The sequence below is a fragment of the Lagopus muta genome, chromosome 28, assembly GCF_023343835.1.
Source record: "Lagopus muta isolate bLagMut1 chromosome 28, bLagMut1 primary, whole genome shotgun sequence".
In the NCBI taxonomy this organism is placed as follows: Eukaryota; Metazoa; Chordata; class Aves; order Galliformes; family Phasianidae; genus Lagopus; species Lagopus muta.
Genome location: NC_064460.1, coordinates 1816805 through 2082795, shown reverse-complemented (window position 1 = coordinate 2082795; position 265991 = coordinate 1816805). Strand labels below are relative to the sequence as shown.

Genomic DNA, 265991 nt, shown 5'->3' with positions numbered 1-265991 from the left:
TTCCACCCCTGAGCTGCTGTGGCACCGTGCCCCGCTTGCAGCCCAGGGAGGAAGAACCTTCCTCATCACACTGCCAAGCAACCTTGGCATCACGGGGGCAAACAGCACCGCTTCTCCTCCCCACGGCCGAGAGCCCAGCGCCGCTCAGCAGCCATTTGTGCGCTGCTCCTCCCGCTGCACTTCCTGCCCCCGGCCGCAGCCGTTTCCTCGCATGCAAAGCTCCAAAGAGAGCTGCCGCGCACTGCCAGCGCGGAGCTTTCCCTTCCGTATGAATGAATCAGCGCCGCTCCCTCAGGACAGGCGTAGGTCGCACGAGGGGGTGGCAGCCGGGAGCCGCAGCGACAGACAGCAGCTTGTGGAGAGGGGAAGTTCAGAGGACTCGGGGTGGGCGGCGCTGAGCCGCGCTGCCAGGGAGGAGACGGGAGATGACGTAGATGCAGCACCGGGGAAGCAAGCGAATCTGGGGCAGAGCAATCGCCCAGCAGAGCTGCTGGAGGTGGGAGAGCTGAGCTGAGCGATCGGGGGCGGAGGGGGGCAGCGAGCACCGAGTGCTGCTGAGGGCTGGGCGAAGGGCAACTCCGTCCTCAGCTTCCTCCAAAAAGGGCACAGACCAACCCGCAGCCCGCGCGTTCGCACTTCAGTCTGCTTCAGAGACATCTCTTGACTCACGTCCCCCTCAGCCTCTTCCATAGGTTATTCTTTTTTCTGCTTCCTGAGCTCTCCATGAAGCATTCAATAGGGCAGAGCAGACAGACTTGCCCGAGTCACAGCGCTGTGCTGCCTTCACGGAACACTGAGTCCCACGCTGCAGAAGGCAGCAGCACCCCACTGACAAGGAGGAACCCAACAAAGCCTCAGGCCTCTTTCCAGCCTCAGTCTGGTTCGAAAACACAAAGTAGGCTTGCTTAAAGCCAGACTGGGTCCGATCTCTTGCTAAACAGAGTTACAGTGCTTGGAAGACTCAGAAATAAACATCCCAAGGCAGTGAATCACTTGTGGGCAGGACAGTCCCACCACACCACGTTGGTGACGGGCAGCCAGAGCCGAGTGCCAGCACTGGGAGCTGGGCAAGGAAAGCCGGCGGGCCCGAGGGAGGACGGGAGCCAACAACCCAGCCTGGGAGAGGGAAGCGGGAAAACCGCGGCCCCCTTCTGGAGCACAACGATTTCGCCTCGCCCCCCGTGCGCGGCCCTGCGGTCGGCAGCAGCGAGCAGGAACCTCCCGCACGAGGAGCGATGCTCTCCCAGCTGCGCGCTGATTGGCTCGCGGCTCAGCCAATCGGAGCCAGAGCTCCATGGCAACCGGCTCTGTCGCCAGGAGCAACCGGGAGAGCCGGGTACCGGCGGCGCCGCGGAGGGACGGGGAGGTGAGAAGCGGCGGGTGCCCAAGGTCCCGGCCCCAGAGCTCCTGTCATCCCGAGGGGCTGCAGGGAGCCCTCTGCCCTCTGCCCTCTGCTTTCCCCACGGCACGGCCGCCGGTGCAGTTTCGAGGTGCTGCAGTACGTTTCCCAGGTACACAAGGGGCTGCAAAAAGGAGGTTTGGTTGTAGGACAAACAGCAGCCGTGCAGCTCCTGAGGTAAATCCTGAGAGATGTTCGGAGGGAACTGCTGAGAGAGGCCCCGCACAGGCTCCACAAGCCGCTCCCCATCTGTTCTGGGCAGCACAAAGCTCAATTCAGGGTCCCCAGCACCAGTGCTGCCCCTGAGGCCTCAGCCTGAAGGCGAGCACAGAGCCCTGCACACACAGAGCCCTGCACACACAGAGCCCTGCACACACACACACACACAGCCCTGCATACACACGCACAGCCCTGCACACACAGAGCCCTGCACACACACACAGAGCCCTGCACACACACACAGAGCCCTGCACACACACAGAGCCCTGCACACACACACAGAGCCCTGCACACACACACAGCCCTGCACACACACACAGCCCTGCACACACACAGCCCTGCACACACACAGCCCTGCACACACACAGCCCTGCACACACACAGAGCCCTGCACACACACAGCCCTGCACACACACACACACAGCCCTGCACACACACAGCCCTGCACACACAGAGCCCTGCACACACACAGAGCCCTGCACACACACACACAGAGCCCTGCACAAACACACACACACACTCACACTCACACAGCCCCACACACCAACACCTCCCCTGGTCTCCAGCTGGAGGAATCCACTCCCTGCCCGGAGCTGGCAGAGCACACGCGCTGTGCAAAGCCCCGCAGCTCCATGAGGGATGCTCGCACAGTGGCCTCAGCCCATGCAGGAGCTGCTCCACAACGTTCTGCTCCCCTCTGCTTTTTCCCATCGGCTGCAGGAAGGATTCGCTCCTCGCTCCCTGGCAGTTCCTATAAAGCAAACGAAGCCCAAAGCACGGAGGCTACGGGTGCGCAAACCCAGCACTGAGTCACTGCTTCCAACCTTAATCCCCACCCCCACGTTACACTGAAGAGGTGAAGGTATGATGCAAAGTTTTGACTTTAGGTGGAAAGAGGGCATAAAACACCTGACACGAGCTGGGATGCAGGGCGTGCAGCAACGGCAGCCACTGGTGTGAGAAAGGAGAGCCGGGGCCTCCTGCACTGCGAGGCGCCCTGCAGACCTCCCAAAATTCGGATGGAAGAAAGGAACCGGCTGCACCAACACCTCGACGGGGGGCGGGGGCTGCAAAGAGGGAATTTTGGATCTCGCTGCAGGAAGTGGCTTTAGGCGCTGCGAGGCGCACAGCAGCTGCCACCTGCAGCCCTGCTGCTCTCACTTTATTTCGGGAGCTGCAGTGAATCACAGAATCACAGAATCACAGAATCACAGAATCACCCGGGTTGGAAGGGACCCCAAGGATCATGGAGTTCCAACCCCCCAGCCTGGCAGGGCCACCAAACATCCACATTCAGATCAGGTTGCCCAGGACCCCGTCCAACCTGGCCTTGAACACGTCCAAGGACGGGGCATCCACAACCTCCCTGGGCAGCCCGTTCCAGGGCCCAACCACTCTCCTAGTAAAGAACTTCCCCCTAACATCCAACCTCAATCTTCCCTCCTTCAACTTGGATCCATTTCCCCTCGTCCTGCTGTTGTCAGCCCTTTGGAAGAGTTTACTCCCCTCCTGGCTGTAGGTTCCCTTCAGGTATTGATAGGCTGCCATGAGGTCACCCCGCAGCCTTCTCTTCTCCAGGCTGAACAAGCCCAACTCCCTCAGCCTGTCCTCATAGGGGAGCTGCTCCAGCCCCCTCATCATCTTAGTCGCCCTCCTCTGGACCCTCTCCAAAATCTCTCTGTCTTTCTTGTACTGAGGGCTCCACACCTGGACACAGGACTCCAGATGGGGCCTCACAAGAGCCGAGTAGAGAGGGACGATCACCTCCCTGTCCCTGCTGGCCACCCCTCTCCTGATGGAGCCCAGGATCCCATTTGCCTTTCGAGCTGTGCACTGCTGCCTCATGTTCAGTCTCTCGTCCATCAGGACCCCCAGGTCCTTCTCTGCCGAGCTGCTCTCCAGGCCCACTCCTCCCAGCCTCTACAGGTGCCTGGGGTTCTTCCGGCCCAAATGCAAAACCCTGCACACAAAGGTTCTTGTGAAGCCACACAAGAACCTCTCAGCCCTCGGCGATAAAATCAGGGGAGACAAAACCAGGCGGCAGCTCAAGTGAGAGGAGCACAGAAGGCAGCGCTGTGAATTTTTACAGTGCAAACCCTCTGAGGTGAGAAAGAGAAATGTGGGACAGCCGGAGCTCCCCTCTCCTGTCAGAGCCGTTCCTGCACTCGCCCAGGAGCAGGGCAGCGCTCCGTGACGTCAGAGCAGTTTCCCAGCAACAGGGAAGGAGGGCCGTCCACCACGGGGGTTTCCTGAAAAGCCAGCACGGAATCCTCCACCTCCTTCCTGCAGTGTCAGATGCGACAGGACAGCACGGAATGGGACTCGTGTCAACTTCCCTCGTGCTGCACGCTCCTCCAGCGCTGTGCCAAGAAGCAGCAGCACTGAAAGTTGGCTGGGAGCATGGATTCCCCGGCCCAGCTCACCACCAAACCAGCTGCAAACACGGGGTGGCACAGCACGGTGGCACAGCATGGCGGCACTGCACGGTGGCACTGCACGGTGGCACTGCACGGTGGCACTGCATGGTGGCACAGCACGGTGGCTCTGCACGGTGGCTCTGCACGGTGGCACTGCACGGTGAGAGTGTGATGGGCAGTGAGCCGTTCCTGCTTACCTGCAGCAGGAGGACCTCGAGGGCTGCTGCCCACACGGGTGCTGGTTTCTGTTCTAAGAGAACTGTGAGGAGGTGAGGGGAAGGGCAGCAGGTCTGATGCTCCCACATAAACACCCTGCAGTGCTGCAGGTGGCTGAGACACCGGCCCTAGGAGCAGCTCCTGGCACTGACAGTCAGATGGAGGAATGCTCCTTCAGCACCGGTGTGAGGAGGAGGCAGAGGGAATCCAAACTCCCCGTTCTGCTGAAAGCAAACCCAGTTTGCAGCGAGCTTTTAAACACAGGACGGGGGCATTATGAACACAGGGGGACGAATACAGCACAAGCAGCCCTGCAGAACATCAAACCCAGTAAAGCAAACTCGCTATTTCCTACGGCCAGCCAACAAGCAGCCGCGTTCTTTGACCAACTACCCGGCTTCCAAGCAGCACAGCGCTGAAAGCGCAGCAGCACGGAGCGCTTTGCCTCTGCCAAAGGAAAAGGAAGAGCCCAGAACGAGCCGCACAAAGCCCAGCTCAGGCTGGGAGAGCCGCGAGGGGATCTCCTCGCTACTCAGCACAGCGGCACTCAGGGATTCCCCCGCTCCTGCCGCTGCATCTCAGCCCCGCCAAAAGAAAGCTGAGTTCCGGCACCGCGTCCCGAACGGCATCAGAGCTGCGGAGCATCGCGGCGCCGCGCGACGAGGCGGCAGGGCAGCACTTACCGACGTGAGCGACGTCAGCTCCCCATCCCTGCGCCGCCCGCCGTGCCGCGCTGGGTTTTGCACGGCGGCGGTGAGAAGAGAAGCAAAGAGAAGCCTCGGGTCACCGCTGCTCGAGCCCCAGGCATCGGCCGGCTCAGCTCTATCACGGAGCTCACCCTGCGGCGCCGCGCTCCCCCCCGTCACCTGTCCTCCAATCCCCACGCAGCCTCCATTGCCTCAGCTGGCTCGGTAGGAACCCGCCAGGATCGCTCTGCTCCCCGCAAGCCCCCAACCTGCTTCCCCCCCAACGATCGCAGCGCTGCGCCGTGCGGCTCCGAGGCAGAGCGGAGCCCAACCGTGGGGAGGGATGCACAGAGCTCTGCCAATGGCCACATGCACACCCCCTCCTGCTCTCATTCAAACACTTCGGAGGAACCGCCTCCGCAGAGCCCCGAGAAGGCTTAAAGACACAGCACCTTCCTGAGCACTGGGAAGGCTTAAAGACACAGCATCTTCCTGAGCACTGGGAAGGCTTAAAGACACAGCACCTTCCTGAGCACTGGGAAGGCTTAAAGACACAGCATCTTCCTGAGCACTGGGAAGGCTTAAAGACACAGCATCTTCCTGAGCACTGGGAAGGCTTAAAGACACAGCACCTTCCTGAGCACTGGGAAGGCTCTAAAGACACAGCACCTTCCTGAGCACTGGGAAGGCTCAAAGACACAGCACCTTCCTGAGCAGCACCAGGCAGGCAGGACGCAATGGCAGGCAGCAGGCTTTGGAGGTGGGTTATGGGCTGCCTTCCTCACTGCTCATGAGGAGCCATCGATGCTCCCAAGGGCTCACGTTCTTTAATGGTTTCTCTGCCAGGCAATGCGGACAGGAAGCAAGAAATGCAGATGAGCCTGGAGAAGTTCTGAACCGCGTTGCAGCTTCGCCCTGCGGAGCCGACCTCCGGCAGGAAGACTCCAGGCTGAGGGCTGAGCAGGACGGAGCTCAGAGCACGGAGCCCCGCGAGCCCACGCAGCACAGCTGCTCCTCGTGGGCTTCCTGCAGCAGCCACAGAGCCGCTCACCGCCAGGCAGCAGCGCTCTGCCCCCGGGAAACAGAGCGGGAGAAGATTTCCTAAGCTGCACCTTTGTCCTCGGATGCATCTTTCTCTTTAGGCAGGGAGGCAGCAGACCCGGCTGGGAGGAGCAGGGCGTCAGCCCCACCGAAGCCCAAGTGGCCGCAGCTGGGTGAGAGCCGCAGCTCACTGCCTCGCACACCTGGGCCTCCCCTGCTCAGGGAATGCGTGTGGTTACGCAGCCACGCGTTCAGACCGCGCTGCGCTTCACCCTGACGGGTTTCTGTGGCAAGAAATCTGTGGGCACGTTCCAGCAGAAGGGAAAAGCCTCAGCCTGGTGGCGCTGACCCGGCACAGACTGCAGCACCGACGTCTGCGTCAGCCCAGCACAGGGATTCCCCGTGCGCCAGATGCCCAGCAGGAGCAGCACTGCGCCCTGTGCTGAGAGCAGTGAACAGAGCAGGAAGGCGCCCCTGCCCTTAAAAAAGGGAAGAGAAAAGTCACGCAGGAGAGCCTGGACCAGAGTCCTCATTGCACATCAGCTCACGGCGCTCTTCTGCCCCTGTGCAGGGGTGAAGGAAAGCTGTGCGCATGGCAGGACAACAGCTCTGAGGACAGCAGCAGAGCAGCTCCTGGGGAGGCAGCAGGATGGACCCAAGCTCCGGTCCTTCCAACAGGAGCTCATAGGAAAAGGAGATTCCTCAGCAGGGCTGGGAGAGACATGGAAGTCCTGCAGCCAGCACAGCTCTGTTAGCAGGTCTGAGGAGGCCACGATAAGGGAGCAAGAGGCAGAGGAGAGGAGAAGTGACTGCGGAGCAGCCCAGCATCAGGAGTCACCTCAGCCCCGCACTGATGGGGACGGCAGCCGAGAGCAGGGATTCTGAGTGGGCTCTGCTACCAGACAGGAATGATGAGCCCCCAAGAAACGGGATCTGAGATCCAGGAGCCGCTGCCCACAGGAAGAATACAAGAGAGCACCATCAGATTTAATTGCCAGGGATTTTCCGTTCAGATCTGGCTCGGCTGAGGACGCACAGCCCTGGCAACAGGCCCTGCCCTGTCCCCCAGCTCCCAACTCACTGATGTGCGCTGCCTGCAGCCGTGCCCCCGTGGCCCCTCCACGGCTGACATGCAGCAGATCTGCCAGCGGCTCAGGACAGACACGTGGGCAGCGATGAGGAACGGAACGAGCTCCCATTCAGCTCCAAACACTGATAAATAATTCAGGAAGAGAAAAATGCCGCAATACAGAGCGCAGCACTGCTTAAAAATAGAATACGTGCCGCTGCTGCCAGAGGAGCAGAGGGAGGGAAGCAGAGAGGTGGCAGCAAGGCGTCGGGTCGCCGGCCTTTCCAATTAGGGATCCCCCACGCCGGGCGTTACGGCAGCAGCCAGGGCTGCCCCTGCTGGAGGAGAGCCCTGCAAGAAAGGGGAAATCCTCCAGGCTGCACAGCCTGCAGCAGGGCAGGGCGGGAGCGCGGCCAGGGCGCTGGGTGGCATCCAGCTCCGCTCGGCTGCGAGGCTCGGCTTCACTGCTGGGCAGGGCAGGGCTGCACGGCGCTGCTCTCCCCGAGTTGTGCTGCCTCGTGTGCAGAAACTTCTGCTCTGCCATCAGTGCCACCTCCAGCCGTGCCGTGCGCTGCAAACAGCGACCTGCCACCTGCAGGCCGACAGCGCAAAGCCCAAAGCGCCCCTCGTCTCCAGACCCCGCTGCTCCGCGCCGATAAACGCGCACTGCAAACCTGTGTGCCGACACGAAACCTCCCCCAGCCCCAGCGCGATGCTCGGCTCTGCGTGGTGACCACGAAGAGACTGAGAGCGACTGAGAAACGTCGCCGAGGCCTCGATGGCGGCCAGGTTTTCCCCCTGCGGACCCCGCCGCCATTTCCCACCAGGAGCAAAGCGGCCCCGCATCGCTTGGTGCAGCAGAACCCACTTGGACAGATGGCTGCTCCCCTCCTCGCTTCAAAAATAACACCCAAACGACACCCATCTCTCCCTGCCTCCCCGTGACATTGGCTTCCCAAGCGTTTCTGAAGCAGGAAGCTGCCGGGCAGAGAGCAGCAGGCTTCCATAAGGAAAGGCAGCGCACACACAGCTCGCTTGGAACCTATTGAGCCCGCAGGCAGAGCAGCTTTCTGAGAGCGCTTTGGCTCCAAAATACCCCAAAATAAATTGAAAGCAAAGGGGAAAGAAAGGTGCAAAGGAAGAAAATGGAAAGGCGCTGAGGTCCCTGCGTGAGCAAGGCCAAAATCCCACCAAAATCCCAGCGCTGGGTTGAACCTGATGGGGGAGGAGGAGGAGGGCAGAGCCTCAGCTTTGGGGCAGGTGGGAGTTCAGCAGCTCTGAGGGCTGAGCAAATGCAGCCCCTGCACCCTTCCCACCCTCACCCCTCTCCCCTTCCTCTCCTGATGGGAAACCACGACAGCAGGAGCAGCTCTGAAGCGGCCCCTCGTTTCGGTTTGGCCACGGGGGAGCAGACAGGGCAGGAGCTCAGTTCCTAAGCAGGAGCCCAGAGCTCCACACAGGGGTCACCCAGATGCACCAATGTCTCCCAGTGGCTCTGTGTCTCAACTCGGCTGCCAAGCCATTTCTTTCTTAAAGAACAGGATGTCAAAGCAGTGCGAGGATTTTGTAACTTCATTAAAAAATACGTATATATATATATATATATGAGAGCTGGCAGAGGAGTAGGCTGCATCTGCCCACACTCAATGATCATCACCGAAATTTACTGGGAGGCAGCCGTGACTCAGTCTGCAGTACACAAAGACAGCTTGTGCTCCCAATGCATAATGAGAGCGGGCTCTATAGAAAGCCATAAATCCGTTTGAGCCCCATTGACAGCAGCGTGCGAGGGAATCCCAGCGCTGACATCAGCGCAGCCCTTCCTCCTCCTCCTGCTGCTGGCAGCCAGGCTGGGCTCCCACCGCTGAGCCCCACCAAGGGGCCGCGCCGCCCTCCAGGGCTCAGCAGGGATCAGAGGCAGCACGAGAAAAGATGGAGGATGGAGGGCGATGCATTCGCATTCCATCGCCAGGAGGAAGAAGCCCCACAAACCCTGAGCTCTCAAGCTGCCACGACAGCTGGGCCACGAGCAACCGCTCCTCCCAGCCCGGAACGGCGGCGAACAGCGAGGTGCCACGAGGAACCCGAGGGAAATGGTTTCTCTGGTCCCCCTCTGCTGAGTGCCGGCGCTCAGAGCTCCGCTGCCCGCAGCTCAGCACTGCAGGGTGGGAGCAGATCCTGGTGCAGCCACAGCACACAGCTGCCCAGCCTCGGCCTGAGCAAACGAGGCCACGGAGGCTCGCCAAAGAGGACGACGGTGCTGCAAACCACAGCGTGATGTTGTCAAACCACCCCGGATTTTGGCTCGTGCTGCGCAGGCAGCTCCAGCTGAGCCTCAGGAACCACTGAGCAGCACCTGGTCACTGAGGGCCAACAGCTTCCACGTCCCATTCCTGGGGAAGGGAGAGGGGCAGTGTGAAGAAAAAACAAGTCAGCAAGCCACCTGCGAGCTACGGGATCCCGTCAGGAAAAAGTATGAACTGCAGGCGTCCTTGGGATGATCTGATGGGGAATTTCCAGCACGAACCCAAGGAGGACGCAGAACTGACGCCTGTCAGCCTCAGGGAGCCACAACAGTAAACAGCATGGAAATAAAGAAGGGAGAGTAAGGAATCAGAACTGCATGAAGCAGCCATGGGGAAGCCGGCCTGGATCTGGGAGAGATGGAGAGCAGGGTGAGGCAGGAGGCAGGTGAGACCCCCAGCAACACCTGGGATGGAAACCAAACGGAGCAGCCGTGCTCTGAGAAGAGGGGTGTTGTTGGGCTGCCTGCTGACAGGCAGCTGAGACCCTGTGAGCTCCCTGCTCTCCTCTGCAGCGCGTCCTTGGGAAGAGCAGCCAGTCTTCAGAGTCACAGCACAGCTGGGTTGGAAGGGAGCTCCAGGATCACGGAGCTCCAACCCCCCTGTGCCATGCAGGGCCACCAACCTCCACGTTTCACAGCAGCCCAGGCTGCCCAGGGCCCCATCCAGCCTCCAACACCTCCAGGGATGGACGGGGCATCGCAGCCTCTCTGGGCAGCTGTTCAGCCCCTCACCGCTCTCACAGCACACAACTTCCCTGACATCCAACCTCCATCTGCCCTCCCTCAACTTCCAACCATTTCCCCTCATCCTGCTGCCATCTCCCCTTGCACAGAGCTGCCTCCCCTCCTGGCTGCAGGCTCCCTTCAGGCACTGCAGGCTGCACTCAGCTCACTCCCAGCTTCTCTTCTCCATGCTGAATGAGCCCAGCTCCCTCAGCCTGGCTTTGCAGGGAGGTGCTGCAGCCCCTGCTCATCTCCAGCTCCTCTGGACCCTCTCCAACAGCTCCCTGCCTTTCCTGTCCTGGGGGCTCCAGCCCTGGACGCAGTGCTGCAGATGGGGCCTCACAAGAGCAGAGCAGAGGGGGACGATCGCCTCCCTGTCCCTGCTGCCACCCCTGTGCTGATGGAGCCCAGGATCCCATTTGCTTTCCGAGCTGCAGTCACACACTGCTGGCTCACGTTCAGCTTCTCATCCCTCGGGACCCCCAGGTCCTTCTGTGCAGGGCTGCTCTCAAGGATCTCCTTCCATCTCTATGGATGCCTGCCATTCCTCCGGCCCAAGTGCCAAACTCTGCCCTTGGCCGTGCTGAACCTCATCAGCTTCACCCTGCCCACCTTCCCAGCCCCTCGAGGTCCCTCTGAACGCCATCCCTTCCTTCCAGCTGTTCAGCTGGGTGTCATCAGCAAGTTGCTGAGGCTGCACTCGATTCCGCCATCGATGCCACTGATGAAGATGTTACAGAGCACCAGTCCCAAGCACAGCTGGCAGCCACGGCACTGCAGAGCTGCCCCTGGGTCTTCAAGCAGCAGTTAATGCTTTGCTAAAGGGCTTCCCCCCTTTTCCTACCATCAGGAGGACACAACTCCTCAGCCTGCCCTTCATTGGGACAGGCAGACACCACGCTTGGCCACGCAGCTCCCCAGGCAGCTCAGCCCCCTTTACCAGCACCTTTCTTTCCCGATCCTTTGGGTTTCTTCCACCTTTTTGCACTGTGACTTTGCTCCATACAGGCAGCAAACTGCGCCCACCCAGCAACACGTGCAGGATTAACGCCTGCATTACATTTCCAGCTCACCGCTGCATCTGAATCCTCTTCAGCTGTGGATCGCTTTACACGGCTGTAAGAGCAGCACAAGCTGTAATAAACTCAGGGTTCCCTTCTGCTACAGCGAGCTCTAAGGAAAACAAAGCCTGACCTACAGAGCTGGAAGCCCTGCAGCCCAGCAGCCCGTTCAATATCTGTGACCATGCAGCTCATTCCCTTACCATCCCCACTACTAAAACACACCTCACCACCAGAAATGCATCTTGTTTTTCCAGACATCTTTTTCCAACGCTTGAAGCCCCCCAAAACACCAAGAAGCACTCAAAGAACAGGCGGGGCAGAAGCAGCTGAGCTTATTTTCCAGCACTCAGGAGAAAAGCTGGTGGATGTGAGGTGATCTGTGTTCAGTCACCCACAAGCAACAGGTCACACAGACCATGCAGGCGCAATGAACTGGGTGCTTCGCCGCTGCACGTCAGCTTCCAGGACCAGGAATCACTTTGTTGCCCTGAAATAAAATCTGGTTCGGGGCACGGCGATGCTGCGTGGAAGCACAGCAGGCAGATCTCACATAGCACAGGGCAGCAGGGCTCACCCACAGGCTGCAAACACAGCCCGAGTCGGGGCAGAACGAAGCAGGCGGATCTCACAGCAACCCCTGAGCAGCACCGATAAACTGGAGTCAGCCAAAAGGAGACGGCAGGAATACAGACCATAGGGAGGAAAGGCAAGGAAAGGTTTTATCAAGGAGTTCGTGTTCCCTGTGGTCTGACTGAGAACATCCGCTCACTCAGGGACCGAATGATGGAAAGCTGATAATAAAAGTCACAGCGAGGCCCCTCTGCAAGGCAGACACGGGAGGCGCACAGCAGCTCCACGTTACTGCGGCCCTGTAAAACCACAGAGCAGCTTCCGAACAAAAAGCAAGAAAAGAACGGGGATGGGAACCAGAAAAGGCTGCCGCCACCACGGAACGGAACGACATCGATCTGATTGCAAAGGAAATAAGGAGAACGACGGGAAGGCAGCCCCCAAAACACAGAACGGGAGAGGCGCCGTCCCGCACACAGCACCAAGGCTACAAAACCAAGCACGCAGCCCCCCCCCAGCCCCCAGCGCTGCGCCCCAAGGCAAAGCTCCGCCTGCACCGCCCCCACGGCGCCCTCGGGGCCTCCCCCACCCCCCTCCTGTTGCTCCACGGAGCCCAAGGCCTTGGGGTCGGGTTTTTTTTGGGGGGGGCTCACAGCGTTCACAACGAGACCCCCCACCCCCCCCATTTCCCCTCCCTCCCACTGGGCCCCGCCGCCCCCCGTGCGGCCGAGAGCCTCGAGGACAGCGCTGGGAGCGGAGGGTGAAGCCTCCAAACCCCCCCCGAACCCAGAGCCCCTACCGGATCCCCTGCACTCACCGGGCCGGGCCCCACGCCGCTGGGCCGCGGCCGCCGCCGCCGCCACCACCTCTATGGGCCGGGCCTGGGCCAGCGCGGAAAGTAGAGGAGGAGGGGGGGGGGGGGAAGAAGGGGGGGAAGGGGAGGAAACGGAGCGTGGAGAAAAAGGGGAAAAGAACGGGAGGGGGAGGGAAAAAAAAAAAAAAGGGGGGGGGGAGGAAAAAAAAAAAAAAAAAAGGAAAGAAGCGTGGGCCCCTCCCACGGCGGAGCTGCGCGGCGTCAGCGCTCTGCGTGTTACGTCATCACGGCGCGCCGCCGTGCGCCGTTGGCATGGCAACCGCGGGAAGGTGGGCTGTAGCGCCCCCCTGCGGGGTGGAGGACGCGAGAGGAGAGGGAACGCACAGAGGGCGGAGCCAATCACAGGGTCCGCCTTAAAGGGGAGGGGCGGGTGGCTCCGCCCACACGCGCCACGCCCAGAGGGGGCGGGGCTACCGCTGCTGGGGTCACGTGGTGTGAGAGGGAGTGTGTAGCGTGGGGACATCGTGGGGACACTATGGGGACACTATGGGGACACTATGGGGACACTATGGGGATATCGTGGGGACATCATGGGGACATCATGGGGATATCATGGGGACATCGTGGGGACACTATGGGGACATCGTGGGGACATCGTGGGGACACTATGGGGACACTATGGGGACTTCGTGGGGACACTATGGGGACTCTATGGGGACACTATGGGGACATCATGGGGATGTCATGGGGATGTCATGGGGACATTGTGGAGACATCGTGGGGACATCGTGGGGTCATTATGGGGTCATCACAGGGGCACCATGGGGAAACCATGGGGGCACTGTGGGGGTACTATGGGGGACACTATGGGGACATCGTGGGGACATCGTGGGGACATCGTGGGGACATCATAGGGTTGTCATGGGGACTCTATAGGGACATCATGGGGACATTGCAGGGACACCATGTGGAGACCACGGGGTCACCATGGGGGACCTCATAGGGACATTGTAGGAACGCTGCGGGGACATTTTAGGGACACCATGGGGACACGGCAGGGACACCATGGAGGCGCCGCAGGGACATCGAGGGCCCCCATCTCCTCGGGTCTCCTCTGTGACCCAGGATCTCCCCCCCAACGGTTCCCTCCCCACGGTTCCCCCCCAAAGGTTCCCCCCCCCCCTCCCCATGGTTTCCCCCCTCACGGTCCCCCCGCCCCCACGGTCCCCCCTCCCCCACGGTTCCCCCTCCCATGGTTCCCCCCCCCCCATGGTTTCCCTTCCCCACGGTGTCCCCCCCCCCCAACGGTTCCCCCTCTCCATGGCTCCCCCCCCCATGGTTCCCCCTCCCCATGGTTCCCCCCCCATGGTTCCCCCTCCCCACGGTGTCCCCCCCCCCCAACGGTTCCCCCTCCCCATGGTTCCCCCCCTCCCCACGGTTCCCCCCCCATGGTTTCCCCCCAGCCCTCCCACGCTTCCCCCCCCCCCCGTTCCCCCCTATCGCTCAGGGCCGCCGCTCCACCTTAACCCCCAGCCCGGCCGTGCGGTGCCACCTCCGTTATCAGGCCGGGATCAGCCAATATTTGTGGTCAGGACAGCTCTACCGCCCCACGGCAGCCTCACTTCATCCGGCTCTCATAGCGGCGATGGCAGCGCTTCTGCCCTTCCTCCTCCTCATCCTCCTACGGGTGGCATCACCGCACGGAGCCCCGCGGTGCCCCGGGGCGCTGACCCCCCCAGCACAGCGCAGGCTGCTCCTGGCCGCGGCCCAGCACGGCATCCTGTCCAGGCTGCATTTACCCGAGCGGCCCCGCGCCCCCCGCCCCCCAGCCAGGGCGGCGCTGCTCGGTGCTTTGCGCCGGGTGCAACCGCGGCTCAACCGCGGCGCTGCCCCCCCCCGGCCCCCCAACGCCGCAGAGCAGAACTACGAGGTGCTGAGCTTCGCCGAGGCGGGTGGGTGACGGACGGGGGGGGAGGGGGGGGGTGGGTGGGGGTCCCTGTATGGGGAGATCCCCGCGGTTGGGGGGAGGAGGTCGGCGTGGTTGCGGGTGTGCAGCCGGGGGTCCCTGCGGCGGACGGATCCCTGCGGGAGGGGGGTGGGTCGCACCGCATGGACGTGGCCCATTTGTGGCCCCCCGCGCCCCATCCCGGCTGGGGTCCGTGGCGTCCGAGCCCCCCGTTTCCCCGGGGGGTGGCACAGCGCCCCGGAGCGGCGCCCTCGTTCCTCCCCCAAAGTGCTGCGCTTCCAGGAGCAGAGAAACCCCGCGTGGCGTTCGGCGTCCTTACGGCTGTGCCCCGAGCTCCCCGCATCCCCCAGGGCCGAGGCAGGGGAGCAGAAGAGCCGCCGCCCCCCTCGCTCGGTGACCCCCCCCGCGCTGCCCTGTGCCGGCCGAGCTGTGGGGCAGCTCTCCCCATTCAGCCCCGCGCGTTTCGCGCGGCTCGGTGCGTCCTCCGAGGTCTCTGGAAGCGACGCATCGCCACGCACTGCGCTCCTGGAGGTGGGGATGGGGCGGAGCGGGGGGGCGCATCTGCTGGGAGCGGTGCTGCACGGGGGGGCCCAGGGGCGATTCACGACCTCCCCCAAACCCTCTGCGGCTCTGTAACGGGGGGACAGCGGGGCTGCAGAGACGGAGCGTCCATCCCTCACCGCCCTGCGTGCCAGCCCACGTCCCAGCGGCGCCGCCCTGGGGCTCCCCCCCCGCACCCCCTCCCCCCAATATCCCCACGGTTCCTTTGCAGGTCCTTCCACGCCGCGCAGCTCCCGCCTGCTCTTCCGTTTCTCTCAGGAGCTCCGCGGAAACTCGGAGGTCCTACAGGCACGACTTCACCTCTTCTGGGCCTCCCCGGGTCCCGGCGGCTCGCAGCCCGTATCCGTAAGGCTGCTGCACGGGGACGCGGCGCGGAACGGCACGGCGCTGAGCGAGGCGGTGCTGGAGGTGCGCGGCGAGGGTTGGAAAGCGCTGGATGTGAGCGACGCGCTGCGGAGCGCCCTGAGCCGCGGCACGGAGCGGCTGACGGTGGAGCTGAACGCTTCGCGACCCCCCCTGCCCGCCTATGCGGACAACCATCGGCCCTTCGTGGCCGTCCGCGCCCGGATCGGGACCCCCAACAGCCGCCGTCGCCGCGGCATCGATTGCAGCGGGAGCACGCGGACGTGTTGCCGCAAGGAGTTCTTCGTGGACTTCAAGGAGATCGGCTGGGAGGATTGGATCATCCAGCCCGAGGGCTACCACATGAATTACTGCGCCGGGCTCTGCCCCCCGCACGTGGCCGCCGTCCCCGGGGTGGCCGCGTCCTTCCACACCGCCGTCCTCAACCTCATCAAAGCCAACAACGCCGACGCCGCCGCGGATTCTTGCTGCGTCCCGACGCAGCGCCGTCCGCTCTCGCTGCTTTACTACGACCGCGACAGCAATATCGTCAAAACCGACATCCCCGATATGATCGTGGATGCGTGCGGGTGCACTTAACGCGCTGCTGGAGCCCCTGCTGCAGAGCCCCGGGGGTGGAGCTGGGCGTCCCGGCGTGCGCCCCTTCCCCGCCGCGCCTGGGCTCCTCTCCGCCCCTCGTGCCGGAGATCAGAAATCCACCCCTGTGCCCCCTCGAATGGAGGGCGGTGGGGGGGTCTGAGCTGGGGGTTGGGTGGGGGGGAGCAGAGCCTTTGTGGGGGGGGGGGTTGGAGGTGGGAACGGTGCTGGCGGGGGGGAAGCAGCAATAAAGTGGTGAAGCGCAGAGCTGTGGGCGCATCTGTGGGTCGTGCCGCGCCGTTCCCCTGGGCTGCGCGAACCCCCCGAGCGGCGCAGTGCTGCCCACCGCGGGGCCGGGCGGACGCTGTGCCGGGGCTGCGGGACCCCAACCGGGCTGGGAAGAGGGAGGGGGGCGGTGAGGGCACGGGGATGCCGAACTGGGGGACGTGGGACCCCAAACAGCCCGAGGTGGGAGTGGAATTTGCGACGCCCCGTCTGCGTTTGGCCGCTACCGGCCCCATTTAGGATGAAGCAGCAGCTCTTTCACCGCCGGCTGTCGCTGCCCCTCAGCCACAGCCCCACACCGTCCCCATCTCGGTGAGCTCCCGCCCCACATCGCGTTGCAGCAGCTCCCCCTGCTCCAGGACACAGCGCAGCCGTGAGAGCGGGGAGCAAAGGGCAGCTCCGGCCCTACGGCACCTCTGCTCCCACCTCGGGTTCCTGCCCCGCTCTGCCGGGGAACCACCGCTGCCCCACAGCCGTGGGGCTGGTGGGGAGGGGGTGGTGGGGGCAGCAGGGTGCGTTGCTCCTTCCTGTATGCGTGGGCAGAGCCGCGAGCTGCCCCGGAGCGGGGTGCGTGCTGCAGTGGTGGCACAGCCGTGGGGCAGCTGTGGGGCAGCAGTGGGGCATCTATGGAGCAGCCATAGGGCAGATATGGGACAGCAGTGGGCATCTATGGGGCATCTGTGGGGCAGCTATGGGGCAGCTGTGGGGCAGTTATGGGGCAGCTATGGAGCAGTCCTGGAGCAGGGTGTGTGTTGCAGCGGTGGAACAGCCACGTGGCATCTGTGGGGCAGCTATGGGGCATCCTTGGGACAGCTATGGGACATCTATGGGGCACCTGTGGGGCAGCTATGGGACAGTAGTGGGGTATATATAGGACAGCAGTGGGGCATCTATGGGGCATCTGTGGGGCAGCTATGGAGCAGTCCTGGAGCAGGGTGTGTGCTGCAGTGGTGTCACAGCCATGGGGCAGCAGTGGGGCAGCCGTGAGGCAGCTATGGGACAGCAGTGGGGCATCTATGGCGCATCTGTGGGGCAGCTGTGGGGCAGTTATGGGGCAGTCCTGGAGCAGGGTGTGTGCTGCAGTGGTGTCACAGCCATGGGGCAGCTGTGGGGTAGTTGTGGAGCAGCTATGGGACAGCAGTGGGGCATCTATGGGGCATCTGTGGGGTAGTTATGGGGCATCTGTGGGGCAGTTATGGGGCAGCTATGGAGCAGTCCTGGAGCGGAGTGTGTGCTGCAGTGGTGGCACAGCCACGGGGCATCTGTGGGGCAGTTATGGAGCAGCCATGGGGCAGTTACGGAGCAGTCCTGGAGCGGGGCGCACGCTGCAGTGGTGGCACAGCCGTGGGGCAGCTGTGGGGCATCTGTGGGGCAGCAGTGGGGCAGCCGTGGGGCAGCAGTGGGGCAGCCGTGGGGCAGCCCCCACCCGCGCTGCCCACCGTGAGGCTCCCACGCATCTCCACGCCGCAGCCCCGCGGGTTCCAGCAGCCCGGGTGGGGCGGGAGGCGGCCATCGATCCCGTCTGGCTCCCAAGGCCGATTTGCGCAAAGCCTGGAAGGCATCGGGCTCTTTTTTTATTTTTTTTCCTGCTTTTTTGGTCTTCTTCTTCCCCCCCCCCCCCCCCCACTGCCCCCCTTTCACCCTCCGTATTCATTCAAAGCCCCACGTCGTCCTCACTGCGGGCCGTCGGGGGGTCCTGAAGGCGTCCATAGGGGCCCATTGCAAACTGCCGTTGTCCCGGAGGGGCTGCAGCCCCGAGGTGCCCCTCGCTCCTCATTCCGGGGTCGGGATGCGCTGCCGTCCCCCCCCCCGCCCCCCCCCGTCCTTCTCGAAGGAGGCTTTGCCAAAATCAACAGCGGCGGCGGCGCCCCTTGGCAGCCCCGAAGGGAGGGGTGGGAATTCCTGAAAGCCGCTTCGTTCACCTTTCGTTGGCGGCCTCAAAGCGCAGCGCCCGGTTCGCTGTGATGGAGGTGGGGGGGGGGGGTCGTGGGGGGCACGAAGCTCTCCTGGACCCGCGGAGCTCCGTCCCGACACTCCGGTACCGCCTGGAGGCGCCCGAGGACTGCGGAGAGCGGCCGGGGTCTGGAGGAGGAGGGGGGGGGGGGGGGATTCGGTTCCATCCCACCGCCCCGCTGCGCATCGCAGCCCCCGCTGCGCCTTTGCGCTTTGCATCGATATTTACCGCAATGCCCAAATTGGGGCTGCAGGGAGACCCCCCCCAAACCTCCCCCCCTCAGCCCCCCCTCTACCCGATCCGGGCTGCTCAGCGCTCCCTCGGCCGTGGGGTCGTTGGGGGCAGAGTTGAGGTGACCCTACGGCAAAGCTGCGGGTGCGCATCTCCGAGCCGCGCTGTCAGGTGCCCCCCCCCCCCCCCCCAACCCCCCCACAGCCACGAGGTCGGAGGTCCCGCAGCCATGTGTGCAGCGAGTGCCGGGGGGGGGGGGGAACAAAGCGGAGGGGGGGTATTTTGGTCAGGTCGGACCCGGGCTTTGCTTTCTGGGAACCGTTTAATCAACAACGCCGTTACGCAACGGGTGCACGAAGCGCCCGCAGCGCCGCGCTGACCCCTGGCCCACATCCGTGGGGTGCGGTGCTGCGGGGGGGGTGGATAAATGTATGGGGGGGGGCAGGATGGATGCTGAGCCCTCTGGGGACCCCCCCCCGTCCTGTCCCTGCATGGGAACGGGGTCAGAAAGCAATCCGTCCCCTTCGCCCGATGGATTCGTCGCTCTGAATCCCTCACCTCCGGATCCATCAGGGGAGGGGAATGGAGGAGGACCTCGTGCCTCGGTTTCCCTTTTCCTTTTGCCGTGGGGACGCAGCGCCTCCCATCCCCACCTGCCCCCAAAGTGCTGCATGGTGAAGGGGGAGCAATGGGAGCCCAACAGCCAGGAACACGCCGGGCCTTCGGGGGGGGAGGGAAAGGGCGCGAGCCCGAGGGGCTGCCCCCAAACCGGGCACACGGTGCGTGCGGGGGGTGCAGCCGGGAGCCGCCAGCTGGGAATCGTGGGGCCGGGCGACGGCAGCAGAGCGCCGGGATCAGCGAGCGCAGCCCTGCGGCAACGGCTGTGCGCACACGTGTGTGTGTGTGATGTGTGTGTGTGTCATGTGTGTGTGTGATGTGTGTGTCATATGTGTGTGTGTGTGTGTGTGTGTCATGTGTGTGTGTGATGTGTGTGTCATATGTGTGTGTGTGTGTGTGTGATGTGTGTGTGTGATGTGTGTGTGTGTGTGTGTCATGTGTGTGTGTGATGTGTGTGTCATATGTGTGTGTGTGTGTGTGTGATGTGTGTGTGTGATGTGTGTGTGTGTGTGTGCATGTGTGTGCATGTGTGTGTGTGTGTGCATGTGTGTGTGTGTCATATGTGTGCGTGTGTGTGTGTGATGTGTGTGTGTGTCATATGTGTGCGTGTGTGTGTGTGTGTGTCATATGTGTGTGTGTGTGTGTGTGTGATGTGTGTGTGTGATGTGTGTGTGTGTGTGTGTGTGTGTGTGGTGTGTGTGTGTGATGTGTGTGTGTGATGTGTGTGTGTGTGTGTGTGTGTGTGATGTGTGTGTGTGTGTGTGTGATGTGTGTGTGTGTGTGTGATGTGTGTGTGTGATGTGTGTGTGTGTGATGTGTGCGTGTGTGTGCATGTATGTGTGCATGTGTGTGTGTATGTGTGCATGTGTGTGTGCATGTGTGTGCATGTTTGTGTGTGTGTGCATGTGTGTGTGCACGTGCATGTGTGTGCATGTGTGTGCATGTTTGTGTGCATGTGTGTGTGCATGTGTGCATGTGTATGTATGTATGTATGTATGTATGTGTGTGTGCGTGCACCGCTGACAGCAGCGCAGCAGTGACAGCCCGGCACCGCAGCCCCCGTGTCGCTGGGACCTTTGCTCCGCGCTCGCTACTTTCCCTATTGACACTCGGCGCTATTCTGGGCTCTGCCAGCAGCCCGGGCGCCGCGGGACTTCGCCCCCTTACACGGCGGTTGCATCACCTGCCGCGGGGCTTTTTCCCAGACTCTGTTTACACGTCACCTCCACGCTTGGCTCCGCTCGGTGCCGGAGACCCGGGGTCAGAGCCGCGCGGAACGGCGCTGCGCTTCCCTCCGTGCTCCGTGGGTCCCCTGCCGCGGCATCGCAGCCGCTCACCTCGCCCCTTCCTCCTCACCCCCTCCGTCTCACCCCCCTCCACCTCACCCCTCTCATCCCCTCCCTCTCATCCCCTCCATCTCACCCCCTTCCATCTCACCCCGTTCCCTCTCACTCCGCTCCGTCTCACCCCCTCCACCTCGTCCCTCTCCTTCTCACCCCGCTCCGTCTCTCAGCCCGCTCCATCTCACCCTCATCCATCTCACCCCGTTCCACCTCATCCTCCCCCATCTCACCTCACTCCCTCTCACACCCCTCCACCCCACTCCATCTCACTCCATTCCATCTCACCCCCATCCATCTCTCACCCCACTTCCTCTCACCCCACTGCACCCCACTCACTCTGACTGACCCCCTCCATTTCACCCCCCTCCACCTCCTCCCCCTCCATCTCACCCCATTCCATCCCACCCCCCTCCATCTCATTCTCCTCCATCTCCCCCCATTCCCTCTCACACCACGGCATCCCACTCCGCTCCATCTCCCCCCATTCCATCTCACCCCCCTCCAACTCACCCCTCCATCTCATCCCACTCCATCTCCCTCCATTCCATCCCACCCCCCCCACCTCCTCCCTCCCACCTCATTCCATCCCACCCCCCTCCATCTCACCCCTCTCCCTCCCACCCCATTCCATCCTACCCCCTCCATCTCCCTCCATTCCATCTCCCTCCATTCCATCTCCCCCCACTCCATCTTCCCCCATTCCATCCCACCCCCCTCCATCTCCCCCCACTCCACACCATCTCACCCTTCTCAATCTCTCATCCCTCCATCTCCCCCCACCCCCCTCCATCTCCCCCACCCCATCTCGCCCTCCCTGCCCCCCATGCAGTGCACACACCTGTGCCCCACTCGGGGCCGTTCCCACTCAGTCTGAGAGCTCAGCAGCGCTCTGCGTTGTGCTGCGACTCCGGATGAGCCCTCGGTGCAGAGGATTTATCAGCACATCTAATCCCATAAATGAGCGCCTCATCAACTTGGGGGAAGGGGAAAAGTGTGGGGAGGGCAACTTCCCTGCCTGCTGCGCCCAGCTGGGCCGGGGTGATGCCAGACCTAAATTGCATCTCATGGAGTGAGAGAAGTTTGGGGATGAGAGCAGGGTGAGGGATGGGGATGGGGATGGGGATAGGGATAGGGATAGGAATAGGGATAGGGGTAGGGATAGGGGTAGGAATAGGGATAGGGATAGGGATAGGGGTAGGGATAGGGGTAGGGATAGGGGTAGGGGTAGGGATAGGGATAGGGATAGGGATAGGGGTAGGGATAGGGATAGGGATAGGGATAGGGATAGGGGTAGGGATAGGGGTAGGGATAGGGGTAGGGATAGGGATAGGGGTAGGGATAGGGATAGGGATAGGGATAGGGGTAGGGATAGGGGTAGGGATAGGGATAGGGATAGGGGTAGGGGTAGGGATAGGGATAGGGGTAGGGATAGGGATAGGGATAGGGATAGGGATAGGGATAGGGGTAGGGGTAGGGATAGGGGTAGGGATAGGGATAGGGGTAGGGGTAGGGATAGGGATAGGGGTAGGGATAGGGATAGGGGTAGGGATAGGGGTAGGGATAGGGATAGGGGTAGGGATAGGGATAGGGGTAGGGATAGGGATAGGGATAGGGATAGGGGTAGGGATAGGGATAGGGATAGGGATAGGGATAGGGATAGGGATAGGGATAGGGGTAGGGGTAGGGGTAGGGATAGGGATAGGGATAGAGATAGGGATAGGGATAGGGATAGGGATAGGGATAGGGATAGGGATAGGGATAGGGATAGGGATAGGGGTAGGGGTAGGGATAGGGATAGGGGTAGGGATAGGGATAGGGATAGGGATAGGGATAGGGATAGGGATAGGGATAGGGGTAGGGGTAGGGGTAGGGATAGGGATAGGGATAGAGATAGGGATAGGGATAGGGATAGGGATAGGGATAGGGATAGGGATAGGGATAGGGATAGGGGTAGGGGTAGGGATAGGGATAGGGGTAGGGATAGGGATAGGGATAGGGATAGGGATAGGGATAGGGATAGGGATAGGGGTAGGGGTAGGGGTAGGGATAGGGATAGGGATAGAGATAGGGATAGGGATAGGGATAGGGATAGGGATAGGGATAGGGATAGGGATAGGGATAGGGATAGGGGTAGGGATAGGGGTAGGGATAGGGATAGGGGTAGGGATAGGGATAGGGATAGGGATAGGGATAGGGATAGGGGTAGGGGTAGGGATAGGGGTAGGGATAGGGATAGGGGTAGGGGTAGGGATAGGGATAGGGGTAGGGATAGGGATAGGGGTAGGGATAGGGGTAGGGATAGGGATAGGGGTAGGGATAGGGATAGGGATAGGGATAGGGATAGGGGTAGGGGTAGGGGTAGGGATAGGGATAGGGATAGGGATAGGGATAGGGGTAGGGGTAGGGGTAGGGATAGGGATAGGGATAGAGATAGGGATAGGGATAGGGATAGGGATAGGGATAGGGATAGGGATAGGGATAGGGATAGGGGTAGGGGTAGGGGTAGGGATAGGGATAGGGATAGAGATAGGGATAGGGATAGGGATAGGGGTAGGGGTAGGGATAGGGATAGGGATAGGGATAGGGATAGGGATAGGGGTAGGGATAGGGATAGGGATAGGGGTAGGGGTAGGGATAGGGGTAGGGGTAGGGATAGGGATAGGGGTAGGGATAGGGATAGGGGTAGGGGTAGGGATAGGGATAGGGATAGGGGTAGGGGTAGGGATAGGGATAGGGATAGGGATAGGGGTAGGGATAGGGATAGGGATAGGGGTAGGGATAGGGGTAGGGATAGGGGTAGGGATAGGGGTAGGGATAGGGATAGGGATAGGGATAGGGGTAGGGATAGGGATAGGGATAGGGGTAGGGGTAGGGATAGGGGTAGGGGTAGGGATAGGGATAGGGGTAGGGATAGGGATAGGGGTAGGGGTAGGGATAGGGATAGGGATAGGGGTAGGGGTAGGGATAGGGATAGGGATAGGGATAGGGGTAGGGATAGGGATAGGGATAGGGGTAGGGATAGGGGTAGGGATAGGGGTAGGGATAGGGGTAGGGATAGGGGTAGGGATAGGGGTAGGGGTAGGGATAGGGATAGGGATAGGGATAGGGATAGGGATAGAGATAGGGATAGGGGTAGGGATAGGGGGCTGTTTGTGTCCTGGGCACGACAGCCCTGCGCTGTGCATGGGGGCAATGCCTGTGCTGGCGGCAGTCCCATAAGCTCTACACTGCCCCACTGGGGGCTGCGCGGACCCCCTCCTCCCCCATCTCCATCCCCAGGCAGATGCTGAGCTGGGAGCGCGCAGCGCGTGCGCGTGCATGCAAACCTCACGTGCGCAGCGCTCCACGGACACCCCATGTGCGCGCACACGTGTGCACCCCCGTGCGCGCCGTTGCCCCCCCTCGGCAGGAACACAGCAGAGGAGCCCGGGATGGGGGCGGCGGGGGGGGGGGTTGGGGGCCGTGTGACCCCTCCCGGAGCCCCTTCCCCGGAGCCTCCTCCCAACCTCACCGCGGGGGGGGGGCGTTTAATCCCGGTAATCCCCCGCCCCGGCCGTGCCCGACGGGACGGGCGGTGCTCCGTCCAATGGCGGGGGGGCTGCGGGTCCGCCCCCGTTCGCAGGTGCCCAAAGCGGGTGGCGGCGGCGCGGCGATCCCGTTCCGTTCCGGTCCGTGCCGTCGGTTCGATGGCGACGCGCTGCGCGCTCCCGTGGCTGCTCGCCGCTGCGGTGCTGTGCGGGGCGACAGAACGGTGCCCGTCGTGCGGGGCCGAAACGGAACGGCGGCTGTTGGAAGAGGCGGCCAAACGGCAGCTGCTGGACGGGCTGAGGCTCCGCGAAAGGCCGCGGATCGCCCACGCGGTGCCGCGCGTTGCCGTGGCTCGGGCGCTGCGGAGGCTGCAGGCGGAAGGGCCCCGACGTGGTGACCCCCCCGAGGATGAGAGGCGCTTTGAGATCATCAGCTTCGCGGAGGAAGGTGGGTGCGGGACCCCATTGTGGGTGCGGGACCCCACTGTGGGTGCGGGACCCCATTACTGGCCCGGGAGGCGCAGCCCCGAGCACCGCAGCGCTGCTCCCTCCCTCCTCTCCCCCCGGGATCCTCGCGGTGGGGTGGGGGTGTCCAGGAGGGCTCAGCCCGGACTGGAATGGAACCGTCGGTCCGTGACCCATGGCGCTGCTGGGAGGGTCTCAGTGATACAGACGGACCCCGTCTCCCCCCTCTCCCCCCCTCGGGGGTCCCTGTGCTGTGGCACAGTGATGTCTGTCTGTCTGTGTCTTCCCCCCCCCCCGCGATGGATGAGGACAGAGCAGCAGTGGGGAGGGGACTGAAGGAACTCTCGTGTGCACAAAATCCTCGGCTTGGATTTATGGTGGCCGGGGGGAGTGGGGGGGACAGAGATGGTTGAGGGCCAGAGGGATTGGAACTGAAGGGATGTGGGGGGCTGTAAGGGGATGGGGGCTGTAAGGGGATGAAGGGCTGCAGGGAAGGGAACCGTGCCCCAAAGCAGGGCTGCAGGGCTGGCCGGGGGCAAGGACAGCGTTAAGATCAGGGTCAGGGCGCCCCCGGTCCCCGCTGTCCCCCTGTGTGCCCGTTCCATTGGGCAGAGCGGGACGGGTCCCTTCTAAAGCAACACGTGGACACGCGCGCAAAGTGCAGCATCCTCGGGGAGGGGCGGGACGGACCGAAGGACGGGGGGGGGGGGGAGGTTGCAGGTGGGATCTCAGCCCTAAGGGCGCTGCGGGTGCACCGCTCACCCCCTCCCCTCTCTCCCCGCAGAGCCCACGTCCTCCCCCGGCACGGTGCTGCGCTTCCACCTCTCCCCCCCTCCGGATCAGGACGTGCGCGTTGTTCAGGTCCAGCTGTGGCTTTACGTGCGCGTTCCTCGCGGCGCGGTGACCAACGTCACCCTCAGCATCTCCCTGCTGGAGGGGCGCGGTGACACCGGGGGGGAACGCCGCGTATTGCTGAGCGCACGGCGGCTGAGCGCTCGGGGCAGCGGCTGGAGGACCTTCTCCATCCTCCCCGCCTTGCGCGGCTCCTTCGGGGCGGAGCGCGGAACCCTCCGGCTGTACCTGCAGAGCTCCGGGGACGGCGGAGGTTTCGTCACCGCCTCCAACGCCACTCGGCCCCGTCGGCCCTTCTTGGTGGCCTCGGCTTCGTTGAGGGACCCGGAGCACCGCGTGGTCAAACGCAGCCTGAGGTGCAGCCGCGACTCCTCTCTGTGCTGCCGCCGGGATCACTACGTGGACTTCAGATCCATCGGTTGGAACGACTGGATCATCAGCCCCGAGGGTTACCAGCTCAATTACTGCGTGGGGCAGTGCCCGCTGCACGTTGCGGGCAGCCCCGGTATGGCTTCGTCCTTCCACAGCGCCGTGCTCAGCCTGGTGAAGGCCAACAACGTGCGCACGGCCGCCCATTCGTGCTGCGTCCCCACGCGTCGCCGCCCGCTGTCGCTCCTCTACTTCGATCGCAACAGCAACATCGTCAAAACCGACATCCCCGATATGATCGTGGACGCGTGCGGGTGCAGCTGATGGAGGCAGCTCTGGGGCCCCCCCACATCCAGGACTGCCACGGGGAGACCCCCAACCTCCCCCCCCCCCGGACTGCGGTGCGATGGAGGGAGCGGGGAGGGAGCGGCTCCGTTCCGCCGGAGTGGGGCTGAAAGGCTTTTGTTGCGCCTCTGCCCCACTGCTGCAAATGCGGGCTGGGGTTGGGGTCAGGGAGCGATGCACTCACGGCCCTAAAAGCTGAGGGTGAAGGGGGAGATGCTGCCAGGAGCCCCAGGAGGATGCAGAGCTGCGTGTGGGGTTTCTGTCCCCTCCCAGCCCCATTCCCCACGTGTGCAAACCCCACGTGTGTGTCTGTGTGTCTGTGTGTCTGTGTGTCTGTGTGTCTGTGTGTCTGTGTGTGAACCCCCCCATCTCAGCTCCCTCCCAGCCCAGCTCCTCCCAGCGGAGCTCCTGCTCACACTTTGCCTTTGAGGCCGCACTAAAGATGGAGATAAAAGACACAAAGCTTTGCACCTCCGGTTTTGCAGCCATCCCCACTTCCCCACAGAGGTTTCTGCAGCCATAGGGACCCCCCCGGGGCTCTGTTCTCCCCCCTGCCCCCCACATCTCCACCACAGAACCCACACTCTGCCTTCGCTTTTTGGTGCTCATGTGTGCAATGCATCCACGTGCTCCATGCTTTTAATTTATTTTCCCACTTTGGTGCAGCTTTCCCCAATAAACGGGTGGAGATGTGACGCCTGGGCTCTGTCTCTCTGCTTTCTCCTGACACCACCCGCACGAGGAGGGGACGACGACCCCAAATCCACCCCCCAAACCTCGGGACTCCACCACAAATAGCAGAGCCTCCCTCCACACCACCCCTCATTGATACCCCAGTCCCGCAGCTCCCCATTCATCACTCCGGGACCCCCCTCCTCCCCACAGCCCCCCCACCGCGGTCCAGTGACGCCCAAAGGGGTGGGGAGCATCGCAGGCAGCGTGAGGCTGGGGAGATCCTGGGGTGGGAGGCGATGCCCTTCTCTCATCCCTGCACGATGCCACCGGGCCACCCTGGGTCCTCGTTGTGCAAGCGCCGCTCAAAGCTCACCGTGGGGCCGTTTTATCTGGGAACAAACCCACTTGGCCCCGCGCTGGGGCGGACAAAGGGCAGCTTTCATCAGCCACGCGTTGCGGGCAGCCCCCCAAGGGCTGTGGGGCAGCACGGCCACGGCGCACGCTCCCCAAAATGACCCTATAAGGGGCAGAGCTGACCCCCTCCCTCCCCCCTTCTCCGATGCTTCGGCCTTTGGGGCACACGTGCACGCTGCCGATGAAGCAACGCCACGCAGGTGCTGAGATGCAGGTGCGGGGTTGGGGCCGGAAGGCAGAGATCCGCGCGCTCCCTGCTCCCACCCCGCACTGCAGACCGGGGCGGCGCCCCGCGCAGCTGCTGACAGGGATGCAGACGCTCTGGGCTTCGGGCTTTGGGCCGGGCACGCGTGGATCCGCAGCCTCCTCGCTCCCACCCTGCAGCATCCCAGCATCCGCCCGGCTCTGCTTTTCCTTGCCCTGCGGCGCGGATGCTGCACAGCCGGTGCTGACTCACTGACACACTGACATGCTGACCCACAGTGAGCGCGGGGCTGGGGGTACCTCTCAGCCCCTAATCCTCGTGGATCATCCCACCCCGCTCTGAGCCGCTTTGACTTTCCTAAACGGGAGGGCGAGATTATCTGGGGCCGGGGGGCGGGGAGGGGTCTGTGCGCGCATCCCTGAGTACGGGCTGCCCCGGCTCTGGTGGGCGCGCGTCACCCCACGGGAAGGGGCGACGGGGGGGTTTGGGGTGGGGAGGGGGTGCGCAGCGCAGCCCCAGGCCGTGCGCGGGGCTGGGGGGGTTTTCCTGCTGGCTTGACCGGGGTCACTCAGCTCAGGAGCAGAGCTGCTCAGCCCCTGAAGCGCATTACGAAACGGCACGGGGGGGCCACTCTCACTGCACCCAGCACCTTGGCGCTGCGTTGGGGCTGATCTGAGGGCGGCAATCGGCCGCAGCCCGCAGGGACCCTCTGGCGGCCCCCCCTTGGTGCAGGAGGGATCTCCACCCCCCGCACCCAGCGGGCACCGTCGGTGTGGTTGTTGGGGGGCAGCTCTGGGACCCCCCCCCACATCCAGGCGGGTCCCGGGTGATGGCAGTGGAGAGGGAAACCGAGGCGCGCAGCTCCCTGTTATGGCCAGCGCGTCCTGCAGGGGTGCCATACGGCGCGGGGAGAGCGGTGCGTGCCGACACACGGGGACACGGGGAGGACAAGGATCCCTAATGCGGAGGGTAATCCCGCTCAGCGGCCGCGGGGTCAGCAGCAGCGCGGAGCTCCGGCACCTTCGAGAGCGCAGTGGGGACGGGGAGCCACGGGGTGCGAGTGGGCATCGCCGCGGCGCTGTGCTGGGCGCCACCGGGGGGGCCGTGAGAGGCTTTGGATTCTGCCAACCCCCCCCAAAAGGGCGCGTGGGGCTCAGGGTGGGCTGTGGGGAAGAGGAATGGGGCTGGGGGGAGTCGTGCTGTCTGTCCCCCCCCCCCCCCCGGTTGTGCCCTGCTGGCACTGCCACGCGCTGTCACGTTCTGCCTGGGAGCGGGGGGCAAAGGGCGCCTTCCCCGAAATAGCTGCGCATCGGGACGGCGTTGTGACACCGCCGTGACAGCGCGGGGACCAACCTGCAGTGCAAACAAACAGCCAAGGGATGCGGCCCCAAAGGGAAAGCGCCCCCCCAGGTGGGGAAATCACCTCCCCAACCCGGCGACCCCCACCTCTGCTCCCCCCCCGAGCCCCCATCGCTGCGCTGCCGCCGCTGCAGCCACCCCCTCCATCATGTGCGCGGTGACACGGGGGGGTGCGGGGCACACGGGGCCATCGCAGCCCCCACCGGGGGGGGGCACGGGGGCTGCGGGACCTCCGTGCTCCGTGTAGAGGGAGGGGGCTGCAGGCCCGGAGCCCCAGCCGCAGCCTGACAGTGTGGGCAAAGCGGGGGGGGGGGGGGGGGGGGCGTCTCATCCCTTCCAGGGTTTGGGGTCAGGGCCGGCACCCGGCGCGCTGTGCACGCGTGTGCGTGTGCGTGCATGTGTGCAAAGCCGCGCGTGTGCACGTGTGCGGGGGTCCCGGGCACACGGTGCTTTGTGCGCCCCGCGTGCACCTTTGCACAGATGCGATCGCTGTGAGCGTGCCCGGATCCTTTGCACACCTGGAACGGTGCACGGCTGCACGGACCCGCTGCACACACTCACGCTCACACTCACACTCACACGCTCACGCTCACGCTCACACACGTGGGATGGCCCCGCGCGTGTGCAGGGCCGCGCGTGCCGGATCCACCCCGGGTTTTCGGAGTGACCGCGGCGCTCCCGGTTGGGGTCCCGAACGCCGCTCCGCTCCGCCGCCGCCGCCCGAAGTTGAATCCCGCAGCTCCGCCGCTTTTCTGCCCCGGGACGCGCCGCCCCCGCGGGGTCCCGCAGCGTTCGGTGTGGGCGGACCGCGATTCCGGGCCCGGTGGGGTTCGGGGGGAGAGGGGCCGCCCGTCCCGTCTAACCCTGAGCTCCGGGATCCGCCCCGCCGGGGGCCGAACCGCACCGGGACCGAACCGAACCGCACAGCGACGCACCGGGACCGAACCGCCGCCGCCGGGAGGAGCGGAGCGCGGAGCACCGGCCGGAGGTGGGGATGCGGGCGCTGCGAGCGGGGCTCGGGCCGTACGGGGCTCCCACGCCCTCGCGGTTTCGGGGGGGTGGGCAGCGCCGTGCCCCCCCACGGGGCTGGGGCAGGGATGGGGCGGTCGGGGCGGTCCGGCTCCGGGCCGTTTCTCATCCCCGGTACCGGAGAGGGGCAGGCGCTGCCTCGGCCCCCCGGTGACGCAGCGCCCAGTCCTGGGGCTCCTCGGGCTGTACGCGGGGCTGCTGCGGGGTCCCGACCCCCCCCCTCCCCACCCTTCACTCTTTTGGACTCCTTTGGGTCACTTTGGGTCACTTTGGGCCACCTCAGCAGCGCCCGGTACCGCGCCTCGAGCTGCACAGCCCTGAGCATCGCCGGGCCGGGGGGTCGGCGATGGCACAGAGGGGTTCCCCGGGGGGCTGCGCTGCTCCCCCCTCCAATGCAGAACACAGCAGGGCCATAGAAACCTCCGTGCCGGGACCCCCCCCCCCCTCCCCAGTCTGCGGGAAGGCAGAGCTGCTTCCCCACCCACATCAGGGAGCTGGGGGTCGACCCGCCCTTCTGGGGGCTCATTGAATGGGGGCACCCCCGAGCCCCCCATCACTCCGAGCGGCCGCTGGCAAAGGCCCCGACGCCTGCTGGGCCCCCACTGCTGCCTCCCTTTTGCCCCCCCACCCCCAAGGAGTTCCGGGTTGGGGTTGTGGCTCCCACCAGCCCCAATTGGGGGTCAGGGCTTAAGGACGCTGCTACCCCCCATGCTCAGGGATGCTCAGGAAATGTTTTTCCATGGAATTGTGCCCCCTGTGCTGAAGCGCCCAACGTTGGGCCCTGCATGAACTGCGGGGGGGAAGGGAAGCAGGAGGTCCTGAGCTGGGATGTGGGGCAGCAGCAGGCGTGGGGCAATGGCACACATGTGGAGCAAGGAGAGGTGGAAGTGGCCGCATTGTGGGTTCGGTGTGGGGCAGCAGGGGGAAGGGAGGAGGAAGTGGATGGATGGAGCTGCTCCTCCAGAAACACAGATCCAGGAGCAGCTCTGCCTGCAGTCTGTGGGGCGGGGGGTGGCAGAGCACTGCTGTGTCCCCCCACCCCCCGTGCTGCTGTGGGACGTTATGGGGTCTCTGCAGCGCTCCAGCTGTGTCGCTCCATGCCTTTCCCTGGGCATTCCCAGAGCACTGAGGGTCTGTGGGGCAGAATCAGCCCATTCCTGACCGTCACCAAAGGATGCTGAGGCTGCTTTTTGCCTTCCTCCGTGCCCCCCGTCCTGCCCTCCATCGGTGCTGATGTGGGGGGGCGGTGGTTGGTCTGAGCAGCAGCAATCTGCACCCAAAGCACCCCTGGGTGCACGTGTGAAGCCACGTGTGTGCGCTCGTACCTGCGTGCATTGCACAGCCGTCCACCCTTGTGTTCCTGGGCCCACGTGCCTCAGTTTCCCCTGCTATCTCCTCCAGCTGTGCAGAGGGGATGTGACACATAGCAAAGGTTGCAGGGGTCCTCGGTGAGCACCGTGGGTCCTCGTGCTGCACCACGGCCCTGCAGAAGCTGCAGAACAGCAGCGGGAACAGCTGATAAAATAGCTGCCATGGAGTGGGAACCAGCAGCAAAAACAGCTTCAGGTTTCAGCTTCCGGGGCTGAGGATGGGACAGGGCTGCGTGAGCGCCCCAGATGTGGGGTGCAGACCCTCATCCCCCCCCCCAGACCTCCACTCCTGGTGCAGGGAAGCGGCTGATGGGGTGGACGACAGGGTGGCTCTACGCATTGCAGGGCAGCACCTTTAATGCTTTAACGACCCCCCCTCCGCTCCTGGGTGCTGAGCATCCTCGCACCCCAACCCCAAGGAGTCCTTTAGGATGGAGCCGTGTGGTGCCGACGGCTCAGGGTGACCCGAGGACACACGTCACCCGCCGCCCCACCTCCTGCTCCGGGGGTGTCCGGGTGGGGGGCGACGCCGTGGGGAGGGGCTGCCCCACAACTCAGGGCTGGACGTTTATGGCTCCCACATGTTCCATTGCGCCGTTTCCCTCCAGCGCCGTGAAGGGGGAAATATAAAAATTCCTCCAACAGCCGCCGCTGTGTCTGTGCTCTCCTCACCCCAAAACCTCCCCAGCCCCCCCTGCCCCCTTCCCCAAACCCTCCTGTGGACCCCATCCCGGGGCAGGGATGCGGCTCTACGGGAGCAGCGTGCAGGGCTGGGATGTGTGGGGCCAAAGCAAACAGGGACCACCTATTGAGCATCGCTGCTCGGGCTGCCCCACAGGGGGCACAGAGCTGTGAGCCCCCCCCCCCGCAGCCCCCCTGCCCTCGGGTCACCTGCTGTGTGCACACGCGTGTGAGCTGGTGTGAGCGTGTCGCTGCACGGCCCCCCGTGGGTGTGGATGCACGTGGGAGTGAGGGGCTGGGATGGGGTAGATGGGGACGTGGTGTTGGGGTGGGGGGTCCCGTGGGTTGCTCGGGGATGAGGGGGGGGGGACGCCTCAGAGCCCTCGTGGTAAAGCGATGCATGCGGCAGAGGAGGATTTTGGTGTGGGATCGGCGCGCCAAAGGCTGGAGGAGGAGAAAGGAGTGGGGATGTGCGTCCTGCTGGGAACTTCTGCCACTGGCTCCAGGCCGGGGACCACCGTGGGATGAGCTCTGCATCGCACACCCACCCGCCCGGGATCGTGACCCCCCGCCGTCCCCTTTCAGAGCCCCTGAACCCGAAGCGATGAGCTTTGAGGGCGCAGCAGCGGGGTCGGTGTGGGGCTGTGAGCGGTGCCTTTGCCGGGGATGGAGGAGGAATCGATGCAGGAGGAGCCGCTTCCAGGGGGGATGGGCGGCGGGGGGGGGGGGGGTGGAGGCTCTGCGGGGACTTGGACACAGCCCCTGGTGCTGGGATCCCACCGGCACAGTGGAGCGTCGCCCCCACGGCCGCCCCCCCGGCCCCGCAGCTCTGTGTCCGCAGAGCCGCTCTGTGTGTGTGTGGGGGGGGGCAGATGGCCGCGTTCGGCCGCGCAGGGTGAAACCAATCGGGCGCACAGCTGACCCCGGGTCGCAGCACCAGGGCTGCGGGATCCGCGCTGTGCCGAGTGCGGGGCTCTGCCTGTCCAGGGCTGGGGGTGGCCTTGGGCGGGGGGGGGGAGGTGTCCCAGCCTCTGCAATGGGGCGGGAGGGGGGGGAAACGACAACATGCGGCGGGGGTCCCCGGCTCTGAGCCCCACCTCGTTCCTTCACCCCGCGGCAGTTTGGGGTGGGTGGCGCAGCATCACCCCTTCAGCGCACACACTCGTGGATGTGCACGAGCACTCGTGCAAACGCAGACACGTGCGGGTGTTTGCACGCCAACCGCCCTCCCTCCCCCCCCCCCCCCAAAAAAAAAGTCCCCCGGCACACACGTGCACACGCACCACACACACACACGGCCGAGGGTGGGCTCACACACGCAGGCAGCAGCGCACGCAGGGTCCCTCCCCCGGACCCCCCACGCCGGGCGCTGTGATGGATTGTGCCACACACAGCTCCGCCGGGATGGGAGCGCTGCGCTAATCCAGCCCTGACATCGCATTCCTCCGCCGTGGGGCTCCGGGGTTGTTAACCCTGCCAGGGCTGCGCCGGGGCTGGGGGTGCTGGGGATGCTGCCGAACCCCCGCCCCAAATCGTCCCTCCTGCAGGTTCGGCTGCGGTGGGTGCAGCTCTGCCCTTCTCCTACGGGCCTCTGCGCCCGTTCCTCTGCCTCCCATCCCTTTCCCATCCCTCAGCGCTGTGGGCCGCGGTGCCCCTTTGCCCCCTTTTTCTCTCCCCCCCCGTTTCTCCTGTCCTCCACAAACTGGAGCCAGATGACGGCGATCAGAGGCGTTTGCAGGAAAAAAAAAAGGGAAAAAGCAGAAGGGGGAAGGGGGCGGGGGGGGACACCGGTCCCAATCCCCTTCTGCGCGGCGCTGCTGCGCCCGGAGCCAGCCCTGCTCCGGCTGCTGGCTGCGATCCGTGTTTTCTTGGCAGAGAGGAGGAGGAATGTGTTTCAGTTTGAGTTTCTTGGCAAGAGGCGGCCGGGGAAGATTCCCTCCATCCCGCCTGCGCCCTGCTCTCAGATTTATGCCCATGGGCTGCGACTTGGGTGGGCCGCGGCGGCGGCGGCGGCGGCGCTGGGGAGGGGAGCGCGATGGTGGGGGGGGGAGGGAGGGAATGACGGCATGGATCCCATCGGCTCCCCGCGCCCCCCGGCCCCGCTCCGGATTCCTCAGTCTGGAGGCTGCTGGGGTGCGGGACGCCCCCCCAAACCCCACGGGGAGCATCGCGCAGCCGGGGCCCCCATCGCCCCCCGTTGGTTGGTGCACCAAAGCCTTCATCGCCGGCGGCGTTCTGTGACCCCCTGCTGTACCCATGGGGTGGGGGGAGCAGTGGGGACCCACTGTGCTGCTCCGGCCCTCCATGCGGCGCGTGGCAGACGATGCTGGCACTTATGGGGCAGCACTTATGGGGCGGCAGGGATGTGATTTGCCGCGTGCCCCCCGTGTGCCCTTGTGCTCGTGCAAAGCGTGCGCACGCGTGCGGATCCCGTGTGCTGTGTGCTGTTGCACGCGTGCTCTGCAGGTCAGGGGGTGCTGGGGGCCGCACACGTGTCGCACATGATGTGACACACACACACGTGTCACACTCGGTGTGAACACCACATCCCCCCGGTTCCCCTTGGGGGGTGGCCTGAGGGGGTCTCATGAGCCCCCTGAGCTGCAGCAGGGGAAGCAAAGCACGCCGGGCGCCTCACCCTGTGTCCCCCCACCCCAGGTGCACGGATCCAGTGCTGCTGCACGCTGACGAGACCCGAGTGCTCTGCATGCAGACAGAAGCCCAGCAACCACGGTGACACACGTGTGAACATGTATGTATGTGTGCCAATGTGTTTGCGCTCATGTGTGAGCGTGCTGGTGTGCACGCAGAGATCTGTGCACCCATGTGAGCACGCAGTTTGTGTCTGCACACAGGTGTGCGCATGCTCACGCGTGCAGGCGACTACACGCATGTGTGTGTATGTGCAAGCGTGTTCATGCTCCTGCACATGTCTGCACAGCCGTGTACTGCAGGAAGCTGTGCCTGACTCCACAGAACAACGTTTTTTTGAGGAACTCCCACCCTCTCTTTGCCAGATGCTGCACCTGGGGTAGGGGCAACATGAGGGGCGTCCCTTGGAGCTGCTCCCCCCATCCGTGCTGCACGGCGCGGGCGCAGCACACAGGTAAGAGCCCCCCGTCCTCCCCTCCATCCCCTCCATTTCCTCCTCCTGTCTTTCCCTTTGCTGCCCCCAGCCCCACCACCGTGCTGCCCTGCTGGCCCCCCCTCCATTCTTCCTGCCTGACACTCTCACAAAGCCCCTAGACAAGCTTTCAAAGGGGCAACTCATGCGGAAGAATCGCTGCCCCCCCTCACCCCTGTGCTCCCAACTCAACCCAGCTCTTTCCCAGCAGGGTGAGGGGCTCCCACTCCCCCAGCCCCCTTCTTTGGGGCAATTCCTCCACGGGGGAGGCGGAGGGGGCCTTGGAAGCAGTGCCACCCACGTGCGCCCGTTCTCCTGCTCCTTGGTTCTCTCACAAACCCATGGGGGTCCTGGGGCAGGACGGTGGGGGCAGAGCCGTGGGCTGGGAGCTGGTGCCGAGGCCGTGGGTGGAAACGGGGCCCGGGCTCCAGGCAGGGCTGAGCCCCGTGGGCTGCGTAGGTGGGACGGGGCAGGGTTTGGCCCGCAGGCAGGGCGGGGAGCCGTGGGCAGGGCAGGGCTGGGAGTGATCTGCAACCGTGATGCCAGCCTGGGTCCATCGGCCAAGAGCGGCTCCATCCGTCTGTGCCTTCCATTCTTGTTGCGGCAGTCAGGGCTTGCAGTTTTTACAGGCTGGAAACTGGATCGTTTTTAAGGCCATTTTTCATCTAAATCTGTACCAGAAACGGAGGGATGCGGGCTCTGCGTGCTGCCCTCCCCTGGCAGCAGCCCCTGCTCCCCTCCAGGCGCACACCATGAGCCCCAGCAGTGCTTCACATCTGTGCCCCGTGCAGAAAGCTGCCCTGGTCCTGGGGAGGAGGGGAGTCCTTAGGGTGAGGGGCTCACAGAACCACAGCATGGCTGGGTTGGAAGGGAGCTCCAGGATCACGGAGCTCCAACCCCCCTGTGCCATGCAGGGCCACCAACCTCCACATTTCACAGCAGCCCAGGCTGCCCAGGGCCCCATCCAGCCTGGCCTCCAACACCTCCAGGGATGGACGGGGCATCGCAGCCTCTCTGGCAGCTGTTCAGCCCCTCACCGCTCTCATAGTGCAGAGCTGATGTCTGCTCGCAGATGGGCAGCAGCAGGATGCCCTATGAGGGGCAGCTGGGCGGGCAGACAGGAGTCCCACGTCTGATGGGTCTGTGGCGAGGTTCCATTGAGTGCACTTTTCTGCCCGGGATCCCGTGTGCGCCAAGCTGTGGGACGCAGGGTTAGGGTTAGGTTGGCTGCTCCCCAACCCCGGGGCTGCTCCCCCAAGCTCCGGGCCTTTTGGCCGGGCACGCAGGGCTGTGTGTGGGCAGAGTGGAAGGCCTCGGCCTGCGGGGCGCTGCGGCCTGCTCGGGATGCGGCCCGTGCGGCCCCGAGGCCCGGGCGTTGCCTGCGCGGCACCGCGGCGCCCCCTGCGGGCACCGAGCCTACGCGAGGCCGGGGCTTTGCTCTCCGCAGGCCTCGACCGGCGCCGGCCCCTCGGCGAGGAGCAGACGCGGCCCTGAAGGCCGGGCAGGCCCCGCTGTGCCATGTTCAACCCCGTTACGCCTCAGGGCCCCGGCTACGCTGAGCACTGCTGCCCGCGGCCGCTGCACGGAGCCTCTGCGGGCACAGCGGCGCTGCAAGGTCGGTCACAGCTCCCCCAGCACGCGCGGTGCCGGGGATGGACGCGTGCCTTCAGCGGGAGGCTCGGCATCTCCCTCTCACACCCTTCACCCTTCCTTTCCCTCCCTGCCCCCCAGGACTCGATTTCTCGGTGTGCCATCCGCCCAGCCTCGCCAGCAGTCACCATGGCTATGGGCTGGTGCCCGGCACCGAGCATCCGGGTGGTGCTGATGGTGAGTCCGTGCTCCAAGTGAGGGGTTGATGAGGGGTTTGGGGCCTCTGGCAGTGCTGAGAGGGCTGAAGCTGCTGGGGCTTCAGGGATCCCTCCTGCGACAGAGTTGTTGCTATCAATAGGGAAATCTGTGTCGGCTCACGCAGGGGCTGCTGTTGGCCAAAAGGACCGGGCACTTATTTTGGGCTGGTCTAGGTTGTAGAAAGGAGTCGGTGCGTGTCAAGGGCTTCAGATCTTCAGACACCTCTTAGGGTTTGTGACTGGGAGGAGGGATGCTTCTGAGCTTTGCCACAGTCTGGACCCAGCACCCAGCAAGCTCCGGGTGCTCCTGCAGGCTCCAAAGCACAAGGCTTGTGTCCTTGGGGGTCGCTTCAGTTGCTTCAGCCTTCCAGGACCAATCCTAAGAGCGGTGCCCTCCACTCTCTGCCTCTGTCCCAGGCTCGCGGTTCTCAACGCCCCGTGGTGCCGGCAAGCTGGGCAAGAAGCGGGCACTGTCCATCTCACCCCTGTCAGACTCCAGCGTTGACCTGCAGACGGTGATCCGCACCTCGCCCAACTCCCTCGTTGCCTTCATCAACTCCCGTTGCGCCTCCGCCAGTGGCTCCTATGGTCACCTCTCCATCAGCAGCATCAGGTGGGTGCTGGACATTGACTCACGGCCATGCAGACAGCCTCTGAGTGCAGGAACCTGAGTGCTGTTGCCCAGCTTGGGGAATGCCAGGGGCCAAACTGGGAGCAGTTATCCCAGAGCGGGAGGGCAATGAGGCTGGTGTGCTAGGGCAGGAGCTGCTGGGAGCTCAGATCCCTGCCCAAACTCCTGTCCTGTGCTGGTGTCGCCTGCATATCCCTTTTGGTCTTTGCAGTCCATCATTGGGGTACCAGAACCCTCCGGGGCAGCAGAAGGGCCAAGGGCAACTGTTCAGCCACACTCCACCCCTGCCACCGTGCAGCTCCCACGAAACCCTGTCGTCCCGCCCGGGGCTCCTCCATCACACCCCGGCTCGTGGGCCCCTCAAACACTGCCAGGTATGGGGCCGCAGGGATGCTGTGCGTCCCACGTAACGGGTGGGCGTCCTGCTGCTGACTGCTTTGCAATTTCCCCCTGCCACTGCAGCAGCTGAAGTTGGAGAGGAGCCTGAGTAGCCCTCTGACAGCCAAATACGCAGAGGAGAAATCTGAGGGTGACATCTCCAGTCCAGCCTCCGCAGGCACACAGGTACTCCCCAGGCCTTTGGACTGCCCTGCTCCCAACAGCTCCACGCTCTCCCCTGTGCTGCTCCCAGGAGCAGGGAGGACGCAGAATCCCACCTTGGAGTTCTCACCCGGCCGCGCTCCTCCAGGACCCCTTGCTGGGGATGCTCAGCGTTCGGGAAGATCTGGAGAAGGAGGATGGGAAACCCGAATTTGAGACCATCTATGAAACGAACTGCTACTGGGATGGCTGTGCCAAGGAGTTTGACACGCAGGAGCAGCTGGTGCATGTGAGTTAGGTCCTACCTGGGCGCCCCACGTCCCCGACCCTGTGCTCGGGCCACTGGCTGACGTGCCGCTGTGTCAACCCCTCGCTCCTGCTCAGACTGCCCTGTCTTGGGCTGAACCTGCGGCTCTCCCCACCACTTCTAGAACTCACCACACGGGTGAGCGGTGTTGGAAGGGAGGGAGATGCATCCTCCTCTTCACCTGGGCAAGTTCTTTGTGATCTTCCCATACCGTGTGCCAAGGGACGCCACCCAGCCTGCCCTTCCTCACCCCCGAGCCAGCTCTCCCGAAGCTCTGGTGCATCCAAACTCCCTGCTTTCTTCTCCGTGCCTCCCTTCAGACCCTCCATGACCCCCATATCTTCTCTTGGCCACCCCCAGTTAGCCCCCAGCCACTTCCAGTGCCCCCCGCTTCCTCCACACGCCATCTGACCTCTCTCTATTCCCCCAGCGTCTCCCCCACCCGTCCCTCTCCCTCCATATCCGCGTTTTCCCACGTCTCGTCTTAATTTGCCCCTGACACTCGGTGCCCTCCGCCGTGCCCCTTGTGATTCCCTCTTCTCCCCAGCACATCAACAACGAGCACATCCACGGGGAGAAGAAGGAGTTCGTGTGCCACTGGGCCGCGTGCTCGCGGGAGCAGCGGCCCTTCAAGGCGCAGTACATGCTGGTGGTGCACATGAGGCGTCACACGGGCGAGAAGCCTCACAAGTGCACGGTGAGATGGGACGGGGTTTTTCGCAGAGCTGAGGGCGGCGTGTGGCGCTGCGGGGGACTCGGGGCTGGAGAATGAGGCGGGTTGGTCGGCAGCCTGGTGGCACACGGAGCAATTTGGTCCGAAGCCCAGAGCCCTGTGCTCAGTGGTGGCACAGCTGTGCCTGGAGCCAAGGCGTGCGTGGCGGGTGGGGGTGCAGCATGGCATGGGTCAGGAAGGTAAAGGGGCTGCAGGCAGTGCGCTGTGGTCATGCAGGGTCTGTTTAAGGTTGAGCCGTGTTTTGCTCCGCTCTCCCCTGCAGTTTGAGGGCTGTAACAAAGCGTACTCCCGTCTGGAGAACCTCAAGACACATCTGCGCTCCCACACGGGTGAGAAACCCTACGTGTGCGAACACGAGGGTTGTAACAAAGCCTTCTCCAACGCTTCCGACCGGGCCAAGCACCAAAACCGCACCCACTCCAATGAGGTACATCTGGGGCTGCCGCCCTCTGGGTTCCCCTTGGGCTGCTGTTGGTCCCTGGGACTTTTTCTCATGAGATGTGGAGGTTGGTGGCCCTGCATGTGGCAGAGGATTGGGGCTTGATCATCCTTGGGGTCTCTTGAAACCCAAGACATTCTATGATTCTTTGATTCCCTTCTTGCCCACTGCAATAGATCCCCAGGTTCCTTTCTTCTGAGGTTACCCACCAGGATCCCTTTCTCCCCGCGCCATGCAGGGACACTCTGTCCTTACATTCTTCCTCTTTATGACCTCTAACACCCCACAAAATGATCCAGTCTCTGTCCTTCCCACCCTGTGTTTCCTCAGCTCCCAGATCTACTGGAGAGGATGAGGAGGGGATTCTGGTCCTTCGTTGGAAGGAGTTTGGAATGGAATGAAACGCAGCGGTTCCACCGGAAGGGACCTTCAAGGATCACATCCAACCACTCCTAACCCCTCCTTGCACCTTTTTCCCCCCACAGAAGCCGTACATCTGCAAGATCCCGGGCTGCACCAAGCGCTACACGGATCCCAGCTCCCTGCGCAAACACGTCAAGACGGTGCACGGCCCCGATGCCCACGTCACCAAGAAGCACCGGGGCAGTGCGGTGCCTGGCCACACGCTGCCTGCCTCCGGGGCACCGCAGGACATGAAGCAGGAGAAAAACACCAACGGCCCTGCTGAGATCCGGAAGGATGACAGCAAGCTGCTGGTGCCTGACTTCGCCTCGGTGAGGAGCCAGGGGCTGCTGGCAGCGGTGAAGTCGTTTTGCATCCCGGTTTGCATTAATGGGTGTCTGACCCTTCTTTTTCCTTTGGTCCGCCCCCAGAAGCCACAGCCCAGCCCTGGTGGGCAGTCATCGTGCAGCAGTGACCGCTCGCCCCTCGGCAGCACCACCAACAACGACAGTGGTGTGGAGATGACGGGCAACACGGGGGGCAGCTACGAGGACCTGTCCACGTTGGAGGAGGTGGTGCCTGGGGAGCCCATGGGCACCTCGGGGCTGATGGCCCTCCAGAAGCTCGAGAACCTTCGCATTGACAAGCTGAAGCAGATGAGGAAGCCGTCGGCTACCAAGGGCCTGAATCTGCCGGCCATCCCCGGAGCCGGTGAGACCTCCTGGATGCGGTGTGCAGCAGGGAGCTGTTGGCGCACACACTGGGAGCTGTGCCCCGTTTTTTACTGCAATCCTATAGGATCATTTCATAGAATCATAGAATGGCCTGGGTTGAAAAGGACCGAGGTCCAACCCCCTGCTGTGTGCAGGTCGCCAGCCACCAGCCCAGGCTGCCCAGAGCCACATCCAGCCTGGCCTTGAATGCCTGCAGGCATGGGGCATCCACAGCCTCCTTGGGCAGCCTGTTCCAGTGCCTCACCACCCTGTGTGAAAAACTTCCTCCTCATATCCCACCTGAACTTCCCCTGGCTCACTTTAAAACCATTCCCCTTGTCCCATCACCACCCACCCTCACAAACAGCCGTTCCCCCTCCTGTTTATCTGCTCCCCCCAAGCACTGGAAGGCCACCATGAGGTCTCCCCACAGCCTTATCTTCTCCAATCCCAGTTCCCTCAACCTTTCCTCACAGCAGCGCTGCTCCAGCCCTCTGCTCATCTCAGTGCCTCCTCTGGACCCGCTCCCAGAGCTCCACGTCCTTCCTGTGCTGGGGGCCCCAGGCCTGGACGCAGCGCTGCCGATGGGGCTTCACAAGAGCCGAGCAGAGGGGGACGATCACCTCCCTGTCCCTGCTGGCCGCCCCTCTTTTAAAGCAGCCTGGAACACGGCTGCCCTTCCGGGCTGCTCTCGAGCTCTTCCCCCAGTCTGCAGCAACACCTGGCTTTGCCCCGACCCAAACGCAGCACCCGCTCTTGGCCCTACTGAACCCCATCAGCTCTTCGTGGCCCCACTTCTCCAGCCCGTCCGGCTCCCTCTGGACGGCTTCCCTTCCTCCCAGTGCGTCGGGCTCGCCGCTCAGCTCGGCGTCACGCAGGCACCGGCCGTGCGGTGGCCCTGGAGGCGTAACTAACTGCCCTTCTCTTCCAGGTCCGCCCGGAGACGGGCCCGGGCTCTGCGTGCCGCCGGCCGCATCGCAGCGCCGCATCGCGGATCTGTCGGCGGCAGAGCTGGCCGTTCCACCGAGCGAGCGCCGCAGCAGCGCCACCAGCACCGTCAGCTCAGCCTACACCGTCAGCCGCCGCTCCTCCGCCGCGTCCCCGTACCTGATGGGGCCAAACCCGGCCGGCGAGGCGGGGACGATGCCGGGATGCTCGGATGGCTACGAGCGGGTCTCTCCGGATGAGCCGCGGCGCTCCGGCAGCGCCAACCCCTGCGGAGCGCTGCCCGGTGTGGGCGGCCTCAGCCCGGCCCAGCGCTACCGCCTCAGAGCCAAATACGCCGCGGCTACGGGCGGGCCGCCCCCGACCCCGCTGCCCAGCGTGGAGCCGCTGCCCACGGGCGGCCACGGCGGCTTGCCCGGGGACTGCCTCGAGCCGGCCGTGCCCCCCTTCTTTACGAACGGTTTGCTGCGGAGGCACAGCTCCAACGAGCGCTACGTGAGCAGCCTTCACCCTCATCTGGTGCCTGGGAACGGGGCGAGGAGGGCCAGCGACCCGGCCCGGACCGCCGCCGACCCTCAGTGCCACGCTGTGCCCAAAGTGCAGCGTTTTAAAAGCGCGGGGAACGTGAGCGCGCCGGGAGGGAGCAGAGCTGCCCTGCAGCCCCTGCCTGCTTCCGACGCCGCTCTCCAGCTCCGAGGCTTCTCCCCGCGCCCCCCCAGCATCAGTGAGAATGTTTACCTGGAGAGCGTGAACGCCGAGGGCCCCGCACCCGGCGCGGAGTCCGGCTTGCTGGAAATGGACCCGTTCTTGAACTACCCTGAGGAAAGCTTCCCGTGCCAGGGGGCCAACGTGCAGCTGCAGTGTGGGGGTCTGTACGGCAGCGCTCCGCGGACCCCGGGTGGGGGAATGCAGCTGAACCCGGGTGGGCACGGAGAGATGGAGGAGGCGCTGCTGCAGCCCGAGTTCTCCCTGCCGCAGTGCCAGATGAACCAGCACTTCCCCGGCCTGCGAGCTGGCAGCGGGGCCGTGCTGCCCCAGTGGGAGGAACCCCAACCAAGCGGTCATCTGGAGCTGAGCTCTGGGCAGCCGGGAGTCGGTGCCATGGCTGAGACGCACTGCCACCGTCACACCGCTCCGTACCCACCGCCCAGCCACTGCGTGCAGCACCCAAGGCTGATGAGCGCGTGCCAGGATGGCGGCTTTTCTGATGGGCACCGCTTGAACTGCCTGCAGATCAAATCTGAGCAGCGGTACTCGGCGCCGGCCCCGGCCCTCAATCCGTGCCAGAATGCCAAAGCCGCACAACAGCCCACGTTCGGCCAAACCGTGAGCGGGTACCGGGCCGAGGAGCAGACAGCCAGCAGCTACGTGGCTGTGCTGAGCTCGCGGGGGAGGAGAGCCCACACCCCCACTTTGCAGGCCAAAGAGGTGATGGTCCGCAGCTACGTGCAGGCGCAGCAGGCTCTGATGTGGGGGGAGCCCCCCGGGGCTGGCGAGGCCGGCATGGGGCTGGGCGGTGAGTCTGGGCAGTACCAGGGCACACGCGCACCGCCCTACCTGGGCCCCAAATACTCCGGTTACCAGCCCAAAACGAATCACCTGCAGGGGCTGCTGGAGAACCCCCACCTCCTGAGCCCCCCGTGCTTTAACCCTGAAATGGTGCCGCATCCCCCCAGCGGTGCCAAGCCACCGGGACACCAGAACAGCGTGGGCTATGGGGGCAACCTGGCAGAGCCCAACCCCTCCTATGAGGCAGCAGGTGCCAACCCCCAGCGCGGGCTGCGTCTGCCCCCCGTCCACCCTGCCCCCGAGGTGCCCGGTGACACGCTGCTCTGCTACCCGGGCCAGGTGGGCAAAGGCAGCCACAAGCTTCAGGGTCCGCCCGCTGCAAGCTGTGGGGGTCCTGGGCACTGCACTGGGAGCCTGGGGGGCAACAAAGGCAGCTCTTGCTTCTACCCAGACTCGGGGCAGCAGGCGTTCAACAGCCTGGACTCGCTGGACCTGGAGAACACTCACCTGGACTTCGCTGCCATCGTGGAGGATGCAGAGAGCTCCACGCTCCTGCCCGGCCCCCCCAGCCCCACTGGGGGTCTCCTGTTGCCGGCACCCGGCGGTGCCAACATGGCTGTGGGTGACATGAGCTCCATGCTGAGCACCTTGGCTGGGGAGAGCCACTTCCTCAACTCCCTCTCTTGAGTTTGGAGGGGGGGGGAAGGGGGAGGAGCACCCGGCGTGCAGGCGGGATGCATGGGGCCAAAGTGCCTTTGGGGAGAGGTGTGGGGGTCCCCCACCTAACGCAGGTGTGTGGCCTGGGGGGGGAGGGGGGACGCACCACACAGCCCTCCTTGGTCTGGGGGTGCCGTGCTCCTCCGGAGGGGTAGAAGGGTATTGCTGGGTGTGACACAGCAGACCTGTGCAGCCACAGTGTCGAAACCAAAGAGTTCCACCCCCCCATCTCTGCAGGCAACCCCCCCTCCCCCCCCCCCCCCCCGCCCCCCACGTTTTTGTTGTCCCCCTCGATGCCTTTGCCCTCACCCCCACCCTACTTGGTGACACATCCCCACCTGCCATCATTTCCAATGGATGGGAGAAGAGGAGGGATGGCGGGCAGGGGGGTCTCCATGCCACCTGTGCCTCTGTATATAGTGTACATACATCTGCCTCCCTGTGCTCTATGGATCTTACCCTAAAGTCTTTCTTTTGTTTGAAAACAGTGCCCCCTGACCACCCCCCCCCCTTTAAACCCTCTCTCAAGGGAACCGCTCTCCAGTGCCCCACATCCCTCCATCCCTCCATTCCTCTATATCCTTCCATTCCTCCATCTCTTCATCTCTCCATCCTTCCATCCCTCCATCCTTCCATCCTCCCATCCCTGCATCCCTCCATCCTTCCATCCATCCATCCCTCCATCCTTCGATCCATCCATCTGTCCATCCCTCTATCTGTCCATCCCTCCATCCCTCCACCCCTCCATCTCTCCATCCCTCCATTTCTCCATCTCTCCCTCCATCCCTCCATCCCTCCATCCCTCCATCCCCGTGCCCCGACACTCGGAGACCGACCTCAGGACGGGTCTCCGCTCGGCTCACGGCCGCCGCCCGGTGCCCGAATGCCGCATCGCAGCCACGTCGCAGGGGGGCCGGCGGAGGACCCCACCGGGGGGGGCTGTGTGGGGCCATAGGGCGTAAGTGGGAGCTTTGGGGGAGCCCTGCAGTAAATCCGGAGGGTGCTCAGAGTCGCGCAGCGCGCAGTGCGGAGCCTTTGGGTGCCCTTTAGAGCACACCGAGGAGCTCTGGGAATATTATGGGATGCGTGGGTGCGCACGGGGGGATGTTGGGGACCTCTAGGGTGTCCTACGGAGCACTGAGGGGCTCGGGGAGTATTCTGGGATGCCCTAGGGTGCACGGGGGGGGTGCATGGAGTCCTCTAGGGCACCCCGCAGAGCACGCTGAGGAACTCGAGGAGCACCCCGAGGTGCTCTAGGGCTCGGTTTGGGTTCCGCGGAGTCCTCCGAGGCGCCGCACGGAGCGCTGCGGGTCTCCCAGGGCGCCTCGGTGCGTCCCGAGATGCACGGGGGGCACCGGGCGGGCTCCGAGACCGGCAACGAAGGGGTTAAGGGGGCGGGGCCGTTAGCAGGCGTGGCGAGGGAGGTGACGCACGACGTCGGGCCACGCCCCCGGAAGTGAGCTCGGCGGCTGCGGCGGGCGGGCGGAAGGCGGAAGTGAGGAGCGTGAGAGACCCGGGGGGGGGCGGGAGGCGGTGGCGGACCCCCCCCCGCGCCGGCACCGGTGAGAGCGGCCCCGGCGGGCGGCGGCACCGCGGAGCCTCCGCTTCGTCCCCCGACCGCCGTAGGCGGCCGCCGTTCCGCTCCCCCGTGCCCGCGGGCCTCCCCGGCTCGGATCCCAACCCTGGCGGCGATCCCGCGGCGCTGAGCCCGCTCCCGGTTGCAGGCACGGGGACGATGGCGGTGACGTAGGGCCCGGGCCGCCGCCATGGCTCAGCCCCCACCGGAGGCCGCGGGGGGCGGCGGCGGCGGCCGGGAGCGTTCAGCCCGGAGCCCCCCGCGCAGCGCCTCCTGGAACGGGGACTGCGGGCCGGAACCGCCCGAAGACGACGGCAACGAGGAAGGAGACGGGGACGGCGCTTCGGCCCCCGACGGGCCCGGTCCTTGCGGCTGCCGGGGGGAGCGAGCCGCGCCCCGGGCCCCCCCCGCCCCGGGACGGATCCTGCGCTCTGGGCTGCCGCCGGCGTACCGAGCCCGGCCCCGAGGAGGGCGACGAGGACCCGGGGAGGGCGACCCGGAGGCTGCGGAGGAGACAGCGGCCGCGTTCCGCCCCGAAGGAGAAGGAGGAGAGCGGCCGGGGGCGGCGGGGCGGCGGGGCCCGGTTGAAGGCGTTGCTGGAAGCGGCGCTGAGCCCGCTGTGCTCCTGCCTGAGCGCCGGGATAGGAGGGACGGCACCGGGCGGCGTGCGCGGATGGACGCGGCGAGTCGGCCTGAGGGCGGCCCGGGGGCTGCGGGCGGGCGGCGAGCTGGCGCTGCGGCTGCTGTGGATGCTGTGCGCGCTGCTGCTGCTGCTCCTCGTGCTGCTGCTGGGCGCGCTGCGGCTCTGCTGGCGTCTGTTGGCCGCCGGCGTGAGCGCGCTGGGCAGGACCCGGCTGGCGGAGCTGCTCGATTCCGCCGTCCTCCGCCGGACGCGCGGGTTCCTCGGGGTGAATGGGACTTGGTGGCGCCTCTGGGCCCGGTGGCGGCGAAGCGCACCCGAGGAGCTGCGGGCGGGCTGCGGGACGGGGGATGCCGTGCCCGGCTGTGACGTGGGAGCTCCCGGCAGCTCTGCGGAGGAGGTGTCCCGGCTGCTGGCCATGGCCGAGGTGCCCGAGGAGGAGCTGAACCCCTTCCAGGCGCTGGGAGTGGAAATGACGGCGTCGGATGCGGAGCTGAGGAAGGCGTATCGCCGGCTGGCCGTGCTGGTGCGTGGCAGCTGTGCGTTGCTTGCGGCCTCGCCGGGATGCAGCGCTGAGTCCTCTGTGCTTTCCAGGTTCATCCGGATAAAAGTGAGCACCCGCGAGCTGAGGAGGCCTTCAAGGTGCTGCGAGCGGCGTGGGACATCGTCAGCAGCCCCGAGAAGAGGAAGGAGTACGAGATGTGAGTGCGCTGCTGTGGGGGTGGGTTGCTGGGACAAGGGGGGCTGCCCGCTCCAGTTCCTGCCCCAAAGCTCGCGTCTCGGAGGTGCTTTGGCTGCTGGCCCCACGCAGGGCTCTGACCGCGGCTCTGTCCTTGCGGCGGCCGCAGCAAGAGGATGGCAGAGAGCGAGCTGAGCAGATCGGTGAGCGAGTTCCTGAGCCGGCTGCAGGATGACCTGAAGGAGGCCATGAACACCATGATGTGCAGCAAGTGCCAGGGCAAGCACAGGTAGGGCCCGGGGCTCCAGCTGCAGGCACAGCGCTCCAGGCCGTCCCTGAAGAGCCGCGCTGGGGGCTGAGATGGCGCTGCTGTTGCAGGAGGTTTGAGATGGACCGTGACCCGCTCAGCGCCCGCTACTGCGCCGAGTGCAGCCAGCTGCACCCTGCCGAGGAGGGCGACCTGTGGGCTGAGTCCAGCCTGCTGGGGCTGAAGATCACCTACTTTGCCGTGATGGACGGCAAGGTCTACGACATCACAGGTGGGCGCATCGCGTCCCTGGGCGTCAGCAGGGTGAGCGCGAGCCCCCCGTGACGCCGCATGTCTCCCCACAGAGTGGGCTGGCTGTCAGCGCGTGGGGATCTGCCCGGACACCCACCGTGTCCCCTACCACATCTCCTTCGGGGTGCGGAGTTCTGGCGCGGGCGGGCGGCAGAGGTGAGAGCTGGCAGTGGGACGGGGAACCCCGGGGGCTGGGCAAAGCAGGGGGCTCTGTGCGCGGGCACCGGGGCTGCGTTGGGCCCCCCGGATTCCCACCCGGCTCTGCTTCCCACCAGCAGGAGCACTTCCAAGGGCAGCCCCAGCTCTGCCGCCGACCTGCAGGACTTCTTCACCCGCGTGTTCCAAGGGACCTCAGGACAGGTGCCTGGGGGCTTCCCGCCTCCCCCTGCCCCCACAGCTCCCCAGGGGGCCACAGCTGGGACCACAAGGACCGAGGGGGCCGCCCCCAAGAGTGACACCAAGCACAAGAGGAGGAAGAAGGTGCGCCGGCCCTTCCAGCGCTGAGCTGCGCAGGGCTGCGCGTGGAGGCCCGGCTCGGCGCTCACAGAATCTCCCTGGCCAGGGACGATGGTGCTCTGTTGGGCACTACAAGGGCTCTTCTTTCAAATAAAATCTATTTTTTGTTGTTTTTTCTTTTGTTGTTGTTGTTTCTTAAACGGCTGTATATATTGAAAAGTAATCAGGGAGCTTCTAAGCTGATGTGCCACAGGCAGTGGCACTGCTGGAACCAGCTGAACTGTGGGACTCCGGAACGGCAACGGGGGCCATGCAGGATGTGCTGCAAGCACTGGGCTGCTGCTTTCCCTTCATGTGAGGACGCTGCTCTGCTCTGTGAGTTCTTTATTACGGACACGTATGAAACATGAAGACAAAGGAGGCGTGGGCTGGTTACTCTTCCCACCAGTCAACAGTTCTCCCCTTCTGAGTGCTTCCCCACTGCCACGCAGGGCTTTACCTTAAGGGAAGCACGCATGCAACACGCCTCACTCGCTCCATGCAGCCCCACCGCTCACCTCTTCACCAAAGCACCAAGAGAGGAAGCCTCAGTGAGGCACTCCTAAGAGACGCAGGACTTTGCCAAAAAAGCCCTTGCAAAAAGACCTGCATGCAAACTGCACGGCAGCCCCGCGCCCAGCCCTGCTCCTGCATCCTCCCCGCAGCCCACAGCTCTGCCCAGCCGCCCACCTCCAGCTCTGCCATCCCATGGGAAGCTCTGCGCGGCACGGTGGGAGCGTGGGCTCAGTATTTGTTGATGCCAAAGACCCTCACGCCGTGGAACTGGGGCAGCTTGGGCAGGAGGACGCTGAGCAGGGAGGTGGTGTTGATCATGAAGTGCGCGGGGTCATACTTGGTGTAGAAGCTGGTGAGGAGGTAACTGGGGAGGGAGCGAGGTGCAGGTTAGTTCTGCGCCACCCTGCGCTTCCCCAAACCAGCCGTTCTGGCTGAATCGCTGCTGTTTGCTGTATAAAACCCAGCACCTCTCAGCTGAGAGAACTTCCCAAACTCCGGGACCTGTCTAGGCCAAGGCTGAGTGCGCTGAGTGCACTGAATGCACTGAATGCACTGAATGCACTGAATGCACTGAATGCACCAGCAGCAGCCCTCCTAGGGCACCGCCTTGCTCCCCTACGCCTCGTTCAGCACAAAAAGGCACTCACAGCACTACGGGGGAGATGCTGAGGAACTTGCGTGAGGAGGTGCACTGCAGCCCGTAGTCAATCTGCTCCCAGTGCGTCAGCAGGCGATCCTTGCCTTGGTCCGGGGTTTCAAACGGCGTTCCCTTCACTGTGTGCAACAGCAAATACATGACCTGTGGGTTTCAAGTGAAAGGAGGCAGCAGGTGAACGCAGGATGGGGACACAGGCAGAGGGAACGCTGGGACGGAGCCAAGGAGATGGAGCTGAGCAGCTCCGGGATGCACAGAGCTTCAGATGGGGCTGCACTCAGTTTTTGCTCCAGGAGAGCAAGGTGGAGGCAAAGCAGCCTGGCCTGTGCCTCAGCAAGAGGTGAGAAGGCAACAGCAGCACATGGGACTGGAGGAAAGGCAGAGAGAGCTGAGAGCTCCGTGCAGAGCCAAGCCACGGGACAGAAATGTGCTGTGTGCTCTCACAGCTGTTTCCCAGGCCAAGGAACCTCTGTCAGCAATGGTTCTCCACAGAACTGGGTCTGGAAGCATTCGTTGAGCCCCAGCATTTCCAATACCTGGGGACAAGGCGCAGCGCCCAGCACAGCAGTGCTGAAAGGGGAGATGAGAGCAGGACGAGGGGAAATGAAGCTGAGGGAGGGCAGATGGAGGTTGGATGTCAGGGAAGTTCTGTGCTGTGAGAGCGGTGAGGGGCTGAACAGCTGCCCAGAGAGGCTGCGATGCCCCGTCCATCCCTGGAGGTGTTGGAGGCCAGGCTGGATGGGGCCCTGGGCAGCCTGGGCTGCTGTGAAATGTGGAGGTTGATGGCCCTGCATTGGTGGGGATTGGAGCTCCGTGATCCTTGGGTCCCTTCCAACCCAACTGTTCTGTGACTCTGTGACACAGCTGACAAACATCAGCTGCACTGTGGCCCTGTGAGGGAGCAGCTGAGCCGTGACTCACCAGGTTGTGGATGACGTTGGTGAGCGTCCACACCACAGGGATGCTGAAGAAGGGGATGCTGAGGAGGATGATGTGAAGCACTGCCACCGAGATGACGTAGGCCAGCCAGATCCCACGGCTGCTCATCACCCGCGTGTTGGGGTTCACCTCGCTGTGTGCCACGCCGACGTTCATCCTACAAGGAACCAAAGGCTTCTGGGCCTCAGCGGTCGCCCCACGCAGAATCATAGAGAATTCATAGAATCATAGAATCACAAGGGTGGAAAGGGCCTCCAAGATCATCCAGGCCAACCATTCTCCCATCACCACCGCTGCCACAAGCACTAAGCCGTGTCTCGCAGCTCCTGATCCCCTTGAGCGCTGCCAGGGACGGCGACTCCACCACCTCCCTGAGCAGCCATTGCAGTGCCTGACCACTGAGAGAAAAAGTTCTTCCTCATGTCCAACCCAAACCTCCTCCAGTACAACCTGCGGCCATTTCCTTGGGTCCTGTTTGTTGCCTGGGAGAAGAGGCCAAACCCCTCCTCACCACGGCCTCCCTTCAGGAAGCTGCAGAGCGCAGGGAGGTCTCCCCTGAGCTCCTCCACACTGAACAACCCCAGCTCCCTCAGCCACTCCTCATCAGCCTTGTGCTCCAGACCCCTCACCAGTTTCATTGCCCTTCTCTGGGCATGCTCCTCAGTGTCTTTCTTGCAGTGAGGGGCCCAAAACTGGGCACAGCACTCGAGGTGCGGCCTCACCAGAGTTGAGTACAGGGGATGATTCCCTTCTCATCAGAGCTGAGTACAGGGGACGATTCCCTCCCTGCTCCTGCTGCCCAACTGTTTCTAACGCAGGCCAGGATGCCGTTGGCCCTCTTGGCCCCCTGCTCACTGCTGGCTCCTGTTCAGCCGAGCACCAACCAGCACCCCAGGTCCATTTCCTCTTCACACTCTGACCGCTCAGCCCCGAGCCTGCAGCGCTGCGTGGAATTCCGAGTTGGGAAGGAGACCCCCGCGCTTCTCAGCACAGCCCAGCCCCGCTCCACGGCCCCGATCCCGGCACAACCCACGGAGCGGCACCGCCAGACGTTGGGCCCGGCCTCCCACTTCCCTCCATCAGGGAGGCCGTAGGGTCGGAAAGCAGCCCTAAATTCCGCTGGCTCTCGGCCCTGGCCGCGTCCCTCCGGTCCCTCAGTCCCGCTCCTTTCGATCCCGGTCCCCCAACTCAGACCGGTTCCCGGCCGTTTACCTCCGGCTCTGCAGACACCGTTGCCAGGACCCTGCCCGCCCCAGGCCCGTCTCCAGGAAGTCACCTTACTCCCGACCCGCTGCCACCATTGGCTGCTCAGTGACTTTTCTCCGCTTCCATTGGTTACTATGCCTGTCCTTCAGTACCTCCCCGCCCCGCGCCCACCGGCGGACCAATAGCGAGCTCGAGGAGCCAGCGAGATCCGACCAATCGCAAGGAGCGATGTTGAACCGCGGTTTGAAATCACCCGTTCAGAAAGCGCAGCTGTGATTGGGCTGTGAGCTGCCGGCGGGGGCGGAGCCGGCAGCGGGCTGTGGGGGCGACAAGATGGCGGCGGAGACCGTGGAGCTCCACAAGTTGAAGGTAGCGGCGGCTGCTCCGCTCCTAACGGCAGCCCTGCGGCTCGGGCATCGCTTCCCACGCCCAGAGGTCTTTGCTGTATCTGGGCCTTGGCTCCCAACGCGCTCAGGTCCCGGGGCTGCCGCCGGTAACGGGGCTGTGGGGGAGGTCGGGCCTTGGAGGCGCTCCGGTTCCGCCCTGTGGCCGCGGGGCCGCGCTCTGCTCGGCCTCGGTTCGACCCGGTGCCCTTCGCGAGGCTTCGGTCCCCGTCTGCGGGCGCCGGTGGGTGAGCCTGGGCCTGGCCCCGTGAGTGGGGAAGGAGGAGGAAGGAGCCAGAAGAGCTCCTTACAAAGGGGGTGAACAAGCGGTGGCTTTGCGGTGTGTTATCGCACCTCGTGTTCCTCGCGGTGTTTGTGCCTGGGAGCGAATCACGCGTGCTGACGGGCTGCTCTCCTTCCCTGCAGTTGGCCGAGCTGAAGCAGGAGTGCCTCGCCCGCGGGCTGGAGGCGAAGGGCAACAAGCAGGATCTGATCAACAGGCTGCAGGCCTACCTGGAGGAGCACGGTGGGTACCCAGAGCGCTGGGATTTCCATCCCCCCACCCCCCGTGGGCAGTTTGCGTGCTGAAAGAGCCCCCAGGCTTCAGCTGTTGTGTGGGAGTGCTGGTGGGAGTGCTTTGCTGCGGTGTGGCTTCTCAGCTCCCCGTTTTATCAGCAAGGCTTGATCCGAGAAGCCGAAAGTATCGCTGAGTGATTTGTGTCGGCGGTTGATGCATTGTTTTCTTCTTTAGCTGAAGAAGAAGCAAACGAAGAGGATGTTCTGGGAGAAGAAATAGAGGTAAAGCTGCGGGACGGGCTGTTGCGTTGGCGGCGTTTGGCCTCTGGGTGGCTGTGTTGGGCATGGAGAGAGCGGTGCAGCGAGCCGCGGCAGCGCAGGAGCTCCGCTGTGTTCGAAGCACTGCTGAGCTTCGCTGTTGGATCTGAACCGGCTGGTTTCGGTGCTGGAGGATCCGTGCTGCCCTGTTTGCATGGAGTGTGTGGTGGTGTGGGGGTTTCATAGAATCATCATAGAATGGCCTGGGTTGAAAAGGACCACAATGATCATCAGTTCCAACCCCTGCTGTGTGCAGGTCGCCAACCAGCAGCCCAGGCTGCCCGGAGCCACATCCAGCCTGGCCTTGAATGCCTGCAGGGATGGGGCATCCACAGCCTCCTTGGGCAGCCTGTTCCAGTGCATCACCACCCTGTGTGAAAAACTTCCTCCTCATATCCAACCCAAACCTCCCTGGCTCACTTTAAAACCATTCCCCTTGTCCCATCACCACCCACGCTCACAAACAGCCGTTCCCCCTCCTGTTTATCCGCTCCCTTCACGTGCTGGAAGGCCACCATGAGGTCTCCCCACAGCCTTCTCTTCTCCAAGCTAAACAAACCCAGTTCCCTGTTTCTTCATAGGAGAGCTGCTCCAAAGTTTCTGGAAGAGTCTGTGGTCGTGGTGTGTGGCTGCTGTTTCAGGAGGGGGAATTCTGCCTCTTTTCAGGAGTTGTGCTGTTGTTCTGTGTTTGCTGTTAACAGCAAATGTCAGTTGGGGCGTGCTGTGCTCTTAGCAAGGAGGCCCTGACACCAAATTGGTGCCCTGCATGTTGGCTGAGCTGGTCTGCAGGAGGGAGTGAGCCTCAAAACTGAAGCTTTATGTTCTGGGCGGTGCAGAGATCCTGGCTGGAAGAGTTGTCTGTGCTGAAAGCACCAGCAGAAAGCAGCTCTGCTGCTCAGCACACAGCTCTGCAGGGATGTGTGCAGCTTATGGGAGCTTTGTCCTGTTGTGTGTGAAGTTGTTGGTGGGAGAAGTGAAAGGGCCTTACCAGAGGAGCAGCAGACACAGAGCGTGAGCACTGTCGGGTTCTGATGCTCTTTGCTGGTTCTGCTTGCGGGCTTGAGAATGTCTCAATTGGGATAATTTCCTAAGCCTGTCAGTGCCAAGCTTTTTGGTGAGTCTTTGGGGGCTAAAAAGAGAAGAAAAAGAAGAGAACAAGCAATTAATGTCCATAGGATTGCTCATATGCTGGTAGATGAAGGCTGTCAGCACCTAATGTTGCTTCTCACTGCACGCTTTGCCTTGTTGGGCAGTCAGAGCCCACTGGGGGGGAGGAGAGGAGATTTCAAGCACAGGAGCCCTTCAAGTGGGAGACAGCAGCATGGGGAGGCACAGCTGCTCGGGTTCCTTGGTGACGTGTGGTCTTAGCAGCTGCAGTAGCATGAAATTCAGAAACCTAAGGGTATGGTCAGGCTGAACTGCAGCACATTGCCTCCGAGAACCCAGAAGACCTGGTGCTGCCCTTGCTGTGACGCTTTGCTGCTGCTCAGCTGGCTGGGAAGCTCTCTGACCTCCTCCCAACTCGTTGCTTTGCAGGAAGAAGAGCAGAAACCGGCGGAGCCACCCACCAAAGTGGAGGAGCCTCCTGTAAAATCACCTGATGTGTAACTATCCTTTCTGCTCAATCCAAAACCCGTGGGGAGCGCTGTCACACGAGAGGTGCATGGCAGGGCAGAGCTCTGCCTGCCCCAAACGCTTGCAGGCTCTTTTCAGGGCTCGGTGAGACCGTCCTGTGGCTGGAGGGGCTGCAGCAAGGGGAGCTGGAGTTCTGTGGCCTGATGGCTTTGCTGGGGGAGCTGTGTGAGAGCCCTGAGCGCGGGGAGCGTGCCTGGCCCCAGCCAAATTGCTTCCTGTGAAAGTGTCATTAAACCATTACTACCTTTCAGGGCATAAAATGAGAAACCTGTCCAGGAATCTGGAACAAAAGCAGCGCGTTTTTCTAAATGGGAGACCTTAATGAGGCTGGCTGTGACCTACTGTTTTATGGGAGTTTTTTAGAGGAGGATGATGCTATTTCGTTTAGCCTGGGAACTTCCGAACTTTGTCTCTTCCTCCTTTGTTTTCCCCCCCTCGAGCCTGAGCTCTGTTTTCTGAGCATAAACTTTAGAGCACGCCCACTCCATTATATTTTTGTTCGGTCTTTTTACTGGTCCTGCTGTTGTCAGCTGCACATTGTTCAGGAAGTGTGTGTTTGAAATGGAGCCTGAGCCCAGGACGCTGCTGCTGACCTGGGGAGAGCTGCCTGGGGCTGTCCCATGAACTAGAACAGAATGATCCTTTGTATTTCAGGGCCATAAAGGAATAAAGCTTCTCAGGGCATGCAGTTGAGACTTTGGGCTGCTAGCAGGAGCTGAATGTTGCCCTTAAGAGCTTTAAGATGTGCAGGAGATTGTTCCTGGGTTGCGGATCCACGGCCTCTCGCTGTATTAAACCCACCCCGTGTGCTCCTGCAGCACCCCACTGAAATTGCAGGCTGTTCCTCGTGCCTTAAACTGGGTTCATTTCTCTCTCCAAGCCTTTGTGGAGAGCAGATGTGAGTGCTGAGGGTGGATCTTGTGGTTTGTGGTCTTCTGGGGCCTCCAGCTTGTCTCCCATCTTCACTAAAGGAGCTCAGGGGTGCTGAAGGCAGTTGCTGAGCTAGGAGGAGAACTGGTGGCTGCATCTTCACCAGCTCCTTTGTTTCCCTGCACACCTCAGACTTGACTTGCGAGCTTCACAGGCTTCAGACTCCAGCATCGCTATCAGGGCTCTCAGCCTGCTGCTTTAACAGGGATGCTGGCTTGGGGCTGCTGTCCTCTTGAGAGCAGAGCCTCACTTGAGGCTGGGGTTCCCCAGAGGTGGGGTTGAGGAGGGGAGCCCCGGTCTGCCTCCCGCTCAGGTGTGATGTGAAGCTGTTGGGAATTCTGACTGATGTTTCTCTTTTCCAACACCTGTAGGAGCACGGAAAAGAAAGTAGTGAAAATAACATCAGAAATCTCACAGATGGAGGTAAGCTTCCTTCTGCTACTTCACCCTCATTCCCCAGCTATCGCTTGGCTTGTTGCTTCATTCAGAATCTCTTTTGTACGTTGCTGAGGCTGTGTTTCCGTTGCAAACCATTATTTTGGCTTGGTTAATTAGTTGGTTATTAATGACCAGGCTGAGCTAGCAGCCTGCTGACCCCCAGCACGTTCTGTTTTGTGGTCTGACGGAGTGCTTCTCTCAGCTGTCTGGAGCTGCATTCCTCCTCGCTGCCATTTCTATCTGCCCCCAGCCAGCTGACCCTACAGCAATCTTTCCAGCTTAGAGATGAGCTGAGCTGCTCCTGGTGCATCCTTCCATTGCAGACGTGACTTAGCCTGATGGATTTGCACTGTCCTGTTGTAACTTCACTGTCTAAATTGTGCTTCCCTTCCTGCTGCTGGGAGCACGCAGCGTTCCATGCAGAGATGCCCATCTCTGTCCCTTGGGGCTTGCTGCAAGCCTGCTTGCTTCAAACACAAAACTACAAAGCTTTGCTGAGGTTATCCTTCATCCTTCAGGGAGTAATGGGTTTGGGAAGCACTAGCAGATCATCTCATCTTTATCTTCTGTAGCTTTGCCACTTGTATTTGCTGGGTTTACTTCAAACAAACACTCTTAGAAGCCACTGATTCCTATGGGAAAGCTTTGTGGAGCTTGGAGTTTCAGGAATCTCGCTCTGGTTCTCTAATCACCCCCCCCCCCATTTTAGTTTCCCACTCATGCTCCGTAAGAAAGCAGTCAGTATGAAAACATGATTCTTGTCTTCCTGCTGTTCGCTGCTGCTTTGGAGCTCTAATCTCCTGTTTGGGACAGGATCATTTCCACAGCAACCAGGGCCGTGTCGCAAGCAGAGGATTATGACCTCAGCTGAAGGAGTAATGAAGAGAAATGTGGTACCTGATGGAGGATCGATGCTCCCCTGCGATTTGGGGCTGCCCTTGGCCATAGCTGCTTAAAGAGCTCATTAACAGATCTGCTGACGTTACACTCTCATCCTTTGGGGTTTTTTCCCCTCGAATTCCATAGAGCCAATTCACAGGAAGGCCACTTCTTGTGAGGCTGTGTGGATTGGGTGCCTTTCAGCATCACTGACATCTTTTAGAAGAGGACAGAGCTGTTTCTCCCTATGGCGCACTGTGGATTATCGGAGGTCGGCTGCTCCAGGAAACAGTGCAGGAAATAGTGCAGGAAATATGGACCATTTCATCCATCACTGGCAGGGAAGCCCAACCAATCTCTGCCAATCCCCAAGCCTGCTCTTGTTGAGGCTGTTGCTGTGCCACACACATTTAATGCTTCTAAACATCAGAACCCCTGGGATTGCCAGGAGAAGGTCTGCATTTAGGCATTGTACGATTAACTGAACGTTAACTGGGTTTGGTTTACCTGTTCTCAGCAATAAGCTGAATATTGAAAGACTTCATTCGTTGGTGGAAGGTCAGGGGGGTTCTTTCTTGGTGGGGTGACCTGAGCTGTGCTGCCACCGCCTGCTTTTGGGCTGTTGATCCAACAGGGCCTTTGTGTGGCCGCCCACTATCATGTATTTCTTTTGGATATCCATCAAAGAGCATGGATAAGGAAGTGTGCTTTGAGCTGTCTTTCAAGTGACTTCTCAGCTTCGGTGCCGACACCGTTAGGGGAGCCGTTCCTACTCCATCTGTTCCAAACGTTTATGTTTTGATGCAGATGTTTATTGCGCTCCTCGCTGAGCTTTTGGCCAAAGGAAATGTTTCCCTGAAAATCCTATCTGTTTCTCTAACCTCTAAAACACCAAACGCATTTCTGGGCCCTTGTGTAACAAGAAAATGTGAGATATTTCCTTTCGGCCTTTGAGGGCATTTGGATGTTTTTTGGTGCTTCTGCCATTCCCAAGCCTCTCCGTGTCTCAGGCACGTGCGCATGGAGGCGTTCGCCCATCCTGCATTCAGTCTGTGCCTCTTCCCGTTTCCTTTCCATAGGCTTTGAGTCCTCACTCTCCTTCTCTGGATTCTTTCTCTCCCACCTGCAGAGAATGCAGAAGAGGGCCGAGCGCTTCAACGTCCCCGTGAGCCTGGAGAGCAAGAAGGCAGCGCGCGCGGCTCGGTGAGTGCCCCGTTCCCACCTGGCGCAGGCAGCAGTTGTGTTGCTGCCACGTGGCTCTTTCTCCTTGCAAATAAGTGAGGAATTGCTGTTGGCACACAGGAGTTTCTGTGGTGGTTCCGTTAGCCAGTAATTCCCAGCTCCTCTCAATGGGTTTCACTGAGGTACGCTTAAGAAAAGCCTTTGGAGGAAGAATTCGTGTTGTGCTTGCTGAAGCCTTGATGTGTCAGATACCCACCTCGTGTTTGCTTGGGTCTCACTGAGCTCTATTTACTTTCTGCAGGTTTGGTTTGGCCACAGTTTCGACAAAAGGTGAGAAGGTGAAGCAGAACCAATTAATGGAGTGACCTTACTGCAAATATTTATTTATTCCTGGGAAAGAAAAAGTCGCTGGTGAGGCTGTCTTTGTTTTAGCGTCTGTCCACAGCCAGGGTTTCTGAGCAGAAAGTGTAGAGTTGGGATGAGAAGCGTGGGTAAAAGGGTGGGAAAAGCTGACCTGGGGATGAAATTTGGTGACTCGCCCTTGAGTGAATGATAAACTGGGAGAAATGGGGCAGCAGTTCTTCACCAGCTGCTGGTCAGACTGGCGCGTGCTTCCAGCGGTGCTGTGACTTCACTGCTCCTCTTTTCAGATAATTTACTGTTCCAGGTGTTTGTTCTCTAACGGAGTTTTCTGTTTTCTTCTCATCTCAGGCCTCTCTGCAGACAGCAAACCTACGGTAAGAGATGCTTCTTGTTCCTAAATTTCCTCTGCTCAGGCTCTTAATGCGGCTTGTCGTTTGTGCAAAGAAGTTCCTGCCTGTGGGAGTAAACCGGGCCATCAAAATGGTCCAAGAACAACATCTGTAGAGTGGCAGCTGATGAAGTTGCCTACCTGGATGTTGTGCTTGCATCGACTTCATAGGTTCCCGTCCCTCTACAGTGTTTGGCAGGAAAATCCCAGGCAGGCTGGGTGCTGTGCTTGGTCATGGCAGCGGATGTGATGAGTTTTGGAAGAGAGAGGGTGCAGCAGCAGCTCCTTAACCTGCAGCAGGCAGAGAGCAGTGACGAGTGCAGGAGCACTGGCAGGATTGCCCGAGGAGCTTTGTTTGCTGGTGGTGGAGGCCGTGCTGCTTCAGGGCCGCTGTCGGGTCCGGCAGGGAGCTGCCAGGTGCAGCAGGCTCACAGGAGCAGCCTGAATCTGCCGGCCCTTCAGGAGAGGACAGGCAGCACGGCGTTTGCCCTTTGGTTGTTGTGAGCAGTGTGGGGCTGCTCCGTCTGGGTTCTGCCTTCAGGCCCAGCTTCCCAACAGCACCGGCTGAGTTTTGGGGGAGCGCAGCACCGGGGTTTTATTCTGGGGGCTGCAGCGCACGGTTTCTCCTGGCAGAGCCTTTTCCCTGCGGCGCGAGCGACAGCGATTTAAAAATCAGTTTCCTGTGTCTTTGTAGGTAAACATGGATAAATTAAAGGAAAGGGCTCAGAGGTTTGGTTTGAATGTCTCCTCGCTCTCCAAGAAGGTAAGGTGCATTGGCCTCCAGGACACACTTTGCACCTCCGGAGGAGCCCAGGGCTCATAGCACACAGTTCAAAGCCTCCTCGCTGCTGGAGCTTTTACGTCGTGTTATTAATGCAGCAGTGTGGGCTCCGGGCCCCGGGAGACTCATGTCAACATCGTTTCCTTCATCTTTCCCTCTGTTTGTTTTGCGTGAGGCTTAATACGGTGCGGAGAAAGTTGTGACGGGTGAACAGAGGTGTTGAATTCTAAGGTGATTGGTCTGGTTTGGACGTGGGAAGGGAGGCCGTGTAGCAGGCTGCGTAATTTGGTTTGTTTTCGGGTGTTTCTGTGTAAGTGCACATTTCTGACTGGGGGTAGAAGCCAGGTCTGTAAAGAGCAAGGTAATGAGCTCTCTGAAGAGCTCCCTGGTACCTCTTTGAAGTACAAATGAGGTGAATTTTGGAGGGGGATGAATTCGGTCTGGAAGCTTTGGGGAAATACCACCAAGCTTCTGAGCGTGGTCTCCCTCCAGTCCTTGTGTGTAGCAGCTGGTTTCATTGATAGCTTTGTGTGTTGGGAAGGGGGCTGAGGGGCAGGGGGCTGAGGGGCAGGGGGCTGAGGGGCAGGCAGCAGGGCGTGCTGGGGACACACGTGGCTGTGATCATTCCCTGATGAGCCAGGATGAGGTGAGTGCAGCCCGTTTGGGTAAAACGGGAGGAAGGATCAAACATGCAGTGAGATGAGAGTGGCGTCCTGCGTGCCTCCTGAATGGAAGCAGCCCCGTTCCTCTGCTGGCTTTTAGCAGCCCTGGTGCTGCAGCACTGCTCGGAAATAGTGGGGAATGAAAGCAAATTGTCCAGTGATAACAGCTGGGTGATGTTGGCATGGAGACTTGTCCTCTCGATCTGGAAAGGGTAAGAGCTTGGGGAGGTTGATCTTCCTTCATCCCTGCGAAATGAGCCCCTCTCCTCCTCGGGGGGATGGAGTTGACCTTTTTTGCTGCCTGTTTCTCTATGTATGAGCGTTCCGCTTTATTCCACCGGCCCTGAGAATTCACTGATGTAGAAAATATCTGGCATTGGAGGTCGCTGTTTCCCAGCACCCCCCCACCCGCCCCCCTCCCTCCTTCCCTCCCCTGTCCTCCCTTTGGGGGTGGGGGAAGGAGGGCAGTGCATTAAAGCCGGGATACATGGAGCTCAGGGTGAGAGGCTGCTCAAACATCATTAACCCTGTCACCAGGAGCTCCCATTTTTCAGGAGGAATATATGCCTTGTCAATGTTTTACGGCCGTGGCCTTCTATGGGCAGGCCTGCGTGTCCACAGCTCAACAGCGGGGCAGCAGGGAGCGAAAACCCCAAACCCCAGGGCACAAAGCGGGGGCTCCCTGAGCTCTGCGTGCTGCTGAGCTGCTGCTGCATGGATGGAGGCTCAGCAGCAGGGCAGTGCCGTGCCCAGGGCCGCAGCAGCTCACCCTGCAGCTTCCCCACTCGGCCTTTGTGCCCACCTCACTGCTCTGTGTCCTTTTATTCCTATTTATTTTTTGGGGGGGGGGCTTTGCTCCACCAGGAAGTCGAGTTCACGGGCTTAGAAGCGGCTTCTCCCACTGAGCGGAACACACTCGCATTCCTGGGAGGAAGATTATTGGTTACTTTAATTAGCTGGTAGCATTGTGCTTCCCACCTGGGTGTTCTTTATAGCTTTTCATTACGGGGGAGCCTGGTGGTGGCGAATGTTTACATGGGGTCTTGGCAGGTTTTTATACCCTGCGTTGCAGCACAAAAAAAAAAGAAAAAAAGCCAACAAAAGAAAAACAACAACAAAAAACCCCCCCAACTTTACAATAAACCATTGTCTCTGCGGAGCCACACTTCATTTCCCATTCAAATTGGTTTGGGGAGGGGTAGGGATGCGAGGGGGAGAATCGTAACTAAGGGGGGATTTCAGCCCCGCTGTGAGCAGGGAGCAAATGCAGCGCTGCGTTAGTGGCTGTGAACTCATCTGTAGCTTTGAACCCCCCCCTTCCCCCTCTGTTAGCCCTCTGGGGTAGAAATCTTTCAAGTTGAAAATCCTCTTCCTCTCTGCCCAAAGGGGGAAGCGAGAGCGCGGCGCTGGAGCAGGGCAGGGAGCTGGGCTGCATGGGAGCAAGAGAGGCAGGTGCTCATTTGTCTCAAGGCAGCGCAGGGCCATCAAATTAATTTCTAAAATAAATCAAGCAAGCGTTTATCTCCCCGTAGCACCGACTCTCCCCTCCGAGGCCTCCTGTTAAAGCGCACGCTCTTCTGACCCACGGCTCCCATCCCTTGACTCCTGTTAGCTGTACTTAACCCCCCACACTTGTAAATGTTCCCTCTCTGCGGCAGCTGCTCCCTGTGCCGCTCGGCTCCGCTCCCCAGGGGAGGGATGTGGAGCTCCGTGTTTTATATGCAGGGTTGGATGCTGCAGAGGGGGTTGCCCACGCTGCGGCCGTGGTTCAGAAGCATCTCTCCGAGGGGATGCTTTGCTCTTTATGTATAAAATAGTCTCATAAGTCTCCCGCTGAGGAAGCGCTGGCACCAAATGGATCGCGAGAGCCCCCGGGAGAGCATAAAAGCTCTGTTTGCCACCTTTGTGTGACATTATCAAATACCTTCCTGGATCCGAACAGATGACCAAAATAATTGGCTTTTCTATCTCCTCCTTGACGCCGAGGTCTCAAACTGCCTCGCGAAGCAATTAGCTGATTAACCCTCCTCTGTTCGAGGCCGGGCGCGGGGAGGTGAGGCTGGGGGGGTCGTTGGGAGTCCGGAGGGCATCCCTGGGCTGCAGGGAACAAAGGATCCCGGGGGGATGTGCGCTGCCAGCCCCGTTCTCACCATCCCTGGGTGACTTTTTGGGTAGGACGGGGGGTTCTGTGCTGAGGGCTGCCCTCAGCGGCGCCCTTATTGGCCACGGACCCCCTTGGGGAACTTCACTTGCGTTGGCAGAGCTGTTAGCCTTCCATTTTGCTGCTGGAGTGCAGCAACACCGGGCTGTGAGCAGCAGCGAGAGGATGGCTGGGAAGAGTTAACGTTTTAATGCGTCCATCAGTCACGGCTGTAGGTTAACACTGCTTTAATTCTCGTTAATGAGAGCTTATTTCTCATGCGGCAGCTGAGAACCGCTGTGCGCGCTGCCTGCTATTAGCCGAGGAGAGCTGGCCTGCTGCTGCCTGACGTCGGCGTGGGGATGGGGGAGAGCAGGGGGCAGGAGAGCAGGGAAAGTTGTGTGTATACAAAATACTGGAATGAGAGAGGGAGAGAAAACAGTTGGCTGAATTGTTTGGCTTCCAGCGAGCTTTGCGGCAACGTGCTGAGGAGAGGAATCCTTTTCCTGGAGAGTTTTTTCTGCCTGCCATCTTTCCAAACAACCCCTGCCAACCTCTGGAGGGGAAACAACCGCCGGGGAAGCAGGGAGGAGGCGGTGGGGAGAAGTGCTGATGTTGGCAGAGAGGAAAGGGATCGGTGGGAGAGGAGGGTTGCTTCTGGTTGACACCAGGGCCAGCGCAGTCCGTGGTGCCGTGCGCCGGCAGCTCTGAGCAGCGCGACTGATTCCTGCGGTCGGTTTGTCCTCAAGAAATGAGTCTTGCTGTCTCTCCCGCTCGGCCTGAGGGGGCACATCCACCCCTCTGTAATTTCCTCTCCCCACACTTCTCTATTTCTGGCTGCTGCGGGCTTTGTGTTGCTCTGCTCTGCGTCTTCTGCGCTGGGATGCAGAGCCTGCTTCCCTGGGTTGGAACCCAGGCACTTCTCTTCCACTTCTGAATGCATCTGGGGCATCTTAAGAGCTACTTTAGGTAATTTTCAGAGGGTTTTCTCTCTCCCTCTGAGCTGGACCAGTCGTAACTAAGGCAGCTGCATTTAGAGGGGGGGGGAGGGGAGGGTTGAAAATTGCCTTCGTTTCACTTTTTAAAGAACTAAAACACATTGCATGCATTTGCACGTTAGAAAAACTTTTCAGCAGGAAGCAGAAACTAGGTCAGAATAAAAGAATGCAGCCAGAACGTGTGCGAGCAAAGTCAGAACTGTCCCAGTGCAACGCAACGGCCCTCGCAAGGAGCGTGCTGCAGGCTGACAGCAGCCCCTGCAAACTGCAGGAATGCTTCTGGAGCAGATGGCTCCGAGGTGCTCAGTGCCTTTTGGCATCACTTGTGCTGAACAAGTGGCTGGGAAGGGTGTAGATAGGAAGGGAAGCTTCGGTCTTCGAGGGATGCTCCATCCCAGCTGCCGTGCTTCTGCAGGTAAACGCTGGCAACTTCCATGTGAGGATTGATGGGGAGCCTTGGAAGGCTCCCAGGCTGCTGGGGGGCTTTGGCTGCGTGCAGCACCGTGCTGATCTCACTGCCTCTGCTTCCCCCCCGGCCCTGCACAGCGATGTCACCCCGAGCAGAGCAGCTGAATGCGGCCTGCCGGGCTAAGATAATGGGAAGTGACAAGGTGAAGAATAGTGCTGGCGGCCGGGGGCGTCGTGGTGCGAGGGTGCTGCGCGGCCCCTGCCCCCTCCTGGGGTGCCCTGGGGGGAGGCTGTGCGTCCTGGCTTGGGCTGCGCGCTCCTGGTGCCGCCGGTGGGTGTGCAGCCCCTTCCTGCCTCCAAGTCCCGCAGCTGAGCCGCGCTGAGGATGTGGCTGCGGGACGGGGGGCTGAGCAGAGCCTGCAGTGCAGACCCAAAGGACGCTTCCCCTAGGCTGTGATCCGGGGGGAAGTAAGATCTGAGATGGAGAGGCGAACGCAGAGATGGGGCAGACTTTATTTTTGGTCCTTCTGTGGGTTTTTATTTTAAAGACGAAGCAACCGTTTCCCCAGGAGAGGCTGTGGCGCCTTCTCTGCTGGCACAGTGACCTCTGGCCAAGGCAGTGCAATAACCCCCCCCGGGAGCAGGGGTGCATTGTGGCTTCCAGCCCCTGGGCCCTGTGGTCCAGCCTGTGGCATTGTGCAAGAGAAGGAAGCTCTCTTCTTTCCTAGAAGGCGTATTCCCCTGTGGATTTCCAATAACACCAAGCTGGTACGCAGGGGAGAAAATAATAACACAGTGGGCTTGTTGCTAGAAGGAAGAAGCACGGTGCAGTGCTATTGAGCTGGAGGTCACAGAACCATGGGATGGTTTGGGAGGAGCCTCACGGATCATCGTGCGTTGCTCCTGTTTTGGTGAATGGCTCGGGCTAATAGGAAGTAGTGAGATGAAGGTGTGACACTCAGGTGTGTGGTGGGAAGCTACCAGCAATGCTTTCCAGGTGGGAGAAATAGAGGGGCAGTTCCAGGTTGGCTGTGCCTGTGGGGCTGTGCTGAGCTGCCCCGTGCCTCCCCACAGCTCCCAGTGTTCTGCTGCCTCTATGCACTGTTCTGTTGCACTCTGTGTCCTGTTCTGCTCTTGGTTTTGTTCCTTATCTGTCAGACATCTGAATCCTGGAGCTCCTGGCTCTGCAGAGCAGCGTTGTGCAGTGTTCTTGCTGGCTTCCCCATGCATCAGACAGAGGTGGTGCTGCCCTTGTGTTGGACGGTGCTCAATTCCTGGTGCCACAGGAGCACGCGTGGCCGAGCCATAGAATCATAGAATGGCCTGTGTTGAAAAGGACCCCGAAGATCATTGAGTTCCAACCCCTGCCATGCGCAGGGTCAGCAACCAGGCTTCCCAGAGCCACGTCCAGCCTGGCCTTGAATGCCTCCAGGTCTGGGGCATCCGCAGCCTCCTTGTGCAACCTGTTCCAGAGCTTCACCATCTCTGAGTGAAGTCCTGAAGGCGCAGTGCTGTGGGAAGGGGCAGAGCTGGGTGCTGAGTGGGGCTGTGTGGCTCCTCGGAGCCTTTGCACGCCCAGCATTTCCCCAGCCTGTTGCAGGGCCTGTGTGCTCTCCTGTTGCCTTTTAGTGGAGATTTGGGTTGCTTGCTCCCGGCAGAACATCTCGTGCCCTTGCACAGCTGATAGCTCTGTGGTTTCTGTTATCTCCTCAGTGCTCACACAGCACCACGTGCTGTTTTCTCTGCCCTTGCCCCAAGCAGGACGATAACGCAGCCCTCAGAGACGCCCTTTGCTCGACTCCCCATAGGAGCGTGGTTTTGGCAGCGGTGCCCCCCCAGCTCCCCATGGCCCTGCAGGACCATTCCCCAACCCCTGCTCTGGGGGAAGAGCTGTTGTGAAAGCCCAAACCCACCAAGCACAGCACCCAGCTGCCCTCACCTCCGTCTTCTGCCGACTCGGCAGTAATTTGGTGTTTGCAATGACCCCTTTCTCAGCTCCCCCCCAGCCCTTTGCTCGCACTGACACACAGCCACGATGTCATTTTTAAAAACAAATGACGAGAGAGCTGCGAGGGGTCAGCAGGACTCCTGATCCTGTATTTATCCCCGGTGCTGTCTGAAAAGGATTTGCGTCCCTAACAAACCTTTAGGGAGTGGCGAAGGGCTCGCTCCAAGGGAAGACAATGCTGGGGGGGACTCTCTGACCTCACTCTGTCCAGTCATCTGGTTCTTCATTGGTCCCTGCTGTGAAACAGAACTTAGCTTTTGTCTGTAACACAAATACATCTTTTCCCCACCCCCCCTTTCCCCTTCTATTATGGTTCAATCAATGATGTCATTATGTGTGCCATTCAGTGGCTCTTGAACCATTTGGCTGCAGGAATTTGGAGGAGCAGCCCGGGAAGAATGGCAGCACCGCTCCGCTCCCGGCCCTCCGAATGCACTGGGAGCTCAGCAAGAGGAGCAAAGTCACATTGCCCTGAACCCCTCTGGGCTGCAGAGGACAAAAGTAAAAGCAACCCCAGCGCCCCGTGCTGCGCGCAGAGGGGGAGAAGGAGGGCCCTGAGGAATGTTTGTACTGAATTCAACTCGGGGAGGTTTTGCTGAGGATCCCCTCCTTCGCGTTTAATCCATTTAATTAGGATCACTTGGGCAGCTCCTTCTGCTGTTGGGCGCTCAGTGGAGCTGCAGCGCTGACCCTCGGTGGCTTTCGGTGGGGATGTGACACTTGTAGGAGCAGCAGAGAAATGTGGGTGTATGCAAGCAGTCGGTGCACTAAAAGGCATCCCTGGTCTCACTGATTGAGCTGACTTGTTTGCAGACCCTCTCTGGTCACAGCAGAGCTGATGGTTCCCTGCTTTGCAGCATGGGTGCAGGCACTGAGCAGGCTGGGTGCTTCTGAGCAGTGCTTGGAGCTGAGCTGCAGGTTGCTTAGGGGCTGGTGCACCTCGTCCTGAGCTGCTGTTGTTTCAGGGCATAAAAGCGTTGGGGTGTTTCTATGGAGTTGTGGAGGTGTGAGTGGAGCTTCTGGGCCGCTGCTGTGTTTTGGGGCACAGCTGGAGCGGATTTTGGGGATCTGCTGGAGCCAAATCTTTGCAGAGCAGCTGCTCTTTCTCTGGATTCCCCCTGGACTCTCTGAGCACCTCCAGCTTTTAGCAGCAACGGAGAAACCAAATTAAGTGACCATAAAAGATCAAACATGAGGTACTTCTGGAGGGCCTTCAGCCCCTGCCTTTTATCTCTTCTGCTTGAAAGAGGTCCGGAGACTTTGTAGCGTGTGGAGGTGCTGAGCATCCTGCGGGTTCCTCTGGGTGAAGGCTGTGTGTTCCCACTGCTCAGCTGTGCTCAAACCTCTGCAGTTTGTTTTCCTGGCACTTTGCAGAGGGAGATGACCCTGCTGTAGGCTTGGGGTGCTCTGGGTGCTCAGTGCCATTCCTGTAGGGTGGCTGAGCGCCCCAAATCCAACCCTGGGACACCGAACGTCTCTGCAGTGCTCCATCCTCACCTCTCCATGCAGCACAGCTTCAGCTGTGTGCTCTGCTCCTGGAGCCAGCAGTGGGCTCAGGGCAAAGAGGGGCTCAGGGTAAAGTGGGGCTCAGGGCAAAGTGGGGCTCAGGGTAAAGATGGGCTCAGGGTAAAGTGGGGCTCAGGGTAAAGAGGGGCTCAGGTAAAATGGGGCTCAGGGCAAAGTGGGGCTCAGGGCAAAGAGGGGCTCAGGGTAAAATGGGGCTCGGGGTAAAGTGGGGCTCAGGGTAAAGTGGGGCTCGGGTAAAATGGGGCTCAGGGTAAAATGGGGCTCAGGGTAAAGAGGGGCTCAGGTAAAATGGAGCTCAGGGTAAAATGGGGCTCAGGGCAAAGAGGGGCTCAGGTAAAATGGGGCTCAGGGTAAAGTGGGGCTTGGGGCAAAGAGGGGCTCAGGGCAAAGTGGGGCTCAGGGCAAAGTGGGGCTCAGGGTAAAGAGGGGCTCAGGGTAAAGTGGGGCTCAGGTAAAATGGGGCTCAGGGTAAAGTGGCCTCAGGGTAAAGTGGGGCTCAGGGTAAAATGGGGCTCAGGTAAAGTGGGGCTCAGGGCAAAGAGGGGCTCAGGGTAAAGAGGGGCTCAGGGTAAAGTGGGGTTCAGGGTAAAGAGAGGCTCAGGGTAAAGTGGGGCTCAGGGTAAAGTGGGGCTCAGGGTAAAATGGGGCTCAGGGCAAAGAGGGGCTCAGGGCAAAGAGGGGCTCAGGGTAAAGAGAGGCTCAGGGTAAAGAGGGGCTCAGGGTAAAGTGGGGCTCAGGGTAAAGAGGGGCTCAGGTAAAATGGGGCTCAGGGCAAAGAGGGGCTCGGGGTAAAGTGGGGCTCAGGGCAAAGTGGGGCTCAGGGTAAAGTGGGGCTCAGGTAAAATGGGGCTCAGGGCAAAGAGGGGCTCAGGGCAAAGAGGGGCTCAGGTAAAATGGGGCTCAGGGTAAAGAGAGGCTCAGGTAAAATGGGGCTCAGGGTAAAATGGGGCTCAGGGCAAAGAGGGGCTCAGGTAAAATGGGGCTCAGGGTAAAGTGGGGCTTGGGGCAAAGAGGGGCTCAGGGTAAAGTGGGGCTCAGGGTAAAGTGGGGCTGCTCTGCGTCCCCACCGTGATGCCCTTGGTCTCTCTGCAAACCCGTATTTCACTTATTCCTATAGAACCTTTCATCCCTGGGGTTGGTGAGCATGCACCTGGCTGCCCAGGCCTGTAAAGCCTGCAAACGGACCAGAATCAGCTCCCTGAGGGCCAGCAGTGCCACTCTCTGGTTACCATCCCTCTGCCCACCCTTGGGCACACGTGTAGCCGACTGCATAACCTTTCTGTGGGAGCATTCCTCTCCTTTTGGAGAGGCTCCCCACAGCTGTGAGGCACTGACATGGATCCAGGAGCATCCCTTGGGCTGGGGATGTGGCTGTCAGCATCCTGCTGCCCCGTGGTGTGCAGGGAAGGGTTAACACAGCAGCGGTGCGTTGCCGTTTTTGTGCCTGTTGCCTTTGAATAGAAGAGATTTTCTTTTTCTTCTTCTTCTTCTTTTTTTTTTTTTAATCTGGGGCTAATGTGCAATTCAAATGGTGCTCAGGCATCGCCCGATTGCTCCTTTTTAATAACAGCTGGACTCTTTGGGGGGGGGGTTGAAACCTGGACGGTGCCAGGCGATGTCAGCACTGCCTCTGCTCCCACTGTCAGCCCCAGTGTCAAAGCCTCCCTGCCCCAAGCAAGGCAGCTTCGTAACGGGAGAGCATCTGCAAGCAGCTGGAGATGCCATGGAGTGAGAGCCAAGAGATGGGGCAGCGCTCCCAGGGCCTTCTGCCTCCTGCTGCACCTGAGCCGCATTCCTGCCACGTCAGCCCACCTCTGACGTCCAAAGAATGCTTTTCAACTCAACTGCAGGTGCTCTCTTAGCACTTGCCTGCGACTTTTTGGCCCTCCTCCCCCGCTGCTCCCGTTTGGGGCTGAGCATAAAGCTGTGGCTGTGAGACCGCGGCGTTCTGACGTGGGAGAATCTCTGTTCTGCCCTCCCCACCCGTGCTGGGGTCACAGCACGGCGCTGCGGTTGCATCTTTCCCTGTGTGAAGCTGGAAGAGACGAAGGCGCTGAGCGTCGGTCCATCAGAACAGCAGGCGTTGATCCGTGCCGCTCTCTTTCATTGATACGTTGTGTGCCTCTCTGGTGGGGAACCGCTTTGGGCACAACGTCTGCAACAGCTGAAGCTCTTTAATTCTTCCACCTCCTATTAACAGAGCTCTTTCAGCCCTAAATCTGTCCCGGGAAGCAGGACTGTTTGCAGGTGGAGTGAGGGCGGCAGGCAAAGCTTTCCCTCCACTTCAAGTGCCTGTGTGGATCAGTTCCTTCCAGGGAAGGCAGTGGAGGGCGTGCAGAGCATCCCTGTGATCGGCCAGGTGTGGCTGTGGGATGCATGGAGGTCAGGTGTAGAGGGGGGGGGACGCTTTGGAGCCGTGCTGGATCTGCTTTCTGTGGGGCAGAGCTGTGTTTAACGCTGCTGATGTGCACTGAGGTGCTTCAGTCTGTGTCATTGGAGTGGCTGTGTCCGAGCTGTGCTTTTTAGGAGCCATCCCTGTGTACCAGTGACATCAGGGCTCCTCTTGTTGGGGTGTAAGGACATCGATAAGGGCTTTTGCTGTGTGTTCCTGATCCAAGTGGACTCTTTGGAGAGGGGAAGGCTCTGCCCAGCCAACTGAGCTGCACCGTGTGGAGCTGGAGGTGGATGCTGCACTGAGCCCGGATGGTGCTTAGGACCCCGGGTTGTCCTGTGGGCTGCAGTGGGGGTCCCACACCTTCCTGCCCCACGTGGCTCCTGCAGGATGGAGCCTGCGCAGAGAAACAAGCAGGAGAAACGCATACATAGAAACAGATCTCAAAAAGGTGCCGGGCGACAGCTGCACATCCCCGGGTTGGAGTGTTGCTGGGAATAAAACCATCGGTTGCTGTCATTCACCCTCTGGGTATGAAATTGGAAGCCCAGTTACCCTTGAGTGTTTCATAACCTTTACCTTTTGGAGGTCAAGGCCGTGTCATCATTAATCTACCGTCGCCTGAATGCCCCGGGGCTCTGCTTTTCATCCCCCCCATCCGTCATGCTGCTGTGGGATGCAGGAGGGTGAGCAGAAGGGCCCGCGCTGTCCTCATGGAGCCTCGCAGCTCCCCTTCCCCATTTATGGTGAGGATTCTCTGGGCTTCACCTGAAGGTTCAGAACCGTTTCCTCCCCGGGATGCTTTTAATCTGTTGAGGAAGAGGTGCTGTGGCCTCGAGGAGAGGAAGTCGGACACGTGGAGCACCTCCTGCGTGTTGTCCCCAGAGCCAGGCTTCGTTGCTCCTCACCCTCAATGAGCTTCATCTCAAAGCACACACGTGGAGCTGCTGCTGCTCATCCACGTGCCTGCAGCCTGGGTGCTGAGCTGTGGCCGTGGGCAGCGGGGACCCAGGGAGGGTTTCCCCTCTGCTGAGATTCGGGTGTTGGAGAAGATTGGAGCTGAGCATCCCCACGAATCCCATTGCACCTCTGCTGGGCCGCTGCTGGCAGCTCCAGCTCCCATTGCAGGTATCCAGCTGTGCTCCCTGCCCGGCGATCTGCTCCATCCACAGGGCAGCAGCGAGTGCCAGAGCTGCTCCCTGTGCCATGGTAACCATTAATTAATGCCTTTTGGCTTTAAGTCTTCCAGCAGCAGGGGCTGCGATTCTCCCAGGAGAGAAGCGAGCCCGTTTTCAAGCATTTCCTTCCAGCTTTTTGGGAACAAGGAGCGTAAGGACGAGCACCGAGCCTGGGCTTAGCAGTGCTAAGGTCCATCCTGGAGCTCTGCAGCCCCCATCTCTGTGCTCACCACTTCCAGCCTGGGGGTCTGCAATGAGACCCAGGGCTCAGGATGGACACAGCACTGAGCACAGCGCAGATATTTGGGTTCTCCCTTCCTTCCTCTTCACCAGGGCTCAGCAGAGCCGTTCGCTTTGTCCTTGGCTCAAGCTCTCCTCCTCTTCCTCCCCCCCCCCCCCCCGCCTCTTATTGTAGACAAACTACAAAATAACTGAGTGCAGAGGGACGGAGCCGAGGAATAGAGAGGTTAGAAAATAAATCTGACACCCTGCCAGAAAGGTCAGCTTTCCCCACAGATGCTGGTGCACCCATTTGCACGCCGGAGCACGGCCTGGGGGCACTGCCAGGGGTTGATAGATACGGAGATAGCAGCGTTTTGATAGAGGTAATTTTCCTCGGCTGGGTTTCAGCACCCCATGAATCAAAACCTGTCAGCGAGAAGCCAGAGATGGAGTGAAGTTTATTGTACGTGTGTTTGCATCTGACACTGTTGTGCTACGGGGTCAAGTGAGCCGGATCATTAGGGCCGTGTTGATTTAGGACGATGGTTGCACACTGCTTTCCCTGCGGGGCAGTGCTGGAAGCAGGGGGGGTTGTGGTGGGCTTCCCAAAAACAGAAAGAAACCCCACGCAGTCCGGCAGCCCCGTTAAAGCTGCGGCCCTTGGCTCTGTGGTGGGAATGGCTTTGGGGAGCTGGTTTTGACCCTGTGGATGAATGGGGGGGGAGCTGGGATTGGGAGCGGGCTCTTCTTTGTGAAGATGCTGTTTAGAAACGGTGCCCTTGTGGGTTTCGTTCTGCCACGGCGTCACCTGCAGCAGTGGGATGCAGCCGGGGGGGGGCTGAGAGCTGCGAAGTGCCCTTAATGATAGGGGAAATTGTAGCAGCGCTGCAAAGCAATTAGGCAGCCTGGAGAAATGGGCTGAAAGAGGCACGAAAACAGCCGGAGCCAGGAATAAATCCACAGAAAATGGATGCTCTGAGGCTTTTACGGGCAATGATGGCTTTGGCTATTAGCTGTGATCAGGACATCAGCGTGGATGATGGCAGCAGAGGTAAAAAAGCCTCCGGTTTTTGCTGGAGAATGCTGAGAAACGGAGAGCTGAGGGCTCTGGGAAATGTCTGCAGGGGTTTGCTGGAAATTCAGCGTGTCGCAGGGGGTGGCCTCGCCTGCTGCAGCTCCTGGTGATGGGTGAGGGGAGGGGGGATGTGCTTTGCCACCAAACGAACCCCCAGGGCTTTGTCCCCGGGATTAAATCTGCTCCATTCTCTGTGCCAGAGCGAAGAAGACGAGAAACTGAAGAAGAGGAAGGAGCGGTTTGGCATCGTGACGAGTTCAGCCGGGGCTGGAGCCACAGAGGACACAGAGGTAAAGGCCCAAGAGGCGGACGGCAGCCGTGGGGACCCCTCTGCTGCCATTGGGCCCCCACTGAACCGCTGCCCTGTCAGCCCCACGGCCGTCAGCACTGCAGCCTCGTTCCGTGCCTGCATGGACCAGATCTGTGCTCTCCCCTTCCTCGTGCTCCGCAGTTCCTTGTCCTGGCTGCCCCTGAACCTTCTGCTTCCCTTTGGGCGCTGTGGGGGGAGCAAATCCCCGCAGACCCCGTCACGTCATGAAGGTTGCGGTGCTGACCCTGTTTCCAGCTTTCCTCCCTCTCCGCCCCTCGACGCTTCGGTCCTCTGTGTATCCGACCCATCTTTTAAATCCGTCACCTCCTCGGGGCACTCCTGTCCTTTTTCCTCTGTTTTTGTGCCCTGGATTCGTCCCACTCTTGGTGCACATTGTGCAGCTCCTGGCTCGATGTGGGGTCGGTGCAGCTGCGGGGCCCCAAACTGCATCCATGGCACCCACCTACGGACAAAGGGACCCTTTGGGCTGGGGAGAGCCGCTCGTTAACTAACGAGCAAAGCAACGCAGGGTGAGCTGCTGCAACCAGATGGGTCCCCACACAGGGACTGGAGCTGCCCAGAAGGGGACTGCAGCGTTCAGGTGGAGCACGGGGGGCAGGGGGGGGGATTTATTTGCAACCCCAAGCATGGGAGAGCGAGGCCCACGGCGAGGGCCAAGGGAGTCCCTGCTTTTCCGTTAGGTCACTCTGAGATTGTGCCTGGAACAAAAAGGGCTTTTGAGCCGTATTGTGTGCACTCAAATGCACCTTTCCCCTGGAGATTCTTGATTAGGGCTTCTGTTGCCCCGGGGCTATTTATCCTGCTAAAAATTAAGATTTATACGCCTCTCGTGGAGCAGCTTAAAGGCAGATCCGAGAGACGCAATAGTATATTTAATGCATTTTAGTGTGTCCCTCTCACCTTTTCCATGAATAGCAGAGTGTTAACCCTTTGCCCTTTTACATTTCCCACCTCCCCACTGCCTGGAAGGGTTTCGAGGCCTCTGAAGTACTCATTGTTCCCGGCTCAGCTCCTTTGTAGCGCCTTGCCAGCACAATGCGGTGACTCCAGCAGCACTGTATGTCAGGCACTGTATATTTCTGCTCCTGGATTTGGGGCTCTTTGTGCCGGGGGGGGGCAGAAGAAAACCTTCAGGGCCTTTTCCTTCAGGCTGGCTCTGCGTCGCTGCGCTCTGGAAGGAGCTGGAGCCGCCGTGCTGGAGATTGGATGGCAAACCCTCAGCAAATTCTCCATTGGATTACATGAGGTTTGCTCCTCTCGGCCCCGAATTCTCTCACGTCTGCTTCATTTCTTGCAGGCAAAGAAGAGGAAAAGAGCAGAGCGCTTCGGGATCGTCTGATGCCGGCCCCTTCCAGCTGCTCCCTTGGCAGCGTGCATCCGGAGTGCGTGAATCCTTCCCTCTTCCCCACTTCCTCTCACCTCTGTTCCTCGGGTTTTAGCGTTGCGTAGGTAGGGAACCCCCCCTAGTTGTACGATTGCGTTACTTAACTCTTTCGACTCACTAAGTTTTAAGACAAAAAGAACAAGTAGGGCAAAAAGAAGGAGCTGTTGTCACTGCGTTTTGTCAGCCCGGAGCCCTGAGCTGGGAGCTGCTGCCCTCCCTGTGCGCTGCTGAGCTCATGGAGCCCTCGCTGGTTGCCCTTCTGGAGTGGAAGTTCACATTTGCTGCTCGGCAAGGAGCTGCTGCAGCCGTGGCTGCCGTCCCACCCCTGGGTCCTCTCTCCTCCTTGTTTTTAAGGATGGGAGAATGCAGCAGGCAGAGCAGCTCTCGCTGCCTGCCTCGGCGGGGTGAAGCTAATGGGAACTGTCACAGCCAGAATTGCCAATTAACCTTAAATCAAGATCGGTGTCCTAAAACGAGGAGCAAAAAGTAGCCGTGCGTTTGCAAACGGAGCCCATTGCCGTGGCTCCTTTAGGTCCTGCACAGCCCTTCCTTCAGGTCGGCAGCGCGTTTCTCTCCTGAAACACAGCTGCTCCTCCCAGCCGTGGGCTCTGGGCTTCATGTTGCCCCATCTGTGCTTCGGAACCGGCTGCTGCCCAGCTGGGCGCTGCAGAGGCGCCTCTGCTCCAAAGGGAGCCGGGCCAACCGTGCACTCTGCCTGCCGCCCTGCTCCCCATAGCAATCCGCTCCTGCTGCACTCAGCGCAGCTCCGTCCCATGCCTGAAGTCCTCGTGCTGCCTGGCGGCCCGCTGAAGGTGCAGGGTTTGTATTTCTTTCATCACAACGCTGGTGACGCCACCCTCGCTCGGTTCCTTCGGGTCCCGCGCACACGCGGAGCTTTCCAGAGGCCGCGCTCGGTGCTCAGTAAGCAATACGTGTCTGCAGTTTCATACCAGACTCCTCAAACTGCTCCCATTCCACAGCTCTGAGCAATACCTGTGACGTCCATCCCCACCCCGCAGGGCGGCTGTGACCCACAGCTTCGGCCTCCGTGGGGCGAGCGATGTCCAAATGAACCGACGCTGCCCCACGCTTTCCTGGTTTCGTGTAATAACCGTACTCGGATTATTGTTATCAATGGTTGGTTTTTTTTGTATGTGGGATTTTGTAAGACGTATTTTCTATTCGCCTCGTGCTCCTTCTTGCCGGTTCTTCGCTTGGAACGTTTTGTAGTGCGCCAGGGCGAACGCTGCATTTCATTCTCGGTTTCATAATAAAAAGTGCTCCTCCAAGGCAAAAACCCAGGCTCTGTCACTTTGATGTATGGAGCAGCTCAGGGCCAGGGCCGCAGCAGATGGAGCCCTGGCACGGCGCAGGGCCGACGGCCTCGGGGACGACTGCACGCCCTGCAGCTTTGGCCCCGCTGTCGCCCGTCCCTCCGTGGCCCCGCAGCTCCTGGGGTGGCTGGTGGCTCCTCGTGGGCCCCAGGGGAGCCGATGGGGAAGGACGGATGCTTTCGGTACCTGAAGCTTCGTGGCTGTTTTTGCTGCCTTTCAGCTGCTGCTGGGATGGGTTGAACGTCGCAGCGCTGCTGCTGCTCCGGGAGCCGCGGGCTGGAGGTGGTCGGATCCTGAGCCCTCGGGATGGGGAGGAAGGTCGGGCTGCTCCGTGCCGCACATCTCCAGTGGTGCTCAGGGAAAGCTGAGCCTCAGCACCTGCGGTCTCATCTCCTGTCCCTTCTCCAGCTGAGGACCGAGCCCGGGGCTCCCGCTGCCTCCCCTTCCAGAGGCAGAGTGGGATGTGGGGCAGCCCCCAGCCCTGCGCCCTGCTCCTTCCCACACCCTGGGGCTGCGTCCCCCTCCTCCCATTGCCTCCTCCCTGTTGCCTTCTCCCCGTCACCCTCTCCCCGTCACCCCCTCCCCTTTGGGGCTGCGCTCCCCTCGTGGCCCCAGCCCACGGACCCACCCGCAGAGCGGCTCCTCATCCTCCACCCTGCGGCCTTCCCCTCCTGGGCGCAGGGGAGAACCGTTCCGATGGCTCTGCGTTTCAAACACCACCTAATTTATTTTTCCTCTCCGAGCCGGGGGCTGCTCGTGACTAATTTGGGTTGAATAGGAGAAGAAAAAAAGCAGCGGGAGCACAATGAGCGGGGGAAAGTGTGGGAAAGAGAGCGAAAGAAAAGGAGGGCCGGGGAGTGCGGCGTGAGAGCTGCTAACGCTGCGCAGCGCCCAAATTCAGCATGAAGGCACCTTTCACAGCCAACGCTTGGGCTGCGAATGTGAGCAGGATGAGGTCAAGATGAGGGGGTGGGGAGGAGACGGGGGGGTAGAAGGGGTGATGGGGGGCACAGCGGGTTTGGGGGGAGCGGTGCCGGCCCCCCACGGTCGCCCCTGGGTGGGATGGGAAGGACGTCGGTTTGAAGGGGGGGAAAGGAGACAGGAGAGCAGAGCCTGGGTGTGCGTGAGGCCGAGCGCCGGGACCATCGCCACCCATGGGTGCTGTTGGATGTGGCACCGAGTGAAGGGAGATCCGGATCCCATCCCGTGCAAAGCCCTCTCCAAACTCACCGTGTCCAAGGAACCCCAGCGCTGCCCTTCCCTGAAGGTTCCTCCATCCTTTGGCCAGAGGTGGGCTGGCTGTTGCCCTCGAGGTTCTCCCTGCAGCCGAGCAGCTCCAGAGGTGCATCAGCTCCCTGCACACGGAGGTGCTGCAGTCCCATCCCCAAACACCATGGGGCCGACGATTCTGTGGCACCCAGGCAGCAACGGGACGTGGCGAGGCTGTGGGTCCCAGCCGAGCTCCCGTTGGTGCTTTAATTACCACCGGGGCACTCGTTAGGCAGCGGAGGGGAAGGACGGAGCCATATTATGTCATGGTGCGACCGTGGGTGGTCGATCCCTGTCCTAATTTGTCCCCCTCCCGCTTGTCCTGCCCTGGGTTTCAGAATTAGGTCAATGGGGGACTGGGACGTCGTGGGGTGCAGCCGGGAGATGTGAGCAGGACAATGTCTGCTCTCATGGAACTGATATCAGCCCTGCAGTGAGGGGACGGAGCGTGCCGGGCCGTGCTGTGCCGCATCACACCCTGCTGTGCTACACCATAGCAGGTCCAGCAGCATCACACCGTGCTGTGCTACACCATAGCAGGTCCAGCAGTGCCGGGCCGTGCTGTGCTGTGCCACCAAAACCTGTGCTGTGCCACCAAAACCTGTGCTGTGCCACCCCAAATCTGTGCTGTGCCATCAGAATCTGTGCTGTGCCACCCAAATCTGTGCTGTGCCATCAGAATCTGTGCTGTGCCACCCAAATCTGTGCTGTGCCATCGGAATCTGTGCTGTGCCACCAAAACCTGTGCTGTGCCATCAGAATCTGTGCTGTGCCACCCAAATCTGTGCTGTGCCATCAGAATCTGTGCTGTGCCACCCAAATCTGTGCTGTGCCTTCGGAATCCATACTGTGCCGTATCAGAGCATGCCTTGTCACGTCAGGATTTGCCATATTGTGCCGTGCCACACTGTGCTGTGCCTTTAAAATCTGTGCTGTGCCGTATCAGACCTTGCCATGCTATGTCACGCTGTGCCATGCCGTGCCATGCAGTGCCATTGAAATCTGTGCTGTGCCACATCAGGCCATGCCATGTTGTGTTGAGCTGTGCCATGCTGTGTGATGCCATGCTGTGCCATGCAGTGTGATGCCATGCAGTACCATGCTGTGCCATGCTGTGTGATGCCATGCTGTGCCATGTTGTGCCATGCTGTGCCATGCTGTGTGATGCCATGCTGTGCCATGCTGTGCCATGCTGTGCCATGCTGTGTGGTGCCATGCTGTGCCATGTAGTGTGATGCCATGCAGTGTGATGCCATGCAGTGTGATGCCATTGTGTGCCATGCTGTGCCATGCAGTGCCATGCTGTGTGGTGCCATGCTGTGTTATGCTGTGTGATGCCATTTTGTGCCATGCAGTGCCATGCCGCAGGTTCTGCTTTGGTACAGCTGCCATCATGCAGACACTGGAGCCCTATGGGAGCTTCACTGAGGGAAAGCCGCATGCAGAGCAGCCACAGCCTCAGAGCTGCTGCTCCAAAGCCGAGTTCAGGAGTTGCTGAGCAGAGCCAAAACGCAGCAGCATGGAGGTCGGGGCGCACAGTGGGGCTCTGGGGATGGGACCTCAGCTCCGGGACGCAGCACAGGAGGGCCGGGAACCGTATGACCCCACTGCTGTGCTGGATCCGATCCCTCGCGCCCTGCTCCGCTCGTGCCAAAAATCCCACAGCTCCAATCCAACCCTGCGGGCAGCGACCCCTGAGCTCCCCGTCCGCGTGGCCCCGTCCCCTGAGCCCCGCTGTAATTAGCTACGGCATTCCCGGCATTCTGCAGCCCCTAATGAGGCTCCATAAAGGCTGCCCCGCTTGGCTCCTCCAGCCGCATGTAAATCCCAGTGTTGCGGTGCGGGGTGAGGGTTGGGGTCCCTCAACATCGGCTGTTCCCCTCCGTGGGGCAGAGCCACTGAGGAGCGGGGAGGCGATGGCGGTGGCCTGGGCCGGTCCTGTTGGTTCCGGGCATCTTTTTGGGTGGTTTTGCCCCATTGCGTCGGGTTTCCCATCCCTGCGCCCATGCTCTCTGCATCCCCTTGGGGTTGCATCCCACCATGGGGTGAAGGCACTGAGGGGTGGGGATGGGGATGGTCACGGGGAGGTCCCACAACGTTTGGGGTGACGTTGCCCTGCTCTGCTTCTTGGCACATCTTTGGGTACCGGATCCTAAGATCCAAAGCAGAGATTCGGGGCGGCCCAAGGAGAGCGGTGCAGGCAGCAGGGGGGGGATTTGGTCCCCAGCAGAGGGAAGGGAGCGTGGGAAAAATGAGAGGATGAGAGGAAGTGTTTCCAAGAGCTGCAGCCCTTTGGGATGGCCTTGGGGCCGCGGTGACGCAGGGACACAGCATGGGAGCTGGCAGGACGGCAGCTCGAAGCAAAAGTCCATCAGTGCTTTTTTTTTTTCTCCCCTTTTTCCCCCTTTCCCCCCCCCCCCTTTTTTTTTTTTTCTTTCTTTGGTGATGGAGTTCATTGTACCCTACAAAAAGTGCAAAAGGAAAAAAAGAGAAAAGAAGGATGGAAGAGGGGCAGAAGGGGCTGCAAAGGATGTGGCAGGGATGCAGGCAGGGGGTGGATGCGGTACAGAGGCAGCGTGGTTTGTGCAGCACAGAAGGGAGGCCGTCTCTGAGCTCCTTTTCCCATCCCAAAGAGCTCCTGTGCTCTGTTCTGCTGCGCTTCTCCCAGAGCAGGGATGGAGCAGCGCCCCATCAGGAGCCCCCGAATGAGGCTGTGAGCAATGAGCCACACGGCAAAGGGGGTGCCGTGCCCCAAATCCCTGTGGTGCCACTGGGGGGGGGTCCATGCTGTCCCCATTCCTGGGCATTTGGTGACATGGGGACATGCAGGAGCACAGCCATGGGATGAATCCCTTTGGAGACCTGAGCTCTGTGGCACAGGGGGTCCCGCTCTGATATTTCTTCACCCTTCCATAGTGCAAATGGGGCTGTGGCTGTGGGGAGCCCATGGGGTGGGTGCTGGGGACACAGCGGTGACCCCCAAGTGTGGGATTGGGACCCTCAGCACAGGATGGGATGGGAGGGGATGGGAATGGGGATGGGATGGGATGGGATGGGATGGGATGGGATGGGATGGGATGGGATGGGATGAGATGAGATGGGATGGGATGGGATGGGATGGGATGGGATGGGATGGGATGGGATGGGAGGGGATGGGATGGGATGGGATGGGATGGGATGGGATGGGATGGGATGGGATGGGATGGGATGGGATGGGATGGAGATGGGATGGGATGGGATGGGATGGGATGGGATGGGGATGGGATGGGATGGGATGGGATGGGATGGGATGGGGATGGGATGGGATGGGATGGGATGGGATGGGATGGGATGGGATGGAGATGGGATGGATGGAGATGGATGGGATGGGGATGGGATGGGGATGGGGATGAGGATGAGGATGAGGATGAGATGAGGATGAGGATGAGGATGAGGATGAGGATGAGGATGAGGATGGGGGTGGGATGGCAGCAGAAAGCACGGAGCACTCAGATATCGCTTTCCTCTTTTAAATATTTTAAAATTTATTTTTAATTTATTTTTCTTTTTTTTTCCTTTTTTTTTTTTTTAACCTTTTTTTTTTTTCTTTTTCTCCGATGTTCAAGTGCTGTGTTTGGTCCATTGGATTCAAACAAACAAACAAACAAACAACAACAACAACAACAAAAAAAAAACACAAACCCCCCTCCCCAACCAACCCCCTCATCCCAAAACCAACCACAAACCGATGGCCTTCGGGTGACGCGATGCTGAACCCCCCCCCCCCCAAACTCCCTCCCTCCATTCCCCCCAATCCCTCCCCGTGGTCCTGAGCCACCGTCCCCCCCCCCGTCCCCAATTAAAAACAGAATGAAAACGACGAACAAACAGACATAGCCTCGGACGGAAACACGGGGACGTGCACAGTGTCAGTCACAGCTCTCCGCTCCCGGCGCCCACCGCTGTCCCCATCCCTTCTTCTTGGGATCGGGGTGGGTTTTGGGTCCTGGCCCCCACCCATGGCACAGGGTTTGGTCACCGGTGGCGATGGGGCCACGTGGCCGTGCAGAGCCACACGGAGCCCATCCCAATGCGCTCCCCGTTTTCGGGTGCCTTTGTGTTTCTACTGGGTGCCGCTGGTCTCTGCCCCAATGCATCCCCAGGGTGGGTGAGGGGGTGGACAAAGGGATGGATGGGTGGGGGATGGATGGAGGGATGGAAGGATGGACAAAAGCACGGGTGGGTGGACAAACGGATGGATGGATGGAGGGAGGGATGGAAGAAGGGGTGGAGGGAAGGAGGGAGGGATGGACAGAAGGATGGTTGGATGGATGGAGGGATGGATGGATGGAGGGATGGAGGGATGGATGGATGGATGGATGGATGGATGGATGGATGGATGGATGGATGGATGGATGGATGGATGGATGGATGGATGGATGGATGGATGGAGGGATGGATGGAAGAAGGGGTGGAGGGAGGGAGGGAGGGATGGACAAAAGGATGGTTGGATGGATGGACGGACGGATGGACACATGGGTGGATGGATGGCAGCATCCAGAGGTGTTCTGCACGGATGGCCACTGCGATGGGGAGCGACACAATGGGCACCACCGCGACAGGGACATCACAACGCTCCTGAGAGGGGCACCTCCGGGATGAGCCCCACGCAGTCCCCCCCCCATACACACACACCAAGCAGGACACTGCCCTCCCCACCGGCTCCAGAGGCGGCAGCAGCCCCCAAAAGGCACTGAAGAGCAGGAGAAGGGCTGCGGGGCCGCGTCCCCCCCTCGTGCTGCTGGGCCCTAAGTGCTGGGGGGGGAGGCTCCGGGGTTGGGAGGGATCTTGTCCTGGTGAGCGCTTGGGGAGGGGGGGACAAGTGCTACGTATCCCATGCATCCCCCCCCTCCGTCCTCGCTGTCCCTAAGTGCTGCGGATAAGTGCTAGGGACTGGGGACGGGGTCTTCTGTGTGCACCCCCCCAAATCTGGGGGATGTGGGGGTCCAGGGACATGGGTTGTCCGGAGGTTTTGAGGGTCTGGGGAGCGCATGGAGCACATTGGGGTTGGGGTTGGGGGGGGGGGGGGGGGAGCTGTGTGGGGCCGGCGACCGCCTGGCGCCGGGGTTGGTTGCATCACGGCGGAGCAGATGAACTCTGGAGAATGCCGGATCCCGTTCTCATGCAAAAAAATAATCCAAACATTGGGATGGGGGGGGTGGGGAAAAGGGGGGGGGGGGGGGGGGAGGCAGATGTTGCCACATAAGCAGAATTTCTCCCCTGCCGGAGCCTCCGTCCGTCCCACTCTGACCGCCACCGCCTCCGGATAACCCCGGGCTGGGGCTGACCCACAGGGGACAGATCTGCTCTGGGGGTGGGGGGGGACACGGAGCCGAGCGGGGGGGGGGGGGGGGGGGGGGGACCGCCAGGGCTGCGGTGGAGGCACGCGCCAGCCGGGAGGGTCCGTAATAAATAAATAAATTAAAGGAGGGAGCCGGGTTCCTCCAGGCCGGACCTGCTCCCACCTGCGCCCATGGGGTCCTCGGGGTGGGGGGGGGGGGGGGAGGGGTGGGGGGTCCAGGGTGGGTCCCGGGGATGAGATCCTGCAGTCTTTGCTCCGGGATGGGCACCGTTGGCATCGAGCATCACCGTCCCGATCACTACTGCCTTCCCCAGGGTTGGAGGGGGGTTCGGTGCTGGGGGGGGGGGGGGGGGGCGCTGCGTGGCGTCGCTTGGGGGCCGCTTCGGTGCCGACGCGGTGCCGGTTCGGTGCCGGTGGCCGCCGCTCCCTCCTCCGTCCGTCCGCTTATTGCACAATGCGTGTCGAAGCGCGGGGTTTCGGTGCAGGATTTTTCCTTTTTTTGTGGGGTTTTTATTTTTGTGTGTGTGGTTTTTTGTTTGTTTTTTTTTTTTTTTTGCGGGTTTTTTTTTTTGCCATTCTCTCCTTCCCCAACATTCATCGGCATTTCGACGCTCGTTCTCGGTAATCTTTTTTGCTTCCCTTCCCCACCCCAACCTCCCCCCCCACCCCCCCCAACCCCCCCAAAAAAAAATCGAAAAAAAATCAGGAAAAAAAAAAACAAAAAACGACAACCAAAAAAAAAAAAGAAAAAAAAATAGCAGAGGAGGAATCCGTCCTTCAGGCGGAGGCGCAGCCCTACGAGCAGCCGCAGCGATCCACCACCATGCCCGGGATCTTGCCGTAGATGATCTGCTGCTTGTCGTTGAAGTAGAGCATATTGATGGGGGACATCTTGGTGGGCGTGCAGCACGGCCCGGCCGAGCCGCGTGGGTTTGCTTGCTGCACCAGATGGGTGTGCGGGTATTTCTGCATGAACATATACTCGCATTGCCCCGAGCAGTAGTTGGCTTTGTACCTCTTGGGGGCGATGATCCAGTCCCACCCGAACGCCTCGAAGTCGACGGTCAGCGGGTAGCGGCAGCAGCGCGATTCGGTGGAATGTCGTCGCAGTCCAAGCCCAGGTTCCTCCGCGAGCGTTTGTTGTTCTCCAGCACCCGCAGCTCCATGAAGGGGTGCTGGAGGGGGGGGAGAGCAGCGTCAGCAATGCACCCGTGGACCCACCGCCCCCCATAGCCTTCCGTGGACCTCCATGGCCCTCAATGGCCCCCCCCACAGCCCCCCAATGGCTTTCCATGGCCCCCCATGACCCTTCATGGCCGCCCACAGCCCCCATGGCCCTCCCTGGACCTCCATGGCTCCCTATGGCTTCCAATAGCCTTCCATGACGTTCCATGGCCCCCTATGATCCCTCATGGCCCCCCACAGCCCCCCAATGGCCTTCTGTGGATCTCCATGGCCCCCGATGGCCCCCCACAGCCCTCCATGGCCTTCCATGGACCTCCATGGCCCCCGATGGCCCCCCACAGCCCCCATGGCTCTCCCTGGACCTCCATGGCTCCCTATGGCTTCCAATAGCCTTCCATGATGTTCCATGGCCCCCCATGATCCCTCGATGGCCCCCCACAGCCCCCCAATGGCCTTCCATGGACCTCCATGGCCCCCGATGGCCCCCCACAGCCCCATGTCTCTCCCTGGACCTCCATGGCTCCCTATGGCTTCCAATAGCCTTCCATGACGTTCCATGGCCCCCTATGATCCCTCATGGCCCCCCACAGCCCCCCAATGGCCTTCCGTGGATCTCCATGGCCCCCAATGTCCCCCACAACCCCCATGGCTCTCCCTGGACCTCCATGGCTCCCTATGGCTTCCAATAGCCTTCCATGATGTTCCATGGCCCCCCATGATCCCTCATGGCCCCCCACAGCCCCCCAATGGCCTTCCGTAGATCTCCATGGCCCTCGATGGCCCCCCACAGCCCCCATGGACCTCCAGGGCCCTCGATGGCCCCCCACAGCCCCCCATGTCTCTCCCTGGACCTCCATGGTTCCCTATGGCTTCCAATAGCCTTCCATGGCCTTCCATGCCCCCCTGTGATCCCTCATGGCCCCCACAGCCCCCAGGGACCTCCATGGCCCTCGATGGCCCCCCACAACCCCCATGGCTCTCCCTGGATCTCCATGGCCCTCGATGGTCCCCCACAGCCCCCATGTCTCTCCCTGGACCTCCATGGCTCCCTATGGCTTCCAATAGCCTTCCATGGCCTTCCATGGCCCCCTATGATCCCTCATGGCCCCCCACAGCCCCCATGGACCTCCATGGCCCTCAATGGCCCCCCACAGCCCCCCATGGCCTTCCGTAGATCTCCATGGCCCTCGATGGCCCCCCACAGTCCCCCATGGCTCTCCTTGAACCTCCATGGCTCCCTATGGCTTCCAATAGCCTTCCATGGCCTTCCATGGCCCCCCATGACCCCTCATGGCCCCCCACAGCCCCCCATGACCTTCCATGGATCTTCATGGCCCTCAATGGCCCCCCACAGCTCCCCATGGCTCTCCATGGGCATCCATGGCTCCCTATGGCTTCCAATAGCTTTCCATGGCCTTACACGGCCCCCCATGACCCCTCATGGCCCCCCCATAGCCCCCCATGGCCCTGCACGGACCTCCATGGACCTCAATGACCCCCCCCCATGGCTCTCCATGCACCTCCATGGCTCCCTATGGCTTCCCATGGCCTTCTATGGCCCCCCATGACACCTCATGGCCCCCCACAGCCCCCATGGCTCTCCATGCACCTCCATGGCTCCCTATGGCTTCCCATGGCCTTCCATGCCCCCCACAGCCCCCTATGGCCCTCCATGGACCTCCATGGCTCGCCATGACTTTCCATGGCCTTCCATTATGCTCCATGGCCCTCCATCCATGGCCCTCCATGGACCCCCACGGACCTCCATGATCCTCATCGGCCCCCATGGCCACTCATGTTCCCCCATAGCTTTCCATGGCCTCTCATGGCCCCCCATAGGCCCTCATGGCCCACCATGGCTCCCCATGGCCTTCCATGGCCTTCCATGGCACTCCATGCCCCTCCATGGCCTCTCATGGCCCTCCATGGCCCCCCACAGCCCCCTATGGCTCTGGACCTCACTGCTCCTATTGCCTGGATCCCACTGAACCCCACGGTGCTGTATTTGTCCCTGTGCTACTGTTGCTGTCCCCATGAACCAGGACCAACCCCATGAGATCATCACTGGTCCCATAGAGACCGCTCACATAGCTGCAGTAATGGGCTAAGCTCTTCCAAGGAGCTGTCATCCATGGATTCAGAACCATCCCCATGGATCTAGAATCATCCCCATGGAGCCAGAACCATTTCTCTATGGGTCCAGAACCATTCCCATGGATCCAGGACCTATCCTATGGATCCAGAGCCATCCCCATGAAGCCAGAATCATCTCCCTACGGATCCAGGGCAATCCCCTGGATCCAGAACCATCCCCATGGATCCGGGACCAATCCTCTGGATTCAGAACCAGCACTACGGAGCTCCCATCACCTCCATCACTCTATCACCAGTCCCACAGAACTATCCTCATCCCCACCCCCATCCCATAGAGCTGCCCTTCCCACCTACACTCCCCTTCCCTACCCCCCCTGGGCACCCACCAGCCCTTCAGCTCCGGGTCCCAACGAAGTGACCGCCAGGTCGTTGCCGTTTGGGTCGAAGGCGTTGATCTCGATGCCCCAGTTGTTCTGAGGTTGCTTGAACCAGTTCTGCAACACGTGCTTGAAGTCGATGCTCTGCCAGTGCCCGATGCGGGAGTTGAGGTCGATCTTGAGCGAGCGGATGCGGATGTGACGGCTGCCTTCCTCCGTCACCGGCTTGAGGCGGAGGATTTGCAGGTAGACGGTGGAGGTGTGCTGCACCGGGCGCAGGTACACCCACAGCTGAGCCTTCACCACTTTGGTGAACATGATCTTGGGGCTGAAGTTGAAGAAGCAGCAGTGGGGGTTGCCCTCGATCTGCACCACGGGATCGGCTGCGGGAAGGAAGGATGAGTTAGAGGCTGCACCCCACCAGGAATCCCCGCGCCCCCCATCTCTTGCACAACGCTCCTCCTCGATCGTTAGGAGGTGAAGGTCGGGGCAGAGGCCGCCCCAGGGGTCATCGCCCCTCCGTCCACAATAAGGTCCGGGTGCTGCCCCTGACCCCGTGTCACCGCGGATTCATGATCCCCTGCAGGGCTGCAGGGATGGGGGAGCGGGGCCAGAGCACCTGCAGAGCGCGTGGTTGGGATGGGGCAGCCCTCACCCTCCCCGCTGCCTGCAGCCGGGGACCCACAGCATCTCTTGGGTGGAGACCCACAGCGTTCCCCAGCCAGAGGCCCGGTGTATTTCCCAGACAGAGACCCACAGCATCCTCAACTGGAGACCCACAGCAACCCCTGCATGGAGACCTTCAGCATCTTCAACCAGATACAGGGAGCGACCCCAGGGGTGGAGACCAGCATCGTCCCTGGCCAAACGCATCCCCTGCACGGAGACCCCCAGCAGCCCCCCCGCCCCACCGCGTGCCCCCTCCCACAGGCAGCACACAGCAGAGCACTGGGAAGGGTGCACAGCGCTGAGCTCCCCCCTGAATGTAGTGCTGGCACACTGGAGCTGTGGGTGAGGCCGCTTCACCCTGGGGTGATGCAGTGGGGAGGCCGCCCTGGGGACCCCCACCCATGAGTACTCCCATCCAAGGGTACCCCCCGATCCTCTACACCCCAAAGATGCACCCGCCCTCCCCCAGCCCTATGGCAGCACCTGGCCCTGTGCAGCCCTCCCTGCTCTCACACACATCTGTGTCAAATTGAGCTGGGAATGTCCCCCCCCCCCACCCTCCACAACCCCCCCCTCATCCCCGCGAGCCCCCCTCCTCCTGCCACGCACCGGTCAGGTTTAATAGCACCCAGCTGCAGCACGGGGCCATTTGCTGCACACGGGGCCCTCCCCGAACACATCGGGGTCACGACACCGGCCGCAGCCCCGGGAATGCCATCCATCCATCCATCCATCCATCCATCCATCCATCCATCCATCCATCCATCCATCCACCATGTGGTCTGCGGGCTCCCCCCCCCCCCCCCCCCTCCGCCGAGCCACACATAAACCAAAGTGACAGCGGCTGGAGGGGGCCGCCCAGACCCCTCCCAGCAATTTGCTGTGCACAAGCCCCCTATTAAACCCACGCTCCGCTGGGACCGACCCCGAGCTCTTTCCCTCCCTCCCCCCCCCCCCATCAACCCCATGCCCTTCCTTTGCCACGCCGTCCCCACGCTGTGCCACGTCGTCCCCCCCCAACGCACCGCCCCGAGGGGCTCAGTGTCCCCTCGCTGACGCCCCGATGGATTTACGGGGTCGGATGGAGTTATTTGTGTGGGGTTTCCAGGTGAGGAGCACCGCCGGAACCCACGGAGCCCAAAGGGGGCGCGGTGCCGGCTCTGCCACGCGGCGCTGCTCCTGGCACGGGGCTCGGCGGTGCCAGGATGCTCGGCCCGTCGCTGTGGCAACGGGGGATAAAGGTTACCGGGACATCGGTCACAGCTGAGTATGTGCCAGGAGGGGGGCGGCTCCGACCCCCCCCCCTCACCCCCCCCATCCCCAACCCCTCCGATCTCTGCTTTGTTCCCATAGTGGAGGAACCCGGTTGAATTCGGGGCTCCCCGGTTTGTCCCATTAACCCTTTGCCTGCTGCAGGGCACCCCGTGGCCTCCGTGTCCCCATCCCACATCCCACGCTCCCCACTGACCTTGAGCGCAGCAGAGGTGCCGCGGACCCCCCTCCTCCCCCCCCCCCCCGTGTCCTCCACCCTCTACCAATCCACCCCTGTGCTCCCCCCCTGCCCCCCCCCCCCCCCCGCCCCCCCACCCCTCATTAAACCACCCTCCACCCCCAAAGGTCGCGGGGGTCAGGGGTAGCCCATAAATGGTTTTAGGACCCAATAACCTTCCCGGGTTAAAAAAAAAAAAAAAAAAAAAATGGGGGTGTGTGTGAGGGGTGTGGAGGCTTTGGATTAAACACGGAGGGGGGGGGCAGTGAGAGGAACCCGAGAGCTTTATGGCTCTGCCGCCTATAAAGCCCTTTTCCCTCCTTCTGTTCAGGAACCATAAAAACCCACACAATTGCCATGGGGAGGGAAAAAAAAAATCATAATAATAACAGAGCAGCACTGAGGGCCTGGGGGGCGGGGGGGGTGGGGGGGGGCAGCAGGCAGAGCAGGGCAGCCCCTGCGGCGCATTCCGGCTGTGGGATGGGACCCCCTCTGCACGGCACGACGAGGGGGGCTCGGGGCTCCAGCACTTATTTTGGGGGCCCCCGAGGTGGGAATGGGGAGGAAGGGAGGGGGGGGGTTGCTGGGGGGGGGGGGGGGGGGGGGGAAGCAATGAGCGTGAAGGCAGCCGCAGGGAGGAAAACCTCAGCGTGTCGTCAATTTTATGGGTAATAAAATTTCAAAGCCGCCCGAAGTCTATTAATGCCCGGGAAGGAAATTCGTCAGGGAGGGGGAGGGAAGGAGGGGGAGCGCCTCACACTTCCAGCCCTTCCGCTCGGCCCCCAACCCAGGGATGGGGAGGGGGGGGCCTGGGGGTCCCAGGTGGTATCAGCAGGTGGAGAGAGGACGAGAGCCCCTCTCAACGCGTCCCATTCAACCCACAGCCCTGTGGGTGGACGCACGGACACGGGGACATACGGACGGATGGAGCAATGTCATGGCGAAGCAGAGCCCCCCCCCGCACCCCGTCCTGTCCCCAGGGCACCTTGGGACCCCTCAGTGCCATCAGCACGCCCTGCCGTCACCCTGCTGTCACATACTGAGGCAAGAAGGATGCTGCTGGCACCCAGAGCCCTGCAGGACCTGCGGGGTGGGGATGTCACCGTGTCACTGCTGGCAATGGGGACAGCAGGCACTGGGGGTGTCCCCGGGGAGGGACCACATCATCCTGTCCTCAACGCCCTGAGGACAGTCCCTGCACCAGCACTGGTCTCAGCACTATGCACTGGTGCCCGGCGCCACGGCCCAGTACCAAGTATTGGGTCCCAGTGCCACATCCCATGTCCCATTATTGTCCCAGTACCCAGTGCTGATGCCACTGCTGGGTCCTAGGACGTGCTGCCAGCACTCAGTGCCCAGTCCCACAACACAGCCAGGTCCCAGAACCCAGTGCCCCTTCCCAGAGCCCTGTGACAGCTCCCAGTAGCCGCTGCTGGGTCCCAGTTCTGGCTCCCAGTACCAAGTGCTGGTCTCAGCGTTGGCTCCTGGGACCTGCTGCCGGCACCCGGTGCCCAATCTCACGACACACTGGTGTCACTGCTGGATCCCAGCACACAGCGCCCGCTCCCAGCGCCCTGCAGCCGTTCCCTGTGCCCAGTTCAGAACAGCTCACAGAATCCAGCGTCTGTTCCCAGCACCCAGAACTCACTCTCAGCACCAGCGCTCAGTGCAGAGTCCCAGTGCTCTACGGCTGTTCCCAACCCCTGATCCCGGTGCTGGTGCCTTGAACCAGCCGCAGGCTGCACCGTCCCGTCCCCATATACCTGTATCCCCGTGTCCCCGTGTCCCTGGATCACAATGTTTCCGGGTCCCCACGTCCCTATGATGTCTCCAAGTCCCCACATCCCCCGTCCCCAGATCTCCCCACGGTGCAGAGCACCGCGTCCCCTCCGGGCTTAGCGCAAAGCTGCCCCGGTCCCAGTCCCAGTCCCGGTGCCGGTCCCGGTGGGCCGGGGGCCGTGGGTCGATACCCGAAGCTCCGTTTAGAGCTGCCCCGCGAGGCACCGTGCGCGACCGCGGGGGACCGGGAGTGCGGGGACCGAAGGGAAACGCGGAGGAACGGGAGGTCGAGGGCGGGGGGGAAAGAGGGGGGAGCACCGGGAGGAACCGAGGGAAGGCGAGGAGCCCGGGGGAGCCCCGAGAAGGGAAAGTTGCGACCGCAGCCACCGGACCCGGGGACCGGGAAGGGCTCGGGGGAGGGAGAGGGCGAACTTTGCGTCCGGAACAAAGGCGGCACTGACTTTCCTGGGCCATGCTGATGACGGTCTCGGTGGTGGCGTGGTACTCGTCCTCCTCCAGGTACTCGTCGTGCTGCAGCGAGTCCCCCTGGAAGTCGTGCAGGTCGAGGATCTGCTGCAGCGGCGGCGCTTTGGGCAGCAGCTGCTTCACCACCTCGCGGGTGATGTTGGGCGCTTCCTTCAGCCGCAGCTTGCTGAGGATCTGCGACTTGATGCTCTCCAGCCGCAGCTCTTTGCTGTGCCTCCGCCACACGCACACGGGGCACGCGGGCTCCGAAGCGGCGGGGAGGGGGGGTTGAGCTCCCGCCGGGCCCCCCGCCACCAAAGCCAACAGCCACAGCAGCACCGGGGCCATCCCGGGGGCCTTCCCCCGCCGGCCCCCACCCCGGCGACGCGCGGGGAACGGAGCGGGGAGCGGCGGTGGAGGCTGCGGGGCGCGGAGCGGGGCGGGCGGAGAGGGGCCGGGGATGGGGGGGGGGGGGGAAAAAGCGTCGGCGGCGGCCCCGGGGTTTTATATCCCAAGTGAAGTGTGTCGTCAGCGGCCTTGATTGGCTGCGGGCGCACAAAAGAGGTTCTGGCAGGGGCTTGGCACCAGCGAGCCGCCGCCGCCGGCCCCTCCGCGCACCGGGCACGGCCCCGCACACCGCCCGCACCGCTCACGGTGCCGCCCCGCCCGGCCCCGCCGTACCCACGTGCGGGAGTTGGGAGCACCCCCGGGGCAGCCCCGCCCGCTCTGTGTCCTCAGCCGCCCCCCCGGGGTCCCACTCCCGGTGCCGCGTCCTACCTCGAGAGGGCACCGACGGTGCGGGGCGGCCGTTCCCGGTCGGTTTCTCCCCACCCGGTGGCAGCGGGACCCCTCGGACGGGGGGGGAGCGGGGGGGGGTCCGGCGCCGCTGCCGCCCCCATCAGAACCATGGAGAGGGAACGGGGCGGCAGATCCGTTCCCCCCCCGCGCTGCCCCCCGCGCTGCGCCGCACCGGGGTTCGGTCCCGGCCCCGGGAGAGATCCCAGAACGGTGCGGGCGGACCCCAGCAGAGGGCGCGGCGGAGTCGCTCCGAAGCGACCGCGTTTACATCGGCGCCGGTAATACCGGAGCGAATCTCAGATCTGAGCGCAGAGTGCCACCGCGCGGCTCCGGGGGGAAACCGCGGCTTTCCGGGGGGCGTCCCGGGGAATTCCGTTATTACCGAACCGGGAGACGAACCCGGGGTTTTCCCCGAGGTGGTGACGTCACGCGTGACGCCATCGTCCGGTAGGAGCGGAAGAGCAGCGGGAGGTGAAGCACCGCGGGGGGGGGGGGGCGGGGGGCGGACAGGGGGGGGGTGGGAGGCAGCGGACCCCTCCGGCTCCGGGGAGCGGCGCGGGGAGGCGGGGGTTAAAGCTCCGCCGTGACGTATCCCGGTGGCTCCGCCCCGCCCCGCGGCGCCGCCGAGCGGAGCCCCCCCCTCCCGCGAAGGTGCGAGCGGCCCCGAGCCCGGTAACGGCGGTGGGACGGCGCCCGTGGGGCCTGGGTTGGGGGGGGTGGTGGTGACCCCCCCAAGGGAGACTCCGGGGTTGGTTGTGGGGGGGGAGGGGTGGAGGAGGAGGCGGCTGAGGGGTCTGAGGGGGTCGGGGGGTGTCCCGGTGCCCCCCCAGCGGGGATCCCGGGGTTCGCTGTGCGGGATGAGGGGGGGCTGAGCTCAGCCCGCGGCCGTGGGGCAGCGTGGATGTGGTGGGAGGAGAAAAGCCCCCGGCCACGTCCCCAGCCACGTCCACGGCCACGTCCCCATTCCTGTCCCTGCTCGCGTTCCTGTCCACGTCCCCCAGCACTGTCCTCATCCATCACCGCGGCCCCATTTGTGTCCCCATCCCCAGCACTGTCCCCACGCGTGTCCTCATCCCCGTCCGTGGCCACGGCCTCGTTCACATCCTTGTCTGCCTCCCTGTTATCTAAAGCTACACCCCCTCGTGTCCCTCCCCATATCCACATCCCTGTCCCTACCTACATTCTTGCCCCCGTCTGTGGCCACGTCCCCATCCATGTCCCTTTCCTTGTCCCCAGCCCCATCCCTCTTCCCATTCATGGCCATGTTTTCATTCACATCCATTTGCATCTCCAGCCCCATCCCTGACCCCATCTCTGTCCCCACATCTGGGCCATCCCTCTACTCACATTTTGGCCATCCCTGTCCCCACATCTGAACAGACCCCATCCCCATACCTAGGCCATCCCTGTCCCGATGTCTGTGCTGTCTCTGTTCCCACACCTGGAGCATCCCCATCTCCATACCTGTGCCATTCCTGTCCCCACATCTGGACCATCCCCATCCCCACATCTGGACCATCCCCATCCCCACATCTGGACCATCCCCATCCCCACATCTGGGCAATCTCTGTCCCCAAATCTGTGCTGTCTCTGTACCCACACTAGACCATTCCTGTCCCCACATCTGAGTCCCCACATCCCCACACCTGGACCATTCCTATCCCTATACCTGTGCCTCCCCATCCCCACATCTGGACCATCTCTGTCCTCACATCTGTACCTTTCCTATCCCCACATCTGGGCTGCTCCTGTCCTCACATCCTGACCATCCCTATCCCCATATCTGTGCCTCCCCATCCCCACATCTGGGCCATATTTGTTCCCACATCTAGACCATTCCTATCCCCACATCTGGGCTGTTCCTAGTCCCATTCCTATGCCATCCCCCTCCCACGTCTGGGCCATCTCTGTTCCCACATCTGGGCAATCGCTGTCCCAACATCTGGGCCGTCCCTGCTGCTTGCAGCCCTGTCCCACCCCCCACCCCAGGGTCGCACCGTGGGGCCAGGCTGCTCTCATCCCCACACACCCTGCAGTGAGGGGCCGGGGTCTCCGGGGCGATACTGAGCAGTGTCTCCAGCCATGGCCGCGCTGCTGAAGGCCGTTCTGGGTGCCTCGGAGAAGGCAGCTGAGATCGCACGGCTGTGCCGGGACGCCGAGCCGCTCTTCCGACTGCTGGTGGCCGAGAAAACCGGAGCGGATCGGAACCAGCGCTTCTCCACGACTTCAAGACTCTGGCAGATGTCCTCATCCAGGAGGTCATCCGGCACGACCTGGGCGCCAAGGTGAGGGTTGGCTGGGGGTAAGAGAGCCCAAATTTGGGGGTCTCTGCTCTAAGAGCTGTCCCCAAATTTGGGGAGCGCTGCCCCTGCAGTTCCCTGAGCTGCGTGGCCACATCGGCGGCGAAGAGTCCAACGAGTTCACCAACGCCAATGGTGAGTGAGGCTGGGGGGCGTGGGGAGGGGGGGGACACGGAGCCCTTCGCCCCCCCCCGGCCTCGGGGATGGCGCTGACAGCACGGTGCCGTTCAGGGGACACGGTGGCGGTGCGGGTGTGCGGCACGGTGAGTGAAACGGCAGCGCTGCTGGGCTCCGTGCTGCACCCCGAACGGGAGGCGGCGGAGCTGCTGGCGGCCGCGGCGCACCGGGAGGTGGCAGTCGGGGACGCGGCGCTGGATGGCGTCACCGTCAGCATCGACCCCGGGGATGTGGCCGTCTGGATCGATCCCATCGGTGAGGGGGCACCGAGTCGGGCTGCGATCCCCCTGCACGCCGCGGCTGTGCGGTGATGGTGACGGCGCTGTGTGTGCAGATTCCACCAACGAGTACATCGTGGGGCGGGAGGATGTTGTCCCCCAGGATGGCATCGCGCCGTCGGGGCTCTGCTCGGCGCTGGTGCTCATCGGTGCCTATGAACGCAGCAGCGGTCGCCCCGTGCTGGGTGTCATCAACGAGCCTTTCCACCGCCGCCACCCCCAGACACGTGGGTACGTGGGGGGGACTCTCACACCTCGCCGTGGCCGCGGTGGGGACATCGTGAGGGGTCTCTCCTCGGTGTCCCCATCCTGGCAGAGCGATGGCCATCGGTGTATCCTCACCCCGCAGGTGGCAGGGCCGCTACCATTGGGGAATCGCCTACCGGGGCACCCACCTCTCCTCTCTGAGCCGCCCCCCACCACCGCAACCCCCTCCCCGTGTGGTGCTGAGCCGGGCAGAGGCGCAGGGCGTGCGGGATGCCCTGGCCTCACTCAGTGGGGGTCACCTCCATTTCGCTGCCGGTGCCGGTTACAAGATGCTGTGTGTCATCCTGGGACGCGCGGATGCCTACGTCCTCTCGGGGGGGAGCACCTTTGCATGGGACGCCTGTGCCCCCCATGCCATCCTGTGTGCTCTAGGGGGCGGTGTGGTGGCCCTGCGGGATGCCCTGAGGGCACGGAGGGAGGGGGACACGAGGACGCCCCCCCAACTGACCTACAACCGCCCGGCTGAGGGGGCAGTGGGGGCTGAGCGTTGGGCTAACCTAGGGGGGCTGGTGGCCTATGTGCACCCCCAGCACTTGGAGGCGGTGCTGGAGGTGCTGGCCGCTGTGCCGGGCCTTTGAGTGGGGAGGGGTTGGGGTTGGGGGCAGGGTGTGGGGCAGGGATGTGGGTGATGAGACAGCGGATGTGGGGTAGCAGGGACAAAGGGGCACAGAGAGGTGACGCCTGAATGGCAGGACCCCAGGATGTGGGACATGGGGTGGTGGGGACCCTTAAAGTGGGGCAGAGGGGTGTGGGGCAGCTGGGACCTCCTGGCAAGGGACCCAAGGGGCATGGAGCAGTGACAGCTAGTGACCAGAGTGCCAGGGTATGGGGCATGGGGTGTTTGGAGACACTGGGGTGCTCAGCAAGGGATGGGGGGGACACAAAGGTGCCACACAGGGTGGTGACACGTGGGTGGCAGGACCCCAGGGTGCGGGACATGGGGTGGAGGGGATCCTTAAAGTGGGGCAGCGGGATAAGGGGTGGCTGGGACCCCATGGAAGAGGACTGAGGGACATGGGACAGTGACATTATGGTGCCCAGGGTGCGGGATATGGGGTGTTTGGAGCACGGGATGGGGGGGACACAAAGGTGCCACATGGGGGGGTGACGTGTGGGTGGCAGGACCTCGGGGTGTGGGACATGGGGTGTGGTGGGGACCCTTAAAGTGGGGCAGTGGGGTGTGGGGCAGCTGGGACCCCATGGCAGGGGACTGAGGGGCATGGCACAATGACATATGGGTGGCAGGACCCCAGGCTGTGGGATGTAGGGTGTTTGGAGACCCTGGGGTGCCCAGCATGGGATGGGGGGGGGACACAAAGGTGACACATGGGGAGGTGACATGTGGGTGGCAGGACCTCGGGGTGTGGGACATGGGGTGGTGGGGACCCTTAAAGTGGGGCAGGTGGGGTGTGGGGTGGCTGGGACCCCATGAGGGGACAGAAGGGCGCGGAGTGGTGCCACCACGGTGCCGGTGGGGCAGAGGGGACGTGGGGACCTCGGGGCTGAGTGCCGCTCCGCATCATTAAAGGCTCCGCGTCGCCTCCGTCTCTGTCCATCCCGCGGAGCGCCGATGGGGCGAAAGGGGGGGTGAAGGGGGGGTGGGTGGGACCGGGGCGGGGCGGGGCGGGACCGGGGTTTCCTGTTGACTGCCGCTGGGGCTCCGTCACATGACCGGAGAGCACAAGGAGGAACGGCGGCGCCGGTGAGTGCCTGGGGCGGGGGAGCGGCACCGGGAGAGGGATCGGAACCGGAGCGCCGGGCTGCGGTACCGGGAGGGGTCCTGGGAACGGGGGAGGGAAGCGGTACCGGTCCTGGTAGCGGAGCGGCGGCGGTGGGACTGGGAGAACGGGAGCGGAGCGCGGTGGGTGGGGGGGGTTGGGGGGGGGGTTCCATGCTGGGGGGAGGGGGGGGGGTCGCGGTACCGGGGCTGCGGTCTGCACGGGACGGCCCGGTTCAGTGCCGTAAAAGGGATCGGCGCTTCCCGCAGGATTCGCCATGGCGGTGGAGGGCGGAATGAAGTGCGTGAAGTTTTTGGTGTTCATCTTTAACTTTATCTTCTGGGTGAGTGCGGGGCCGGGGGGTTGGGGGGGGCACTGCGCTCTTACCCGACGGGACCCCCCCTCCCTCCTCACCCCTTCCTTTTCTCGGGACCCCTCCCGTTCCTTAACGCCCCCAACGGAGATCCCGGGTTTTGGGGGGGGGTAAGCAGGGCGGGGCCGTCCGTCGGTTCCGGGGTTAATAGGGCCGAGTTTTGGGGCGGGGGGGGGGGAGACCACGCGTGGGGTTCGGGGGGGCAGAGCGCTGTTATAGGGAAGTCGAGGTGAGGAAAGAGGCAACGGCTGTGTGAGGACGGGGTGGGGGGGGGGGGGGGGCACTTTCTCGTTGTGTCGTCGTGTCCGTCTGTCTGTCCGTCCTTCCCCAGCACGGGGGTGGATGGGGGGGGGGGGGGGGGCGGCCGGGCTGAGCTGCCCCGTCCCGGTCCCACCCGAGCTGAGTCACTTTTGGGATGGGGGCGGAGGAATGGGGGGAAGTTGTTGGGTGAGTGAGGTGGTCCGGCACCGTTTCCTTCCCCCCCCTCTCCCCCCCCCCAATGCCACTCGTGCTGTTTGTGCTGCGGGCGCTGTGCCACGCTGTTTGCCCACACCCAGCGAGCAAACACAAAGGGGGGGGGGGGGGCTCGCCACCACCCCCCCTCCACATACACGCATACGCACTGAGACCTCTGCTGTGCCTGCAGATGGGGATCCCGTGCCTCCAGACCCCCCCTTGCCACCCTTATGCCTTGTGTCCCTCCCCCCCCCCCCCCAAACGCAGACAGACCCCCCTCCTCCCCCCTTTTGGATAGGATTCTGCTTTGAGGCCAATTCAATCACCAGCAAAGTGATAACCCTCAGTGGCACTGGACCCCCATCAGTGACTTGGGGGGGGTCCTGAGTTGTGTGACCCCCCCCCCCACTCCAGCTGTAGGGCAGAACTGAGATCTCCCACCACTGAACCAACCCCTCAGGATGGGAGTTTCACTTTGGGGCACCATCCTCTGCAAAGGGATGATCCTGTGTCACAATGTACCCCATCAATGGCTCTATATGGCCCCCCCACAAAGATGTGAACCCCTCCCATCCCTCTGTGCTCTTTCCCCCCCCCCACCCCAACCACATAACTACCCCCATAGGATGCTGTTGGATGACCTTGGTGCACAGTTCACCCCAGAATGACCCTGGGTGGTACGGGACCCTATCAGTGGCTCTGGGGGACCCCCAGGATGTGTGCCCACTCTCCAGCTCTGGGGCAGTGCTGGAAAATTCCCCCCCCCCTCCACCATGGATCCACCGTTCCCAGTTTAGAGCTCCCAGCTTTGGGCACATGCAGTGGTGCTGGATTTCATCTGAGGGCCCTGTGCCCCCCACCCCGAGGTGTGTGCCCCCCTCTCCAGCTGTGTTCTGTCCCCAGGTGTGTGGCGTGGCCCTGGTGGCCATCGGCATCTATGCTCACCTGGCCCTCAACCAGGCTGTGGTGGCAGGCAGCAGCTCAGCAGCCAGCAGCCCCGTAGCCATCATGGTGGTGGGCATCATCATCTTCTTCGTTTCCTTCTTCGGCTGCTGCGGGGCCTGGAAGGAGAGCTACTGCATGGTCACCACGGTGAGTGGGGTGGGAGTTGGGGATGGGAGGGGTTTGGGGGTGCTGGGAGGTGGCTCTGACCCCCCTCCCCCCCCCTCCTTCACCATGCATTCGTCTCTGCAGTTCGCCGTTCTGCTCAGCATCATCTTCCTGGTGGAGATCGCCGCTGCCATCGCCGGTTATGTCTTCAAGGATAAGGTGGGAGGATGCACGTGCTGTGTGGGTGCTGTGCCCTCCCCATGGCAGCGTTCTGACCCCTGTCTTCGGTGTGTGTGACCCCCCCCTCCCCCCCCCAGGTCCGTTCAATGCTGGAGGAGGGGCTGTGGGACACCATGAGTAAATATGGCGAGGATGTGCCACTGACAGAGGCAGTGGACAGACTGCAGGAGGATGTAAGCAACGCTGGGCTGGGGCCTGAAGATTCCTCCCCCCCCTCTTCTATCTCTCTCCCCCTCCCCATGGCTTAATTAACACTTTCTCATCACAGTTCCACTGCTGTGGTTCCAACAACTACACGGACTGGGCCACCCTTGAGAGGTTCCGTGCTAATAACACTGTGCCACACTCCTGCTGCCGTGTCAACACCACCAACTGCAATGTGAACCCCACTGCCAGCACCATCTATGTAGAGGTGAGACCCCCAACCCCACCCTGAGGACCCCCATGCTCAGCCCCCAGCGCTGCGTGGTGCTGAGCACCCCCCCCCCTTCCTCCTTTTCCCCTCCATCCAGGGCTGCCAGAAGGGCATTGAAGTGTGGATGAAGAAGAACATCCTCATCGTGGCCGCTGTTGCGTTGGGTATCGCCTTCTTTGAGGTATGGAGCAGAGCTGAACCCCTCCATGTGCACGAAGGGGGACTGGGGAGGGCAGGAGTGATTCCCACACGCTCTTCTTCCTCAGATCCTGGGCATCATCTTCACTTGCTGCCTGATGAAGGGCATCCGCAGTGGCTACGAGGTCATGTAGCCCCCTCCCCCAGGGGCGCTGTGCCAAGCCCACCCACACCCTGCCCTCGCTGCTCCCACCCAGGGGGCTCCAGGTGGGAAGGGGAGGCGGGGGGGCTGCTCGTCCTGGAGCAGAGCCCCCAGTGTGTCGATTGTCACTGCCGCTGGAGCCCCCCCTCTGAGTGCCAAAAGGGGCTGGGGGACTGGGAAATAAAACAAAAAGCTTCCTTAGAGCTTGTGTGCATTGGGAGGGGGGGGCTGGATAGGAGTTTGGGGGGGGTCTTGAGTGAGCCCTTGGGTGCTGCCCTCCCCCAGCAGAACAGTGGGAGCTCCCTGCTGGTGGGGGGGCACTGGTGACACTGGGATCACTGGGAATGGGAATGGGCTGCTCCATGGCTCACTGGAGAGCAGGGATGGTGACAATGTCCCCGTGGGTCTGGGGGGAATCCCACAGCTTTAGGATTTCTTCCTTCCCCACCCCTATCCCAGCACAGCACAACAGTGCCGACGTCTCTGCCCCACGGCCTGCACATCACAATGCCACCAAGTGTCCCCAAGCCACACATTCACTGATGCATATCCTAGCACAAGGATGAGTGCTTTATTTGCAGCACTGGGGGACCCCAAGCACGTGCTGGGGTGCTGACAGCCGCTTTAGGGGAGCAGCTAGCGGACACGGTGGGCTGGCTTGGGCAGGATGGTGGCCAGCACAAAGTCAACGATGCAGGCGGGCAGGTAGGAGGCAGGCAGCCACAGCAGCTTGGCATCCCAGCCCGCGCTGTAGCGGGTGCGCGGGTGGCAGGCGCCCAGGGCGTGCTCCATGCAGCGTGTCACCTTGCCCAGGTCAGCGTCACAGATGATGTTCATGATGAGCCTCTGTACCTTCAGGTCTGGTTGGAGTTGTGGGAGTCAGAGCTTGGAGGGGGGAGGGATCAAGAAGAAGAGGGGTGGCAAACCCGAAGGGGGTCCCAGAGGAAGGGTGGCAAACCGAAAGGGGTCCCAGAGGAGGGGTGGCAAACTGAATGGGGTCCCAGAGGAGGGGTGGCAAACTGAATGGGGTCCCAGAGGAGGGGTGGCCAACCCAACGGGGGCCCCAGAAGAAGGGGCTGGCCCCACTGTCCCCTCCCACCACTCACACTTGTGGAAGAACTCCTCGCCGTAGCTGAGCCGTGTCTCGGGTGCCAGGCGCTCCCAGAGCTGCCGCAGCGACGCTTCGATGCTCTCCAGGTTGGTCACGGCTGTCTTGAAGAAGCCGGGCTCCACGATGCTCACCTTCACCCCGAAGTGGTACATGTCGCGCCTGCGGGCGCGCGGCCGTCGGGATGGGGCTGGGGGGATGCGGGGCTGGGGGTTGGGGACACTGGGACCCACCTGAGGCTGTCGGAGAACGCCTCGATGCAATACTTGGAGACGCAGTATCCGCCACCGTTGGCTGAGAGGCGGCCGAGCACGCTGGAGGTGTTGACCACGCGGCCCCGTGCCCTCTTGAGGAGGGGCAGCAGCTGTAGGGTCACCTCAATGGCCCCAAAAGTGTTGACAGCCATCACCTGCTGGTAGTCCTCGATCCGCATCCACTCCGTGGGGCCGATGGGGTTGGCCACCCCTGCGTTGTTCACCAGCCCAAAGAGCCCTGGGATGGGAGTCCCCTCTTAATTCCTGCCCCATAGAACACCCCGATGGGACCCCCAGGCTTCATCCTGCAGCTTTGCAGGGTGCTTCTCCCCTCGCCCTGCAGCAGCTCTCTGGGTTCTCCCACCTTCTGCCCTACAGCAGTCTTGCAGGGGCTCCCTCCTGCCTTGCCCTGTGGCAGCCTGGCGGTGACCCTCCCACCCTACAGCACCTCTCCAGGAATCCCAAAGCGCTTCACAGCATCCCCAGCCCCTCTCTGCTGACCCTTCATCGTCCTCTGTTAAGAAGTCTCTGCTGACCCTGCCTCCATCTCACACCACAGATGGTGCAATCCCTTCCTGCCCCATCCGAGCTCTCCAAAAACCCCCTTTCCTGCCCCACACCCCCTCAGTACATCTCCCCCCCTTGCCCCACAGCCCTTTCACCCTGCAGCATCCCTCCCAAGACCTTCACCCTCTGCCATCCCCACATCCCTCTCACCTTTCTCGCCCACCTCCTCCCGCACCCACTCTGCAGCACGCCGGATGCTATCAGAGCGGGTCACATCCAGCAGCGTGGTTCGGAGGTGCCCAGGGCAGCCCCGCTGCAGCCCATCGGCCCCTTGTGGGGTCAGGCAAGCAGCCAGCACACGGAAGCCACGTTGGGCCAGCCGCCGTGCCAGCAGGTTGCCGAAACCGCTGTCGCAGCCGGTGATGAAGACGTGTTTGTCTTTGACTGAGGGCAGGGTTCGGCGATCCCTCACCAGCCAGCCCAGGGCCCAGGCCAGCACCGCCAGCAATAGATACAACCACATGGCAAGGGCCTGGAAAGGATGGGGTTTGGTTTTTTTTTGGGGGGGGGGAAGTTGGGCTGTGCCACCCCCCTGCACGCATCAAGCCCTGTGTTTGGTCCCAGGCTCCTGGAGCACTGCTGTGCTGAGCACCCTGCCCTATGCCATGGGGTCAGACCCCCACTATTAGTTTTTTTGGGGGGAGGTGTGACCCTGTCCCACATCTCAGTCCTGTGGCTGCCCTGCTGGAGTGGGGGAACGCTCTGCTGCCCCCCGCCCCCAGGCTGTGATCTGTGTCCCCTCCTTCCCCTACCCCCCCAGTGGGAGTGGTGTGCAGGGGATTACCGGAGTGCAGGACCTCAGCATCGGGCTCTGCTGCTGCTGTGGGGGGGTTTCAGCTGCTCCCCCCCAGCTGCTCCCCCCCCCCCCAGCTCAGTCCCATCCGGCAGCCAGGATGATCCCACGTGCCCCCTACTTCCCAACCTGCACAGGGAGGGGACTGTCATTGCTCTGTCCATGTCCCCAGCTAACCTGTCCCCATGTTCCCCCCCCCCCCCCCCCATACAGAAGCCCTGTGGAATAATGCCCCCCTACCCTCTGCAGCCCTGTAAGTGGGCTCTGAATACCTGCTACACCCCCTCCACAAGGCTGGGGTGTTAGGTGCAGGTTGAGCAAGGGGCAGCGGCTCCCCCCAAGCCTCCCCAAGCCCCACGGGGTCACACAGTGCCCATCTCAGTGCGGGGACACAGAGGATGAGCTGCCCCATAGGTGTGGGGTGGGACTGACCCCATGCCTCCCACCTACCTTCAGGGCCAGCAGGCTCCAGGCACAGCGTTAGCAGAAGCAGCAGAATGAGTCTGAGCCCAGGGGGGGCCTACAGCTGCTCCTCCCTCTGTGCTTGGGGCCTATAGGCGGGAGACTTCTGGAGGGTGGGGGGGGCCAGGGCACGAGGCCACCCCCTGTCCCTGGGGATTAGCACCGGCCCCGAAGGAGCCTTTGTCCAGAGAAAAAGGGGCCTCAGAGCTGGGTTTAGCGTTAAAGAGGATGAGGGGGCTTAGGGGGGGCAGCTGGGGCCACGCCACTCCTCACTGCGGTTTTATTCTGCTCGAGTGGGTCCCCATGCTCCAGACTGGGGGGGATGGGGGGGGGTCCCGTGGTGAGGGGGGGGGCTCAGGAGCAGGCAGGCTGCAGCTGCCCCTTGTAGATGTACTCCAGGGCTGTGGCAATGGTCCTCATGTCCAGCTCGATGCTGCGTGCCCAGTTCTCCACGTCGCCAATCTCCTGCAAGAAGGGGAGGGGGGGGAAGAGGGCATGGGGGGGGGAGGTATCAGCACACTGCTGACACCCTGGGATTGGGGGAGGGGGTTTCTGGGGGGGGGAGTCGTGGGGGTGCCCACCTTGAGGGCCTGGTTGAAGTTCTCCACCATGGTGATCCACTGCCCCGTCTGCTTGGCAAACTGCGCTGCCTGCGCCTGCAGTGTCTTCACCTCCTGGTCCAGCTTGCGTTGGTTGACATAGGCCTGAGCCACACTGCGGGGGGGGCAGGGGGGTCCCTAAGGAAGGACCCCCTTGGGGTGGGGGAGAGGAGGGGGTCTCTCCCAGGCTTGGTGATGTGGGAGGAGAAGGGGGGGAGTGGGGTCCCTAAGAAAGGGCCGCTGGGGTGGAGGGATGTTGCCAGGTTTGGGTGGGGGTCACAAAACTGGGAGAGGTTGAGGGTGTGTGAAGAAGAGGGAAGGGGGAGGAAGGGGTGGGGGGGGCACTGTTGGAGAGGGGGGTTGGAATTGGGGGGGGGCAACCAGAGGGTCAAGGATGGGGGAGGGGGGGGGGGTGTCCCCCAGGGGTCTGAATGGAGGAGGGGCAATGGGAGTGTGGGGGGGGGTCCTTATCAATGGATTTGGGGAGGGGGCAAAAGGGGATGGAAACCCCCCCCCCCTCAGATTCCCCCCACTACGGGAGTCCCATACTGGTTTGGGGGAGGGGGCCCAACCAGGGGGTGCGGGGGGTCCCGTATGGGGCGGCCCCGCCTCACCCCACGTTCAGATGATCCACCAGCGCTTCCGTCAGCCGCGTGGCGGCGGCGATCGCTTCCCGACGGCGCCGCTCTGCGGAGCGTGACGTCAGCACCGCGTCATCGCGCCTCCCGTGACGTCACGCACAGCGCCCTTAACCACCTCACCACCATCACCACCACCCCCCTCCCACCCCGTCCACTCCGATTGGCGGCTCCGCGGACCAATGAGGGAAGGAGCCGCGGCGCCCCCCTCCCCACGCCCAGCCAATGAGCCCGCGGGAAAGGCGGGGCGGGGCGGGCTCACCCTGCAGCTCGCGCCGCTCGCTCTGCCGGGCCTGGTGCTCCCGCAGCAGCCGGGACAGCATGGCGGCTCTCCCGCGTGACGTCACCGTGCGTCACTGTGCGTCACCGCTCCGCTCCGCCTCGCCGCGGGGCATTGTGGGTGCGGGGAGGCGCCATGGGGGTGGTTGTAGGGCTTAGAGGATGGCTGCAGGGGGAGCTGTGAGAAACTATGAAGGGGTTTTGGGGTGGCTGTAGGGGTGGGGGGGAGCTATAGGATGAGTGTGGGGGGGTATAGGGAGAGATGGATGCGTTTGGGGGGACCTATAGGGCTTCAGGGAGCCTGGAGGGAAACGTATAGGGGAGATATGGTGGTCTAAAGGAAGGCTATGGGGGACCTGGGGGAGTTATGGAGATCCAGAGAGCCTATATAGGAACTATAGGGGTACGAGAAAACTATAGGCTGCATGGGATGGGTATGGGGTGGGCTATAGGGGGAGATAGAGGGTTTCTGGGGGACCTGTGGGTCTTCAGGGAGCTTATAGGGGAAGGTATAGGGGAAATAGGGGAGATGTAGTGGTCTGAGCGAAGCTATAGGATGGCTATGGGGGTCTTGGGATAGTTATGGGGATCTAGGGAGTCTATATGGGAGCTAGGGGGGTGCTGAGGGAAGCTATAGGGTCCATAGAATGGGTATGGGGGGGGCTATAGGGAGAGATAGAGGGTTTAAGGGGGACCTATAGGGCTTCAGGGAGCTTTTAGGGGAGAGTATAGGGGCACTAGAGCAGATGCAGTGGTCTGAGGGAAGCTATAGGGGCTGTAGGATGGCTATAGGAGTCTGAGAGCACCGTGTGGGCACAAGGAGCCTATAGGAGTCTGGAGGAGCAATAGGGATTTAATAGGATGGCTATGGGAGTCTGGGGGAGCGATGGGGGCCCAAAGAGCCTATAGGGGTCTGGGTTGGGGTACGAGAGAGATGTAGAGGTGAAGGGGATGCAGGAGCCATAGGGCTTGTTGGCGGGGGGGGGGGGAGGGGGGCAGGCGCTTATAGGGCTCCACTGATGTGTGGGTGGGACTACAGGGAACCATTGGGGCCGTGCTGGGGCCGTTATGGGTTGGGCTTGGCTGTGAGGGACAGGCTTGGCTATAATGGGATACGCTTGGCCGTTGAGCACCAGGTTAATGAGGGCTCAGCCCAGCCCTGCCCGTCCTTCCCCAGGAATGAGCCGGGGGATGCGGGGGGGTGCAGCTGCCGCTCCACCCTGGCTCTGGATGTGGGCTGCGTCTCAGCTCCGTCCTCACAGTGGAAATAAAATTGATAAAATCGATGCTGGGAGCTGAGCCCTTTCCCTTCCCATCCTCATCTCTGTTCCCATCTGTATTTGCATTTCCCTTCCTACTCTTGTTCCCATCCCCGTCCCCATTCTTGTTCCTACCCCTGTTCTCCTTCCGTTCTACATCTTTATCCCCATCCCCGTTCCCTTTCCCATCCCCGTTCCCTTTCCCATCCCTGTTCCCATTAGTGTCTCCATTTCCACTCCCCTCCCTTTTACTATTCATGTCCCCATTCCCCCTTCCCATTCCCACCCTTGTTCCCACAGATGTCCCCATTCTCCTCTCCTCCAGGACACCGTGGCTGTTTCCCACGGTGGCCATGCTGTCACAGTGGGATTTGGAGGGGCCAGGAAGTGGAGGCTGAGCTGGGGGCCTGGAGCCTGCTTCTCCCACCCTCCTCCCCAATGCTGTAGCAAGGAGGAGGAGGAGGTCAGGCACATTCACACGGCCGGAGCACCCTGCCAGCTCCCAAATAGCTCCACGGGCCTTTGGAGAGCAGTTAAAAATAGCAGAGAGCTGGAAAACATGAGTGTATGTGTGTCCCCCCCACCCCCCCCACTCTTTCTGGTTGAGGCAGGGGGCTGCTCAGCCCTGGGACCCCAGAGTGGGTGGCATAACTGCACATCTCAGGATGGGGGGGCGTCCCAGGGTGTCACTGTGGGTGTAGGGGTGCCACTCTTGGGTGACGTTGGAGCGTTGTTTTGGGGGTGCTGGAGGTCACCTCGTGTCTGTGGCCGTGCAGTTTGTCACGGGGGTGTGTAGGGAGGGAGGGTGGGGGGCTCAGTGCCGTGTGGGATGCAATGCCCAGCAGCGCAGCGCCCTGGCACAAAGCGCAATCACTGCAGCGGCTGAGGAGCGCCGGGCGCGGTCAGAGCGCAGCGCGGTGTCCCCGTGCGATGTCACAGCTCTGTGTCACTGTCACCGATGTGTGTTCCCTTCCACCCCCACCCCCCGTGCTGTGTCACCGCCCCGTGTCCCCGGGGGAGGGATGGGGGGGGGGGGCTGTGCTTAGCCGGGACCGCGAGGGCGGTGGGCGGACCGCAGCGGAGCGGTGCGGTGCGGTGCGGTGCGGGCATGGCGGGGCTGTCCCTCCCGGGGCTGTTCGTGCCGTGGCTCTGCCTGCAGCTGATGGGCACCGCAGCTTTCAACTTGGACGCTGCCAACACTCTGCTGAAGGACGGAACCCGGGGCAGCCTCTTCGGTTTCTCGGTGGCTTTACACCGGCAGCTCAGCCCCGAGCCGGCCAGCTGGTGAGCGGGACCCCCTTCCCCCCCTCCCCGGCTTATTAACGGGGAGCGCTGTACGGAGATGGGGTGGGATTTGGGGCTTTGTGGGGAACTGAAGGTGATCTCAGCAGTTTGCCTCCCCGCCCCATCGCCTGCGCGCAGTGCCCGGCGCGGAGATGCCCAACGCCCACCCGCGTGCCACGGGAGCCGCCGGCACCGGGGGTGGGGGGGCGGGGGGGGGGGGGGGCCCGCAGCTGCAGCCGTGGGGTCCCACACCATGGCGTCCCTCAGCCGTGGGGTCCCGCACCTCGGGGTCCCGCACGCTGGCCGAACCCGGAGCGCCCCGGCTGTGGCTCCGGCGCGGTGTCATCGCCGCCCCAATCCGCCCGGCTCCGCTGCCGCCTCTCCGCATTCCTGGCGCCCGCCCCGGGGTTATTTTCGCTCCCGGTAGCGGAGTTCTTGGGCAGGTGCTTGGAGAGCTGCTGGCATCGAGTTGTGTGCCGGGAACTGAGCACGGCACCGGGAACTGAGCACGGCACCGGGCACAGCACCGGCACCAGGAACCGGGCACTGAGCGTGGCACAGGGCTCGGCACCAAACATGGCACCGTGTGCAGCATGGGCATGGCAGGGGCAGCGGGCACAGCACCAGCACCAAGAACGGGGCATGGCATCGACCCCTGAGCGCGGCAGTGGGATGGGAAGCAGGCATGGAAGCAGGCATAGCACCAGGCGTGGCAGCAGCATCAGGAACAGCATCGGACACAGCACCAACAGGGAGACTGCAGCACGGCACCGAGCACTGAGCGTGGCACTGAGCACAGCACTGGGCATGGTGCCTGCACTGAGCATGGCACAGGGCACTGAGCGTGGCACTGGGCTTGGTGCTGAGCACTGGATATGGCACCAGCACCAAGAATGGGGCGCAGCACCGGGCACTGCGTGCCAGCACCGTCGTCCACCCCCATGGCAACCCCCCTTGGGGCTGTGCTCAGCCTCCTTAGTTGGTTCCTTGGCCTGGGCACCCTGGGCACTGCCCGGTGCTGGGGGCCGCTCCCATGTCTCTTTTTGCCTCCCTCCTTTTTTGGACATGTTGCTGCTGAGTTATTTTGAGTGAATTCCAGTTTATTTTTACCAGCTCAGCTCTCCTGGGGCTCCCTTTTGTCTCGAGGCCACCGGTCTCCAGGGAGAGGCATGGGGGTGCCTGGGTGCCCCATGGCCACGGGGTTCTGCCACTGCTGTGCTCCTGCGGGTACAGTGAGGCACGTCCCAGCATTGTCCTCACGGGACCTGGGGGGGCTGCAGGGGGGTCAGGTTGGGGGATGGGATGTGCTGAGATCTGGGCTCTGCCATGCTGTGATCACAGCAGTTCTGCTGGGCTGGCACCAAGCTGGGCATGCATGCATGGTGCAGCCTGGCCAGCATGTCCCTCCCTCCACCTTCAGATCAGTGTGGGGGCCCAGGGACAGCTGTGAGGGGGTGGCAGGTCAATGGGGAGGATGCAAAGAGGAGGTCTGAGCGTGCAACGCCGGCAGTGTGCGTGCAATTCACACGCTTGTGCATGGCAGCGATCCTGGAGGGGGGTTCCCTTGCCCTGAAATGGGGTTTCCCATCCCTGCAGGCTGCTGGTGGGAGCCCCCCAGGCGCCGGCGCTGCCCAGCCAAGCGGCCAACAGGACGGGGGGGCTCTTTGCTTGCCCGCTGACCCCCGAGCCCTCCGACTGCTGGCGGGTGCCCATTGATGAGGGAGGTGAGGGGGATATACAAGTGGGGGCTCGCAGCCCTATTGCGTGGGGCAGTGGGGCTGAAGAGGGGGTGGTGAGTGGGGGGAGGCACAGGAGTGATGCTGCCTATGTGTCCCCTTCAAAAAGTGGATCTGCAAAGAGAGAGCAAAGAGAACCAGTGGCTGGGGGTGAGCGTGAAGAGCCAGGGCGCTGGTGGCAAGATCGTGGTGAGCATGAGGGGGAGCGCTGCGGGGAGAGAAGGGGAAAGGGGGGTCCTGGAGCTGCACAATGCTGACCCCCCAGTGCTCAAACCCAGACCTGTGCCCACCGGTACGAAGCTCGGAACCGCGTGCAGCAGCCGCTGGAGACGAGGGATGTGATCGGGCGCTGCTTCGTGCTGAGCCAGGACCTCAGGGTGCACGACGAGCTGGATGGTGGAGAGTGGAAGTTCTGTGAGGGGCGGCCGCAGGGCCACGACCGCTTCGGGTTCTGCCAGCAGGGCTTGGCTGCAGCATTCAGCCCCGATCAGCACTACGTCCTCTTTGGGGCGCCCGGCACCTATAATTGGAAAGGTGGGTGTGGGGAGGCATGGGGTGGATGAGGGTGTGTGTGGGGTGCAAGAGGGTGGGTGTGCACAAGCATGGGTAGTGGGTGCGAGCATGTGAGTGCGTGGAAGTGCCCCGTGTGCTCTGAGTGTGTGTGAGCTGCCTGCTGCATGCACGTGGCTGCATTCATGCTGTGCGTGCGAGGTAAGGAGCTGTGTGCAGTGCAGGCATGGCTGTGTGCATGTGGGTGTGTGCGTGCAGGCAGAGATGCACACATCCGTGCTGCGTGTGAGCACAGAGGTGTGAGCAGGCTTTGCGAGCGCGGGTGTGTGCATGCATGTGAAGGCACACAAGCATTCACGCTGTGTGTGTGAGCAAAGGTGTGTGTGTGTGTGAGCACGGCTGTGTGCACATGGGTAAGTGCATGCACACAGAGATGCACGCTCGTGCTGTGTGTGAGCACAGAGGTGTGTGCATGCTGTGTGAGCTCACGGGGCTGTGTCTATGTGTCTGTGTGTCTGTGCATGGCTGTGTCCGTGTATCTGTGCATCGGGGTGCCCACACAGGGGCATCTCCCGCACCCCACCTGCACCTCTCCGTGCACCCTTAGCCCATGTGCTCCCCAGGAGGGTCCCCCCAGACCCCTCTGACCCCTCCTCGGCTCCGCAGGGAACATGCGTGTGGAGCTGCTAAACCAGAGCTCCCTCGATCTCCTGCGCTACGACGACGGCCCCTATGAAGCTGGGGGCGAGAAGGACCAGGACCCCTCGCTCATCCCTGTGCCCGCCAACAGCTACTTCGGTACGGGCATGGCGGAGCCCGGCGCGGCGTGGGGACCCCCAAGTCCCCCCTGCCCGGCTCCAGCCTGCCCCGTCTCATGCCCCAACTGACGCCCTCTCTCTTTCTCTCTCGGCCCCGACGTGGGTGCAGGTTTGTTGTTTGTGACAAACATTGATAGCTCAGATCCCGACCAGCTGGTGTACAAAAGCCCAGACCCCAACGAGAAGGTGCCCGGCGCAGCGGGCGATGTGCCCCAGAATAGCTACCTGGGTTCGTACGCGTGGCAGTGCCAAGCACGCCGCGTCCCCGTGTGCCACCCCACAGCTCTGTGTGTGTGTGTGTCCCCGTCTCCTCCCTCCCCCCTGTCTGTGCAGAGCAGAGTGGAGCAGGGCTGCAGCCCCAAGCGTGCGTGCAGATCTGTGCACGGTCGGGTACACACACACTTCTCTTTGCACGCTTCTTGCTCTGCATGCACCTCATCCACATGCATGCACAGAGCACATCTCGTGCACACCCAGCCCCTTGCACACCCCGCCACGCACACGCACTGCTGTGTACCACCCCACGCCACACTTCATGCTTGGAAACATTTAGGTCCATTTTGTGCCTGTGCCCCATCCGCACCCTTCACCTCCACCCTCCGTGTTGGTTCCCCTTGTCCCCATCTCTGTCCCTGTGGCTGTTCATGACCTTTCCATGTCCCACTGCTGTGCTGGGGGCATGGCCAGGCTCGGGGTTGACATTGCCCTGGGGAGGGGGGGAGTCCCTGGGGTCCCACCTGTGCACTAAGCCTGGCCTGCCCCCCCCCCACAGCCCAGGTCTCTGTGCTTTCCCCCCCTGTGATGTTTCTGCATGTGGGGTGCATCCTGCTGGGAGGCTTAGGGGGCTGGGGAGGGGTCTGGGCAAGGCTGTGCTGTGCTGCTGGGGGGATCAGGCACTGCTGCTGATGATGGGGAATGCGGGGATTCTGCTGGGGGCTCTGCATCTGCAGCTGGGGAGGGTGAGACGGGCGCTCTGGGTCAAGCAGCTCTGTCCCCAAAATCTTCCCTTCCGGCCATGTGGAGAGGGGGCCATTCCTCGCTCACCCCTGCTTTCCCCTGCGCCAGAACTGGAGGTGAACCCCCACCCCCTAAAATGCAAGGAGCACAGAGCAGGGACACTGAGGCACAAGTGAGGCCCCCATCCCCATTTTCACCCATCCAAACACCAGGGCAGACCCCACCTCGGGCAGACCTCACACCCGGCAGGCTGAGCAGAGAGAGAGAGACGGACAGATGGACGGATGGGAGGCACGGGGTGGGGGGGCTGCGGGGGTGGGGTGGGCACCGACCTCTCTCCCACCCCATTTACCCACAGGATTCTCAGTGGATTCGGGAGCGGGGCTGACGCGGCGCCGGGAGCTGAGCTTTGTCAGTGGGGCACCACGTGCCAACCACACGGGTGCTGTGGTCATCCTGCGCCGTGACAGCGCACACCGCCTGGTGCCCGAGGCTGTGCTGACCGGAGAGCAGCTCACATCTGCCTTTGGCTACGCACTGGCAGTGCTGGACCTCAACAGTGATGGGTGAGTGCAGTGCCGTGGTGCCGTGGTGCTGTGGGGTCTTGATGCCACAGTGCCTTGGTGCCGTGGAGCTTTGGTGCTGTGTTGTCTTGGTGCCATAGCACTGTGGTGCCACACTGCTTTGGTACCAGGGTACCTCAGTGCCAAAGTGTGTTGGTTCCATGGTGTCTTGGTGCCTTGACACCCTGGTACAATGGTGCCATGGTGTGTCAGAGCCCTGGTGCCATGGTGTGTTGGTGTCATGGCATGTTGGTGCCATGGTGTGTTGGTGCCATGGTGTGTCGGTGCCATGGTGTGTCAGAGCCGTGGTGTCTTGGTAACACAATGCCTTGCTGCCTTGATGCTGCTGTGATTCGGTGCTGCTGTGCCATGCTGCTTTGATGCCGTGGTGCCACAGTGTTTTGGTGCCGCGGTGCTACGGTACACTGGTGCCACCCAAGGGTGGTCCCAGAGGGTGATGCACCCACCGTGCCCACAGCTGGATGGACTTGGTGGTGGGGGCTCCCCATTTCTTCGAGCGCAAGGCTGAGATCGGGGGGGCTGCCTATGTCTACATCAACCCAGCGGGGCACTGGGATGCTGCCACCCCCCTGCGCCTCACCGGCACCCACGGCTCCATGTTTGGCATCGCCCTGGGCACCGCTGGTGACCTCAACCTGGATGGCTTTGAGGGTGAGGAGATGAGGGGGGGGAGAGAGGGAGGGCTCTGGTGTCCCACTTTGTGCTGCTGTGCCCTCCCTTCACTGCTCCTGCCCTCCCAGACCTGGCTGTGGGAGCCCCGTTTGATGGTGCTGGCAAGGTGTACATCTACCATGGCAGCAAGTTGGGCATCGTGGTGAAACCGGCTCAGGTGGGTGGTATGAGGCAGGAGGGGGGGGGATTGGGGTGTCACCCATTGCTCCCCACTGTTCCCAGTGTCACAGCTGTCCTCATCCCCAGGTGCTGGATGGGGAAGGCGTGGGGGTGACAACTTTTGGGTACGCGCTCTCCGGGGGGGTTGATGTGGATGGGAACCTCTACCCCGACCTGCTTGTTGGCTCCCTGTCTGACACTGTGGTGCTGTACAGGTGAGTGCCCACTGTGGGCACCTGGCCCCAAACTGGTCACCCCCATCCCTGAGCATCCCCTCACTCTGAGTATCCCCCATTCCTGAGCATCCCCTCACTCTAACTCTAACCCACCCCTTGCCCCCAAGTATCCTCACCCCAAGGTCCCATCATCCCCTCTCCCCTGGTGCAATCCCTGACCCAGAGGTCCCCAGTTGCAGCCGGGGGTCCCCAGTTGCAGAGCGCAGGTGCTGAGGCTGTGACTGGGGGTCTGCCTCCCACCCAGCACCCCTATGCTCCCCCCGCAGAGCCCGTCCAGTGGTCTACATCTCCCGGAACGTCTCCCTGCTCCCCGCCAACATCGACCTGGAGCAGAGCAACTGCCAGCACCAGGAGGGCATCTGGTGGGTGCCACCCATCCCTCAGCCCCACACTGCAGCTGGAGGAGTCAGCGCTCCCTTAGCTCACCCCCCTACCTTCTCCCCATCCCACATCTCCACAGCGTGGATGTCCAAGCATGCTTCAGCTACACAGCCACCCCCGCCAGCTACAGCCCCCCCCTGGGTAAGCGCACACAGGGATAGGGGATGGGGGTCCCTGGGTTGGTGGGGGGGACCCCAACACGGCCCCTTCCCTCTCCCACCAGTGCTGGAATACGTGTTTGATGCCGACACGGAGCGCCGACGGTTGGGTCACCCCCCCCGTGTCACCTTCCTGGGCCGTCGGCCCTCGGATCCTGAGCACCAGTTCTCCCAAACTGTGGAGCTGCCCCGGCAGCACGCACGCACCTGCACCACTGCCACCTTCCAGCTCCAGGTGAGTGCCTGTTATCCCCGTTCCCACCTTGTCCCACTCATCCTTGCCGTTATCCCCATCCTATCCGCATCCCCATTGTCCCATCCCTATCCCTGTTCCCATTCTTATCCCGTTCCCATCCTGTCTCCATCCCCATCCTGCATCCCTCCTCACCTTTGCAGGACAGCATCCGTGACAAACTGCGCCCCATCGCCGTCACCCTTGCCTATGGCATCCAGGGGGCTGGGACACCACGGCGCAGTCGGAGTGCCACCCTGCCTCCCGTGCCCCCTGTGCTCAGCCCACAGCAACCCAGCAGCCACCGCACCGAGGTGAGGGGCCGGCTATAGGGCCGGCTATGGGGCCAGCTCCAGGCGTTCCATCCAACGCTTTTCCCTTTGCAGGTGCACTTTCTGAAGCAGGGCTGCGGGGACGACAAGATCTGCCAGAGCAACCTGCAGCTGCGCTTCCAGTTCTGCACCCGCCTGGGAGATGCTGATTTCCTGCCCCTACCCAAGTGAGCGTTGTCCCCACACTGTCCCCATCCCACAAGGCACGGGGAGCTCACAGGGGCTGTCACAGGGGTGAGGATGGCACCGCTATCTTCGCCATGAGCGACCAGAAGGACGTGGCCCTGGAGATCCATGTCACCAACATGCCCTCGGACCCCACGGAGCCGCAGCGGGATGGGGATGATGCCCACGAGGCTGTGCTCACTGCCCGCTTCCCCCAGGAGCTGCCCTACTCCGCCGTGCGACCCTACGATGGCCGCACAGCACCGGTGTGGGATGGGGAGAGGAGTGGGGTCTGGGGGTGTGGAGGGGTGGGGGTGATCCTGGGGTGTGAGGGGTTGGGATGGATGCAGGACTACAGATGGCTGGGAGGGTCAGGGGTACGGGGATGGGGCTGGTTCTGGGGGTGCTGGGTTCAGGGATGGGGCTGGTTCTGGAGGGCCTGGGCTTGGGGATGGGGTGATGAGGCTGGATCTGGGGGAACTGGGTTTTGGGATGGGGCTGGTTCTGGGGGTGCTGTATTTGGGGATGGGGCTGGTTCGGGAGGTCTGGGTTTTGAGGTAGGGCTGGTTCTGGGGATGCTGGGTTTTAGGATGGGGCCGGTTTTGGGGGTACTGGGAATGGGCTGGTTCTGGGGGTCCCAGAGATGCTGGGGTTTGGACAGAGGGGGTTGCAGGAATTCTGGGAGATCTGCTAGGATTTGGGATGGGGTTGATCCTGGGGATCTCAGGCAAGCTGGGTTTTGTGATGGGGCCGGGTCTTGGGGTGCCAGTGTTTGGAATGGGGCTGGACCAAGGGGTCCCAGGGATGCTGTTTTTTTCCTGAGGGTTCCAGGGTGCTGGGGTTTGTGGTGGAGCTGATTCTGGAGGGCTGGTGTTCGGGGGAGGGGAGGTCCTGGGGTTCTTGGGTTTCTGAGGTGTCTGGGTTTGGTATGAAGTTGGTACAGCACGGAGATGCTGGGATTTGGGACAGCGCTGGTCTCTGGGATTCTGTGGTTCTGGTTTTGGGATAGGGTTGGTCCTGGCAGCCTCAGGGATGCCGTATTTTGGGACAAGGCTGGTTCTGGGGCGCAGAAGTTTGGGGTGGGGATGGGGCTGGTTCTGGGTATCCCAGGGATGCTGGGGTTTGGGATGAGGTTGGTCCTTGAGGGCTCAGGGTTGGCTGGGCTTCAGGACAGAGCAGGTTTCAGGGATTCTGGGGCCGCTTAGGCTCTGGGATGGGGCTGGTTCCAGGGGTCTCTGGGGTACTGGAGTTTGAGATGGCTCTCTGCCCCCAGGACAAGCCAGTGGTGTGCCTTGCCAACCAGAACGGCTCACAGGTGGAGTGTGAGCTGGGGAACCCCATGAAACGTGGAGCCCAGGTGAGTGCGCCCCCCAAAAACCTCTGTCCAACCCCCCCAGCTTTGATCCCAACCTTCACCCTGCGTCCTCCAGGTGCGCTTCTACCTTATCCTCAGCACTCTGGGCATCACCCTGCAGACCACCGACCTGGCAGTGGAGCTGGCCCTGTCCACGTGAGCCACACTGGAGGGGGGGGGAAAGAGGGGGTTGAGAGGCTCTGCGATGCCCCCCACCCCAACTCCTTTGTTGTCCCCAGGATCAGCGAGCAGCCAACCCTGGAGCCGGTGGTGGCCCGGGCGCGTGTGGTCATCGAGCTGCCCCTCTCGGTGACGGGGTGAGTGGAAATGGGGTGGGGGGCTGCAATCCCCCCCCTCCCAGGGCTGCACTGACCCTGCTGTCCCCGCAGCGTGGCGGTGCCTCCCCGGCTCTTCTTTGGGGGGACAGTGCGGGGTGAGAGCGCGGTGCGGCGCGAGAGCCAGGTGGGCAGCGCTGTGCTCTTCGAGGTGACGGTGAGTGGGGAGCGCCAGGGGGGCTCAGCCCCATATGAGCATCCTGTGGGGCTGGGGGATCGCAACCCCATGGATCCCCTGGTAATGCATCACCCTACAGGTGTCCAACCGGGGCCCGTCGCTGAAGACGTTAGGCTCAGCCTTCCTCAACCTGCTGTGGCCACACGAGCTCAGCAATGGGAAGTGGCTGCTTTACCCGCTGCAGCTGGAGCTGCTGGCTGCACCGGGACTGCAGACAGTGTGCAGCCCTGCTGCCAATCCCCTGCGCCTGGCGTTGGTACATGGGGGAGCTGAGGGTGGTGGGGATGGGGCTGGCAGGCAGCCCAACCCACGCGTGTCTTTATCATCCAGGAGCCACCGGGAGAGGCTGAGGTCACCGAGGAGCCTGCTGTGGAGTCCTGGTGGGTGCCAGCGCCCGCTGAAAGGAGGAGGAACGTCACGCTGGTGAGTGGGGCTGCGGTGCTGCCATCCCCAGGGTGCTCCCTTCCTAAGGTGCTCCCATCTCTGGGAGCACTGCTGGGATTCTCCCACTCTTAGGGTGTTCCCATCCCTGAGGCTTTCCCATCCCCGGGATGCTCCTGTCCCTGGGGTGCTCCTACTGCTGTGGGATCTCCATTCCTAGGATTGGGTTCCTAGCAATCCCAGAGCTGGGATTTTCCCACTCTTGGGATATTTCTATCCCTGGTACACTCTCACTCTTGGATTTTTTCCATCCCTGGGGTGCTGTCATTCCTAAGCTGCTCCCATTGCTGGGATTCTCCCACTCTCGGGTATTTCCATCCTTGGCTTACTCTCACTTTCGGGATTTTCTCATTCCTGGGTCGTTCGCTTTCCTGGGCTGCTCCCATTGCTGGGATTCGCCCATCTCTGGGCTTTTTCCCATCCCTGGGGTGCTCCAACTCCTGCGGTGTGCAGCCATGCTGTGACCCCCCCCCACCCCTCCATCCCACAGGACTGTGCCCAGGGCACTGCGCGCTGCATGGCGTTCCGCTGCCCCCTCTACAGCTTCGAGCGCGCTGCTGTGCTGACTGCACGCGGGCGGCTCTGGAACAGCACCTTCCTGGAGGTAGGACAGAGACAGGGATGAATCTTTGGGGCCATGCAGGGCTTCACCCCATCCCACGCCCCATCCCACTCCCCACTGCCGCAGGAATACCTGGCCGTCACTTCGGTGGAGCTGATTGTGCGCGCCAGCGTCTCGGTGACCTCTTCCATCAAGAACCTGGTGCTGAAGGATGCTTCCACGCAGGTCTGGCCCTGTGCCCCCATTCCTGTCCCCTACCCCCTCCCTGCAGCCCTCTGACCGGTGCTGCCGTCACCAGATCCCTGTCACCATTTACCTGGACCCCGGTGTGGCGGTGGCTGGCGGTGTGCCCTGGTGGGTCATCCTGCTGGCTGTGCTGGCTGGCATCCTGGTTCTGGCACTGCTGATCTTCATCCTCTGGAAGGTGAGTGATGGGGTGAGGTCAGGATATGTCCCCTCCCTGGCTGTCCTGTGCCATGCTGTGCCACCTGACCTGAGCTGTGCTCTGCTATTTTGACCACGCTGTGCCATGCAGTGCCGTGCTGTGCCATCTCCGTTTTGCCATGCCATGTCATGCCACGCTTTTGGCCCACTACAGTGCCACGTTGTGCCACGCAGCGCTGTGCCACGCTGTAGGATCACTGCGGTGCCAAGCCCCATGGTGCCATGCCGTGCTGCCCCCCCCCAGCTGGCCATGCCCTTCCTCACCTTCTCACTTCCCTCCTCAGTGCGGCTTCTTCAAGCGGAGCAGCCCAACCTCCCGCTACACTGCTAATTATTACCGGGCACGTCGGGGGCTGCAGCCCTCAGAGGTGGACAAACAGGCGCTGCAGGGCCAGCGGTAACACGGGGCTGCTCCCACCCCGGGCCGCCAGCAACCAGCACGGGTGTGCACGGGTGTGCTGCCTCCTGCACGCGTGTGTGAGGGCATGCAGTGTGCCCAGGCGGAGTGACAAGGGCTTGCAGGCCCTGCTTGCAGTTGTGCAAGGGTTTGCAGCAGTAGGGTGGGAAGAGGAGGGGTTTCAGCGTTGGGGATAGTGGGTTTGCGTTGCTGCTGTGTTGTTGTGCAAGGGTTTGCTGTGTGGTTGTGCAGGGGTTTGCAGTGCTGGTGCATGGGTGGGTGAAGGTTTGCAGTGCCAGTGTGTGGTTGTGCCAGGGTTTGCAGCATCAGGGTGGATGGAGGGGGGTCTGCAGACACAGGGCAGCAGGACGGGTGAGGGTTTGCAGTGCTGGTGCATGGCTGTGCTGAAGTTTGCAGCGTCAGGGCGGATGGAGGAGGGTCTGCAGACTCAGGGCAGCAGGACGTGTGAGGGTTTGCAGTGTGTGGTGCACGGTTGCACCAGGGCTTGCAATGCCAAGCCAGGACGTGCAAGGATTTGCAGCACCAGCACTTGGACGTGCAAGGGCTGGTGCAGCACCAGTGTAAAGCGCTGCCCTGTGCCACAGAGGGACTGGTGGGCACAAAGCTGTGGGCAGATGGAGCCCATACCCAAACCCAGCTGGCCATGTGCTGCCTTATGGCCAAGCTGTGGCCCTGATGCCGTCGCTGTGGTGCTGACCCGCTGCTCCCCGCAGTTGGGCTTCTTCCGCCGGGCACGCTACGTGCCGCCGGCCGTGCCACAGTACCACGCTGTGAAGATCCCACGGGAGGAGAGGCAGCAGTTCCGCGAGGAGAAGATGGGCACCATCCAGAGGAAGGAGTGGGCTGTGAACTGGAGCGAGTCCAGCGATGGGCACGTCACCCCCAGCTCAGCATAACCCCAGGGACACTGATCATGCTGCTGGACCGCAGGGGGCTGCTGCATGCGGGACCCCCCCTCTGCTGCTGGCCATGCCCTGAGGAAGGACCCTCTGGTGACATTTGGGGATGCACACATACGTGTTGCTGTGCACGCCCGCCCTGACCGGGCACACTCAGAATTGCTTGCAGTGGGACAGGACCGCAGGGACAGCTCGGCTCCAGGGCATGGCTCGTTCCCAAAGGGATGGCACAGCCCCACAGCTCAGCCCTACAGAGTCAACCCCATTGCACGGGGATGGCTCTGCCCCAAGAGGCTGGCTTGTCCCCAAAGGGCACAAGGACAACTCAGCCCTAAGGGATGGCTCTGCCCTATAAGCATGGCTCTGCACCAAAGTGGTGGCTTGTCCCAGAGGGTCAGCTCAGCTCCATTGAACAGGGCATGTCCCCTAGGGGATGGCACTTCTCCAAAGTGATGGCTTTTCCTCAAAGGGTACAGAGACTCAGCCCTATAGGTACGGCCCCATCCTATGAGCACAGCTTTAACCCTAAGTCATGGCTCCTAAAGGGTCAGCTCAGCTCCACAGTACAGGGCTTGTCTCCAAGCTGCTGGCACGGCCACACAGGGCTGGCTTGCCCCTAAAGGGACAGATTGCCCCCACAAAGGACAGCTGTGCCCTACTGGGACAGCTCAACCCCCCAGGACCCTATGGGCCTGGCTCTGCCCTATTGGGCTGGCACATCCCTATGGTGCTGCCGTATCCCCCAGGGGCTCCTCAGCCCTAAACTGCTGCCTGTGCCCCCCTAGGAACAGCCCAGCCCCACGGCAGTGGCTCAGCCCCACAGGGACACCTCACCCCCCACGCAAGTGCCGCTCTTCCCAATAAAAGGAGAAGCCCCCACGGTGCCAGCCTCGTTTCTTGCAGCTCGGACACGATGGGCGCGGCCCTGCGGCCATTTCCGTGCGCGGGCGGGAGCGTGGGTGCGGGGTCAACGGTGGCACTCCCTGCCCCGCCCCCTTCCTTGTCCTCATCCCCATCTCTGCCCTCCGGTGAGCTCCGGTCGCCCCCATACCCGCAATGACTCGGGCACACTTCCGCCCTCAACCAAGATGGCGCCGCAAGATGTCGCAGAGTCAGTGACGTCAGATGAGCTTCCGGGGGCGCCCGGAAGTAGTTATCCATGGCGGCTTCCCGGCGGACGCCGTCGAGGGGATGGTGAGGCCGCGGTGGGGCTCGGGGAAGCTGAGGTCCCCAACGGGGGCCCCGTAACGGGCGCAGGACCCCTCCGGAGCGCTCCTCTGATGGCGTCGGGTGCGGCGAGTCGCTCCGAGGACGAGGAGCCGCTGGCGGGGCCGAAACGGGGCTCGGCCCAGGCTTCTGGAGCCGTCCCGAAGCGCCGCAGCTCTTCACGGTACGGGGGATGGGGGTGAGGGTGTGTGGGGGGGGGAGAGTTAGGGGCACGGGGCCCATCGCTGCTTCCTTCGGCCCAGGTTCATCAAGCGGAAGAAGTTCGATGATGAGTTGGTAGAGAGCAGCTTGGCCAAGTCCTCCAGCCGGGCCAAGGGGGGCGTGGAGCCGGGGCGCTGCTCGGGCAGTGAGCCGTCCTCCAGCGAGAAGAAGAAGGTGAGGGGTGGGAAGGCTGAGGGGGGAGGGCAAGAGGGGGTGGTAGGGGGCTCTGACGGACCCCACTGTCCCTTTGGGGTGACCCCCCACCACCTTTCAGAGTGGAGACCCCCAGTGCTCCCCAGGGAGACTCGCTGTCCCTTGAGGAGGAGGCGCTGTCAGGGGGACCCCACAGTTCCTCAGGGAGGGGACCCCCTCCGTTCCTCAGGAGGACCCCCAGTGCTTTTGGGGAGACCCCTCCCCACCCTCTCCCTTGATGTCACTCCGTTTCCCCTTGGGGTGACCCTTCCACCCCACACTGTCTCCCCAGGTCTCAAAGTCTGTGTCCACTCCTGTGGCGCCCAGCCCCGTCCCGGCCCCCAGCCTTGCCAAGCGGATGAAGAAGAGCAAACAGCCCCTGCAGGTGACCAAAGACCTGGGCCGCTGGAAGCCTGCTGATGACCTCCTGCTTATCAATGCTGTGCTGCAGGTCTGACCCTTCCCCTCCCAAAGCCCTAGATCCAACCCCCATGGCCCCAGGGCTCACTGTGCTCTGGGGGCTCTTGCTGTGGTGGTATTTGTAGCTTTTCTTTCATCTGAGGGCTTTTCCAGACCAACGACCTCACGTCTGTGCACCTGGGTGTGAAGTTCAGCTGCCGTTTCAACCTGCGGGAGATCCAGGAGCGCTGGTACGCGCTGCTCTATGACCCCATCATCTCCAAGTGAGTGTGGGACTGGTGCTGGAGGGCAGAGCTGCCCTCAGAGGGGGTTCTCATGCTGCATTCCCCTCAGGTTGGCCTGCCAGGCCATGCGCCAGCTGCACCCTGAGGCCATCGCTGCCATCCAGAGCAAGGTGCTGTTCAGCAAAGCTGAGGAGCAGCTGCTGAACAAAGTGGGATCGGTAAGAGCCTGTGGGGCCAGGGCTTGTTGTAGGTAGGGCTTCATGCTGGCATCTGCTTTTCCGTGGGCATCCTCTGTGCCACGTGTCCTTTGTCCTCTCTGCAGATGAGCCAGCCCACACTCAACACCTTCCAGGAGCTTCTCCACAAGCACCCCGATGTCTTCTACCCCTCCAGGACAGCCAAGGCCCTGCAGCTGCACTGGCAGCTCATGAAGCAGTACTACCTTCTGGATGACCAAACCGGTGAGCCCAGCTCCCCTCCCCGTGCCTCCTGTGTCTCCCTCTCTGTGTGTCCCCACCTGTGCACTCCCTTCCCTCCTGCTCTTTCCAGTGCAGCCGCTCCCCAAGGGGGACCAAGTGCTCAATTTCTCGGATGCTGAGGACATGCTGGATGACAGCAAGCTGAAGTGAGGTTTGGGGGGAGCCCTGAGGGGGGGAGGCAGGGGGTGCTCAGACGGTATTCTCTGATCCTCCTCCTCCTCCTCCGCAGGGATGTGCGGGATGATGTGCTGGAGCATGGTGAGTTCAGCCTGCACCCCACTGCACAGTGGAATCCGAGCAGTCTGACTTGGCAGGGGGTGGGGGTGTGTTCCCCTCTCATTCTTTTCTTTCCCCTTTTTCCAGAGCTGACTGTGGCCGACCGCCGCCAGAAACGGGAGATCCGGCAGCTGGAGCAGGAGCTGCACAAGTGGCAGGTGTTAGTTGACAGCATCACAGGTGAGAGTTGAGTGCGGGAGGCTGTCTGACTGTCCGTCTGTCCTTCCTTTCATCAGCCCTCCTCTCTGCTTCTCCCTTCAGGCATGAACTCTCCAGACTTTGACAGCCAGACACTGGCCGTGCTGCGGGGCCGCATGGTGCGGTATCTCATGCGCTCTCGAGAGGTGAGGGGGGGGCTGAGGCCCCCAGCAGAGCTCTGCTCATCCCAGTGAGCTCCTCCAGCCTTCTTATGCTCCCCTTTCTTCAGATCACACTGGGCAGAGCTACGAAGGACAACCAGATTGATGTGGACCTGGCGTTGGAGGGACCGGCCTGGAAGATCTCTCGCAAGCAGGGTAGGGAGCAGGGCTGGGCGGGTTTGGGGGAACTCAAGGGCGCAGCAGCTGTGCTCCCCTCCCCCCTGCATTGCCCCCCTAAGGCGTCATCAAGCTGAAGAACAATGGGGACTTCTTCATTGCTAACGAGGGCCGGCGCCCCATTTACATCGATGGCCGTCCTGTGCTTGGTGGCAACAAGTGGAAGCTCAACAACAATTCTGTGGTGGAGGTGAGCGTGGGGGGTGGTGAGGGGTCTCAGGGCCAGAGGAGGGGTCCAGTCCTGCTCACCTCCCCCCTTTACCTGCAGATTGCCAGCCTCCGCTTCGTCTTCCTCATCAACCAGGACCTGATCACGCTCATCAAGACGGAGGCGGCCAAGATGGCCCAGCAGTGAGGAGAGGGGGCTGCTCTGCTACATCCCCCCCCAGCCTTACAAGGAGAGAGGTGGGAGGTGTTCCTGGCTCCCCTCAGCTGGAGAGGGGTGGGCCTCTCCCTCCCCTGGCCCCAAGCTTGTGGGCCTGCAAATAAAAGTGTTTTACCCTCTCACACCTGTGGCTCGTTGGGAAGGGAGGGGAGGTAAATGGACACACAAGACCCTGAGCTGTGGGGGCAATATTTTGAAAGTCCTTTATTGATAAAGGCAGAGTTGCTGTACTCACATGTCCCATTGAAGCAGCAGCTGATGGTATCCAGGAATGTGTTTTGCAGAGCCAAAAGAACCTCATTTGCTGCATCCCCCCAACCCTCCTCCTGCCACCCCCAAGGATTGACCCTGCCCTCCTGCTGCCTTCCTGGGAGGGCCTGATCCTTTCCCCCACTGCACCCTAAACTGCTGGCTGGTGGAGGCAGCAAGGAACAGAGAGCATTAATTAATGGACAGTACTAACGAACACGAACATCGCCTTTTATTCGGACAATGCTAAGTAGCGGCCATCACCGCTTGGTAGCAGCTAGGATTAGCTCTGCTAATTGATATTGCTCTTTAATTTAGGGTGGGTCTGGACAGAGAGGGAGGTGAACTGAACAAAGAGTTTTCCCCTCTACATAAACCAGAGAAGAACACGCTGTGCAGTGTGCACAGGGTCCTGCTGGCACAACGCTGGGGGCTTAGCCCTCACAAACCCCTCCTGGCTCCTTCAAATTGCCCCCTGCTCCCATTTTGCAGCACTTGTCCTCGTTGCCAGCACGAGGGCTGGGCTGTCCTGGGGTCGTTCCTTCAATGTGAGACCCCAGGGTCAGGGCAGAGTGGGGACAAAGAGGCTGGGGGCTGCGTTTGGGCCCCTTGTGCCTACAGTGACATCAGAGCCATGGAGATTTTCTAGAGGGGAAAGAAAAAGGCAACAGTGACAGCAGCAAAGGGGCCCCGAGCCCAGGTGGAGGTGCAGTAGGTGAGAGAAGAACACAAAGCAGACGTCAGAGAAAGAGAAGGAAAGAGAAAAAAAATAATAATAATGGCACAAGAACTGAGAAGTGTAAACTTTCCTTTGTTAATATCTCTAGCTAGGAGCTTCCTACAGTCTCGTCCCCTTAGGGCAGAAGTGGGGAAACCTCAGGAGCTGGCTCCCTCCTGGCGGCTGGCGCGGGGTTTGCGCTGCGGGAGCCCTTTGCTGTGCGTGGCAGCAGCTCCGGCCGCAGCTCCGGGCTCCGGGGGTTGCACTTGGTGGGGGCTGCCCGGGCTGCTCTGGTGCCGGCCAAGTGCCGGAGCTGCTCCGCCGCGGTGCCGGGGGCCGCCGGACCGCCTGGCCGGGGGAGGAGCGGCGTGGGACTGCGGCCGGGAGCCCGGTGGTGCCGGTGGTCCCGATCGCCTGTTCCCTGGGGCAGCCTGGAAGAGAAAGAGAGGGGAGAGGGACAGATCCCACGCTGAGGGCTGCGGCCGCCCGCTGACGCAGCGCCGAGGCGACGCGTTTCGTGCAACGCTCCTCCTCCGAGTCGGGGAAGAGAAAAAGCCCAAACGCGGTGCGAATCAGAACCCAGAACCTCTCCTGCTCCTCGGGGAACTCGGAAACCCAAAAGCTCACGGGAAACAGATGGCAGAGGCACCTCACTGCTCCCCAGGGAGGTGGGAAAACAAAACCACCCAAAGCCGATGTGAAGCGGAGCTTGGGAAGCGTGTGCCCTCCTGCCACTCCCCAGGGTTTGGAAATCACAAATGCCAGCATGAGGTGAAGCAGAACCTGCAGACTACGAACCCCGTGCCTCTCACTACCCAGAGTTTGGAATACAGAAACCCCAACAGAAAAGTGAGGCAGAGCCTGGAGATGGAGCGCTCTCACACTCACCCCATCCTCAGAGAAAGCAAAACCTCTGAGGTCTCACATGATGTGGAGCCCAGAGTTTACACCAGACCCCGTGCCCCTCCTGCTCGTCAGACAGCTGGGAAAACAACAACCCCGCGCTGCCAGGTGATACAGAGCTCACAGCCCATCACACCTCCCTGAAAGGCTGGAAAACAAAACCCCTCCAAAATCACCCAAGAAGCAAAGGCAGAGAAGCAGGGCTGCGGCAGCCCTCCCAGCCCCAGGGCACACGTACCTCTCGGTGGGGCTGGGGGGGGTGGCTGCCTGCACCCTCCACGGCCGCCTCCATGGAGGACGGGGGCTTCTTGCTCGCTGTGGTAAGGCTGATGGCAGAGGCACAGGCGGGGCTGGAGGGAGCAGAGATGTTGCTGGGACTGCTTGGGGACACGGCTGTGACGGAGCTGCAGCGGGAGCGAGTGGAGTAGCTGTTCTTCGGGTGAGAAACTGGAAAAGAAAGACCCCAAAATGTGTGCTGTGTGTGTGGGGGGGTCCTGACTGCTCACCCTTCAACCTCTGTTGGGATCCTGGGACAGAACTGTTGGAGCAGCTCAGGGCTGAAGGCGTGAAGGGACAGCAGAGCTTTTCCTAGTGAGATTTGGGTTTGGTTTTGTGGACTGTGCGAAAGCTTGGGACCAGAGAAGGAAGGAGAACGGCCCCCATGGCCAAAGAACGGGGAACCCCAAAGACCTCCCCCACTGCTCGGGAGGAACAGAGCACCCAGCACAGCCCCCTCCCAGGCTGCTGCTCTCCCATCTGGGGAGAACACAGGGAGTTTTCGTGATGGCAAGGCCTCGGCTGCCCGGCCCTCCCTGCTCACCTTGCCCAAAGGCAGCAATGCTCTTCTTCAACGCGTCGATGTCACACGTAAACCGTGCCACTCTGCCCAGCTCCTCATCATACTTGCGCTCGCTTACAAAGTGCTGCGAGGAAAAGAGAACACAATGTTAATTCCAATCCCTGCACCCAACCAGAGCACAGGAATGGAGACAGAAGTCTCCAGTTTGGGGCTAGTAACAGATATCTGAGGCGGGTGCTGCTGGAAAAAAAGCCTTGGCTGAAAAGGCAGACGGCTGCAAGGACTTGAGAAATGAGGAAAAGGTTTCTGCATGACTTCCACCAGCTTCACTCGGGTTGTTTCAGTCCCACGGTGGCTCCAGCACTGCTCAGGATGTAGACAGAAGCAGAATTCCTCAGCAGCACCAATCCTGCTCAGGGCTGGGAACTGCCCTGAACTGCAGCACCAGCAGCTGGATTCTCAAGCTGGAGCTTAATTGATCCTTCACACAACTTTGTGCTGACCTCTTGCAGGCAGGAGCCGGCGTGCCAGAGAGCAGAGGTGGTTTCTGGCATATAAAAGTGTTTTATGGAATATAAAAGCAGCTTCTGCGCAGCGGGCAGGCTCTGTGAGCTGGGTGGAAAGGCAGAGGTCAGCCTGCACCATGGGAGGCTCTCAGCACTCTGCTGACGACAAAGCTGTGGCGTTGCCACATTCCCAGCTCAGTGCCAACACACAGCGGTCAAAGGTTGAAGTGCAGGCACCAAGGGGTTAACGTTTGGATGATCGTTTGTTGGTATTTTGCAAACCACGTATCCCAAGTTAAGATTCAGGATGAATTTGTGCCCTTCTGCACGGCTGCAGAGAGCAGCAGCAGCGAATTTGGAAAAGACGCCGCACCAAAACTTGCTCTTCTGAAACCTGGGTGGTTACAAAAACGTGCAGAGGGTTTGGGTGAGAAGAAGCAGGAGCGAAAAGCTCACCTTGATATCAGCTCGGAGCTCGACCAGCTGCTCCTCTGACATCCGCACTGCCACGTCGGTCAACTTCTTCAGGGCCTCTGCCTTCTTCTGCCGGCTCATCAGGATCTCCACTGCAGAACAAAGCACAGCTCTGAGGCTGGAGCAGCCCCAGCCTGGCCCCTCATTGGTAAGCAGCAGGTTCCCCTTGTTAGTGCTGTGCCAGCTGCACAGCAGCCCCAGCATCACCCTCCTGCAGCTGTGTATGTCTCCAGACTGAACCTGAGCTTGAAGCGGGCACCACGTGCTGTTTTAGCTGCTGAGTGCCTTCTCACGTCCCCTGGGCTGCAGGGTGCAGTGCTGTTGGTGCTGTAGGGTGCAGTGCTGTTGGTGCTGTGAGCACCCTTGCCAGCTCCCCAGGAACCAAAATGTTCAGCAGTGCCTTTAGGAGAGCACAGCTCTGACAGCTCATCCCACCCTCTCATGCAGGCACAGAACAAAGGCCTCAAACTGCAAAACCCAGTCCCAGCATGCATGGTGTACTGTTTTGTCTGTTCCCAAATACACAGTGCTCTACACAGAGTGAAAAGGAAACAAGGGAGAAAAATCTGCTTCCAATGGGGCTGTCTCTAGAGCACAGCACCACCTGCAGATCTACAGGCTGGGTGCTCAGTGGGAGGAGGGAGCCTTACTTGCTTCTGCCTTCACTTTGTCCATCTCAGCCAGCAACGCCACCTCGCGATCCATGAGGCTGGGGAAGAACACAGAGAAAGGATTTAACACCAAAGGGGACCACAGAATCCCACAGCAGAAGCACGGCGGGTTTCTGGGTAGGCCAGCCATGAGCAGGGACCAACAGAGGGCAGCAGGAGCCTTGGTTCTGAGCTCTGCTGGCACCACAGCTTCAGTCAGCACCTGGCTGCATTTCTAAAAACCTGCTGGGTGTGTGGTCACCGTGCTCTGATAAAGTCAGAGGTGAGGGGAGAGAAGCAGCAGCTGCACAGCTCTGGGCTTTATTGCAGAGGAAAGCCATGGTGCAATGCTTGCAGAGTTGCTCAGAATGCTCAAGCCACAAGCAGGACCCACAGCACTTGGGGTGGGCAGCAGCCTCTCAGGAGCAACACGGTGAAGGCACCTGATTGCAGTGCTTCACTCTTAGCTTATTCCAATGCACCAAACTGTCTGCCAGCCCTGGAACCCAAATTCTAGCGTTCTGCAGCACTTCAGGGCAGGGCACATCCAAAAGGGCTGAGGGAACACGCAGTGGGCACAGCCCCCACCATGCACCCATCTCTTGAAGCCTGAGGATTTTTCAGCCACCTGAGAGCACCCAAGGTGCACCACAGGAAACTCAGCAGGCTCTGAACGTGGCTGTTGCCATGGGACCACAATTCCCCCAGGCATTGTGGCTGCAGCCTCTGTGCAAGCAGAGTTGTACCGCTACCCACCGAGACTCAGGTTGCAACGGCAGGAGAGAAAACACTCACAGCACAGAGGCAGGTGCTGGCTTCAGCTTTGTTCCTTGCAGAAACAAACCCAGACCCTCATATTCACCCTTCCTGCAGATGCTTTTGTGCTTCCACGCTGCTCCTGCAACGTTCTCGGCCCTGAGTCTGTGCTTCCCCCAGCAGCTCAAGTGCATTCAGCATCCTGCCTATCAACGAGCTTCCTTTCTGTTTTCCTAATACAAAAGCCCAGTCTTCCTTTTGCCTGTTAGCTTTACAAGGCTTTCCATGCAGACACAGCGTAACACCAGCCCTCCAACTCAGGCCACAGGCTTTTCAGTGAGAACAATCTGCTTGAAAACAGGGAGGAATATTTCTCCTCGTAAACCATAGGGCATCTGAAAGGCAAACTCCAACCACCGCTCCCACTCCTCTGCGTGTCAGAGAGGACTGAAGCAGGATCAATTTGAACAACTCCCTCTGAACAGCAGCTTTGACATTTGGCAGCTTCTGTTGATTTACGGCTCTCTGTCCATCTGCCTTTTCAGGGCAGGGATTGTTTCTGCTCGTAGCACAGCGGGGGCCTGAGCCAGGTCAGGCAGTCGCGGCCCAACTGCACAAATACAAGGGCGTGTGTCAGAAGCGACACTAATAAGGCTTCACCTTCCTTCCAGCTGTCTCCCGTGTGGCTCAGCGGCGTGGAGCAAGGGGCAGGGGGTGGGGAGATGCCCATCCCACAGAGAGATGCCCATATATTCTGTGAGGAGCTAAGCAGGCAGGATCCCAATGCGGATACAGCACTGCCTTGATGAACTTGAGCCAGCTGTGCTGCACCTACCCCTATCACCTCCTCCCTGAATGCACACACACACACACACACACACACATCCCTGGCTCTGACAGGAGCAACGCCTGCTTTATATGAGCTTTATGTGGGCTGTTTGGGGCTTTCTCCTGCAAGCAAACCAGCAGGAACCTTGACAAAAGATTACAGCCCGCGTCCCTTTGTCATTTAATTTACTCAGCGGAGCTCAGCTGGAGTCCTTTACCCAATTTTACAGTTGGGCTGGCTGAGGAACAGAGGTCATGTTGCTGTGCCTGATGTTGGCGTGAGGAGCAGCTCGATCAGACCCCGGCAGCCTCCCATAGCTGAGCACACCGCCCTCCAGCTGCCAGATCCGTTCAGGAATGCGCTCAGTCCTGGGCTGCTGTGTGCTGGGACAAGACCACATAAATCTGAGAGACTGAGCTTGGACAAAGCACGCTTTTAGAGGAAGAAAAAGGGGAAGGAGGTGAACTGAGACCTGCTGAAGGACCGAAGCAGCACTGAGCGCTTGGTTGTGAGCTGCTGTCAGGAGAGATACCTGCAGCCCAGCGGCCCCTGCAAGATGCTGTACGCATGAGCACGATGCCAGCTTTGAGGTCAGGCTCTGCGCAGCAGTCCCGAGGGCTGCCTGCAGGGCAGCTGCCACCTTTAAGCCCCACACTGCAGCAGTGACAAACCTCAATACAGCCCCGTGCCCATGGAAGCACTGAAGCTGAACGTCCCCTCTGCACCCACGAAGGCTCAGGGTGCTTTCTGCAGCACAGGCAGAAAAACATGCTGGGAATTCAGGGCTGTTGGGACTCCCTCATTCAAGTAACCCGACCACCTCCAAATCCTACAGAGCAGGAATCGACACCTCTGCTCAGGATGGATTTTGGAGATCATGGTGCAGCATTAGAGCCCCCTCACCCTCACTTCTGCCTGCACCAGCACGCTGCCAGGAGAGAGAAGATGAAGGTCCAAACCTGCGGAAGCCTTGCTGGTTCAAAGGACACCTGAAGCACGTTTGTGACACACAAGCGAAAACAGTCTGCACTTTGCTACTAATGCCCTGTCTCAGATGAACAAACCTGCCTTTAAATCAGGTTTTCCTTTGGTAGAAAGCCAGTTGGAGCTATGATTCAGCAAGAGGATTTAGCTATTGGGTCCTGACTTGTGTCATAGGCTTTAAAAATACACTAATTATTCGCCGGGTCGCAAAGGGAGCTGGGGGAAGAAAAGAAAACGTGACTGTACAATTTCTGTTTCAGCTCAACTGCGTCATTTTTGGGATAAGGAAAGCAGGCTGCACTCTGCAGAGCCGTGGCCGACGGAGCGTGGCATTTGCCAAGGGAGGCTCTGGTGGCCCCACGCCAGGCGGATCCACACATCCTCCTGTGCCCAGGGCCACATGAGGCTCTTTCACCTTCGGGAACGTGACGTGAGAGGTGCGGAGCCGATAGTGGCGAGGCAAAGGGCAAAGCAGCGCTCACACGGACCCAAAGCAGTGACATTTTCCATCCTGAGGACGGGATTTCACAGATTTTACTGTAAATGCACTGAGAGGTCGACAAAAAACAATCAGCCCTACTTTATGTGGAGATGATACTGAAGCAGCACCAGTTGCCATTCAGTAGGACAAAACCACTAACAAAGTACGGTGTAATGCTCTAATTAAGTTAGGACTACAGGTGTCTCAGCTCCTGAGGGGTAAATCCCCTCCAGAACCCTCAGCTATTGGCGGGGTAAATTCCCACCACTGCAACAACACAAGAGAGGGAAGCTGGGAGCTCTGCGCCGTGGAGGTCATGAGCATAAAAAAGAATAAGAATGCAGCTGAGGGCAAACAGACCCCCCCAACCATGGGGGTCCGCTCTTCTTTAAGGTCAAAAGTCAGCCAGAAACACCTCCTGTCACTACTTTCAGCACTCTGAACTTAAATGAAGGGCAGCATTCCACTTCAGGAGAGCACTTCCTGGTGGCAAAGTTCAACCCCAGCAGGCACACAAAGAGAAAGCGTCACATGGATCAACAAGGTTTGCTAAAAGGCTTCGGAGCACAGCCAGCTCCGTATCACTGCCACTATGCTCTCCTGCCTTGGAGGCCACGCAGTTTGCAGATGCAGATCACTTGTGACACGGATCTGCAAGACTGCCAAATATCTGCTTTAATCCTGCGGTGCGATATCAGCGTTTTAGTTACCTGTCAAATATTACTCACTTCTGGCAAAAGGAACTGAGGGAGGTGGCTGACGCAGCCACCAAGGCACCCTTGGTAAGGTGAAGTCCCTGGTGACTGGAAGAAAAGCAATGTCAGACCCATTGCTAGGAAGGGTGGAAAGGATGAGGCAGGGAACCACTGAATTGTCAGCCTCACCTCTGAGCTGGGGGAGATCATGGGGCAGATGCTCCTGGCAGCGATGCTAAGGCACGTGGAAGAGAGGGAGGTGATAGGGGATGAGCAGCATAGCTTTACCAAGGGCAGGTCCTGCCTGATCGTAAAAACGACAGCGCAACTGAGTCAGCAGACAAGGGAAGAGCCACTGATGTCATCTATCTGGACTTTGACGCAGCCTGCCATAAAATCCTTCTCTCCAAACTGGAAAGATGGGCAGACTGCTCAGCTGGATACGATTCTGTACCCAGAGAGCGGCGGCCGAGGGCTCAGTGTCCAGATGGAGACCAGTGATGTGTGGTGCCCCTCAAGGGTCAGTGCTGGGACCAGAGCTCCTGAACATCATCAGGGAGCTGGGCAGGGGGAGCGAGCGCACCCTTAGCAAGTTTGGAGATGACGAGATCAGCAGGGAACTCTCTGTGCAGTTTCTTACACTTCTTTATCAAATGCAGTCATGTTTGTATAACCAAGAACAATTTCTCACTAACAGATCCAATCAGCCAAGGCATCGAGTGCATCTGGTGTCAGGACTTTGGGAATGTCACTGTGAAGTGCTTACCCAAAGCAATGAAAATGGTAATTAAAAAGACCTGAGTGCACCTGGAGGGAACACTGTGCACTGTATTCAAAGCTTGGTTTAAAAACGGAGAAGCAGCGCCCTGCAGTATGATCATTACTGTGTGTGTGTGTGTACCTTCAGAAGGAGCCTGCTCTTCCACGCTGTATGCAACCCAAATTTGCAGATTTCAAATACAAATGTTTGTTTTGAAGAGACACAGACTGCTGCACTCTCTGCTCCCAGCACAGCCAACGCCAGCACCCAGCTAGCAACACGTTACCCAGCGAGTTCCTCCCACCCTCTGTGCTTAACAGGACTTCAGGAAGGCCATGTTAACTGCCTCATGCAGACACAGAATCAAAGTTCACCAAGGAGCCGGATGGACAACAAAGCCCTGAATGGGGCACGGAGCTCCTGCTGCATGTGGGCAGTGAGCTCCAACGCAGGCTTTGCACAGCTGCCTGCAAAAAGCCTCTACAAATTGCAGAGCACAGGCCTTCAGACATGGGCTTAATTCCTGACGACACGCTGAGCTCTCAAGCGCTGACAAACGGTGCTCGGCCAGCGGGGCAAACACAAGCTTGTCATTAGCCTGACTGGAGAGCTGAAGTTTTATTCTGAATTCATTGATCTTAATCCTCAACACATCTGGATCCGTTCCTACATTTCACTTACCTACTCTGCAGCTCAGCAAATACCTGCTTCATCTTCTTAATGGAAGCATCCATTTCCTCTTTCACCACCACCCGGTACCGAGCCAGTGAGACGGTGCAGCGCTGGAGATCCTTCACTGATTTTTCAATATTAGAACCTACCAAGAGACAGAGAGAACTTAAACAGCCATGTCAATCACACTGCTAAATCCTCCCAGCAGGGGAAATCAGGAGAACGCTTTCCCTCTTACTTTTAAACTATGTCCTGCTTGGTTTTAACACCTCCTTTCCCTCCCCCATTACAGAGGCACTCGGCTCAGCAGAAGTTCTGCAGGCTTTCCACTGAGGAAAGCTCTCCCAGAGCTTGAAGGACTTCATTCTGTGAGCAGGGACATCTCTCTACAGTTTCAAATTCACAACAGTAACCAAATGCATCTGAGTTGCTTTGGGTTAGGGGCACAGCCACCGCCTCACCTCACTGAGCTAAGCACGACAACCACATTCACCACCGCTGTCTCAGGTCCTCCTGTCCCCTCTTGTTATTGTAAGAGAAAGCACACAAAAGAGAAAAAAACCACGGGTAACAGGAGGCTGTCACTTCTTGTAACAGGGCTGGTCCCAACTACTGTCCTCTTGACACGTTCGCACAACAGATGAGAAAGAACCCAAAGGCTCTGCGAGGGAGCAGAGAAGAATGGGCTAAGCGTATGCAGCGAGGCTGCCTCCCGCCCTGCCTTCTCACACATACGGGTTTGCTGCTCCAGGCACTACATCTAAACTGCTGTCAAGATTCCTGCTGTGCACGGGGAAGAGGAGGAGCAGAGTGCAAGTTAGAGGCCAGATAATAAGAAGTGTGTTAGCTTGTATTAAAATCAACGTCCAGCCTGCCTCAGCGCTGTCCGTCAGCAACGCAGCGGATGAGGTGGTGAGAATTTGGCTGCTGGCAACCCGCCGTGACACAAGGGAGGGTGCAGACCCGGGGGCCTTACCCAGCTTCTTGTTTGCAGGTGAGAAGGCGACGTTGTCCAGGCGCACAGCAGGCAGGGAGGTGGGGGCCGTGGGTCTGGAGCCGGACCTGCTGGCACTGTGCTGATCAGGACGCTGTCTGAGAGACGAAGGGCTCTGGGCAGGGTGCATGGTGAGAGATTTGGTGTCGAGGTCTGCTATTCCATTCTCTAGTTGAGGCACTGCTGGAGTAAAGCACACTGGTGTGAAGGGGAGGGGGGGGGGGATGATGATGACACATATAGAGGACAGCAGAACGCTCACCAGCCCTTTAGGACCACAAGCAGAAATCAAAGCTTGGGGTGAGCTGCCCTTTCCTGGAGGACCATACAAACAAATCAGCTCTCAAAGCTGACCCCGGTCAAAGGAGGGACACAAAAGGCGAGAGGCAGCTCCTCTGCTTTTTAAACACCCAGCGGGAGCCTCCTGCCGCTTCTTCTGGGGACTAACCTGTTCTCTCAGGCATGTCTGGCACCGAGGCCTCGCAATCCTCCAGCTCTCTGGCATCAATTGAAAGCGCATCCAGCCCTTCGCTGAGCGAGTCCACCGACTCCGTGTCATGGGCACAGCCGTTGACATGGAAACCGTTAATTCCCCCCTTCTCCGAGTTTGCTGACTGCTCCTCTTCAGTGGACACCAATTTCCTGGGGTCTGCAGGGCCAGGGTTCGCCTCGGCTTGCGGTTTCGGTTTGGTTTTCTTCTTCTTGTTCTGAGGATTAGGCATCCACACCACAGAGAGAGAGAGAGAGAGAAAGAAAGAAAAATAAAAACGTTAAGCTTTAATTCCTGAAGGGAAAATTAAGCTTGTGCTTACCGCCTGAAAGTAGCTGAATTAAATGCCTTTTCAGCCAGCCCTGTTGTTGATCCTGTTAACAGCAGGAGGGATTCATTCAACAATGAGGACAGATATAGAGGCATTAACGACGAGCAAACTCATTATCCCCTCCAACGGTGAGCCAGCGGGCCCAGGGCATGGGATGAGGGCTGTGGGAAGCAGTGGGGCTGTGGGGGGCTGCCCCACTCCCCTCGGGGTGCTGCCCTAGCCCTCGCTCTGACAGCAATTCCCTCGATCCCCAGCACACGGCTCTTCGGTCACATTCCTCCCCTCTCTATTTTATCCTGGTGCTTTTTAAGTATTCAAAGGAGTCCTTTTGAATAATTATGATTTTCTTCCTGTCCTGGTGGATTTGGACATTATAATATCAAGTTCTGAAAAACTTTGCAAATCTTCCTTTAACCGTTTCGCAGAGGTCTGAGCACAGAGCTGGGCAGGGAAGCCTACATGACACAGAAATATTTCCACAGAGCTCAGCATTAAATGCAACTGTTCAGCTCCAAAGGTTACCGATGAAAAATGGAACAGCACAACCATCTGAGCAGTGAATTACGGAGCTCTGCTGCAGCAAACGGACCTGAGAAAGATTTACTTCAGCGTGGGGCTGGGTGTGTGGATTAGGAGTCCTGCAGAGGGTCAGCAAAACAAAAGCTATTGCAAGGGCTGTAAGTCTAGAAGCTTTTTTCAGCCCAACACAACGTCTCTGACAACGAAACCGAGTGCAGACATGATGTTAGGGGTTAGCTTGCAACGAAGGCCCCATGCAAAATCCCTGCTCTTAGCAGCGAGGCGCCTGGTAACACAGCAATCATCTCTGGCAGTCTGCTCTGCTGCCAGCAGTGTGCATGCATGCACAGAATGGGGCAGAACACGTTTGCTCTCTGGCTTCTCATCTCATCAAAATTACCAGGAAGGCAGAGAACGGCAGGCAGTCTCGATTTATGCTCTCCCTCATCCTCAAAGAAATAATAATAATAATAAAAAAACAGACAACTGCATTTGCAAGGTGTATTTAGAAGTGTTACCTTTTTTTTGCCTGTCACAGTCCATTCCTTCAATACTTCACTGGCGTTACCTGAAAGAAAAAGCAGTGATGAGCAGTGAGGATGGCACACATGCAGTGCCAACAGCAAGAGCCACCTTCTCTGAGGCCACAAAATCCAGTTAGCACTTCAAAGTATTTCAAAACCCATCTGGGTTTCAAAGTACAAACAGCAGAAAAAATGAAGCTGAAGACGTTCCCTGCTTTGTACACATGAGTGAGAGTTTCTGTAATTGAGTATCTAACCCCCATTACCTAAAGAGTTATCAAGTCCTTATCTCTGCCTTAACCTCGAGTTGGACAAATATCAACAAAGAGTTGGAAGAGAACCGTCTGTGAGCCGTGGAGGGCATGTGTGGGTGAGCTGAGAAGCTCCACAAGCTGCTCGCCATGTGGGGTATGTGCTGCACTCTGACCCTGCTGCAGGAGCTCCTGAAGGCCCACAAACACAGCAGGTACAAGTGAGGGCCACTGAGATGACCAGAGGGCTGAAGCACCTCTCCTGTGAAGAACAGTTGAGGGAACTGGCTTTGTTTAGCCTGGAGAAGGCTCCAGGGAGACCTCACTGTGGCCTTCCAGTACTTGAAGGGAGCTCGTATATATAAACAGGAGGGGGAATGGGTGTTTACATGGGTGGATAGCCACAGGACAAGAGGAAATGGTTTTCAACTGAGACAGGGGTTAGATATTAGGAGAAAGCTTTTTACTCAGAGGGTGGTGATGCACCCAGGTTGCCCAAGGAGGCTGTGGATGCCCCATCCCTGGAGGCATTCAAGGCCAGGCTGGATGTGGCTCTGGGCAGCCTGGTCTGCTGGTTGGAGACCCTGCACGCAGCAGGGGGATTGAAACTACGTGATACGTGATCATTGTGGTCCTTTTCAACCCAGGCCATTCTATGATCCTACGACTCTATGACAGAGCCCAGAAGCCCACTGCAGTTACCTTCCATAAATGCTTGCACTGTTTTGTCCACGCAGTTGTCAAAATGCTGGAGCACGAGGACAATCTCATTGTTGCTCCTGTTTGGGACTATGGCACGCACTGCGTTGATCTGGAGGGAAGAGAAGAGGTTGACAGGTGAAGCATTTGCTCTACCTCACATTGCAGCCCTGTGCAAGCAGTTTGAACACCTTAACTGATGCCCTTCCTTATCAAACTTTCATATGCCAGAATGATTTAGCCTGAATAAAATTCTGCTCCTGAAAGAAGCACAGTTAGCTCTCAGACAGAAGCATATTTAACCTCTGACAGCAGATAAAGACACAGTACTAAAATGGCAAGCTGAATTCCCCCGAGATGCACTTACCTTCTCCTTCATGTTTTCAAAGGTTCCTCCTTGGGCCATCACAGTGTTGGACTGCACATCGAAAATGAACCCGGATGGATCTGTGAAGACAAAGGAGATGGGAAACTCACGTCGGAACGTTCAGGTGCTGGGAGACGTGGAGAGCATGGTCAGCTCCAGTGGTTACAGTGCTTGCTGGGCAGTTCTACCAAACAGAGGGCAATTAGCTGCTGAGAGCAAAGCACACAGTGCCCCAACCTTAATTAAAGGACAGATTCTGTTCCTCCCGCCACATTACAGGGAGCCAATGAAACTGCTTCAGCTGCAGCTCTGCTTCAAGCCAGTTGCAGACCAAGCCACAAAGAAGCAAACACAGCCCTAGCAGGGCTGGTGTGACATAAACCATTACCAAAGCAGGCTGATTGCACCCTCACATTCTGCATCAATCTCTCTGTGAGCCCAGCAACAAAGAGCGAATGATATCCTCAGCAGCACATTACCAACCTCCCCCACCTGGAGATACAAGAAGGCAACCAGACTGATGAATGGCTTTGGAGACTGAGCAGCTCCCCACCAGCTCCCATCCTCAGGGCAATGCTAATCTTCCAGATAGACACCAGAGCAGAGCCAGCCTCCAGCAACAGATTCACTCCCTGCCATCCCTGCCCTGGGATCACCTCACGTGCCAAAGGCCCAAGCATCTAAATTTGGGATTTTGGGGAAGGAAATGCATCCAGCAGCCCGCTCTGGTGGGCCACCACCCCGAGCTGCTGATTCACGTCCCTTCCCTCACCTCCTCCAAATTACTCACACGCAGTTTTGAGACACACCATTGACTTCAGCGGTTCCCAGACATTGATGTAGCATTTAAACCGAGATGCCTCCAAACGCAGTGACAGAATTGTGAACATGATGGAAAGGTCAGGCTCTTATTTAGGCTACAGATGAACGCTTAAATTCTTCCCTCGCTCCGTCCTTCCCCATTTCAGCCCCATGAGTGAGATTGTCTCCTGTTTTTGAAGCTCACGCAAGTTTGAGCTCCCAACTTTCCGGCCCTTCATCTTGTAAATGGCTCTCAGATTCCCATCACCGAGTGAGAATTAGAGATCTTTTCTCAAAACCCTCACTGCAGAACAACCACCGAGGACCCAGGTGCCAAGGAAGATGAAGCTCAGCTCCCCGCTGCAGCGCTCAATCCTACCCCTTCCTACAGCTGTGTCTGTGCTGGAGCTCTTGCAGACGGAGCTGTCAGCACCTCACTCCCACCACAGCTCCAGCTTCCAGCCACGGTCCTCCCAGCAGCTAAAACGTTGATCATGCAAAAATTATGCAACGGAGACTTCACTGTGTTCATGTGATGCTGCCCAGGAGTGCTCCCGAGCATCATTAGAAGGGCTGCTGGCACTCAGGTCTCTGGCGGTGGCGGGGATCTGCAGGAATGGATGGAATTTAAAATGCTCCATCCTCACGGGCAGACGTCTGGCTCCTGCCACTGCCTTCAGGATTTGGGGAATGAACACCTTCGTGGGGCTGTGGCTGTGCATGGCAGCACGGAACGCCGTGTCATTTGGATGCTGTTGCATGGAAACACACAGCGCTGCCCTGCGGATGCGATGCAGTAACTCCAGAACCATGGTCCTAATTGCTTCTGTGCTCATAACTGCAGCTCCCAGAAAAAGGAGGGGGCAAGAAATCACTCATCCCACATCATTTACTTCTGTGCTTTGGCACTGTTTCATAAATTGCTTCTCCTCAACAGAAGCACCGAAGCTGCCAAGAAGAATCTGCCCTGCCCAGCACCACACTGCCTGCTCACTTCAGTTTCCTTCTCCTGTAACTCCACTAATCAGTCACTCCTATGTGAAAGGTGTGCAAAAACAGCCCAAGAAATACCCGTTCTGTTTCCTGGGACATCAGGAACCCAGCAGCCTAGGACAGCCCTGCCCATTCTGGGTCGTCCTGACTCCTGTTTGCCACTGCAGGACTGAACATAGAAACAAATCATTTAGCTTACAAAACCAGGAGTGTATCGCTACCTGCTGAGCAGAAATTAACACTGAGATACAAACCAGCACAGATCAAGGTCCCTGCAGGACTTTCCAGCATGCTCCCTCTTTCCCTATGATCCAGGAGCACAGACACCACCACCACACATGCCTCTAAGCCCCTCCTTCCCCACAGAGCACATTAAGATGCACGAGGGGGTCCATCTGGCTCACAAACTGCACTCACCCCATCACTGCCTCCAATTCAGAGCTGGGGCTCAGTGCCTCCATCAGCTGCTGCAGGAACTATTTTAACACCCTGTGGTGTGGTCACTGTGCTTCAGAGGGAGCCCAAGGAGGTGGCAGCTGCACCTCAGGGCTTTGTCTAGACAAGAAATGCAACGTTACTGCTGTTGTTGTAAATAGATCCGAATGGCCCAAGCATTCATTGCAGCTCTAAGTCCAAACCTGACCCCCAGAGACGTGGGGTTTTCCTTCCCCGAGAGATCCAAGCCCTCCCGATGCTTTTTTGTGCCTCCTGCTTTAGCACAGGGTCGGACTGAGGGTCTGCACATGTCCTTTCCAACTCTGACAGCTCTGGGATTCCCTCTCCCAGCCAAAGGCTGAGGAAGCAGCATTACACAGAGCTGGGATTCTGCAGAGCTTCCACTTGAATGGCACACTGTCAGATGAAGGATGAGATTAAAACAGAACTTCCCCCACACCACACCTGTGCAGGCTCCCTGTGACATTCTCCCCTCCCCAAGTTCACGCAGGGCAATTTTTCACCAACAGCGATCCCCCCTTGATGTATATGGAGAAGGAAGAGCCCAAGGGCTGCACTGCATCCATGCCCAAATTCCATACCCACCTCCCAAACCTCACCAACACCCTCCTGAGCAGCTCAGATGCTCACCTTGTTCCACAGCATTCTCATGCAACAGCAGCAGGTGGGCTCCTGATTTGCTTTCACAACTGCTGCATTATTGAAAGCAACCCTCTCACCTCTCTGCACTCCTCACTGCTCCTTTGTTACACAGCAAAGGGGTTTTGTTTGGCTTCCAGAGAAACTGAGAAGACACTCCTTACCTGCACAGGGCCTGCATGACATCTGTTGAGCACACCAGGGCTTCAGCCTGCAGCATCAAATGCTGACAGCCCCGGTGCCCTCCTGGCCTCAGAAACCCAGCAATGCCAGCCCTGCAGGGTTCCCTGCTGCCTCCTGCAGACTTCCCTCTATTCCCCACCACCCTGTTGCTTTTCTCCCCATGCATTCGCTGACAACAATTGCTGGGCTCCATTTCCAGCAGCAGAGAGAAGACAATTTCCTAACGGCTTGAGATGAGGCTTCCAAAAGCACGGATGCAGCATTTTAAAAATAACTCCAAAATTATCCTATACAGTAATTTCCATAAGTGCTGCTAATTGCTTCGAACCACGCATGGAGCTGGATGTCAAAGGACAGCAGTGCTGCTCAGGTAGGCACCATTTCTGTGCCAGAGCTGCGAGAGGCAAAAAATCTACCGAGAACAAAAGCGCTTCTCTCGAGGCAGAGGACACGGATTGTCAAAGCACTCGCCTTAAATTATTAATTAGTAGTCAGTGCAAATAAAAAGACAACCATAACCTTCATAACCCCTACCTCTCCCCCTCCCCACACTTTAGAATTAATGTCTCACGTGCAGCAAACAAGGGCTCTCTGCACTGAGCTGCTTGCTGCAAGAACAGCTTTGTCTTCAATGTGAAACAGCAGAAAAGGGAGAACCTGCACGGGTGCTGCATGGGTGCTGCTGAACTACTGAAAATATTTCTTTTCTGCCGCTTTCTGACAGTGAAAATGGGGCAGTATTAATATATGCAGCAAGTCCAGAATCAGAGCTGTCCAGCTGGACAACTGAAATGCTGCTACAAATGTCACAAAACCCAACAGGTTATACGATGTCACCAAGATGGTGACAAGAAGCTGTCAAGAATCACCAGCAGCCTGGAGAGGAGTACAGCAGAAGCAATTAACCCCTCTCCTAATTGATAACTTTGGAATCAATCGTGCTGTTTATTGACATTTGATTATAGCATATCCACATGCATCTTACCTTTTGGGTTTTGCTTTTTAGACATCTTGGTGCGTTTGCTCTGATGAGCAGCTGTACGAGAAGGGGGAGGAGGGGAGGGAGAAAAAGAAGTCGTAGCCCTTGAGCAGTGCAGCTGTGATTCACACACGGCCTCCAATCGAGGAGGGGAGTGGATGGCGTTTGGTCTGGGATGGCAAAATCACAGCAGAGAGGGCAAGCAGGGTCTGGAGCTGTCAGAATTCAGCTGACAGCCCCACAGAGCAGCACAGCTTCTTCCTGGGGAAAGCTGCTCCTTGTCACGCGGCTGCCGGTGTCAGTTGTCTCAGGTTCTAAATAACAATGGGGAAAAAGAAAGAAAGGAAGTCAGGAATTGCTGCCCAGCAAGCCCAAGGGGTACCCCACATCCCTCAGCTTGTCAGCGCATCTTACTGCTGGTTTTTAAGGAGTGAAATCTGTATTTTCCTAAAGGTGCTTTGGAACAGCTAGCAGAAAGCAACGTACAGCGTAAGGCAACGAGAGCCCCATGGCCTCACTGTGGATCCCAAAGGCTCAAGGCACTCTGTGATTTAAGCCCCACACCAGGTGGGTTTACAGCCACCATAAAACGTTTGCTAACGAAGGATGCGGATGGGGAGCAATGAGGATCCCTGGTGTTTCAGCAGCCAGCATCCCAGCAGCGCACAGCAGGGACACTCAGTAAGGATTATCCTTATGCTTCTGGCTCTCGAGGGAGGGACGGTGCCAGGTTAAACAAAGAGCAACTGGACACGGCATGCAGAACAATGGGGATCCGGCCCGAGCAGCCAGGAAGAAAAGGCACGACCTGCCAATGCCATCTATCAAATGCAGGTTGAAGGCAAAGCATTACGGAACCGGGAGGTTCTGTGCGTTCCCTGTGAAACCACAGGCTTGAAAACGCACAGAGGAACACACAGCTTGCTTGCTTGAGGAATACTCAGCTCAGCTCCCACCCATCCCAACAAAGATCATCCATAGGGGCATTCCCAGGATATGGTTTAGAAGCCCAAAGAATGCAGCAGCACTGCTGCAGTACGAGGAGCTGAAATCCCAAAACGAGAGCAGGGAAGGATGGGGATAATGATTTGAAATGCATCCCAGGTTCCACTTCCCAGTGCACGGGGAGCTGGGCACCTTCAGGTCTGCACCCAAACCTTCTTGATAATTCCACGCCTTTAAATAAAGGCACTTTTGGATAAGAAGGGAGAACAGAAAGGCACCAAACCCGGAGCAGCACACAGAGCACTTCAGGTGAACTCCCTCCAGCTGTCTCTCCAAGTCAGCTCGGTGAAAGAATGGATTTTTACATACAAAGAGTGACTGCTTACAAACAAATTCAGCAAGGAACGTTTATAAGCTGTCTCTGCAGCCTCAGAAGCGAGCACCTGAGGGGACAGCACTGTAAAAAAAAGCTGCCTGAAAAGTTGCTGGGAGATCTCCAAGTATCTGAAGCAAGGGCACGTTATCACCCAGCAAATAGCTTCTCCCCACTTCAGAGGTAGAAAATGAACAGTAATTAAAACACATGAAGAGAAACAAGCAGCGCACCACAGCTTCCCAGCCACCCTTTGGCAAGCCCAGCTCTGAGCTGCCTGTGCACAAAGTGAAAAAGCAACGGAGCGGGGAATAAAATAACCACTAATGGCAAACATTCCTCCAAAATTAACACCAGCAACCCCCAAGGTGGGATCAAGCAGCTCAAATCCACGTATCTACAGAAACAGCAAAGAGTCTACACAAAACAAGACAGAAAGCGACCTGCAGCATTAAAATGAAATATCGAATGGGATGGAGGGGGCATAAAAAAAACCCACAGAAACCCAGTGCTGCAGACAGAGCGATGGAACCCTCCTTGATCCCAGCTGGCACGTGGCTTTCCCGAGCCACAACGGGAATGCACATTTTTGCTAAGCACAGACCGGCTCGCTTTCAAATAAGGAAAAGTCATTCGCAGCTTTACAGACAGCACAGCAAGAAAGAAATGACTTCAGATCACCCCGCCCGTGGTGTTCTCTTTCCAGGCCATTCCTGCCCTGTCTAGACAGAGCATTTCAGTGAACTTTCCAAACTTGAGAGCTCCCTGTTTAAAGGGAAAGATTGACGGAGAGAAATGCGCCCTGGGGATTTTTATTATCCTACCAAAGGTGCTTTTGCTGAGAAATGTGGGGTTCTGAGGGTGAAACCAGCCGATGCCTGCTATGTTACAGCAGCCCACGTCAAGCTCAGAGGTCTCAGCATTTCACTTTTCTGCCCCCACCCAGTGTGAGCTTTTCCTCAAACGTGGACCTTTCCCAGGCTCACTGGGTCCCCTTATCAGTGCGAGGAAGTAAAGCTCCGTCCTCCAGCTGACGAAACTCTCCTGCAGCCACCCCCTGAGTCCGCAGAATCCCTCACAGCAGTTCTCCTGCACTCAGTGAAGCCCCCATGGGTGGCTGCTGCAGAAAAAAGGGTCGGCTCTCCCTCCAGGAGCATTTCCCTCATCCAGTCTCCAAACACAGTGGTGGATTCCTGATGCTTCACACAGTGACACAACCTATGCCTCAAGGTGGGAACCTTCCTTCTGCGTCTCTCACAGCAGGACCCCTCAGCTTGAAGCGCTCCAAAAACCTCAGCAGGATGCAGGGGGACCAGAAAAAAGCATCTGTCCCAGCAACAGTGTGTACCACTGCTGCTTTCAGGCTTCATTTGCCACCTTTCTGAGCGCAAGGGTCTCAGGGATCTGCCAAGAATTATGGCATAGAGTACGACCGTCCTTTAGATTGGGGTTGAGCTCTTAACCAAAGCATCTAAAAAAAAGCACAACTTTCTGAGAAAAAGGAAGGAGAAAGGTGATGGGAAATAGAAAAAGAACCTTCCCCTGCCCCACTGCTGTGTGGTGAGGACTTCCTGCAGCTCCCCAAGCTCCATGCAGGGGAAGGCTTTTCTTGCCATCCCCTCTCAGTTTTCCCTTTGACCTCAGCCACAGCCTGAGGCAGCAATTAAAAACAAGCTCTAAATTTTAATTGCCAGAATAACGCAGCACCAACAAATCCTCCCGCAGTCACCTCTGAGCTCCTTCATCCGGGATCCAACCAGAACCTTCTGCCGAAGGCTTCATAAAACATTTAAATGCTCCTTTAAGGGAACGCTATCGGGAAGTGCTGCTCATGGGATGGCTCTTAGGAGCACAGTGGGGCTAGAAAGCCCAAAAGGACAGAACTTTATGTGGTACCACAACAACCAAACGCTTGGGACAGCTGGAGCTGAGCACAACTCGGCTGCTGGCGGAGCCACAACCCCCCCACAAGCCATTAACTGCTATTAGCCCTCATTAACGAGGCACAACAACGACAGAGACAGACGCCAAAGCCCCAAACCCTGTGTGATGGGGAGGAGAAGCACTGACTCAGCCGTACCCGCAGCCTGGGCTTGTTCTGCGGGCCCTTCGTGCCAAATGGGGTCTTCAGCCAACCCCCCACAGACCCCAAAGCCCCGTGAGCCCATAACGCCCAGCCTCCCCCCAACCCGAGGCCTCACAGAACAGTTCTCCACAGCCCTCCTCCCCGCGCCGCGGCCTACGGGGGTCTCTCCTCTCACCGTTCTCCCTTCCAAATCAGCCGCCGGCGTCCCCCTCCCCACCACCTCATCTTTCAGGCCCTGCTCCCTCCAGACCCCTTCGGGCCCCCCTCACCTCCAGGCCTCTCCCCCCCCCACCCCTCAGCTCACCTCAGGCCGCCGCGGATGCAGCGGAGAGGAGGCGGGGGCCGCGGCCCGGTCGGAGCCCTCAGCCTCCCTCTAACCAATCGGTTCCGCGGATGCCGCGAGAAAGCCAATAGCGTCACGCTGTTCCCGGAGACCGCCGCCAATGAGAGAGAGGAGGAGGGGGAGGCGAGGCCCGCCTCCTTGCGTTTTCAGCCAGTCTGGAGCGAGGTGGGGGGCGGGCTGAGGGGTTCAGGCCAATGAGAGGGCAGAGCTGTGTTCTGTAACGTGCGCAGACGCAGCTCGGGGAGGGGCGGGGTTAATCGCTGCCCAGGACCAATCGGGTGCGGTACTGGAGAGGCCACGCCTCACCGCCCCCTGAGGGGCGGAGCAAGGCGGGGCAGCGGGGGCCGAACGTGGACGGAAACTGCCGAGAGCCACCGCCCTGTGGCGGAAACACCCGAATCCTCTCCGGAAAGAGCCGAGCGTGAGAAAGGCGGCGACTGAGAGCGGATGTAGGCGGGTTCGAGGCGCGGTTCCACCTGAGCGATCCCGCTGGGACCGGGGTGGGTTGTTGGAAGCCGGGGGGCTCGGAGATGGACGAGGTCCCCAGGCGAGGTTCTCAGGCGATGCTGCGCACGGATCCGCGTGCAGTGGTTTGCATGGTGCCCAATGCAACGGTTTGCACAAACCCCAGCGCAGCCATTTGCACAGATCCTCGTGCAACGACCGGCACGGATCCCTATGCAATGATTTGCACGAGCCTCCATCCATTGGTCGCAGCCATCCCCGTGCAACAGTTTACACGACACCTCGTGCATTGCTTTGCACGGTGCACGTCCCCGGCCCCAGCACCGCATGGCGCTGAGCAAAGAAACAAAGAAAGGAAAGAAACCTCGTGTTACAAACCCCGGGTTACAACCCCCCATCAGTGCCTCTGCTCCCTGCATGCCGGGCTCAGCCTCCTCCTGCTGCTGCCCTGCGGGGTCCTCCCAGCGCCTCGTAGGCTTCCTGCAGCTCAATAAAGCGTTGCTCGGCCTCTTCAGCCCGCTGCCTGTTGTGGTCGGGGTGCCAAACCTTCACCAGCTCCCGGTAGCTCCTCTGCACCTCCTCAATGCCAGAGCCGGGCGGGATGCCGAGAACCTGGAAGAGACAAAAAGGGATACGATGGGATGAGGTGGCAGCCTCCTCTTCCGCCTCAAAACACTCCAAAATCAGCCACATGCACCCCATTCTACCCTCCTACAGGCTAAGGGCAAGCAAACCCCATTCCCCCCAGTGTTTGTCCCCCAAACACCCCAAAATCAGCCACATGTAACCTATATATATGTATACCCTCAACAGGCTAGGGGCAGCCAAACCCCATTCGTCCCAGCTTTTGCCCCTGTAGGAATGGAATGTTGTTCCTGCATTAGATATTAAAAAGGGGGAATTGATCTGAAGAAGTAGAGCACAATGTATTTGTATTTTGTGACTTGTGAAAAAGTCACCATCTATGTTAGTAACAAACTTTAGAAATATAGTTGCTGAATTGCGTGATTAATTCTTGCTTGCAAAACTGCAATAGTTTTTAAATGTTCCAAATAGTATAGGCATAGTATTGTGGACTAGAAAGCATATTGTAGGGCTGTTCTGTTTGGATAAGAGACCCTCAGCAAAAGAAAACCAGACTTAACAAATGTTAAAGAAGCCAGGGCCTCTACACAAGGCTGGTTTGCCTTGGGTAGGCAACCTTGGTAGGCTGGGATGCAACAGGCAGGCATCAAGATACTCCCCTATTCTGCTTCCAAGTTTACCTCTATGCAAGGACGAGCAGATGTCCAGAAACAATGACCAAGTGTTGAATGAGCAAATGTGAGAACTTAACTAATTAGCGATATATGCTTAGCCAGCAAAAATGGATGTTTATCCAGTATCCGTATGTTTAGTTGAGCGTCGGGAAGATTGTGATCCTAAAGTACTCAGCCAACGAGGAACCAGGGGAGAAAGAGATCAGCACCGAGTAATAGGGCATGAAAGATGCAACGCTGTTTTCTGCATGCTCTCCTGCTTGCAGGACGCCCGCCATTGCAGTTGCAAATCAAATCTGCTTTATCAGAGATACCGTCCTGATACATTATTTGGATGTTCCCAACACCCCCAAAATGTCTACACCCCGTGCAACCCCTCTACAACCAAACCCCCTTCCTCCCCACGTCTCAATGCGCCCCATACCTGATAAGCCCACAGCTGCCGCTCAGTGCATCCTCCAGGCCCAGCTTTGAGCCCCAGCATCCAGGCCACGCTTTGGAGGGACCGCATGGGGATGGTCCCCACCCACCCCAAAGCCCCGGCGGTGCTGTGCAGCAGGCTGTACCCCACTGGGACGGCGAAGGCCATGTAGGCCATCCCCAGACGGAAGAGTCGGGCGCGGAGCCGCAATGGAGGCCCGGCGGGATGCTGATAGCGGCGGTGCCGCTGTGCCGCCATGCCTGCAGCCATGCTGGAGGGCAGCACGGCCAGCAGCTGGGCTTGGAAGAGGAGGGAGGTGAGGAAGGCTGCTGTAAGGACGCGGTGTGCTTTGGTGCTCTGTTCGCCCACGGAAGCTGTCAGGAGCACGCCCAGCCCCACAGCCAGCGGCTGGGCCAGCAGCTGGGGCACCCAAGGCAGTGCCAACGCGGCCACCAGTCCAAAATATGTCCCCACGACCACCTGCCCCGCCAGGAGTATGGGGCTCAGTGCTGGCACAGCCCTCCTGTGCTGGCTGCTGGTGCTGTTGGCCACGGCCACCCAATGGTGGAGGTGCCAGAGGTCGCTGAGCCAGCCGGCACCGAAGCCTCCCAGTGTCAGCATCCAGAGCAGAGCGTGGCTGTCCCGGCCCAGGTAGAGGTGATGCAGCCCCAGTGGCCCCCCCAGCGCCCACAGCCCGTAGGCCACCAGTAGCCGCTTGGCCATCCTGGTTGGCTCACGGCTGAGCTGTGGCACTGGTGTGGCACTGGCATCTGGCGTCCTGTGGGAGGGAAGGCATTGCTGGGGGCAGTGGGGCACAGCTGTGCCTCCTGTGATGGACCCCTCTGTGTCCCACGTGCTAACCGAGGACTGTACCAGCCCACCCCGAGTTGCTCCATGCCCACCCCTTGAACCCCCGTGCCCATATGGATTCCACCACTCAGAGTCTTATGTGCCCACCGAGGGCTTAGCCATCCCTACCCAGGTCCAATATCCCCCACCCAGGACCCCCTGTTCCCATCTGGAGGCACCACAAGACCACCCAGAGCTATCTTGTGCCCACCCAGTGCTGTTTCATGCCCACCCTCAGAACCCATGTGCCCATATGGATCCCACCACTCAGAGTCCTGTGTGCCCACCCAGGGCTTGGCAATCCCCCAGGTCCCATACCCCCCACTCAGGACCCCCTGTGCCCATCTGGAGAAACCACAAGCCTACTCAAAGCTATACTGTGCCCTCCCAGTGCTGTTTCATGCTCTCCCAGGACCATCAGTGCTCATTCAGACCTGCTTCACAACTGCTCAGTACCCTGCATGCCCATGCAGGGCCCCCTGTGTCCATATGAGATCCCACAAGCCCATCCAGAGCCATTTTGTTCCCACCCAGATCTGCCACCAGGTCCCATAGCCCCCCAGTCAGGACCCCTCTATACCCATCTCGGCATCCCATTACCCCACCCAGAGCCATTTTGCACCCGCTCAGTACTCATCCACCCCCACCCAAGTCCCATAACCCTATCCAGGATCCCCTGAACCCACCCAAGTCCACCCACATCTGTGCACCCGGGGCCCTCCTGAGCCCCCCAGCACCACATGTACCCACCCACGGCTCTGTGGACCCCCTCAGCACCCCCAACCCACCTCTGCACAGAGTCCCACAGAGCTCACAGGCAGCTCTTCTCCTCCCCTCCTCCCCCCCCTCCTGACACGGACTTTGCCTCTGTGACAGCACCAGGCAAAGGGCAAGAGCACTGCAAGCTTGTGGGGTGGGATCACAGAGCCCTAATATGGGAAGAACCCCCCCCCCAACTGTGAGTGAAAGCCCCCAGACCCATGATGACCTCCCCCCTCAGCCCCATGGCAGCCCCCTCCAGCTGTATGCCCCCCAAATGCAGCCATGCAGACAATACTGGAGCTGTGCCCCTTACCGGTGCTGTGCCCTCCCAGCAGCTTCCACCCCCCGCCCGCTCCCCCCCGCAGCCCCCACCCTCACCACCGCTCCTGTGTTTGCTCGGCTTAGCCGCTGCCGGCCTCCAATTTGGTCTCATTCATTATTAACGGCCCTGGCCGGCTGTGTTGTTGACACAGCCACTCCAGAAGTGGGGACTAGAAGGGATGGAGGGGGGGGGAGGGGGCAGTGGTCCCCTCCTTGTGACCCCCTCCTCAGCTCAGCCCCCCATAGGCAACTCCCCCTCTCCCCCACGGCTGCAGCTCAGCAGGATGCAGGGATGCTTGGAACCTGGCTCCTATGGGATCCCACTAATATGGGGCAGGGGGAGATGCTTCAGCCCCTCTCTGCCCAGCTGCCCATCAGGGCTGACAGCAGCCCCCCCGCACTGCCCACCCCGCCTGGCTGCATCCCTGACAGCGGCTCCCAGTGGGGCTACGCTTGGCTGAGCTGCGCCCTGGGTGGGGGGGCTGGGGGGGCTGCGTTAGGATTTGGATGCATGGGGGGGGGAGGGGGGAGCTGCACCTGGGGGGGGGGAGGATTGCATTGGGATGGAGGGGCGTGGGGAGCTGCACCTGGGGATGGGGGAGCAGTGCCTTTTTTGGGAGGGCTACACCTTTTGGGGAGGGGGATGACCCCTTTCCTGGCTGCCCATAGCTGCTGTGCTCCCCTCACCCCCCCGTGCTGCAGTCTGGGATCGATGCTGGTGGGTGCGGGGGGGGGAGATGGGGGGGCAGGTGGTGCTCCGCTGCTGGATCGATTTCTTAAAGTATCTGGATTTAAAAATGTCAAATCTGGCTCTCGAGCTCCAGGCTGGGAGGCAAGGAGGGGCCTCAGCCTCACTGCAGTGGGCAGCACCCCCACGTCCACCTTCAGGCCTTGGTGTGCCCATGTCCCCAACGCACAGGAGCCCCCCATGGGTCTGAGGGGTCCCGGGGGGGGGAAGGGAGGGGGGCTGCTGTATACCCCCTTGTTGGGTGTAATAGGAGGCATTGATCAGCTCTGGGCGGCAGCGTTTAAGGCATCGATTGGCGGAGCCTTCCCGCTAATTGAAGCATTTGTCATCGCCTCATTTGGGGGTGTCCAGCTGGGGGCTGCCCCACGTGGGACAGCTGCTATGCACACCCCCAGGACACGCGTGTCCCCATGCACACACATGTATGCACACATCTGTATGATGCACACACGTCCCTGTGCACATGCATTCCATCTTCATGCATACATACCCCTATGATGCACACGACCTCACGCACACGTGTGTCCTCGTGCTGCACACACACACACACGTGCACAAATGTGTCCCCATGGTGCTCACACGTCCCTGCATACACGCGTCCCCACGATGCATGCACTTGTGTGCACACCTGTCCCTATGGAGCACACGCATCCCTGTGCACATACATCCTATCCTCATGCACACACGTCCCTCTGGTGCACGCAACCTCATGCACACGCGTGTGCCTATGGTGCACAAACCCCCTGAGCATAAACATGTCCCCATGCTGCTCACACGTCCCTCCATACACACGTGTGCTTCTGTGCAAACCTGCCCCTACGATTCACACGCATCCCTGTGCACATACATCCTCCTGTAAGGCACACAACCTCACGCACACATGCGTCCCCACGCTGCACACGCATCCCTGCATACACACCTGCCCCTATGGCTCACACACACCCCATGCACACGCATCCTCCCCTCACACCCACATCCCCCCTGCAGCACACACACACATCCTCATACAGACCCCCCACCCCCAGCCCCCCCGTGCACCCATCCACACACGTGTGTGCACACACCACCAGCACACACACCCAAAGGGTCGGTTGAAGGCATCCGGCGCAGCTCCCGAATGTCACGTTGCCTTGTCAGTTTGCTGGTAATTAATGCAAACTCCGGGGCCGGAGTCCCTCTGGACTCGTACATCACTGCCAGCGCCGGGCTGCAGAGCAGCCCCTTTACCCAAGTGCTGTTATTAGGGGAATTTTATATGTATTAGCTGTTGATGCACATTAATACATTAAAAATGTCAGCGGTGGAGGCCAGCTAATTGTCTGATTTAAATGTCTATTTGTCAGCGGGTGCCTCAGGTAGGCATGAGGTGAATGTGCAATGAGCCCCCCGACCCTGTGGGGTGGGGGTGAGCCCTGGGGGGGCACAGGGATGGTGGCATGGGGGGACATTGGAGCGCAGGGTGGGGGGCTGCAGGTTCTGCTGTACAACGGGGGGCGGCGGGACCCTGCGCCCGCCACCCCCCCTTGATCACTGCCTGGCTGGGATGGATTTCTCCATCCGACATCCTCTGAATCCTTAATAAATGCTGCTTGTCCAGAGAATTAATCCGGGGCAGCCCACAGCCATCCATCTCGTCACGCGTTGGCATGTGGTGACGGACGGCCCCGCTGCCGCCCCAGCAGTGACTCAGCCGGGGGGGCCATGAATCCCCCCAACCTCTCATGGGGATATCCCCAAATCTCAGTGTTGTCACCCCCCGCTGATGCCCTGCTGCTCCTCACAATGGGGCTGCAATGCTAAGGAGACAACCTCAGGAAAACAGGGTGCAGGTGAAACTGAGGGTCCCCAAAGTCCTCCCCTGTGTCATCTGCTCCCCAACTCACCTCATCCTGAGCCCAGCACAGCCACAACATGTGGGGCCGTGCCCCCAGCTGCCTCATCAGCAATTAGCAGCAGACGTTAATGAACCTGGGTGGGCAGCAGGGGGAGGTGTGCCATGCCCAGGAGGTGCTGGGGCACAAAGAGTGCGCACTGGGGAGGCACAAATTGGGGGTGGGTACACAAGGACAGGGCTTACACTGAAGACAGGGCTCAGAATGGGGACAGGACATGCACTGGAAGCAGGGCGCAGGGACTCCCTCCTCCGGGGGGGGGGCGGGGGGGCAAATGACAAGGTGCCTGGCCCCCATGCAGGCAGCAGGTGACACTTTCCACCTGTCACCATGCATGCAGGCAGCATCGCCCTCCCACCACCCTCAGGACCTGTTGAGCCACCTGCAGCCCCCCCAGGCCATGTGTCCTCCCCCCCTCTCGCTGCTGTTGGTTTATTTGTCTCCATTCAAGGACAATTTTCATCCAATTTGGGCCCGGCATACGGCCTGGCTTTATTGCAAACACACCCTGGATGGAGCGCGGCGCCCGGGTGCCTCCGGCCAATCTATATTCATTTGCACAAGGCTCCCCCGTGACCACGTGCCGGGCGCCGACACACCAATCTGTCTGCTGGTCCCAGTGCAGTGCAGCAACTGGGAGGGAAGTGACTTGGTGATGGCACGGGGAGAGGGACAGGGACGCCGTGTGCTGGGATGGGGCACCGAGCGCTGGAAGCTGTGATCTGTGCACTGTGGATCACAGGCTGTGCACAGGGGACCGTGCGCAATGTGCGCCGTGTGCCTTGCGCTGAGAACCCTGCGTGGTGCACTGTGCACCAGGAACTGCACCAGGGCTGTGCACTGCCCACTGGAGACCGTGCACAGTGCGTGGGCACCGTGTGCCGTGCACCAGGAGCACGGAGGGCAGTGCACACACCGTGCACTGGGTGTGAGGCGCTGGGCACGCTGGGCTTTGGGGACAAGATGTGACCCTGCCTGCAGAGGCAGATGGTGACCGTGCTTTGGTGCCCGCCAGACAGCCCCCCCTCCCCGTGCCGGCCCCGCTCGCGGCCCTGGGGCTGCAGATCATGCATTTATTCATGCTCTGCTCCCCAGCTCCACTGCCAGCCCTGAGCTTGTGGCAGGGCTCGGCACCCCGCAGCGTCCCCATAGCTGCTGCAGGACACGTCCATCACCGCCGGCCCCACGTAGCCCCGAGGAGTGTCATCCCCACTTCTCCTCATGGCATGGGGACCCACAGCCACTACCCCCCATCCACCATGACAAAGTGGGGCACCTCCACCACGGGTGCCACTGGGTGGGGCTGAGCTGCCCTATAGCTGTGAACGGGATCCATCTCCGAGCCTCCATCCCCCCCATCTCCCCACCACCACCGCTGCTCTCTCCGGGGTTGACCTTTCCCTCCTGCTATTTTTACTGGCAGTGTTTGCACTGCACTCCCTCTCCTCACAGCCTGTGCTGGGGCTGCAGCTGCCCCTGGGTGCAGCGCTGCCAATGGGACCCCAATGGGACTGGGAGTGCTGGGAGCAGCCGGGACCCCTCGTGTTCCCATGAGTGGCTCCTTTCCACCGAGCTCCCTTTCCCCGTATGCCCCCAGCTCTTGCTAATTAGCACTCAGGCTTCCCCTCGCGGCCTTCCTAATTAATTCGCTGTTGCTGCTCATTAAGATCAGCCAACAGAAGGGCGGTGATGGCGGTGGGACTCCGATGTCCCCATCCCCAGGGGACAGCTTGGGCAGCATCGATCGCTCCCGGACCCCATCCCCTCTGCGGGAACTGCTCCCACTGCTGTAATTTGTTGCACAAACAGCGCCGGGCGGTTCAGGATTGCATTGATCCTCCAGCATAAAGGGCCCATAAATCCGTCGTGGAGCCCGGCTGATGGATCGGCGCCCTTTGGAGGGAGCTGGCCCAGCCTGCAAATTTAAAAACTATCCGGATAAATTACACAGAAAGGAGCATCTCCCACCACCCGTGTGCCAGCGTGCATCTGCACACATGCATGCACACACACACATGCACACAGCAGGCATGCACAGATGCAAATGCACACAAGACACGGTGCATGCACTCACATGCATGCATGCACACCTGCAGCCCCCCAGCTCGCATCCCTGCATGCACACATGGGTGCAGAGGGATGGCTGCAAGGACATGCGTGGGCCCTGCAGGTGACAGAGGGCTTCCATTTCAGGCTGTGTCCTTCCCCAGTTGCAGCAGTGAAGACACTGGGGGCAGCCCTGCACCCTGAAGGTGGAGGGTGAGATTTGGCTGTGCACAAAGCAGTGGAGCCTGTCAGGGTTTGAAAAGAGCAGCCATAAATTTGCTCCCCCTGGGGTTGTGAGCTGCGTCCCCACCCCAGCATTGCATCCATGAAGGGAAATCCAGTCCTCGGGCGCTGCTGCTCTGCTGGGTCTAGTGTGGCTGAGCCTCCCCAAAATGAGTGGCCCCCAGAAATGGGCTGGTGGCAGCAGGCATGCAGGGACCCCAAGGGGGGCTGAAGATGGAAAGCTGTGGGGGGGTCCCGCATGCATGCACACTCCTTGTCCCCAAACCCACTGCACCCATTTCATGCACACGGAAATGCACGCGCACAGCACGACCCTGGCAAACTCACACCCACGTCTTGCACATCTCTGTGCACGCGTGGATGCAGACACAGCTCCATGCACAAACAGAGCCCCGTGGGCACACGCATCCCGTGCACTCACCAATGCAGATGCAGCCCCGTGCACACACACACCGAGCCCTTCACACACAGGCACGCACCCATGCAAACACACATCCCTGCACCAGCATCCCCCTGAGCACACAGCCCCACGCACACATCCATGCACCGCACACAACCTTGCACGCACGCAGCTCTGCACACACACATGCATGCACGGACCCGAGCTCACCCTGTGTGCACGCACACGGAGCTCTGCACACCCATCCTCATGCACTGACATGAGTCCACACACCCATGCACACCCACCAACACCCACAGAGCTCTGCAAGCCCGTGCACCCCCACGCACACCAGCACCTCCTTGCACACGCACTCACCCCCCTCCCTGCACCCCCTCTTTCCCACTCCCTCCCTCGCCCCCCCCCCCTCCCCCCCCCCCCCCGCCCGCCCCCGCCCCTGCCGTGCCCGGTGCCGTCGGGCGGAGCGGAGCTGCGGGCGCGGTGCGGTGCGGTGCGGGCGGCGGACTCGGCACGTGGCTCCCGCAGCCGCGGGCGGCAGGTGGGCACCGGCGGGCACCGAGGGGTCCCGGGGGGGGCTGGAGGGGGGGCACGAGGCCCGGTGGGACGGCCCCGACAGCGTCGCGCAGCCGCCCCAGGAGCCGCCGCCGGCGCGCACAGAGAGAGCGGGGACGCCCCCGGGGGCCGCTGCCGGTACGGGGGTGCCGCTCTCGGGGAACTTGGCGAGAAGTTCCGTCCCGGCTCCATCCCGGCTCCGGTTACATCACCAGCTCCGGCACCGGCTCCGGTCCTGCCTGCTCCATTGGCTCCACCAACGGCTCCGGTCCTGGTTGCAGCGGGAGCTCCAGCCCCGACTCCGCTCCCGGCTCGGGTCCCGGCTCCACTCCCGGCTCCGCCACCGGCTCTGCGCTCCTCGCCTCTGCCAGCTTCAGTCCCGGCTCCGCCTGCAGCTCCGCTCCCGGCTCCGGTCCCAGCAACAATTCCAACCCCTTTGCTCCGTGCCCGGCCCCGCGCCCGGCCCCATTGCTCCCGGCCCCTGTGCTGTCCCCATCCGTTCGTCTCTATTCCTTCTCTCATCCCTGCCCCATCCCCATCCCTCTCCTCAACCCCTGCTCCTGGTCCCATCGGTCCCAGCTCTGTTCCTGTCCCCATCCCCGTCCTTGCTGCTGGCTCCAGTGCCAGCCTTATTCCCGTCCCTATCCATATTCCCGTCTCCATCCCTACCCCTGCTGCTGTCCCCAGCCCCGACCCCGTCCCCATCCCTGCTGCCATCTCCAGCCCCGCTGCTCTCCCCATCCCCGTCCCCACCACCACCTCCATCCCCATTCCTGTCCCTATCCCTTCTGCTGTCACCATCCCCACCACTATTTCCAACCCCATCCTCACCTCCCTCACCGTCCCCATCCCCGCCACTCTCCCCATCCCCATCCCCGACCTCATCCCTGCTTCCGTCCCCATCCTCGTCCCCGTTCCCACCTCCCTCCCTGCCACCAGCTCCGTCCCCACCGCTGTCCTCATCCCGCCCCATCCTCGCTCCCAGCCCGCTCCCTGCCGCGCCGTGAGGCTCAGCGGGCGGCCCCCCGCCGTCCACCCCCCCGGCTCCACCATCGCTCCCAAGGGTGACGAGGACCTTCTGGCACTGGCTGCCTCTCGGCTGAGCCGCAGGAAACGCGTGGCCGGGGCGGCCGTCGGCGTGGCCATGGTGCTGGTGCTGCTGGTGGCCATCCCGCTGCTGGTGCACAGCTCCAAGGCGGCCGCTCACTATGAGATGCTGGGCAGCTGCCGCATGGTTTGCGACCCCTACCCCGAGCTGCCTCCCGCCTCCCCCCCTCCTTTCCTACCGGGGGCAAAGGGAGAACCGGGGCGCAAAGGGCGTGCTGGCGTTCGGGGCCCCCCCGGACCACCGGGACCGCGGGGACCACCAGGTGAACCGGGTCGACCGGGACCACCAGGACCTCCAGGGCCGGGTCCTGGGGGGTACATCCCCTCCTTCTACAGCCCCAAGATTGCGTTCTACGCGGGCCTGAGGAAGCCCCACGAGGGCTACGAGGTGCTGCGCTTTGACGACGTGGTGACCAACGTGGGCAACTACTACGAACCATCGAGTGGCAAATTCACCTGCCCGCTCCCCGGCATCTACTTCTTCACCTACCACGTCCTCATGCGCGGCGGCGACGGCACCAGCATGTGGGCTGACCTCATGAAGAACGGGCAGGTATGGCACGGGACCCCCAGCAGCTCCCACCAGGCCCCCGTGTCCCTCTTCACCCCCTTTGCCCTTAGATCCCCCAGCCCCATCTCTCCATGTCTCCACCCGGCTCCTCCAGCTCTCTTCCTGCTGCCTGCTGTCCCTATCCCTGCTCTCCCGTTCCAGTTCCCCCAATTTGGTTTTTCCATTTTGTTTCCTCCCATCTTGCTTCTCCAATTCTGCTTTACCCTCATCCTGGCTCCCCCCAGCTTTCTGTCCCAAATTCCTGCCATCCCAGTTCATATATTTTTTCCACCATCTAAGTCCTCCATCCTGATTCCCAAACCCATTCCCTCTTTCCCATTGCCCTACACTCATCCCCACTCATCCCATTTCCCCAATCCCCACTCCCTCATCCCCATTCCCCTACACCCATCTTCATCCTATTTCCCCAATCCCATTCCCTTCATCCCTATTCCTCTGTCCCCATTCCCCTACACCCATCTCCATCTTCATTTCCCAATCCCCACTCCCTCCATCCCCATTTCCATCCCCATTCCCCTACACCCATCTCCATCCCCATTTCCCCAATCCCCACTCCCTCCATCCCCATTTCCATCCCCATTCCCCTACACCCATCTCCATCCCCATTTCCCCAATCCCCACTCCCTCCATCCCCATTTCCATCCCCATTCCCCTACACACATCTCCATCCCCATTTCCCCAGTCCCCACTCCCTCCATCTCCATTTCCATCCCCATTCCCCTACACCCATCTCCATCCCCAATCCCATTCCCTCTATTCCATTCCCTCCATCTGCATTCCCTCGATCCCACATCTTCTGTCCCTGCTCCCCCCAGATCCCATTTCCTTTGTCCCCACATCCCTCATCCCTTTTCTCCTATTCCTTCTCTTCTCCCCTCCGCAGAGATGTGGGGGGTGGACCAGCAGAGCCCCACAGCCCCATCCCCATCCCCACCACCCACATCTGGGGCATCAATCCCCACTTTGTGCCCAGAACTCCCACTGGAGGACCAGGGGAACACACTGCCCTGCATGGAGCGGGGTCTGCCTATTGCGGGCGTCCATCTGTGCCCCCCAACAGGCCCCAGGCCACCACCAGGAGGGTCTGCCTGCACCCTCACCCGCTTCCTTTGTTCACAGAGATGCAGCTCAGCCCTTCCCCACCTCACCCCAGACACTTTCTGTTTATTATGGGATAAAAGAGCATCGATCTGCTGTGGTGGATGCCAGGTCCGCCATCCCAATGGGAGCTGCACCCCAAGGAACCACAGGGTGGGGGGAGGCCGAGGGAGGCTGTGGGCTCCAACACCGGGGCTCTGCAGTCCTCTTTGCCCGTGGGACAGGGAAGGATGTGGGATTCAGGGACACAGTGCAGGGCCACCAAACTGGAGGGACATTGTTGTGGGGGGGGGGGGGGGTGAGGGGGGGACTCTGGCGCTGCCACCTCCTGGCACCACAGCACTGCCGCAGGTGGGCGGCACGACCTTGAGCTGCCAGGGATGGCAGACTGAGGGGATCTGGGGAGGAAAGGGGGGGGGGGCACAGAGCAGCTCAGCACCCCCCCCCCCACCCCAAAACACCCCTGGAGAGCACAGATCGGGGGGGTGGTTGTGTGTGGGGGGGTGGTCCTTGATGGCTGTGCCCCCCCTCCCACCCCTCAAGGTTCGGGCCAGCGCCATCGCTCAGGATGCGGATCAGAACTACGACTACGCCAGCAACAGCGTCATCCTGCACCTGGACGTGGGTGATGAGGTGTGTGTCAAGCTGGATGGTGGCAAAGTGCACGGCGGTAACACCAACAAGTACAGCACCTTCTCAGGCTTCATCATCTACCCTGACTGAGCACTGGGGCGAGGGGGGGGTGAAGGGGGGGGGCACCTCCTAAGGCACCGTCGTCATCCCCCCTGCCTCCCTTCCAAAGCCCCGAGGTGATGATGCCCATAGGGAAACCCATTTCTGCACCTCTGCAGGCACCGATACCTCGCAGCTCCTTTGCACACGCACAGCAGCCCCCCCCCCTTGCGCCCCCTCCCCATCACACACACATGTGTGCATGCTCACCGCTGTCCCCATGCGCCTCCCCCACGTTGCACACGCGTGTGCGCTCACCGCACTTCCCCATGCGCCCACTCACAAGCGTAAATGCTCCCTGCTCACCCCTGCATGTCAGCACCCCACAGGCACTGCGGTCCCCCCTTGCTGTGCTGTCCCCCTGGAACCCCCCTCTCTCCCCTCCCCATCCCTGAACCCCACAGTTTGTTGCACTCTGTGTTCCCCCCAAATAAAATATAATGGGTTTGGAGGTGCAGCTGCTGCCTCGGCCTCATCGTGGGGACGGTGTGGGGAGGGACAGAGCTGTGCCCCTGTCTCGTGTCACCACAGCAGTAACCAATGGGGGCACTGACACTGATACTGCCACCAGGATTGGGGACGGTCACCCTCCCCCCACACCCACGGGGACGCAGCAGCAGGACGCAGCCCCACCGCCTCTCCTCTGGGCTCCGTGGGGGCTCTGAATGAATGTGAGCATTCCCACCTCGCGGGCACTGCTGTCACCGCGTGGCCAACGTGTGCCACTGCCACCAACCGCGGGGAAACGTCGGGGGAAAGAAGACCCCATACAGCAAAGCAAAGCAGACAATATTTTATTCACACTTTTTTCAGCGTTCCCCCCCAACTCCCACACTCTTTGTGCCCAGAACACCCACACTGCCCTGCATGGAGGGGGGGTCTGCCTGCTGCAGGAGGCCATCTGTACCCCCCAGCAGCCACTTGGCCACCACCAGGAGGGTCTGCCTGTGCCCTCCCTCACCCACTCCCTTTGTTCACAGAGATGCAGCTCAACCCCCACGTAGGTCACAGTTATGAGGAGAGGCTTTGGGTGTTCAGGAGGTCCTGGGGCATGGGGTCCACCCCCAACTCGGTCATGAGCTCCCACAGCTCTGTCAGCACTGCTACAGCATCTGGTCGGTCCTGCACCATCTTCATCAGCTGCTGCAGGAGTAGGGCTGCACGCTGTGGGACACAGATTGAGGGTGGAGCTTGGAGTGAAACCCCCCTCCTCATCCCTGGGTCCCCCCTCAACCTGAGGATCCAACCCTGAGCCCAGGGAACCCCACAGCCCCCCCTACCTGTGCCTTGCTGAGGTCCGGGGTGCTGCTGGGATTTGCCATCATCACCTTAACATCCTGCTGGCCTTCGTTCCCCTTGAAGAGCTGCACCACCACCTTGTCCTGGGGGAAGATTTCCCACAGTCAGACCACTCCTAGCACTCCCAGCCTCCACCCCTCACTGAGGGGAGAGAGGAATGGGTGCGACACAGGGACCAAAGAGCCCCACAGCACACACTCACCCAGGATGGGGACAGATTGTTGTTATTGATGGCAGCGTATGCACTGGGGTCAGACTGGGGGGTCACAGCTGGTCGCCAGCGCAAGGGGGTCTCCGAGGGGACAACGCCATCAGCAGGGGCTGAGGGGACAGGTCGGGACCCCTTCCCAGTGCTCAAGCTGGCCCCCACCCGCAGGGCGCGTGGCTGGGAGATGCAAGGGGTGAGGCACGGCGTGCGGAGGGAGCTCTGAGTGCGGGGGGCAGAGCGCTGCAGAGTGAAAGGGGAGAGCAGAGCAGGATGAGGGTGTGAGGGAGGGGAGTCGGAGCTGGCATCTCCCCCTCCCTCCCCTCCCATACACACCATGTTCTTGGTGACAGAGACACAGAGAGTCAAGCCAGCACTGGAGGAGCCTGCAGGGGGATGGGGAAGGAGGCTCAGCACCAACAAACCACCCCCAGAGTGCAGAGTGGGGCGGGTTGGGGGGAGGGATAGGATGTACCTGGGGTGCAGTTCTTCTTCTTGGGGACCCTCAGCCGCATGGATGCACTCTCCTGGAGGGGACCAAGCAGTGATGTTTGGGTCCCTGCTGTACTCAGAGGTGAGGGTCCTTTGGCAGAGGGGGGGCCACGGGCGGGCACCCTGCGGGCCAAGCAGGGCCTGCGCCCCACAGTCCCCAGCACAGGGGTGGCAACAGGTGAGGGGGTGACGGTGGTCTCTGTGGGGAAAGATCACAGTGTGGAGGGGAGGGGCTTCAGTCACGTGGAGGGGGCACCCAACCACGGAGTGCCAAAGCCGGGGGGAGGAGGGGGGAAACTCACCTGCATCCAGCGCTGGAGGCGGGGGCTGCTCCACCTCTGTGTCACTGCGGGGAACAGCAGCACAGTGAGGATCCCCACCCCAAATATTGAGGGTCCCCTTCCTTGGGGGAAGGGGGGAAGGGGAGGGGGGAAGAGGGAACCCCGTGCCCACTTCCGCGTTCTGTCTGCAGCCCCCCCAGCGCTCCTTCCTGGATTCATCTCCCCCTCCCCCCCCGTTACCGGGGCTGCCCGCAGGACGGAGCGGTGCAGGCAGCGTTCGGTCGTTCTCCATGTTCCGCCTGACGGGAGCGGGTCCGCACCGGGACGCGGCCGTAAGGAAAGCGTTTCGCGGTGTCGCTCGGCCCCGGAGAGCGGTTCTCCTTCTGGGAAGAGCCGCTCACCACCATCGCGCTCCGCAACCGCGCACCGCACCGCCACCGCTTTAAGTCCTCCTTAAGGCTCCTCCCGCCGCCCGTTACAGAACTCGGCGCGGCCGCTTATTGGTCCCCGCGCGGCCAATGGGAAGCGCGAGGAGTGTGGATTGGTCCGCGCTGAGCGAATGGGGCGCAGCGCGGGGTTAGGGGGCGGGGACAGCGGGGACATAGAGAGGGCGAGAACCATAGGGGGGGGGAAAACCATAGAAAGGAGGGAGGGGAACCATAGAGAGGGATTGTTGGGGAAACCATAGAGAGGAGGAAGGGGGGGGGGGGGTGAAAATGCTAGAGAGGACAGAGGACCACGGGGAGGAAGGGTGGGGCAGAGTGACAGTGTGTGGATTGGTGGAGAGCGGCGGACCCGCCCCCCGAAGGCCCCGCCCCCCCCCCCGAAGGCCTCCAGCCCCGCCCCCTGCAGGGACTCCGCCTCCTCCAAGCTCCATTCTTTATTTGCGGCTGAGGAGGTGGGGGGTGGGTGGGCGGCGGCGGGACCCCCCCCTCCGCTCTGCTACAACGTTGAGCACAGCAGCAAATAGCAATAAATAAAGGCACAGGCATGGGGGATGGCCGCAGGGGCCTCTTCATCACTTGGGCTCCACTCCTTGCACGACTCCATCACCACCTGCTGCGGGGGGAGAAAGGACATCAGGTCCATGGGGGGCGGGCAGACCCCATCTGGGAAGGCCCAGTTCCATGGGGAGGGGGTCAGAACCTATTTGAGGGGGGAGCGACCCCTCTGGGAGGGGTTGTACCCAATCATTCTGGAGGTGGGGGGTTGGGAGGAGGTCAGCCCCTCCTCCTGGAGGACCTTTAAGCTGTTCCCTCCCCCCCCCCCCCAGTTTGGCAAGTTTCCATTGCTTGTTTCGCCATTACTTCCTATCTTGGTGCACTGTAACCCAAAAGAATACATGTGAAATCCAAGCAAAAAAAGTCCTTGCACCTGGTGGATGCAAAGATAAAAGCAGTCTGTTGTGACTCCAGTGGGATTGGTCAGAAAAACAAGGCTGTGCGCACACCAAGCAAAGCCAATCTGGAAAGCTGTAGAACAAGCACTCATAGATTCCTTTCGCTAAACGAATGTATTCATCCTTGAAGGGACAGACTGATCTCTATTGCTAAACCAGCCTATGGGGGGAGCAGCTTCATTAGTGGGGTCTAATCTATTAGAAAAAGGGGGTGGCCTCCACTGGGGAGGGGTCAGACCCATTTGGGGAGGGCACAAATGCCCACAGCACAATGGTTTGGATGAGCACCACCCTCCACGCAGGGCTCAGTGCTGGTTCAAGCATTGGGGGAGGGAGAAGCCACCAAAACCCTTCTCCCACTCCTCCAGACAAAGCCTTAAGGTGGGGGCACGAGGACACAGCTGCAGCCCTTGGGATCCCGGCCACCCCTCACTGCAGTTCCTGTGGGGATGGAGACAGCGGGGCGCAGGGGGAGGTGACCCTGATTTTGCACTTCAATTCAATAATGGGATTCAATGGGAAAGGGATCCTCTCCAATGGCTGAGGTCTGCACAGCTGCTGTGCTCGGCCCAACGCTGCACCCCTTGGTCTCCCAGCACCCAAAGGGTTGCATCCACCACCCCGTGCTCAGGGTCCCATCTCAGCGCTGCCCTCCCCACAGGACGTCCCCCTGCCTCACCAGCCCTCCTCACTGTTCAGCAGCTTGCGGTACGTGGCGATCTCCACGTCCAGGGCCATCTTGACACGGAGCAGATCCTGGTACTCGTGCAGCTGCCGTGCCATCTCCTTCTTCATGCACTGGATCTCCTGCTCCAGCCTCCCCATCGCCTCCTGGTAGCTCCTGATCTCCGTGCCAAACTCATCCTCCATCTCCTGCATCTGTCGCTGCAGTGCTTCATTCTGCAGGATGGAGGAGGGACACAAAGGGATGGCAAGGCGACGGGGGGCTCCTTGTACCCCCCAAAATCCCCCAGTGCTCACCATGCCCTTCAGCCCATCCACCTCGGAGGTGAGGCTCTGGATCTGCCTCTGGGATTCATTCATCTCCTGCTTGGCCACCCGCAGCGCCTCGCAGTTACGGTTGGCAGCATCCGAGAGATCAGCAAACTGCAGGCACCGTGGGGGGCGAGAGGGAAGAGGGTCAGCATTGTGGAGGTGCCCCCATCATCCCCACATCAGCAGCAAACACCAAGGTGCTGGTGCGGGGGGTCAGCCCTGTGGGGTGTCCCCATCCCATGCATGCCCTCGTGGGTACCTTGGCTTTGTACCACTCCTCGGCTTCCTGCAGGTTTGTGACAGTGATGCTCTCATACTGCGTGCGGATGTCGCGCAGTGCAGCTGTCAGATCCGGCTGCTGCAGCTCCATTCGTGCCCCCGCCTGTGGGCTCTGTGCATTCACCTCCAGCTCCCACAGCTCCTACGTGCCCACATTACACCGTCACACCACAGCCCCCACGCGGGACCCCCATCCCTCCTTGGGTCCCCCCCACAACCTCCTCGTGCAGCTTCTTCAAGAAGCTGATCTCATCCATCAGCAGCTCAATCCTGTGCTCCAGCTCCAGGCGGCACAGCGTGGCATCGTCCATGTCCTGCAATGGCTAAAGCTGCAGGGACTGCAAAGAGGATGGGACCCCCCCCCCCCCCCCCCAATACACTTCGGGCCACCCCCCAGGCAGAGTGCATGGGGCATCCCCGAGCCCTTTGCCAATTAGTGGGGGAAATACATGGGGTGCACTGGACCCCCACCCCCCCAGTCTCACCTTGCGGAACAGCACCAGGCTCTGCTCTGCATCTTCACGCTTCTGCATCTCATCCTCCAGCCTGGGGTGCAACGGGAGGGAGGTCAGAGTGGGGTGAGGGGGCATAAAACCCCATTTTAGGGATACGTAAGGGGGAAATTCTTTGTTTCTGGCACAGGCTGCCCAAAGAAGGTGTGGGTTTCCCACCCTGGAGGTGCCTAAGGCCAGGCTGCATGGGATCCTGAGCAGTCTGATGAGGTGGGGGGCAACCAACCCATAGCAGTGGTTGGGTTGGAAAGGCTTTGAGGTGCATCCCCTGCATCCCCCCCATCCTTACACCCATCACACACCAAAGGACCATCCCCTGGGTCCTTTGCAACACATCTCAGTCCTCACCCAACATCCCCAGCCCATTCCCTGGTCGTCGTCCCCCCTTCCTCTTGCACCTCCCTGGTGTGTCCTGGTTCATTCTGGAGTCCCCATCCCCATCCCAGTACATGCTCCATCCCTTTGCAACACATCCCAATGCATTCCCTATGGCCTTAGTCTATTTCCTGCTTCCCATCCCAGTGCATCTCAATCTCCATCCCTCTGACCCCCACTGCATTTCCTATTCCCCACCCCCAGCGTATCCCAATGCATCCTAAATCCATTCCCAGCACCTCCGGATGCATCCCCCGCTGCCCACCCCTATTATGACCTCCGCTTCACTTCCCGGTGCATCTCCACTCATCCCCAGTTCCCACCCCAGACCACAGCCAGTCCCTCCTCAACACATCCCCGTTCATCCCATCGTTTCCATTCCAGAGCCTCCTCCATCCCAAGCTCTCGGTCCTCACCACTGTGAATTCCGCTTCACCCCACGGTCCCCACCCCCAGATCACTCCCAGTCCCTCCCCAGCACATCCCGGCTAACTCACATCACTCCCATTCTCCCCTCTACACATTTCGGTGCGCCCACCCTTCCTTCCCCGTCGCATCCCGGTCCTCACATCACATCGCTCCCGCTCCCTCCCCATACATCTCGCTGTCCCGCTCCCCTCCCATCACACCCCCTCCGCTCCTCCTCCCGCCGCGCACCGCCGCCGCAGCCCCTGCAGCTCCGCCGCGAGCCCATCGCGCTCTCCCTGCAGCCGTTCCCTCTCCCGGCCGAGGCGCTGCAGCCGCTCCCGCAGCCCCCGCAGCTCTCCCCGCACCAACCCCGCAGCGCGGGGAGCGGCGGCGGCGCGGCCGATGGCCGAGCGGAGGGCTCCGTTCTGCCTCTCCAACGCCCGCACCCTCTCCAGGAAAGCGGCGAAGCGATCGTTCAGAGCCGCCAACTCCGTCCGCTCCGCGCTGCGCCCCGCCGAACGCGCATCAACGGGAACCGGCGGAGAATCGAGGGTGCGGTCCCGGGGTGGGGAGAAATCGCGACTCATCGCGGCTGCGGGAAGAGGCGGCCGTCGGTTGCGGGGATTGACAGCGAACGGCGGCTCCGCCCCGGCGGGGGGACGCGGGAGTGAGGAGCAACGGGAAGGAAAAGAGGGGAGGGGACTGGGGGTGGGGGGCGGGGCTCCCGCAGGTGCCCCCGGTCGCTCCCTGGGCTCAGGTGGGAGCTGCTGAGTGCCAAAAGCAGCGGGGTTTGAGCATCGCTTGCGCTCCCCATCCCTCCATCACTGTCACTGAATTCCCTAGTAATTCGATTTCGGTAAGGAAGCATTTAAGAAAAACGTAACGTCAGTTCTATACTGTTTTGGGCACGTGTTTACAACACATTAACATAGATTTTCTTGGAGAATTTTATTTTTATTGTATTGTATTGTATTTATTTTTTCCCAGCTTTGCGCTCTTCAAAACCAAATGGAAAAATCCCACGCAGCGTTCGGAGCAGCGCGGCTCTTTTCTCAGTCTCTGCTGCCACCGTGTGGCCAAAGAGCGGAACTGCAGGAGTGGCGCTTGGGGGACGGTTGAACCCTGGAGGCGGCGGTGGCGGTTTTAGGGCCGGCGGAACTTTTAGAGGCGGTGCTGCTGCTGCTGGTTTTATAGAGCGGAGGGGATCAGGGTTGCTCAAGGCGGTTCGGACCTCCCCGGCGCCAGCACTGCCCCGCAGAACGCTCTTGGAGCTGCTTAGCGCGTCGCTCTGCCCTCCCGCTCCGAGTCTCTATTCTCCATGGTAATTGGTAATCCTGTCGCTAACATGCAAGTGTTGCGACACACAGAAGTCGCGACTCTCCACTCTGACAGCTCTGCGTCGTCAGTTCGCCAATACCTACGATAATAGCGCTTGCGACTGTACTGCGCATGTGCAGTGAAACGCGGAAAGTCTGTTGTAACCGCTCTGCGCTCCCAGACCTCCAATCTCTATGCTTCTTTGGTCTTCCAGGCTGTAGTACACATGCGCAAACAGCTCTTACCGCTCTGCGCCACAGTTCCGCCAATCTCTATGGTCTTCGGTCCGCCAGGCGGCATTACGCATGCGCACAGGCTCAAGCAAGCACTTTGGGAAGCCTATGGGGCACACAGGGGGGGCACAGAGAGGCGCTGGGGGACTGAGCGTAAGGGAGCTTTGGGGTGTCCAGAAGTCATCTGCCCCAACGGGAGACGCCCCCGATTTTGGGGTGTCCCCAGTCAGGAACTGCCTCACTTTATAGAATCTCCCCATTTTTGAGGTTTCCCCATGGCTTCCACTAAGGGAATCTGTTTGGGGCGCGGGTAGGATTGGGATGAGGACAGGGATGAGATGGGATTGGAACGGGGATGGGATTGGGGTTGGAGAGGATGAGAGTGGGGATTGGGATGGGAATGGGGTTGGGGATGGGATTGAGATGGTGATGAGGATAGGGATGAAGTGTTGATAGGGAGGGGATGGAACGGGATTAGGGTGGGGATGGGATGTGGGATTGGAATGGGGGAGGGAGTGGGAATGTGACAGGGATGGGATGGGGACAGATGAGAACGGGACAGAACTGGGGTGAGGATGGCATGGTTTTGGGGTATGGATGAGCACAGGATGGGGTGAGGATGTGGCTGAGAAGACCCCCGGGTGCCCCCCACCACGCAGCGCCGGTGCGGCCGTTCCGATCACCTTTATTGGAGGAAACCAACAGAAAACCCAACGGCGCCCGGCGCCGCGCAGCCCCACACCCCACAGCACTCCCACCCCAACGGGGCACAGCGGGAGATGGGGGGCAGACATGAGGCCAGACCCCCCCAAAGACCCCCACCCCCCCAAAAAAAACCCCAAATGAAGCAGGGCGGAGCGGCAGGGCCCGGCAATGTCGGTTTTCCTCCTTTTTTTCCTTTCCTTATGCTGATTCTTGGCTTGATTTCGGCGGGGCGGCGCTGGGTTTTCTGTTCCATTTCGGTGTTGGGGTTGGGGACGGCCTTCACTCGCCGCACTCCTCCTCCTCGCCGTCCACTGACAGCGCTGCATACTTGCTGGCGTGGCTGAACTGTGGGGTGCAGTGCCAGTGCTGTGAGGCTGGGCCCTGCCCCACAACCAGGCAAACCCATCCCCAATAGCCCCCAACCTGCAAAAAGCCTCAAATCCCAAAGCCCTATAGGTGTCCAAAGCCCCAAATTCACAGAAAACCCCATACAGCCCCCAAACTCCAAAGCCTAGGGCTGTGCCCTACAGCTCAGCCGGAGTGTGGCACTGCCCCCAGCCCCATCCAACCCCACTGGGGTCACAGCCAGGTCCCATCAGGTCCTACTGGGGTCACTCCCTTAATGGGACCTGATGCTAATGCATCAGACCCAGGTCTCACCTAATGCCACTGGGTCACACCCAGGTCCTGTCAGGTCCCACTGGGTCACACCCAGGTCCCGTCAGGTTGCTAATGAGACTTGATGCTAATGCATCAGACCCAGGTCCCATTCAATCCCTCTGGGGTCACTCCCAGGTCCTGTCAGGTCCGACTGGGGTCACTCCCTTAATGATGCTAACGCATCAGACCCAGGTCTCACCCAATGTCACTGGGTCACTCCCAGGTCCCGTCAGGGCACTAATGGAACCTGATGCTAATGCATCAGACCCAGGTCCCATTCAATCCCTCTGGGGTCGCACCCAGGTCCCACTCGGGTTACCCCCAGGTCCTGTCAGGTTCCCCCATGACACTCACGGGGGCTGGGCTGTCCTCCAGTCTCTTTGGCTCAGGCGCAGCTCTTGCCTCATGCTCCTTGCGGCCGTCTTTCCTGGGGAGGGATGGGGATGGCACTGAGCAGGGTGACGCAGGGCAGCATCCCCTCGTTAACCCTAACGAGCGGCACTCACCTCTCGGCCGAGCTCCCACTGCGCGCCTTCGGGCCATCCCGGCCCCCATCTGGCTTGTTCTCATCCCCTGGGGAGGAGACACGACCATGTGCTGAGGACGCCGTGTCCACCCAACCTAAAGCCACCATGCTCCCAATGCCACCAAGGGGACACTTCTGCCCCCCATCCCACCCCACTGCCTGCCCCCCTCACCTCTCCGGTGGGTGCTCCTCGGGGTGGCCCCGTTCTCTGCAGGCGGGCGGGAAGCCATCTGGCTGCTGGGGGGACAAAGGGTCACAGCGGGGTCAGAATGGGGTCAGAGAGGGGGACAGGTGTGGGGTCAGGCATTGGGGTTGGCTGTCGGGGTCAGACATAGGGGTTGGCCACCGGGGTTGGCTTTTGGGATAAGATAATGGGTGTCAACCACTGGGGTTGGCCACTGGGGTGAGATATGGTGGTTAATCATTGGGGTTGGCTATTGGGGTCAGACATGGGGGTCCACTGTTGGGTTGGCTACTGGGGTGTTGGTCATTGGGGTGAGCCATTGAGGTTGGCCATTGGGATGAGATAATGGGTTTCAGATATGGGGTCAACCATGGATCAGAACGTGGGGTGTGATCAGTCTCTGCATCAGCCTTATAGGGGAATGTTTTTGGGATTTCAGTCCCAGGGGATTAATTTTGGGGATTCAGTCCTAGCAAGAACCTGCGGGGGAACAATTTGGGATTCAGCCCCACACCAACCTCACAGGAGAACCATTCGAGGGTTCTGACCTCAGACAAATCTTATAGGGAACTGATTTGGGAAGGCCGAGCCCCACGCCAACTTTGCAAGGGAAGATTTGGGTTTCTGTCCCCCCCCAACCTCTGCAGGGGGAACACCCAGGACTCCCAGCCCCATGCCAAGCCCTCAGGAAACCGTTTGGGCTCCCAGCCTCGTACTGAGATCCCAGCAGAACGCTTCGGGCTCCCAGCCCCATACCAAGCCCCCCATCACCCCTCACCTGCTGGGTGAGTGCTGCTCGGAGTCAGAGCCCGGGGAGCGGCCGGCGGTGCTGCTGCTGCGCTTGGCCCACGCGTTCTCCTTGGGGGGTGGCGCGGGCATCACCTTCAGCGGCTGCTTCTCCTCGCGGCCCTCCTCCTCGCGGCCGCACGCATCGCCCTCCACCGACTTCTCACTCTCCCTCCTCCGTGTGGCTGCGGGGGGCACAGAACGGCGGGCAGGGCTGGGGGTGAGCCCTCCCTGCACCCCCACCCCCCCCATCCCCAGACCCCCACCCACATCCCAACCCCCAGACCCCCATCCCACATCCTCCCACGCTCCCCATCCCCTAAATCCCCCTACACCCCCCATCCCAACCCCATCCCCTAAATCCCCCTATACGCCCCATCCCATACCCCACATCATCATGCATCCCCTCCATCCCCCATCCCATCCCAACCCCATCCCCTATATCCCCCACCCAACACCTACTCCTCCCGGTGGGACCGGTGCCGGCGGTGGTGCCAGGAGGTCCTGCGGCTCCGCTCTGCGAGGACTCGCTGCCCGTCCGTGACCGCTCAGGGTTGTCCTCACTGCGGCTGCTAGGGTACCTGGAAGCGGGGGGCGGATAGGGGAACGGGAACGGGGCTCAGCGTGGCAGCCTGCAGAGCTGTACCCCTGCCCCACGTCCCCAGTGCCGCGTCTCCCCACCGCTCCCGGGGCCGCCGCTCCAGCCTCTTGTCGTCCTCCAGCTGCCGCTGCAGCTTCTCCTGTTCCTTCTGCAGCCTCTCCTCCACCTCACGCTCGCGGGCGGCCGTGTCCACGGGTTTGGCCCCCCCAAAGATGGAGGCGGCGCGGCTGGACTGTGGTGCAGGGGCTGCTGTGCTCTCCTCCTCCTTCGGGGCGCTGCGCGGCTTCAGGTTCAGCTTGGGGCGCTGCGTGGGGCCTGGGGGGGGGGGCACGTGGGGCTGGGGGGTGTCCTGCATCCCCGCATCCCGTACACAATGCATCCCGCAGTTCTCCACCCACGTGCTTCATCCTGCATCGGCCATCTGCTTCCTGCACCCCACAAATCCCGAATCCCACATCCTGCATTCCCCTACACCTCCCCATCCAACAGTCCGTACCCCAAATCACACCACCTGAAATACCCCAACACCCTCCATTCCATACCCCACATCCCACCCCATACCCCACACCCTGCATCCCCTACACCTCCCATTGCAACCCCATCCCCTAAATTCCCCTACACCCCTCATTCCATAACCAACATCCTGCATCCCTCCCCCACACCTCCCATCCCAATTCATCACCTAAATCCCCCTATGCTCCCCATCCCATACACCACATCCCACCCCCCATCCCACATCCTGCACCCCTCCACCCCCCATCCCAACCCCATCCCCTAAATCCCCCTATACTCCCCATGCCATACCCCACATCATGCATCCCCTCCACCCCCCATCCCATCCCAACTCCATCCCCTATATCCCCCTTCACCCCCATCCCATACCCCCCATCCCGCATCCCCTCCACCCCCCATCGCAACCCCATCCCCTAAATCCCCCAACACCCCCATCTCCCCATCCCATACCCCTCATCCTGCATCCCCCTACAGCCCCCATCCCATACCCCACATGCCACATCCCCATACACACCCTATCCCACACCCCACATCCCTCCCCATACCCCGCATTCTGCATCCCCCTACACCCACGCCCCACATCCTAAATCCCCTCCGCTCCCCATCCCCATACCCCGCACCCCCCTACATATTCCATCCCAACCCCATCCCCTATATCCCCCTCCACCCCCATCCCATACTCCCCATCCCAAACCCCCCATCCCGCATCCCCTCCATTCCCCCATCCCAACCCCATTCCCTAAATCCCCCAACACCCCCATCTCCCCATCCCATACCCCACATCATTCATCCCCTCCACCCCCCATCCCATCCCATCCCATCCCATCCCATCCCATCCCCATCCCCTATATCCCCCTCCATACCCCCATTCCATACCCCCCATCCCAACCCCATTCCCTAAATCCAACATCCCATCCCATCCCATCCCCATCCCCTATATCCCCCTCCATACCCCCATTCCATACCCCCCATCCCAACCCCATTCCCTATAATCCCCCAACATCCCCATCTCCCCACCCCATACCCCACATCATGCATCCCCTCCACCCCCCATCCCATCCCATCCCATCCCATCCCATCCCATCCCATCCCATCCCATCCCATCCCATCCCATCCCAATCCCATCCCATCCCCATCCCCTATATCCCCCTCCACCCCCATCCCATACCCCCCATCCTGCATCCCCTCCAACCCCATTCCCTAAATCCCCCAATACCCCCTACCCCAACCCCCCCCCCCCCTCCACCCCTCACCCCCCAATTCCCCCCTCCCCATTACCCCTCTCTTCACGCCGGAACTCATCCCTCCCGTATTCCTCTCTCCCTCCCCAGCGCTCCATGCGGTCGTCGCGCCGCTCGTAGCGCTCCTCGTAGCGGTCGCTGCCGCCCCGGAAATCGTCGTCGCGGCGGTAGCCACTGCCGAAGGCCCTCCGGCCGCTGCCGATGCGCGAGTTGTAGCCTGGGGGGTGCAGAGCTCAGCCCCCCTGCGCCCGCAGTGCGGGGACTTCACCCACAGCTGCTGGGAGTCAGCCTCAGCTACTGGGATTTACCCGCAGGTAATGGGATTCAGCCTCAGCTTATTGGGATTCAGCCTCAGCTATGGGGATTTACCCCCAGGCAATTGGATTCAGCATCAGAATATTGGGATTCAGCCTCCGATATTAGGATTCATCCTCAGCTATTGGGATTTACCCCCAGGTAATGGGATTCAGCCTCAGCTTATTGGGATTCAGCCTGTGGTGTTGGGATTCAGCCTCAGATATTAGGATTTACGCCCAGGGAATTGGATTCAGCCTCAGCTATTGGGATTCAGCCTCAGGTGCTGGGATTCACCCTAAGACATTAGGATTCATCCTCAGCTATTGGGATTTACCCGCAGGTAATGGGATTCAGCCTCAGGTGCTGGGATTCAGGATTCACCCTAAGATATTAGGATTCATCCTCAGCTATTGGGATTTACCCCCAGGGAACTGGATTCACCCTCAGCTATAGGGATTCAGCCTCAGGTGTTGGGCAGCCTCAGATATTAGGATTCATCCTCAGCTATTGGGATTTACCCGCAGGTAATGGGATTCAGCCTCAGCTTATTGGGATTCAGCCTCAGGTGCTGGGATTCAGCCTCAGATATTAGGATTCACCCTCAGCTATTGGGATTTACCCCCAGGTAATGGGATTCAGCCCCAGGTGTTGGAATTCAGCCTCAGATTTCACGGACTCATCCTCAAATACTAGGATTCACCTTCGGCTATTGGGATTTACCCACACGTAATGGGATTCAGCCTCAGCTGTTGGGATTCAGCCTCAGATACAACGATTCACCCACAGGTAATGGAATTCAGCCTCAGTTATTGGGATTAACTCTCAGCTACTGGGATTCAGCCTCAGGTGCTGGGATTCACCCTAAGATATTAGGATTCACCCTCAGTTACTGGGATTCCCCCTCAGGTATCGGGATTTGTCCTCAGCCACTGGGGTTCACTCTGCAATACTGGGATTCACTCTCAGACACCGGGTTTTCCCCTGCTGTTGGGATTCCCCCATGCCCCCACTCCCATCCCCACGTGGCAGCACCGCCTCACCCCGGTCGTAGTCTCTGCTGCGGTCATCGTAGCGATCTCTGCCGCCGAAGCCGCGGTCCATGTCGCGCCGCGGGCCATCGCGATACCGATCGTCGTAGCGATCCCGATACCCTGCAGGATGGGGCCGACAGGCGGGGTCAGGGCTCAAACCACCCCGTGTCTGTGGGTCCTTGTCCCCATGTGGACCCCGACTCACTGTCCCCGAAGGCGTCGTCCCCGCGGCGGGGTGGGAAATCATCGAAGCTGTCGGAGGCGGCGGGACGGGCGCGCCAGTCGCTCTCAAACCTCTCTGAGTCCCGGAAACGGTCCCGGTCCCGTCCAAAGCAGCGATCGTCCCGGTCTGAGGGATGGGATGGGGAAGAGAAAGGGAAAAGGGGAAGAGAAAAGGGGGGGGGAAGGAGAGAAAGAGAACAAGAGTAAAGGGGAGGGGGGGATGAGGAAGGTGGAAGGGAAATGGGGGAGAGAACAGGGAAATGGGAAAGGAGAAGGAGAGGAAAAAGAGGAAAAGGAAAGAGGGAAAAGGGAAGAGAAAAGGGAAGGGGGAAAAGGAGAGAAAGAGAACAGAAGAGTAAAGGGAAGTGGGGATGGGGAATGTGGAAGGGAAAAGGGGGAGAGAACAGGGAAGTGGGAAAGGGGAAGGAGAGGAAAAAGAGGAAAACGAAAGAGGGAAAGGGGAAGAGAAAAGGGAAGGGGGAAAAGGGGAGAGAAAGAGAAAAGGGAAGGGGGAATGGGGAAGAAGGAAAAGAAATGGGGAAGACAATAGGGAAGTGCAAAAGGGGAAGGAGAGGGAAAAGAGGAAAAGGAAAGGAAAGAGGGAAAGGAGAAGAGAAAAGGGAAGGGGGAAAAGGAGAAAGAGAAAAGAATAAAGAGAAGGGGGGATGGGGAAGGTGGAAGGGAAATGGGGAAGAGAACAGGGAAATGGGAAAGGGGAAGGAGAGAGAAAAGAGGAAAAGGAAAGGAAAGAGGGAAAGGGGAAGAGAAAAGAGAAGGGGGAATGGGGAAGAAGGAAAGGAAGTGGGGAAGACAATAGGGAATGGAGAAGGAGGGGGCAAAGGGGAAAAAGAGGGAAAGGAAAAGAGGAAAAAGAGGAAGAGAAAAGGGAAAGGGAAAGAGTATAGGGAATGGGGATGGGGAACAGGAAAGGGAGGGGAAAAGAAAGAGGAAAGGGGAAGGTGAAAGGGAAAGGTACAAGGGAAAGGGGAAAGGGAAGGGGAGGGGAAGTGGGAGAGCATGAGATTGGGGCTGGGGACAGAGCGCAGTGTGGTGACCTGCATGTGGCAGGGAGCACCGACGCTCTGGAACCACACAGTGCTGTGCCACTGTGTGACAGGGACACAGATGTGGGGACAGTTTGGTAGGTCCCCCACTGCTGAGCCCCTGCTCTGCCCAAAGCCAGCCTCCACTCCAGCCTTCAGCCCAAAAGACTCCAAATCCAGAGTTTCTGACCCAAACCGGCAGTGGGGGTTCAATGGAGCCCTAGGATCTCACCTTTATCCTGAGCTTGGTCAGCAACATCCACTCGTATCCTTCTGTTTCCTAGAGACTGGAGAAAAAAAAAGAAAAAAGAGAGGAATCAGTCCCCTGGAATCAGCCCCAGCCTCCAAATATTGGCCCCAACCCTCAGGGATTGGTGTGAGCCAATGTTGGAGCGATGGCTGAGCACAGAGCAGGCAGCTTGTGCACCACGGGGGCTCTCCTGGAGAACCAAAAACCAAAGGTTTGCTCTCCTTGAGGCCCTAAAGGCAAAGTTCTGCTCTCCTGGAAACCCTAAAGGCAACATTCTGCTCTCCTGGGACTCTGAAGGCAACATTCTGCTCTTCTGGGCATCCTAAAGGCAATGTGCTGCTCTCCTGGGGGCTCTAAAGGCAACGTTCTGCCCCATTTCAGCCCTTCCCCCACAGTTCTGCCAGCCCCAGAGAGGTCCATACTTGGTGCCACTTTGATGCCTCCTAGGACATGCAGTGCCTGCCCTGCTGCTGACACTTGGGGTCCTGAGCTCACCTCCTCATTGAGGCTCAGTGCCTGGAACAAGGAGTCGATGTCTTCAAACTCAGCGTAGCCAAAACCTTTCAACCTCTCAGGGTTGGTGGGCTCCCGCGGCAAGCGCACGGCACTGATCTGTGGGGAACAAGGAGGAGGAGGAGAAGGTAAGAACGTGTTAGGGCCACTCTCCTGTGGTCAGAAGCAAGACCATGGGGTTGTCTGTGAGCACGTGGCTCACTGCTATCCCTGGGGGTCGCCTGTTGGCCCCATTTTATCCATTTGGTAGAACCCAAAGCCATCAGATGGTCCTGTGATCTGTAAGGACCTTCCAACTCAACCATCCTATGGTTTGATAATCTTTCAGGATGCTTCCATCCCAACCATTCTATGGTTCTGCAATCTAAAAGGATCCTTCCATTCCAACCATCCTACGATCCAATCATCCTACCATCCAATCCTTTAAGGACCTTTAAGGACTCTTTCCACTCAATCCATTCTACGGTTCTACGGTTTTGTGATCTTCAAGGACCCTTCCGACCCAAGCAGGTTCAATGGCTCTACGATCTTGAAGTTCCCTTCCAACCCAACCATCCTATGATGCCATGATCTTCAAAGACCCTTCCAACTCAGCACATCCCATGGTTCTATGATCTTCCAGGACCCTTCCAATCCAACCACTCCATGGTTCTATAATCTTCAAGGATGCTTCTAACTCTAACATCCCATGGTTTTATCATCTTGAAGAAACCTTCCAATCCAATTGTCTCACAGTTCCATGACCTTGAAGGACCCTTGAAGCCCAACTATCCCACGGTTCCATGATCTTCAAGAACCCTCCAGCCCAACCAGTCCCATGGTTTTATGATCTTGAACCACCTTTTTATCATTCTAGGATCTTGAAGGATCCTTCCAATTCAACCATCCCATCGTTTCATGATCTTAAAGGATCCTTCTATCATTCTACCATCTTCAAAGACTCTTCCAACCCAATCATCCCATGACTCTATGATCTTCAAGGACCCTCACCCCATTTTGGGGCTGCAAACACTTCCAAGCATCGTAACACCCCTTTCCATGGCGTGCAACACGACCGCTCCCACTCCCAAAACACCAAAGAACCCCACCACAGATCACCACGCTGTGCCCCCACGTGACTCACATTGAGGCCCCTGAAGAAGTCCTTGATGGAGTCCTCGGTGACGTCGTAGGGCAGGTTGCCCAGGAAGGCCGTGTAGGGCGGGCACTTGGGCAGGCGGCTGCGGTCGATGTTGGGCTCACGTGCAGCGCGGGGGGCGGTGGGCAGCAGCGAGCGGTCGATCAGCGGAGCCCGGTACACATCATCATCATTGCTGTGCCAAGCGGTGGAGACTGTGGGAGAGAATGGATGGGCTGCAGGAGTTGGCCACAGCGTGGAGATGGTGGCCATGGGCTAAAAGGGGTGGCCACCATGCGGAGGTGGTGGTCGTGTGTTGCAGGAGGTGGCCATGGGCTGCAGGGGGTGGCTACAGTGTGAAAGTAGTGGCCATGGGCTGCAGGGCATGCTCTCAGCATGGAGGTGGTGGCCCTGGGCTGCAGGGCATGCTCACAGCGTGGGGGTGGTGGTGACAGCATGGAGATTGTGGCCCTGGGCTGCAGGGGGTGGCTACAGTATGGAGGTAGTGGTGACATCATGTTGGTGATGGTCACATTGTGTAGGTGGTGGCCAAGAGCAGCAGGGAGTGGCCACAGCATGGAGGTGGTGGCCATGGGCTGCAGGGCATGCTCACAGCATGGGGGTGGTGGTGGTGACAGCATGGGGGTTGTGGCCATGGGCTAAAGGGGGTGGCCACCACATGGACGTGGTGGTCATGTGCTGCAGGAGGTCGCCATGGGCTGCAGGGGGTGGCTACAGCATGGAGGTGGTGGCCACATCATGTTGGTGATGGCCACATTGTGTAGGTGATGGTCACATCATGTAGGTGGTGGCCAAGAGCAGCAGGGAGTGGCCACGGTGTGGAAATGGTGGCCATGGGCTGCAGGACGTGCTCAGAGCATGGGGGTGGTGGTCATGAGCTGCAGGGGGGGGGAGCACAGCGTGGAGGTGCTGGTCATGGGCTGCAGGGGGTGGGCGCGAAGTGGAGGTGGTGGCCATGGGCTGCAGGGTTGGCCAGAGCAGGGAGGTGGTGGCCATGGGCTAGAGGTGGTGGTCACATCACCTAGATGGTGGCCATGTGCTGCAGGTGGCAGACACGTCGTGCAGATCGTGGCCATGTTATACACAGTGGCCACCCCACAGCAACAGGGATGGTGGCCACCCCCTTTAGCCCATAGCCACAGACACGGTGGCCACCCCGCACAGACTGTGGCCCCTCAACGTGGACAGTAGCCCCCCAAAACAGACAGTAGCTGCCCTAGGCTCGCTCTCACCCCTACCGTCGCCGTCCAGGTCATCGGTCTCATCAGCCCAGCTGACTGGCTTGGGGATGTAGGTGGGCGCACCGCTGCCGCCATCCTCCGCCAGGAAATCAGTCAGGGTCAGGGTCTTCCCCTTCTTGTTCTTCTTCTTGGCTGCTGCGGGGTGGGGGGGTGGCCAGATTGGCACCAGGGCTCTGTCTGTACCCCCCCCTCCCCGCTGGTGGCAATGGGATGTGAGGAGGAGGGGGTGGGGGTCAAGAGCTGCATTCACACACAGCTGCCCCAAATCGGTGAGGAGCTCTGCCAGAACGGCATGGGTGTCACCAAATCAGGTGTAGAGCTCATCGGAATAGGCACGGAGGTCACCAAAACTGACACAGAGGTCACCAAAATGGGCACGGGATCATCAAAACTGGCACGGTTGCCAAACTTGGCAGAGCTCCTCAAAATCAGCACAGGGGCTGCCAAAATTGCACACAGTTCCCCAAAATCAGCTCAGGGTCACCAAAACTGACACAGGAGTCATCAAAGCCGGCACAAGGATCCCCAAAATTGGCACGGTTGCCAAAACTGGCACAGAGGGTCACCAAAAGCACATGAAGATACCCAAAAACATGTTGAGAACCCCAAAATCTCACAGAGCTCCCCACAAACATGAAGAGGTCCCCAACACCAGCACAGGGATCACCAAAACTGACACAGAGCTCCACAAAACCAACATGGGGAGCCAGTGAAAGCACATGGAGACATCCAAAAACATGCAGAACTCTCCAAAATCTCATAGAGCTCTCCAAAACCAGCATGGGGGTCACCAAAACCAGCACACTGACTGCATGCTGCACAGGGCCAGCACCACACTGCTGCCACCACGCACTGCACAGATAGCAGTGGCACACCATAGCACTGCCAGCAAGAACAGAGCCCAGCAGGACACAGACATGATGATGGTGCACTGCACGAGTCCCAGCAGTGCATGGGGTGGTGCTGATCCACTGCATCACGCCCACAGTGCCCAAATGTCACTGTGCGTTACATCAGGCAAGCACCACCACGCTGCACCACACACTGCACAGAGCCCAGCAGTGTACAGATGTGATGAAGGTGCACTGCATGATGCCAGCAGTGCACAGATGTCACTGCACAGTTCATAAAAGCAGCGCCACAGCACTGCCACCATGCTCTGCCCAGCACTGCACAGAGAAGCAATGATGGTGCACTGCATGAGTCCCAGCAGTGCACAGGGTGATGGTGCACTGCACGATGCCAGCAGTGCCCAGATGTCGCTGCACACTGCAAAAGGCCAGCACCAGTGCTGCCATCAGCACTGCACACAGCACAGCAGTGCACAGGATGGTGTTGGTGCACTGTGTGGGGCCAGCAGGGCCCAGATGGCACTGTGCATCGTACATAGACAGCACCACAGCACTGCCACCACGCACTGCACAGAGTCCCAGCACTACGAAAATATGATGACAGTGCACTGCATGACTCCTAGCAGCATGTGGGGCGGTGCTGGAGCACTGCACAGGGTCAGCATTACCCAGATGTTACTGTGCATTGTACACAGCACCGCCACCATGCAGTGCACAGAACCCAGCCTTGCACCACTGCATGATGCCAGGAGTGCCCAGATGTCACTGCACAAGACCAGCACCACAGCACTGCACCACACAATGCACAGGGCCCGGTGCTGTACAAATGCTGATGATGGCACACTGCACAATTCATAGCAGTGCATGGGGTGGTGCTGGATCACTGCATGGGGCCAGCATTGCACAGATGTCACTGTGTGTTGCACACGGCCAGCACAGCACTGCACCATGCACTGCACAGATGTGATGAAGGTGCACTGCATGATGCCAGCAGTGCCCAGATGTCAGTGCACACTGCACAAGACCAGCGCCACAGCACTGCACCATGCACTGCAGAGGGCCCAGCACTGCACAGATGTGATGAAAGTGCACTGAATGAGCCCCAGCAGTGCACAAACACTACGAAGGTGCACTGCATGATGTCAGCAGTGCCCAGATGTCAACGCATATTACACATGGCCAGCACCACAGCACTACACCACGCACTGCACAAGGCCCAGCACTGTACAAACGTGATGATGATAGCGCACTGCACGGGTTCCAACACTGCACCGGGTGGTGCTGATGCACTGCATGGGCTCAGCAGGCCCCAGATGTCACTGCGCATTGCACACGGCCAGCACTGCAGCGCTGCCACCACGCACTGCACAGAGCCCAGCAGCGCACAGAGAAACGATGATGGTGCACCGCACGATCCGCAGCCGTGCACGGACGCCGGTCAGGCCGGGAGAACCGGCCCGGACGCTGTCGCCGCACGGCACACACGTCACCCCCGCGTTGCGCAGCGCCCGGAAACGCTTCGGCTGTCCCCGTTCCCCGCACCCAGCCCCGCACCGCCGCTCCCGGCCCCGCACCGCGCCCCACGTGGACCCCCCCCCGGCTCCGCGCCTGCGCAGTTCCGCGCCCGTCCCCTCCCCCCCCCCCCAATGGGCGCTGTGTGTATGTGTGTATGGGGTGGGGTGGGGGGGGAAAGGCCCGAAGGCCGCTCCCGGCCCTGAAGGCCCCGCAGAGCCGCGGTGCCGCCCCCGCAACGCCGCCAACCCCTCGCCCGACCCCGTCTCGAAGCAGCGGTGGGGCAGCGGAGTGGGGAAGAGCCGCTCGGAGGTGGCTTTGGGGCGACCGCGGGGCGGTGTGGGGTCGGAGCCGCCGCGCGGCGCTCACCTGAGGCCGCCATCTTGGCAAGAGGCAGAGAGAGGGCGAAAGGCCCGGATGGAGCCGTCACGTGATCGCCGGAGCCACGCCCACTTCCGGCGGGGCGGGGCGCGGGAAACCCGGGGCAGGGGCGGGTCGGAGGGGGAGTGCGCAATGCCGCGTGTGCGGTGGGCACGTGGGCGGTGCGTCACAGAGTGACAGAATGGCGCGGGTTGGAAGGGAGCTCAAGGATCACGGAGCTCCAACCCCCCTCAACATGCAGGGCCACCAACGTCCACGTTTCACAGCAGCCCAGGCTGCCCAGGGCCCCATCCAGCCTGGCCTCCAACACCTCCAGGGATGGACGGGGCATCGCAGCCTCTCTGGGCAGCTGTTCAGCCCCTCACCGCTCTCACAGCACACAACTTCCCTGACATTCAGCCTCCATCTGCCCTCCCTCAGCTTCATTTCCCCTCGTCCTGCTGCCATCTCCCCTTGCACAGAGCTGCCTCCCCTCCTGGCTGCAGGCTCCCTTCAGGCACTGCAGGCTGCACTCAGCTCACCCCCAGCCTTCTTCTCCATGCTGAACGAGCCCAGCTCCCTCAGCCTGGCTTTGTAGTGAAGGTGCTGCAGCCCCTGCTCATCTCCAGCTCCTCTGGACCCTCTCCAACAGCTGCCTGCCTTTCCTGTCCTGGGGGCTCCAGCCCTGGACGCAGTGCTGCAGATGGTACACAAGAGCACACAAGATGCTCACAAGAGCAGAGCAGAGGGGGACGATCGCCTCCCTGTCCCTGCTGCCACCCCTCTGCTGATGGAGCCCAGGATCCCATTTGCTTTCCAAGCTGCAGTCACACACTGCTGGCTCACGTTCAGCTTCTCATCCCTCAGGACCCCCAGGTCCTTCTCTGCAGGGCTGCTCTCAAGGATGCTGCTTCCGATCTGTATGGATGCCTGCCATTCCTCCGGCCCTAGTGCAAAACCAAGTGCACTGATATGTGTGTTTGTGTGTCTGTTCATCTGTCTCTCCATCCCAGTCCCCGTGTAACGCAGCCCTTTGTGCAATGCACCCCCACACCCCCGTGCTCCGCTGGCCTTGTGCAATGACTGCTCACGCCTCCCCCCATCCCCCCATGCATTGCTGGCCATTCTGCATTGCACGGTGATGAACCCGTGTGCAGCTGGCTCTTGGGAAGTGAGCCAGAATGTGTGTCCTCCTCCAGACTGTGTGCCACCAGTCTGTGTACAATGTGTGGTCACTCATTGCTGTGTAATGCAGGTTCTAATGCAGTGCACCATCACAACCCGCCATGCACCACTAGTTCACATGCAATGCGGTCGCTCCCCTGTGCAATGCAGGTCCTCGTGCAATGCACCATCACCCTCCTGTGCTCCACCAGACCGTGCACAACACACAGCCACTCCCTTGTGCAACGTGGCCCCTTGTGCAATGCATGGTGCACTACTGCTTCTCGTGTGTTGCACCAGCATTGCCTGGTGTCCAATGGAGCATATCATTTGTTCAGTGCATCATCGTGCCCCTCCGTGCACCAGCAGTTGTGGAATGCACAGTGATGCCCCCTCTGTGCACCTCCTCTTGTTGTGCAACGCGTGGTCAGTCCTCCCCATGCACTTTTGGCACTTGTGCAATGCACAACCACTCCTCCCCGTGCAATGCAAGTCCTTGTGCAATGTGCAGTCACCCCCCTATGCATTGCTGGGGCTGTGCAATGAATGGTCATGCCCATCACTCCCTCTCTCATTCTCTCTCCTTTCCTCCCTCCCTCCCTCCATCCCTCCTTCCTTCTCTCCTTCCCTCTTTCCCTCTCTCCCTCCATCTCTCCATCGCTCTATTTCTTCCTCCCTTCTCTCCCTCCATCTACCCATCTATCCCTCCCTTTCTCCTTCCTTCTCTCCCTCTCTCCTTCCCTCTCCTTCTTTTCCCCTCTTTTTTCTCCTTTCCTCCTTCTCTCCATCCATTCTTCCTTCCCTCTCTCTATTCCTCCTTCCCTCCATTCTCCCATCCCTTCCTCTCTTCCTCCCTTCCTTTCCTTCCTTCCCTGTTTCCCTCCCTCCTACCCCTCTCACCCTCCCTCCATCCCTTCCTCCTTCCTTCCCTCTCCATCTCTCCATCCCTCCCACCTCTTTTCCTCCGTCCATCTTGCATCCCTCCATCCTTCCCTCCCTCCTTCCCTTCTTCCCTCCCCCTGCTTCTCTCCCCACCTCTCCCTCCCTCCCTCCATCTCCATTCCTCCTTTCCTCCTTTCCTCCATCCATCCATCCATCCATCCATCCATCCATCCATCCATCCATCCATCCATCCATCCATCCATCCATCCATCCATCCATCCCTCCCTCCCTCCCTCCCTCCCTCCCTCCCTCCCTCCCTCCCTCCCTCCCCCCTCCCTCTTCCTCCCCTCTCTCCCTTCCTCCCCTCTCTCCCCCCCCCCCATTCTTTCCTCTCAATCTCCCTCTCTCCCTCCCTCCATTCCTCCCTCCCTCTCTCCCTTCTACCCTCTCCCTCCATCTCTCCATCCATCCATTCCTCTCTCCACCCCTCCCTCCATTCATCCCCACTTCTCTCTGTACCTCCATCCTTCCTCCCTCCCTCCCCTCTCTCATATCTCCACCCCTCCTTCCTTCCCCCAACCCATGCCTCAGTTTCCCCGCCACACACACTGCGCTGAGCCCCATCTTTGTCACTTTGCTCCTTTATTTGTGGGGCAGGGGGTGGCACCTCGCCGTCCTCCCCCCTCAGTAGCTGCGCACTTTGACCTCTTTGCTCTCGGACACCACTTTGCCATCCACCGTCCTCTGGGTGCTGCGCTGCGTAGTGACCGTCCCCTCCGTCCCCAGAGCATCCTGCAGACTGTGGGGCAGCGGGTGTCCCCGTGTCACACACTCCTATGTTACCCACTTCTGTCACCCACCCCTGTGTCACCACCCCTATGTGATCCACCCCTGTTACCCACTCCTACCACCCACCCCTGTGTCACCCACCCCTATGTGACCCACCCCTGTTACCCACTCCTGTCACCCACCCCTGTGTCACTCAGCCCCATGCCACCCTTCCCCACTGCTACCCCAAGGAACTTGGAGGGGACATTGGGGCTGGGGAGGGGTTGGGATGCCTGGCCACTGGGTGCCACCACTGTCCCTGTGCTGTCCCCAGATGTCCCAGCAGATAGGATACGGACGTGTTTGTACCCACAGCTCATCTCTGGTGGGTGTCACTGTCCCTTTGCTGTCCCTACAGAATCCCCACTGGGTGTCACCACTGTCCCTTTGTTATCCCTAAAGGATTCCTCAGGGGTGCCACTGCTGTCCCCTTTTTGTCCCTATAAGGCCACCAGAGGTCAGGACCTGCACCTCCCAGAACTGGGGCTTGCCCCATTGAATGCCACCACTGTTCCCTTGCTGTCCCCAAACATCCCAGAGGATGGGACATAGACATCTCAACATTTGGTCTCGCCCCACTGAATGCCACCACCACAGTCCCTAAAGGACTACACAGGGGCTCACCCCACTGTGAGCCAGCACTGTCTCCTGTCTGTTCCTGTAGGGTCATGGAGGTCAGAATGTGGATTTCCCACCACTGGGGCTCAACACTGATGGATGCCATCATTGTCCCCTTGCTGTCCCCTCTCTGTTCCTATAGGGCCACAGAGGTCAGGATCTGCGCATCCCAACACTTGGTCTCACCCCACTGAATGCCACCCCTCTCCCCTCTATCTGTCCTGTATCCCCTCCATCTGTCCCTGCAGGGTCACAGAGGTCAGAACTTGGACTTCCCAGCACTGGGACTCAACAATGATGGATGCCATCGTTGTCCCCTCACTGTCCCCTCTATGTCCCTATAGGGCCACAGAGGTCAGGACCTACACAACCAAGTGCTGGGTCTCTCTCCACTGAATGCCACCACTGTCCCCTTGCTGTCCCTAAACATTCCAGCGGATGGGACATGGACATCCCAACACCAGGGCTCAGCCCACTGTGTGCCATCATATCTGTCCTTATAGGGTCATGGAGGTCAGAATGTGGACTTCCCACCACTGGGGCTCAACACTAATGGATGACAATGTTGTCCCTTCACCGTCCCCTCTCTACCCCTAGAGGACCACAGAGGTCAGGACCTACACATCCCAACACTGGCTCTCACCCCACCCAGATGCCCCACAGTCCCACAGTGGTGCCACCCCCCATGTCCCACCTGAAGCCCTCTCCTCCCTCGAGCAGCGCACGGTACGTGGCAATCTCAGCCTCCAGCTTGCTCTTGGCGTCCTGCAGTGCGCAGTGCTCCCGGTTCTGACGCTGTAGTTCTGCCCGTGCCTGCGCCAGCTCCTCCTCCCCGCGCAGGATCAGGCCCTGCAGCTGCTCCAGCTGCGCCCCGTATCGCGCCTCCGTCTCTGCCAGGCTGCCCTCCAGCCCCGCGTTCTGCAGTGTGACCCCAAGAGCTCAGTGGGGGTAAGGGGCCTGAACCCTCCCCTCCCCCCAGTTCCCTCACTCAGTGGGGTCATCCCCTATGAGGCTGGGGGCTCTTGGGATCAGGGACATCCATGTAGTCACTCCTTATGGGACTGAGTGGTTTGTGGGACCGCCATGGGGTCATGCGCTATGGAGTTGGGGGCTCCTGGGGTCAGGATGCCCCATGGAATTACTCTTTATGGGGCTGAATGCCTCGCAGAACCTCTGTGGGGACACCCCCTACAGGGTTGGGGGCTCATGAAGACAGGGACCCCCCATGGACCCACACTTTATGGGGCCAGGTGGCTCACAGGAACCCAATACTGTTGCACTCTAAGGATCAGGAGGCTGGTGGGACCCCTGTGGAGTTGTACTCTATGGGGTTGGGGGGGCTGGTGGGATCCCCATGAGGTAAAGTACTATGGGGCTGGGGGCTCTTGGGACCCCTATGGAGTTGTAATTTATGGGGTCAGGGGGTTGGTGGGACCCCCATGGGGCAGCACTCTATGGGGTTGGGGGCTCATGGGGTCAGGGACTTCCATGGAGACCCACTTTAAGGGGCTGGATGGCTCACAAGACACTTCTACAGGGTTGGGGGGCTGTTGAGATCCCAATGGGGTCACACGCTATGGGGTTGGTGGCCATGGGGTCACTCTATGGAGTCAAGATGCTGTGCAGTCACTCTCTATGGGGTCAGGATGCTGTGGGGTCACTCCCTATGGGGTCAGAGGACTGTAGGTTCACTCTACAGCGCCAAGATGCAGTGGGGTCATTCTCTTTAGGACGAGAGGGGTGTGGGGTTACTCTATGGGACTGTGGGGCTGTGGGGTTGTGCTTTGGGGTCACCTGGCTGCGCAGGGCATCCAGGTCGATCTCCAGACTCTGCACTGAGCGACGCAGCTCCAGCAATCGGCTCCGTGCTGTGTCCACCTCCTTTGTGCTCTGTGTCACCTCCAGCGTGGTCTCCGTGATCTGGGGTGGTGTGGGGAGGGGAGTGGGGGGCACAAATAAGTCCAGGGAAGTCAGCAAAATGGAACCCGTAAGGAGGATCCCCAGTGTTGGGTGAAGATTGCATTGGAAGATGCTCCCACTGTGGGGTCCCCATTGGTTGTGGGGTGTCCCTAATATTGGGTAAGGACAGCGCTGGGAAATGTCCCCACTATGGGCCTGGTGTCCCCTGTGAGTGGGGTGTCCCCCAAGAGATGTGCCCTGTGTGCGACTGATAGAGGGCCACCAGGACACCCCACAGACCACCCCAAGGATTGTAGGAACAGCCCAAAGTCTCCTTGAAAGACCCCAAAGACCACTGGAACACCCCAAGAACTATAGGAACACCCCAAAGACCACCAGAATACCCCAAGGGCCATTGGAACACTCCAAGGACTATACGAACACCCCAAAGACCACCTTGAAAGACCCCAAATGCCCTTGGAACGCCACAAGGACTATAGGAATGCCCCAATGACTGTAAGAACAGCCCAAAGACCACCAGAACATCCGAAGAACTATAGGAACACCCTGAGGACTATAGGAACACCCTGAAGACTCCTTGAAAGACCCCAAAGACCACCGGAACATCCCAAGAACTACAGTTAACACCCCGAGGACTATTGAAACACCCCAAAGACCCCTTGAAAGACTCCAAAGACCCCCTAGGACTGTAGGACCACCTGCTGCCCCCACTGCTTCTCCAGCTCCTCCAGGTTCTTCTTGGCCAACACGTCGTATTGCGCCCTCAGCTCTGCCAGTGCCTGGCCCAGGTCCTGCGCCTGCGGTGCGTCCACCTCCACCGTCAGCCCCGCGGAGGCCGCCTGGGCCTGCAGTGCGTTCACCTCCTGCCAGGGGACAGCAGGTCCTGGTTTGTCCCCGTGTGCCCTTGATGTGTTCCACACATGTCCCCAGCGTGTCCCTGATGTGTCCCCGGTGTGTCTGTGATGTGTCCCTGGCATGTTCTCAGTGTGCCCCCACTGAGTCCCTAATGTACCCCCAACATGTCCTCAATGTGCCCCACTGTGTCCCTGAGGTGTCTCCAGTGTGTCCTCTGTGTGCCTAACACATTCCCAACATGTCCCCAGTGTGTCCCTAATATGGTGTCCCCAATGTTTCCCTAATGTGCCCCCAGTTTGTTCCCAACATGTCCCCAGTAGGTCCCCAATGCACGTGTCCCCACTGTGTCCCTGATATGTCCACAGCATGTTTTCAATGCGTACCCAATGCGTTCCCAACATATCCCCAGTGTGTCCCCAGCGTGTCCTCAGTGTTCCCACAATGTGTTCCCAACACTTTCTGGATGTGTACTCAGTGTGTTCCTGATGTGTCCCCAACACATCCCCAGATTGTTCCCAGTGTGTCTCAAATATGTCCCTAATGTGTCCCCAATGTATACCCAGTGTGTCCCTAATGTATCCCCAACATGTTGTACCCAATCCATTCTCAACATGTTCCCACAATGTCCCCAGTGTGTCTCTAATGTGTCCCTAATGTTCTCAGTGTGCACCTGACATGTTCCCAATGCGTTCCGAGTGTGTCCCCAATGTGTCCTCAATGTGCACCCAGCATGTCACCAATGTGTCCCCAGAGTGTAACTGACATGTCCCCAGTGTGTCCCCAATGTGTCCCCAATGTGTCTATGATATATCCCCAACATGTTCTTAATGTGCCCCCAACGTGTTCTCAATGTGTCCCCAGTGTGTCCCTGATGTGTACCCAACGTGCCCCCAACGTGTCCTCGATGTGTCCTTGATGTGGCCCTGATGCTGCCCCACCCCACCTCCTCGTGGTTCTTCTTCATGAAGATGAGCTCCTCACGCAGTGCCTCGATCTCCCCCTCCAGCTGCAGCCGTGCCATGTTGGTGTCATCCAGCACCTTGCGCAGCCCCGCAATGTCACTCTCCACTGATGTGCGGATGGCCAGCTCTGCCTCGTACCTGCAGGGCACCGGCTCCGGTCTGTTATCCCACCCCACCCCACCCCACCCCACCCCACCCCACCCCATCCCATCCCATCCCATCCCATCCCCACCTCCATCCCCACCTCCATCCCATCCCATCCCATCCCCATCCCATCCCATCCCATTCCATCCCACCCCATGCCATCCCACTTCTGTTCTGTGAATCACACCCCATTCCCATTCTCGTTCCCGTCCCCACCCCATCCCTATCCTCATCCCACCCTATTTCCAACACTATTCCCATCTATGTCCCTGGCCATTTTCCCATTCCCATCTATGTCCCTGTCACTGTCCCATCCCTGTCTCCATCACTATCCTCATCCCTGTCCTTGTACCCCACTCATATTCTCATCTGTTTCTCTCCTGTCCCCATCCCTACCACATTCCCATCCCCATTTTCATGCCTGTCCCCATTCCAATCCCTGTTTCTGCCCCCATCCCATCCCCGTTCCCATCCCTGTTTCTGCCCCCATCCCATCCCCATTCCCATCCCTGTTTCTGCCCCCATCCCATCCCCATTTCCAATCTCATTCCCATCCCTGTCCCCTATATCATTCCTACCCCTGCTCCATCTCATCAATTTCCCCATCCCTGTCCCATCTCTGTCTTCTCCTATCCCTGTCCCCTGTACCTATCCCTATCCCCATCCATGTCCTCATCTCTATTTTTGCTCTTGTTCCCATCCATGTCCTATCTCAATTCCCAGCCCTATTCCCATCTCCATTCCCATTCCCATTCCTCTCTCTGCTCTCATCTCATTCATTCCCATCCCATCCATCCCCATCCAACCCCATCCCATCCCATCCCATCCCACCCCACCCCACCCCACCCCACCCCATCCCATCCCATCCCATCCCATCCCATCCCATCCCATCCCATCCCATCCCATCCCATCCCATCCCATCCCATCCCATCCCATCCCATCCCATTTCCATTCCACAAATCACACCCCATCCCTTTTCTTTTCCATTCCCATCCCCATCTTCCCATCCCATTCCACCCATATCCCATCCCATTCCACCCATATCCCATCCCATCCCTGTCCCATTCTCATCCCGTCCCAACATCAATCCCATCCCCATCCCACCTCATCCCATCCTCTCATTCCCAACCACGTCTTTCTCCACATTCCCATCCCATCCCAATTCCCATTTATGTCCTCATCCCACTCCTGGCCCTGTCCCCATCTTATCCCCACCCATGCCCCCACCCCAACCTCCCACCCCTGCTGTCCCTGTCTCACTCACTTCACCCTGAAGTCATCGGCTGCCAGCCGCGCGTTGTCGATCTGCAGCACGGTGCGGGCGTTCTCCACTGCGCAGTCATAGATCTGTGGGGCCGGTTTGGGGTCACAGGGTGTGAGGACCCCCAGTGTGCCCCAGGGAGGGGGGGGGGGAGGAGGGGGGGACTGGCAGTGAACTCTTGTCCATGTCCTTGTCCCCATTCTCGTCCCCATTTCTGTCCCCATGTGACTTCAGGAAGGGGTGACCCCACTGTTCTATAGGGTGGCGCTGGCTGTGGGGCTCATCTGCTTAACAAAGGAGCATTAATTGACCCCCCTCCCTTGGCCCCCATGGGCTTGGTCACAGCCCCACGTGGTGTCCCCACTGGGTGCGTCCCCACCCCACAGGATCATTTATCCCTGGCTCAGCTCCGGGTGCGAAGTCCACCCCCTCCCAGCACCATGCAGGTTAATGCTTAACCCGTGACAACTGCTGGCAGAGCCCTGGGGATGCGATGCCAGGAAGTGGGGGCATGCTGATGGGGCCCAGAGTTCGTGGTGCCGGTGCCCCAACCTACCCCCTTCCCACCCCTACCCCAACCAAACTCACCCCAACACCATCTCCATCTGCAATCCCACTGCATCCTAACCCACCCCATCCCCATCCCAACCCCTATCCAACACCAACCCCACCCCATCCCAACACCAACCCCATCTTCATTCCACCCTCATGCCCATCCTAACCCCGACTCCACTGCCATCCCAGTCTCAGCCATCCCCATTCCATCCTCAACACAACCTCAACCCATTCCCATTCCCGGCTCAACCCCAACCCATCCCAACCCCAACCCCATCTCCTTCCCATCCTCATCCGAACTCACCCCATTTTCATTCTAACCCAATCCCATTTCCATTCCCATCATAACTCTATCCTAATCAAACTCCACTTCCATTCCCATCCCATCTCTATCTTCATCCTAACCCAACCCCATTCCCATTCCCTTTCCCATTCCCTTCCCTATTTCTACCTGAACCCCACCCTATCCTAACACAGTCTCAATCCCAATCCTATTCCCATTCCCATTCCCATACCACCCAATCCCCCTCCCAACCCCGATCCCATTCCCATTCCTATCCCACCCCATCCCCAACCTGACACAATCCCAGTCACATTCCTACTCCCATTCCCACCCCGTCCCACCCCACTCCATCCCAACCCCAACACAAACTCCATTCCCATTCCTATTACCATTTCTACCTTAACCCCTCCCCATCCTAATCCAAGCCCATTTCCATTCCTATCCTCATCCTAATCCAGCCCCATACTCATTTCTATTCCAACCCCAAACCCAACCCCATTCCCATTCCTATCCCACCCCATCCCCAACCTGACACAATCCCAATCCCATTCCTATTCCCATCCCCATCCCAACCCCAACACGAACTCCATTCCCATTCCTATTCCCATTTCTACCCTGACCCCTCCCCATTCTAATCCAAGCCCATTCCCATTCCTATCCTCACCCTAATCCAGCCCCATTCTCATTCCCATCCCCATCCCCATCCCCATCCCAACCCCAACTTCAATCCCATTCCTATTCCCATTTCTACCCCAACCCCTCCCCATTCTGATCCAAGCCCATTCCCATTCCTATCCCCATCCTAATCCAGCCCCATTCCCATTCCTACCCCAATCCCATCCCCTGCCACACCCCTCACCTTGTCACGCAGCTGCTGGATGGTGTCCCAGTAGTTCCCCCAGTCGCGGGTGCTGGGTCCCCTCTTGGCCAGGCTCTCCCGGATTTGTGCCTCCAGGCGCCGGTTGTTGTTCTCCAAGCTGCGCACCTTCTCCAGATACGAGGCCAAGCGCTCGTTCAGATCCTGCATCGTCTCCTTCTCATTCTGTGCCATCCCAGACCCGGACAGCAGCATACCGCCCCCATAACCTGCCCCATAGCCAGCCCCATAGCTTGCCCCATAGCCGCCTCCATAGCCACCCCCATAGGTGCTGGCGGTGCGGCTGATGGAGATGCGTGAACCCGACCCCCCGGCCCCGGCGTAGACGCTGGCAGCGCTGCTATGGGGCGCGAGGCGACGGATGCTCCCGGTGCGGGATGAGGTGGAGAAAGTGGTGCTGCGGGACAAGCTCATGGTGACAGATGAACGGACAGATGAACGGACAGATGGACGGACGGACAGATGAGTGGACGGTTGGATGATTGGCGGCGGGGATTTATAGGAAGCGCCAAGCAGGGGGCGGCCCCAAAGAGCCGCTGGCCCTTCGCCGATCCCTGGAAGGTGCGGCCGGATCCTGTGCCTTTGGGAATGGCAACGGGAGGGGGGAACGTAGGGGGGGCACAGGGAGAGCTCGGCCCCAGGGCCTCACTGCCCCGGGGGGACGCAGCTCCACAGGAACAAGGCTCAGCACTCTGCGTTGCGGGGAACCAGGACTTGGCCCCACATATTTAGGGGGACCCCAGGGGTGTCCTTGGGGACGCTCTGGGGGCACTTTTATGGACATCTCAGGAATACTTTGGAGACACTTTGGGGTCTCTTTGGAGATACTTAGGGGACACCGAGGACTCCATGCAGACACTTTGGGGATACTTTGGGGACACTCCAAGAAAATGCCTTGGGGGCACCTTGGGGTCTCCTTGGGGACACTTTGGAGGCACTTTGTGGGCTCTCCAAGGAACACCTTGGGGACACTTTGGGGACACTTTGGGGGCACTCTGGGGTGTCCTTGGGACCCCACCCTCTACCTCCATGATCCCGCTGGATCCCCTCCCCCCCCTCCTCCCCTCCTTCCCTCCCCTCCCTCCCTTATCTCCTGGCTCAGAGATGCATCAGCACCGCATTCCGCCCTTATCGTCCCATCGTTGAACGCACAAGGACGTGGGGGGAGGGGGTGGGGGAGCTGTGGACTTTTGCACGACTGCATGCCTTTGCACAAGCTTTCACTTCTGCGTGTGTGCAGCACACAGACCCATCTCCATGCAAGCTTATGGTGCTCACCAGCTTCTGTCTGCTGCAAAAAGGGGCATTTCAGCACCGGAATGTGTTTTCAGCCTTGCACGATGGCACGCTTTGCACGAGCACACACTTCTCCACGAGCACATGCTGCTTCAAAAGCACCCCCTGCTATAAAAATGGCTGTGTGCTCCTTGCACTTTTTGCATGAGTGCACACTTTGCATGAGCATGTGCCTTTGCAAAAACACTTTCCTTTACACAAACAGGGCCTCTGTGTGTGAACTGCTGTGTTGCACGAGCACGCACCTTTGCACAAGCATGCCTTACGAGCACCATCTTTTGCACAAGCACAGACCTTTGCATGAGCTGAAGCCCCCAACCTGTCACCTCGTAACCCCATAGTGCCACATCATGACCCCATGGTGTCACTTTGAGCCCATGATGTCACCTGAAGACCCCGTGGTGTCAGCTTGAGCCCCCAGAGTGACACCTGATGATCCCCTGGTGCCACCTGAAGCCCTCGAGGTGTCACCTCAGAACTTCATAGTGCCACCACAAGTCCCCATGGTGTCACCCTGACCCCAAAAAGAGCCACATGAAATCCTCCAGGGTGTCACCTCATGACCCCAAAGTGCCACCTTAAGACCCCATAGTGTCACCTGGATCCCCGATGGTGTTACCTTGATCCCCCAGTGTGCCACCTGCAGACCCCAAAATGCCACCTGCAGTCCCTAGGGTGTCACCTCAGTGCCACAGTGCCACCTGATGACCCCATGATACCACCTGAAGACCCCAAGATATCAGCTCACGAGCCCATAGTGCCACCTCAAGTTCCCATGGTGTCACCCTGAGCCCCAGAGTACCACCTGAAGCCCCCAGGGCCTCACCTTGAGCCCCCAAAAGCCACCTGAAACCCCTAGAGTGTCACCTCATGACCCCAAAGTGCCACCTGAAGCCCACAAGGTGTCACCTTGAGCCCCCAAAGTGCCACCTGGAGACCCCATAGACCCAGCCTGAGACCCCCCCTCCCCCCCCCCCGGGCACACCCCAACCTCCATCTGTGTTTGGGTGTTTCTGTGGAGGAGGGGTGGCAGGTGATGGTGACGATGACGTGGTGACGTGGGGCCACCAGCCCATCAGCGCTGTCCCCGTCACCAAAGCCTGGCCCAGCCCAGTGCAAACAAAGGCAGGCAAAGAGCTTTGGCCCCCACCCAAAATTCCGCCCCAACCCCCACCCTGGGAGGACAACGAAGGGTCAACAACCTCAGGGGGGGATGGGGGTGAGAATATTGAGGTGGGGACCTCAGGGTGGCACACAGGGCCTGGGGGGGAGCTGGTTGTTGTTGGTGTTGTGGAGGGGGGGGGAATTTATGGGTGCTGGTGTGGGGACTCCCCTCCCCGTTCTATAGGGCTGGGGCTGTGCTATGGGGACGTGCCCATCTTTCCGTGTCTCAGTTTCCCCATTGTAAGAGGGTCTCATAGAGTTGCACCCTCCCATCTCTCGTGCCCCAGTTTCCCCATCTGAAAGGGGGGGGGGGGGGGGGGGGTCATAGTGTTGCTCCTTCCCCCCTCCCCCCCTTGTGCCTCAGTTACCCCACTTGTAGGGGGCCTCTTTGGGAAATCCCCACCCCCACCAGGGGCTGCGGGAATGGCAGGAAGGTCTCACACAGCCCACAGACCCCTGCCCCCCTCCACCCCCCTCTCCCAAGCCCATCCCGCCGGCGCTGAGAACTGGGAATTCCTTTGAGATAAGAGTGGCTCCGGGAGGAGCTGTGTGGGGTGGGGGAGGACATTCCATAGAGCCGGGGAGAGAGTGGGGGAGGGGGGCATCTGCTGGGGGTTGGGATGGGGGGGGATATTTCTCCTGGCCAGGCCAGTGGGGGCTGGGACAGGGATGGGTTGTTGGCCATGATGGGACAGCGGTTGGTGGCCATAGTGGGACGAGGACAAGTTGGTGGCCATAGTGGGACATGGACAGGAGGCCACAGTGGGACTGGAACAGATTGGTGGCCGTGGTGAGAAAAGGACAGGTGGCCACTGTGGGACATGGAAAGGAGGCCATGATGAGACAGGGACAGGTCGGTGACAGGGGTGGGACAGGGAGAAATGGTGGGACAGGGATGGATTGGTGGCCATAGGGGGACAAGAATGGGTGGCCATCATGGGGCAGGAACAAGGGGCCGTAGTAGGACAGAGAGAGGTGGTGGCTGTAGAGGGACAATGGTTAGTAGCCATAGTGGGACAGGGACAGGTTGTTGTTGGTGGGACAGAGATGGGTTGGTGGCCATGGTGGGACAGTGGTTGGATGCCATTGTGGGACAGGGACAGATGGCCATCATGGGATGGGATTGAATTGTTGGCCATGGTAAGACATGGATGGGACGGCAGGACAACCACTGTTCCCCATAGTGTGAGCTCCCTGGGCTTCTCCACATGGATGAAGGGATGTGCTGGGGACACAGCAGTGCAGACGTGGACTGAGGACACAAGGGGGGTCTGGGATTTGGGGACATGCTTCGGGGACTGTGTTTGGGAATGGGATTTGGGGACAGACTTTGGGAACTCCATTAGGGGCTGGGATTTGGGGACACTCCTGCAGGTGGATATCATGGTGGGTGGCAGCTGCATTTGGGGCCGAGCACTGAATTCACATCAAGTGAACACAGTGTAGATCCGATGTGCCACAGCAACCCCAATGGATCCCAGCAGATCCCAGTAGATCCCAGTAAGCCACAGTGGATCGCAGCCGTTCCGAAGGGGTTAACGGAGCAGCACAGCGCTCCTCCCCTGGGCGGCAGGATGCAGCCCCGTTCACCCGCCCCACAGCCGGCCCGTCCTGTCCTACAACCCCTACCACAATCCTACAACCCGTCCTGCAACCCGCACCGCAATCCTGCAACCTGTCCTGCAACCCACCCCACAGCCGTCCTCCTGCCCGCCCCACAATCCATCCTGCGGCCCTTCCTGCAGCCCCATGGCGCAGCCCGCCCTATAGCCCGCCCCATAGCCCGGCCCACCGCCCTCCCCACACCTCCCTCCTCCTACGCAGCGCGGCGCTCCGACACTATTCCCAAAACTCTCCTGTAACCTTTCCCAAAACCCTTCTCCAAATTGTCTTCCAGCCTTCCCAAAACCTTCTCCCAACCCTACAACCTTCTTCCAACGCTACAACCGCCTCCCAGCCTTCTTCCAATCCTATAAATCTTCCAACCTTCTACCAACACTACAAACTCCTTCCAAACTTCTTCCACCCCTACAACCATTTTCCATCCTTCCTCCAACCCTACAACCTTCTTCAAATCCTACAACCTTCTCTCAACCTTCTCCCAACCCAACCATCTTCCAAACTTCTCCTAACCCTACGGCCTCCTTCCAACCTTCTACCATCTTCCAACCCTACAACAACCTTCCAACCTTTCTCCAATCCTACAACCTTCTTCCAATCCTGTAACTTTCTTCCAACCGTCTTCTAACTTCCCTCCAACCCTATAAACATCTTCTAACCTTCCTCCAACCATCTTCTAACCTTCTTCCAATCCTGCAACCATCTGCCAGCCCTACGACCTTCTTCCAGCCTTCCTCCAACCCTAAAACCTCAGCCCCTCTGACCCACCATGTCTGTCACCATCACCAGGAAATCTGTGCGGAGCAGCTCGGCCGTCCCGGTCCGATCCTTCAGCTCCCGCTCCTTCACCGCCGGCCCTGCTGTGAGGATGAGCGCAGCCTCAGCCTTCGGCACCATCAGTGGGAGCCGTTTTGGGGTGGGGGGGATGCAGCGGGGTCCTGTGACCGTATCTGGGGGTGGCATCGCAGCCGTCACCGTCAATCAGAGCCTCCTGACCCCCCTCAACCTGGAGATTGACCCCGACATCCAGCAGGTGCGCAAGGAGGAGAAGGAGCAGATCAAGACCCTCAACAACCGCTTTGCTTCCTTCATCGACAAGGTGAGGCCCCCCCATAGCTGCCCCCATTGTGTCTGGGTGGCATCCGGGGTGGGGGGGAGGGGGGAGGAAGGGGGTCACAACTGTTTCCTGAGCTCTGGTGACCCTGAAGTCCCCTGGGGGTGGGGTGGGAGGTGGCTGTGAGACTGCGAGGGCATTCTGAGCCTGCAGGGACACTGAGAGACCCCCCCAGGGACATCCTGAGCCCCCTTAGGGACACTGAGAAACTTCTGGGGACACTGAGACTCCTTTAGGGACCTCCTGAGCCCCCCTTAGGGACATTGAAACCCCCCTGGTGGACTGAGACACTTTCAGGGATCTTGAGATCCCCTTAAGGACATTGAGAACCCCTTGGGGACACTGAGCCCCCCTTAAGGACATTGAGACTTTTGGAGGACACTGAGACACCCTCAGGGACACCGAGACTCCCTTAGGGACCTCCTGAGACCCTTGGGACATTGAGACACCTTGGGGAACATCAAGACCCCCTCGGGGACACTGAGACACTTTTGGGAACATCCTGAGCCACCATAGGAGCAGTGAAAGCCCCTTGGGACATTGTGACCCCCCTAGGGAAATCCAGAGCCCCTTAGGGACATCCCAATCCCCCTTAGGGATATTGAGACATCTGGGGACATTGAGATCCCCTTAAGGACCTTCAGAACCCCTTAGGGAACTCCTGAACCCCTTGGGGATGCTGAGACACTTTTGCGAACATCCCAAGTCCTCTTAGGGCCGTTGAGGGAACATTAAGGCCCCCCTTAGGGACACCCTTGGCCCCTTAAGGACATTGAAACTTCCTTGGGGACATTGTGACCCCCATGGTGACTTCTGAGCCCCCTGGGGACTTGCTGAGTCCTCTGGGGACACTGAAACACCTTTGGGGGCATTGCAGTCCTTTGGGGACATACTGAGCCCTTTGGGGACATTGAGACCTCCTTAGGGACTTACTGACCCTCTTTCGGTCCTCTGGGACTCCCTGAGCCCCTTGGGGACCTCCAAGCTCCTTCAGATGCATCCTGAGGCCCTTGGGGACATTGGGACCCCCCCCCATGGGGAGCCCTCTGTTCCCTTTGGGATCTTCTAAACCCCTTGGGAACATCCTGGAGACATTTGGAAATCTTTGGGGACACTGAGATCTCCTTGGGGATATCATGTTCCCCTCTGGAAACTGCCAACCCCTTTGCACACATTTTAGACCCATTTTGGACCCCCCTGGGGACACTGTGACCCCCTAAAGGACCCGCTGTCCCCCTTGGGAACACTCTGGGGGTACATCCATGTTCCATCCCAGTACCAGACATGGTGACAAAGCCGAGGGGGGGGGAGTGGTGTGAGGTGGGACCTGGGGTGGTGGTGGCATTCTCCTTCTGTCCCATTGTCCCCTTTTTGTCCCCCTCCGCTGCAATCAGTCCCCCTACCAGCGTCTCATCGCTGTGTCCCCATAACCCCCACCCCACGTCCCATATTTCATATCCCAACTCCACGTCCCACTCACCCTCTTGCCCACCTCCAACATCCCCATGTGTCCTCATATCCCCATGTCCCCACATCCTCATATCCAACATCTCTACAGCCCCTTGTCCCTATTTATTCACAGCCCCACGTCTCAATGTCTCCATGTCCCCAAATACCCACATTCCCCTTTCCCCATGTACTCACATCTCCACGTCCCCATGTCCCCATATAACCACAACCCCACATCCCCGTATCCCACACCCCCATATCCCCATTTCCAATGCCTCCATGGCCACACACCCCACATCCCCCTGTCCCCATATACCCACCCACAACCCCACATCCCCATATCCCAGTGTTCCCATATCTGCACATCCCCGTGTCCCCGTATCCAACACCTGTGACCCCACACCCCCACATCCCCATATCCAATGCCTCTGCAACCCCACATCTCCCTGTCCCTATATACTCACATCCCCGTGTCCCCACATCCCTGAATACCCACATCCCTGTGTCCCTACATCCCCCCATCCCCCCATCCCCATACCCAATGCCTCCATGACCCCACACCCCTCCTCCCCCCATCCCCATCCTCATACCCCACACAGCATGGTGACCCCCCTGCGTCCCCCCTCTCCCCAAGGTCCGGTTCCTGGAGCAGCAGAACAAGATGTTGGAGACCAAATGGAGTCTCCTGCAGTCTCAGCAGCCACAGCGCAGTGACCTGCGGGGGCTCTTTGAGGGCTACGTGGGGTCCCTGAGGAGGCAGCTGGAGGGGCTGGGCCAGGAGCGGCTGCGGTTGGAGGCTGAGCTGGGCAGCATGCAGGGGCTGGTGGAGGACTTCAAGAACAAGTGAGGAGGGGGCAGCTGGGTGGCCCTCAGGTGGTGGGATGGGATGGGGTTGTTCCCTCCGAGCAGCACTGTGGTGGCTTTGGTTTATGGGGTGATCGACCCAATGCACTGGAAAGGGGCTCCCCACGTCCCCCTTGTCCCCATCTCTGTGTGTCCCTGCGTCCCCTTTTCCCCATTTCTTCCATGCCCCACATCCCCACATGCAAGTTTCCATTTCCCCATGCCCCATATCCCCATGCCCTTGTACCCCTGGGTCCCAATGTCCCCACGCCCCGTGTCCCCCTGTGTCCTTGCATCTTTGGATCCCCATAGCCGCCATGTCCCCGTGTCTCCTGTCCTCACACCCCCCCATAACTCCCTTGTCCCTCATTCCCCATGTCCCTGTATCTCTGGGTGTCCACATGCCTACATTCCCATTTCTCCATGTCCTCCATCCCTTCCACATCCCATGTCCCCATGTCCTTGCCCCTCTGTGTCCCCATGTCCCCACACTAAGCCCTCTACCCTGCAGGTACGAGGAGGAGATCAACCACCGCACTGAGAAGGAAAATGAGTTTGTGCTGCTGAAAAAGGTGAGTGGGCTACGGGTAATGCGGCTGGGGGGCAACGAAACTGGGAGTGATGGGGCTGAGAGTGATGGGACTAGGAATAATGGGGCTGGACGTAGTGAGGCTGGGGGTGATGGTGATGGGAGGCAGTGGGGCTGGAGGACTTGGAGACAGGAGCAATGGGGCTGGAGGGCAGAGGGGTCAGGGGCAATGGGACTGGGGGCAATGTGTTTAGGGCCTGATGGGATTGGGAGCAGTGGGGCTGGGGGGCAGTGGGGCTGGGGGCAATGAGGCTGAGGGGCAGTGGGGCTGGAAGTCTTGGGGACAGGCAGTGGGTCTGGAGGACAATGAGGACAGAGGCAATGGAGCTGAGGGGAATAGTGTTGGGGGCTGATGGGATTGAGGGCAATGGGACTGGGGGACAATGGGGTTGGGGGTAATGGGCTGGGAAGCAGTGGAGCTGGGGGCAATGGGGTTGGAAGCTGATGGAACTGGGGGAAGTGGGGCTTGGGGGGCAATGAGGCTGAAGGACCGTGGGGCTGGAGGTGTTGAGGCCAGGGGTAATGGGGTTGGAGGGCAATGGAGCTGGGGGTAATGAGATTGGGGACTGATGGGACTGGGGTTAATGGGGCTGGGGGGCAATAGGGCCGGGAGGCAGTGGGTCTGGGGACAATGGGTCTGGGGTTAATGGGGCTGGGGGGCAATGGGAGCTGACCCAATGCTACTGGCACCCCAGGATGTGGACGAAGCATACATGAGCAAAGTGGAGCTGGAGTCACGGCTGGAGAGTCTGACGGATGAGATCAACTTCCTGCGGCAGCTCTATGATGAGGTGGGGGCTTCACAGCAGCCCCCCCATGGGACCACCGCAACAGGGAGGGGGCCGTTCCCCCAGCTCAGCCCCATCTCCTTCCCCATTGCAGGAGCTGCGGGAGATGCAGTCGCAGATCTCCGACACCTCCGTGGTGCTGTCCATGGACAACAGCCGCAGCCTGGACCTGGACAGCATCATTGCAGAGGTGAAGGCGCAGTACGAGGACATTGCCAACCGCAGCCGGCTGGAGGCTGAGACCTGGTACCAGAGCAAGGTGAGGGGTTGGGAGTGGGGGTCGGGGTTTGGGGGGATGCTCCGGACTCATCCCTGCTCTGTTCTTCAGCTGGGGTGCAAACTGGGGGAGGGGGAAGAAATGGATGAAAAAAGAGAGGAATTCTGGAGTGCAATTTGGAGAATCCATCAGCTGGGATTCTGCGCTCTGTCCCTTGAGACGTTCCGTGTCCCAAGATGTTCTCCTCCTGAGAGGATGTTCTGTCCTTTGGGCTCCTCTGTGCCCCAGGAGGAGCTGTCTTTCAGAATGCTCCCTCCATCACTTTGGGAAACTCCACCCCTTTGGGGTCCTCTATCCCTTGGGATCCTTCACCCCTTTGGGGCTCTCCATCCCTTGGAGTTTTCCACCCCTTGGGAATCTCCACCCCATGGGAATCTCCATCTCTTGGGAATCTCCATCCCTTTGGGGTTCCCAATCCCTTGGGATCCTTCATCCCTTGGGGGTCTCCATCCTTTGGGATTCTCTATGAGTTGGAATGCTCTGCCCCCAAGGATCCTCCATCCCTTGAAAGGATCCATGACCTGGAAGATTGCATCCCCTGGGTCACTCCATCCCCTGGGTCACTCCATCCCCTGGGTCACACCATCCATGCCCCCAACTGTTCCATTCCTTTTTCCCCTCTGAGATCCTTCATCTCTTGGTGTGCTCCATGACTTAGAATGCTCTCCCCCTCCCCAGGACCCTCACCCATCCCATAACACTCTCCACCCCCAGCACCCACCCTGCCCTGGGGATGCCCTATGACCCAGACTCCCTGTCCCGCTTCCCATCCCGCTCCCCACCGCCGTCTCGCCAGCCCCACGCTCCCGCCCTTGCCCCACATCCCAGCCCCAGGGCCAGGCGCTGCTCATGGTGTCTGCGGCGTGGGCGAGTCGCAGACCGGCCTGGTGTGACGCAGCCCTGGCCCCAAGCACTCCTCTGGGCACGGGCTCGCCTCTGCTGCTTTGCCCCAGATTTTGGGAGGAAGAGGAGCTCATGGGGCCGTCCCCATCCCCGCCGCACGGTGGGTTTATGGGGCCAAGATTTTGGGATTCTGTCCTGTCAGGATCCTGTGATTTTGGGATTCTGCAATTTCAGGACTCTGTGATGCCAGCATTCCATGATTTTGTGTCTCAGCCATTTCCATCATTCCATGGATTCATGAGTCCATGATTCCATGAGGCTGTGATTCTGCGATCCCGTGATTCTCTGATTCCGCAGTGTCATGATTCTGTGATTTCGCAGTGATGCGATATCCGGATCCCGATATCTCGTGGTCCCACAGCTCGGTGGATTCATGACTTTGGGATCCCGTGACCACTTGGTTTTGGGATCCCAAGATTTCATAGTCCCACGAGTTTGTGATTTTGTGATCCCCTGATCCCTGATTTCCTGACCCCGCTCCTGCAGTACGAGGAGCTGAAGACGACAGCTGGTAAACACGGCGACGACCTGCGCAGCACCCGCAGCGAGATTGGCGAGCTCAACCGGATGATCCAGAGGATCCAGGCTGAGATCGAGGTGCTCAAGAACCAGGTCTGGGTCCTGCCTGGCTACACCTGACCTTCTTCCTCCTCCTCTTCCTTCTCCGCCTCCTCCACTTCTTCCTTCTCCTTTCTTTCCTCCTCCTTTTCTTTCTCCTCTTCCTCCTCCTTTTCTTCCTTCCTCTTCTTCCTCCTCTCCCTCCTCCTCTTCTTCATCCTTCTCTCCCCCCTCTTGCACTTCTTCATCCTCCTCTTCCTCCTTTCCTTTCCTTCCCCTCCTCCTCCTCTCTTCTTTTCCTCCTCTTCCTCCTCTTCTTCCTCCTTTCCTTCCCCTCCTCCTCTCTCTTCTCCTCTCTCTTCTTTTCCTCCTCTTCCTCCTCTTCTTCCTCCTCCTCTTTCTCCTCTTCTTCCTCTACTTCCTCTTCATCCTCCTCCTCTTCCATCTATTGTTCCTCCTCCTGTTCTCCCTCACCTCTCCATGCCTTCAGCACTCCAACCTCCCACAGCCCCCTTGCACTCTGCAGAGATGATTCTGGTGTGCAATGGGGAGAAGCTGGGGTGCAAACTGGGGGAGGGGGAAGAAATGGATGAAAAAAGAGAGGAATTCTGGAGTGCAATTTGGAGAAGTTGGGGTGCAGAGGTGAATGTTGGGGTGCAAGGGGGGAAGCTGCAATGCAACGGGGTGAACTAGGGTGCAATGGGAGGGATGGTGGGATGCGCTGGGGAAATGTTTGGGTGCAATTCGGAGAAGCTGGGGGTACCAGATTGGGATGCTGAGGTCCAAAGGGGAAGCTGGGGTGCAGTGATGGAAGATGAGATGCAATGGGTGGGATGCTGGGGTGCACTGGAGGGAAGCTGCAATACAATGGGATGAACTGGGATGCAATGGGAGGAATGTTGGAGTGCACTGGGGGACTGTTGGGGTGCAATTTGGAGAAGTCGGGGCGCTAAGGAGGAGGGATGCTGAGGTGCATTGAGGGGAAGCTGCGGTGCAACAAGGGATGCTGGGGTCCAAAGAGGAAGCTGGGGTGCAATGATAAAAGCTGGGGTGCAAATGGGCAGAAGCTGGGGTGCAAACTGGAGAAGTTGGGATGCAAGAGGGGGATGCTGGGATGCACTGGGGGGGGGGAGCTGGAATGTAAAGGGGGTCTGCTGGGATACAATAGAGAGATAATGGGGTGCAAGGGGAGGATGATGGGATGTAGCAAGGAGGATGCTGAGGTCCAGAGACAACCCAAACCCTCATGCAAGGTAACCCCTCCTGCCCCAACGTCCTGCCCTGCAGCGAGCCACTCTGGAGACGGCCATCACAGAGGCAGAGGAGCGTGGGGAGATGGCCCTGAAGGATGCCAGAGCCAAACTGTCTGAACTGGAGGCGGCTCTGCAGAAGGCAAAGCAGGACCTGGCCCGGCAGCTGCGCGAATACCAGGAGCTGATGAATGTTAAGCTGGCACTGGACATCGAGATTGCGACCTACAGGAAGCTGCTGGAGGGCGAGGAGAGCAGGTGGGATGCTGCACCAGAAAGGGGCTCCATGGGGTGTGCAGTGTGCTATGTCCTGTGGGACGCTGTGGGGACGGTGGTGTTCCTGTCTCATGGAGGCCACACCACATCCCTGCTCCCTGGGCAGCACTCGGCTGTTGAATCCAAATTCAGCTCCTGTGTCCCCCTGTGCTGCCCCGAGCCCTGGATCCAAACTGAGCCCCTATAGTGCGTCCCCAAATCCCAGGCCCATCTCACATCCTCAGCCCATGTCCTCACCGCTGTGCCCCCAATGCTTTCATCCAACCCATCCCTCCCTCTGTCCTTCCCTCCCTCCATCCCTCTCTCCATTCCTCACTCCCTCATTCCCTCTATCCACCCCTCCCTCCATCCTTCCTTCCCTCCTCCCCTCCTTCCCTCCTTTCTTCCCTCTATGCTTCTGCCCCTCCTTCCTTCCCTCCCACCCTTCATCCATCATTCTTTTCCTTCCTTCCTCCCCTTCTTCCCTCCCTCTACCCCTCCATTCCTCACTCCCTCATTCCCACTCTCCACCCCTCCCCTCCATTCTTCCCTTCCTCTTCCTCTCTCCCCCCATCCATCCCTCCCTCCCCCCATCACCCTCCCTTCCACCCTCCTTCCATCCTTTCTTCGCTCCCTTCCTCCCTCTCTCTCTCCCTTCTTCAATCCTTCCATTCATCCCCCCATTCTTCCCTCCCTTCCCCGCTCTCCATTCTTTCTTCCCTCTCTATCCTTCCATCTCACCATCCTTCCCTCCCTCCCTGCATTCTTTTCTCCCTTTCTCCCTCCCACTCTCCCTCCATCCTTCCGACCTTCTCTCCCCTCCATCTATCCATTCCCACTTCCCTCCCTCCCCCCTCTCCATTCTTTCTTCCTTCTCTCTATCCTTCCATCTCGACATCCTTCCCTCCCGCCCTGCATTTTCTCCCTTTCTCCCTCCCTTTCTCCCTCCCTTTCTCCCTCCCTTTCTCCCTCCCTTTCTCCCTCCCTCCCTCTCTCCCTCCATCCTTCCAATCTTCTCTCCCCTCCGTCTATCCATTCCCACTTCCCTCCCTCCCACCATCGTGCCATCCTTCCATCTCTCCCCCACCTCCCTAAATCCCACCCCTTACTCTCCCCCAGGTTGGAGTCAGGAATGCAGAACCTCAGCATCCACACCCGGACCACGGGGTTCTCGGGTAAGAGGGGGGGACACAGGGGTTGGATTCACTACCCAAAACCCCCAACAAGCGCTCAGCATCACCCATTGCACCCCCTCTCCATGCAGGAGGATTCGGGGGGGGCTTTGGGAGCTCCTTCTCCACAGGTTACACTGTGACCCCCCCGGCACTGGAGAGTGCAGCTGTCCCCAAATCTCGTGCCATCGTCATCAAGAAGATCGAGACCCGTGATGGCAAGCTGGTGTCTGAGTGTGCTGATGTCCTCACCAACTGAGCCCCCCCTACACCCCTCTGGAGACCCCAAAAGGAATGCAACCCCCTGGGATCCTCCCCTTGTTCTGTCCCAGCGCCCTGAGCCAGCACCCTGCTGTCCGTCCATCTGTCCCCCTGTGCCTGTCCAAGCTACAGGATGGGGTGGGAGCTATTGGGGTGCCCCCCACCCCTGAGATCCCCCTCACACCTCCGGTGCATGGGTGGGGGGTGTTGAGGACCTGCAATAAACCCAATAAACCCAATGAAGCCCCCAAACGTGACTGTACCCACCTGGGGATGGGAGGGAGTTGGGGGGAAATAGGGGCAGCAATGGGGTTCTGGAGGGGGGAGGAATCCCCCAGGATGAAGCCAGTGGTGTCCATGAGGGGGGCAGGGGATGTTTTGGGCTGCTAGGACCCACTTGTGGGGTAGGGAAAAAAGGGGGGGGGGGGGGGGGGAGGTCAGGCCTCAGAGGAGCCATTGTCTATCTGGGGGTACCAGGACTCATTTTGGGTTGCCAGAACCAACTTTAGGTGTGCCATTGCCCATACTGGTGTCTGAGGACCCATTCTGGGGTGTTATTGCCCACCCTGGTCATCAGGCTCAGTTTTGAGGGACTAGGACCCATTCTGGGGTACCATTGTCCATCCTGGGATACCAGAACTCATTTTGGGGTGCCATTTTCCACCCTGGTGCATAAGGCTCTGTTTTGGGATACCAGGACCCATTTTGGGGTGCTGTCGTCCATCCTGGGGCATCAGGATCTATTTTGGGGTACCAGGACCCATTCTGGGGGTGCCACTGTCCATCCTGGAGCATCAACAATAGTTTTGGGGCACCAGAACTCATTTTGCCAACTGCAAGGTGCTGAGACCTATTTTGGGGCATCTGTGCCCTTTTTGGGTTGCCAAAAACAACTTCTGGGGTGCCATTGTCCATCCTGGGATACCAGAACTCATTTTGGGGTGCCATTTCCCAACCTGGTGCATAAGGCTCTGTTTTGGGCTACTAGGACCCATTTTGGGGTGCTATTGTCTATCCTGGGGCATCAGGATCTGTTTTAGAGTACCAGGACGCACTGTGGGGTGCTGTTGTCCATCTGGGGGCATGAGGATCATTTATGGGATGCCAGGTCGCATTCTGGGGTGCCATTATCCATCTGGGGACATCAGGACCTATTTTGGAGTACCATTGCCTACCCAGGTGCATCAGGCTGTGTTTTGGGAATCCAGACACATTTTGGGGTGCCGGGGGTCCCAAATTCCATCCTACGATGTCAGGTTTTGGGGGTACCAGGATCCATCCGGGGGGGGGGGGCAACATCCAGGATTTGCAGGTTTTGGGGGAAGAATAGGATTTGGGGGGGGGGAGGGGGGGGGGAATTTCGGGCTGGGTGGGGTTAAGGATTTTGGACTCTCTGGTGTCTCATATGGGGCTGTGCTGGGGATCGTGTCACCTCCCCCCCCCTTCCCCCTCCTTGGGGGTGGGCTTATTTCTGGGGGAGCTGGGGAAGATTTGGGGCGCCCCTACGTTTTCGTTGGGTACGGATTCCATTCCCTGTCCACCGGTGACACCTGCTGTCCGCACCGCACATCTCACCCCAATTAGCGCTGCCAATTAGTGTTAATTAACATCCCCCCCCCCCCCCCCCCCGCTCGTGCTCCCCAGGCACGACCTCCATTAATGTGGGGGGCGGGGGCCGCACGGGGGCGTGCCGGGCTGGGAGATGGGGGGGTTCGGAGCCTCAGTGACCATCGAGGGACCCCCCAGAGATACCCCAACACCCCATAGCTCCGGGGGCCCCTTCGGACTCCTGGGGGGGTCCGTGCCTTTAGGAGTGACCCTGACCCTATGGGAAGGGGCTCAGTTTTGCAGGGCGGGGGGGGGGGGGGGAAAGAGATGTGGGGAGAGGTGCTTGGGATCCCCCCGGGATGCAGCGGGACGGTGGGTCTGGCTGAGCGCACTGGGATTCCTTGGGAAGCCCCCCTACCCCCCAGTGACTCCCCCATCCATAACTCCCCCCTTTCACCCCCCCAGCCCCCCCCCCAGCAAACCTCAGTCCCGCCCCGAATTTGGGGTGAATTTTGGGGCTGCAGACGCTGGGAGGCGGCAGAGGAACGCGGTTCCAACGTGAGGTGAAGCTGCGGAACTCCCCACAGCAGCTCAGCTCCTATCCCCCCCCCCCCTTTTTCCCGTCACCCCAAAGACTCCACCCCCCGCCTTTAGGGGGGTGGAACCTCTTTTGGGGTTCTTCCCCACGAAAGCAAATGGGGTCGGGAGGTGCTGAGTCCCTATGGGAACCTGGGGACATGGAGGGGGGGGGGGGGTCACAAAGGCAGGGGGGGAGTCTCTGCTAAATGAATGCCACCGACCCAGGGCTGGGGAAATGGTGGGGAAGGGCTCATGGGGGAACGGAGGCATTTTGGGGGGCGAGGGGGGAAGCAGAGGGAGAATTTGGGGTTTGGGGATGGGGGGCAGATTGGGCGCAATTTTTGAGGCCGGATGGAATTTTAAGGTGAAGGTGGGATTTGGGGGGGAGAAAAGATCTGGGGGTTGGGAAAGATTTGGGATTTTGGGGGGGGCAGGGTCGGGTTTGGAGTTTGGCGTTTGGGGTTTGGGGTTTCGGATTAGGGGTTTAGAGGATGGGATTTGGGGTTCAGAGTATGGGGTTTGGGATCTGGATTATGGGGTTTGGAGTTTGGGATTTAGGATTTGGGATTAGGGATTTGAGGTTTGGGATTTGGGGGTTGGGAACTGGGGCAATGCACAGGGTGCATCCAGGGTGCCCCACAGATGAGGTTTTGCTGTCACCTGACCCTGGGACACCGAGGGACAGTGGCCATGACTTCCCACCCAGACTCCCCCATCCCACCTCATGTTCCCCACCCCAAAGCCAACCCAACTCACCATTCTATGGGGGATGAGCACCCAGGTTCTGGGGGGGTCAAACCCACCCCACACCCCCCCAAAAGCTACAGACCCCAAAGGTGAGCCCATTGGGGGAAGGGCATTGTCACCGTGCCAAACTGGAGATGTTGAAGTTTGGGGACACCAGGGGTTGGGGGACATCAAAGTTTGGGAACACTGAGGTTTGGGGACACCAAGGATTGGGGAAAATGAGGTTTGGGGGCATTAAGGGTTGAGTACACAACATCTTGGGGACACTGATGTTTAGGGAACAGCAATACTTGGAGACACTGAGGTTTGGGGAAACCAAGAGTTGGGGACACCAAAGCTTGGGGACACTGAAGTCTGGGGACATCAAGGGTGGGGTACACCAATGATTGGGTACCCAAAACTTGGGGATACGGAGGTATGGGGACACCAGTGGTTGAGGGCACCAAAGCTTGGGGACACCAAGGTTTGGGGAAATGGAAGTTTAGGACATCAAGGCTTGGGGACACCAAAACCTGGGGACATTGATGCTTGGGAGCATCGAAGTTTGGGAACACCAAAGTCTGAGTCCAGCGAGGTTTAGGGATATGGAGATTTGGGGACATCGTGCCTGGGGACACCAAAGTTTGGGGACACCAAGGTTTGGGGTCATCAAGATTTGGGGGTAACGTAGCTTGGGGACACGGTCTGATTCTGCATGTGGGCTGTGACCCCATGTCCCCCTCCTGTGTCCATGTCCCAGGGCTGATGTGGTGCCAGGGCATCACACCACAGGAGGTGCTGCTGACTCATGGGCAGATGTGCCCGGCCCTGTGGGCGCCCATGGATGTATGGGGCCCTGGAGGGGGCAGAGCCTTTTGGGTTGTCCCAGCACTGGCACAGGGAGTTTCCAGCCCTGAACCCAAATTTTTGCTTGAATGGGTTCTTTTACCTCAAAATTGGATCCCCCTTGGGGTCCCACTGCTGGAAGACCCAGGATGGCATTTTGGGGACTCCTTCTGCAACACTGCACCCTAATTGGATGGGGGAACCCCAAAGCTGCCCCCTCCTCCTCCTCCTCCGACCCAGTTTTACCCCATTTGGGAAAATAAGGGCGCTACTGGGAAGTTAGGGGCAATATTGGGGAATTAAGGGCAGTATGGGGGGAATAAAGACAGCATTGTGGAAGTGGGGATGATATTGGGGGAAATAAGGGCAGCACTGGGGAATTATGGACAAGATTAGGGAAATAAGGGTAGTAGTGGGGATTTAGGGGCATTACTGGGGAAATAGGGACAAGACTGGGGAAATAAGGGCAGTATTGGGGAAATAGGGTCGAGATTGGGGAATTAGGAGTAGCATTGGGGAAATAAGGGCAACATTGGGGTATTTGAGTCAGTACTGGGGACACAGCTGGTATTTGGGAAATGAGGACAATATTGAGGAAATGGACACTATTGGAGAAATAGGGACAAGACTGGGGAAATAAGAGCAGTGCTAGAGAATTAGGGGCAGTATTGGGGAAACAAGGGCAATATTGAGGAAATAAGGGCAGTATTGGGGTATTAGAGGCAGTATTGGGGAAATAAGGGCACTATTGGGGAATTAGGGGCACTGTTGTGGGAATAAAGGCATTGTGGGGGAAATAGGAAGAAGACTGGGGAAATAAGAGCAATGTAGGGGGTATTAAAGGCAGTACTGGGGAAATATGGGCAAGATTGGGGAATTAAGGGCACTATTGGGGAATTAAGGGCGCTGTCGGTGGCGGGGGGCTCAGCTGGGGTGCGCCAGGGGGCACAGGGCCAGCAGCAAGCTGGGGCCTGCTGACGAGGTTTTGCCTGTAATTAGTGGTGGGGCAGGAGCCGCCCAAAGCTCGCTCTCTGCATTTTCACACGCACACCCCTCGCGCCCTTCCCGGCCCTGGGGGGAGATTTCCCGGGGGGGATTTGGCTCCTCTTGGAGTTTCCCCATCCCAATAGGTTCCCCCCCCCCCGGTCCCACAGTGTCCCCACAATTCCAGTTGCCCCCCCCCCTATTTCTGTTCAATGCTCCAACACATATTGGGGAGGGCATTGCTTTATTATTTTTTTTTTAGGGGGGGGGATGTTTTCCCAGAGTGTGGGATGAGGTGATGGGGAGGGACAGATCCATCCTCCCCCTCTACCCCAGCTCTTCCCCGTCCATTTATGCAGATTTCTCCTCAAAATGTGCTCTTCCCATCCAAAAACCCAGTTCTCCCCAATGTGCAGCGCAATGGGGCAAAGACCCCTACTCCCTCTGCAGCCCCCACTGGAACTGCATTGCATTTCTGTAAAGCTCAAGGGCTTCACACTTGTTTTCCCTTGTTCCTTTTTTGCATCCCGACCCTGGGGAGATGCTCTGCACCCCAAATCCTGGAGGCAAAGCCACATGGCGGTTCAGCCCCACATCCTCCTATTGCCCATTGATGCAGCACAGCCCCTCTCTGCTCCTCATTGGCCCCACTTTGGGGACTCTGCTCACAGAACTGCAGGTCCTGAGCCGGGAGCTCTGCCCCCTATTTTTTGGGGTGCTCAGAGAGGGAGTGCTGGGCTCTCCCTATGGGGCAGTGGCTGGGCTCTGACCTTTGGAAGTCGCCCACCATTCTCCCTGCGTGGCACACGGGGCTCATTCTGCACTGCAGCTGGGGCCGCTTTCCTATGGCCACAAAGCACTCCACGCCATCACCAAAAGGAAACAGTTGCCCTGATGGATGCCACCGACGGAGGGCCACGGTTCCCAGAAGAAGGTGTTGCCTGTGAGCAAGGTTAGCAGCCGGGTATTGCAGGCAGAGCCCGGGGCTCCGCCGTGCGCAACGCAGTGGGGACGGCCCAAGGAGTGCCGCCGTCTTCTGCAATAGGCGCCTTTGATCTCGCTCGGGATCCGCCTTGTTATTTCTGCTCGATGATTCCCAGCTCGGGTCCCAGCCCTGCAATTTGCCCGCTTACTAATTGCGAGTCCGCGCTGCTTGATGGAGCGGTGCTTTGCTCTCCTGAATGCATCTTTGGGGCGAAACCGGGTGGACTTGGGCTCACGGACCTAGCTTTCCACTGTGGGGTGAGGTGTGCTGTGATATGAGGTTCCATACATGGGGCAGAGGGACACGGACCCCCCTCCCTGCCCTTATCCCACCACCCGCACCGGGCATCAAAGCACGGAGCAGCCCCAGGCACTTTCCTTCCCATTCCAGCTCCTTCCTCCCTTTATTCCTTCTGTTTTGCATCCCAGACCCAGCTCACCCTGGGGGAATACTGGGTCAGCAAGCAGACAAACTGGAGAGCCCAGTGCTGTTCCATCCCCTCCCTGCCAGTAGCTTTTTTGGGGCTGTGGGGAGCATCTGTGGGTCTGAAGCACTCCATGTCCCAGCGGCAGCTGGGGGGCTTCCATCACTGCGATACCTATGGGAGCTGTGAGATGCTGAGCCTTGCCAGCTCCTGTTGGGTTCAGTCATGGAAAGTTGGGAAAGAGCACCCAGATCCTCGAGCCCAGCCATGAAGCCAGTTCCTAAATGCTGGTATTCCTGCCTGGGAATGGACCATCCCATCATGGTCACCTCCTGCTCCTCCACAGAGCCCCAAAGATGCATCATCTCCGTGTCCCCATGAAGAGCCGCAGTGGCACACTGAGTCCGTGGGTCCCAGCCCCATGGTGTCACCTCAGGGTGCTAGGCATGGCCTCTACCGGTGACAGGGCTCGACGGGAATGAGGAGCTCATTAAAACGGGCTGGCTGCTCTAATTGGAGCAGCTCTGGGCATTACTGGGGTGGTGGAACCTCTGGCTCAGGATTTCCACCTCTGGGTTCTGGAAGGGCCAGAAAGCTGTCAGGTATTTGTGTCTTCCCATGGGAAGAGCCTCCTGGTCTGATTCTGGCTCTTTTCTAAGCTGGGCTGAGCAAAACCTTCATGCATGGGCAGAACCCAGGAGTTGTCCTCCTGTCCCGGGGTGCAGGAAAAGTCCCTCTGGAGGTGGTTGTGTGAGGTCATGGTGTTGTGTGGCGGGATGGCATCTGCAGTTGGGAACCCCCAGGCTTGTGATGGGAACACATGGCTCTGAACCTGGTGGTGACTTGATTTAGCCCAGTTTTGGGTATAGGAAAGGAGTCTGGGGTGCTGTTCTGAAGGAGGATCCATGTCTGCTGGCTGTGGAAAGGTCTTGTCTCCGTTGTGCGCTTTGTTACATTCATGGCTCTGCTCATTGTGCCCTGCAAACCCTCATGATCCCACAGCCACTCATGACCCTGCAGCCCCTCATGGCCCTGTAGTCCTCCCCAAGCCCACAGCGAATAAAACAGAAGGGAACTCAGCAAGGCCACCTTCAGGGCAACCCAAAGCCCCTCGCAGCAGCGCACTTGCAGCCCCAGCCCCTCAGCTGGAATCTCCCACCCCAAAAGAGGGCTGGGACCTCATGGGTGTAGCAGTGCACCCACTGAGCCCTGTATTTCTTGGGTAAGCGTCTGGATGGGCGCAGAGCCAGCGCCGCATGCCAGGGACCGCTGGCAGAGCCACCCTGGGAGCTGCGCCGGGCTCCAACAGGTTCACTCAGTTTCTCTGTCGGTTGCATAAAGGTGGAGGAGATGCAGCTGCCGCCGCCTTTGGCAAAGAAACCTCAGGGTGTCCCCGTGGAATCGGGGAGCCCGAAGCTCTGCAAAGGGTGGTGGCTGTGGGCTGCAGAGCTCAGCAGCTTCTCCACACGGTGCAGATCCCCTTTGGGCTGGAAATGGAGAGGGACAGTGAGGTTCAGGAGGAGAAGTGCTCCTTCCATCCCAATTCCTCCGCAGAGGTGGTTCAGATCTGCTCCCGGACTCAGATTTGCATGTTTGCAGGGGAAAAGCTGAGGGGGAAACAGGCCCTGAGCTGGAACTGGTTCCCCAAACCTCTCCCATGAGTGTCTCCAATAAAAGATAATTACAGAGTGCGTGGTGTGAGGCTGGCTTTTGTCGTCATGGCTGCAGCTGCACCTTGTGGTTTGGGGGGGAAGTCTTTTTTTTTTCCTTTTAATGGCAGGATAAGCGGGGATCCTTGGTTTGATGGCACCTTCAGTCACCTCCGCCAATTAAAATACAAATTAAAAGTGGTTAAGCAATTAAGCTGGATGTGTTAGAACAATGAGAGCGTGCTGACAGGTGGTGGCAGCTGGCGGGTGGTGGCAGCATGAACAGAACGGGGCTGATGATGGACCCACAGGGAACGATCCCAGCAGCCTTTCTACAATGCTCCTGCTGGAAACACATCTCCAGCCTTGCCTCCCTTCCACCAGGGAAGGTGGAAGTAGGATCAAAGTCCCCATGCTCATTTTCTGCCCTTTTTATCCCATAACTGTGGAATGGTGTACATTGGGCACGCTTCCAGGAGATTGGAGGAGAGCTTTGGAGGTCATCTGTGAAGCTGATGGCTGCTGGATTCTGTCCTGCTCATCTCCAAAGGGCTGTTTGCTTTGTGGGGAACTCAGAGACACCTCGAAACACCTCTGGTCTTGGCACGATCCCCATTGGGGAATTGGAAACCCTTGACATGGACACTGCTTGTTAGCCAGTAATGGCACCTCGACCCTAATGAAGAAAGGTGAAGATGTAGGGTGAAGGTTACATGGAAACACCAAGATGTTTTGGGCTCTGCAATCCCCGTGTGTCCCTCTGGGCTCAATAAGTCACAGTCAGAGTGGTCCAACCTTCTAGAAACCCTTAAAAACCTTTAGAAACTCCCTTATTGACACAAAGCTGATGCTAACCCTAAGACTAAGTCCTGCTGGGCTCCCTCCCTCGGTTGTGAAACAGCTTTGGCCAAACAGAGTCGAACCGGAGTGGAAAGTTGAACAGGAGCGCAACTGGGGCTGTGATGCAAACCAGGCTTTTGTCAGAATTCAGCGAACCAAGCACCTGCCATATGGCTCCCAATGAGTAATGGAGGCAAGACAGGGGTCTCCCTGGAGGGCGTAACACATCAAGCAGCTTGTAGTGCTTTGTCACTGCCAGGAGAACTATAGAAGGGCCCGTGATGGATTGACAGCACCAGCTCAGGAAATCTGATTTGACGATGTGCTTCCAACACCAACAATAGATTTGTTTTACTTTCTGAGCTATCTAGGGAGTGTTTTGAGGCAGGTCACGGGGAAGGCAGAGAGGAGGGGGGGAGGGCATGGTTCCAAGCACACCTAAAACCATTCTTAGAATAAAAAATCACATCTCCACTCCCCTGACAGCCAGCCAACTCCCTCCGAGCATAAAAAGGGGCGTTCAGGCACTGTGCTCACAGGACAGAGCTTCTTTCACCTCTGGACACCACTCAGCTCTCCTCTCCTACCACAAACCTATCGCCATGTCTCGTCAGTCATCTGCTTCCAAGAAGGGATTCAGCTCCAGCTCTGCTTGCTTAGGAGGGAAGAACAAGGTCACCTTCAGCACAGTGCCCCGAGGATGCCGGGGGTCTGGTGGCAACGCCGGGGGCTTCAGCAGCCGCAGCCTCTATAGCCTGGGAGGGAGCAAGAGCACCGCTCTGGGAGGATTTGGAGCTGGAGGCATCTGCAGAGGGTTTGGGGCTGGCGGCCAAGGCTTTGGCTATGGTGCTGGCAGTGGGATAGGGTTTGGCAGCGGGGCCGGATATGGCTTCAATGCCATATCTGGTGGTTTTGGTGGCTTCAGTGGAGGGTTTGATGGCGGGGTTGGGGGCTTCGCCCAGTGCCCACCGGGCGGCATCAAGGAGGTGACCATCAACCAGAGCCTGCTGACCCCACTCCACCTGGAGATCGACCCCGAGATCCAGAAGGTGCGAACACAGGAGAGGGAGGAGTTGAAGACCCTCAACAACAAATTTGCCTCCTTCATCGACAAGGTAAGAGCCGGGTCTGGGGGGAGGCTGAACCTTGCTGGATTGTGAGATGGGCATAGAGGGAACAGTGAGCCCAGCGCTGCCCCAAAGCTGTGCAGGCAGAAAGGAGGCTGTATTGTCAGAAGAAGTAATGATCCCAAGGTGTTGGAGAACAGCAGGAATGGGATCCTTGATTTGGAGGCCACGACACTGGTGCTAACCCATGGGGCCATGCAGCAGCATGCAGGACATCCTCAGAGAAGGTTGCTCCCCTCCACCTGTGGGCCATTGGGTGTTTTGTCCCTGTGCTTGTAGCCCTGAAGTGACAGAGCTCAGCACATTTCTTCTGTTTAGACCTTGTGGAATGGGAGAGGGAAAGTCACCCATCGCCGTGAGAATGGGTTTCCCATCTCACCAGTGGGACTCTGGGGGAGGATGGGGAGTTTTTGGAGAGGAGGCGAGAACAGACAGAAGGGCTGAACTCATTAAATGTAGGTAACGGAGGAAAACAAACAACAGAGAGATGCTTTGAGGAACATTCTGATTTTTCTCTGCCCACCCCCATCATTGCTCAGGTGCGATTCCTAGAACAGCAGAACAAAGTCCTGGAGACCAAATGGAAGCTCCTGCAGGAGCAAAGCCCCACCACGAGCACCAGGAGCCTGGACCCATATTTTGAAGTCTACATCAGCGGGCTGAGGAAGCAGCTGGACGGCCTTTCCAGCGAGAAGATACAGCTGGAGTCAGAGCTGAAGAGCTTCCAGGACATGGTGGAGGACTTCAAGACCAAGTGCGTTGCTCACGGTGCCAGCGCGGGGCTCAGCAGTGCTGGGCAGCTCTAGGGATGTCCCCAAATCTAGGACCAAATGGATTTATTCTGGATTCACTCCTAGCAATGTCTGTGCTCTGGCTGATTTCACCAGCTGTGCAAAGCAGATTGTTTGGAGACTTTTTTTGCCACTTCTATTTTACTTCAGATTTTTTGGGTAGCAAGTGGCAAAAAAAAAAATAGGAGTAAAGAATTACTTTGAGCGGTCAGAAAGTTCAACGAATGATGGGAATTGGCAGTGTTTCCCTTGTTGCAGCCATCCGTGCTATGAGGAAGTTGCAGCAGCTGTGAGCTCTGACAGCAGGCGATGGTTTTTCGAGGTGTGCCCCAGCACTCATTGTTGTGTGAACTGCGGTTGTCACCAGCGCAGGATCTTCTGCTGTTTGCCTTTCCCCGCTCGAGAATCCATGACATTATGATTTAATGAAGCAATTAGGGCAGTTGCTAAATCCCACTATAATTTCCTCATGGGTTTCCTCATGGATTCCTTACAATAATTTCCTTCATAGTTTGAAGCTTACTTAGATGGTTCTTCGGAACACTGATGGGAGGGGGATCAATTATTATCCTGACGTGATGAGGTTAATTTGCTCCATCAGAAGAGCAAAGATGGAGAAATATCTCAGCTGATAAGCTGCAGATAACTGGGATTTGGGAACAACTTGATCCCTTGCCTTGCTTGATTTTTGCTGAGGCTGTAGGATGAGAGGTGATGTGGTTCTGGATGTGACCTCCATTGCTCTGAGCTCTGCAGTGTGCAGCTGCCACGGACATTCCCTCTTCATTGCAGGGGGTTAGCTGGGATGACCATTAAAAAAAAAAACAAACTCCAGCAGTTCCATGATTGTAAGGTTCTGTGCCATGGCTACGATGGCCAACTGGAGACCAGGAGGTCTCCTCGTGGAGGCAGCAGGATGTTTGTAATGGAAGGTTCCAGGGCTCATGCAGGATGGAGCCCCACTTCTGTTTGGCCGCAGTCTGCTCACAGCACATCTGTTTTTTGCTGCACCCATTGCTCCAAGGCCAGCAGCCACCAGCAGTGGAGCAGGAGCCAAAATAAGCAGAGAGATTGAATCTCCCTCGTTATCCCAACAGGTACGAAGAGGAAATCAACAAAAGGACAGCTGCAGAGAACGACTTCGTGCTCCTAAAGAAGGTAAAGCTCTGGGCAGCCCAAGTGTGTGTGAGGAGGACCAAGCACTTGCAGGCACAAGGGCAGGCTTTAATTAAGCTTGTGCCTCGTTAGAATAAGGAGAGCTGTAGGCAGAACCTCACAGGGCAGAGGGGGCAACTGATGGGAGTTGGTGCTCCTCCTCCCTGGAGCAAAACATCCAGATATCTGAATTGCCACCTTTTTCTATGTTTTCTAAGCGCATTGTCATTTTTAATTCTTTTATACAAATTTCCACCTGGTTCTCAGCAGAGCTTTGCATTGGTGGGGCTCAGATGAACCCAGGGCCCCCAGAGCTGTGTGCTGCGGAAACGGAGCAGCACACTGACTTATGGTGCTCGACTTAGACCCAACTGTGTGCATCAAGGGAAGGCTTTCAGCCCTAATTTCTGCTGCAGGATGTGGATGGCGTCTACATGAACAAAGTGGAGCTTCAGGCCAAGTTGGACTCTCTGGCGGATGAGCTGAACTTCCTGAGGAGCCTCTACGAAGCGGTGAGTGTGCAGCAGAACGGGATGGAACCACAGGGAAGGTGTTCTAGCAGGGCTCAAGACAATGCTGGTGGGAATTGCAGGAGCTGAGCCAGATGCAGAAGACTGTTTCTGACACCTCTGTGGTGCTGTCCATGGACAACAACCGCAACCTGGACTTGGACAGCATCATCGCAGAGGTGAAGGCGCAGTACGAGGAGATCGCCAACCGCAGCCGGCTTGAGGCTGAGACCTGGTACCAGAGCAAGGTGAGGGCTATCTGCATGGCAATGGTAGGGCTGAGGGACTTCTGTGCTCCCCTTCCTGGTGTGGAGAAATCCAGGGAAACCTCATGCTGCCCCTGATGATCTCCTCTGTCCCCTGTCCATCAGTATGAGGAGCTGCAGGCCACTGCAGGAAAGCATGGAGACAGTCTGAGGGACACCAAGGCTGAGATCTCTGAGCTCAACCGCGTGATCCAGAGGATACGGGCTGAGATTGAGAACGTGAAGAAGCAGGTAGGGGTGTTATGTTCTGGGGAATGGGTGTCAGATCCTTGTAATTCCTCTTGGAGCTGTGCCCCTGGTCAGAGCTGTTTGGGATCAGCTGAGCCAGGTGATTTGGGCACAGAGCGCTGCAGTGGCCTCTGCTCAATGTGCTGCATCCCTGTCCTTGTCCTGCAGTGTGAGAGCATTCAGAGCTCCATTGCTGATGCTGAGCAGCGTGGGGAGCTGGCCCTGAAGGATGCCAGAGACAAGCTGACTGAGCTGGAGACAGCCCTGAAGAAAGCCAAGGCAGACCTGGCCCAGCTGCTGCGCGACTACCAGGAGCTGATGAACGTCAAGCTGGCACTGGACGTCGAGATTGCAACCTACAGGAAGCTGCTGGAGGGCGAGGAGTGCAGGTGGGTTGGGATATGGCTGGATCACATCCTGCTAAGTCAACGGGAGGGATGCAGAGCAGCGCATCTTCTGTTAAGATATCAACGGCGCTGCCCTCCACCGTGGTCCTACGGAGCGTGATGGACCCAAGCTGGTGGGGCGGTGCTGACGCTCCATCTCTTTTCCTTGCAGAATGTCTGGGGAGTGCCAGAGCAACGTGAGCATCTGTAAGTACCAGCCTGCCCCTGGTCCCTGTGCTCCCTGGCTCTGCTGGTAGTAACCTCACACCTTCCCTTGTCCCCGCAGCTGTGGTGGGCGGCAGCAGCTCCATAGGAGGTGGATACGGCGGTGGTCTCTGCCTTGGAGGAGGAGGATTGGGATTCGGCATTGGGAGCGGGAGAGGCAGCTGCAGCATGGGCGGTGCTGGCTTCTGCAGCCTGGGAGGGGGAGGATTTGGCTCTGGAGCCGGCAGCTCTGTCGTGGTGGGCTCTGGAGGCATCCTGAAGAACAGCTCGGTGCCCGCCCGGCGGCAGTAGGGCAGAGAGCTGTCCCCATCCCCGGCACCCAAAGGAGAAAGGAAGCAAACATCACCAGGACCACCACCCCGCTGCCCAGCTGAGGGCCGCCCATCTGTCAGGCCAGGCACTGCCCTCTTTTGGACATCGCACAGGAAAAGAACAGCAGGCTTCATCCACCGCAGTGACTCAGATGCTCTGCAGAGGGCTTGGGAACCTCTCGCTTCACCAACCTCCTCCTTGAGACACCTTAAAGCTGTTGCATGGAGCTGAGAGCTGGCATTGGAAGGACCTACCACCCCAAAGCCCCCAGCCACAAAACACCCCATGCAACGCACAGCCTGTGGGGTCTGGGCATCCCTCAAGGTCTCCCACGGGACCCTGATGTGCTGCAGTGGTCACAGTACTGCTCACCTCTGTTTGGGCTTTGCCTTTTTGTTGTGATTGTGAGAACACTCGTGCTTGTTTGCTTAAGGCTTTCTCCTTTGGCGTGTGCCATACCCCAATAAACACTAGAGGCAGTACACTGGTGTGGTTTTCTTTCTGAGCAGGCATTTTCGTGTTGCAACAAGACTGCTGTTCTGCTGAGACCTGAAAGCTGTCCTGACTTTCTCCTGCCCTTTCAGGGACACAAAGCGAGAGCTGGGACATGTATGCAGCTGGGATGGGCAGGGGCTGACAAAACAGTGGCCACAGGGAACCCAGTGAAACCCAGGGGGGTCATGTCCTGGTAGCATGTGGCACAAGAAAGACATAAAATTATTATAGGGAGGAGGCTGGGCTGGAGCTGGCTGTGGTCTCTATTGCCCTCCTCTCTTTGGGGCATGGAGGGAGCTCTCAGCCCTTTGAGAGCAGAGCTGGAGGGATTGCAGTTGGAGATGTCAGCAGATGCTGCACTCCCGTTGGGTCCCTGTGATGGTGTCCATCTGTAGAGTCGTAGGATGTCCCCAGTTGGGTGAGAGTAAGGCTGTCCCACTCTGCTCTGTGCTGAGGGGAGGCCTCATGGTGATCCTATAACTCCTCATGACCTACAGGCCATCGTGGCCTACGGACCCTCACAGCCCTACATTTTCTTATAGGGAGCAGAGTGGCAGCTGCTCTCTGATGACAGCAACAGGACCCGAGGGAATGGCATGGAGCTTTGTCTTTGGAGGGTCAGGTGGGGGTGAGGAAGGGGCTTTGTCCTAGAGAACGGTGGGCATGGCCCCAACCTGCCGGAGCTCAGGAAGCATTGGGACACCACTCCCAGATGTCGAGTCTGGGTTTGTGTGGTGTGTTGTGGAGTCAGGATTTGGACTCTGATCCCTGTGGGTCCCTTCCAACTTGGGACATTGAGTGATTCTGTGATTCTATAATCTCAAATTGGAATGAATCCCCAAGGATCAGAATCCAAAACCAACTCCACTTCTGCCTGACCCCTGGGGGCAATGTGCAGCCTCCATCTCTGCCTCGCCACCTCCTGAGGTCCTCGTGAGGGTGGAGGTGGGCACCTTCCTCTGTTCTGCCAGCTAGCACTTTTGGAGCATCCTGCAGGGAATGGGGGAAGGGTGGCTGTCCTCTATCTGGATTATTGGTGTGATTGCTACTGTCCTGTGTTAGATGGGGCCAGGCTTGGGCATGAGGTTCCAGCCTCTGAGGACAGGGAGATCACACACTGCTGCAGCCCACCCCTCTCCCAGCAGTCAAATATTGCTTACAGCTGCCAATGTAGAGCCAAAATCACTCAGTGTGGTTTTACCTCTTGCTCAGGAGACCTTGAGTCACATCCCTGGTCAACCACAGCTGATGAGTCACTGTGCTCCGCTCCCTGCTCCTACAGCTGGAGACACTGCAAGCAGCCAAGGCGTGTAGCTGCTTGGATGGGGACATTGCCTGAGCAATGGTGAATGCTCCAGGAGGTTGCAAAGGGACTTGGGAAGGTGTTGAATGAAAAGACATCGCTGCCCTCTGTGTAAGCTTGCCTCCATGATTGACTCTTGACAGGGCTTCGGGATGTGTACAGAGGCTTAAAACAAACAGACACCTGAAAGCATTTTTTCTTTTGTTCCTTTGATTGCAGCAGCAATTAGGGGAGAATTCTGGGCTGCACTGAGTCATGACAGTTTCTGCCTTTTGTTGGAACAGCAAGAACTTTGCTTGACCTGAAAGAAGCCTTGTCTAATTTTATTGAGCTTGCCCTCCATGTCAGTAATCTCTTTCAGAGCATGCTTGCATGAAGGGAATGCTGAGATGTCAATGTTTTACTGACCATATAGTGTTTTAGTGCTCAGCTCAGCTTGTCCTCCTGCTCTCCCCAGTTCCATGCCGCTCCTGTCCAAGCACACAAACACTGAGCACCTTCTCCTCCACCACTTTGTGCTGTCCTTCAGCACAGCAGTGGGCACAGTGATGTCACTGCAGATCATTGGATCCTGAGCCACATGTTGCCTTTGAGCTCATGACGGTGTCGATACCCAAATCCCTGCCTGATTTCCCAAACTTGGCCGGAGACGCGTCGGTGACTCAATGAGAACGTTATCTAACCATTGCTTGGGCCGGGAGCATTGTGCTGACTTAACGAATCTCCTGCTGAGGGCTGCTGGGAAACTGAAACCTCCCAATCACGTCGTCCTGCCAGCAGGAGGAGAAAGGAACCACGCAACCGTGTGTTTGGCAATCCAGAGGGAGGAGAAGGAATAGATCAGCCTGATGCTAAATGTAGGTGCATGCGCAGCTTTGTGTTCACAGCACCCTTCAGAACCCTGCTGAGTTTGACTGATATATCATAGAATTAGAGTCATTAAGATTGGAAAAGACCTCTAAGGTCATCCTGCCTAACCATCAACCCATCCTCACCATGCCCACTGGTAGAATCATGAAAGTTGGACAAGACCTCTAAGGTCATAGAATCATAGAATCACCAAGGCTGGAAAAGACCTACAAGATCATCCAGTCCAACCATCCATCTGTCACCAATGGTTTGTCACTAGGCCATCCAATCCAACTCCAGCCCATCCCACCATGCCCTCTTGTAGAATCATTGAGGTTGGACAAGACCTCTAAGGTCATAGAATCATAGAATCACCAAGGCTGGAAAAGACCTACAGGATTATCCAATCCAATTGCCCATCTATCAGCAATAATTCTCTCTGGGTCATCCAGTCCAACCCTAACCCATCCCACCATGCCCACTAACAGGTTCCTCAGTGCCACATCTCCACAGTTCTTAAGCACCTCTCTGGATGGTGATCCCACCACTCCTCTGGGCAGTGGCCTGACGACAACTCCCTTCTCCGCTGCAGCACGCACTGGGCTCCCAGTGACATCCAATCCTTGAGGTGAAGGTGCTGCTTTGAACCCTCAAAACTCAGAGACAAAGCCCAAGCAGTCAACCGTCCGTGGTGTCCCCATGCCACGTGGCTCTGACCCACGCACACTGCTGGGAACAAGCACCGAGCCCCGTCCTCCCCGCCCTATGGTGGAGCTGGGAGCTGGATGCCCTCCCCGAGCCGTGCCGCGTGTGCCGGGGTGGGATGAGCACACCCATAGGGTCAGTCAGGGTTTGGTGGCGGTGCCGGTCTAACCGCACGTCGAGCACAGCCTGGGTGCCCCAGGTGCTTTTGGAAATAGGTGTCTGGGTGATATTTCTGGAGCTATTCAAACAACTGGAGATATCAGGAGTTGCTGGTGTGGATTTTCAAGAAGCGCTTAATTGCCTGTGTCGCATGGGAACTTCGGAGAGTCTCGTTAGACAGCACAGTTAGATGCCCACATAACCACAATGACTCTGGGGCTTCAAAATGGCCTCAGTGGCTTTGAAATCGCCACGCTGATTCCTCTGCTGCAGGGGATTGTGGAGAAGGGGGAAAGAGGGAAAGAGAATTTCTCAGTAAAAATTTTACAAAAGGGAAGTGTTTGGTAACCAGGTTTCCACAATGAAATGTTGCAGAATCATAGAATCACAGAGTTGTTTGAGTTGGAAAGGACCCTTAAAGGTCATCTGGTCCAACTCCCCAATGCATGCTGCTTGCACAGTCGTATTTCTGTAGGTGTGTCTTGTAAACTTATTCCATCTCAACAACAACATCAAAAATGGAGAGTTTTTTATAAAGTTCCACCTTTCTAAAACCCTGCTTTAAATAAGCTAAAAAAAGACACCTACCCACGTTCATAACAGAGGGCTCAACACAGCTCACGGCTCTACATGTCTGCAAAAAATATACTTGCATATAAATGCCAAAGTAAGCCAGGTAGTTGAAAAGCATGCATTTCCTCCAGTGAAAGTTATTGTGCGCTCTGTTCATCCACTTTATGTCTCTACAAACAAGGTGAGCTGTTTAGCATCCTCTGCCTCACTAATTGCATGTAAGCAGTTGCAGCATGCATTATGTGGGCAGCTCGTTTTGCATGCCTCCTTCTCTCCGCCTGTTCTCAGGGCTGTCCGCCTGTCTGTCCGCACTTCCCGTGGCAGCAGCTGACTTGCTGAGGTTTTCCCTGGCTCTTCTCATGGTCAGTCACTTCCTGAAGCCTTTGGAGAGCCCTAAGGGGATTTCCCATTGGCATTTCTCCACGGATGCAGAGGCTGTCTTGGCACGAAGACTGCAGCGCTCATGTTCAGTGAGAGCTTGGCCCAACAGTAGGCAAATGTCCAGCTCCAGCCATTGCCATGGCATCTCCTCTCCAATAGGGCTTTATTTATTGAAAAGATGCAAAGCCTCATCAAAATGCAATTTGCTGAGCCCTGGCTCTGGATTGAGAAACTACTTCTCGAAGCCAAAGGCAATTTTCCACGTAAAAAGAAGGCTAAGGGTGTAACATAGGTGTGTTTTGGGAATTGTGTAAGCTGTGCTACAATTTGGCATGAGCCGCAGCGCTTGCCTGCCATAGGGCTTTGGAGTGAAAGATCAAAATAAAGATAAACGTAAACAGGGAAACAACCACAATGGATGAAAGGTGAAAAAAAGCCACGTCTGTCACAGCGGGACTGTTACTGTGCCGCAGAACTGCATGGCTTCTTAGTCAGAGTGCTGCCCTTTGGTAGACATGGTTGTATCTTTTTTAATTTTCTTCTGCATTATAGGGTGTGTTTCTGGGTAGGGTCAATGTTTGGCAAAGTGAAGATGAAAATCTGTAAACCACGCCAAGCTGATGAAGACAGCAACTGTCTCCTCCTTCACGCCCATGCAAACCCAGCCCACCTCCAGAAACAGATAAAAGAGTGCATCAACTGCCCTCGAGTCAGAGGGACTTCCTTCCCTTTTCCTTGCACGCATCTTCTCGCCACCCAGCTCCATTCATCCTCCTCCTCCTCTTGATCTTGACTCCACTTGGAAGAAGCAGCCATGTCCCGGCAGTCTGTCTGCAGAAGCTTTGGGGGAGGGAGCAGAAGGGGCTACAGCTCTTGCTCTGCCATCGGCGGTGGCTTTGGAGGTGGTGGCAGCAGAAGCAGGAGCAGCTACAGCTCGTTCTCTATGTCCAGGGGATATGGAGGTGGTGGACGTTGTGGAGGCTTTGGCAGCAGGAGCCTCCATAACATGGGGAGCAGCGGAAGGATTGCCATAGGTGGATGCTACAGCGGTGGAGGTTATGGAGGCAGAATGGGTGGCTTTGGTGGAGGCTACGGAGGACTAGGCAGCTACGGAGGAGGAATGGGCTTTGGTGGAGGAATGGGTGGTGGTGGTGGAATGGGCGGCTTCGGTGGAGGGATGGGTGGCTATGGTGGAGGAATGGGAGGTGGAGGAATGGGTGGCTATGGTGGCCCAAGCTTTGGCTTTGGTGGCCCTGGTAGAGGTGGCCCTGGCATTCAGCCCGTGCAGGTCGACACAACCCTGCTACAGCCAGTCCATGTTGAGATCGACCCCCAGATCCAGCAAGTGAAGAACCAGGAGAAGGAGCAGATCAAGACTCTTAACAATCAGTTTGCCTCCTTCATTGACAAGGTGAGGGAGTGGGACTGGGGCTAATTAAGGGCAAAAATTAGGAGGAGCTGCCAAGCTCTACAGAAACTTCCTTTTGAGCCAAATATGGGCAGGCTAAGGAGCTGGAGAAGAGCCTTTTCTCAAGTGCTGCTATGGAAAAGATGAGAATCTCCCTTCCAGATGAGATCAAAGCTGTATCTTCAGGGCTTTAATCTAGCCTGTTGCACCAGGTTCACCTAATAGGTTATTACTGCAAGGCTAAACGCCTCCAAACTTCTTCAGGTTTCACTTCTGCACTCTTCCCTTTCCAAACGCTCCTATTTAACTATTCACAAATTTAGGGTTGCTTTTCTTATTTTTCCCCCTCTGGGTTTTCAAATATCCAATCTTTTTTTTTATTTTGGACTAGAAATCTAATGTTTCTAAGCTACCAGCTATGGGAACGTGTTGGAGTTGGTGCTGCACCCTTGACTTGGAAATTCCCTCCTTTCCCTCATCCTGCAATTGACTCAACGACAGCCTCTCTTTTTTTTTTTAACTAACAAAATCACATAATGACACAAAGAGAGGACCACTCTTTGTACCTGGTGGAAGGAGTGCCTTCATGACTGACTCTGCATCCTCCGCCTGTTGGCTTTCAGGTGCGCTTCCTGGAGCAGCAGAACAAGGTTCTCTCCACCAAGTGGGAGCTCCTGCAGCAGCAAGGGCCTTCAGGACCCAGGAAGAACCTGGATGTCATCTTTGAAAACTACATCCAGAACCTGAGGCGGCAGCTGGACTCCATTCTGGCACAGAGGGGACAGCTGGAATCCGAGCTGCAGAACATGCAGCAATACGTTGAGGATTACAAAAACAAGTAAGTGCAGAGATGATAACACCAAGAGCAATGCAAGCAGCTGGCAGCAATGGTAGTCTGTACCTCACTGGTTACTTTGCTTCACATTTGTTTGTTTTATGGTAATTATGGGTGTAGATTTGTCAGTTTAAATATTGTATTCGTTCTTATTTTGCATTTCTTTTTGCTTTTGTGTGGCCTTAGGCAAGAAAATTCAGGAAACTCAGCTTGTATTTTAACTTTCCATAGGTATGAGGAAGAGATCAACAGGCGCACAACAGCTGAGAACGAGTTTGTGGTGCTCAAGAAGGTGAGTCACAGGTGCAGTGAAGTGATTGCTTGAATGCTAAGCTTTGCCAGAGCTTCGAGGAGATTTCTTCTTGGGTGGGAAATCCAATGGAGATTGTAGGTTGCTCTTGGACATTTCTCATCCTTTCTTGTATGGCTGAGAAATGCTACCAGAGCTGTTACCCTCAGCACTGAGCAGATGCTGTGACTCTGGAGGATTTCCAAGAGAAAATGTGATTTTTCCTGTAGGATGTGGACACCGCCTACATGACCAAGGTGGAGTTGGAGGCCAAGGTGGGAGCTCTGACTGATGAGATCAACTTCTTGAGGGCCATCTATGAGGAGGTAGGAGCCTCTCCTGGGCTGGGCTGGAGCAAGGGTGAGGAGGGGAGATGTGGCTCAGGACCCTGCAGTGGATGGGTGCCCATGAGGGATGTGTGTGGAGCATCCCTTGGGCTCCTCTGCTCCCGTGCTCAGGTTTATCCCCGTGTTGGTTGCAGGAACTGTCTCAGATGCAGACAATCAGCAGGGACTTGTCTGTGGTGGTGTCGATGGACAACAACCGGCACCTGGACATGGACAGCATCATTGAGGAGGTCAGACGGCAGTACGAGCAGATTGCCCAGAACAGCAGAGCTGAAGCTGAGGCTTGGTACCAGAGCCAGGTGAGCTGGGAAGCCCTTGAGGATGCCTGCAAGGTGGCAGGAGATTACAGATAAATCATGTGAGGTCTGTAAGCCAGTGGTACTGGAGCCTGAACAAGGAGGTCTCAGAGAAAGTGTGTTGATCTGACTCACTCGTTATAGCAAGTCCAGAATCTCACTCTGGTGAACCATGCAAGCCTTTCAATAAGTATGACCATCAGCATAAGTTAGCTAGGAAATGCCAGAACAAAGTAGCTGTCTAGAATACACAGAATGCTTTTTAGTGTAACTAAAATCTATCTCAGAGTTGGGAAATGAGGGAAACAATAGTAATTGAGTCTCAGATACATCTTTTGCACTGAGATGGGCATCAAAGTTTCACTGACCACCAAGATGGGTTCTTTTAGCAGAACATGAACTAGAAAAGCAGACAAGTCTTGGCAAGGCATCGGGAATGTTTCACTGAAGGTTTGCTTTGTGTCTGTGCCATCAGTATGAGGAGCTGCAGAGCACTGCTGGAAGGCACGGGGACAGCCTGCGCAACACCAAGATCGAGATCCAGGAGCTGACCAGGAATGTCCAGCGGCTGCGGGCTGAGATTGAGAATGTGAAGAAGCAGGTAGGGATGTGTGGTGTCTCATTGGATGCTTGCATTGGGTTGAAATGTTGACTTCAGGTTGTGGGGGAAAATGTGTTTTTCAACTCTACCACTATTGACTTTGTCCAGTGTTGTCTTTTATCCTTGATCATTCAAGTTGTGTTTGAAGGCTTTGTTAAAGAATGAAGTGTGTTCTGAGGGAGTGCCCTTCTCCTTCCTCAGAACCAGCAGCTGCAGGCAGCTATTGCTGAGGCCGAGGAGAGGGGTGAGATGGCCCTGAAGGATGCCAGGGTGAAATTGGAAGAGCTGGAAACTGCTCTGAGCAAGGACAAGGAGGAGCTGGCTCGCCTGCTGAAGGAATACCAGGAGCTGCTGAACATCAAGATTGCCCTGGATGTGGAGATTGCCATGTACAGGAAGCTGCTGGAGGGAGAGGAGAACAGGTAGAGCATTTCATTTTTGATTGAAGGGGAGTCTTGCTGTCTGGGAGGTACCCCTTGAATTTTGGGGTCATAGTGCAATCTCCAAGTGTGTTTCCCAGTAAAAAAGGGTTGATATGACATTTGTACTCTGGATTACACTTGAGGTTATCAGGATGGGCAAATGGCAACCAGTTCATTGCAGCTTGTCCATATATCAGTTTGATTCTGACATATGTAAGTGTCATAAAGAACTTGAGGTTTGGAAAAACCTCACTGGGAACAGGGATTATCACTGATACCCTCCTTAAATACTTTACTGATACCAGCACATCAGAAACAGGAATAAATAGGCAAAAAAAAAAAAAAAAAGAAAAAAAAAGAAAAAAAAAAGAAAAAAAAAAGAAAAAAGAAAATCCCTTAAGGATTAATAAATGTGTGATGGCTTAAATAAGTGATGGCTTAATAAAAATAACCCTCTAAGGTTTTAAGTTGTCTCTTTCATTGGGTCACAAAAATGTACTCATTTTCTTTTGCAGGCTGTGCAATGATGGAATGTCCAACGTCAACATCTGTAAGTATGGTGGGCTGAGAAGTCTGGTGGGTTGTTGAGTCATGGAATGTGTCTCAACTGAGAAAGCCTTTTGTTGTCCCATGTGTAACCTGTGCGTCTCTTCCAGCTGTGATAGGCAGGACCACCATCTCTGGAGGAAGAGGAGGCATGGGAGGAGGATTTGGAGGCAGCGGAATGGGTGGAGGATTTGGAGGCAGCGGCATGGGAGGAGGATTTGGAGGCAGCGGTATGGGAGGAGGAATGGGAGGAGTGTGTGGCTCAGGAGGAGGCTTTGGAGGTGGAAGCTCTGGCGGCAGCTGTGGAATGGGAGGAGGAATGTACAGCGCAGGCTTCTCCTCTGGAAGTGGAAGGATTTGCGGCTCTGGGGGTGGCAACTTCAGCTCCAGTGGGGGATCCTCCTCCATACGGAGATGCGTCACAACCACCTCTGTCAAGTCTTCAGGAGTGAGGTTCTGAGCCCTGAAGGCCGACTGAGAAAGAAACAAAGCATGTCCTCCCTTCCCCTGGCGGCAGCAGCGCAGCCTCCTTAAATCCATCTCCGGTAGCCCACCATGAAACAAACTGTGTCCCTCATGGCCAGCATGAGCCAGCTGGTCTACCTGGCTTGTTCCCAGCATGGGAGCCTGGTGGCCGGGACACACTGCTCCACAGCCTCCTACTCAGTGAAGAAATAGCAGCCCGAGCAAAGTCTCACACGTGGATACCCCGTACGGAGAGCTGATTTCAAGGAGGAACCGCTCTGCCTTCCTTGCTGCATTGTACATTTCTGGCTGCCCTGTGGCAAACGTGTATAAAACCACTCTTTCTTCCTCTGTCTTGATGGCCGTAGCCCTGGGGTGCTTCTGCATGCAGTACATCCTGTTGCTTCCATTCACTTGTGTCATGGGTTGTGGCACATGAGGGGCAGACGGGACTCCTTCTGTGGCCGCAGGTGCCCAGAGGACTTTTTCTAATCAGAACCGAGCTTGCTTTTCTGTGCCAGGCCCCTGGTGACATGGAACAAGATGTATTGTCCCCACTTCCCTCCCTCTTCTGTTTGTGGTATGTCCTTGGGATGTTGCCATTCTCAATAAATTGCTGAGAACATTTTTGATGTCTTCTTGTCATTGTTTTAGAGGTTACTTTTCAGCAGAATGAGTATTGCCATGGGCGATGTGACTTGGTGGGATCTTTGGTTGTTCTGCTCAGTGTGGGAAGGCTCTTCCTGGTGCAGTGTCACCTAGAGCACTGCGTGAGAGTTTGGGCACCATAATATCAGAAGGACATAAAACTATCAGAGAGCACCCAAAGGAGGGCTCTACAGAGATGGGGAAGGGCCTGATGAGCAAGAGATATGAGGAGTGGCGGAGGTCCCTTGGTTTGGTCAGCTGCTCCCATAGAGGGACCTCATGACCCTAAGCCCTTCATGGCCCTACAGCCCCTCATGCCCTACAGCCCATCATAGCCCCACAGCCCCTCACAGGGAGTGAAGTGGCAGCGCTGAGCTCTGCTCCGTGGGGACAGTGACAGAACCCAAGGGAACAACATGAAACTGTGTCGTGGGTGGTCAGGTGGGGGTTAGGGAAAGGTTCTGTCCCAGACGGCGGTGGGCATGGCACAGCTCCACAGGGCAGTGGGCACGATACTGAGTTGTGTTTTGGGAGTGCTCTCAGACATATTTTAGATTTTAGGTGGTGCTGTTTGGGGCCAGGAGTTGGACTTGGTGATATTTTATCTCTATGATTCGATTCTTCTTGACTTTTATCAGTCAAAGCATTCCCTCACTGTGTGATCCTGAAGGTGGCAGGGGCTATGGGAGTGCTGGTCTGATGAGCAGCAGCCAGTAGGCTCAGAAACTATCTTAACCTTCATGGCACAGTCATTGATACAGCATCTGTTATCTGAATGACCTGCTGAACACATCCCCATCAGGTCTACCCATGGACGGGACAGGCGTGCCATGTCAGGTGGGGAAAATGGCAGTGGACCTGCAGGAAGTAGTGAGAGGGCAGCTTGGAAGATGTCTGTGAGAGTGGAAGTGGACACTGACCACACAGTGAGCCATAGGCACCTAAGGTGGTGGCCAAGAACACTAGCAGTGTTTGAGACCAGCAGCTCCTCCTGCTCTCCACTTACCAGCAGTGGGAAGATGAGGGACTGGAGAGGGGCGGTCCGTCCCGACCCATGGGCATCTCATCCCAATGGGGTGCCTGAGAAGTTGGACCAGTCTCTCAGTGTGTTTGCTTTATAGTGAGAGTGAGTGGGAGAGCTGGGCTCTAGCTGGAGGGCATGGGGAGCAAGGTGGGCAGAATGCTGATGTGTTAGATCTGAGCTGAGCTTCAGCTCCTGCATCGCAAGCAGAGATCAAAGAGACAGCAACCGCTCTCAGTAGTGGTGTGGGAGTCCCAAAGCAACTGGCTGCGAGCTGCTGTGTCCCCATAGTGGGTCAGGAAGTGCAGCCCTGTGATAAGACCAACTCTGGGCCACGGGAAAGGGCTGTGGGGTCTTTGAGAGGCCTCCCCGTCCCTTGGAGCAGCAGGGGAGTTGGAGAACACAGCTCTGTTTGTCCCCAGAATAAGAGGATGGGAAAGCAACGCCTCTGAGCAGCTGGGCCCTTGCCAAGAGTGCTTTGGGTTTGGCTTGGTGAAGAGTCAGCGGCTTTGGTGCCTAATTTTAGCTCTGTTTCTTCTCAGTCTCACCATGTGAGTGAGGAATCCTGGTGGCATCTCTGCCCGTGCTGCCTCCAGAGCTTTGTGCCAGGACCTGCTGGCTGTGCAGAATCAGGACCCAAAGCTGCCTCTTGGAGAGCTCTGCAGCTGGGCTCAGCATCAGCTTCTCAGCCAAGTCTGGGCTTTGCTTTGCGTGGACAATTGTGCTGCGCACGGCTCCTTGTGTAAGAGATCGCAAGGGATTGCTGGAGCCCAGGCTGCCTATCGAGTTTCACCTGGAGGAGGCTGATGCGACTCCAGCTCGGCTATAATCTTCCCATCTTGTCTGGAGACGTCAGAGTGACTCAATCTGGGCGTCTTATCTGGAGGAGCTGAGCGTGGTCAGCACCCAGGCATTTGGCTGAGTGAGCACGTTTCTCCCACTTGTGGAGCTGCCGTGTGGGATGTTACAAGCAGCTCGTGCTGCCTTCCGAGAAAAGCATCTCGCAGTGGCATTTGCCAGCACGGAGGGAGGCCATGAGCAGATACAACCTGCTTTTCTCCAACAAAAGCCCAGCTCCCCTTCGTTTCTCTGGGATTGTCCTTATCTTTCCTGGGGACACCAGCCAAGGACGAAGGCCATTCTCTTGCAAGGCAAAGTGTCCCTGTGCCAGTGTTGGGATGGTGCCTGTTCTCCAGCTGCAGCCTGTGGCACTGGGCGAGCTGCAGACACCTGGAGAACCTTGTCCAACATTGCTTGAGTCCCTTGGGTGTGACATTCCCCACTCTCCCATGTCCTGTTGTGTGAAGAGATTGGTGCCCAGCATCCTCCCTCCCAGTGCATTTATGTTATTCTCTGGGATTGTTTTCCCAAGTCTTTTAAGGCTGAAGGCTGATACCAGCGATATTTGCAAACAGCACTTCGTTGCTCAAGTCTTTAGTGGGAGCTATTGGGAATAGGTGAACGGTTGGACTGGATGATCTTTTAGGTCTTTTCCAACCTTGGTGATTCTATGATTCTATGATTTTTTATGGAGATTCTGAATGTAAAAGTTCCTACTGAGATCATTTGAACAGTCTTATGTTCATGCTTATTGTTGTTTTAAATGTTTTGAAGGTCTTCATTACATGTTTTCTTTGTAATTTCTTGATTACTTGCTCTGGCTGTATACCAGAGGCAATGTAAACGTCAATACCTATTTCATACATTAAGTGAAATACTTATTTACATTCCAATATCCACTCAGACAATGCGCACAGAAGGTGTTTCAAATGGTATTTGCAGATCTCTGTCTCCATTTAACCACTGTCTGTATTCTAGGTTCTTCAAAATACTTGTACGTTGGTTTTATTTTATATTTTCTATCCTTCATATGGAACTTTATGAATAATTGTTTTAAATTTCATTCACATGCAAATCAAAAATCAGCTTCTTTATTTCAGACATGTACTATAGAGTACACACCTTACCTTACCCCAAGAAAAACTTGAAAATAAGAGTATATACTGTTCTTTAGGAGTTGAAATACTTCCATTCCTTAACATTTTTCCTTATTAGTTGTCTCATCTTTGGAAATAACCGAGTAAAGAAGAGATCAGCATAATTCCCCAAAGCAGGAGGAAGCCCTCGCCATCTTGAATTATTAATCTGCTTTTCCACTTTTGTAGTGCTTGTCTCTCTGCCCCCGGTCACAATCAGCTCCGTGAAGCGTCCCATCCTTCTCCCAGGGTTGTCCTTCTCCATCACTGCCAGATGAGCACAGGAGTGGAGCAGGACAAGGCGTGGTGTGCCATCCACTCTGCTCCATCCTTATCTAAGCTCCCAGCTCGTGTTCTCAGATTTGAGGAGACTCAATTGGAGGGCATTTAACCGGCACGGTGAAGACACTCCCATCCAAAGCGCCAGCACTCACGCCCCAAGATGTCATACCTTCCTAGCGGGAGAATAATATGCTGAGTCTCTTCAAACTTTGGTGTCACGAATTCCCATTGAGGATTGGGAAACTTCTAATATGCCGAAGGCAATTTAACCTATAAAAAGGAGATTTAGGGTGTGTGTGAGGAGTTGTGAAAGCTATGTTATAGCTGTTATTTCATCAAAACCTCTCCTTTCCATGAAGGTTTGATTGGGAAGATCTATATCTGCAATTATTTGGAGCTATTAAAGAAGGTTGGGAGTCCAATGAGGGGCCGAAGAAAAGTGCATTACCATGCAAGATGGTTTCCAGCAGGTCATAAACCTATGAGAGTCCACTTAGTCACTGAGACCTATTTCAATATTCTTTTATTCACTTCTATATTGCAGGGTGTGTTTCTAGGCAGGCCCAAATAAGGTAAAGCTACACTGGGAATCTGTCAACAGCACCGTGCTGATGAAAATAATGAACTGGTTTCCACCTTCACGCCCAAGAGCTTCAGGAGCGGATAAAAGGGAATGCCCGAAGCCGTGGAGCCAGAGAAGGCTGTGCACACTTCTCTCCACATCTGTCCTCAGCAGCACAGCTCCGTTGGTCTTTCTGCTCTTCCTGACTTCGACTCCGCTTGGAAGAAGCAGCCATGTCTCGGCAGTCTGCCTGTAAAAGCTTTGGAGGAGGGAGTAGAAGGGGCTACAGCTCTTGCTCTGCCGTTGGTGGTGGCTTCGGAGGAGGTGGCGGCAGCAGAAGCAGGATCAGCTACAGCTCGTATTCCTCATCCAGAGGAGGAGGAAGCAGTGGACAGTGTGGAGGCTTCAGCAGCAGGAGCCTCCACAACATGGGGAGCAGCAGAGGGTTTGCTGCGGGTGGGTGTTACGGCAGTGCAGGCAGAATGGGTGGCTATGGAGGAGGAATAGGTGGCAGAGGAATGGGTGGAGGAGGAATGGGTGGCTGTGGTGGAGGAATGGGAGGTGGAGGAATGGGTGGCTTTGGTGGAGGAATGGGTGGTGGAGGAATGGGTGGCTTCGGTGGAGGAATAGGTGGAGGAATGGGAGGAGGAATGGGAGGCTTCGGGGGTCCTGGCTTCCCTGGAGGCATCCATCCAGTGCACGTTGACTCGAGCCTCCTGCGGCCCGTCCACGTTGAGATCGATCCTCAGATCCAGCAAGTGAAAAACCAGGAGAAGGAGCAGATCAAGACTCTTAACAATCAGTTTGCCTCCTTCATTGACAAGGTGAGAACTTAGCACCACTCTTATGTGGAGATGAGCGTTTTGAACAAATTCCTGTAGTGCAAAGGGATTACATTCCTTGCAGTCAAGTTTAATGTTTCTTGACCAAGTCTGCAAGACTGATGGCTTTGTAAGAAGTTGCCACTGAAGTCTTATTAAGGAATACTGACCAATTAAACGGGTTTTCATGCTAATGGAGCATTAAAGACAGCATCATCAGGGCATGCTGAACATTCTCTTGCCCAGTAATTTCTTCAGCTTAATTTGTAGTGATTCAGGATAAAGTCATCATATTGTATTTAAATGTCCTAAGGAGATTTCATTACTGTAGTTCTATTTGACGTCATTTTCTTTTCAAGGAACCGATCCTATAAGTGTAAAAGTGTTAAATACATTTCCAGTGATCTTGGATAAATTTAATTTCGAACAGAAACTAAAGAAAGACAGAATCTTTGAAGAAGCATAGATGAACAGTAAATGAGACAATAATTGCTTTCTTGACTTAACTTCTACTGAGATGAAAGTAATGTCCAAAACTGACATGGAGAGAATGGAAGTTACTATTTCAATTGGCAAAGAGTTTGTCCGTAGCTCAAAATTTCAGAATAGCCTGAAAAACAGTAATGCTATGAATAATCGAGCACTTTAGAAGCTTGAAAGTTAGAGTCAGCCACAGTGGGTAATTCCCATGGCTTCCAGAAGGAGCAGGAGGTCTGAGAAGTCCGACGGCTCACAGGATCCCAAGGTGAAATTCTCACACAACCCCCTGTGGGCTTTCAGGTGCGCTTCCTGGAGCAGCAGAACAAGGTTCTCTCCACCAAGTGGGAGCTCCTGCAGCAGCAAGGGCCTTCAGGACCCAGGAAGAACCTGGATGTCATCTTTGAGAATTACATCCAGGGCCTAAGGAGGAGGTTGGAGTCTCTGCTGGGACAGAGGGGACAGCTGGAATCCGAGCTGCAGAACATGCGGCAATACGTGGAGGAGTACAAAACCAAGTAAGTGCAGAGATGGAGTGAGCAGCAAGGCAGGAGAGCTGGGGCGGCATGCAGGTCTCTGGTGTCTGCCAGTTGCTCCAGGAGCTCACCAGGAGTGTGAGAGGGGTTCTGTGGAGGAAAGAGGAGGGAGCACCGCTACTTGATGAGCCATGCAGGAGCCTCACCTGGCTTGTCCTCTTCCACAGGTATGAGGAAGAGATCAACAGGCGCACTGCTGCTGAGAATGAGTTTGTGGTGCTGAAGAAGGTGAGTGCAGGGAACAGGATGGCAGGAGGTTGGGAGGAGACAGATGTGGGACAAAAAGTTTTCTGAACAGTGCTTGCTGGCTGCTAATAGGGTGGGAAGAATCATAGAATCATAGAAGAAGCCATGGTCTAGAGCATGGTTTTTCTTGTAGGATGTGGACACCGCCTACATGACCAAGGTGGAGTTGGAAGCCAAGGTGGGAGCTCTGACTGATGAGATCAACTTCTTGAGGGCCATCTATGAGGAGGTAGGAGCCTTTCCTGGGCTGGGCTGGAGCAAGGGTGAGGAGGGGAGATGTGGCTCAGGACCCTGCAGTGAATGGGTGTCCATGGGGGATGTGTGTGGAGCATCCCTTGGGCTCCTCTGCTCCCATGCTCAGGTTTATCCCCGTGTTGGTTGCAGGAACTGTCTCAGATGCAGACAATCAGCAGGGACTTGTCTGTGGTGGTGTCGATGGACAACAACCGGCACCTGGACATGGACAGCATCATTGAGGAGGTCAGACGGCAGTACGAGCAGATTGCCCAGAACAGCAGAGCTGAAGCTGAGGCTTGGTACCAGAGCCGGGTGAGCTGGGCAGAGTCGTGGCAGCTGGGATGGCCCCTTGCTGCTGGATGTCTCCATGTCATGGAGCCAGGGGACTTTTGGGTTGTGGGTAGGCTTCCTCATGGTTGGTTTTCTATGCCTGTGCCATCAGTATGAGGAGCTGCAGAGCACTGCTGGAAGGCACGGGGACAGCCTGCGCAACACCAAGATCGAGATCCAGGAGCTGACCAGGAATGTCCAGCGGCTGCGGACTGAAATTGAGAATGTGAAGAAGCAGGTAGGGATGTGTGGTGACTCTCCACATATCAGCATAAGAATGCATCAAAAATAATGTCTATGGATTCCGGGGCAGAAATGTGTTCTTCAGCTCTACCACTATTGACTTTGTCCAGTGTTGTCTTTTATCCTTGATCATTCAAGTTGTGTTTGAAGGCTTTTGTTAAAGAATGAAGTGTGTTCTGATGGAGTGCTCTTCTCCTTCCTCAGAACCAGCAGCTGCAGGCAGCTATTGCTGAGGCTGAGGAGAGGGGTGAGATGGCCCTGAAGGATGCCAGGGTGAAATTGGAAGAGCTGGAAACTGCTCTGAGCAAGGACAAGGAGGACCTGGCTCGCCTGCTGAAGGAATACCAGGAGCTGCTGAACGTCAAGATTGCCCTGGATGTGGAGATTGCCATGTACAGGAAGCTGCTGGAGGGAGAGGAGAACAGGTACTATCCTTTATTTGTGTCTTCTTAACCTTTCTTGACAGTCCATGTGAAGATGAGGTCTTTACATATCCCTCTGGAGATAAACCTTATATATTACATTCAATGCAATTCTTAGCCAGAAACACAAATGTTTTCCACTTTTCTTACAACGGCACAAGTACAGTTGTGAAAACCAAAAAGAAGAGGGAACATATAGCTAGAGAATATAGCTAGGAGTATTGTTAGCCAAAAAAGCTATTGTGCCCCCAAAGATTAACCCTTTCTGTTTCCTCTCACAGGCTGTGCAACGATGGGATGTCCAACGTCAATGTCTGTAAGTATCTGCAAAGCACCGGCAAGTTGCATCTCAACTGAAAAAAGTCTTCCCACTGGCCCATTTATAACCACTATATCTCTTCCAGCTGTGGTAGGCAGGACCACCATCTCTGGAGGAAGAGGAGGCATGGGAGGAGGATTTGGAGGCAGCGGCATGGGAGGAGGATTTGGAGGCGGTGGAATGGGAGGAGGATTTGGAGGCAGCGGCATGGGAGGAGGAATGGGAGGAGTGTGTGGCTCAGGAGGAGGCTTTGGAGGTGGAAGCTCTGGCGGCAGCTGTGGAATGGGAGGAGGAATGTACAGCGGAGGCTTCTCCTCTGGAAGTGGAAGGATTTGCGGCTCTGGGGGTGGCAACTTCAGCTCCAGTGGGGGATCCTCCTCCATACGGAGATGCGTCACAACCACCTCCGTCAAGTCTTCAGGAGTGAGGTTCTGAGCCCTGAAGGCCGACTGAGAAAGAAACAAAGCATGTCCTCCCTTCCCCCGGCGGCAGCAGCGCAGCCTCCTTAAATCCATCTCCGGTAGCCCACCATGAAACAAACTGTGTCCCTCATGGCCAGCATGAGCCAGCTGGTCTACCTGGCTTGTTCCCAGCATGGGAGCCTGGTGGCCGGGACACACTGCTCCACAGCCTCCTACTCAGTGAAGAAATAGCAGCCCGAGCAAAGTCTCACACGTGGATACCCCGTACGGAGAGCTGATTTCAAGGAGGAACCGCTCTGCCTTCCTTGCTGCATTGTACATTTCTGGCTGCCCTGTGGCAAACGTGTATAAAACCACTCTTTCTTCCTCTGTCCTGATGGCCGTAGCCCTGGGGTGCTTCTGCATGCAGTACATCCTGTTGCTTCCATTCACTTGTGTCATGGGTTGTGGCACATGAGGGGCAGACGGGACTCCTTCTGTGGCTGCAGGTGCCCAGAGGACTTTTTCTAATCAGAACCGAGCTTGCTTTTCTGTGCCAGGCCCCTGGTGACATGGAACAAGATGTATTGTCCCCACCTCCCTTCTTCTTCTGTTTGTGGTATGTCCTTGGGATGTTGCCATTCTCAATAAATTGCAGAGAACATTCACTATGTCTTGTTGTAATCACTTCCTGGTAGAATGACTATTGCTCTGGGGAAGCAGCTTGGTTGCCCTGAGCTGCTGGAACTCTCAGACTTTGGGTTTGGGTTTGTGTGGTGGCAGGGGTTTGGGTTCCTCCTAGATCAAGGTATTCTATGATTCAGTGATTCAATTCCCTTTGACTTCTACGTGTCATAGCGCTGCCTGAAATCACAGGGCCACATAGGAGGGGCTCTTGATGCTCTCTCCTTGAATGAGCAGTAGATGGGTGCAGACAGGGAGCCCAGAATGGAGAAGTGCTGGAGTCTGGGGAAATGTGGGTAAGATCCTCATATAATCCTAACCTGGGAATCACAATTTCCAGATCAGGTGTCATCACTTATTGTGTCTTTAAACTACTCAGAGACAATGGATTTATCCGTGCCATAATCTAGGGCTCAGTCCTTATGCAGAGTAATGCACTCATTATGGTTCTACTCATGTCACAGCTCACCACAGTGTTCTGATGATGCAGAAACTAAAGCAGACCTAAGAAAGGAGTTTATTTGTCTCTTTGTCTTCATAATCATCAGGAAGAAGACATGTAAATGGTATGCAGAAATCAGAAACAAAAAACTATTCTCCTAGTGCACAAATGCTGGCACAGAGCAGTGGCTAAACCACCAGAGACCAAACACAGTGATTGTGATGGAAAAAGACAGCGATGGGGAGGGAGCAGACATCAGATCACCCTGCTGTTGTGGCTGCATCTGAAGGCGCTGCCTTGGAGTGGACTCTACTACGTGGTAGGGAAAGATGGGAACAGAAAGAGTCCTGTAGGCAGCAGCTGCCAGCGAGCATGGATGTGAATGCTGACCTAGAGCAATCTGCAGAGCAAGGTCAGCAGCCATGAGCATCAGTAGTGTTTGAGACCAGCAGCTCCTCCTGCTCTCCACTTACCAGCAGTGGGAAGATGAGGGACTGGAGAGAGGCGGTCCGTCCCGACCCATGGGCATCTCATCCCAATGGGGCGCCTGAGAAGTTGGACCAGTCTCTCAGTGTGTTTGCTTTATAGTGAGAGTGAGTGGGAGAGCTTGGCTCTAGCTGGAGGGCATGGGGAGCAAGGTGGGCAGAATGCTGATGTGTTAGATCTGAGCTGAGCTTCAGCTCCAGCATGGCAAGCAGAGATCAAAGAGACAGCAACCGCTCTCAGTAGTGGTGTGGGAGTCCCAAAGCAACTGGCTGCGAGCTGCTGTGTCCCCATAGTGGGTCAGGAAGTGCAGCCCTGTGATAAGACCAACTCCGGGCCACGGGAAAGGGCTGTGGGGTCTTTGGAGAGGCCTCCCCGTCCCTTGGAGCAGCAGGGGAGTTGGAGAACACAGCTCTGTTTGTCCCCAGAATAAGAGGATGGGAAAGCAACGCCTCTGAGCAGCTGGGCCCTTGCCAAGAGTGCTTTGGGTTTGGCTTGGTGAAGAGTCAGCGGCTTTGGTGCCTAATTTTAGCTCTGTTTCTTCTCAGTCTCACCATGCGAGTGAGGAATCCTGGTGGCATCTCTGCCCGTGCTGCCTCCAGAGCTTTGTGCCAGGACCTGCTGGCTGTGCAGAATCAGGACCCAAAGCTGCCTCTTGGAGAGCTCTGCAGCTGGGCTCAGCATCAGCTTCTCAGCCAAGTCTGGGCTTTGCTTTGCGTGGACAATTGTGCTGCGCACGGCTCCTTGTGTAAGAGATCGCAAGGGATTGCTGGAGCCCAGGCTGCCTATCGAGTTTCACCTGGAGGAGGCTGATGCGACTCCAGCTCTGCTATAATCTTCCCATCTTGTCTGGAGACGTCAGAGTGACTCAATCTGGGCGTCTTATCTGGAGGAGCTGAGCGTGGTCAGCACCCAGGCATTTGGCTGAGTGAGCACGTTTCTCCCACTTGTGGAGCTGCCGTGTGGGATGTTACAAGCAGCTCGTGCTGCCTCCCGAGAAAAGCATCTCGCAGTGGCATTTGCCAGCACGGAGGGAGGCCATGAGCAGATACAACCTGCTTTTCTCCAACAAAAGCCCAGCTCCCATTCGTTTCTCTGGGATTGTCCTTATCTTTCCTGGGGACACCAGCCAAGGACAAAGGCCATTCTCTTGCAAGGCAAAGTGTCCCTGTGCCAGTGTTGGGATGGTGCCCGTTCTCCAGCTGCAGCCTGTGGCACTGGGCGAGCTGCAGACACCTGGAGAACCTCGTCCAACATTGCTTGAGTCCCTTGGTGTGACATTCCCCACTCTCCCATGTCCTGTTGTGTGAAGAGATTGGTGCCCAGCATCCTCCATCCCAGTGACAGCCAGAAGCATTTACATCTCTGATTCCTGTAGCTGCTCTGTGGGTTGTTTCTTTGAAGTGCCTGTGGCTGAAGGCTGATACCAGTGATATTTTCAAACAGCACTTCGTTGCCCATGTCTTATGAGAGATCCTGAAAGTTCAAACATAAGATGTTTATTCCACATTGGAAGCTCATATACAGTGTATTCTTGGAAGACTGAAATGATCAGAGTGCTGCATAATGTATTTCCTTTGGCATCTATTGATTTTTTTTGGAGTTAAGCATTAGGGATTTTGTTTTTCTTGAAGATTATACTCATGACTAAAATGATACCCCGAAGGCATCTGCACAGTGTCTATCAAATGAACTTCCTATTTCAGAGCCAGATACTTTGAAGCAGCTGCTTGTGTCTGAAAAATACATTTCTCTAAAGTAAATTTAGTCTTCCTACAAAGATTCACGTGTTCTTACATGTCTTTGCTGTAGCTCTTAAAACATGCATCATATACACCGCGATACCGTAACTCTACTTCTGAAGGCATCCGAGCTTCTTCAAACTTCTTGTTGCCCCTTCTTTAGGAATGATCAGACATAATAATCTCAGCCTGATCCTTTGTCTGCCAATTTAAGTAAAAAATACTACTTTCTCAAGTCGTGGTTTTCCCTGCCTGTATTTTTCTGCTGTATTTCTTTCTTCGTTCTTTATTACCACTTACAGCGCTGGAAGGGTCCTTCCATTTCTCTCCGGGTTCAGCAGTCCTTGTGTCCATCAGAAAAGCAAACGGGAGGAGCTTGGTCATCCCCATTCTCTTCTTCCTTCTGCTCAGGTTCTTGGTGTCTTGGTACTCAGCTGGAAGAAATGCTCTCCGGGAGTTTTCCCCTGGAGAAGGCACTCCCATCTCCAGCGATGGGGATCAGCCTGCTCTTTGGAGCAGAACTAAGCACCTCCTTTCTGGATAATAAAGAAATGCTGACCGTTGTCAAATGTTAATGTGTGGTATTCTTGCTTTACACCACGAAACTGCTTCTTGAAAAACCATCAGCAGTTTTCCACATAAGTAGGAGATTCGGGGTGTGCTTGGGGGAATTGTGAAAGCCTCACTCTTGCTGATTTCCACCAAAATGCTTGTCTGACACTGAACCTCAATGCAAAAGATCCGAATCAAGATAAACCGAGAAATTGTTAAGAACAGCTAGAAAGGTGGGAGGAGGGAAGAACATGACTACATCACTGTAAAACATATTTTTCCAGATGACAGAAAGATATGAGAGTCCACTTACTCACTGAGTCCTATTCCAATGCTCTTGCTCTTTTATTCTCTTCTGCATCGCAAAGCGTATTTCTGGGTGGAGTCAACAATTTGGCAAAAATCTGTTAACCGCACCAAGCTGATGAAGACAGTAAATTTGTTTCCTCTTCACACCCATGTAGACCCAGCCCACCTCTAGAAACAGATAAAAGGGAATGCCTGGAGCCGTGGAGCCAGAGAAGACTGTGCACACTTCTCTCCGCATCCGTCCCCAGCAGCACAGCTCCGTTGGTCTTCCTACTCTGCTCAACTCCTCTTGGAAGAAGCAGCCATGTCCCGGCAGTCTGTCTGCAGAAGCTTTGGAGGTGGCAGCAGAAGGGGCTACAGCTCTTGCTCTGCCATTGGCGGTGGCTTTGGAGGAAGTGGGGGCAGAAGCAGGATCAGCTACAGCTCGTTCTCCACATCCCGGGGAACTGGAGGCGGCGGACGCTGTGGAGGTTTCAGCAGCAGGAGCCTCCACAACATGGGTGGCAGCGGAAGGATTTCCATGGGTGGCTCTTATGGCGGAGGATACGGATGTAGAATTGTTGGCCTTGGTGGAGGCTATGGAGGAGGATTTGGCAGCATTGGAGGAGGTGTAATTGGTGGAGGAGTAGGCAGCTTTGGTGGCCCTGTGAGAGGTGGTCCTGGGTTCCCTGGAGGCATCCAACCGGTGCAGGTTGACCCAACCCTCCTGCGGCCGGTCCATGTTGACATTGACCCTCAGATCCAACAAGTGAAGTGCCAGGAGAAGGAGCAGATCAAGACTCTGAACAACCAGTTTGCCTCCTTCATTGACAAGGTGAGAGGCTGAAACTACATCTCTCTGGGAATGGGGACTCTGGGGAAATCTTTTGGGCTGGGAAGAGGGAAGTATGCTTCTCAGCTCCAGGTTAGAAGGTCTGGAAAGCAAGCATTGTTCTTCTCATTGAGTCCTCCTAGAGAAATGTGAACATTTTGCTTCTGCAGGGAGATCAAAGGTCCTTCTCTAGTTCTGTTTGATCCAAATCCTTTCTTACTTTCCATCTCTATCTTTCTCTGAGGAGACAGGCAAAAGTGATCACAGGGTACTCAGTTATCCTCAGCAGTTCTTCAAGCCAGTCCTCTTTCTTCTCACTGAACAAGAAGCGTAGGAATGAAATTTCAATTAATAATTGTCAACTACTTAATTTGCTTCACATACAGATCAATGTTCTTCGAGTTCTTTGCAATCGGAGAACATGAACTGGAAATTCCTCATGTATTTTCTAAGATGAGTGTTCTCCCATGTAGAGGAACATGAGAGTTGATTCACTAGAATGCAAAAGATAAAAAATCTAATACTTCAGTAAATTAATACTTGACAAAATTTGGAAATAGAAGTAGTCTGTTAACCTGGAATCTACATATTCTTATTGGTATTCAACAAAAGAGAAAAAATGTAGTAGAAAAGAAATCAAATTAATGTATAATCGAAGGAAAAGAGGAGAAAGAAGGGAGGAAACATTCTCTTAGAAAAGAGGCATTAAAAGTCATGGTTCTGTTGGTCATTTGAGAAATTATTCCCTTGGCCTTCAAAAGAAGTAGATTTGAGAAGAGTGATGCATTGTGAGATCCCAAGGTGAAATTCTCACACAACCCCCTGTGGGCTTTCAGGTGCGCTTCCTGGAGCAGCAGAACAAAGTTCTCTCCACCAAGTGGGAGCTCCTGCAGCAGCAAGGGCCTTCAGGACCCAGGAAGAACCTGGATGTCATCTTTGAGAATTACATCCAGGGCCTAAGGAGGAGGTTGGAGTCTCTGCTGGGACAGAGGGGAGAGCTGGAATCCGAGCTGCAGAACATGCGGCAATACGTGGAGGAGTACAAAACCAAGTAAGTGCAGAGATGGAGTGAGCAGCAAGGCAGGAGAGCTGGGGCGGCATGCAGGTCTCTGGTGTTTGCCAGTTGCTCCAGGAGCTCACCAGGAGTGTGAGAGGGGTTCTGTGGAGGAAAGAGGAGGGAGCACCGCTACTTGATGAGCCATGCAGGAGCCTCACCTGGCTTGTCCTCTTCCACAGGTATGAGGAAGAGATCAACAGGCGCACTGCTGCTGAGAATGAGTTTGTGGTGCTGAAGAAGGTGAGTGCAGGGAACAGGATGGCAGGAGGTTGGGAGGAGACAGATGTGGGACAGAAAATTTCTGGTTGGAGACAATGCCTGCTGGCTGCTAATAGGGTGGGAAGAAGCCATGGTCTAGAGCATGGTTTTTCTTGTAGGATGTGGACTGTGCCTACATGACCAAGGTGGAGTTGGAGGCCAAGGTGGGAGCTCTGACTGATGAGATCAGCTTCCTGAGGTGCATCTATGAGGAGGTAGGAGCCTTTCCTGGGCTGGGCTGGAGCAAGGGTGAGGAGCGGAAATGTGGCTCAGGACCCTGCAGTGAATGGGTGCCCATGAGGGATGTGTGTGGAGCATCCCTTGGGCTCCTCTGCTCCCATGCTCAGGTTTACTCCTGTGTTGGTTGCAGGAACTGTCTCAGATGCAGACAATCAGCAGGGACTTGTCTGTGGTGGTGTCGATGGACAACAACCGGCACCTGGATTTGGACAGCATCATTGAGGAGGTCAGACGGCAGTACGAGCAGATTGCCCAGAACAGCAGAGCTGAAGCTGAGGCTTGGTACCAGAGCCGGGTGAGCTGGGCAGAGTCATGGCAGCTGGGATGGCCCCTTGCTGCTGGATGTCTCCATGTCATGGAGCCAGGGGACTTTTGTGTTGTGGGTAGGCTTCCTCATGGTTGGTTTTCTATGCCTGTGCCATCAGTATGAGGAGCTGCAGAGCACTGCTGGAAGGCACGGGGACAGCCTGCGCAACACCAAGATCGAGATCCAGGAGCTGACCAGGAATGTCCAGCGGCTGCGGGCTGAGATTGAGAACGTGAAGAAGCAGGTAGGGATGTGTGGTGTCTCATTGTTTGCCTGCATCAGGCTCAAATGTTGACTGTAGACTGTGGGGCAAAACTGTATTCTTCAGCTCCCAATACTGACTTTGTGGAACATTTCCTTTCATTCTTGACCCCTCCAGTCTGGGTTTGAGGACTGGTGGTAGGGGACAAAATGTGATCTGAGAGAGTGCCTTTCTCCTTCCTCAGAACCAGCAGCTGCAGGCAGCTATTGCTGAGGCCGAGGAGAGGGGTGAGATGGCCCTGAAGGATGCTAGGAGGAAATTGGAGGAGCTGGAATGTGCCTTGAGCAAGGACAAGGAGGAGCTGGCTCGCCTGCTGAAGGAATACCAGGAGCTGCTGAACATCAAGATTGCCCTGGATGTGGAGATTGCCATGTACAGGAAGCTGCTGGAGGGAGAGGAGAACAGGTGAGTCTTGACACTGACCTCCCCTGGCCAAGGTTGTGCCTTTCCTTATGATGGGCTGAGTGTTCATAATCTCTCTGTCCATAGAATTGGGAACACATTTACTCTAATTTTTCCCCAAGTGTTTATGGTTACAATATAAATGAGGTGTTCACAGTGACTGTGTCCCGGTGTTACTGATGGGCATTAAGAGAAACAGGAACTCAATGAAGCATGTTGGCAACTGCACTGACCTGAAGAGCTGTGTTGTATTGCACTGATATCTTATGTTCTTCTCCCTTCGTAGGCTCTGCGGAGACAACCCGTCCAACGTCAATGTGTGTAAGTAGCCGTGCATCCTCCTTGCACAGTGATTTCTCCCATGCTTTGCTGGAATTCCCAGGCTGCTCCTTGGCACACAGTGATCCTCTCTTTCTCTTGCAGCTGTGGTCGGCAGAACCACCATTGCTGGAGGCAGAGCTGGAGGCTTTGGTGCCGGCAGTGGCATGGGAGGAGGAGTATGCACAGTCGGAGGAGGAAGCATCATCGGGGGCAGCTGTGGGGTGGGAGGAGGAGTGTATAATGGGGGCTTCTCCTCTGGGAGTGGGAGGCTGTGTGGCTCTGGAGGTGGCACCTTCATTCCTGCGGGATCATCCTCGGTCCGGAGATGTGTCACCACCACAACGGTGAAATCTTCGGGCGTGAAGTACTGAGCCCCAACCTCAGTACCGCCAAGGAAAGAAGCATCACCCGCCTCCAGCCTGCGGCACATCCCCAGAATCCTGCAAAGAAATGGAGCATCCCGCCTCCTCCCCAGAGGCAAACAGCAGCAGAACACCACCCTCTTGGCACCGCTGCTGCTTTCCCCACCCCACCAGTCTCCAGGGATGAAACATTTATGGCCCCGCTAGGAAATATCTCCCTCGGGGTTACCCGTCACCGGAGAGTTCATCCAAGAGCCCTCCTTCCCTCGTGCCAGTCTGGCTGAGCAGAAGCGTGAGCGGATCTGCTCTTTCCTTTCCCTTCTGAGGTCTCTTTTTCAATGGCCATGTTCTCCTTTGCGCTTCCTGCGCGTCCTGCATGTTGCCTACATGCTTGTTTCAGCTGTATTCATGGAAGCAGAAGAAATGTGGCAATGCCCCATAGTCAGGCTTAGGAGTGAGAAGCAGCTCTCCAGAGGATTTGGCAGCTTTCATATTTTATAGATTTGTATCACGCTTCTCCTTCACAACTGACATGTGCATGGCCCTATTGCAATCCTTCTGCTACCAGAATTTTACTGCCTTGCTGCTTTCTACCAACATCCCTTCCCCCAAATTCTTTCATTACCAATAAACTGCAGACAGGTGAAAAGATTTCTCTGTGTTGTGTCATTGAAAGTTCCCTGGGGGAGGGTACAAGAGGAACGCAGATATTGCTCCTTGCTGTAGCAATGGCAACACAGTGGTGCAGAGCAGGGTACATCCTGCTGTACAAATTGCATCAAATGGGGACATGGTGGGTTCGTGCAGCCGGTGGCCTGTCCCCACAGACATCCAGTGCTCTCCAGGTTAAGAGCTGCCCAGATGAGGAGGGAGGAGGTGGAGGATGGGCCTTCATCTTCCTTACACAGCCACGTGGCACCACCCTGCTCCTCCCCAGCAGGATCCCTATGTCTAAAGGAAAGAAGAGCCAAGAGCATGGCATGGGAAGGGGACAAGGTTGGAAGATGTCTATGGAACGTGATGGTCTGAGTGTGATAGTTGGGATGTGGCCACTGGATTGGGATGGGGTGAACGTGGCCATTGGGATGAGGCAGTTGGGATGTGGCAGTTCAAATGCAGTAGCTGTGATGTGGTGGTTGGGTTGGGGTTGTTTGAATGTGGCCTTTGGGATACGGCAGTTGGACTGGAATGTTTTGAACACGGCCTTCAGGATACAGCATCTGAATCGGGATGTTTTGAATGAGGCCCTTGGGATATGGCAGCTGGGAAGTGGCAGCCTGAATGCAGCCATTGGGTTGTGGCAATTAGCCAGTGGTGGTTTGAAGATGGACATTGGGATGTGGCCACTGGGACCAGAGCAGGGCATGCACATCCACCCCCCTTCCACCACATTGCATCCTGCTGTGGTGGCACCTGGAATTCCAACAAGACGTGCTGGAGACCTCAGTAGGGGATGTATTCCATATCTGGTTGTCTTCCACTTCCAAGGCTAGTTGTCCTCCACTTCAACAGTTGGTTGTTCTCCACTTCCAAGGCCTTAAACATGTCCTTAAATTCCACAGCTGTTTTTCCTTCAATTCCATAGCTGTTCATCCTCCACTTCCACAGCTGGTTGTCCTTCACTTCTATTCCTGGCTATCCTCCACATCCACATCTGTTTGTCCCCCATTTCCACAGCTGTTTGTCCTCCATTTCTAAGGCTGGATGTCCTTCCATGGGAAGATCCTCTGGCCAGATGTGGTGTGAGGGTGAGCAGCACCATCTATCTGACATGCAGGGCTTTTACACAGCGACCGGCACCTCCTGTGTGAGTGATAGCAATGCCCAAGATGCTGTGTGGACACAAATTGCTCACAAAGAAAAGCACCATGAAAGGATAAGACGTGGCCTTGAACCTGCTATTATAACTCCAGATCATCCAGCTAGGTTAGTCATTAACCCTCCATAAATTGCATCCCATCGCATCCCAATTAATTTGATTAATCCTTGGGAGGAGCGAGAGCTGGATGAATGAATCAACATTGGCTGCAGTGGTGAATGTGCACGATCCTGCTGCAGGCACTGTGTCTGGCAGATAAAAGCACGGAAACAGAGCTGGTTTTTGCTCCAGAGTCCTTGCCATCCAACTCACAGAATCACAGTATCACATAATACCCTGAGATGGAAGGGACCCACGCAGCACCACACAAACTCAAACTCGATGTCCTAGAGTGGTATCCCAATGCTCCCTGAGGGACTTCTCTGGGAAGATGTGCCCTATGGGGCAGAACCTTTTCCTCATCCACCCACCCTCCCCTAACACAGCTCTGTGTGCTGTTGTCTGAAGTCAAACAAATGAGGAAGAAATAACAGTTCTAATTTGAAGCCGTTTTACTATCGCTTTTTTCTCCAAAATATTTTCTGTTGATACACCTGACTGAATTATGCCGGGCCATAATATACCTTATCCTCCTGTTTGCAGAATCAGTGACATTTTTGATTCTGAAATTTGCAGCTTGGGATGGGAGGGCTGAAGCAGTTATCTCCTGTTTCCTCATCCCAAAGGAAATTCCAATAGTAGGTACAAACCTAGACATTGCAAAGCCCAGGAACATTCTTGGGGACTCCTTTAAAAGATGGATGTGTTGGATGTGTTGAACGCAGGAAGCTTAAAGTCCTGCAGTGTCTCATGCGCAGCATGTCTTCCCAGTGCCATCCGACAACACCCAAGCCAACAGCTCTGGCTGCAGGCTTGGTTCTGCAGCAGCTGCTGGCACCTCTGGGTTCCCTGAGTTCCTCTGGAGTGCGGCCAGGCTGTCACACAGAACCAATGGAGTTTACCTTTCCTGTCTACTGGGGCTGTGTAAAAGGGAGCTGAGCTCATTGCTCAAGTCCTTGCATGGGAGATGGGGCAGCCTGGTGGCTGGGCTCTATGGGGCACACTGAGAGCTGTGAGCTCCATTTTAAGCACAGATCCCTACTTGCAGTGAAGGGAGTGGTTTTGTTTTAAAATCAGTGAACTCATTTGTGGAACTGCCTCGGTCTCACCAAGCAATGATTATGCTTTAATTGCTGACATTTTCAGTAAGGGAAAACTGTTGCCATTTGGAACACAGAAGATAAAAAAAATATTAGGTTTTTGTTTGTTTGTTTGTTTATTTGTTTATTTTCATTGTTTGCAAGACCACTGGTGGTCAAATATCTGGTGGCTCTGGGTCAGACATGAGCTGGTGGGACCCAGAGCCATTTTCCTTCTGCACTGTTTGCTCAGCTCCAGGTGAGCACCACTGAGGTGGAGCAGAATGGAGACCTCACCCTCCACAATGCCAAAAGCAAAGTGGAGGAATTCTGCAGAGCCCCCAGAGAGGAGCTGGGCCGTGTGCTGGAGTGTCAGGACTTTTGGGTGGGACACAGAGATGGCTGCATGCAGGACGTTGCCAGAAGCAGAGTGAGAAAGTGGGTGTCCACCATATGACCCCGATCCGGATGCGAGTGGTGCAATGTTCTTTACACTGGAACTCAGAAAGAAACATGACAGTTGCCATATCTTTATAAGCTACTGGTGAATGAACCCAGGTGGCACGATACTGGCTGTAATTAAAGCTGTAATGAATTTTTAATTGTTACTAATCAAGTTTATTATGGGAGGGCCTCCGGAGACACCAAGATTGCTTCCCTTGAATTGGTCACTGAGCAAATATGGAGAAGACTCACCCTCTTTGCAGCCGTATTGGATAGGGCAGCAAACAGCTGGTGTGCAGGAAACATTTGTCTTTATGAGGAATGCTGCTTTGTGGGAAGGATGGGAAGATCGTTTCCTGGGAGGTGATTCGTGATGCTGTGTTTACATGGCACATCCAAGCAGCAAAGTCCTTTTAATGGGTGAAATGTACAGGGCAATGGAGCTGAAGTGCTGGGAGGTGATGTGAGGCTGAAAGCAGAAATCAGCTTCCTTTGGTTCCTCGTGTCCTCTTCAAACAGCAGTGGCACCCCTTTCCTTCAGGTCTACTTATCCAAGTTCAAAAACAGATCAAATGCTCAGCTAAACGCTGACATCTGCAAGTTTCTAAGCAACCATCAGATATCACAGAAACACAGAATTATAGAACCATAAAACCATAGCATGGTTGGGTTTGAAGGGCCCTTAAAGATCATAGGCGTAGGATGGTTGGGTTAAAAGGGACCCAGAATCTCCCCAGCCCCACCCCCTGCCCTGGGCTGGTCCCATCAGCTTCCCAGGGCTCCATTCATGGCCCTGAGCACCTCCAAGGATGAGAAACCCACACTTCTCCAGGCAGCGTGCCAAGGCCTCAGAGCCATCTGAACAAAAAATTTCCTCCTAACATTTCACCCAAATCTCTCCTTTTTTTTAGCTTAAAGCAATCCCCACTTCTTCTGTCTGACCTCAGAAAGAGGCAGGAGGAAATTCTGCTGTCTGCCACGATGGAGGCCCAAACTCTCCATGTCATGGAGCATCCTGAAGGCGCTGGCAGTGCTCTTATTTCAGTTCTTATTCATCTCAAATCCATTTGTGAAGATTGTGCTACCAGTCAGGCACCTTCCACCCTGGCCTTTTCCCTTTTCTTTTTGATGTCAGCCCTATTCCTCTTTGCCTCTCCCATCCAGCCCAGCCTGTGGACGTGCTGTGCTTCCTGCTCTTTCTTGGCCCCATTTCATTCCCTCTCAGCTAAAGCTGGGACGGGTAGAGCAGGATTTGCTGAATTCTGTCAACCACATCACCTGTGCGTAGTGCTGACGGCAACACTTCAACTCCTCTTCCTCACGCCCACTCTGCCTTGGAATCTGATGCTTCTCCACCCTCCATCCTGCTCCCACGCTCACTTGCTCTGACCCAAGAGCTGCGTGTTGTACCCTCACGTTCACACTCCTGACCCCACAGTCCACATTTTCTGACCTGCTCTACTGCTGCTTGAGAATCCTGGCATGACACAGCATGATGACCCACTCCGAGCTACGAGCACAAATGGAAACCTCTGCATATCCCATGGCCTCGGGGCCAAATTTGCAGACATGGTCATCAAATGCCACTAGAGGGCTTGTGCAAGGGACACTACCCTGCTGTCACACACTTGCTTGTGTCCTCCAGGTTGATGACAAATTGACTTTCCCCTAAATTATGGGATGTGGACTTCAGGTTGTCAAGAAAAACACTACCTGAAGAGAAGACTTGTTTCAATCTTGTGGCTGACAGACTGATGAAACATGACAGGACAAATGATGGATTGCATCTGTCTATAGCCCTGCTTGTAACAACTCTGAGCTGCAGGTCCTCTGCTTTAAGGGGTTGATATTGAGCCAGAACATCAACTGGAATAGGAACAAGTGCTGTCTCAGACACTTTGCACTGATGTTGCAGATCTTTGGAGCAGCATTCCATCCTCCTTCCCAAGATCACTCTCTGCAGACCCCAGAATAAATGAGTTAGGTCATCTGTGTCTCTTCAGGATTTGGAATCTGCTGGAGCAAAGGCTGGGCCAGCAGACAAAGGATGCTTTCTGCACCTGGCTTGGCTTGCCTTCTCATCTCTCCCATCACAAAATCACAGAATCATTTAGGTTGGAAAGGACCTCTAAGACCCCTAAGTCCAACCTCAACCCATCCCACCATCCACTGACCATATCCTCAAGTTCATCTCCATGTTCCTGAACACCTCTGTGGTCACTTCCCCAGCCCCCTGGGCAGCCTGTGCCAATGCATCACTGCTCTTCCAGAGGTGAAATTTCTCCTAATATCCAACCTGACCCTCACCTGGCACAACTTGAGGCCATGACCTCTCATCCTATTGCTGTGACCTGGAGCAGAGGCCAACCTCTTCCTTGGCCCAACCTCATTTCAGGGCATTGTAGGGAGCCATAAGATCTCCACTGAGTTTGCTCCAGACTGATCCAACCCTCTTCCCTCGACCACTCTCTGCAATCCCTGTACTCCTTCACAGCTTTGTTGCCCTTCTCTGGACATGCTCCAGTGCCTTGATGCCTTTCTATAGTAAAGGACACCAAGCCATGCAGACATGGGAGGGAATGTAGAGATCCTTTGCAGCAGGAGATTTTCCAGTGTTGCAGGGATGGAAGCATTACAGGGAGGATGCATTGGTGCTGAGTGCTGCTCAGGTTGCATGGCAAATCCCTTTGGTGAGCATTGGTTGTTTGATGAAAAGAGAGCCGCCGCTCTTCTACATCACATCACATCTCTTCAAGAAGTCTGCACTGTTCCAGACCTCCCAGCACTTCAAGGTTGTTGACCCCAAGGCTCAGGATGTGCATACTCTGGAAAAAGAGCAAACCAAGATCCTCAGCAAAAGCATTGCCTGCTTCATTGACAAAGCAGGAGTTGTGGCAGAGGTGTAATTTTTCCCCCCATTGCATTTGTAAAGACTCACAGCACCCAGTGTTGGTAGGTCAGCACAGGGGAAGTTCGGTGGCTGGATCTGAGGGCTGGGGACACAGCAATGTGCCAGGATATCGATACTGGATGCAGTGGGATAATTTGGGCTCTGGATCCCTTTTGTCCACATTGAGGACTCAACAGTTTGCATTGAGCTGCACTGCCCTTGGTGGACTTTAAAGCTGAGCACCACTAGAGGGCTCAGAGAAGACTTCATGTGCATTTGAAACATATGTAGATACACACCCACATCTCAGTGACTCCTTGCTGCACAACACCCCCTGTCCATAGAACCATAGAATCACTAATAATGGAAAAGACCTCTAAGATCACCCCAACCCTAACCCTAATTCGCCAGCCCATCACCAGCATACCACTAAGTCCCTCAGTGCAACATCTCCATGTTTCCTGAACACCTCCATCTCCCTGCAAGGTGGAGCAGGAGAGAGTTTATTGCTGATCATTCTGGCATGGGAAAAAGCGAAGTGTGGTGTGGGAGAAATTGTGCCCTGGGTGCCAGGGGTGCTTCACAGCCTTCTGCTTTTTCGGATCTGTGTGAATAAACGACTGTGATGAGCAGCAGCTCCATGTGGTTTCCTCTCAAGTTGGTTTCCTCTTGTGGTTTCCACAATCATGGGCTGAAACATCCCATCCCTCTTCCACAGCATCACCTGCAGGACCTGGAAAATGTGCACAATCAAGTTGGCTTATGGCACTGACCCACCTAAAGCAAAGCAAGTGTTGCCCCACGTTCCCCCTTCTTGCAAGAAAGAGCAACCTCCATGCCATGCACTGGTGTGACATGCATTGCTGCCGTGCAGCCTGGCCTGTGGGTATGATGGGATGGATCTCGCAGGCACAGCACCATTTTTGATCCTGGAAGCAGAGGTTGTCTTGAAACCAGAGGTCTCTGTGGAGAGGATGAATGCACAGAGATGCTGTGGGAAGCTCTGGGCTGGCTGTTGCCACAGCTGTCACCACTTGGGCAATTGCAGCCCCAGTGGAGGTTGGCAGAGAACTCCCCAAATTTCACTGCTTTCTGTGCTACTTTACCTCTTCTCCACCTGTTGTGTTGTCCTGTCATTGCTGTTATTGCTCTGGTGGAGCTAATGACAGCAATTGAGCTTCCAATAACTCAAAAGAGCGATTTACTCAATTGATCAAGCGCTGACCTTGATTGGACTAATTATCAGCTCTATGCCAATTGGAAGGCCAACCCAGGCGATACATAGGCATGATTGCGAGGGCGCGGCGATCTTCCCAGCTGTGACAACACTCAGCTCGATGGAGGCAGCACTGGGACCCACTTCTTTCATTGGCTGCTAATCACGTTGTTTACCAGATTCTGAATATCGGCCAGAATTGTCCCCAGCTGCTTCAGCTTCCTATTGGGGTGGGAAGGATGTTATTAGCATTGTTCTCTGTCGTGAACAGAGTCTGTGGCTGCTGCCTTTGCCCTTTTCACGCCTCTTTTTCCCCATCCAGTGAGGAAGTGCAGATGCACTGCGCATGAAAGGCATTTCTTGGGTTTTCTTGGTTTTTATAGAAGTGGAAAGAACTACAGGGATGTTTAATGACTTTGCCTTCTATAAAAGAGACCTCATGAATGGGGCCATGGCTCAGCTGGATGGATTAAGTCCCTCTTAGGGGATGTCACCCCATTCCTCTTCTCCTTATTCACACTGAAGATTTGGATCAGGAACCGCCCCAACCTTTCCCCTTTGTTTGTACTGCAGATGCCTTTAGCATCAACTATTTTTGCTCTGGGAGAGCAACTGTGCACAGGTAGAAGTCATGATTTCTTGTGACACCTGATGTATTTAAGATGGAGTTCAGCCCAGTTTCCTCCCTGTGCTCATTTTTCTATTTTTTTTTCTTTTTTTTCCCCTCTGTTTTGGATCTCTGCTTCTCCTGAAACCCTTTGGAGATTCCATCTCCCCATTGCTCCAGCACTGCACGCCCCAGCTCCAGGGCATCAGCCGTCCTCATAATGCAGCTGCGTAAAGTAAAGCTAAAGAATGCAGCAAAGCTCTGCTTCAGCCACTGACAGATGTGATTAATAACAGCGATAGAAGAATTACTTCACCATTTTCACACATTATTTTGAATTGGTACTTTCACATTCTTGTAGGGGAAATAAGGGATTAACAGATACTGTAATCATGATTAGTATTTTCTGAGGAGATCGCTTAATTAATATTATAGGTGGTTAAAAGTAAGTTATAGACTTGTTTACCTTCCTGCTAACCTAGAATAATTAGCCATTAGTCATTTGTTAACGGGATTGCAAGGCAAAGCAATACTGCATTTTCTAACAGAATAATCCCTGCTGATTGGGACCTGAGGCTAAAATTGAGCCCTACCCCCCACGCAAAGCATCTCAGATGGGTGAGAAAGGATGGGGACAGATCTGCCCGAAGCCAACACCAGGGAGAACTCATCCTGCAAAGCTTTGGCATTCTCAGAGGTGAATGCTCAACCCAAGGCTGGCCAATGGGAGTTGGGTCAGTCCCTACCAGCTCTCCTGGTTGGATATTTGGAGAATGTCACCTCTGAAAGAGTGGTAATGCAATGGCACTGACTGTCTGGGGAAGTGAGGGAGTCACTGTCCCTGGAGTGCTCAGAACTGTGGAGATGTGGCACTTGGGGACATGGTCAGTGGGCATGGAGGGATGTGTTGGGGCTGGACTGGGTGAGCTTGACTGTGTTTTCCAATCTTAATGATTCTATGATTCCTGTTGGTCTTCCACCCCCTTGTTGCTGTCTCTGAGCTCTCAGTTCCAACCATATGCGGGCTGTTCTGCTCTGCCCCTCGTGCTTTGACTTCCACTTTATTCTTTCTTCCATCCAAAAAGCAGCCTCTCACATGCCAGCAGAACTGCTTCTTACCATCCAAAATACTGATATCTGCCTCCATACATCCACATTATGGTGCAGCTCCCAACGGAGGGGTGATGGCACACGCTCACACACCCACCTGGCCAGCACTGACCCCAGCCTGCACCCTGCTTCTATACAATGCCACCAAAGCTTTCCCACAGAATCCTTCTCATTACCAAAGACAAAGGGACATTTGCCCCCAAAACCATTCCTAGATAGCAGTCAATACTAATGTGTATTATCCCTTCCCTCCTGTCTTAGGGAGACATCCCCGGACTGTATGTTCTCCTACAAGGCAGTGGGGGAAAATGAAAGTCTGTGGGGAGAGGGCATTTATCTGTGGGTGTCTGCATGACCTCAGTCCCATTTCCTAGGTGACTGAGGCCCTACTTACGCAGGTATTTGGGCAACTGCTGATCAAGATCTACTATTTCAATTTTCCATGTGCATGCCTATCTCTTCCATCTGGGCAGATCTTAAGTACCTTATTTATGTCTTACTGCATTTATGTCCTACTGTACCACACTGCTGTATGTCCATTGCACTGCCAATTTCCTTTTCCTTGGCTCATCCAACTTGTAAAAGCCATCAGTTTCTGTCCCAAGTTGGATAGAAGTAGATCTCTCAAATCTGCCCTATTTTAGTCATGTTTTGGCATTCTATTATTAATGGCTTAAGATAGTCCTCCCAAAACATTGAGATATTTCCTTGAAATGAGCCTAAGTACCAGTTATGATGTTTCCCATTTACTGCTTAGGTTGACTGGAGGTGGAATGAGAGACATTTCCCATTTGTTACTTGGTTGTCTGGAGGTGGAATGAGAGAGGGAGCAGGTGGGTTCCTCCTTCAGTCGTTCCCAAGAAAACCAATGTGTGGCTTTGTTTGTGAATTGTATCAATGGTCTGAAAATGCTAATATTTTGTGCGGTCCCTTGGTAACATGGATCTGCTGGAGAAGAGCTCAATTTGTACCACTTTCACCACCCAAACTCAGGAGCTGATGAGTTCTCCAAGTCCCGTTCTGGTACATGGAGGAAAATGAGGCAAACTCACGTCACCTGTGTAGGAAACTGAGTGGGAGAAACCATAAAAGGAGGTTCTGGGCTCTCTGTAGAAGAAGCCCAGGCAGTAAACTGTGCCTCAGTGACTTGTTGGACACTACTTCAATTTGCTTATTAAAAAAATGCTACCAGCAAAGACCCAGATGCTCGTGGCCATGGGAAGCCCCTCTTCAGGGGGGGAAGTCCTTCAGAAAGACTCTGCTCTGTGGCGCTGGTCCATGGTAAGGATATGTTGAACTGGAAGTCTTTTTGTCTACGCATTGAGGACTCTCTTCTGCATGAATGATCTGAAGGCACTCGGACACATCTGAGAGCAGTGCCAGGTCCTTGCAGGGGACAGGAACTTGTGACATCTCCCCCTCCATCCGCAGGATGTGTCGACGAGATCCAGCCCAACAGGTCCAGGTGTGGCCAGGTTTGCTGTGCCAGCGCTGAGCTGTGCCAAGGATGGTCACAACAGCAGCCTACACGCTGTGCCATGTGTACATGGCACATGGGGCAGGGTGGCTGCTCCATCACACAGGGGTTACAGGAAGCAGGGCAGAGCTGCTTTGGCAGTTGATGCAGCGGTTCTCTGCATCTGAATGGGCACCTGGTTTGCTTCAAGCAGTGAAGTGATGTATTTAGGGCAGTGGTTTGTACAGACACCTGCAGCCTTTGTTCTACATGGAAATGGCTTGTTTGGTCCATGGGTGTTCCCTCCCCTGGCTCGTGGCACTTCCTTCCCAACCTGTGTGGGTGATCCATCATGGATCATAGTTGGTTCATGGTGTGTGGGGATGAGCTGCTCTCATCAGGAAAAGAGGAAGGATGAGGATGAGCAGACCCCAAAGCTCAGCAGATAGGTGGAGGGGCAGCACGTCTCTATCAGCTGCTGCATGTCACCAAGAAAACGTTAATTAAGGAGAGGAAAATGGATATTTTAGCTCAAAACTGGTAAGGAAAACGATGAGTCATGGCCACTGAGTATCAGCTCCTCCTGACGGGAAATCTGATATTGTCTTAATCTTCACCTGAGCCTAATAATGGCCCCGAGGTCACATGGGATTGTCAGGCTCTGCAGTGCTCATGCACGGCATCTCCTCAACAAAATCCTTCAGGGAGCAAACAGAGCTCAGGACTTGACAATACAGGAGTGAAGAAGAGCACTTACATTTTGTTCCCTTGAGATGCAACAGCATCTAGGAAATATTGAGCCAAAGCAGAAGAGGAAGGATTTTGTTAGAAATCCAAGTGCTGTTTGGCAGATGCACTGTAATGGATCTGTTTCCTACCTCTCCGTTTTAAATTATGGTCTTTTTTACTTTTTTTGTTGCTGTTTACCATAATTATTCTTCCCAGCAGGACACACAGTTCTCAACCCAAGTCATGTTTTTATTTAGGTATATTATCAGAGCGTAAATTCAGCTGGAAACTGTTAAAATTCTCAGTAATTGTAAGTAATTGTAAGTAACCGCTGAAGTTTAACTACAAAAATGTAGCACAAATGAATTGCCTGGGCTGCTATTGGGCATTCCTGGGGTAAGGCTGTAAGACACCAAGTTTTGCACAAAAAAAACCCAGTATTTCTCATTTAGAATTATTGTTTTCAGTGTTGGAACTAAATGCTCTTTGAGGACCTCTTAAACCCAACCATTCTGTCATTCTATGATCTTAAAGGGCTCTTTCAACCCGATCATCCTATGGCTCTGTGATATATAAGGACCCTTCTAACCCAGCAATCCCATGGTTATGTGATCTTTAAGGACCTTTCCAGCCCAACCTTCTTAGTTCTATGATTCTGTTCCTGGAGAATACCGTGTCTACTTCTGGGAAAAGGCCTTCATCTGGTCGCTGAGCACCCCAAAACTTGCTCATTTTTATTGATACCAACTGGTCTGATGGCAGCTCTCCCTACTCTCCCTTAGCTCTCCCTACAAACCCTTCATTTAGGAGATCTTCCCAGGGGAAGATCACAAAGCCCTGACCACACAGCCACTGTGCAACTGAAGGGTGCCCAGAGTGGCTTTCCTCCAGCATCTTTGGAAGGAAGAGGATCATTGTGGAGACCCAAGACAAAGCTGAAGACTTGATGCTCTCAGGACTTGGCTCCCAAATGCTTTTTGACACATCCATGGCCATTATATCTGCACCAGTACGTGCTGGGGCTGGAAAAGTAAAGAAAGCCCTGCACAGAGATGGCAAGAGAACGGAGGGGGGGATCAGAGTGATGCTCAGTGTGAGAATCTGGGCAAGAACATCTTGGTTTAATTGATGGGCGTTTACACCTCTCAGAGCTTCTTCTTTTTCATTTACAACTCTGTGTTGATTAAAGTCAAGATCAATACAGATTTTTTTTTTTCTTTCCTTTTTCTGTTTTCAAACACGCAGTCTCAGCTTTGTGAACCAAAGACTGTTAGCAAGAAGACACAACCTCACCACCCTCCCTGTCCATGCAGCCCTTTGGAAGCAATGCTTACAAGAAAAAATGGAGAAAAGGAAACTAAGGCAGAAAATTCTTTGCTCTGTGTGGTGCATTCTAGTATGTGTGAAGCAAGGTGAGCCACCCCCAGGCCAATTCAACAGCAGGACGATATCAAGGCCTCATGTCACATAAAATGAGATGCCAGAGGAGGTGGGGAAATTCAAGAGAAATCAAACCATGGTAAGGTGCATGGATAACTGTGCGAACTGTAATTAATGATGGAGGGGCAAGCTAATGAGATAAGGAAATCTCATCTGAGCAAAGCTGATGAGTCAAGCAGGATTTGTTGGAGTTTCATAACTCCTTCATTGGTGTGTGGTGTTTACTCTATCTCCTGCTCAAGTGCCCAATAATTGCTGCTTGATGATACAAACCAATAATAACATTAACAGAGCTGATAATTACCACGGAATGGAGACGAACTTCTCTGAACATATAAAGGAGAACTTCTGTTACCCCCAGCAGAGGAGCTGAGGATCCTGCACTCTCATTTCTCCTCCTGTTTTACAGCCTTCCCCATCTGCTCTCATCTTAACTCTCTGAAGCATCGCTATGAGCCACCATTTCTTCAGATTTGGCGATGGGAATTTCAGCTCTTCTTCTGCTCACTGTGGCACACTGGGGAGCGGGAGAGGCTCCTCTGCCATGAGCCATTGGGAAGACGATAGAGGACAAAGATTTGGTGGTTATGGCTATGGCTATGGCTATGGCTACGGCAGCAGGAGCCTCCACAACCTCAGTGGGTTTAGGAACTTTTCTACTGGTGGAATCTATGGAGGAGATGGAGGAGGGTACGGAAGGCACTGGGGGTACTATGATGGGAGATACCTGGACAGGGACTTAGGGAGAAGAGGGTATTTTGTAGGGGATTTTCAAGGTGGGGAAGGTAGGACGTATGGAGGAGGCTCAAGCAGGGGAACACTCAGTGGAGGCCTTCGTGAGCAAGGGACTGGGCAGGGCTTGAGACACGCTGCTGCTGGTGGAGGCATCAAGGAGGTCCATGTCAACACCAACCTGCTGAGGCCAACACAAGTGCAAGTTGACCCTGAGTTCCAGAGAATGCGGTCAGATGAGAAAGAGCAGATTAAGACACTCAACAACAAATTCGCATCATTCATTGATAAGGTGAGTCCCTGTTCTTTCTTTGCTTGTCATGGAGTGGGAAACACCAGAGGTGCTTCTTATGGGTCCAACCAATGCATCTGGTTCTCCTCTGCAATCTCATCCTCTGCCCCAAAATCTCTGTACTGTCTGGATTCCCTTCTGCCTTAATGGCTTACTACAAACGCTGTTGTGTGAATCATGTTTAGCTGTGGAATAGGAATCTCTGTGTCATGTCTTGTGGCAGGACAGTAATGAACTACTGCATTGTTGCCAACATATCAGCTCATTTGACTTTTGAGGAAATGGGTTTGTGATACTCCAGGGCCTAAGAATTGTTTGTGCTAGCAAGAGAAACAGAGGGTGGACTTGAGCATCCTTGAGGTTTTCTGTTTCTTTTTCTCAAGCCAAGCAAAACGTTTCATTTCTCCCAACCATAAAACATGGACTTATTATACAACAACCCCAGGCGACACTACAGGCTTGGGGCAGTGTGGCTGGAGGACGGTGTAGAGGAAATGGACCTGGGGGTATTGATGGATGCTCGGCTGAACATGAGCCCACAGTGTGCCCAGGTGGCCAAGAAGGCCAATGGCATCCTGACTTGCATCAGAAACAGCGTTGCAAGCAGGAGCAGAGAGGTGATTGTTCCCCTATATTCAGCACTAGTGAGGCTGCACCTCGAGTGCTGTGTCCAGTTTTGGGCCCCTCACTGCAAGAAAGATATTGAGGCCCTGGAACGTGTTCAAAGGAGGGCAACAAAGCTGGTGAGGGGTCTGGAACACAGGGCTGATGAGGAGAGGCTGAAGGAGCTGGGAATGTTCAGCCTGGAGAAGAGGAGCTCAGGGGAGACCTCATTGCTCTCTATTACTTCCTGAAGGGAGGTTGTAGTGAGCTGGGGGTCGGCCTCTGCTCTCGTGTCATCAGTGATAGGAGCAGAGGGAACGGCTTCAAGCTACGGCAGGGGAGATTCAGGCTGGACATGAGGAAGTATTACTGTTCAGAAAGGGTGGTCAGGCACTGCAATGGATGCCCAGGGAGGTGGTGGAGTCACCGAGCCTGGGGGTGTTCAAGGAAAGGCTGGATGTTGTGTTGAGGGACGTGGTTTAGTGGGAGCTGTTGGGAATAGGTGAACGGTTGGACTGGATGATCTTTTAGGTCTTTTCCAACCTTGGTGATTCTATGATTCTATGATTTGCTTGGAGATTTTCCAGATGCCCCCCACATCATTCTTTACCTCTTTCCTTGGTCTATATTCAGAACTTCCACCTCTGTATGATTTTACCTTCTCAGTCATTCCTACACACATGCACAGGGGAAAAACAGCCTGAAAAACACTTCCACCCACACAGACAAAGGCGTGTGCCTTTGTTTGGGTGTTCACGTGTGTCTGCACAGGGTGGAAGCTGGTGCCATTTGTTACACATGAAGACATAAGAGCCTCTTGTATTACCGTACAGAAAAGGTGTCGGTTACACCCAGCTGTTTTAACCATGCTTAATCCTAAAAAATGGGGTCACTTTGACTCTTTCTTATTTTAGACCTTTTGCATGAGAGCTGCCAGCATACAGTCTTGTTCGTTGTTCCTATGCTGCTGTCAGTGCTTCCCAGTGGCTGAGGTGCTCCTGTGTTTTGCCTTCCAGGTTCAATGCCTGGAGAGGCAGAACCAGGCTCTGATGACCAAATGGGAACTGCTGCAGCAGCAAAGCTCCCAGCCAGAGGAGAGCAGAAGCATCACCTCCTTCTTCCAGTCCTACATCAATAACCTGCAGAGGCAGCTGGACACGCTCCGGAGCCAGAAGGAGCAGCTGGATCCAGAAGCCTATGAAATACTTCAGCTTGTTGAAGATTACAAAAAGAGGTGAATAGTCACTAAACCAGGACAAGGCATACTGTAGAGCTGGAGTTTTCCCAGGCAGTGGTATCATGCTTTGGGATGGCATGGCTTTCTGGTCTCCACGCACGCTGTAGACTTGAGAGCACTGCTCCGTGGTGGGCTTGTTTGGGGCTTTTGGAGCTGAAGTTGAAAGAAAGTTCAACATGTCCACTGTTCGGATGATTCTCTTTTGTTTAAGATCCATTTGGCTGAAGAATTCAGATAGGCAATTAGCTACCTGTTTCTTCTCTCTGCTACAGATTTGAGGACGAAATCAACGAGCATGCATCTAAAGAAGAGGAATATGTGGAGCTTAAAAAGGTGAAGTAACTCAAGACACTGGGTTAAACCAAAGCCGTGGAAATAAAACAGGAACTGGTTGGTTGTTGAAGTTTTCAGAAATAGGGATTAACCTCACTTCCTTTTTCTAGAGACAGAATGGAGAGAAATCACTTCTTCCAGAGAATGTCTTTGTTCTGTGTAAGATGTGTATTTAAAAGTCTCTGTCTGTTTCCATTCACTGAAGCCTAGAGGAGAGATTGTTATTAAAGTCTGAAGTTGAGGAAAATAAATCTAGCACAAAGATCTGTGTGCTCCAGCAATGAAAGACTGAAATCAAGCTCTGTATGATCTGTGATTCAGAAAGGAGTTGGCCATCAAAAGAACATAAATAAGTGTTGGTTTCTTTCACAGGAACTGGACAGTGCCTACATGAGAAAAATGGAGTTTGAAGTTCGGGTGGAAATTCTGAAGCAGGAGCTTGAGTTCCTCAGATGCTTATATGAGGCGGTGAGTACGTTTCTTGGGTCAGGAGCACAGACACCCTTTGGAAGCAGCAGGAAAATTCTCCTGAGCAGGACTTGGTGTGCAGGGTGGTGCTGTAGATGGAACCACCCCTGATTTAATAATGTTGTGGGTTTTTTTAATCTGTCATTCATTGGGGCTGGAAGAGACATGGGAAAACTGAAACTGGGGATGGAGCAGCAGGACTTGAGGGAGGCTGGGATATTCCAGCGGGTAACTGGCCAGAAGGTCCAATTTCAGTCCTCATGACAGGACCCAAACTGCTTGTCTGAACTGTGAAAACCCAAAAATCTTGTTTTCCTTGCAGGAGCTGTCCCAGCTGCAAACAGTAGTTGACAACACCAATGTCATTCTGTCCATGGACAACGGCAGGGAAGTGAACATGGAAGGCATCATTGAAGAAGTCCGGCAGGAGTATGAGAGAATTGCTCAGAAAGGCAAAGATGAAGTCAATGCCATGTACCAAGGCAGGGTGAGTAGACATATGAATGAGTCTCCCTTACTTAGGGTTAACTGATCCAGAAACCAACACGTCCATTCTCTTCTCTCTACCCATCAGTACCAGGACCTTCAGAACATGTGGGTGAATCAGCGAGAGCAACTGAGAAACAGTTACCAGGAAATCCAAGAACTTACCAGGCAGATCCAAAGATTGCAGCCGGAAATTGAAATAGTCAGGAAAGAGGTAAAGCTGATACATCCCAACAAGACTAAACTATTCTTGCCACTCTTACATGGAGAGAAAGTGGAGAATAATGTAGCCTGCTGTTTGGAGGCAAAGCTAAAGATGATATTTTCTCCTCAAAATGAAGAAAATTTGAATTTGGAGTGCCTACTGGGATTTAATTTCAATTGATTTACCCAGTCTAATGTTGTATCTTCTAAGCTTTGTCATTGCGGTCTTTTAATTCCCAAGCAAAATGAGGAGGGCTTGAAAATCCCAGTCCCACTGGAAGAAAAGGGACAAATTCTATTTATGCCCTCTGCAGAATGACAGACACCAAGAGGCTATCAGAGATGCTGAGCAGCGTGGGAGCTCTGCAGTCAAAGACGGACAGAAAAAGCTTCAGGAGCTGGAGAACGCTTTGCAGCAGGCCAGGGAAGACCTGGGTCGAATTCTGCATGATTATCAGGAGCTTCTGAATGCAAAATTGGCCCTGGATGTTGAAATTGCCATGTACAGGTCACTGCTTGAGGAGGAGGAGACCAGGTAGGCACAAACTGCTCATCATAAGTAGCAGCAACCTATCCCATGCTACGATCCATCACTTGGATCTTAGATGAGTTCCTACCTGGAAGGGTTGAAATCTTTGTTTGCCTATTGATAGCACCTAGGATTATTTTCATGTTTGGTGGTTCCATCTTCTCAATGTCACTTTTTATTCACAGGATACAGGAAGGTGTGCCAGCTACTGTCCGTAAGTATCTTCAGGTTTCGGAGTTCTTGAAGGCACTGTTACTATTTTGCTTGCAGTATGCTTAACACCGACCGCCAGAACGATGCCATGTGCTTCTAGATTAATTTCCTAGGAAAAACAAACAAGTGGCACTCCCTCATGAGTGGGAAAGTGCATGAATATGTGCATGTATATGTCAACATATGTCAACCTTGATTTTAAATTTATTGGTCAAATTCGACCAAGTTCAGCCAAATACGTAGGAAATGGAGGAGAGCTCAATATGTCCATGTAGGGAATGTAAAAAGTAAATGAAAAAGTCCTAAAAAATTTCTGTAAGTAGAAAATGAACTGAAGGAGAGATCGACCAGGGCTCACTCATGTTCTTTCCAGAAGACGTAGACATGGCAAAATGAAAGCAAATATGCAACTCTTATCCTTACGGAAGTCAATGCCAGAAGAATAAGTTTGATATGCATTTACTTCTTGCAGGTGTTGTTACACACGGAGCGAGCAGTGCAAGTGGCTTTGGAAGAGAACACGGTGACTTCAACAGAGGAAAGGAAGAGATGAGCTCTGATGATAGCAACAGGACGATATGGACAGAGACAAGACCGGGAGGGGGAAGTGACAGTGGAAGACGAAGTGATACAGGATCAACACATGGCAGTAGAAGAGAAGCGGGAAGAGAACAAGGGCAATATCATACTGGAAGGAGCTCAGGCTCGGGATATGGATCTGGGTATGCATCAGGAGGGAGAATTAGCACAGGAGGGTCCTCGTCTGGAGGTGGCCACAGCTCTGGAGGCTTTGGGTCGAGCTCCGGCAGTGGCCGAAGCAGTCCTCACGGTGGAGGGCTGAGCTCTGGAGGGAGCAGTGGCTCTGGCAGGAGAGGGTCCATTTCAGGAGAAGGAGGGAGCTCAGGTCATGGGGGATCGAGCTATGGCAGTGGAAGTGGAGGCTCCATCTGCGGAGGAGGAGGCTCTGGCTCTGGCTCTGGCTCTGGGTCAGGTTCTGGAGGAAGCTTTGGCAGTGGTGGGTCCTCGTCTGGAGGCGGCCACAGCTCCGGAGGCTTTGGGTCAAGCTCTGGCAGTGGATCTGGCAGAAGGGGTTCTATTTCTGGTGGAGGTGGAAGCTCAGGTCATGGCGGTTCCAGCCATGGCAGTGGAAGTGGAGGCTCTATCTGTAGAGGAGGGAGCTCTGGCTCTGGGTGGGGATCTGGGGGTGGCTATGGAAGTGGTGGTTCGTCAGCTGGAGGTGGCCACAGCTCTGGAGGCTTTGGGTCAAGCTCCGGCAGTGGCCGAAGCAGTCCTCACGGTGGAGGGCTGAGCTCTGGAGGGAGCAGTGGCTCTGGCAGGAGAGGGTCCATTTCAGGAGAAGGAGGGAGCTCAGGTCATGGGGGATCGAGCTATGGCAGTGGAAGTGGAGGCTCCATCTGCGGAGGAGGAGGCTCTGGCTCTGGCTCTGGCTCTGGGTCAGGTTCTGGAGGAAGCTTTGGCAGTGGTGGGTCCTCGTCTGGAGGCGGCCACAGCTCTGGAGGCTTTGGGTCAAGCTCTGGCAGTGGATCTGGCAGAAGGGGGTCTATTTCTGGCGGAGGTGGAAGCTCAGGTCATGGCGGTTCCAGCCATGGCAGTGGAAGTGGAGGATCTATCTGTAGAGGAGGGAGCTCTGGCTCTGGGTCGGGATCTGGGGGAGGCTATGGAAGTGGTGGTTCGTCAGCTGGAGGTGGCCACAGTTCTGGAGGCTTTGGGTCGAGCTCCGGCAGTGGCCGAAGCAGTCCTCACGGTGGAGGGCTGAGCTCTGGAGGGAGCAGTGGCTCTGGCAGGAGAGGGTCCATTTCAGGAGAAGGAGGGAGCTCAGGTCATGGGGGATCGAGCTATGGCAGTGGAAGTGGAGGCTCCATCTGTGGAGGAGGAGGCTCTGGCTCTGGCTCTGGCTCTGGGTCAGGTTCTGGAGGAAGCTTTGGCAGTGGTGGGTCCTCGTCTGGAGGCGGCCACAGCTCTGGAGGCTTTGGGTCAAGCTCTGGCAGTGGATCTGGCAGAAGGGGGTCTATTTCTGGTGGAGGTGGAAGCTCAGGTCATGGCGGTTCCAGCCATGGCAGTGGAAGTGGAGGCTCTATCTGTAGAGGAGGGAGCTCTGGCTCTGGGTCGGGATCTGGTGGTGGCTATGGAAGTGGTGGTTCGTCACCTGGAGGTGGCCACAGTTCTGGAGGCTTTGGGTCGAGCTCCGGCAGTGGCCGAAGCAGTCCTCACGGTGGAGGGCTGAGCTCTGGAGGGAGCAGTGGCTCTGGCAGGAGAGGGTCCATTTCAGGAGAAGGAGGGAGCTCAGGTCATGGGGGATCGAGCTATGGCAGTGGAAGTGGAGGCTCCATCTGCGGAGGAGGAGGCTCTGGCTCTGGCTCTGGCTCTGGGTCAGGTTCTGGAGGAAGCTTTGGCAGTGGTGGGTCCTCGTCTGGAGGCGGCCACAGCTCTGGAGGCTTTGGGTCAAGCTCTGGCAGTGGATCTGGCAGAAGGGGGTCTATTTCTGGTGGAGGTGGAAGCTCAGGTCATGGCGGTTCCAGCCATGGCAGTGGAAGTGGAGGCTCTACCTGTAGAGGAGGAAGCTCTGGCTCTGGGTGGGGATCTGGTGGTAGCTATGGAAGTGGTGGTTCGTCAGCTGGAGGTGGCCACAGCTCTGGAGGCTCTGGGTCGAGCTCCGGCAGTGGCCGAAGCAGTCCTCACGGTGGAGGGCTGAGCTCTGGAGGGAGCAGTGGCTCTGGCAGGAGAGGGTCCATTTCAGGAGAAGGAGGGAGCTCAGGTCATGGGGGATCGAGCTATGGCAGTGGAAGTGGAGGCTCCATCTGCGGAGGAGGAGGCTCTGGCTCTGGCTCTGGCTCTGGGTCAGGTTCTGGAGGAAGCTTTGGCAGTGGTGGGTCCTCATCTGGAGGCGGCCACAGCTCCGGAGGCTTTGGGTCAAGCTCTGGCAGTGGATCTGGCAGAAGGGGGTCTATTTCTGGTGGAGGTGGAAGCTCAGGTCATGGCGGTTCCAGCCATGGCAGTGGAAGTGGAGGCTCTATTTGTAGAGGAGGAAGCTCTGGCTCTGGGTGGGGATCTGGTGGTAGCTATGGAAGTGGTGGTTCGTCAGCTGGAGGTGGCCACAGCTCTGGAGGCTTTGGGTCGAGCTCCGGCAGTGGCCGAAGCAGTCCTCACGGTGGAGGGCTGAGCTCTGGAGGGAGCAGTGGCTCTGGCAGGAGAGGGTCCATTTCAGGAGAAGGAGGGAGCTCAGGTCATGGGGGATCGAGCTATGGCAGTGGAAGTGGAGGCTCCATCTGTGGAGGAGGAGGCTCTGGCTCTGGGTCAGGTTCTGGAGGAAGCTTTGGCAGTGGTGGGTCCTCGTCTGGAGGTGGCCACAGCTCCGGAGGCTTTGGGTCGAGCTCTGGCAGTGGATCTGGCAGAAGGGGTTCTATTTCTGGTGGAGGTGGAAGCTCAGGTCATGTCGGTTCCAGCCATGGCAGTGGAAGTGGAGGCTCTACCTGTAGAGGAGGAAGCTCTGGCTCTGGGTGGGGATCTGGTGGTAGCTATGGAAGTGGTGGTTCGTCAGCTGGAGGTGGCCACAGCTCTGGAGGCTCTGGGTCGAGCTCCGGCAGTGGCCGAAGCAGTCCTCACGGTGGAGGGCTGAGCTCTGGAGGGAGCAGTGGCTCTGGCAGGAGAGGGTCCATTTCAGGAGAAGGAGGGAGCTCAGGTCATGGGGGATCGAGCTATGGCAGTGGAAGTGGAGGCTCCATCTGCGGAGGAGGAGGCTCTGGCTCTGGCTCTGGCTCTGGGTCAGGTTCTGGAGGAAGCTTTGGCAGTGGTGGGTCCTCATCTGGAGGCGGCCACAGCTCCGGAGGCTTTGGGTCAAGCTCTGGCAGTGGATCTGGCAGAAGGGGGTCTATTTCTGGTGGAGGTGGAAGCTCAGGTCATGGCGGTTCCAGCCATGGCAGTGGAAGTGGAGGCTCTATTTGTAGAGGAGGAAGCTCTGGCTCTGGGTGGGGATCTGGTGGTAGCTATGGAAGTGGTGGTTCGTCAGCTGGAGGTGGCCACAGCTCTGGAGGCTTTGGGTCGAGCTCCGGCAGTGGCCGAAGCAGTCCTCACGGTGGAGGGCTGAGCTCTGGAGGGAGCAGTGGCTCTGGCAGGAGAGGGTCCATTTCAGGAGAAGGAGGGAGCTCAGGTCATGGGGGATCGAGCTATGGCAGTGGAAGTGGAGGCTCCATCTGCGGAGGAGGAGGCTCTGGCTCTGGCTCTGGGTCAGGTTCTGGAGGAAGCTTTGGCAGTGGTGGGTCCTCGTCTGGAGGCGGCCACAGCTCCGGAGGCATTGGGTCGAGCTCTGGCAGTGGATCTGGCAGAAGGGGTTCTATTTCTGGTGGAGGTGGAAGCTCAGATCATGGCGGTTCCAGCCATGGCAGTGGAAGTGGAGGCTCTATCTGTAGAGGAGGAAGCTCTGGCTCTGGGTCAGGATCTGGGGGTGGCTATGGAAGTGGTGGTTCGTCAGCTGGAGGTGGCCACAGCTCTGGAGGCTTTGGGTCGAGCTCCGGCAGTGGCCGAAGCAGTCCTCACGGTGGAGGGCTGAGCTCTGGAGGGAGCAGTGTCTCTGGCAGGAGAGGGTCCATTTCAGGAGAAGGAGGGAGCTCAGGTCATGGGGGATCGAGCTATGGCAGTGGAAGTGGAGGCTCCATCTGCGGAGGAGGAGGCTCTGACTCTGGCTCTGGCTCTGGGTCAGGTTCTGGAGGAAGCTTTGGCAGTGGTGGGTCCTCATCTGGAGGCGGCCACAGCTCCGGAGGCTTTGGGTCAAGCTCTGGCAGTGGATCTGGCAGAAGGGGGTCTATTTCTGGTGGAGGTGGAAGCTCAGGTCATGGCGGTTCCAGCCATGGCAGTGGAAGTGGAGGCTCTATTTGTAGAGGAGGAAGCTCTGGCTCTGGGTGGGGATCTGGTGGTAGCTATGGAAGTGGTGGTTCGTCAGCTGGAGGTGGCCACAGCTCTGGAGGCTTTGGGTCGAGCTCCGGCAGTGGCCGAAGCAGTCCTCACGGTGGAGGGCTGAGCTCTGGAGGGAGCAGTGGCTCTGGCAGGAGAGGGTCCATTTCAGGAGAAGGAGGGAGCTCAGGTCATGGGGGATCGAGCTATGGCAGTGGAAGTGGAGGCTCCATCTGCGGAGGAGGAGGCTCTGGCTCTGGCTCTGGGTCAGGTTCTGGAGGAAGCTTTGGCAGTGGTGGGTCCTCGTCTGGAGGCGGCCACAGCTCCGGAGGCATTGGGTCGAGCTCTGGCAGTGGATCTGGCAGAAGGGGTTCTATTTCTGGTGGAGGTGGAAGCTCAGATCATGGCGGTTCCAGCCATGGCAGTGGAAGTGGAGGCTCTATCTGTAGAGGAGGAAGCTCTGGCTCTGGGTCAGGATCTGGGGGTGGGTATGGAAGTGGTGGTTCATCACCTGGAGGTGGCCACAGCTCTGGAGGCTTTGGATCGAGCTCCGGCAGTGGCCGAAGCAGTCCTCACGGTGGAGGGCTGAGCTCTGGAGGGAGCAGTGTCTCTGGCAGGAGAGGGTCCATTTCAGGAGAAGGAGGGAGCTCAGGTCATGGGGGATCGAGCTATGGCAGTGGAAGTGGAGGCTCCATCTGCGGAGGAGGAGGCTCTGGCTCTGGGTCAGGATCTGGAGGAAGCTTTGGCAGTGGTGGGTCCTCGTCTGGAGGTGGCCACAGCTCTGGAGGCTTTGGGTCGAGCTCTGGCAGTGGATCTGGCAGAAGGGGGTCTATTTCTGGTGGAGGTGGAAGCTCAGGTCATGGCGGTTCCAGCCATGGCAGTGGAAGTGGAGGATCTATCTGTAGAGGAGGGAGCTCTGGCTCTGGGTGGGGATCTGGGGGTGGCTATGGAAGTGGTGGTTCGTCAGCTGGAGGTGGCCACAGCTCTGGAGGCTTTGGGTCGAGCTCCGGCAGTGGCCGAAGCAGTCCTCACGGTGGAGGGCTGAGCTCTGGAGGGAGCAGTGGCTCTGGCAGGAGAGGGTCCATTTCAGGAGAAGGAGGGAGCTCAGGTCATGGGGGATCGAGCTATGGCAGTGGAAGTGGAGGCTCCATCTGCGGAGGAGGAGGCTCTGGCTCTGGGTCAGGATCTGGAGGAAGCTTTGGCAGTGGTGGGCCCTCGTCTGGAGGTGGCCACAGCTCCGGAGGCTTTGGGTCGAGCTCTGGCAGTGGATCTGGCAGGAGGGGTTCTATTTCTGGTGGAGGTGGAAGCTCAGGTCATGGCGGTTCCAGCCATGGCAGTGGAAGTGGAGGCTCTATCTGTAGAGGAGGAAGCTCTGGCTCTGGGTCAGGATCTCGGGGTGGCTATGGAAGTGGTGGTTCATCACCTGGAGGTGGCCACAGCTCTGGAGGCTTTGGGTCGAGCTCCGGCAGTGGCCGAAGCAGTCCTCACGGTGGAGGGCTGAGCTCTGGAGGGAGCAGTGGCTCTGGCAGGAGAGGGTCCATTTCAGGAGAAGGAGGGAGCTCAGGTCATGGGGGATCGAGCTATGGCAGTGGAAGTGGAGGCTCCATCTGCGGAGGAGGAGGCTCTGGCTCTGGGTCAGGATCTGGAGGAAGCTTTGGCAGTGGTGGGTCCTCGTCTGGAGGCGGCCACAGCTCCGGAGGCTTTGGGTCAAGCTCTGGCAGTGGATCTGGCAGAAGGGGGTCTATTTCTGGTGGAGGTGGAAGCTCAGGTCATGGCGGTTCCAGCCATGGCAGTGGAAGTGGAGGCTCTATTTGTAGAGGAGGAAGCTCTGGCTCTGGGTGGGGATCTGGTGGTAGCTATGGAAGTGGTGGTTCGTCAGCTGGAGGTGGCCACAGCTCTGGAGGCTTTGGGTCGAGCTCCGGCAGTGGCCGAAGCAGTCCTCACGGTGGAGGGCTGAGCTCTGGAGGGAGCAGTGGCTCTGGCAGGAGAGGGTCCATTTCAGGAGAAGGAGGGAGCTCAGGTCATGGGGGATCGAGCTATGGCAGTGGAAGTGGAGGCTCCATCTGCGGAGGAGGAGGCTCTGGCTCTGGGTCAGGATCTGGAGGAAGCTTTGGCAGTGGTGGGTCCTCGTCTGGAGGCGGCCACAGCTCCGGAGGCTTTGGGTCAAGCTCTGGCAGTGGATCTGGCAGAAGGGGGTCTATTTCTGGTGGAGGTGGAAGCTCAGGTCATGGCGGTTCCAGCCATGGCAGTGGAAGTGGAGGCTCTATTTGTAGAGGAGGAAGCTCTGGCTCTGGGTGGGGATCTGGTGGTAGCTATGGAAGTGGTGGTTCGTCAGCTGGAGGTGGCCACAGCTCTGGAGGCTTTGGGTCGAGCTCCGGCAGTGGCCGAAGCAGTCCTCACGGTGGAGGGCTGAGCTCTGGAGGGAGCAGTGGCTCTGGCAGGAGAGGGTCCATTTCAGGAGAAGGAGGGAGCTCAGGTCATGGGGGATCGAGCTATGGCAGTGGAAGTGGAGGCTCCATCTGTGGAGGAGGAGGCTCTGGCTCTGGGTCAGGTTCTGGAGGAAGCTTTGGCAGTGGTGGGTCCTCGTCTGGAGGTGGCCACAGCTCCGGAGGCTTTGGGTCGAGCTCT

The 265991-nt window shown here is 58.2% G+C and overlaps 27 protein-coding genes and 1 long non-coding RNA gene across 47 annotated transcripts in view; 17 read left to right on the top strand and 11 right to left on the bottom strand.

Annotated features, from left to right (window-relative positions):
* R3HDM2 (R3H domain containing 2) overlaps nucleotides 1–12628 on the bottom strand; it is a 31677-nt gene extending 19049 nt beyond the window's left edge. Inside the window, 1 exon segment of the mRNA XM_048928402.1 lies at nucleotides 12527–12628. The gene's annotated coding sequence lies outside the window, so the exon portion shown is untranslated.
* A 1476-nt stretch (nucleotides 12629–14104) lies between these two features.
* Nucleotides 14105–16128, top strand: LOC125685422 (inhibin beta C chain-like). Its single transcript, XM_048928433.1, has 2 exons — nucleotides 14105–14475; nucleotides 15262–16128. The coding sequence occupies exons 1-2, from the start codon at nucleotides 14169–14171 to the stop codon at nucleotides 15990–15992; spliced, it is 1038 nt and encodes a 345-aa protein (XP_048784390.1). The 5' UTR covers nucleotides 14105–14168; the 3' UTR covers nucleotides 15993–16128.
* Nucleotides 16129–24077: 7949 nt separating this feature from the next.
* On the top strand, nucleotides 24078–26312 carry LOC125685421 (inhibin beta E chain-like). The gene is made up of 2 exons (XM_048928432.1): nucleotides 24078–24395; nucleotides 25197–26312. Exons 1-2 carry the CDS (start codon nucleotides 24107–24109, stop codon nucleotides 25955–25957), a joined length of 1050 nt encoding a protein of 349 aa, XP_048784389.1. The 5' UTR covers nucleotides 24078–24106; the 3' UTR covers nucleotides 25958–26312.
* A 1491-nt stretch (nucleotides 26313–27803) lies between these two features.
* On the top strand, nucleotides 27804–43846 carry GLI1 (GLI family zinc finger 1). Of its 4 annotated transcripts, none has more exons than XM_048928392.1 (15): nucleotides 28972–29619; nucleotides 34370–34463; nucleotides 34729–34817; nucleotides 36283–36450; nucleotides 36567–36662; nucleotides 37100–37295; nucleotides 37525–37687; nucleotides 37776–37877; nucleotides 38002–38142; nucleotides 38708–38857; nucleotides 39156–39320; nucleotides 39818–40066; nucleotides 40166–40445; nucleotides 41379–43240; nucleotides 43353–43846. In XM_048928392.1, exons 4-15 carry the CDS (start codon nucleotides 36354–36356, stop codon nucleotides 43530–43532), a joined length of 3681 nt encoding a protein of 1226 aa, XP_048784349.1. In that variant the 5' UTR covers nucleotides 28972–29619; nucleotides 34370–34463; nucleotides 34729–34817; nucleotides 36283–36353; the 3' UTR covers nucleotides 43533–43846. The 4 variants fall into 4 exon arrangements, with proteins under 4 accessions (XP_048784348.1, XP_048784349.1, XP_048784347.1 ...); XM_048928393.1 differs by lacking the exon at nucleotides 43353–43846 and having other exon boundaries at nucleotides 28974–29619; nucleotides 41379–42908; nucleotides 42998–43151; XM_048928391.1 differs by lacking the exon at nucleotides 28972–29619 and adding an exon at nucleotides 27804–28241 and having other exon boundaries at nucleotides 41379–43846.
* Nucleotides 43847–45053: 1207 nt separating this feature from the next.
* DNAJC14 (DnaJ heat shock protein family (Hsp40) member C14) lies at nucleotides 45054–47702 on the top strand. Its single transcript, XM_048928412.1, is given in 8 exon segments — nucleotides 45054–45180; nucleotides 45343–45597; nucleotides 45599–46360; nucleotides 46429–46535; nucleotides 46683–46802; nucleotides 46892–47052; nucleotides 47126–47228; nucleotides 47351–47702. Coding segments are annotated over 7 exon segments (1692 nt in total). The 5' UTR covers nucleotides 45054–45180; nucleotides 45343–45384; the 3' UTR covers nucleotides 47577–47702.
* A 100-nt stretch (nucleotides 47703–47802) lies between these two features.
* On the bottom strand, nucleotides 47803–50971 carry ORMDL2 (ORMDL sphingolipid biosynthesis regulator 2). Of its 2 annotated transcripts, XR_007373436.1 has the most exons (5): nucleotides 50890–50971; nucleotides 49660–49834; nucleotides 48731–48882; nucleotides 48258–48447; nucleotides 47803–47910 (listed from the first exon to the last, which is right to left on the bottom strand). XR_007373436.1 is itself a non-coding variant. In XM_048928443.1 (4 exons), exons 2-4 carry the CDS (start codon nucleotides 49831–49833, stop codon nucleotides 48312–48314), a joined length of 462 nt encoding a protein of 153 aa, XP_048784400.1. In that variant the 5' UTR covers nucleotide 49834; nucleotides 50890–50971; the 3' UTR covers nucleotides 47917–48311. The 2 variants fall into 2 exon arrangements, 1 of the variants encoding a protein (XP_048784400.1); XM_048928443.1 differs by lacking the exon at nucleotides 47803–47910 and having other exon boundaries at nucleotides 47917–48447.
* Nucleotides 50972–51142: 171 nt separating this feature from the next.
* LOC125685429 (SAP domain containing ribonucleoprotein) lies at nucleotides 51143–74338 on the top strand. Of its 2 annotated transcripts, XM_048928441.1 has the most exons (11): nucleotides 51143–51252; nucleotides 51693–51792; nucleotides 52018–52064; nucleotides 53637–53704; nucleotides 55037–55088; nucleotides 57112–57185; nucleotides 57466–57494; nucleotides 57876–57901; nucleotides 58610–58678; nucleotides 71507–71596; nucleotides 72935–74338. In XM_048928441.1, the coding sequence occupies exons 1-11, from the start codon at nucleotides 51217–51219 to the stop codon at nucleotides 72974–72976; spliced, it is 633 nt and encodes a 210-aa protein (XP_048784398.1). In that variant the 5' UTR covers nucleotides 51143–51216; the 3' UTR covers nucleotides 72977–74338. The 2 variants fall into 2 exon arrangements, with proteins under 2 accessions (XP_048784398.1, XP_048784399.1); XM_048928442.1 differs by lacking the exon at nucleotides 58610–58678.
* Nucleotides 74339–81646: 7308 nt separating this feature from the next.
* GDF11 (growth differentiation factor 11) lies at nucleotides 81647–89476 on the bottom strand. Its single transcript, XM_048928431.1, is given in 4 exon segments — nucleotides 81647–82068; nucleotides 82071–82140; nucleotides 84631–85004; nucleotides 89020–89476. Coding segments are annotated over 4 exon segments (1104 nt in total). The 5' UTR covers nucleotides 89372–89476; the 3' UTR covers nucleotides 81647–81760.
* A 58-nt stretch (nucleotides 89477–89534) lies between these two features.
* Nucleotides 89535–94420, top strand: INPP1 (inositol polyphosphate-1-phosphatase). Its single transcript, XM_048928421.1, is given in 9 exon segments — nucleotides 89535–89974; nucleotides 89976–90173; nucleotides 90175–90268; nucleotides 91902–92036; nucleotides 92039–92106; nucleotides 92196–92256; nucleotides 92353–92553; nucleotides 92633–92807; nucleotides 92926–94420. Coding segments are annotated over 9 exon segments (1473 nt in total). The 5' UTR covers nucleotides 89535–89929; the 3' UTR covers nucleotides 93422–94420.
* Nucleotides 94421–94485: 65 nt separating this feature from the next.
* On the top strand, nucleotides 94486–97638 carry CD63 (CD63 molecule). Of its 2 annotated transcripts, none has more exons than XM_048928437.1 (8): nucleotides 94486–94545; nucleotides 94831–94904; nucleotides 96294–96482; nucleotides 96585–96659; nucleotides 96758–96853; nucleotides 96949–97092; nucleotides 97193–97276; nucleotides 97362–97638. In XM_048928437.1, exons 2-8 carry the CDS (start codon nucleotides 94839–94841, stop codon nucleotides 97425–97427), a joined length of 720 nt encoding a protein of 239 aa, XP_048784394.1. In that variant the 5' UTR covers nucleotides 94486–94545; nucleotides 94831–94838; the 3' UTR covers nucleotides 97428–97638. The 2 variants fall into 2 exon arrangements, with proteins under 2 accessions (XP_048784394.1, XP_048784395.1); XM_048928438.1 differs by lacking the exon at nucleotides 94486–94545 and adding an exon at nucleotides 94550–94608.
* Nucleotides 97639–97982: 344 nt separating this feature from the next.
* Nucleotides 97983–100721, bottom strand: RDH5 (retinol dehydrogenase 5). Its single transcript, XM_048928435.1, has 5 exons — nucleotides 100608–100721; nucleotides 99515–99836; nucleotides 98777–99035; nucleotides 98542–98705; nucleotides 97983–98295 (listed from the first exon to the last, which is right to left on the bottom strand). Exons 2-5 carry the CDS (start codon nucleotides 99825–99827, stop codon nucleotides 98072–98074), a joined length of 960 nt encoding a protein of 319 aa, XP_048784392.1. The 5' UTR covers nucleotides 99828–99836; nucleotides 100608–100721; the 3' UTR covers nucleotides 97983–98071.
* A 223-nt stretch (nucleotides 100722–100944) lies between these two features.
* On the bottom strand, nucleotides 100945–102229 carry BLOC1S1 (biogenesis of lysosomal organelles complex 1 subunit 1). The gene is made up of 4 exons (XM_048928445.1): nucleotides 102119–102229; nucleotides 101833–101905; nucleotides 101201–101333; nucleotides 100945–101084 (listed from the first exon to the last, which is right to left on the bottom strand). Exons 1-4 carry the CDS (start codon nucleotides 102177–102179, stop codon nucleotides 100974–100976), a joined length of 378 nt encoding a protein of 125 aa, XP_048784402.1. The 5' UTR covers nucleotides 102180–102229; the 3' UTR covers nucleotides 100945–100973.
* Nucleotides 102230–104433: 2204 nt separating this feature from the next.
* ITGA7 (integrin subunit alpha 7) lies at nucleotides 104434–117128 on the top strand. Of its 7 annotated transcripts, none has more exons than XM_048928395.1 (26): nucleotides 104434–104678; nucleotides 106275–106402; nucleotides 106524–106603; nucleotides 106693–106948; nucleotides 107591–107722; nucleotides 107852–107971; nucleotides 109058–109265; nucleotides 109741–109934; nucleotides 110024–110112; nucleotides 110202–110329; nucleotides 110617–110712; nucleotides 110811–110872; nucleotides 110955–111124; nucleotides 111286–111435; nucleotides 111508–111620; nucleotides 111686–111884; nucleotides 112892–112975; nucleotides 113049–113128; nucleotides 113212–113289; nucleotides 113362–113464; nucleotides 113565–113741; nucleotides 113816–113908; nucleotides 114417–114530; nucleotides 114615–114713; nucleotides 114787–114912; nucleotides 116064–117128. In XM_048928395.1, the coding sequence occupies exons 1-26, from the start codon at nucleotides 104503–104505 to the stop codon at nucleotides 116244–116246; spliced, it is 3438 nt and encodes a 1145-aa protein (XP_048784352.1). In that variant the 5' UTR covers nucleotides 104434–104502; the 3' UTR covers nucleotides 116247–117128. The 7 variants fall into 7 exon arrangements, with proteins under 7 accessions (XP_048784352.1, XP_048784353.1, XP_048784355.1 ...); XM_048928396.1 differs by having other exon boundaries at nucleotides 115217–116180; XM_048928398.1 differs by lacking the exon at nucleotides 107591–107722.
* Nucleotides 117129–117322: 194 nt separating this feature from the next.
* On the top strand, nucleotides 117323–120311 carry MCRS1 (microspherule protein 1). The gene is made up of 13 exons (XM_048928420.1): nucleotides 117323–117639; nucleotides 117719–117851; nucleotides 118162–118320; nucleotides 118443–118552; nucleotides 118623–118731; nucleotides 118836–118974; nucleotides 119063–119138; nucleotides 119222–119250; nucleotides 119356–119448; nucleotides 119530–119612; nucleotides 119696–119783; nucleotides 119867–119994; nucleotides 120073–120311. Exons 1-13 carry the CDS (start codon nucleotides 117338–117340, stop codon nucleotides 120157–120159), a joined length of 1536 nt encoding a protein of 511 aa, XP_048784377.1. The 5' UTR covers nucleotides 117323–117337; the 3' UTR covers nucleotides 120160–120311.
* A 344-nt stretch (nucleotides 120312–120655) lies between these two features.
* SPATS2 (spermatogenesis associated serine rich 2) lies at nucleotides 120656–141752 on the bottom strand. 2 transcript variants are annotated; one of them, XM_048928416.1, is made up of 13 exons: nucleotides 141600–141752; nucleotides 137898–138205; nucleotides 133841–133920; nucleotides 133477–133585; nucleotides 132518–132567; nucleotides 131108–131366; nucleotides 130642–130842; nucleotides 129675–129810; nucleotides 124489–124547; nucleotides 123821–123930; nucleotides 122880–122982; nucleotides 122298–122506; nucleotides 120656–121587 (listed from the first exon to the last, which is right to left on the bottom strand). In XM_048928416.1, the coding sequence occupies exons 2-13, from the start codon at nucleotides 137920–137922 to the stop codon at nucleotides 121315–121317; spliced, it is 1614 nt and encodes a 537-aa protein (XP_048784373.1). In that variant the 5' UTR covers nucleotides 137923–138205; nucleotides 141600–141752; the 3' UTR covers nucleotides 120656–121314. The 2 variants fall into 2 exon arrangements, with proteins under 2 accessions (XP_048784373.1, XP_048784374.1); XM_048928417.1 differs by having other exon boundaries at nucleotides 130642–130839.
* A 705-nt stretch (nucleotides 141753–142457) lies between these two features.
* Nucleotides 142458–145490, bottom strand: DNAJC22 (DnaJ heat shock protein family (Hsp40) member C22). The gene is made up of 3 exons (XM_048928436.1): nucleotides 145421–145490; nucleotides 143787–144561; nucleotides 142458–142715 (listed from the first exon to the last, which is right to left on the bottom strand). Exons 2-3 carry the CDS (start codon nucleotides 144504–144506, stop codon nucleotides 142530–142532), a joined length of 906 nt encoding a protein of 301 aa, XP_048784393.1. The 5' UTR covers nucleotides 144507–144561; nucleotides 145421–145490; the 3' UTR covers nucleotides 142458–142529.
* A 7250-nt stretch (nucleotides 145491–152740) lies between these two features.
* Nucleotides 152741–155095, top strand: C1QL4 (complement C1q like 4). Its single transcript, XM_048928439.1, has 2 exons — nucleotides 152741–153256; nucleotides 154916–155095. Exons 1-2 carry the CDS (start codon nucleotides 152741–152743, stop codon nucleotides 155093–155095), a joined length of 696 nt encoding a protein of 231 aa, XP_048784396.1.
* An 813-nt stretch (nucleotides 155096–155908) lies between these two features.
* Nucleotides 155909–158174, bottom strand: LOC125685423 (uncharacterized protein DKFZp434B061-like). Its single transcript, XM_048928434.1, has 7 exons — nucleotides 157622–158174; nucleotides 157403–157446; nucleotides 157084–157299; nucleotides 156945–156994; nucleotides 156606–156851; nucleotides 156385–156486; nucleotides 155909–156268 (listed from the first exon to the last, which is right to left on the bottom strand). Exons 1-7 carry the CDS (start codon nucleotides 157786–157788, stop codon nucleotides 156116–156118), a joined length of 978 nt encoding a protein of 325 aa, XP_048784391.1. The 5' UTR covers nucleotides 157789–158174; the 3' UTR covers nucleotides 155909–156115.
* Nucleotides 158175–158236: 62 nt separating this feature from the next.
* Nucleotides 158237–161992, bottom strand: PRPH (peripherin). Of its 5 annotated transcripts, none has more exons than XM_048928427.1 (7): nucleotides 161600–161992; nucleotides 160541–160601; nucleotides 160274–160369; nucleotides 160036–160197; nucleotides 159762–159887; nucleotides 159460–159680; nucleotides 158237–158440 (listed from the first exon to the last, which is right to left on the bottom strand). In XM_048928427.1, exons 1-7 carry the CDS (start codon nucleotides 161935–161937, stop codon nucleotides 158431–158433), a joined length of 1014 nt encoding a protein of 337 aa, XP_048784384.1. In that variant the 5' UTR covers nucleotides 161938–161992; the 3' UTR covers nucleotides 158237–158430. The 5 variants fall into 5 exon arrangements, with proteins under 5 accessions (XP_048784384.1, XP_048784386.1, XP_048784382.1 ...); XM_048928429.1 differs by having other exon boundaries at nucleotides 158237–158437; XM_048928425.1 differs by lacking the exon at nucleotides 158237–158440 and adding an exon at nucleotides 158643–158853.
* On the top strand, nucleotides 161811–163882 carry LOC125685432 (uncharacterized). Its single transcript, XR_007373437.1, has 2 exons — nucleotides 161811–161902; nucleotides 162338–163882. It is a non-coding gene; the product is annotated as an uncharacterized LOC125685432 (long non-coding RNA).
* EIF4B (eukaryotic translation initiation factor 4B) lies at nucleotides 163740–176681 on the bottom strand. 3 transcript variants are annotated; one of them, XM_048928406.1, is made up of 15 exons: nucleotides 176584–176681; nucleotides 173849–173986; nucleotides 172596–172804; nucleotides 171455–171571; nucleotides 170942–170996; nucleotides 169650–169793; nucleotides 169454–169564; nucleotides 168154–168333; nucleotides 166443–166677; nucleotides 166224–166342; nucleotides 165754–165946; nucleotides 164964–165028; nucleotides 164772–164838; nucleotides 164620–164692; nucleotides 163740–163950 (listed from the first exon to the last, which is right to left on the bottom strand). In XM_048928406.1, exons 1-15 carry the CDS (start codon nucleotides 176594–176596, stop codon nucleotides 163885–163887), a joined length of 1785 nt encoding a protein of 594 aa, XP_048784363.1. In that variant the 5' UTR covers nucleotides 176597–176681; the 3' UTR covers nucleotides 163740–163884. The 3 variants fall into 3 exon arrangements, with proteins under 3 accessions (XP_048784363.1, XP_048784362.1, XP_048784361.1); XM_048928405.1 differs by having other exon boundaries at nucleotides 173843–173983; nucleotides 176584–176631; XM_048928404.1 differs by having other exon boundaries at nucleotides 173843–173986; nucleotides 176584–176627.
* A 2572-nt stretch (nucleotides 176682–179253) lies between these two features.
* KRT18 (keratin 18) lies at nucleotides 179254–187406 on the bottom strand. Its single transcript, XM_048928424.1, has 7 exons — nucleotides 186906–187406; nucleotides 185212–185294; nucleotides 183785–183941; nucleotides 182685–182849; nucleotides 181861–181986; nucleotides 180761–180984; nucleotides 179254–179419 (listed from the first exon to the last, which is right to left on the bottom strand). Exons 1-7 carry the CDS (start codon nucleotides 187335–187337, stop codon nucleotides 179305–179307), a joined length of 1302 nt encoding a protein of 433 aa, XP_048784381.1. The 5' UTR covers nucleotides 187338–187406; the 3' UTR covers nucleotides 179254–179304.
* A 3767-nt stretch (nucleotides 187407–191173) lies between these two features.
* Nucleotides 191174–200705, top strand: LOC125685417 (keratin, type II cytoskeletal 8-like). Its single transcript, XM_048928423.1, has 9 exons — nucleotides 191174–192102; nucleotides 194201–194409; nucleotides 194921–194981; nucleotides 195694–195789; nucleotides 195881–196045; nucleotides 197453–197578; nucleotides 198812–199032; nucleotides 200149–200204; nucleotides 200294–200705. Exons 1-9 carry the CDS (start codon nucleotides 191773–191775, stop codon nucleotides 200458–200460), a joined length of 1431 nt encoding a protein of 476 aa, XP_048784380.1. The 5' UTR covers nucleotides 191174–191772; the 3' UTR covers nucleotides 200461–200705.
* Nucleotides 200706–209645: 8940 nt separating this feature from the next.
* LOC125685411 (keratin, type II cytoskeletal 4-like) lies at nucleotides 209646–214223 on the top strand. The gene is made up of 9 exons (XM_048928415.1): nucleotides 209646–210158; nucleotides 210710–210924; nucleotides 212059–212119; nucleotides 212533–212628; nucleotides 212709–212873; nucleotides 212997–213122; nucleotides 213288–213508; nucleotides 213678–213712; nucleotides 213792–214223. The coding sequence occupies exons 1-9, from the start codon at nucleotides 209646–209648 to the stop codon at nucleotides 214019–214021; spliced, it is 1662 nt and encodes a 553-aa protein (XP_048784372.1). The 3' UTR covers nucleotides 214022–214223.
* Nucleotides 214224–219321: 5098 nt separating this feature from the next.
* On the top strand, nucleotides 219322–223711 carry LOC125685406 (keratin, type II cytoskeletal 6C-like). The gene is made up of 9 exons (XM_048928410.1): nucleotides 219322–219918; nucleotides 220539–220753; nucleotides 220982–221042; nucleotides 221270–221365; nucleotides 221521–221685; nucleotides 222158–222283; nucleotides 222485–222705; nucleotides 223221–223255; nucleotides 223362–223711. The coding sequence occupies exons 1-9, from the start codon at nucleotides 219322–219324 to the stop codon at nucleotides 223709–223711; spliced, it is 1866 nt and encodes a 621-aa protein (XP_048784367.1).
* Nucleotides 223712–228438: 4727 nt separating this feature from the next.
* LOC125685405 (keratin, type II cytoskeletal 3-like) lies at nucleotides 228439–232271 on the top strand. Its single transcript, XM_048928409.1, has 9 exons — nucleotides 228439–229029; nucleotides 229807–230021; nucleotides 230207–230267; nucleotides 230419–230514; nucleotides 230670–230834; nucleotides 230965–231090; nucleotides 231300–231520; nucleotides 231799–231833; nucleotides 231922–232271. The coding sequence occupies exons 1-9, from the start codon at nucleotides 228439–228441 to the stop codon at nucleotides 232269–232271; spliced, it is 1860 nt and encodes a 619-aa protein (XP_048784366.1).
* Nucleotides 232272–236507: 4236 nt separating this feature from the next.
* Nucleotides 236508–241100, top strand: LOC125685407 (keratin, type II cytoskeletal 6C-like). Its single transcript, XM_048928411.1, has 9 exons — nucleotides 236508–237263; nucleotides 238097–238311; nucleotides 238497–238557; nucleotides 238695–238790; nucleotides 238946–239110; nucleotides 239241–239366; nucleotides 239569–239789; nucleotides 240073–240107; nucleotides 240210–241100. Exons 1-9 carry the CDS (start codon nucleotides 236754–236756, stop codon nucleotides 240476–240478), a joined length of 1698 nt encoding a protein of 565 aa, XP_048784368.1. The 5' UTR covers nucleotides 236508–236753; the 3' UTR covers nucleotides 240479–241100.
* Nucleotides 241101–253902: 12802 nt separating this feature from the next.
* On the top strand, nucleotides 253903–258252 carry LOC125685380 (keratin, type II cytoskeletal 1-like). The gene is made up of 7 exons (XM_048928374.1): nucleotides 253903–254382; nucleotides 256002–256219; nucleotides 256495–256555; nucleotides 256928–257023; nucleotides 257346–257510; nucleotides 257598–257723; nucleotides 258028–258252. The coding sequence occupies exons 1-7, from the start codon at nucleotides 253903–253905 to the stop codon at nucleotides 258250–258252; spliced, it is 1371 nt and encodes a 456-aa protein (XP_048784331.1).
* The last annotated feature ends 7739 nt before the right edge of the window (nucleotides 258253–265991 follow it).

Excerpts from the sequence above, each read along its gene's own strand:
- LOC125685417 (XM_048928423.1), top strand. The coding sequence starts at position 191,773 with ATGTCTGTCACCATCACCAGGAAATCTGTGCGGAGCAGCTCGGCCGTC. Across the intron at positions 194,982-195,693 it reads AGTTTGTGCTGCTGAAAAAG|GATGTGGACGAAGCATACAT; the intron begins GTGAGTGGGCTA and ends CTGGCACCCCAG. Across the intron at positions 199,033-200,148 it reads CTGGAGGGCGAGGAGAGCAG|GTTGGAGTCAGGAATGCAGA; the intron begins GTGGGATGCTGC and ends ACTCTCCCCCAG.
- CD63 (XM_048928437.1), top strand. The coding sequence starts at position 94,839 with ATGGCGGTGGAGGGCGGAATGAAGTGCGTGAAGTTTTTGGTGTTCATC. Across the intron at positions 94,905-96,293 it reads TCTTTAACTTTATCTTCTGG|GTGTGTGGCGTGGCCCTGGT; the intron begins GTGAGTGCGGGG and ends TTCTGTCCCCAG. Across the intron at positions 96,660-96,757 it reads GTTATGTCTTCAAGGATAAG|GTCCGTTCAATGCTGGAGGA; the intron begins GTGGGAGGATGC and ends TCCCCCCCCCAG.
- PRPH (XM_048928425.1), bottom strand. The coding sequence starts at position 161,937 with ATGAGTCGCGATTTCTCCCCACCCCGGGACCGCACCCTCGATTCTCCG. Across the intron at positions 160,198-160,273 it reads TGAAGAAGCTGCACGAGGAG|GAGCTGTGGGAGCTGGAGGT; the intron begins GTTGTGGGGGGG and ends GTGGGCACGTAG. Across the intron at positions 158,854-159,459 it reads CTGAACAGTGAGGAGGGCTG|CTTTCCAGATTGGCTTTGCT; the intron begins GTGAGGCAGGGG and ends CTTGTTCTACAG.
- GLI1 (XM_048928391.1), top strand. The coding sequence starts at position 36,354 with ATGTTCAACCCCGTTACGCCTCAGGGCCCCGGCTACGCTGAGCACTGC. Across the intron at positions 36,451-36,566 it reads GGGCACAGCGGCGCTGCAAG|GACTCGATTTCTCGGTGTGC; the intron begins GTCGGTCACAGC and ends CCTGCCCCCCAG. Across the intron at positions 38,143-38,707 it reads CGCAGGAGCAGCTGGTGCAT|CACATCAACAACGAGCACAT; the intron begins GTGAGTTAGGTC and ends TCTTCTCCCCAG.
- ORMDL2 (XM_048928443.1), bottom strand. The coding sequence starts at position 49,833 with ATGAACGTCGGCGTGGCACACAGCGAGGTGAACCCCAACACGCGGGTG. Across the intron at positions 48,883-49,659 it reads CCAACGTCATCCACAACCTG|GTCATGTATTTGCTGTTGCA; the intron begins GTGAGTCACGGC and ends TGAAACCCACAG. Across the intron at positions 48,448-48,730 it reads AGCATCTCCCCCGTAGTGCT|TTACCTCCTCACCAGCTTCT; the intron begins GTGAGTGCCTTT and ends CTCCCTCCCCAG.
- ITGA7 (XM_048928395.1), top strand. The coding sequence starts at position 104,503 with ATGGCGGGGCTGTCCCTCCCGGGGCTGTTCGTGCCGTGGCTCTGCCTG. Across the intron at positions 110,113-110,201 it reads TCGTGGTGAAACCGGCTCAG|GTGCTGGATGGGGAAGGCGT; the intron begins GTGGGTGGTATG and ends CCTCATCCCCAG. Across the intron at positions 114,531-114,614 it reads GGAACAGCACCTTCCTGGAG|GAATACCTGGCCGTCACTTC; the intron begins GTAGGACAGAGA and ends CCACTGCCGCAG.
- LOC125685422 (XM_048928433.1), top strand. The coding sequence starts at position 14,169 with ATGGCAGCGCTTCTGCCCTTCCTCCTCCTCATCCTCCTACGGGTGGCA. Across the intron at positions 14,476-15,261 it reads GCTGAGCTTCGCCGAGGCGG|GTCCTTCCACGCCGCGCAGC; the intron begins GTGGGTGACGGA and ends GTTCCTTTGCAG.
- EIF4B (XM_048928404.1), bottom strand. Across the intron at positions 166,343-166,442 it reads GAGCGGCGGCCCCGGGAGCG|GTACCCTAGCAGCCGCAGTG; the intron begins GTGGGGAGACGC and ends CCCCGCTTCCAG. Across the intron at positions 163,951-164,619 it reads TGGAGGACAGCCCAGCCCCC|TTCAGCCACGCCAGCAAGTA; the intron begins GTGAGTGTCATG and ends TGCACCCCACAG.
- LOC125685407 (XM_048928411.1), top strand. The coding sequence starts at position 236,754 with ATGTCCCGGCAGTCTGTCTGCAGAAGCTTTGGAGGTGGCAGCAGAAGG. Across the intron at positions 238,791-238,945 it reads TGAGGTGCATCTATGAGGAG|GAACTGTCTCAGATGCAGAC; the intron begins GTAGGAGCCTTT and ends TGTTGGTTGCAG. Across the intron at positions 239,111-239,240 it reads AGGCTTGGTACCAGAGCCGG|TATGAGGAGCTGCAGAGCAC; the intron begins GTGAGCTGGGCA and ends CTGTGCCATCAG.
- MCRS1 (XM_048928420.1), top strand. The coding sequence starts at position 117,338 with ATGGCGCCGCAAGATGTCGCAGAGTCAGTGACGTCAGATGAGCTTCCG. Across the intron at positions 119,139-119,221 it reads CTGGATGACAGCAAGCTGAA|GGATGTGCGGGATGATGTGC; the intron begins GTGAGGTTTGGG and ends CCTCCTCCGCAG. Across the intron at positions 119,449-119,529 it reads GTTAGTTGACAGCATCACAG|GCATGAACTCTCCAGACTTT; the intron begins GTGAGAGTTGAG and ends TTCTCCCTTCAG.
- C1QL4 (XM_048928439.1), top strand. The coding sequence starts at position 152,741 with ATGGTGCTGGTGCTGCTGGTGGCCATCCCGCTGCTGGTGCACAGCTCC. Across the intron at positions 153,257-154,915 it reads ACCTCATGAAGAACGGGCAG|GTTCGGGCCAGCGCCATCGC; the intron begins GTATGGCACGGG and ends CCACCCCTCAAG.
- KRT18 (XM_048928424.1), bottom strand. The coding sequence starts at position 187,337 with ATGAGCTTGTCCCGCAGCACCACTTTCTCCACCTCATCCCGCACCGGG. Across the intron at positions 181,987-182,684 it reads AGAAGCAGTGGGGGCAGCAG|ATCACGGAGACCACGCTGGA; the intron begins GTGGTCCTACAG and ends ACACCACCCCAG. Across the intron at positions 179,420-180,760 it reads GAGGGAGGAGAGGGCTTCAG|TCTGCAGGATGCTCTGGGGA; the intron begins GTGGGACATGGG and ends GCTGCCCCACAG.
- LOC125685406 (XM_048928410.1), top strand. The coding sequence starts at position 219,322 with ATGTCCCGGCAGTCTGTCTGCAGAAGCTTTGGGGGAGGGAGCAGAAGG. Across the intron at positions 220,754-220,981 it reads GTTGAGGATTACAAAAACAA|GTATGAGGAAGAGATCAACA; the intron begins GTAAGTGCAGAG and ends AACTTTCCATAG. Across the intron at positions 223,256-223,361 it reads AATGTCCAACGTCAACATCT|CTGTGATAGGCAGGACCACC; the intron begins GTAAGTATGGTG and ends CGTCTCTTCCAG.
- LOC125685421 (XM_048928432.1), top strand. The coding sequence starts at position 24,107 with ATGGCGACGCGCTGCGCGCTCCCGTGGCTGCTCGCCGCTGCGGTGCTG. Across the intron at positions 24,396-25,196 it reads CATCAGCTTCGCGGAGGAAG|AGCCCACGTCCTCCCCCGGC; the intron begins GTGGGTGCGGGA and ends CTCTCCCCGCAG.
- BLOC1S1 (XM_048928445.1), bottom strand. The coding sequence starts at position 102,179 with ATGCTGTCCCGGCTGCTGCGGGAGCACCAGGCCCGGCAGAGCGAGCGG. Across the intron at positions 101,334-101,832 it reads GTGGATCATCTGAACGTGGG|TGTGGCTCAGGCCTATGTCA; the intron begins GTGAGGCGGGGC and ends CCCCCCCCGCAG. Across the intron at positions 101,085-101,200 it reads ACTTCAACCAGGCCCTCAAG|GAGATTGGCGACGTGGAGAA; the intron begins GTGGGCACCCCC and ends CCCTTCTTGCAG.
- LOC125685423 (XM_048928434.1), bottom strand. The coding sequence starts at position 157,788 with ATGGTGGTGAGCGGCTCTTCCCAGAAGGAGAACCGCTCTCCGGGGCCG. Across the intron at positions 157,300-157,402 it reads GCCTCCAGCGCTGGATGCAG|AGACCACCGTCACCCCCTCA; the intron begins GTGAGTTTCCCC and ends CTTTCCCCACAG. Across the intron at positions 156,995-157,083 it reads GAAGAAGAACTGCACCCCAG|GCTCCTCCAGTGCTGGCTTG; the intron begins GTACATCCTATC and ends ATCCCCCTGCAG.
- LOC125685380 (XM_048928374.1), top strand. The coding sequence starts at position 253,903 with ATGAGCCATTGGGAAGACGATAGAGGACAAAGATTTGGTGGTTATGGC. Across the intron at positions 254,383-256,001 it reads TCGCATCATTCATTGATAAG|GTTCAATGCCTGGAGAGGCA; the intron begins GTGAGTCCCTGT and ends TTTGCCTTCCAG. Across the intron at positions 256,556-256,927 it reads AATATGTGGAGCTTAAAAAG|GAACTGGACAGTGCCTACAT; the intron begins GTGAAGTAACTC and ends TTTCTTTCACAG.
- SPATS2 (XM_048928416.1), bottom strand. The coding sequence starts at position 137,922 with ATGTCTAAAAAGCAAAACCCAAAAG. Across the intron at positions 124,548-129,674 it reads TTTGCTGAGCTGCAGAGTAG|CCTCATGGATCGCGAGGTGG; the intron begins GTAAGTGAAATG and ends GTTCTTCCCCAG. Across the intron at positions 123,931-124,488 it reads CAAAGTGAAGGCAGAAGCAA|TGGAGATCCTGATGAGCCGG; the intron begins GTAAGGCTCCCT and ends TTTGTTCTGCAG.
- LOC125685411 (XM_048928415.1), top strand. The coding sequence starts at position 209,646 with ATGTCTCGTCAGTCATCTGCTTCCAAGAAGGGATTCAGCTCCAGCTCT. Across the intron at positions 212,120-212,532 it reads ACTTCGTGCTCCTAAAGAAG|GATGTGGATGGCGTCTACAT; the intron begins GTAAAGCTCTGG and ends TTTCTGCTGCAG. Across the intron at positions 213,713-213,791 it reads CCAGAGCAACGTGAGCATCT|CTGTGGTGGGCGGCAGCAGC; the intron begins GTAAGTACCAGC and ends TTGTCCCCGCAG.
- DNAJC22 (XM_048928436.1), bottom strand. The coding sequence starts at position 144,506 with ATGGCCAAGCGGCTACTGGTGGCCTACGGGCTGTGGGCGCTGGGGGGG. Across the intron at positions 142,716-143,786 it reads GGCAGCTGTGGGCTTATCAG|GTTCTCGGCATCCCGCCCGG; the intron begins GTATGGGGCGCA and ends TGTCTCTTCCAG.
- LOC125685405 (XM_048928409.1), top strand. The coding sequence starts at position 228,439 with ATGTCTCGGCAGTCTGCCTGTAAAAGCTTTGGAGGAGGGAGTAGAAGG. Across the intron at positions 230,835-230,964 it reads AGGCTTGGTACCAGAGCCGG|TATGAGGAGCTGCAGAGCAC; the intron begins GTGAGCTGGGCA and ends CTGTGCCATCAG. Across the intron at positions 231,521-231,798 it reads CTGGAGGGAGAGGAGAACAG|GCTGTGCAACGATGGGATGT; the intron begins GTACTATCCTTT and ends TTCCTCTCACAG.
- LOC125685429 (XM_048928441.1), top strand. The coding sequence starts at position 51,217 with ATGGCGGCGGAGACCGTGGAGCTCCACAAGTTGAAG. Across the intron at positions 52,065-53,636 it reads TTCTGGGAGAAGAAATAGAG|GAAGAAGAGCAGAAACCGGC; the intron begins GTAAAGCTGCGG and ends GTTGCTTTGCAG. Across the intron at positions 58,679-71,506 it reads TCTCCTCGCTCTCCAAGAAG|AGCGAAGAAGACGAGAAACT; the intron begins GTAAGGTGCATT and ends TCTCTGTGCCAG.
- RDH5 (XM_048928435.1), bottom strand. The coding sequence starts at position 99,827 with ATGTGGTTGTATCTATTGCTGGCGGTGCTGGCCTGGGCCCTGGGCTGG. Across the intron at positions 99,036-99,514 it reads GGAGGAGGTGGGCGAGAAAG|GGCTCTTTGGGCTGGTGAAC; the intron begins GTGAGAGGGATG and ends CTCCCATCCCAG. Across the intron at positions 98,296-98,541 it reads CGAGGAGTTCTTCCACAAGT|ACCTGAAGGTACAGAGGCTC; the intron begins GTGAGTGGTGGG and ends AACTCCAACCAG.